The 288,358-nt window shown below is 42.3% G+C and overlaps 5 protein-coding genes across 8 annotated transcripts; 2 read left to right on the top strand and 3 right to left on the bottom strand.

The window, feature by feature from the left end:
- Window positions 1–54,468: 54,468 nt before the first annotated feature.
- LOC118969486 (protein POLR1D-like) lies at window positions 54,469–94,655 on the bottom strand. Of its 3 annotated transcripts, none has more exons than XM_037003886.2 (4): window positions 94,516–94,655; window positions 79,807–79,933; window positions 69,218–69,292; window positions 54,469–55,517 (listed from the first exon to the last, which is right to left on the bottom strand). In XM_037003886.2, exons 2-4 carry the CDS (start codon window positions 79,872–79,874, stop codon window positions 55,244–55,246), a joined length of 417 nt encoding a protein of 138 aa, XP_036859781.1. In that variant the 5' UTR covers window positions 79,875–79,933; window positions 94,516–94,655; the 3' UTR covers window positions 54,469–55,243. The 3 variants fall into 3 exon arrangements, with proteins under 3 accessions (XP_036859781.1, XP_036859780.1, XP_036859779.1); XM_037003885.2 differs by lacking the exon at window positions 79,807–79,933 and adding an exon at window positions 71,003–71,052; XM_037003884.2 differs by lacking the exon at window positions 79,807–79,933 and having other exon boundaries at window positions 94,516–94,647.
- Window positions 92,990–94,648, bottom strand: LOC108407260 (RNA polymerase I and III subunit D). Its single transcript, XM_017676432.3, has 2 exons — window positions 94,516–94,648; window positions 92,990–93,569 (listed from the first exon to the last, which is right to left on the bottom strand). Exons 1-2 carry the CDS (start codon window positions 94,539–94,541, stop codon window positions 93,194–93,196), a joined length of 402 nt encoding a protein of 133 aa, XP_017531921.3. The 5' UTR covers window positions 94,542–94,648; the 3' UTR covers window positions 92,990–93,193.
- Window positions 94,656–96,357: 1,702 nt separating the features above from the next.
- On the top strand, window positions 96,358–168,691 carry LNX2 (ligand of numb-protein X 2). The gene is made up of 10 exons (XM_017676431.3): window positions 96,358–96,598; window positions 131,887–132,393; window positions 144,063–144,310; window positions 145,452–145,651; window positions 151,459–151,827; window positions 155,592–155,732; window positions 160,485–160,662; window positions 162,179–162,410; window positions 164,494–164,652; window positions 166,407–168,691. Exons 2-10 carry the CDS (start codon window positions 131,987–131,989, stop codon window positions 166,540–166,542), a joined length of 2,070 nt encoding a protein of 689 aa, XP_017531920.3. The 5' UTR covers window positions 96,358–96,598; window positions 131,887–131,986; the 3' UTR covers window positions 166,543–168,691.
- A 60,655-nt stretch (window positions 168,692–229,346) lies between these two features.
- MTIF3 (mitochondrial translational initiation factor 3) lies at window positions 229,347–249,514 on the top strand. 2 transcript variants are annotated; one of them, XM_017676429.3, is made up of 5 exons: window positions 229,347–229,925; window positions 238,336–238,432; window positions 244,919–245,382; window positions 247,617–247,774; window positions 248,670–249,514. In XM_017676429.3, the coding sequence occupies exons 2-5, from the start codon at window positions 238,404–238,406 to the stop codon at window positions 248,883–248,885; spliced, it is 867 nt and encodes a 288-aa protein (XP_017531918.3). In that variant the 5' UTR covers window positions 229,347–229,925; window positions 238,336–238,403; the 3' UTR covers window positions 248,886–249,514. The 2 variants fall into 2 exon arrangements, with proteins under 2 accessions (XP_017531918.3, XP_017531919.3); XM_017676430.3 differs by lacking the exon at window positions 229,347–229,925 and having other exon boundaries at window positions 238,375–238,513.
- On the bottom strand, window positions 248,868–260,542 carry GTF3A (general transcription factor IIIA; the record flags this gene model as incomplete). The annotated part of the gene is made up of 9 exons (XM_017676427.3): window positions 248,868–249,130; window positions 249,351–249,410; window positions 250,456–250,685; window positions 251,250–251,330; window positions 252,496–252,569; window positions 253,428–253,516; window positions 253,876–253,972; window positions 257,720–257,820; window positions 260,054–260,542. Coding segments are annotated over 9 exons (1,386 nt in total), but the record flags the coding sequence as incomplete, so codon positions are not given.
- Between the last annotated feature and the right edge of the window lie 27,816 nt (window positions 260,543–288,358).

Below are 288,358 nucleotides of genomic sequence, written 5' to 3'. Positions count from 1 at the left end.
ATAGCGAATCAGTAGGATGCATAAGATCCTTTAAATGCAAAGAATGAAGAGATATTTATGGGGCTATTAATCATTCACACCTTAGAGTGAATTAGTTTAGGGAGCCCCGTATCTCTCAACACTTAACTGAGATTTGCATTCTGCTAAACAGGAGTTTGGCTGGGATGAGGAGAAAGACAGAGAGTATATTTTGTACCCTGGGATACTCTGTGGAAGGTAGACCGGAGATTTTCTGGTTGGGGATCTTCCAGTGATGGGGAAGTACCACCAGGTGGTACTGCGGCCCTGGAGGGGAGGCTGGCATGGGTGAGCAGTAGGGCACAGGGAGAAGGGACATAGAGACGGCACAACTTTCTAATCTGGGACTTGAGCAAAATGGTGAAATCTGGGTCATTAAGTATTTTCTGAAAGAATAAATTGTCATCCCCTTGTATGCAATGTCTGTGTCAGCTACTGCTCTAAAAACTCATTTCACATGGCCTGGCAAATGTCAGGAGGCAACCTTTTCTCATCTTACCATCACATTATACTTTAATAAATTAAAAAATAGCTTACTTTTTAATTGCTTGGTAGAATTCTAACAAGGCCTGCATGAAATATCTATATTCCTACTAATTCCCACAAAGGAAAACATCTTTGGGGGTTTACTTATTTGATTGCAGTGCATTCATTTTGGATGGTTATTCTGATACAGAATATTGCATCCACAGTTTTCCTACTCAGCTTGAAAGGGATGCCCTGCACTGGCCCAATGAAGTGAGACTGTGAGAAGCTCCCTGGGGAATTAGGAGTCTAGCCCAGAAACCATGTTCTTTCCCCAAATCATCAAGGAAATCATTCTAGTATTTACTCTCAATTTAGGGTGGGCAGAGTCACTGGCTAACCCAGCTAAAATGGGGTTTAGTGATTTTTGAAAGAGCAAGGCCATGTGCTGCTAGGTAATCTCACTTGGCCTCTGTCTCATAGGAAAAAGGCTGACTGTCCTGATATTGTAGCACCTACACTGGGTGATGGTCTTGATGAAGCGGCCAGAGGTCTTCCTCAGCCCTGGTACTTATGCATCAGTGCCTTCTTTTCACTGTAATTATACCATGTTTCTATAGCCGTATCCAGGATGACTAGGCAAATTAACTACAGCCACAAATACATAATGTCTCCTTTCTGAGTGTTTTCCTTTAACGTCTAAACAAACCATTTCTTTTTTTTTAATTGAAGTATCATTGATATACAATCTTCTATTGGTTTCAGATGTACAACACAGTGGTTTACCAGTTACCCATATTACTAAATCCTCACCCCCACTAGTGCGGTTACTGTCTGTCAACATAGGAAGATGTTACAGAATCGTTGTTTATATTCTCCATGTGGCACTTCCAGGCCTGTGACCAACTTACATTATGACTGAGAGTTTTCATGCCCCTTTATCCGCCTTGCCCTCCCTCACCTACCCACCCTAACTCCTTCCCCATGGTAACCACTAGTCACTTTTCAGTGCCTATGAGTCTACTGCTGTTTTGTTCCTTCTGTTTTGCTTTGCTTTTATATCCCATAAATAAGTGAAGTCATATGGTATTTGTCTTTCTTCACCTGGTTTATTTCACCCAGCATAGCTCCCTCTAGATCCACCCGTGTTGCAAATGGCAGGATTTCCTTTTTTATGGCTGAATAATATTCCATTGTGTATATGTACCACCTCTTCTTTATCCTTTCATCTATTGATGGACACTTCGGTTGCTTCCATATCCTGAACTAGCCATTTCTTTAAGCTCTAAATCCCTTAAACAATGACTTCAATAGCATTATAAGTAAAAAGAAAGCAAAATAAGCCATTTTCTTGCTGTTTCCATGAGATATTTTTAGGGATGTAAGACAGTTGTGCTTGGAATGTTTTATTTTGCCTTAGATCATTTCCTTCCACATGAAAGCATAGATATAAATTGGACCCATTTTAAGTGACTTTGCTGTGCGTGACAGCAGAGTCAGCCTCATGTATTGTGAGAAGACGTGGACTCTGACGGCAGGCAGATCTGGGCTATCCCAGCTTTACTACTATGATTTAGTGCCTCTGGGTCTGGGTTCCTTTAGTCTTAGTTTCTTTTTCTTTTTCAAGGTATAATAGAGAAACAGAAATTAAAATACCCAAGCCACAGGATTGCTGTGGAGATGACTTGAGATAAATCATATAGTACGAATTTGAAGCCACTCAAAAATATGAGCTTCTTGCCTTTGCTCAGATGTTGTTTGGGTAAAAGCTTCTTTGTGCTCATAAAATTCCGAGATGATAAAAAGCTTTAAAAGAAGTTTTGAAAGAACTTTTTACCAGGCACAAAAGAAACATAAATTCAAGAAGCTCCAAGTTGGTTCAGAACTCACGTGTACAGTCTCCTTTGAGTTGAAAATGATGAAAAAAAAGTAGTCATACTCTTTCCTTTATCCTGGACTTAAAAAGAACCTGATAGCAGTGGTTCTCAAACTTTAGGTGTATAGGAATCACCTAGGAGTCTTGTTTAAGTGCAGGAATCTTGTTTATCTTGTTAAATTTAGTAGAACTGGGGTGGGGCCCAAGGTTCCATTTTTCTAACAAGCTTCTAGATGATCTGATGCCATTGATTTGTGGACTATGCTTTGAAAAGCAAAGTCAACCATGGACCAGTTGGTGCTGGACATAGTACTGATACTCTCCACTTGTTTAATACCAAGACAGGTGAACAATACTTAATAGAGTGCCTGGCATTTGGTCAGCCTCTCACTGTTGATGCTTTGTTTCATATGATCAAAATTGGGACAAAACTGATTCTCACCTTCAAGGACATGATAAGTGCTGGATCTCATGGGTCCACTGTGGGGAGAGAGGTCGTCTCAGAGTCAGCCTGGGGCACCTGGTGATCACTTCCCACAGGCTTGCTGGTGAGCAGTGAGCTGGGTGAGTCAGGTAACAGAGCTGCATCCTGGCCACCTGAGTCCCTGGGATAGCCTGACTTGCACGGATGATCAGAAAATCCAAGGTCCTGACTGTAGCCCTCAAGTCTCAGACCAGGTCCCACGTCCCCTCTGGGGTACAGTAACCCTCCATGGAACTGGAGAAAGGCACGGAGAGGTCTTTATTTCCTCTTCTAGTGAGCATACCTCCTGCTTTCTATCTGAGCAGACATTACATCAAGCAGAACAAACAGCCTGTGGCTGCCGGCATCAAAGAGATATACCCACAGGGCTGCTGAATGTCCCATGCATGTCTCCTATGAGATGGCTTTAGTCCATGGTTTTCTTTCTTGGATGGATATAATTGTCCTGAGCAAATTCGAAACACTTCTGCAGTCCCTACGGATGGTCCCCACTCTCAGCCCTTGCTCTGCCAGCCCCCTCTTGTTGGCCAACAAAATGTTTTCATCAACAGCCAGAGAACTCTGAGCCAACCTACAGGGTGACCAACCTGCTGGGTTATTAAACCAGCCCTAAAAGAAAACACAGTGTAGGAAAAGATTTTAATAAAAATTGTGAAGCATTATAATAGCACAGATCCTGTGAGCAAAAGATTCAGACAGCTTTGTAGACTGGTAAAGTGCTGCAACAGGTCCGACGTTACTTACTTGTTTAAAAAAAAAACGGTTTCTGGGCTGCTGGTGGTGTTGGGCAGGCACTGATGGACACCAACCATTTACCACATAGGAATCTGTGCACACCCAGTGGCTACATGCTAACCTGAATCTATAAAAACACTTTAGGCTTTACTTCCCTATAAAAAAGTCACTTCTTTGCCCACATTATTCATTGTTCCAGATTTCAACCTGTTCTTCCAGGCAATGATACGAACAGGATCAGAGGGATAGGGTGTTCCACTAAAACTTTTCTGTTTGGAGGGAGGGGACAACCCCAAAAATCATAAATAATATTGACGTCCTCCCCCTCTTGAATTTCATCTTTTCTCCCCTCATTCTCAATTTCCAAAGATAAACACCGCTTGTCTCAGGTGAAGTGGGAAACATTGTCTGCGGGCATCCTCTCAGATGAAAACCCAAGGGGGGTCACAGCGTCCTGGGACCTCCCGGCCTCAGTAGTGCGCCAATCATTCCGCGGCTTGCAAACGCCCAAGCCCAAAGCCGGCGAGGACCCCCATCGGCTACTGTCATGACGTGTCTTCATATGCCTTAGTGGCCGCAGACAGAGGCACACTGCCCCTCAAATGCTTTGTCAAAGGGGGTTCCAGGAGAAGGGGTCCGAGAACCGTGAGCCTGGCCAGAGGCGTGTGTGAAGCCAGTGGCCAGATAACCAAGATGTGCCGGGACCCTGTGAGCCGAGGCGGTTTTCACCCACCTACAAATCTGGGACCAAAAGGCTTTTCCCAGACCCTCCTTTCCCAGCCTCCATAGAACCTGACTTTCGGAATTCCTCCCACGCTCACCCCTACCTCTTCCTGCACCGGGAGCCTCTGTGCACGGAAGGGGGGCGCGGGCGCTATGGAAGGATACAAACTTGTGAAATAAACATTTTTGGGAAACCTCCAGATTGTTTCGGAATCAGCGGGACACATGAGCCAGCCACAATAGGTTCACTTTCATGTGGATGCTGGCGCAGGCGAGACTTCCAAGTAAAAACTCTGAATGTGAATTTAGCTAGTTTTGGATAAAGACGCCTTTCAGCGTCAATAAACACCATGAATGCGGCGGCGGTGGAGTTACAACTTAATGAGATGAGGGGAAGTGCACCGGGTCAGGCCTCATCTCCCAGCCTCTGTCATGCTAATCAGCTGGGCAGCCGGCAGCTGAAAAACTGCTGGAATTTTTATTTGCATTTCATTTACTTGGAAGGAAATTGACCCAGATGGTCCGCAAAGGCCCTAGAAGGCTGGCAAGCAGTGTAGGGCTGCACACTTCTCAGAGGGCCTGCACTTGTCTGCCCATCCTTCTTTGAGCCTAGGGCATAAAAGATTAAAACAGCGTAAGGGAATTGATTTCATGATTTTTAGATAATTTCCCCAAGATTTCAGAGAGGACCTCAAAAAACTAATTTAATCAGCCAGGAGCTCAATAGTAATTAAGGGGAAGAAAAGCTGAGATAATGAAAGAGGTGGTGAGGATTTTTGCTGTTGCTGGTGGGAACCTTTCTTAATTAAGAAAAGTCTAAAAACTAAATGATGTTAATGGAGACAAGCATGGGCTCCGAGAGCCAATGGTCGGTGCCGCGGTCAGCCCATGATGGATTGCCCACGCAGTTCATCTCCTCCAAAGAAAGTCCAGACAATTGGCCACCGAGGTGTCCTGCTTGGCACTGCCGTGGGTATTTGCCTGCAGCTTGAAGGTTGCGGCTTCTGGGGAGTCCAGGGTTTGTCTTCACCTAGGCCCTTCCAATGGAGGACTCACGTTCATCAGGTGGCACTCACACCCCGTCACGACCCTTGGATAATGTAGGATTGAGGAGCACAGGTTGTGGGGTGAGGCTGTCTGCGTCCAAATCTAGGCTTTGTCAACCACTAGCTGTGTGACCTTGACAGAGTTAGACTCCAATTCTGTACCTTAGGGTCCTTGGATGTAAGATGGAGATAATAATGACACCCTCCCCAGAGGGTCCTTGTGCATCTAGAAGGAAGGAAGGCACAGAAAGTGCTTAGCACAGGCCAGCAACCTAAGTACAGGCGTTATCATTGTTGTTACATGGACATTCCCTTCTGGCCCATAAGTAAACATACTTTCAGGTTCGATGAAAAATAAGGTTGATATAAAAATAACTGGTGCCCTCCCATCTTATTTTGGTGCCTACAGATGCATGGCACCTAGTAGAGATCCAATAGGTGTCGATTGAATACATCCATGAAACAGCAAGTGTTGAAGAATGAGCATGTGCTTTAGACTGGACGAGAGGAAAGAGGGAAGGAACCAAGGTTAGTTTCAGGGAGCCAGGCCCCCCAAATCCACCTCCAGGCTCGGGCTTCCCCTTGATCCAGGCTGTAACTGACCTCGTCTCCAATCATAGGAGTTGTCTCCAAACCGCTGCTGCCAGTCGCTAGCTCAAGGGACCCACTCAGGCTTACTCACGCTCCGACTTGATTTTCTGACCTGAAAGCAAGTAGAAAAAGAATACACAAATAAACAAACAACCTCTGTCTTCGAGGGTGTGGAATGCACGAACAGCACTAGAGTTTCTGATGACTGGTGCTAGCACTTATTTCGTGGACTTTGTTCTTTGTCCTCCTTGCCTGCCCTGGGCGCTGATCGCTGGGCACTGACCCTTGCGCACCAATAGCCTTATGCTCTTTGGCCTTGGGTTTCACCACCTTCTCTCTGATTCTCGCCTTTTCCTGACCTCTCTGATCCCACGCATCCTCCCTGCTGACCTCCCGCCCAGGCCTAGAGCAAGGCCGCAGTCCTGGCCTCCCAGCTTCACCCCGAGTTTTTACTTCCGGCTTCATCTCTGCACCCACCTAAAAGGGTAAGAAAGAGTGCCAGGCTTCAGCTCCGATGTACATCTAAATCTATATCTCACATATAAATGTAAAGGTCTCTTTGCAGTGACAATGTGAAACCTTTTTTCTGCACAAGTGCCAATAAATGGCTCTCTTCATTAGGAAGAAAACCTGTGCATTGGGTTTCAGGAACAAACCTTACCCCACTGTGTTTCAAATATAAACCAACTTAAACTGTCTTATGCAAGCATGAGTTTGTTGTAAAGATCCAGGAGTGGGCCAGGGATCCCAGAGACAAGGATCATTCTGGCCTTGGGATGTGCTGGGAGATGGAATGTCATCTTTTTTTTAAATTTATTTATTTAATTTTAATTTTTTAAATTTTTAAATTTTTTATTAAGGTATGATTGATATACACTCTTATGAAGGTTTCACATGAAAAAACAATGTGGTTACTACATTTACCCGTATTACCAAGTCCCCCCACCCATACCCCAATGCAGTCACTGCCCATCAGTGCAGCAACATGCCATTGGAACGTCACCTTGAGACCCCTCCACCACTCACCTCTGCTCTTCTGTCTGTCTGTCTTCATTCTTCTCTGGCTCTCTGCACATGGTGGGAAACACGGTCTCCAACGGCTGCTGAGTTGACATGTTCCAGGTCCCGAATCTCTTGATTCTGATTCCAAACCAGGGGAAGGAACTCTGGAGTGACTCAGGGCAAACACTCACCTCATCATCTAAGGGAGGGATGGGGGTCAAAGTGGCTGCCAGAGTTAGTGAACCAATTTTTGTAAAGCATCCTTTACCTAGCACATAATGAGCATTTTAACTAATTGAAAATAAAGGTTCAATTGATTGTAAGGAAGAGAGAAAAGACAATCTTGTGGCTCTTCACGTTCCCTTCTCTCCCCTCATGAATGGGGCAGAGAGAGGGTCCAGGCAGACCCTAGAGACCGGGGAACCAGCTTCCCTTTAGATAGTGGGCTCAGGTGCCAGGAATTGCTCTCCACTGAATGTCAAAGAAGAAAAGAAAACAGGAAAAGACCCCACATTACTCTTCACAGCCTCCTGAGGATATGTGTTCCACAAATAACCCAGCATTCTGGACCAACGGGGCAGGGAGAGGCTGCACCCAGTGAGCTGGGGGAATGGACAGGTTTCCCTGCTGGAAGGCTGGGGTTGGGGGCAGGAGGGTGAGGATGGTGGAGGGATGGGGACCTCACATGCACAGTCTCAAAGGGAGATGACCAGTGCGTAAGCTAGTTCTGCAGGACCATCTGAGTTCCCCACGGAGGGGCTGTATGTGGAGCACAGTGATGGTGAGCTGGAGCCCAGTCAGGCATTGTCCCAACAAACACAGGGTTTCAAAGTGCCATGCTGGGTACTGGCTTTGCCCCAGGGGCCTTAAGTTCTCAGGAACTCTAGCTCAAAAGCAGAGAGAGAGAGAGGGATGACAGAATGAGTACCCTAGGGCAGTAATTCCCAACTAGGAGTGATTCTGCCAGCCTCCCACCCCTATGGGGCTTATGGCAATATCTGGGGTATTTTGGTTTGCCACAACTGGAAAGAGGGTGCCACTAATCTAGGGGGTGGAGGCCAGGGAAGCTGCCGAACACCCCGCCGAACACTGCACAGCACAGGCCGTCACAAGGAAGAATTATTCGGCCCCAAATGCCAGTAGTGCTAAGGGTGAGGAACTCTCCTGTATGGAAAGTCTTTCTTGCTCTTGAAAAGAATTACTGGCCCTGGTTGTAGAGGAGTCTGGGTGTTGGTGTTGGCAAAGGATGCCGACCAAGATGGTGGAGTTGGCATTGCGGAGGGGTTGGCCAAGGTGGTGGCCGGAGGAAGATACAAAGTTCCAAGTCATGTGTGATTTCAAAGTCACCAATGACCAACAACTCCAAACAAGGTCATTGGCAACGTGGAGGGATGCGGAGAGCTTTGTGTTATAGTTATGAAAATGCATCCAAACGCTTCAGAAAAGTACCGTGGCATGCATGCTGGAGATAGGCAGTTGCTGAGGTCAGCGGAGCGTGATGCTTACCTCAGGAGCCTGGCTAAGTGGGCTCACATGGGACAAGTAACGGGGGATGTTTACTGTTGGGGGCTCAGACCACTTGAGAGATGGGGAGACCTCATGAATTCTTGCTTTTAATAAAGCCAATTCTGGAGGAGGAAGACAAGAAGCAGGAGAACAGGAAGTATGTTTGTACAAGCATGCAGAAAAATTCAAGTCTGCTGACTTAGCAACTCGAACCCCGTATCCAGGTTTGGCGGCAGGTGCCACCACACAGAGGCAACATCTGTGGGCCTGAAGAGATCGGGAGTAACCAGGTCCTGTCCCCTGAACTGTGTCTGTCGGCCAGAGCTGCTTGGGTCCAGCAGAGCACACTTGTCATGAATCTTGCTTTGTTCTGGAAGATGGACTGTTTCTTCCCAAGGAAGCACGTCTAGTCTCCAAAACCCCACACTTTGCAAAAGGTAAGATAGGAAATGACCCCAGGGCTTTAGGATAAGCCATCCTTGTCCTTTCAGGAATTGACTCCACTTGGCTGGGCGATCTGACTCTCTTCCTGAGCAGTAGTCAGGGTGCTGGACCAATGGGGGAATCGGTGTAGAAGGATGAACATACTCGGTGGTCATAGAGATGAAAACAAGGTCGCAAGATGGAACTAAGTTTTTCTATGGTCACCACTTGTTCTATCTGTAAATTCAAGACCTGGAAAGGCCAGTCTCCTGGAGTGTGGGGTCTCACGGTTGTGCAGCATGTAGGGTATGTGCTTTTACAGTAGCATTCCTGGAGAAGGCTGGATGAGCCATAGATGAGGTGTGTCCTGATCTAGCAGAAATGACAGAGGTGGTGGCCTTCACAAAGACTTCTTCCAAGTTGTGTCTTGTTATTGCTGATAGAAGGTTGGCTAGAACTAGGCAGTTCACTGGTCTGCCCATCTGACTGATCCGGAGAGCAGAAAAGCAAACAAACTCCAGCCTACTTCTCTCTTCCAGTGCTTTCTTCCAGGGCACTCCACTGCCCGAACCCTAATAGCTTTTATTTATAGAACCCTCAGTGCCTGAGAAGCAGAAGAGAGTTGGAAGGAGAAGCTGATGGCTGTGCAACAGTGTTTTCTTCCCCCAATGGGATGAAGTATTTGCTGATGGCATCATCGTCAAGTCTCTTTGTCCTCATGCTTCTCCAATTACAGTGTTAAGAGAAAAAGTCCAAAAAGACCCAAATGTGGGTAGATTTCCACACTCAGCTGGACTAAGATGAAGTAGGGTGCAGTGTTAGAGGAGCCCTTTGTCCTGGGGTGGTTAACTTACAAGGGTTTTGCATTTCAGGGTGTTAAGTCTACTTGCATGTTACTTGGTAGCAATGGTTGATAGGGATAAAGAAAAAATGCAAGTTTTGTGTGCCCGTTCTATCAGCTAGGAAGGATATCTCAATTATCCGAGGAGGTGGGAACATTTCCAAGTGTAATGAAGATGGATTTAGAGACCAGAGTGCACTAGAGGTTCTTTGCCAAGATACTAGATGAGCAGCAGATGTAAAGTCCTGAACTACTAGCTGGAGCTGGTGTCGAGCGGCCCCGGACGGCGGCTGCTGGACCTCCACTGCTCCTCTCTACAGAGAACAGACATCATGAAGGATCTCAGAGGGGAATAATCACATCTTGAGATGAGAATAATAGATATATTTTTAATCACTCAAAATTTCTTTTAGCCTTCTGATTTGTGTTATATCTAGCATTCTCCTTAAACCAAGAGATTTTTTTCCTGTTTACAAATCATTATGAATTTTTTCTATCCTATTTAACTAATAAAACTAATCTACTTGGTTCAGGCCTTGTTATGGACTGAATGTTTCCGTCTCTCTCCCCATCAAATTCATATGTTGAAGCTCTACACCCCCAATATGATGGTATTAGGAGGTGGGGCCTTTGGGAGGTGATTAGGATCAGAAGAGGTCATGAGGGAGGAGCCCTCAAGAATGGGGGTAACTAGATAGTTTGCCCCCTCTCTCTGCTCCCCACCATGTGAGCACACCATCAGAGGCTGGCAGTCTGCAACCAGGAAGAGGGACCTCACCCAGGTCACCCGGGGACCAAACCAGGACCCAATCATGCTGGCATCCTGATCTTGAACTTCCAGCTTCCAGAACTGTGGGAAATACATTTCTGTTGCTTAAAAGCCACCAGGTCTATGGTATTTTTGTTAGAGCAGCCCAGATGGACTAAGACAGGCCCCTCACGGGAATGAATCACCAATTGGGGCCATCGGTCTTCTTGATTTATATTGATCAGCTGAAGGCTTTTGCCCTGGCCTAGGCATATGAATACCCATTGGCACGCCTCCTAGGTATACCTCTTAACTTTTTGGTCCAGGCCTTAATCATCTCATGTATTAAAAATAAGGTTGCATGACCTATGGGTTTATTATTTTGGAGATTTTACAAAAAGGATAGGGAGAAAAAAGAATCAGAATGGTGTAGCAGAAAGCACTGGTTTCTGAACTTGAACCTGAGCCTCCATATATGTTTCCTTCCTTCATTTATTTTTGCCTGCCTATATGCCTTACGTCCATCTTGGCTTCCTTCCATTCTCTCATTCCTTCCTTCCTTTCTTATTTATTGAGCTTCCATAATACTTAGTAACTGTGCTTCCTTCCTCTTCAGATCACTGCTGGTTTCTGCCCTTCGCCCCTCAACTTATTTTATTCTCCCTCATAGCCAGAAGCCTCTTACGTTTTCAGCATAGAATGCAATGGCTCCAACACTGCAATACCCGACTCATGACAAAGGCTACTGAGCTCATACCAGGTGGTGGAGTTGTCTGGGGTGGTATTATCGGCAGGACTTTGTGCTTCTTATTGACTGTCGGCAAAGTAGGAGAAAAATGGGAGACAACAGGGATTCTGCACTAAGGAGGATACTTTTCATTAAAAAAGGAAGTTACTCCCACCCAAATGCACTTATGCTTTAGAAGAAACCCAAGGAACACACAACCCGACCACTTGAAGATGAGGGAGGTGTAAACAAACATTTGGGCCTTTTCAGTACCTCTTAATGTCATCATGGATGCCATTAGAATCACCATTGATGGTGATTAGAACTCTTTCTAGTTTCTGAAACAGAATCTTAAAAAGATCATCTTCCTAAGGGTGTGCAGCCTCACTGGCTCCTTTTTATTCACCTAAGACTCAAACTATTGAAATCACAAAGGTAATTTCCACTGTGGGTGGTGGACGTTGCTACAGGGAGAGGAGAAGGGACTTCTCATCTGCTGACAACCGTCACACACTGTGGGACTAACGTCATCTCTTCTTAATACAGTTTTGTAAGCTGATCAATAATTGGACGCCTCTGAGGCAAAGAGTGTAGGTCTCAGCAAAGGTGCTCATGATGTTCTTAAAGGCAAGACGACTGGATAACAGTTGTGCTGCTGGGCAAATTCATAGTGGTGTGACCCAATATATTCAAAGAGCATTATTTAATGGCTCCATTCATTCATCATTATTTGTGGATGAATATTATAGCAGTTAGGCTTCTTACAAGCTACAGAAACTTACTATGGCTAACTTAGCAAGAGAATTTATTAGATGGCTACTGAGTCACTCACAGGATTAAAGAAAGAACTGGAAAATTAGACCTCAGTTAGGAAAGAAACAAGGACAATGCCAAGGATCTTGCCAAGAACTAGAAGACAGTCTCTTCAAGGGTCTGCCAAGGAAATGACTCTGCTTTAACCACTTGTGTTCTGTATCACTGCTTAAGATTCAAGTTGCCCAGAAAGAAAGCCTCAGTTGCCCAGCTTAGATTGGGAAAAGGACAGGGGAAGTTTGTGATTAATATAGAGGACCGCATGGAATGGGGATGGATAGTTCTCCAAAGAAAATGTGATACTATTAGCAGAAGGAGAGAAGGAATGCTAGATAGGTAAACACCACAAAGTCTGCTTGGAAAGAAGTTGCTGGTGACAAATCATGGGCTCTGTCCTTGACTGTGATCCATTCAACACTTCTAATCAGGATCTTGGACAGAGACAGTAGTGGTGGATCTAGAAAACAAGGGCATGACCCAAAGCCGAAGAGAATGATAGTGATATGAGTGACTGTGCTGAGTTATGAAAGATACTATAGGGCATGACCTATGGAAAAATTCTAGATTAAAGTTAAACAATTATTACCTACCCTCTGAAACTCCCATCAACAATATCCCTAATGGTGCAACAGTAGGGCCCACCCCATCAAAATCAGGTATAACAAGCAAGGGTATATTGTTATTTAACACTGTTCTGAAATGTCTGGCGAACACAACTGGAAAACTGGAAACTGCCAATACTCTATGTTGTAAAACTCTGGGGAATATTATTCATATAAGTCTGTGTGAATGGTGCTCTTGAAATTGTATATGTGCCTGTGTGTTCATGGCAGCCCTGAAACAAAAATATAACTATTGAAAAGAAGAAGCAAAATTATCAATATCTGTAGATTATATAATTTCCACTTAGAAAATGCAAGAACTGAAAAGCTATCAAATAGAGTAAAATAATTCACCTAGGTGGCATGATACAAGGTAAATATAAAGACATAGTTCTTTTATACCATAGACAATCGATTAGAACATATAATGGGGGGAAGTCCTTTTATGTTAGAAACTAACTGCTCCCCAACCCACATAAGCTCACACACACATGCATACACACACACCCTAGGTATAATCTTGAAAAATGTGAAGGATTTATATGGAAATGAATAAACTACAAACCTTTACTGAAAGATATAAAGGACAATGTGAGCAAATAATGAGGAGCTATGGACTGAATATTTGTGTTCCCTCAAAGTTCCTATGCTGAACCCCATTCCCCCAGTGGGATGGTATCTGCAGGGATGATTAATTAGGTCACAGGTTTGGGAGTTGGTTAGGTCATGAGTGAGGAGCCTTCATGAATGGGATTAGTGCCCCCCTAAAACAGATTTCAGGGAGCTCCCTGCTCCTTTGCGTCATGTGAGGACACAGTGAGGAGACTGTTGTCCGTGAATCAGGAAGTAGGGGTTCGCCGAACACCGAATCTCTGATCCTGGACTCCTCAGCCTCCAGAACTGTGAGAAATAAATTCCTATTGTTTATAGGCCATCCAGTCTATGGTAATTTTCTTACAGCAGCTCAAACAGACTAAGCCATGAGACATACCCGGTCACCGAATGGGAAAAATACATTTTGTAAACAAGCAATTCTTTTCAAATTAGTAGTATATGGGTTGAATGTTATTCCAATCAAAATCACACTGAGATTACCTTTCCTTTGGAACTAAAAAAAAAAAAAACAAAATCAAAGTTCAGATAAAATAGTAAATGTGAAAAAACTGAATTTTTGAAAATGGCCAATAAGGGCTCTCTTAGGCATCTGGGCCAGAGGCTGATGGCCCGGAATATGGAGGAAGATATGCTCTCCCTTACTGCGTGGGCGGAGTGGCCATGGCGTCACTCACGGTGCAGGCTGGGTGGGGGGACCGTGGCCGTCTCCAGTGATGGACACACTGGGGACCCCAGGACGCAGCTCCTCCAGCAGGGGTCACCTTATCACCGAGGACACCACCCATGGTTATGCTCAAGGCCCTCCCTTAAAGGGCTGTTGAGTAAACAGACACCATCAAGAAGACGAACAAGGGAGAAAGTGTGCTGACAACCCCGGGTCCAATAAATCACCCCCTGGCGTCTCCCAATAGAAAACTTTGAAGAGACATTCAAGGTTGAAGACCAGCTGAGAGGGGCTGTGGGGTCTCCAGAATGAGGTCAGCCGTTAGTTAGGGTGCCTCCCAGCTGCGAACACAGAAAGCCTGCCCCCCGGCTGGCATGGGCCATCAAGGACTTTTGTTATTTCACTCAGAGCGGCTCCTGGGCGGCGGCACTCTGGGGCTTCAGCCTGGCTGCACCACTCAGAGCTCCTGGCTCTGCCTTCGGCTCTGGGCTCGCATCCTTCGCTTGAGGCTCAAGGCCCGGAAGGAGGTGGGCCTCCCTTTTCTGGGTGTTGTCATAACCCAGACGAAAAAAGAGACACACTCTTTTAATCTAACAAGACAGACACTTTTCCCAGAAGCTCCCCTGACGTGCCCCCATATTCTGTTTGGTTTGCTTGGACTTCTCAGGAAGTTACTCTCAAGCTGGGGGTAGAATTTGCTTCTGTTTAATCACGGAGGAAAGGGCAGGATCATTGAATAAAAATAAAGCTCTGTCAGGTAACAGGAAAATGGATTTGGGGTAGATTATCAATAGAGTTCATCAAATGACTAATTTTAGTGTCACCTCACTTGGGACTTGGAAACATGTGATATTCATGATGGCCAAACATCTGAAACAGCCTAACTCTTGCTGGGGTGAGTGCAATAAATCCTAAAGTGGTCCCTCTCTTCTGCTTTTGATCCCTTACCATCTATTTATCCTCCACAAACAACCAGAGTCATGGCTTTAAAAAAAAAATGAGATCCTATCCCTCTACTGTGCAGAACCTTCCAACAGCTTCCCATTCATTGGGAACAATATCAATATTAAAAGTGATGTCATTAATAATTGCTAAACACTTTGCCCCCTGGGCCCCCACCACTGGCTCCTGCCTCCTCTCTGACCCCCACTCCCCTCCTCTCACACTAGTCCTCTTGCTGTTCCCTGAAAATCCCAAGCTTGTGTCCATGGCAGGGTATTTGCAGTTCTCTACCTCGAGAGCTACTCCTGCCTAAGTTACTTGGCACTGTACGATCTTTCATTTCATTCCAGGTCCTGCCCAACCGGCACTCCCTCAGAGAAGCCTTCCCTGACCACCTCATCTCAAACGGCCCCTTCTCCGCTCCTCAGACCCTTAACCTCAGACATTTCTCTCTCTAAGTCATTTTAATTGAGCATATATCACACATACAGAAGTGCACGTGTGTTTGTTTACAATCACAGCAGTACTGCGTGAGCACCAGCGGCCTCCACCCAGACTCAAGAACAGAAAATTGCCAGTACATTGTGCTCTTTCTTAGCTGCCTACTTCTCTCGCCTTCCCAGAGTTATTCATATTCTGACTTTCAAGTTAACCATTCCCATGCTTTTCTGATGTTTTAACACCTATGTGTGTGTCCCCAATTGCATACTGATTTAGTTTTGAAAAACTAAGTTGCAAGCACAAAATTATTTGTGTAAGGAAAGGGCGATATTGTCACTGTTCAATGAAGGCTCCAAGGAGAACAGAGTGGTGTCAGTTTCCCCGTGAGTTCACAGGAGCCCACGGTTTCCTACAGGGTTCCTGGCAGAACTGCCGCCAGGTACTGGGTATCCTGCAGAAAAATGGCCATAGGGGATGGGCTGCTGTGTATTTTCTGCTTCTCAGCTCACCATGGCCTATCTCCATCCCACAAGGGTAGATCAGAGCACAAGACTTTCCATTGGAAGGAATGAATGCCCTCAGCTCATCCAGAGAGCAGAGCTCACGTGAACTTCCCCTTACGTGTCAGTCTCATACACCCGCTTGCCTGATGCCATTTCTGCCTGCGTGTGTAATAGGCATGCCAAATTCTGTATGACCCAAACCATGTTCCAGTTCTTTTTGTCTTCTCTTGAAGTCCTCCAAAACTCATCACTAATTCCTCTCTTTCATATTCTACATCTAATTTATCAGCAAATCCTATTAGCCCCACTCTAAGTTCATAGCCAGAATCTGATCTCCTTTCGTCAAGTTCCCTGCTCCACTCAAGCCCACTTGCCAACAAATCCCTCCTGGATTATTTCTGTAGCCTTTTAACATAGGCACTCCGTGAGGACACAGGTGTTGGCAGTTTTGTGTACTTTTTATTATCAGATAAATTTATAGCATTCTTCTCATTCCTTGGTCTCTGTTTTATTCCAAGTGACTTTCCTGTTTGGAGTGTTGTCAGGGGTCTGTTAAGCTTTGATGTCTGCTAACGACGTAGAGGGGGTCTACACAGCTGTTTGGAAGCCCTGGCTGTGTGAGCTGGCTGATTGAGTTCCACTGTGTAGTGGTCCTGATGGGTCGATGGTTGAAGAACCTCCAGTATCAATATCTTTAGTTTTTCCTCTTGAGATGAAAGATTTCTCCATCTCCAGCCTGGAGGGGAAGAATGGGGCCACTCTTGTACTGGGAGCCAGGTAGGAGGAAGTAACGGTTAAAGGTGGGGTGGGGTGGGGAGGGACGCCGGGGCAGTTTTAGCATTCCCCTTGCACTAAGCACATGGTTCCATTATTCTGTTCTTAAAGTGGCTCTGTCCCATGATCTATTGTCCAGAGGCCCTCTTCAGAGGTCAACCGTCTTCTTTTATGGTGCGGTGCGGCAGGGCAAATGCCCAGTGGGGTGGAGTGCATGTGGGGGTTTGGGGACAGAGCTGCTTCTCAAATGGTTTCAGCTTGTCCTCCTCATTTTCATTCCTCTCCTTCACCCTCTGCTCTAGAGCTCCCTGGATATTCCAGTAGCTGCGACTTTTGAGAGTTCTGCGATATAAATTGAACAGATTTGGGCACTTTGCTTGTTTTGTTTTTCAACATGTGTTACTATTTGTCTCCAATTTACAACTCCTAAATTTTACTTTTATGTAACTCCTGCTCTGGATTCTACAGGGTTCTGTCTTAGAAAGATCATATTAAGTGCTTTTTAGTGGTGTTGCCAGAGGGATTAAATTGGATGCATGTGTTGAACCCATTACATTAACCTCGAGCTGCCTGCTTTATCTTTTTACCATACAACTTTCATAACTTGACACCATATTGTATATTTAATTGCTCGTTTAAAAAATTTCCCCCATTGGAATGCTAACTCGTTGAGGACAATGACTTGATCTGTGATGTTTATTACTATGTTGCTAATACCGAATATGTAGTAGGTGCTCAACGAATATATTTGAATAAATTAGTGTCCTAAAGGGGAATTATTATTTTTTATTAAGGTATCATTGATATACAATCTTATGAAGGTTTCACATGAACAACATTGTGTTTTCAACATTCACTCATATTACCAAGTCCTCATCCCCCCACTGCAGTCACTGTCCATCACCACAGTAAGATGCTATAGAGTCACTGCTTGTGTTCTCTGTGCTGTGCTGCCTTCCCCATGATCCACCTATATTGTGAGTGCTAATTATAGTGCCCCTTAATCCCCTGCTCTCTCCCTCCCCACCCACCTCCCCCACCCCTCCCCTTTGGTAACGGCTAGTCCCTTCTTGGAGTCTGTGAGTCTGCTGCTATTTTGTTTCTTCAGTTTTGCTTTGTTCTTATACTCCACAAATGAGGGAAATCATTTGGTACTTGTCTTTCTCTGCCTGGCTTATTTTCCTGAGCATAATACCCTCTAGCTCCATGTTGTTACAAATGGTAGGATTTGTTTTCTTTTTAGGGCTGAATAATATTCCATTGTGTATATGTACCACTTCTTTTTTATCCATTCCTAAAGGGAAATTATTATATATATTATGGTTTATATGTGGGGTGAAAAATTATGCAGTCATTGAAGACATTTCTGGGGAATTTTTAACAATGTGGGAAAACATAATATAATGCTGAGTGACAATCATGCTTTATGAATCTAAGATATGATATGATTCCACTTTTGTTAAGTAGAGAGACAGATAGATGACAGGTTTCAAAAAATGTCAGTTTTAACTATGGTTCTCAGTCTTATGGGATTATAGCTAACTTAAATTTTCTCTGCAATATTTTCTACAAAGGATATGTATAACTTTATGATCAAAATAAAATAAATAAACAATATTTTTCAACAATTAACTACAAAACTACTGGTTGGGGATATCCTGCCTTGCAAGCTCCAATACTATTATGTAATTCTGACACTAACCACACAGAGTTAGCGCAGAGTCAAGTTCAGGGAGCAGTCATCAACAAGACCCTCCTCATTTCAGACTCCAGCTGCAAGTTTAGGGGTCCCCAGATCATCCACACTTCTGACCGACTGGCTACATATTTGAGGGTTCCCACAATCCCCTCAGGTTTGGGAATTCACGAGAACCACTCACAGAATGCAGGAAAGTACTGTGCTTGTGATTGTAGTTTTATTATGAAGGATACAGATCAGTACCGATCAAATGAAGGCGTTAGAGTAGGCAGCTAGTAAGATAAAAACGGCAGAAAGGGAGGAAGAGGTGGTAGCCAGGAACCTTTCCAAGTGGGTTTACCCCCATTCTTTGCCTAAAGCGAGAAGACAGAGCCAGGAGATCCCCAAGGCAGGCTCCTGTGCAGAGAACACAGAGACATGTCCAATAACGACCTTAGATTCCCCGCCCACCCCACCGTGGGTTTTTCTATATGCATTATGGGTAAGAACGTACTGCAGAGCCAGAGCAGTTATTCATCTGAACCTGTCGATCAACTAGCCCTGCCTTAAACCACCCCTCTCACTTTCCCGTGAAACCAACAATTATTCAGAAAAACAGGGCTGGTCTGGGCCTCTCAGGCTGCAGGCTCTCTCTTCAAGAGTGTATTTCCTCCTTGCTAAATAAAACTGCCTTCTAGCCTTCTCATCGTGCTTCGTATTGCTTGTCATGCGTGCTGAAGGAGGGGTGAGAAAGACCCCCCGCTGTAACAAAGGGACACATAGAGTGAGGTCTTCCATACCTTCTCCCTGTGGAATCAGGGTGTATCACCCACTTAGCACACTGACGGTTTCAACAACCAGGATGCTCACCCAGACCTCAGGGTGCAGAGATTTTATGGTGTTCGAGTTTTCATTAGGATTTCATCATGTAAGGATGACTGATGGAATCATTGGCCACATGATTGAATTCAGTCTCCAGCTCTGCCCTCCCAGGAAGCCAGGCTATCTCAAAGGCCCAACTCTCTAGCCATATGACTGGTCTTTCTGGCATGACCAGTTCCCTTCCTGAGTCACCTCATTAGCATAAACTCAGGTGTGGTTGAGGGGCTCACCCTGAATAACAAAGACATTTCTATCTCTTGGGAAATACCAAGGATTTAGAGGTTATCTTCCAGGAACCAGGGACAAAGACCAAATTCTTTATCATGCAACATGAACACATTGTGTAAACCATTCTTAGGGTGTTTAGGTCCTCAGTATGAGTCTGCAGTGTTTATGGCACCCCAAAATAATAAGAATAACAAACAGCAACAACCCCCCCCCCACCCGCTAATGTTGGCCAGCAACCTTGGACCAGGAGTAGAGTAGTTCGTTAAGGCCGTCATAATGAAGTACCACAGAATGGGTAGCTTAAACAACAGAACTTTATTTTCTCAAAGTTCTGGAGTCTGGAAGTCTGAATTCAAGGTGTCGGTGAGTTGCTGTCTTCTGAGACTTCCCCCTCTGACTTTAGATGGCTGTGTCCTCAGTGTCCTCAGTGTCTTCACATCGTCTTCCTCTGTGCATATCTGTGTCCAGAAGTCCCCTTCTTATAAAGGCACCCATAATTTTTGGATTAAGGCCTACCCTAATGACCTCAGTTTAACTCAATTTTCTTTTAAAGGACCCTACCTCCAAAATATAGGTACATTTTGAAGTCCTAGAGGGTTAAGACTTCAACATATGAGTTGGGGGACACAACTCAGCCCATAACACTCTGCTTTCTGGCCCCCCAAATTCATGTCCTTCTCACAATGCAAAATACATCCATCCCATCCCAACAGCCCCCAAAGTCAACCCATTCCAACATCAACTCTTAGCCCAAAATCTCATCTAAATCTCATTTACGTCAGGTATGGGTGAACCTCAAGATGATTCATCATTAGGTAAAATTCATCTCTAGCTGGGAATCTGTGAGACCAGACAAGTTATGCTTCTAAAATACAACAGTGGGACAGGCATAGGACAGGCTTAAGATGGTCAAGGGAACAGTCAGAAAGAAGAAAAGGGTCATAGGTCCCAAGGAAGTGCCAAACCTAGCAGGGCACAATTCATTAGGTCTTGAGGCTCAAGAATTATTCTCTTGGGCTCCGTGCTCTGTCCTTCTTTTGGGTCCACCAGGGCTGTAGCTGTTCACCCTCTGGAACTGAAGAGGAGACAACCCAGCCCTGGGTTTCTTGAGCCAGTAATTAACAAAAAAGAATGGCAACGAATCCAGAGATTCTCTATTTTAGTTCAGCTGCAGGGAGGGAAGAAATTGCGCAGCAGAGAGGGCAATGAGCTCAGACCCAGAGGTCTCCAAGCTCTAGTTTCCTCATCTCTACAAGATGGATACTGAAGTCCAGGAAAAAAAGTATGATCTGTGAAAAAAAAAGTAAAGAAAGGCAATAACTTCCCACGGATGTTAAATATCAATGCAGGTTGTATCCTAAGAGGAAGGGAAGGATCTACAACCCTCAGGTAAGCAGAGCTAAACAGACAGAGCAGGGGGCATAGGACAGTGGCGGTGACCATGCCCCTCCGGGCTCATCCCCCTGCCTCTGTCCCAGTCTTGGGGAGCACACTCTGGGGACAGCATGAAGAAGGGGCATCACACATGGGTGTGCTTTCTGTGAGGACGAGCACAGAGTTAACAGGCCACTTTCTTGGCCTACCTTCGTGACTTCTACTATCTACTATTTCCCAAGAGACATATTTTTATTCTATTTTAAAAGACAGCCCCAGGAAAACATCTCTTATCTTACAGCAATAACCTCCAGTCAGTGCCGACTCATACTTAGTTTAATGCGTCCTTTCATACCTCTCAACCAAATTCACAGATTCATAGGCACTGGTGATTGGGAGGAATTTGCAGTTTCCCCCAGAGTGTAGGCTTTGTGATCGCACAGATCTGGGTTCTGTTCCACTATATCTATTTGTTATGTGACCTTGGAAAGTTACTTAACCTTTGAGTCTCAATTTCCTCCTTTATAAAGTGAGGGTTGCGAGGTCTCCTCTAGCAATGATGCCGGGTTACTGTCACGGGACCTGGCCACAGTTCGAAGCGAGCTCTTTGGGCACGGAGGTATTTCTCCATGCCTTTGGAGACCTCTGTGCTGGAAGCTTTGAGATTTCTATATTCACCCACAGGGATTTTGCCTCCATCTCTGTTTGACATAGAGCCTCAAAGCCCTCACTTGACTTCGCTTCCTCAGGGCACTTCATCTCCTCTGGGGTCACACTCCCCAACCACATTTCCCTGGAGTGCCTAGTATCTTCTCTCCTGGCCCAACTGTGTTGATAGAATTAGTTGGGGGTGGTGGGGGGGGGGAATCTTCAGAATAGCAGTATTTAGTAAATGATATCAGTAGTTTGGTTTGTGCTGTTCTTCTAGAAAGAAATGGATGGATGGCTTTCTATACTTTTTAATTAGAAAATATAGGAGAATAATTAAGGCTAAAAATAGGAAAAAGATTAACAGCAGGCGAAGGAAGACTTGTCACTACAGGACACTTTTCTGTTTTTGTATTGACAATTCATCTTCCCTTGCTTCCCCCCCCCCCACTTAAAGTGAGCTCTGATTGTGACCATTTTTGTCATAAAAGCACCCACAAGAAAAAGAGGGGGGTTTTAAATGCTAACACTCCTCAATATGTACAGAAGAAAACTCAAGCTCATTTCAAGCCCCAAAGTGCTTATTGACTAAAAGAATGACAATTTGCTTTCAGAGCGTTGTGCACAAGGGCTGATCCCCAGGTGTAGAGCAGCGGGCCAGCCTCAGCAAGCAGCAGCCTTGTACAAGGTGGACAAAACTACCTCTCTGGGATGAAAATCCAGTACAAGACAAGAGCTTCCTTCAACCTTAGCATTTCTTTCACCCTTGCATAAAATTAAAAACCAACCCAAACTGTTCTCCAAAAAACTTGTCTAACTGCAGGCCAGACTTCAAACAGCCCTAAAATGTCCTTTGCCTACAAACCAGAGAGTTCAAGGAAGCTGAAAAGTACCCAGGAGAAGATTTTGTATGGGAACTTTCACTTCCCATTCCATTTGACTTTTGGTCTTCAAAATACAGGTCAAATCAATGAATTTAATGAAGGCCGTTTAACACAATGGCCTCGCCTTGCATTTTGACCCGCATAAAGGAGAGGCAGTCCAGGTCACAAAGCTTTAGCAGAACGTTAAGTGGTTAGTACACAAATGTGACAGAATGCTTAGACTCTCAGAGACTCGCAGGACCTATTGACAAGCAGTTAAAAGTATGTGAAATAGCTGCATGAATGAACTTTGATAAGGTAGCACTATTGTCTTCCATTGTCTCTTTCTCTTCAGATGAAAACTCGCCCAAAGGAACAAGACTCAATGAATGTGAAATGTAGTGTCAGTTTTACTGGGCGCTGGATGCCTCTCGGCCCTGGGGACTTTTTGTGTGAGTTCATGCTATTTAAAAGTATTCTTCCCTCTGAGTTTCAACTCTTGCAAATGGTGACTTTTCAGTCCGCTACCCACCCAAGTCTTTTCCAACTGCTTTCACGCCATGAATAGCTCTTTAAGTTAAAAGAAGTGAAGATTAATTTCAGTATTTTTGCTTCTCCCTCACACTTGGGTGTTTTGAGGGGGAACGAATCATGGCTCACCCTTCGGCTCCGTGGAGGGGGTGGTGGGATGAATACCTCGTGAGGCCAATGACCCAGGTTCCTCTGAGGCCTAAAGATCGTTCCCTTCACCCAAGGACATGGACAGGAAGTTCATTCCAGAAAACTGTTGGTCACCTTCAAACCTGGGAGACATGAGGGAACTCAATTAAGAATTAACTGTCAAATTTTTAAAGAAGTGTGTAGCTCACTTAGAGGTGGGGCAAGGGGGCGCTTTTCAGACTAAAGCAACTCCTCAGGAATTTATGTGAGCCAGTCACTCCAGTTCAAGGAAACCTTGCTTTTAAGGTTCCTCTGTACTGGTCTTTGCATGTATATTTTACTGGCAAACATCCATTTTTCCAAACTGTGTCTAAAATGCCAGTTCCCAGGGGGGGTTCCGTCATTGTTTGAAAACAACCTCGGTCTGTCGGTAAGTTGTGTGGAAACAGTGGTGGGATGCGAAAAGTCTACAAAGACAGGGCCTAAAGAGCCATGTGTTGGTTTCACAGGGTTTCATAGTTCCAAGATTTGCTAAATATGCTTTGGGGGGTTTTCTCAGTAAATCTCTATAGATAGATTTTATTGTATTTTACCCTTTTGTCTGTTTTTTTTTTTGTGTGTTTGAAATTTCTCCCTTATTCATCGACCAGTAACTTTCTGTCACCCATCTTTGACTTTTCTCCTTACATCTGCATTTAAGCTGTCAGTTACTTCTGCTGCTCTCTCCTCTCACCATCTGACAGCCAAAGCCTTCATGCGCTTTTATCCCTTTGTGTTTGCATTATGACATAACCTGTGCAAAGTGGCCCAGCTCCCCGGTTCTTGTATGTAAAATTTGCAACATTTTTTGAGACGGGTCAGTGCCCATTTTGGGGATCCTTTTCTTTATCTGAGTACCGTGTTAAAACTTTTTGCAGATGTGGCCTATTCAGGAGCAGGCTGTGGCTGCATGCAGAGATGGGGAAAAGAAGAAAAGGCCTTCCTATTTTGCGATTGCCATAGTAACTCAAACATCGCCAGTGTGTTGGCTGGTCCGGTTGGCCGCAGCCTGTGAGCTTGATTTCCTGTGCAATCAAGCCCTCTACTGGAGATCATGCTCGTATGACACAGGGCTACACAGAGTTCAGTGTGCTTGTTAGGCCTGAAATTAAGCATTTCACTTTAAAATAATACCCATTTGTATCCATTTTGTTCAACATAACAACAGCTGCTGTCCCTGGAATGACAGACTTGCCTTTTTAACCAAAGCTTCATATGACATTTATGAATGAGGCCGGCCCCATTCACTTGCAGTTTGAATTCACAGTAGTTATTTTTGCTGTTTTTTTTTCCCCTTCCTCAGCATATGGGTGAAATTCAACATGATTCAAGTAATTATATACACAGTTCATGAGGAGGAAAAAGCCTGCTTTGTTTGCATCATCTCTTTTAAACTACTTACTGGGCTTCAGTTTTTGGGGGGTTTTTTTGTTTTGTTTTTAAGAAGGCAAAATATAGCAGATGAATTGATGGTAACTCAAAATAGTAAGTGATAATGAAAGAAGAGGCAATGTTGTCACCAGGTTTTGTTGATGCATTTTTGGACAAACAACTAAAACATTAATCCAAGTTTCTCACTGGAAAGGGGCAGAACCCTCCCACTGAAGTCATGGAAAAACTACAGCTCTGAATTTTTGCTTTGCTTGCCAAATGCTCAGGGCCCAGAAAAATGAGCAAAACTGCAAGGGATTACCCAGGTGAATATGCCTGGTTTGGTACAAGAGACCAAATGGAGTCCTTTCAGGAAACTCTGCAGTTTCATGGGATTGCTAGTATTAGGAAAAGTAGTCAATGTTGTCATCACGCGAACCAATAAACGCAGTGTAATGATGATCCGTGAACAGCTACACTGGCAGCTTCCCTCCTTCTCCTCCTGGTCCCCCTCTTTCTCCTCTCTCTCTTTTTCTCAATCACCATCCTGATAATCAGCATCCCATCGTCATCATCGTTGTCCTCAATGTATTTACTAAACACAGGCAGAAGACACCGTTTTTCTTTTATCACCTGATCCTGACACAGGAATTGGAGAAGCGAAAGGAAATCAACTTATTTGACCCCCATTCTCAATTTGTGAATCACGGAGTTGACAACAAGCATTTGACCCTGTGAATTTAACATCACTTAACAATGTTTCCCTAATATGAAAATAAAAGGAACCTGAAATGACGATTTTCATAATCTAGAAGTTTCCATTTCTCTCAACAGGTAAAAATACTTAGAAAATTAAAACATTTTCCTCCAGTCATGAATTTGGACACGTTATTCCATCTTCCCTCCCTTATCCCAAGTCATAGAAAATAAGATTGAAATGCAGCATGAGTGGGACCAATTGCAGTGGAAATCATTTTTCTTCAAGATGCACAGCATTTGTTTTCCAATAACAATCTAACGTAGTGATTTGTTTTCAAAGTTATCTATTTCATAAAAAAAATCGTTATATCAACACAAGCTATAATTTGGTAGGAAAGCTTTATAAACTCACATGATAGTTCAGATTTTTGTAAGGAATTGAGTAGGCCTATTAATATACTTAAGCAACAATAAATAATCAAAGTTTCATTCATCAGAAATATGCTTGTGTGCAGTATATCCAGACTGTAAGGAGTCAGGTATAAAGTCTGGAGTAGAAAATGTTCTATATCTAAAGTGCTTAGAGATGAGTTTGGCACACGGTAAGCACCTAATGTACTAGTTATTTTCATTATCCTAGTAATTTTATCCATTTCACTTATCAAACTTCACTTGAACCCAAAATGGAATGGGTAACACTTATAAAACATAAACTCTCCAATACCTTATCTACTTAAGAACTAATGGAACTGTTAAATTAATTTTTAGCTATACACATACTAACAATAGATATTTCTTCATTCACTCATTCATTTAGGCAGAAACTTTATAGATTCATTTTAACACAGTGCTAGGCACTGAGGCCAAGAAATACACAGTCCAGAGACTCCCTGAGCACACAGTGCCATGGGAAGATGGCTAAACAAAAAGACACTACACAACATCTGGTGAATGGAGGTGTTTGGGGTGGAGGGGTGCCTGACTGGGAAGGCAAGAAGGTAATCACTTTGCTAAATTTGGATCATTGGGGAGAAAGACAACAGAAATGATAGAGAAAAATGTTCTAGGTACAAGAAAGAAAAGGCATGGAGGTCTGGGAGAACATGAGACTTTCTGAAAATCAAGGATCGGTATGGTTGGATTACTCCCTAGTTTTTCCCCAAAGTCTTCTAAGTAAATCATTCATTTATGCTTCAGAGATTTACTGAATACCTTTTATAAGCACATTACTTTGTAACTAGAATGAAAAAAATCATAGTACCTGCCCTCAAAAGACTCCAATCTGCCAGTTTATGTCTAAAAAGGAAAAAAATTGTATTCCAAAACTAAATAGAAAATGTCTGGATTTTTCTGTTGCCTGGCTTTCCTGCGCTCATTTAAATGATTGAGGATCTATAAAAATCAAACGAATAATCATAATTGACCTGATTGTTTATAGTTCATGATGCGTGATCAAAACCAAAAGTTTCTGTGATGACTGCCCTTGCACTGTTCACCATGTAAAAACTTATTCACTATGTAAGAACTTGTTCACCATGTAAGAACTTGTTCGTTATGCTTCAGAAGTTTGGAGACTGTTGAGAATTAGGCTTGGGGTTGATTAATGATTGTGCACTGAGTCCCCTATACAGAATTTTACTGTTGTTAACAACCATATGATCAATAAATATGAGAGATGCCCTCTCAAAAAAAAAGATGATTGAGGATCATCGATGGTCACTCTTAACCACAGCCTCTCTTTTGTTGTCTGTGACTTGAAAATGTGTCATGTCCCCTGCAAGCTGTCCCACCTACGTGGGTGTTTTCTGTGAACGTAGGAGCAACTTTCGGATGGGGTCTTGGGGAAGACCTTTGGCACGACCACGTTCTGTGGCTGTGGCTGGGGAAGCAGTGGATGGAGCGGTGCCCATGCCCGTGGCTGGGCTGGCCTGGCAGTGGGGAGGAGCACACGTGGTCGGGAGCTGGACTCCAAACCTTCTTCTCCAGTCACTGCTTCCTCTGTGTCTGCACTCTGTGTACGTCCTGTCCTCCCAGCTCCCCACCCAACACACACACACACACACACACACACACACACACACAAATATACCTCATTTCTCTATGCAGAGCATCTTTGGTATTCATGGACTTAGCATAAGCGATATTATTCCCAAATTGTTGGGCTGTTTTATGATTGCTTTTGTTAGCTCAACTTCACTTGGGTTGGTCCAGCTCGGTCTGTCCTAACTCTGCAGGGCTCCAGCAGAAGATACCATGCCATCTAAGATAGAAGCGCTCTGTGCAATCTGACAGTTCTTGCTCATCTGCATTGTCTCTCGACCCATGGTTCTCAGCCCTGGAAGCACATTAAAACCAACGGGGCACGTTTAACAAACTCCTGTTACCCAGGTTTTACACCAGATCCATCAAATCAGACTATCTGGAGGCTGGGCTCAGGACTCAGTATTTTTCAGTGTCGTCTAGATGATTCCAATATATAGCAAAGGTTGAGAACCCCTTCCCTGGAAGGTTGTCAGAAATTCTCCCTGCTGGGTTTGGAGTTCTAAGAATTTTGTGGTCAGAAGCCCTCAGTAAGTGGAGGTTTCAGGGATCAATGAGTTCACACCTATCCTCCCACAGCTTCCCAAAAGAGCCATTAATTAAGCCTTGACACTGACCTGGGTTGGCTTTGGGAAGCAAATGGTTGTACTTTGTAAAGCTTGAAACCGCTCCTGGGGGACAATAGCTTTGAGGAAGGTGGGTGCAAAGGGTAAATTTGGGGGGTGGGCCTGGAGAGTTAATAAGATAAGCAGCCCAGGAGAGAGGCTGCCTAGGGGACCTGGACACAGAGCCTGGGCTTGTTTCATCTCCACTGACCAGTGGCATCTATAATTTCAACACAACGCATCTGAAGTTCTTGGGCCACGGGTCCTAATGAGGCCATTCTCAGGGAAGTTGGTGTAAAATGCTCTTTGCCTTTGCCTGCTGACGGCGCTGTCCGGGTATAAGGGTGGGGGCGTCTCACCGGGGCTGCCAGGTAAGTCTGTTCTTTCTGGGTCACCTGCCCTGTCGGGTACACCTGTCTCTCACCTGTCTCACCCAGGGTGCCCTCACCAGAATGCTGACTCTTTAGGTGTCGGAGCAGCAGGATGTTCATGGCAAGGGCGGGGATGGGGCCCCAAGGGAAGGATGATGATTTTTGACTTTGCACATGGGCCTCAGTGCCCACGGCAGTGTGGGTGACCCTTGCTGCAGGAAGGCTGAGTTCGGGCAGCCGGGGCACAGAGAAGCCTTGAGCTAAGCAGGAGCTCTGCTGGTTTCTTCCAGGCCAGGCTCGGCCCTGAGCGCCCTCCTGCCTTTGCCCCAGGGCACCGCACATTCCCTGCTCCCCTTCCGCTGTGCCCGGCTCCATGCAGGCAGATGGCAGCATCTGTTCTGGTCCCGCTGGCTACTGGACAGGAGGATCCCATAGAACTCACATGTAGAAACAGAGTTTTTTTTTTAAAAAAAAAGACGCTGTATTTATCCCAACTAGATAAGGGATTGGGAGTGAATTCTTTTCTTTTTCTTCTTGCTTCTACAAAAAGCCACAAAAGGGTTAAATATTTTGCCAGGAGGTGGGATAAACTTCTCAAATCTGTGGTGCGCTTGATGGTCCTGCCCGCGCTGTGTGAGGGATGCCCCAGGTCCTTTGTCCATCATAATGGCACATCTTCACTATTGTTCTTATACTCCTTTAAAAAAAACCCACCCTAATCTTTCTCCGCTGCCAATGACTGCCACAATGCGGGGGTGTTTTATTTCTCTCCCCTCTGTCCTTCCCGTCACCCCCCATTGTTGCCATAGCCACGATGGGGAGATAGCCCGGGTGCAGGGCCGTTTCTGTACTGTACCGCCCCGAGCTTATTGTTTAAATCTGTATTATTCCACTGTTCTGAAGATTTACATTTTTAATGGCTCATTTATGTAATCCCATAAATAAAGTAGCAAAAAAAGCATCCCACACAAATGAGTGAATCAGAGTTTAAAAAGGCTCCCGAGGCAGGTCAGTCAGGGTCTCAGCTGCGGGGCCTTGATTGGTGTGGCCGGTGTAGCCAGGGTGGCAGTGGGCTTAAGACCACCCAGTCAGCGCCAAAATGGGGCATTACCAAGGAATAGCAGGATGGTGCTGGGGTTCAATCTCCCCTATTTATCAGAGAACACAGTTCTTCTGCAAAATCCATTTTAGTCTAAGACTCATTTACCTTATTGCTTTGACAGCTGCCCCTCTCTCTGGCAGAGAAGTTTCTACGATTAGCTTTTCCCTCCTAGCAGCTGATGCTGTGTATTTCCCCCCGCCTCTCCTTTCTTCTTCTTAACCAATATATTCCTGGGGCTGCTAAATTCTCTCTAAAGAGCCTGTGAATTCAAGCACCTGCCTCAAGAATGTATTTGACACACTGAACAGAGATATAGTTTGAACAATTCACTGTTAGGCTTCCCTCCACCAGTTTCTCTCTTCACACTGCCTCCCCACCGAATGAAAAGCCTTAGTGAACCTTAGCTCCTTTGGAGAAGTTTGTACTAATTAGGTGCAAATGAAGAAAATGGCCAAACTGGGACCGAATCAGCACGTGTCAAACAATCTTTCCCAGATCCTGCCAGGCTTAGATGAAAAACCATGTCTCTGTTCTCCAACTTGGTAGACATTTTGGCCCTGGATTACTTGTTTAAAATATCACTGTTTGATGCTGTTACTTGAAACATTTTTGCTTTCAGATATTATAGCACAAGTGTGACCACAGATCAGAGTCCTCTGTCTTTATCTGTCTGTAGTGTCACTGCATCTTTGCAGTGGCCTCAGCAAAGACCGGGACCAAATATGTGTGTGACTGTCTGTAAGAGATGCACAGCTGAAGTTTTGTTAAGTGTCTAGAACTGAGCCCATAGAAAAACAGAGGAATTGCCAAATACTGTAAATGCATATATCATAATTTAACCAAATTCAGTCAAAATTACCTTGATTAAAACAGTAGTACTCAAACAAGAAAGCATTCAAGTCCCAACTTTCCTATTCTCCTGCCATGGAAAAATGACTTCCAAACTTTGCAAAAATGAGGATTTTCATCTGTAATCTCCCCATCAGGAGTCTGTGGAGAAATAGGTATGTGTTTTTCTCCCACATCATCACAGAGGGCAAAGCACTGTGTGAGCCCAAGAAGAATCACAGGATTTTTGGAGAGACGGAGGGAGAAGCCTGGGAATCAGACCCACAACAAGCTGTTGTCTGAGCAGGATCCGCTGCAGTGCCTATGGTGAGTTCCCAATTTGCAGAGTGTGGGTCCTGAAAAGTCAGTGGGAACTTCTCTGTTCACTGTCCTAACCCACCTCACAGAATAATGCCTAGCATGTGACAGGTGACACATGACAGATGGCCATCATACAGACCAAGTGAATGATGGAAGAACCTATCCAAGCCTAACTTCAGCCACCTGTGAAGCCTCCGAGTGTGGTCATGAAATGAACACCCAAACATGCATACACACAGACACAGAGTAAAAAATAGAACTCCAGGAACGGGAATTACTATTTATGGGGACGAATTCCTCCAACAGAATGGGAAGAAGCTAATCTTTTCACTAGATTTTCTGTCTTGTACAGTATTTCTTAGGGGAAACCCTTATGCATTATTAATGAGGTTATCTTTCCTTAAAAGACAGAAGGAAATTCCACAATGTTCGCCTTTCACATAGAAAGGCGGTGCTAGTATTTTTTTAAACCTCATTATTGGGGATAGATTTACCCTGAATCATCCACAAGTACTGTTGGTCCTGTTTGCAGCCACAGCCCAGTGATGAGCTGAGATAATTTGGGCTAAAAGAAGAGTTTCAGGCCAAGTCACACAGTTGTGTCACTTTAAAAAATCTTATATTTATGGAGATTGAATTCATGGTCATGAATTCTAGCAAGTTCTGACTGGTAGACTAAAATACCCGACGAGTCTATACAAAGTTAGCATGAACTAAATCTTGAATTTAATGGGTTGGGAAAATGAATGAGTGCATCTATGCGTCTAAGCTGCTGCTGTTTCTGGCTGTTTATCTCTTTAGTTAAATCATGGTGAAATTGAACCAAGCCTTTTGTGAGCATTCTGTATTGCCAAGGCCACAGATTATGTCATTTTCAGTTCTTGAGTCCACCTTTTTCTCTGTGAAGATTTCTTGGACAAAGAAATCTGTACCAGCCTCACTCCACTTAAACATAAAACCTCCAGGACATCGCTTTGCCTCATGTTCCCAGCACAGCTGCCTAAACGACAGAAGACGCAGCCTGCATCCTGAACCAGGTTGGATGCCAGAAGCCTATGCCAACCCTTAGTTGTACTACTCAAACCAGAAGCTAAAACTGTCACATGAACTTGGGCCCAAGTGAGAGACAGGCACTGACCCAGCCACCAGATGCCCTAAGGCTTTAAGACTCAGTTTCCCTTGCAGATCAGTGGCATAATTCCATCATGCTTCACTCGTCTTCCAATTTCCAAGCCATCCAGGTCACCGTGAAGATTCTTCCCCATTGGGTTCTACAGTCACCTAACACTACAGCTTTCAAACTTTTCTCACATCAATCCACAGAAAGGAATGCATTTTATGTCTTTATCTAGTACACACACAACATCCACACATGCATTCACATACCTAAACTAAACCAAAAAATTTACAGAACAATGCGTATCTAAAATGTATCAGGTGTACTCTTCTATTTTCCATTTTACTATATATCTCTTCTTTCAAAAATGTTAAAGCATAGCCTATTAAGTCACCCTTTTGCTGTAACTGAACCTGGCTTTCTCCTGAGGACACTGCTTTTCTCTCTGGTTCTCCTGATGGAGACTTTCCTCTCCCGCACTCCTCTCTGACCCTGTCAGGCCCCTTCTTCCACCTTCGTTCCCACCTCCCTGCTCCTTGATTCGCAAACCATCAGCCTTTGTCATCCTCCTTATCATGGTTACCTACCAAACTCTCCATTACTTCCCTTTATTTATGGAAGAGTTTGGCCCTCCGAACACTGTTTTTCTCTTCACAGGTACTCTGGCACCGTTCTGAGTCATTTCAGCATCCAAAAGATGACCTGTTCAACACTCTGACCTCTCAGTTCCTTGAAGTCTTCACTTTCTGCAATGTCTCCTTGTCCTCACCAAGAACTGTGCCTGTACCACCTGCTAAACCACGTTTCCTACCCACTACTCCCCTCTCCTCCTGCTGGTCATTCACCCTAATACCTGCAACTCCAAGCATTTTCAACCCAGTGGACCCCGATACTCTAGTTTGCCCTGTCAGTGTCTCCCTCATGTCCTTCTCCAGGGCAGATGCTGTGATATAGACTTTTGACTTCCTTCTCCTCCGTTATCGTTGCCTATATAATTGGGAGGAAAAAGGTTAGCTTGGGCTTTCTGCCTGCTCTGGACTGGCACCTGAGCAGCTGAATGTGTCTTCAAGAAAGCACACACCATATAGACAGTTCCCACTTTAAATTTATTAGCGTAGTTGGCACCCTCCAGTCACCTCAGCCCATGTCTTTATCATATTAGGTTTCTGCTCTGCAACGTGACCATTTCCCAAATCCTTCTCTCTTGTCCCAGACCTCCAATCCTACTCATTTGCCAGCCCAGATATTGACCTGGCTTCACATTTCCATTATTGCAATAAAAAATAGAAGCAGATAAAAATGTACCTTCTCTTCCCACAACCACCTCTTTCTGCATAGCCCTCTCTGTACCTACACACGGCCTGCCTGTCCTCTACTCCTAAAAGCCAGTGTCCTGCCTTGTAGCAGAATTCCATTCCTTCTCGCCTTTTTAAAGCCTTGGCTTGTAAACTTCTGTCTTTCTCTCTTGCATCATCAATTTCTCCTTCTCTGCTGGGCCATTCCCTTTAACCTACAAGTATGTTGCAGTATCTTCCACTTAAAAAAAATTACTTGACTCCATGCTTCTTTCAATTATAATCCAAACCTTTGGTTTTCGTTTGCAGCAGTTCTCAAGTGTTCCATACTCACTGTGCTCACTCCCTTACTCCTATTTTCTCTTTCAACTACTCCAGCCAGACTTTGATCTTCACCTTCCCACTGACGCTGCTCTCCACAAGGCTCCCCATGACTCCACCTTGCCCCAGTTGATGGTCTAGTCTCTTTGCAAAATGGGTTTGTTACATAGTAGGCACTCAGCAAACATTTGCTGAATGAATATAAATCCCATCCTGTTAGTTTACTGATTTCGATCGTGCATTACAAAAATAGGTGAAATTCAATCTTTACACCAGGCTAATGAATTTTCATGTACTTAGTCACTTCTTATAAGGTTTCCTGTATATTTAATTGTGTCAGCTTCTTAATGTAAATTCCTAGAGCCCTGATTTCTGACCTTGCAGAATTTCAAAAAAATTTTTTTCTTTCTAGCTTTTTGACTTAAATAAATATTTTGGATAAAGGAAGACTGATTGAACACATAATTCATGTGTGATTTTATATTGGACCCCAGGTACACAGAATTGGACTAATCATAATCCAGAGTTCAAGATATTCTCATTATTGTCCATGCATGACCTGCTTTAATTAATTAATCAGGGTTTAATAACATAGCAATCATTGGTGAACCCATCACCCAGCATGAAGGTTACTGTGTCCTAATTTGACATATAAACTGTCCCAATCATGGATTATAAGAGAAAAGGGAAAAAGAAACTTTGTAAGTATTGCCTTTACACTTTATATCAGACTATCTATCCTGGATCCTTTATCTGTGTTAGTGAATTCTTATGATAACTCTGAGAAGTAAGCATCATTCTCATTTTCCAGACTGGAAAATTGACACAGAAAGATCTTTTATCCAAGTTCTCACAGGAAATACTAAAGATGGGATTCAGAGCTAGGTTTGTCCAGCTTCAGGATATAGGTTTTTTTTTTTCTCTACTAGCCCACTCCCCTGTGGTGGAGCATCAATACACAGAAAGAGGTTGACTGGGCATGTCCGGGACCCAACCTATTCCATGTCAACAGCCTTGCTGGGATTTAGATATCTTAACTCTGAAAAAGCTGGGATATTTTAAAAAGCATTCTTCTGTAAGATATGATATGTAATATAGCACGTAAAGTACAGGAAATTGATGTTTTAAAGTACATACATCTTAGAGATCTCATACTATAAATAATTATTTGAAGAAATATCAACTGTTTTGCATCATTTGAAAGCATTTGGGGATGTCTGAAAATGAAAAAAATTTATGCAAACCTCGTATTTTTAGTGATGTAAGACTCAGCAATATGTTTGGCGTACCAAAAATCCGAATCTGCAAGGCACACTCATTACCTTTAAGTTATCCACTAAAATAAAATAAATAAGTAAATAAATAAAATATAGTAGGCACGATACCTTGTATGTATGGGAGGACATGTGTTGATCCTTACATAGGGTTGTGACCTCACTCCAATCCAGGCTTGGCTGTCTCTGCCTCGGGCTGGGGGATGGGGTGAGGCTCTTTGGAAAACTCCCCTGGTGTCCTCGCCCATGTGCATCTTTTCTTTTTACTTCCCAGCTCAGCCTGTGTTTGGGAGAATCTCTTGTTCAATAGCCATGACTTTTGTTCTATGAAAGGCATAGGTTTCCGCAACATGAAATTGCCTCTGATAAAAATAATTTTTGTTCTGCTTTTTTTGATCTGTGCTCCTCTGTTTGAATTTCACTGACTGGGTCCCTATGACATCCTATGCTGATGCTGTCAGCCAGCCTCTGAAACTCTCTGACTTGGTTTTCCCTCTATCTATAAAATGCAGATGGAGATCTCCACAATGAACTGCATTTAGTTGTCATGTCTGTTTGGTTTTCTTTAACTGGGAACCATTCCTGCTGATACTTGTCTTTCATGACATTTTTGAAGAACGGACCAGTTATTCTGTAGAATGTTACCCAATTTGGATTTTTCTGATGTTTCTTCTTGATCAGATTCAAGTTACACAGTTGTGGTAGGGGGCTACCACAGAAGTGCTATGTCCTCAGAGCATGTCCCTGCAGGCATCCCCTATTATTTGTTCTGTGATTGGTTGTGTTGACTTTGACTGTAGTTCAGAGAGTGAGGCCAGGTCTCTCCACTGGAAATTTACCCTTTCTATTAATATATATCTTACAGGGAGATATTTTGAAACTATGCAAATATAGATCTTCCTTGCCTTACATGTGGTTATGTCCCAATAAACCCATCATAATTTGAAAGTATCTTAAGTTGACATTGCATTTAATGCATCTAACCTACTGAACATCAGAGCTTAGCTGAACCTACCTTAAATGTGCTCAGAACACTTACATCAGCCTGCAGGTGGGTGAAATCATCTAACATAAAGCCTATTTTATAATAAAGTGTTGGCTATCTCATGTAATTGAAAGTGGAAAACAGAATGGTTTACGGGTGCAGAATGGTGGTAACTATATCGCTGTTGACCCTAATAACTATGTGGTTGACAGGGAGCTGGACTCGCTGCCCCGCCAGCATCAGAGAGAGGATTGGAGTGCATGTAGCCAGCCCAGGAAAAGATCCAAATGCAAGATTCAAAGTATGCTTTCTATTGAATGCATATCATTTTCACACCATCACAAAGTCAAAAAGTCATAAATCAAACCATAATAAATCAAGGATCATCTGCATCTATTTACTCATGTTACTTTGGCCTACAAATTTTAGCATCCATTGATTAACTGGAAAAATTACTGCCAAACTGATTTTCTGATTCCAGCATCCTTCCTACATACTAACATTTTCCAAACAAAGCAGTATTGAAAAGATTTTAATCCAATTTTTAAATGACAGAGTTAATCCTCCTCTGTATATTGGGGTATATCCAATCTACCAGCCTCATAGACCCCTTAGCATTTGTGAATCAATTCAGCAGTTAAAGGGTACCCCAAGCCCACCTCTTCCCAAGTCCAACCAGGAAGCACCTTCTACCCCAGTCTCCCACTTGTCCTTTGATACTGTCGTTGTTGAACAGGAGCTATCAAATTAAAGGAAGCGGCAGACCCAATTTACAGTAAACCAAGTTTTATTCTTTCCATTGTTTAAATGTTGAGCTCAGCCAAAGAATGAAGCCATCACACAGAATAAATTTGATAGAGTCAAAGAATTTATTAAAGAAATAGAATGCAGGGTATAGAGTTTCTTCTAATTAAATAGCTTTTTTGATATTTATATTGCAAAGTCAATGATGTGATATTAATTAGTAGGTTGTTAGGCAGATGTTATTAATAATTTTTTTAAAATTAAGGTATCACTGAGATACAATCTTATGATGTCATTAATAATTTTAAAAGATGTTTTCCTGTCTGCTCTTGCCTGTTCTTTTCCTCTTTATTTCATGCAGAGACAATGACAAAAACAATTGTGAAGAAAGTTACAAGAATAAAAAATATACTTTTTCTCGCATGAAAAGGTTTTAGAAAAAGTGCAATTGTATTATTGACATATTTTCATTCATATTCCACACAGTTCTCATCCATTCAACAAATATTTTTTGAAAGATTTGTACTGAGAAGTGGCTATTCAGTCTCCCCTATTTAAAATAGTCAGCCTTCTAAAGCTGTTATTTAGCTGACCATGTAGTGAAATGATTTGAATGATTACTGTACAACAGGATTTAGGAGGAAAATAAATGAAAGGGGAAAAGTAATTTTGTGATCAGTTCAAAGCTCTGAATGCCTAGGGCTGGGTGCCATGACATAAGTTTTCCCACTTACCTTTAGACACAGGAAAAGTGGATGGACTTTCTTTCAAAAGGCAACTCCTTCTTAATCAACAATCAGTGGTCAAAGTAAACACCCGGTTGAAGATTATGTTTGAGAAACTGCTTACAGATAGTGAGAAGGCATAAACCAAAGAAGGAGCTGGGCTGTAAATGCATGGAAGGCATGAAGGACTGTGTTGAAAAATCTCCTGTATGTTAGGCCATCAGTGGCCAGAATCCATATTCAGACCTTTCTGTAAGGATGTCCCATTTTGGGCTTCTCCTAAAAATAATTAGTAGGAGCTACTCTGATAGGATAAAATAAGTAATGTGATCAGTAACTAGCTTGCAGACAAACACACAGAAACCGATTCTGTTTGTTGGAAGAAACTCACCCCCTCCTGCTACATTATCCCATTGATGGAAAAACATTTACATCCTCTTTGTTAACTAGTTTTCTGTAGAAATTTTATAATCACCGGGTAACAACTCTATTTCACTGTTCTCTTAGAAGTGACTCTCAGTGGCTGGACCCATGTTTTTATTCTACAGCCAAAAGAGAAAAAAATCTTTTTCTGCTTTTTTTTTTGAAACGTTAGTCTATCATACATCAAACCTGTCAAGCTTTTTCATTAAAGTTCATGGTTTTTAAGTTCATTGTAAATAACTCAAATTGATTTTACAAAAGAGAAAATGAAAGTCTTGCCCTGATGTTGGGCATTACAAACTGTAATAATATCCCTTGTCAAATGGGATTTCTCAAGTGGCTTTCTCAAGAGGGGAGAAAAAGGACTTAGCTAAATAAAATATTTTGAGATTAAAATGAATGTTGTACTTTGAGTTGGCTTCTTTTATTTTCTTAAAGGTGTAGAATTTTTGCAAAATCTTAAAAGAATATCCAGTAGCTATGTTCATTCAGAGACACGTGCTAGATTTCACAGTTTGAGGTCCTTAAAAGCTACAGCATGGGAGAAAATTCCAACAGTGAGAAAGATCCATTTATTTGCTGATAGCGCTATAAATTTTTAAAATTAGCAGTCGCTTGGATTTTTCTTCTCCAAGTAATGAAAAAGGCATATTTTTCCCCCTTTCAATTAGGCCATTGCAGCAGGCTGCATGGCGTCATTCAGGGTTCAGTCAGGGAAGACGAATCCTGATAAGTGGTATGGATTTAAGGGCGTTTTGTAAGCATGGGAGCGGGTGAACGTATCTATGCAAAGCCCTTGCCGCTGTTGTCTAGAGAGAGGTGGGCATAAAGCTGATGCAGGTCAGCAGGGCCAGCAGTCAGGTGGCTGGATAAACTGGAAGCCATCTGTCTCCCAGCACCTGTCACCTGGATGGCACTGGTAACCTACAGAAGAAGCCAGAAGTCGCTTACTGCTCTGCACCTGTGTCTGGCCCCAAACTCAGAGGAGCTGAAGGAGAAGATGATCTCGCGGGAGCTGGAGGATCTGCAGGCCCAGCGGCGGCCCCGCCTCCCCCACTAAAGGAGACTGGCTCATTAGCAACCACGTGCATGCGCAGCAGCGACACTTTTCTCGCAATGATCTCAAATTTAGTGTATGCTGCTTCACTTTCACCCTTCAAGTCACGTGCACATTTTTCCTGTGGCCAACTCTGACCTGGAGTCATACAGGATGGAAATCACGGGAAGCACAGCTCCAGCTCAGCTGGGTGGCTCCCGTGGGCACCCATCCCTGATGTTCTTCCCCTGCCACTCCCCTCTTAGTTTTCTTCCCCTTTCTCCCCGCGGAGTTCCTGAAGCCGCTTCTATGTTCGGTGGTTGAGAGGCAGCTCCGAGTTGGTTCAGGTGAGGAAACCATCTTGACATTCATTCTCCTTGTGATATTATCTGGACAGGCCCCAAGGCTTAGGTACTTTTTTGTTTCAAAGGATGCATCGTCAACCTTGTTACGCTTCCATCATGAACATTTGAAAAAGCTTAAATTCAAACCCCAGAATAAATATTGATTTTGTACATGGAAATTTTCCTGCTGCTCGGTTGACCATGATCCCTTCCTCTTCAGTATACATGGAGACCTCTTCTCAGCCCTCAGCTTGTTCCGCCTTCTGCAGAGTCATTCCGGAACTTGTCTCCGCAGGTGCGGGGCACTGAGGGCCAGGACCTTGTCCTTGTCATCCTTGTTTCCCTCTTCCCTTCCCTCTGCTTTGTCCTGCCTCTACACCTGATATCATGCTTTGCCATAGTAGATGCTCAACACGTTGTTTACTTCATATACTAACTAAATGTTACAACTTACCTCTTCTGTTTTATACTTTACTCTCATGGTGAAGCCTACTAGGCCATACAAAGATTATCTCCAGGGTGTGTAGCTTCCTTTCCAGGATTCCTACCTTTATCTTGCACTGGGAATTCTTTTTTTAGAGAATAAATCTTTTCTGTCATTCTGGAGTCCATCATGATGGACAAAATCATTGCAAATAAATTATGGGTCAGTGAGAAAAAGCAAGATATACAATTTTATGTGGAATGTCATTGTAAGTATTTTCAAAACTGTGGTAAGGTGAATAATGGCCCCCAAAGATACCCAGACCATAATCCTTGGAATCTTTGTGAATTTTACTTTATATGGGAAAGGGACTTTGCTGACATAATTAGGTGAAGAGTCCTGAAAGGGGGAAGTTTTCCTGGATTGTCCAAGTAGACCCAAATTGTGGTCACAGATTCCTTGTAAGAGGGAGGCAGGAGGAGTTCTGACCCCAGAAAAGGAGAAGGCAATGCGACGCTGCAAGCAGGATGGGAGCCATGTGTTTCTTTTAGAAGATGAAGAAAATTGATAAAATTCTAGCCCAACTGATCAGGAAAAAAGAGAACAGACATAAATTGCCAATATCAAGAATGAGAGAAATGACATCATTGCACAATATACAAATATTTAAAGTATAATCATGGAATATTATAAACAATTTTAGGCCAATAAATTCAACAAATTAGCCAAAATCACTCAAGAAGAAATGTATAACCTGAATATCTATATATCCACTAAATCAAATTATTACTTAAAAAAGTTCCAGGAAAACTCCAGGTTGAAGAGCTTCATTAACACATTTAAGGAAGAAATAATACCAAATACTATGAAAATTTTTCTCAAAAATTTAAAAAGAGGGGACTTCCCTACTTGTTCTGATTCCAGTATTAGCTTATTACCAAAACCAGAAGAAAAAAATTATAAGAAAAAGAAATAACAAACCAATACCCTCCATGAACACAGATGCAAAGTATCTAAACACAATTTTAGCAAATCAAAGCCAACAATATATAACAGGGATAAAAAATCAAGAGCAAGTCAGGCTTATCTCAGGTATGCATGGTTGTAACATGCAATTCATTTAATCTATCATATTAACAAACCCAAAAATAAAAAACATAATCATCTTAATAAATTCAGAAAAAGCATTTCACAAAATCTAATATCCGTTGGAGATTTTAAAAGCACTCAGCACATGAAGCATAGAAGGAAATTTCCTCAAACTGAAAACAGGCATCTGCAAAAACTTACAGCTAAATGCTAAATCCAGGTGAAATGCTGGATGTGTTCCTAAGTTTAGGAACAAGACAAGTATTCTGTTCTCATCCCTTCTGCCCAGCATTAAAGTGGAGGTTCCAGTCAGCACATTAGGGCAACAAAAATAAATAAAAGGCATTTAGATTAGTTTAAACTGTCTATTTGCAGATGACACAATCACCTATGCAGAAAATTCTATGTAAAATAGAAGAAAGAAAACCCTACTAGAACTACTTAGTTGATTTTAGCAAGGTTGCAGAATATAAGATCAATATACAAAAATCAACTGTATTTCGATACTCTAGAAATACAGAATCTCATTGTTAAATTTCATGGCTTAAGTTAAGAGGACTAGATATCAAGTGTTGGTGAGCATGTGGGGCAACTGTCGCTCTTGTACACTCATGTGAGAATATAAAGTATACAAAGATTTTGGAAATCAGTTTGGCATCTCTTAAAAATATTATCATATATCTATCTTAGAGATGTATGTATCTTAGGGAAATGTAAGCATATATCCTTACAAAGACTTGCATAAGACTTTTCAATGCAACTTTATTTGTAATAGCCAAAATCTGGAAATAGTCCAGATATCCATTAACAGGTAACTGTATAAACAATTTACACCATACACATAAAATAGAATACTACTTAGAAATAAAAAGAATAGACTAGTATCATATGCAAAAACATGGATGAATCTCAAAATAATTATGCTAGGTGAAAGGATCTAAACCAAAAAAACCCCACATATTATAGGACTCCACTTACACAAAATTCTACAAAATGTAATCTATAGTTATAGTTACAAAAAGTGAATATTGAGTTATAGAAAGGAGGTTGGGGGCTGCCTGTGGACAGAACTGTGGGGAAGGGTGGAATGGATGATAGATTAAAAGGGACATGAGGATAATTTTAGTTGTGATGGATATACTCATTATCTTGATTGAAGTCTAAGCTTTATAGTGTAAACCTATGCCAATGCATATCAAATTAAAGCTTAAAATATCTCAATAAAGCTTAAAACACAAGCTGTGTGAAGGCTCTGAAGGGTGAACAACAATAACAAGTGAAAGACTAGTTATGAAGAGTAGCTGGGATTTTGGAGAAGAAACCACAGTAGTGTGTTTCCTATTTTGGAACTCAGGTTTGAGGACGAGGGGATGGGGTTGCAGCTACAGCGGCGCAGTATTATCTTCCTGGCCTGTGAAATCAGGGGACAAAGTTTAGGACAAAGACAACTTCTGAAGAGTGGGAGGGGTTTCCTGTGGTGGATGAGAGCTGGAACTCTGTGCGTGAGCTGTCTCAGTTTCTAGGTGATCCCTGAATCACGCAGGTCCATCTTACAGCTCAGGCTAAAATGACTGAACTGATTTCAACTGCTGCCCACTACTGGTAAGGCTGGGTTTGTAGTTCGAGTCTTGCCTTCTAAAACCAAAATATCATTACTCCATGGAGGAGTGACACAGAATACAGAACATCCACAAAATAACATTCTCAAAGGAAGAGATCAACATGAGACTAACCTTGAGATACCTGGATGTTGGAATTGTCAGTCAAAAAGTTTAAAGCAGCTATTGTAACTCTGTTCAATGAGGGGAAATGAAAATACACACTCAATAAATGAAAAGATGGGGATGGGGGATAAATGAAGGGAATTAAAAGGTACAAACTTCAAGTTCTAAAATAAATAAATCACAGGAATGAAAAGTACTGCATAAGGAATATAGTTCATAATATTGTAATAGGTGAAAAAATAAGAAACTCAGCAGCAAATGAAAATTATTTAAAAACTCAAATGAAAAATATATAAAAAAGTAGAATCCACCAAATGAGCTTGATAGCAGAAAGGAGATTCAAAAGGAGACGGTCGGTAAACTTGAAGATATGTCAATAGAAACCATCCAATTTGAAAAGGTTTCAGAAAAAAGAAGAGTGAAAAAATATTAACAGAACTTCAGGGACTATGGAACAATATCAAAAAGTCTAACACACATAGATTTGGACTCCCCAAAGGAGGGGAAAAAAGAGAGTAGAACGTAAGAAATGTTTGAGAGAACAATGGGAAAAAACTTTCCAAATACATCAAAAGATATAAGTTCATACCTATGAGAGGTTAAGCAAGAACCAAACAGAAAATATGTAACGGAAACCACATCTAGGCAGAGCGTGGGAAAACTGACGAAAATCCAGGCAGTCTTAAAAGCAACCAGAGAAAAATAGCACTTTACACCAAGTCGTTTGAAATGATCCAAATGACTGCAGACTTATCAGAACCAGTGGGGGCCCAAAATAATAAAACCACATCTTTAAAATGTTCCAGGAAAAATACTCTCATCCAAAATTATGTATCTAATGAAAATATTCTTCAAGAATAAAGATGAAATAAAGATATTTTCAGATAGAGAGGAACTAAGTAAATTCATCAGACCAGACCCGCACTACAAGAAATGCCAATTTGTCTTCAGTCATATAGAAAATGATACCAAAAGGAAACTCATATCTCCAGGAAAAATAAAGATCAACAGAGATAATAAATATCTGGATACATATGAAACACAGTTTTTCCTAAAATACATAGGACTGTATGTAGCAAATATTATAACCTGTCTTCTGGGGTTTATAATATATATAGATAAAATACATATGACAAGTATAGGTTAATGAATGGTTGTGGGGGTGGTAGATGTTCCTACTATATAGTTGAGAGATATCTAGATTTTACATGAAGATATCCATAAATAGATAAATAAAAGGCTGCATAATGTAACCCATTGGTCAAACACTAAAAAAATAAAGCCAACATTTATAGCTAAAAATTCAGCAGATAACTTTAAATAGAATTCTAAACATTATTAAAAATAAACTAAAACAAAACAGAAAAGGTAGTACAGAGGAACAAAAGCCAAGCAAACCAGTAAAAAACAATGCTAGACTTAAATTTGTATTACTCATTACATCAAATGTTAATAGGCCAAACATTTGAATTAAAAGGCAGAGATTATCAAAATGGATCAAAGAACATAATATATGATGTTTACAAGGGACATATTTGGTTAAAAATAAACATATGTCATAAATAAGGAAGCATAAGTAGGTTGGGGTAGATATATTAATATCAATAAAAATAAACTTTCAGACAAAGAGCATTTCCACATAAAGAGACACCTCCTAATGATGAAAGTATCAGTTTATCAGGAAGACAAAACAGTCACATGAAAGTATGCATCTAATAAAACAGATACAAAATACATGAAGCAAAAATGTATAGAAATGAAGGATGATATAGACAATTTCAAAATCATAGCAAAGGATTTTAATACTCTACTATCAGAAATTGATAAACCAATTAACACGAAGTCAGCAAATTACAGATAATCTGATCAACACTATTACTGTGTTTTACCTAATAATGTATTTCTACTACTTAGTTATAGAGTATTACATCCCAGCCAAACCCTGCATGGCACATTTACCAAGATAAATCATAGACTGACTTTAAAACAAGTCTCAATACATTAGGGGTTGAAAATAATAGAGTGTGTTTTAAAACCACAGTACAACTACATTAGAAATCAATGAAAATTCCCAAATATTTGGAAATTAAACAGTACCATTCTAAGTAATCCAGGATCAAAGAAGAAATCAGAAGGAAAATGAGAAATTATTTTGAACTAAACAATAATGAAAATACAATGTATGAATTTCTGGTCTGGTGCTTTGAAATCATTACTCCTGTCTTCACCACAAGAAAAAAGCTGAACAAACTGAAAATCAGCAACTCTTCTTATATACATTAGATAACTGAGGTCACAGAGCAAACCAGTGCCCCAAGATTGGAGAGAATGCAATTAGATATAGAGAATCTCAGCTTATCACAGCAGAAGGCCAGGAGCAGAAACCTCTGTTAGCAAAGTAGAAAATTTTAAACTGTTTTAAAAAACGTCTGAAGGCTCAATGTGGACAAATATGTGACTTAAAACCTGAAAGAGCCCAGTCTTAGGGGAGCACTCACATTTTTTAGTGTTTTACCACCAGGAGCCCCACCAGGTTCTCAAAGTGAAGATGGGAGACAAATCTCCTTTGCTTCTAGCAGGAAAGTAGCCATTTGGAAAAGTGCACAGAGCATTCTGTTCTTCTTAAGAAGGCCTGCCTTAAGGGAAACTTCACCAGAGCCTAACCAATTGAAATTTGCCTAGAGTCTAACCAACACCATGGGAGGAAATACCCAACTCCAGCAGCTGTAGCTTTCCATATGGGGAAAAGAAAATGTCCAACTCCAGCTCTTCTAGTATTCTACAATGGGGAAGAGAAATACCTACCTCCAGTCTCTCTAGCTTTTCAGTATAACCTAGGAGGGAAAACCAAACAAAAAACAAAACAGAACTGAGCAGCATTTGTGACGGTCACAGCCCAGAAGCACAGGATCACTAAAAGACTGAAGCTTAGTCATGTGACTATAGAACACTTTCCCTCCTTCTTAGCTTATCACCGTATCAATACGGTCTCCATATAACAGGAATACAACTGAAGAACTGCACACCTCAGACCTAATTTAAGAAGTCTCTAAGGAAAGCCAAAGACAGTGGGAGAGACGAAAAGGACACCAGAGGAAACTTTAGCCCCTGGCACCTACAGCGACAGCAAACACTAAATATAAAAAAAATCAGTTCCTTTCACCCAGTCCATCATGTTTGGCTTTCAGCAAAAAATTACAAGGCATACTGAAAGATAAAAAAAAACATGGTTTGAAAAAGAAACTGGAAACTTAAAACAACTATGATTTATGCTTCAGGTGCTGATGGAAAAAGTGGACAATATGCAAGAATATACAAATAATGTAAACAGAGAGATGGAAACACTAAGAAAAAATTTTAATTCTAAAAACAAAACACCATGCAGAAGTGAAGAATGCCTTTTATGGGCCCACAAATAGACTGAAATAGCCAACAACAACAACAAAAATCAGCAAGTTTGAAGAAATGTTGATAGGAGTTCCAAAGCTGAAATGCAAAAGATACAAGGAGAATAACAAACATGAAACAGAATATTGAAGAACTGTGGGATAATTACAAAAGGTGTGACATACATACAATGGGAATACCAGAAGAGAGAAAGGAATAGAAGAAATATATTAAGTAATAATGACTGAGAATATGCTGAAATTACTGGTAGCACCAAATCACAGATCCAGGAGCTCAGAGCGAAGTGGGATGAACAACAAAAAAAATCTTCACTGAGGCATATCATATTCAAACTGCAGAAAATCAAAGACAAAAAGAAAATCTTGAAAGAAACCAGAGAGAAATGAAGCTTTACCTATAGAGGAACAAAGATAAGAATTACACCAGAATTCTCCTCAAAAACCAAGCAAGCAAGAACAGAGCAGACTGAAATATTTAAAGAAAAATTTGAAAGAAAAAAAAAGCCAATATATTATTCTGTATTCAGCAAAATTCTACTTCAGAAGTGAAGGATGTTGTGTATAAGCAATTTATTTTAAATATAAAGAGACTGGTAGACTAATAGTTAAGGGATAGAGAAGATATAATATGCCAACTCTAATGAAAATATAGCAACATTTATATTAATTTCTGATAAAGCATACTTGAGAGCAAGGAAAATAATCAGTGATAAAGACATTACATAATGATAAAGGAGTCATTTCTCCAAGAAGACCCAATAATCCTTAATGTGTATGTGTCTAAGAAGAGTATCAAAATATCTGAGGCAAAACTGATAGGACTGCAAGGAGAACAGATGAATCCACTATTATAGTTGAAGACTTCAAAAGCCCTATTTCAGTAATTGACAGATCAAATAGACAGAAAATCAGTAAGGACATAGTTGAATTGAACAATGCCATCAATCAACTGTATTTAATTTCCATTTATAGAATATTTCACCCAGTTTTGGCAGAATATACCTCCTTCCCAAGTTCACACAGCACATTCATCAACACAAATCACTTTATGGGCCATAAAATACACTTTAACAAATTAAAAAGAGTAGGAATCATACAAAGTATGCTTTCAGAACATAATGGAAATACACTAAAAATCAATTAGCAAAAGCTAGTTAGAACACTCCAAAATACTTGGAGATTAAACAACACACCTGGGTCAAAGAGATCTTAAGATAAATTTTAAAATACTTTGAACTAAATAAAAATGAAAAGACAATGTATCAAAACTCATGGGACGCAGCAAAATCAGTGTTTGGAAGAAATGTGTAGCATTGAGTGCTTACATTAGAAGAGGACGTGTAAAGCCACCAATATTGCATAAATATGGTTCCAAAACAACTATGGCTCCTTGTTTTAGGAAAGAGAGAAGATGTGAAAGGCCCGATCTTGAAATCATCTTTAGGAGTTCATTTCTTTACCTTTATTAAGTGGAAAATCGAAATGCATGGGTTCTGAGGTTCGAATCCATAAATGTGTGGCTGTAGGGAGGTGAGGGGAGCACAGGACCAAGAGAGAACAAAAGTGGGGGGGCAACAGAGGAAATACACCACGTGACAAGCACTTAGAGCAGCCGGGAGTTAAATGAAAGGGCCACACACGTTTGAGGAAGTGAGAGATGATACGGTCATGCTACTAAGAGACAGCCTCTAAGGGCTAGGGACACTGAAAAGAGCAGAAATAATGAAGAAAAGTGACACATTTTAAACACAAGGGAGAGAAACTTCTGGAAAAAGAAGAAAGGATTCCATACCAGCATTGCACCCTTGGTTACTAACCACTGAATTCTGGATACAACACTGATGATTCATAGCAGTAGCCACTAAGCACTGCTGTTGGTTTGTTCGCTTTAAGTAACAGCCCGTCAAGAGTTAGTGGTTTCCTAAATATATAACCATCTATATATTAAGGTGACAATCACTCAATTTTAAATACATTCTAAAAGTACTTTTTTATTTTTCTTCCTCTACACTTTATGTAGAAGTCATAGTATGTATCTTTTGCATATCCTTGACCAATTTTGTGTATAGCTGATTTTACTACTTTTGTTTTTTTAACTTCCTACTTGCTTGTAATTGGTCTGCTTATCTTTACTGTAGGTTTATTTTCACTGATGAACATTATTTAGACTTAAGAACATTTCTATCTACAGAATCCCTTTACATGTCCTGAAGGCTGTTTTAATGGTGGTGAATTTTTTAAATCTTTGTTTATCTCGGAAATTTAAAATTCTGAATGATAATCTTGCTTGGTAGAGAATTCTTGGTTGTAGGTTCTTCCCTTTGAATACTTTGAATAGTCATGCCACTCCCTTCTGGCCTATAAAGTTTCTTCTGAGAAATCTGCTGATAGCCTATGGAGTTTCTCTTATAGGTAACAGTCTACCTCTCTCTTGTTGTTTTAAGATTCTCTCTTTTTCTTTAATCTTTGCCATTTTAATTACCATATACCTTGGTGTTGTCTTTCTGGGGTTCCTTTTGTTAGGGACTCTCTGTGTTTCCAAGACCTGAGTGTCTATTTCCTTCCCCAGATTGGGGGTGTTTTCAGATACTTTCTCTTCAAAGAGAATTTCTACTCCTTTGTCTCTTCTTTCTGGGACCCCAATTATGTGAATATTGTTTCATTTGGAGATGTTACACAGCTCTCTTAGCATCTTTTCACTTTTAGAAATTTTTTTCTCTCTGTTCCTCAGCTTCACTACTCTGCTGTTCTCTATCTTCCATCACACTGGTTCTTTCCTCCCCTTCCAGCGGTCTGTTATTCATTTGCTCTATTTTGTTCTTCATTTCAGTTACTGTATTCTTCAGCTCTGAGCAACTCTTTCACATACTTTCTCTTTGTTGACTCTCTTGCTGATATCATCAATTCTTTCCCTGATTTCAGTGAGCATTTTTATAACTGTTACTTTGAATACTTTATAAAGAATATTGATAACCTCCCTTTCATTTACTACCTTTTCTGGCATTTTATCTTGTTCTTTTGTTTGGAATATTCCCCTATCTCCTCATTTTGTCTGGGTTTCTGTGTTTCACCCTTCATATTAGGTAGGTCAGTTATGCCTCCTGGTCTTGACAGTAATGACTTTATGATGTGTGTGTCTTGTGGTGCCCAGATGATCAAAACCCTTTGCTCTTGGTTCTCTTCTGCAGCAGAGCTGCAGTTGCTGTTGGTAGGCCGTGGGCAGGGCCTGACTTTCTGCCTGCCTGCCTGTCTGCCTGCAGTGGCTGATCCTCACAGCTCTCCTCTCTGTGCCCTTTGTGTGACATGAGGCACTTCTGCTGGGATTCATTGTGGGTGGGCGGTCCTATGCCTGTTGGTCAGCAATTGCAGCCCACTGCTGAGCTGTGTGCCAGGCAGGGAGGTTGTGCATGGTTGTGGCACCATGGAGCTGAGCTACCAGAAAGGAAGCTGGTGAGTTGCAGAGATGAATACTGCAACTGCCCAACCAGTTGGGCTGAAGAAGGGCTGGAGAAGTGTTGTCCTCCTGCTCTTTCTCTTCAAGAGAGAGCTCCCTCCACCCCAACCCCTCTGGCATACTTCCTGCAGCTGGTAAATATTTCAAGCTGCCACCTCTGTGTTGGGTCTTAGCATGACTGACAGTTTGCCTGTCCTTGCAAATGACAGGAGTCTCAGCCTCCCAAAGTGCGCCAACTCTCCCTTGTGTCCAGCCCTGTTAATCACCAAAACCCATTGCAGTATGAACCAGTATTCTCAGAGCAGATCTCCAGGGCCACATATGCCAGATTGCTGAGTGTTTATCCCCTTCCCACTCCATTCTTGTCCCTCCTGCTTGTGTGCTGGGATGGGAGGAAGGCTTGGGTCCAGATCAATCATGGCTCTTCCTCTTTACCCTTCTCAGTGTGGTCCTGTCTTCTTCACCAGGTGTAGATGGTCTGTTCTGTAGTCTTCAGGTCATTTTTAAGGTTAGTTGTATTTGCTGTAGTTGCTTCCTTGGTGTGTACATGAGAGAAGGTTTTTGCCACCATCTTTTTGCCTACTGATTTCTATTTATTTAGATGTTCTTTAATTTCTCTCAGCCATGTTTTGAATGTTTCAGCATAGAGGTGTTGCAGTCTGTTATCAGAGTTATCCCCATGTATTCTAAGGTTTGGTGTTATTTAAATTATTTAAATTTCATTTGTTTGTTGCTAGTCTTAGGAATATAATTAATTTTTTAATACTCATCTTGTATCCTGCCTCCTTGCTAAAGTTGTTTAATAGTTCTGGTAGCTATTATAGATACCATATGATTTTCTACATAGAAAATGTCAACCGCAAGTCAAGAAAGTTTAGTTCTTTCATTATAATCTGAATGCCATTTAATTTTTCTTGAGATATTGCATTTGGCTAGACCCGTACGGATATTGTTGAATAGAAGTAGTGGAAGTGGACATCCTTGATCTTATGGGGAAGAGCATTCAGACTATCACCATTAAGGAAGAGTAAGGGGAGAGTGTAATTTATGGTTCTTTTTTTTTACATTTTCCTAAAAAATGAAGTGTGTAACAAAAACCTGTCAAAAATAAAACCTGTCAAAAAAGAATCAAAACAAAGGGCTTCATTTTGATCCTGTTCATTTTTCTCTCACAAGTGCTCAGAAGGGGTTCAAGGAGGTGGCGGCTGCATCAGGGGACTCTGATTCTGTAGTCATGAACAGCTCTCCCTGGAAGACCCTGTGCAAGGAAGGGCATGCCTGGTGGTTTTCCATGAGACTAAGGATGAGTAAGTAAGGATGGAGACATCAGCAAGGGTCTTTCATTTTTGAAAGATATTTTAACTGGGTAAAGAATTCTAGGTTGACAATTATTTTTTCTTTCTGAAGATACCATTTCACTGTCTTCTAGCTTCTATTTCTGGATGAGACCTGCTTTAAACCTTATCTTCGTTTCTCTGAATATAATGTCCTTTCTCTTTGATTGTTTTTAATACTGTCTCTTCATCATTGGTTTATAGCTATGTGATTTTTATGTGCTTTTGTGGAATTTTCTTTATATTTTTAATGCTTAGAATTTATTGAGTTTCTTGTATCCTTCTGTTTATAATTTTCTTTATATTTGGACAATTTATGATTATTTCTTTATATATTTTTCTCTACCCATTGCCATCTTTCAGGATTCCAAGTATGTGTATTTGTCACTTACATTTCTCCCAGAACTCAATGATACTCTGTTCCTTTTTTTCAGTTATTTTTCTCTTTGTAGTTCATTTTGAATAGTTTCTATTGCTATGTCTTAATTTTGAGACTTGCCACATCCTCCTCTTGGTTTCCAGACCTGTTGTGTTTTGGATTTAGGAGAAAAAGAATAATTTATTGGTCACTAATTCAGAGCAGATAACTCATCCTGCAAGAGAGCATCCCAACACCATAATGTGTGGACAGTACTACAAGGGAAATGGGAACATGAATAAAATTAACATGTAAGAAAAGAGATTTGTGATTTATACTTTTGCATTGAAGTTATTGCTATGTTTGTTAATATGGTCTTAAAGGAGAATCATTACAACAAGAAGAAGACAAAGCTAAGTGATTGAGAAGAGATCTTTTAGTAAATATCTACATAAGCACATATACTAAACTGAATACAAAACCTGTGAAGCACTTAGAAGCAGGACTTGTTAATGAAAGAGAAGATTTGAAAGATTCCTGGAAATGCTGAGTCATTTTACCCTGTTGCTAATTGTTTTTTTGAGAGTATTTGTATCACCATACTCTCGTTAGCAGAATTACTTAAACCAAAACAAAAAAATCCTCTCAGGTAATTTAAAAAGAGGGAAAAACATTTTCACTTGCATTATTTGTTTACTGGTGGGTTGAACATTTTTTTCATGTTTGTTGGACATTTGTATTTTCTGACATTTCATCTTTTGCCAATTTTTTATTGTCTTCTTGGTGTGTTTCTAGTAGTTTTACATGAGTTGGTTATTATATATTGCTTTCTGTGTTTATCTTCGGCATTCTGGTACATATTCTTAGAATTTTCTAGAAACATATATGTTTTTATAACTCATGAAAAGGAAAATGTTGCCTTTTTTAAACAAATGAAAATGAAAGCATCCGTGCTGTATTGTGTGCAACCACCAACGACTTCCCAGATATGGAGGACTGAAATACCTGCAGGCAGGGCTGTAAAATTTCAAGAGGCAAATACCATGCTGCACAAATACTATACACCTTTAAATCTGGAAGACATGAACATGACCTTGAAGGCAGGAGTTAGATTGTTCTGAGCCCAACATGTGCTTGTCATGTGTGCTTAGCTACATGTTTACTGAATGAATGAATGGTTTGTTCTTCATGTAGGACACAGACTCACAAACCAGTCTTGCAGTTTTTCCTTTGTAAATTGACATTGAACTTTGAAAGACTATCCATTAGCCTCCTGGGTCTGTATTTGGAGTATTTTGTAATTGGACAGTATATACTAGTTCATCTGAAGAAAACTGTGCCTGAGGGATTAATGAGAAAAAATAATTTAGGAATTGCAGGGACTGTGTTATCAAGTGCAGGCTGTACATTTATCTGGTGGAGAAATATCTCCCTCAGGTGTTTTCATTAGATATGTTACACCTAGTTTATGTCTCCATGTTTTCATGTAGGGAATTTATGTTATTAAAACCAAAAGTAAAAATTATAGGGCTAGGCAGGTGGGAGAAACAGCTCATCTAATGAATTAATGATGCTCTCAAATCTATGTTTATTATTGACCTTTTTATGATAATATCCAGGACCTTCTACTGAGATTTATGGCATGGTATCCCAAATAAAAATCATTTGTTTATAAAATTCCTCTGAATTACTATGTTGTTTTGGCAGTTTAATACAGATTAATTAATTTACTTCCTGTGTTCATGTGTGTAAGAGTGCATGCTTCTCAGTAGTCTTTTAAAAATTGAGAATAAGAGTTTCCATTTGGCAAAGTAGTCTTTTTACTGTTGAGATTCAGTCTCCATCTAAGATCTGTTGACATGCTTCTCCAAGGTGGTAGAGGTAGAAATAGTACACTTACCTTGGATTATAGGATGTTATTTATGGTACTCAAGAAGCCTTGAATCTGAGTTGCCAACTCCCAAATCTTGGTATTCTTGTGGTTGGAAAAAAGTAGACAGGTTAAATATGAATTAACCTAAATTATCTACTTTACATGAGAGTTTAATTTTCCTTGGATATAGTCCATCAGCTGCTGTGTAACCAATTACCAACAAAATTGTAAGAGTTTTTCTCTTGGATTTAGATAGCTGTTAAAAGGGCCCATAGGGAAACATTTCCCCCATGCAAAGGTTCCTTGGGTGGGAATTCTGCATTCAGCTCTCTAGAATAAATTTTAACCAATAAAATGCATTGGTTATAAAAGTTCTTTAGGCTCCTAAATTGGAAATCCTCGGGTCCAGCTGAGACATCTCAGTCCTGTTTTGTGGGAACTGACTTGGCATAGGGTAGGAAAAAATATAGGTTTTTTTTTTGGATTCAGCCTTGGCTTCAGAGAGCATTTCTGCCACTTCCCAGTGTGGTGACTTTGGGCAAACTTAACCCTTCTTGTTTCCTTATTTGTAAAATGGGAGTAATAGCACCTTCTTCACAGGATGTAAGATGGACACAAGTCAAAGTGCTATCTTTAAATGTTTGTGCAATACACATATAATGGTAATTCTAAGTTAATGGGTGCTTTAACCTTATTGTGGAAATCATTGCATAATACATACTTATGTCAAATCATTACATTGTATACCTTAACTTACACAGTATTACATGAAAACTATATCTCAATAAAGCTGGAGAGAAAAGGCCTAACAATGTTTGGGCCAAAGGTGATACATAATAAATGTTATTTCATTACACACAATAGGTTCAATATAGCCTACCAATACCTTGTGGTGAGAGTATTTATGGGGTTAATAATATTCTTTAGGAAAGTGGTGAGGCTTCACTTGTTTTCTAAAACAAGGTAGAACAGAAAATGAATTCTGGTAAGTCACACTTGTGTCTGTTACATAACTTTCTAATGGAAGCATGGAACGCAGGTCCTAAAACTTCACTCTTCCGTCTCTGTTTCAAAATTAGGGACTCAGTATAAACATCTGAGTTTTGCAGATGAGGAAGGTGCAGTCCAGACCAGTGAGTCAGAGAAGGCCCTCCCCACTGCTAGCCAATAGCAGAGGCAGGACTAACTGCCTCTAGCTTCTATCCTGGGCTTTGTGATCTCTCAACACAGGCACACTGGAGAGTGGATAATAACACTGTCTCTGGCTTTCAGCTAAGCCAGTAATGTTAACCACAGAAGTAGGAGGTAGCTGTGTGCATGATATCTCAGGACCAATCTCTCCCCTGACATCCACTGTATGTGTGGATGCGGAGTAAGAACAGGTCATTCGCTCCTGACATTATAGGAAAACCATGGCTGCTCTTGATGAAAGCTTTAACATTCGAATATAATTTTTGTTAAGTGGAGCAAATCCTTTTAAAGAGAAAATGATTTTGTAGAACACTTGTCCTTTCATACAAGTAAGAAACGTAAGTATGATTAGGCTAAAGCGCTTCCTTTACTTTTGAGTATAAAAATGTGCTCATTTTCCATCACCTTCTTTCAAAGAACAATGAACTTGCCCGTTTGCTCTAAATATGGAGTGCATAAGACACATGATACGATTCAACTTTATTTTACTTAATGATAATTTTAAAATGATTCATGAGTCGATGGTATTTGTAATATTTAAATACGAAACATTTAAAATTTAGCACAAATAATACAGGCTAATGCATAGCCAGATTTGGATAAAGTTATATGAACCAAATCATTCCTTTTGTGTGTTTGAAAGGGGAAGTACGTTGTTATAAAGTCCTAGGATGAGGCCCTGGGGCTTCAGGTGTAAGAAGGGGTGGATCAGGTGGGAAGGCTTCAGGTTGTTCCCGGGAGCGGACTGAGGGTGCGGCGCAGCAGCCCAGTGGGGGAGCAGTACACCGTCTGTTCTCCCCTCTACATAAACACCCCCAAGCTAAGTTTTCCGAAGTGCTCCTTTCTAGCATTTACTTAGCAAGGGCTTTTCTTGGGAAGCAGGGGGCAGGGCTGTGGCGAGTGATCATCTGGGAGCAGCCAGGCATAAGCTCAGAGGCTCTGGAAAATTGGGGAGGCGACACAGGCAGATTCTTCCTTTTGTGGACTGGGGAAGAGGGTTCTTGGTGAATTTCCAGCTTATGAAAGGAAGAACACAGGTGTGAAAGGTTTGTAACTGTATGTTAAAACAGAGTCGCACAGATATTGATTAAAAAAAAAAAGGCATTGTAAACACACTTTTATTTAAAATTAAGATTTCTGAAACAACTATACCAAGAGTGGTCTCATAGGTCTTTAGCCAAACAAGACATAGCACTAAAATAATTTTGTTAATTTTAACTTTTGAGGCTTTTTTTAAAAGCACCACTTAAAATTTATATATTCTAGTCCTCCAAAATTAAATATAGAAAAACTGTTCTATCTCAGAAGTGAGTTTGAGAACGCACAAGAAAAACAAAGCCAATTTTTCAACCTCTGGTTATTGGTATAGAACACTAAATTCAAAGTCAATTTTAAGAATTTCCTATATTTTTCACTTAGAGGAACACAAACTCAGAACTATCAATGAGTTTCTTGGTAAATTTCTAGCTCTTGGAGGGCTGAAACTTTTCACAAATACAGTTACTGGCCGGATGCCTTTGATCACTCAAAAAGGTAAAGTATAGGATTCACAAGTACTTTTTTTTGAGAAGTCTGAGAACGACCCCAATCGCCTGGAACCGCTTGTAACAATCCCTGAACACTTTTGAGCTTCAGATTTTGAAACCAACTTCCACACAGGATATAATAAAAACAAGACACCTGTATACTACACTGCTGACGTAGCCTGAACCGGCCGAAACAGCCTGAGACCCAGTCCCTCGGAACCAGGCTCCCGTCCCAAGCGCAGAGGCCCCCGTGCAGCCGCTCCCGGCCGGTCGGCAACAGCCGCGTGGGCTCCGGCCCGGCCCCAGCCAGAAGGGCCCGGCCGCCGGGACAGCGGCCCAGGCCCGCTCGCCTCACCGCCGGTCCGCCCGCCGGCCGCCCTGCTCCGGCCGGGCCCGCTTCCCGGGCGGCGAGGGGCTGGCCGCGCGCCGCGCCCGGGCCTGGGAGCCGCGCTGGGCGGCCGGCGCTCGGCGCTGCCTGCGGCCCTCCTCCCGCGGCTTCGGGCTCTGCGCGGGCTCCTCGCTGCCCTCCTTCGGCTCATGGTCCTGCTCCTTGTGGGCGGGCAGTGTGTTCTTGATCGTGTTAAGGAGAAACCTCTTGTTCGTGCCGGCCAGAGGGCACTTCATCCTGCGGGCGAAGAGGGAGAGCCGCAGGTCAGCACGCGCGCTGCAGAGCCGAGCCCGCGGCCGCTCGGGGCCAAGGGCGCGGCTTCCGCGGAAACAAGGGTCCGGATCCGTTCAGCTTTCCTTGCGTGCCACCTAGTGTAAACTCCGGGTACAGGGGGACAAATCGGGGCACTGGGGAATTCCTGCGCCGGGCTGAGGGTGCCGACCCTCCTTCCTTGGCAGGACCGCCGTTCCGCACAGAGGCGTCAGCCACCACGCCGACGGCCTGGGTCGGTCAGTACCGTCTCCTTGGGTAGTAAATGCCCGATTTGACCATAATCTGCATTTTGAGTTAAATCTATCATGACTTGCTTTTAATTACCAAAGAGTAAAATCAAGTCCCTCTCCAAGGAACAAAACAAGTATGTCTTGCTATATACCTTGAATACTGGAGCTAAATGCTCTACTCTAGAAACAAAAATTGTCTAAAGAATCCATAAAAATTCAACAATCATATTTTACCTTTTAAGAAACTCTCACATTTTCTATTTCAGGGCTGCAGCCTATGTTCTGCTGGGGAGCACTTTACACGGAGGAGGATGTAACTAATTAAATTGTTATTTTACATGCTTAGACATACTTATATACTACAGTAGTTTTTAAAAATTTTTTTTCAGATGTAGTAAATCTTTCACTTGGAAAAGAAAGCCCACACAGATGAAAACAGGCATATTTCTCTTGGCCATCTGATGGGCTATTTAGAAGGATGCTGATCTCCAAATTCATGTTATTAAGGGAGGCTGGTGTTAAACTAAAATGAATGTAGGATTCTATAATCTCCATCTTTAGATCAAACTTTGATTCAAAGAGAATCCCACACAATACTTCAGAGTCAACCCACCAGTACTCCACTGTAGAGACCATAGTCTAGCACCAAATACGTGAAATATAGGCAGTCATCAGCCTAGTGTCACTTACACGGAGGTGAGACCACCTCAGGCCACCAGGATAGCACTGAATCTGGAAGTAAAAGGAGAAAACAAATAGAAGAAAATGTCTCCCGCTGCAAATACACAGCTCTCCAGCCTTCACGGACAGAGAGAATAAATGAGAAGAATCAAAAGTGATCCTCAGGCCAGGAAAAGTGATGGGGGAACTAACGAGAACATGGAGAAGAAATGACAGAAAGGACACCAAGGTGTAGAAGAAGTGGGAATGTTTTAGAGGTGGTGACGGCACCGGAGTTTTTGTTTTGTTTTCAGCACGGGAGTTTCGAAGGCACAGTGAATGAATGGGAAGAGGAGCAAAGAAAAAGTTCTGCGAGTCCTGGGGGATACAGCTCTGTTTAGCTCCCTGCAGCTTCCAAAAGTGCACCAGCATCATGCTACCTCAGCCTTCCCCAGGCAAAGCCATCTGCACCTCCCAGACCTACATGAGTGAGCCTGTTCTGTGCGATGCGGCAGGCATGTGACAAGAGAGCAGCCGTGCTCTTACCTGGGTGGCTTTATTAGGCTATCACTGAACGCAGGCACTGCTTTTGGTGAAGAACCTTGAACCACCACAGTTGCAAATTCAGCAAAGATTCAGAAGAGTGTTGCAGACTGGTGTTACAAAATAGCACAATACTGCTGATCTGCTGAAAAAAACTATCCTTCAACACAAAAAAGCTCTCCTGCTCCTCTTTGGCCCCTGTGACCCAGTGCTTACTGTAGGAGCCAAGCTGTTTTTATGAGTCAGTGGACCACATTTATCTCTTGGATGCAGGAGGCTAGGTATAGCCAGCTACAAAGAATTCTAGGGTGTTTTCATTGGCATGGGCCATCTCAGTGATGATAAAATTGGTCAGTTCTTCTCTGAATGAAACAAATAGGAAAGGTGATTATTGGTAGATGGGACATTAACCCAGGATATCAAAACAAAACCTTTGGTAACTCCTGGTGATTTCCACTATATTTTGCTATCTTCCATGTAAGATCATCTTTTGCCCCACTGCTCACCCAGGATGAACAAAGCTCTTTTTCTTCTGGAGACATGCCAAGTTCACACTCAAGGGTGAGGCCCATTCCAGAGGAGATGCTTCCAAGCTTCCAGCTGCCGGTGTAACCACTGACTCAACATAGTGGCCAACGAGCTATTCGGAGATGAGATGATTTTCTAGAGTAAAGTCCACGAGAAAACTGGCCTTTCCATCTACCCCCCCCCTTTTTAAGTTTCCATTCCTTTTTAACATCAAAGATGTGATTTTTGATGTTGGTTGTGCCGAAGATTCTATTCAAGGTAAAAAGTCAAGGATAGCTTAGAATTTGGTTTACTTGGGGGAGAAGGTGGGGGGGCTTTGAAAGTGACTTCCCCAAACATGCCAGGACACATTTTAGAAATGACCAGGACAATGAGATTGAGGAGTAGTTACAGCAGATGTGGAGGTACGTGTAATAGATGATTCTGTATAAAGAAATTATAAAATCTGCATTGAATATATCAAAGTATAAGGAGCATAACATCAATGCTGATGTTTGACGAAGTAAACATGGAGAGAAGTAAACTGGCAGAGAATTTCTCTGGCCTTTAATGTAATAAATGATTTGCTCAATCTCATAGCCAGCTGTTTTATTGCTACAAACTCATACAACATGGTACTGGCTAGGCACACATGCTCTAGAATCACATGCCTTATCATACTGAGCCTTGGATCTATTATATAATCTCCCCATTGCCTTTTACCTGTTACACAGTACCCAAAATATAACACGCACTTGGTAAAAACATTTGCTTTGGTTCATATCCTGCTCTACTGATTAGTTGTCTGACCGTAGACAAGCTACTTCACTCCTCTATACATCAGTTTTCCCCTTTTGTAGGTGGGAGAAATAGAAGTATCTATACAATGTGAGGATTGAATGAGATAAAGTGTATAAAGCACTTAGCATAGATCCTGGCATATAGAAAATCTTCAATACATGTTACTTATGGGTCTGTAACTTCTTATCCACAACTCCACAATTTTAAAACCTCTGAAAACAAGTTCTTTTTATGACACCAATACTTGTTTGGCAGAAACCTGACCTAACCTGACACTGGGCTATTTATATCTAGTCTTTACCCCATTTAGAATAAGCATTCATACATTTTGCTGAAGAGGGATGATGTGTCGAGCAAGTACCACTGGGGGTACTTGTAGTGCACACTGTATGTACTAAAGGACCTTTTTAAAATGTGAAAATATTTAAATTTAGAAATTTGTCTGGATTCAAGGGTTTTAAACAAAGGATTGTGGGCCAATATTGTTATTACTCATCCTCTCTTCATGAAAAATACATATAGCACTCAAATAAGTTAATACACCAGGAATTTTTCCATGATGACAACTCAAGATAACATTCGCAAGTCGCAAATAACCTAGGATAATAAGTTAATCAAGAATAGTATAGAATATCTGATGTTTCTCAATGAATAAAAGGAAAAGATTTTAAAAAGGAAAAAAAGCTATCAAGAAAAAATTAATGAGATATTTTATAGAACTTTTTGTAAAAATGGTTAAAATTGAAAAGTTCTGGTACTTAAAATGGTTTGACTTCCATAGCTGGAAGTTTCACTTTACAGAGCATCTCGATTCTCCATTGGCATCAGGCTAAGAGGGCTCCTGGGGACTACCTCTGACTTTATGGCATTTCCGAAGGTTCTGTAAGCTCAGTTTATCGATGCTCCACAATATCACACTAAAGGTGGAAGTCGGTGATCTCTAAAGTCCCTTCCAGTCTGAAAATGCACTGCTCATGCTCTGTATGTTAATCTTTTAGAAAATGGCTCCTCTTATTCTTCACATTAGGAAATTACTCCATTTCATTGATCTCTCTGTTGTCCTGCTTCTCAGCTCTTTCTTGGCATCATTTTTTCCTGCATTTGAGATGACATGATAAGCTAGCATTAGATACCCAACCACTCTAAAGCTTTTTCCACATCCTCAGTGAGGGAAAAGCTGGAGCTCCCCCCGTGGGAGCACCGGCCACGGCTGCCTGACGCGTCTGCACTATCACGGGTTGTGCCAGGTGTGGGGCCCGAGGAAGGCCACAGGACAGTCGGCTGCTTTCCTGTCTGTAGCTCTGACCCACACATCAACTTTCTCACCCTGCCTGTTTATTTTTATTTTTGGTTTCAGAAAGTTGTAGTAGCTCATGTGAGAAGAGCCAGATTTAAGGTGCTAACAACATAAATGGATATAAAACTCTAAATATAATTAGAGACTGCTTAAAACTGCTTTGGAAAGTACCTCCAACACTACTGTTAGACTCAAGGGCCAGCATTCTGTGTAGGTTAAACTTTAACAGTGAAACGATTCCCTTCACTTTGCAAGCTGTCAGCCCAGAAGCTATGATGACAGGTTTTGCATGCCATGAGGGACAGAGATTTGTAGAGAATCTGCCACTAGAGAGACTAAAATTGATGGAGGCTATGATTGTAAGCTTTCCATCTTTTTTTCCCTTTTTAACCTTTTTCTTTCTTTTTTGAGTAGGCACACTGCATAACATAATGTACAAAAATCAGGCACTCAATTTATGAAAAATAGTAAACTGTACAACAAATGTAGAGAACAGAAAAGGGAAGATAAATGTAATGGCTTTTATTTTCTTTCTGATTTTAGTACTTTTTATTTCTACTGCTGAAGGACAGAAATAGTAGTATCTGGTATTCTATAGATTTAGACCCACCACTTTCGGTTTCTAAAATAGTTTCATGAATATGACCCATCAAATAGTGACACATGATCACTTGCCAGTAAAAACAGACAGCGTTGACGTAACTAACATTCATGGAGCAATTGCCTGGGGCCATTCCATCACCAGTGCTACCTCACTTCATTTTGTCAACCATTTTACAGAGGAACAAAAGAAGAGGAAAAGCGACTTATCTAAGATCTCAAGCCAGTAGGACATGGAGCTGGGACTGGAACCGGGGGTCTGCCTCCAGAGGCCACCTTCCCAGCACAATCCCTTATGGGGCAGAAGGGGCAGGAAAGAGGAAGGCCTGCGGCAGTAATAACCAGGTGGCTGACGGCCAGGGCAGTTAGGGGGAGAAGCCAGGGCTGCAGCTAGGCTGCTGCATCCAGGACAGGCAGCAAGAAGCAGGTCTGTACTCAGTGTCAAGCTGGCTAAGAACGGCTCACCACTCACGAGCCCAGGAGAGTCACTGACACGGACAGAGCCTAAGACAGAGAACTCCCCAACCCATGTGACCTTGAGATTTGTAAAGTACAACAGGCATTGGGAAATGATGATTCTTATTTTTATGGTTAGGGAAATAGAGGCCTTGGGATCACGGAAGCAAGTTTCCATGCAATGTACTCTAATTCCTACGGGCAAACCCACCCCGCACCAGCAACCAGCATTTTATTTTCCATTCTGCACATTTCTTTGCACAATTACAGATGTAAATCTAAAACACCTGTAGAAAGCAGCACACCTACTCTCCCAACACTCCAAGAAACAAGGATACTATTTTTAATCTTGGTGCTGCGGTTGGTTACGATGCATTCTGCTGTTGAATGCTGCCACAACTACCATCACCATCGGGGTGCTACAGTTCACAACTAGGCCAGCAAAGGTCTCTGCGGGAGGCACCTGAGAAATTCTTTTTAGTGTTAGAATCCCCATTACTAAACAGTTCATCCTTAATCACTCTGCATGTAACAGTTCTGAGGCCCACAGTGGGTTTTCAGTGACCTGTCTCCAACACAATGCCCTCCAAGTAATGAAAATAGTTGACATGTATGTACATTCATATCTGTAATGTATTTTTAAAAGTCTAAGAATCTTTCATACGTAAGGCGTTATGCTGGGTCCTGTAGCGGATAAATACCAGGCTCTCTGTGTATTTCTGCTCTTTAGGAGACTCCTGAGAGGAACCCAAGGTCTGGGAAGATGAAGTTCACAAGCAGATACGGGAAGAGCGGTGCCCAGGTTAGAGGACAAGGCTGCCAGCGTGGGCCTCCTGCCCCGGTCGCAGCACAGATCAGTGCCGCAGCCCTCTGATCCCATGGTGACACATTCAGAGCTCTCACTCACTCTCCTAACTGGATATGAAAGGAAAGTGGGCAGCAGGGGAAGGAAGCACCGACGGTGTGTATTTCTGTATCTATCAGACAACGATCCACAGAAGAGCGGTAGTACCCTGCGAGGAGCTTTAAGCTAGAGAAGAGAAAGCCAGGTTCTGGTGCCATCAGCAATTAGTTAGGGAAAGCCCCTGGGGCCCCACTTTCTTTAAGTAAAGGCTCTGGAGCTCTGTGTCCCTGAAGTACTGCCAAGAGCCTCAAACGTGAGTCACTCTGGGATGCGAGCCCTGCCCCCACTCCCCACTGGCTCCGCACTGGGCTCCGCTGCCAGCCTGCCTGGATCGTCTGGCGTGTGAACAACTCTAAGGCTAGGAGAGCAAGTTTTACTGCTGCTTGTGCCTGGCCCCTTACCATACCGACTGGTGCTCAGTAAATATTCAGATGAATAAAAACACATGCCTGGATAAAGACTGGAGAAATTATTTGCTTTCCAATAATCAAAAGCTGGTTATATTAAAATGGAAGAACACTGTAGGTGATTTTCCCCCTTATCGCCAGACTGGCCCCAACCCAAAACAGAGAACAACTCAAAGATGTCATTCCCTTTAAAACAACTGGGTTAAAAGAACTAAAGAATCTTTTAATCTTTCTAAGGAAACTGAATTTTCTGTCAAATTCAATCTTTGGAACTTTTTGTACTCTGGTACAAACCTTCCCAAGTCAAAGGCTGAAGTTCCACAGGCGATAGGCACAAAAATTATATTGGGCTACAGAGAAGCTGCAGTGAATGTGACTGGAATGAAAATAGTTTTGTAGACAATGAAGCTGGGCAAATTTCTGAAATTTGTGCTCGTAAATTCCTTTATGTTGACTAAAAGAAAGTCATATGGGCCAGTATTTCAGCTTCCCGGAGGCCTCTGTCAAGAACAGCTTCTAAAGAGATTCTGGAACATAGTCAAGAAAGTATATCGCAGCAAATGGTCTCTTTCTTTGTAAAATAAAAAATGACATCCCACTTACATTTTCTTTAGCTCAGCAATCTCTTTCTGGCAACGGCTCAACTATCTCACTCAGATCTTTTCATGGAATATCCAAGAGGAAAAAATAATGTCACTCACTCAAGCTTTATTTAAAAATTTAAAGCAAATACAAAGGTTTTCTAAATGCTTAGAAAAGTAGACCAGGGCCTACTAGAGAGCTGCAGGTTGTCTGCTCCTTAACATCTGGCTGAGGAGGTCAGCTTTCCAGGATGGACAGAGATGGGTCTTGGGACTCCCATGGCTGGACACCTGGCTACCTGCCCCAGGAGAGGTGTGGGAATGCTCTGAGTTCTGCAGAGGTCAACAGTGACCAGTATTGTGGTTTTCAAATTTAGAATCACCTGAGTATCTTTTTTTAAGAACCTCAGAGCTTGGGCCACACCCCAAATGAAGTATCTTTGGTGGTAGAACACAAACATTAGCCTTTTTGGAAGCTCCCCAGATGATTTCAAATGTTCAGTAAGTTTGGGGACCACTGGATTAGGGGCTAAAGATTTTTTTGTTTACACTCACACTCACACACACACTTAACCAGATGGAAACAAGGTATTATCCCAGGATGAGCACAATGGGGAAGATGTTCTTTGTCCCGGCACCAGGAACAGAGGCAAATCATGGCTGTCCCAGACCAGAACTCCTTCCAGAGCCCGTATGTGTTAGGGTGTGTCAAGCCAAAAGGTGCCTCAAGAAAGGTGCTGCACAGTGCCCGTGCGACTAGGCTGCAAGGTGAACTAGCTGGTTATTCAGATGGGAGCAGGTCTGTCACTTGAAGGAAAATACCACAGTATTCATTGTTAATGATAAAACTGTAATTTTAAAGTGAAAGACAATTAGACGTTTGGAAAACTGTGAACGTGACAGGTTCCCCAAAGACTTTTCTGATGAGATTAGTGGTGATATTTACAAATGTGTTTTTAATATTACATAATGAAATGTGTTGACATATAGAAGATCTCGTAACTCAGTGAGTCAGTATTTCCAGATGACCAATAGTGTATGATGTTACAAAATCGTGTGTGAGTAGAAGGTCCAGTCAAAGTGCAAGGTAGGTGAAGGGATTTTATTGTAATAGAATATGAAAAGTCTGCATTATTGAAAAGAATGTTAGGAAACTACTGCCCAATAAAAGTTATTTGCAAGGTTTTGATATAGTATTTAAGAATACCACATTTTCTGAAAAGGCTATTAAAATACTTCTTCATTTTCCAAATACATATTTGTGTGAGGTTGGATTTTCTTCACATATTCAACCAAAATAACATAATTACATATTATAAAATAACATATTATTACAGACCTACAGCAGAAGCAGATATGAAATTACAGGTGTCTTTTATAAGCCAGACATTAAAGAGGTTTGCTATTAATACTATATTAAACAAGATCATTCCATCAATATTTTTTCTGCAAATACAGCTATTTTTATAAGAAATATATTATTTATTATAACATGTAACTTAACATGTAAAGTTTATTATTACTTTTTAATGGAGTAATAAATAAATATTTTAAAATTGCTCAATTTTAATTTCCAATACAGTAACTATAAATCCCACATTAAAAAAAAAGTTCCTTGGGGTTGATATTTTTAAGAGTGTAAAGGGTCCTAAAACCAGGAAGTTTGAGGATCACTGTTATCAAACAATTGAAAAAAGTCACAATGGCAACAGGAATCTTGTCCTGTAAACTAAAGGGAAAGTATAATTTTCACATCCTGTTTCCCATGATCCTCCTCATAAATCTGCCATCTTTTACTTCCTTCTCAACATGCTTCTCCCTCCTTTATGGGAAGAGGCTGTGAGCTGTCCCCCAATATCCATTCTTCCTTCCTTCTACAGCTAAAGAATTTCAGATATTTATCAGGCACAAGACTTCCTAGGAAAAACAAAGACTAAATTCCTGACTTTGTAGGTAGGTGTGGACATGAAACTAAATTCTGCCAATGGAGTACATGTAGATATGGCACATACTACTTTTGGGAAATGTCCTCAAAAGTATCCAACTTCTTTCTTCTCTCCCTTTCTACTGATAGGTGGCTTTAATGGCTACTGCTCTATTAGACCGTGTAGGAAAGAATCTTACCCTGTGGTTGGGAGATGTGGAATACTGGAAGGAACCTGGGTTTGCCGTAACTTTGTGGAATTGCCAACCTAACTGATAGAATCCCCAAAGCGTACATCAGTACTCCCACAACCTCAAGGTGGCCTGTGCATATGGTAACTCTCCCCAGGGGAAACAGAGCTGACGGGGATAAAATAGTTCTTTTGCCACCAGAAAGTTCTACCAACCCAATTAGTGGCACTAAGGTTGTCTGGATAAATGACTTCCATCTGGAGAGCTGCCCAGAAACAGTCCATCCCCTTGAACATGTAACTTACACGTTACAAAGCAAGAGCCTTGACTGATATTTTCTTATTTACTCGTCATCTCAAATTTATGACTTAGCTCTATGCTGATTCTGTCACATAAGGTATCAGATTGGACCGATGACTATGGTCAACCTGATCAAAGTCCTGCCTTACACCAAAAACCAAAGCAGACTGCCCTTAACAAAGTTTGAACTAATCTGATCCACATTAGTAGAGGCACCTTATTCTGTAAAGGGCAGAGCAAGGTTGGAAAGAAGATAAAAGCAGATTTAACTAACATTTACTGACCAACTGCTCCATGACAGGAACCATGCTGAATGTTTTCATACATATTAACTCACCAAATTTTTATGATCATCCTTCCAGGAGATAGGTATTTTACTGAATCTAAGATGACTACATATATTGTGTATGATTGACTTACACTGGATTATTTTATTTTATTATATCATTTCATCTATGAATACATCAGAATGAATTTTGAAAAGATAACAGCTGTTAAAAAATAACAGGGATGCCATTATCACACCTAAAAAGATCACTGTTAATTCCTTAACACCATCAAATACATGAATTGTTTCATAAATGTCGTTTTACAGTTAATTTGGATAAGGATCCAAATAGGTTGTACATTATTTTATGTGTCCCAAATCAGTTAATTCATAGGATACTCCTCTGTTTCTCCTTGAAATTCATTTGTTAAAGAAACTGGGTTGTTTGTCCTATAGAATCCCCCACATTCTGGATTTTGTGTGATTTTCTCTCCAAGTGTCATTCAACATGTTCTGCCCTCTGTATTTCCTGCAAACTAGTAGTTCGAACTGCAGACTTACCAGATTTGGGTTCAATTTTTTTGACAAGGATGACTCGTAACGGGTGGTATGCTCTTCCTATTGTATCTTTGGGTGGTGTGAAGATTGATCAGGGGTTGTCAGCCTGACTCGTTCTTCAGAAATTTCCCCATCATCTTTTCACCTGATCAATCTAGCAGCCCTTGATGATCTTTGCCTAGATCCAATCATTAGGGATTACAAAATGATGACTTAAAAAAAAATCAGGTTTACTGAAGCATACTTTGTACCAAATAAAATTTAACCTTTTAAGTAAACAGTGTTATGAGTTTTGAGGAAGGTATGAAGGAGTGTAATTGCCACAGCAATCAAGATAGAGAACACTTCCACCACTCAAAAAAGTTCTGCAGTAAATCCTCCCCTCCTTCCAACCCTATCTCCTGGCAACCAGTGACCTGTTTCCTGTCCCTACAGTTTTGGCTTTTCTAGAATGTCATATAAATGGAATCTTACACTGCCTAATGTTTTGTGTTTGGCTTTTTTCACTTAGCATATGCTGTCGAGATCCATCCTGTGTGTATCAGTAGCCCTGTTTCTTTTTATTGCTGAGTAAGTAGTACTGAATGTATGGATATAACCATAATTGGTTTATCCATTCTTCCATTGATGAACATTTGGGTTGTTTCCAGTATTGGCCTATCAAGAATAAAACTTCTATGAACATCATTATACAAATTTTTGTGTGGGCTTAAGTTTCCAATTCTCTGGTAATTGGTTAGGAGCATTCTGTATAGTGAGCATATAGTTATTGAAAACTGCCAACTATTTTTCAAAGTTGCTGTGTGATTTTGCATTTCTAGCTACAGTGTATGAGCATTCTAGTTGTTCTACTTTATCTTTACTTTGTATTGGTAGTCTTTTTCTATTTTATCCATTCTAATGCATGTGTAGTGGTGACTAACAGTGGTTTTAATTTGCATTTTCCTGATAACAGATGATTTGAGCTTCTTTTCACATACTTATTGGCCAATCCTATGTCATTTTTGAAGTTTCAGTTGAAATATTTTGTCCATGTTTTAATTGGATTGTTTGCTTTCTTATTATTGAGTTGTTAAGAATTCAAATGATAATCTTATTCTATAGTCTATGTTTAATAGTTACAATTGTATAAGGAAGCCTTCTTTCATCATTTATTTGGTAACCTTGAGGTATAATTTTTAAAGGGAATAGGATATATGCTTGATTCTTCTCTTTTAAGCAGTTTTGATTCCCTAGCATTCTCCACAAGGGACCATTAAGTTTCTTGTTGTGATTATTATGACCTTGTGGATTTTAACTTATTATAGCTACCTCAATCATTATAGCTTTCTTTTTTTTTTGAAGTCCAAATTTTCTCATCTTTGACTAGTGGGAGGCCTTTCAAGTTGGTTCCTGGACTTTGAGTTTCTTTGCTTTCTTGTATGACAAGATTTTCTGGCTCCTTATACATTTCTTGCCTGTGTAATGATAGTTTGGCCTTGCCCACAGAGAGGTCTTGCCTTTATCCTTGGCTTCTGGGAGGTAATCTCAATTCTGGGAAGTAATGTCATTCCTGATAGAAATATCTTTGTTTAGGGTGGATCTTAGGACAGGGCTGGCCACACCTGATAGTCTTAGAGGAGGACTGGCCGGGCCAGAAAGACCAAGCAAGCATGTGACTTAGGGCGGGAGCTTGGGGTCAGGTGGTATTGGTCAACATGGGGACTAAGATTAACCACATGAGCAATCAATCAATATCAATCAATCATGCCTAAATAATGGAACCACCATAACAACTTTGAACACTGAGGCTGGGTGAGCCACCCTGGGTGCAGTATGTCATGAGTATTGTCACACATTGATGCTTTGAGGGTAATGTGTCCAGATTTCTAGGGGAGAGGACAACAGATGCTTCACGTTTGGGATGCTCCCAGACAATGATGACCTTTACCTCTCCTTTCTGGCTGATTTTAATCTGTATCCTTTCCCTGTAATAAACTGTAACTATGAGTATAATAGTTTTCTGTGAATTGTATGAGTTCTTCAGCAAGTTGGTGAAGCTGAGGGTACTTCTGGGATTCCTTGGACTAGCAGTTGGTTTAAGAAGTGAGGGCAGTCCCAGGGACTGTGAGCTCTAATGCAGTTTGGCCTACTCCAGGCACACTGCTCAGATCTGCAGGCAGTTACTCCTCTAAGGATCTCTGTCTTCTTTCAGTGACTTATATACCACAACCTAGGTGCCAGGGGTTTTCACTGCTGCTGAGTGGGTGGTCACTGCTTCTAGGACTTTTCCATGAGCAGAGCTAATAAAAGCTTTTCTCTTTTTTGTTTTTTAAGAGAAAATCTAGTATGACTTTTTACTGATATTTCTAATTTGAGATTTAAGATTATAGATTTTTTCTTCTTTGATTTTATAATAGTATCTCTTTCACACTGAAAATCTTCCTATCTATAGCAGATAGGTATTTATTTGCTTTATCTCTCAATATATTTTCAGAATAACAATGTTAGTATGACTAACAATATGATGACTGAAAACAATTTAAGATTTTTTTGCAGTTTCTTTTTGTCTTTTGGAAATATAGTCAAATTTCAGATCACCTGAAATAGTTCCTCTATGTGTGGCTAAGTCATCTACTAAATGGCTTACTTGGGTCCACTTGTCTTATTTTGCTTGATTTTTTGAAATTGGCTTTTCCCTCTATTTAACTTTAATTTACCTTTGTTTTATATTTTACGTAAACCATGTACATAGTTCTAAGAGTCAAATCTACAGAACAAGGTATATTCAGAAGTCTACCCTCCACTCCTACCCCATTTTTACATTTTACTCTTTTTAATGGCCCACACTACTTACACCATTGTAGTGAATTTTAAATTGCAGAGAAAGATCTACGTTTGGCATATCAATTGAATGCAAAGGTTATTGTTAAAGAAATGCTTAAAACAGTAGACCTAATTCTTAAGGTTAAATTCTTCCTTTGTTTATACTATTAAGTTTTTACAAGCTCTACTTTGTATAGAAACTGCGAAGAGAAAAGTTTCATTCTACACACCGGAATTGTCAATCAAAATACTTGGAATTTTAAAAAATAAATATTGATTTACTAAGACTATAATTAAAAAAATTCTTAAACACTGAACACTGATGCAGGATGCCTTTGGGTCCAGGAGTAGCTTGCACAGCCCTTGGGGATCTGTGCACTAAGGGATGATAAAACCCTAACAGGTGTCTCCGTCCATGCTCCCCTGCCCACTTCTGCACATTCCCAGAGGTCCTCAGCATGCAGCCCTCAAGGGGACTCCTCCTCTACCACTGGCCTCTGGGGGACTTCCTCTGCCGCCATACTTTCACATTTCCTTTATATGCTAAAGATGTACATATTTGTATCTCCAGCCAAGACGGTTCTCTTTAATATTTTTTTTTAAGTTTCAAGGAAGACAACTCAAGAACTTACCAGCCCATAGGACCCATTGTTTCTGCTCTTGTTTTCCCACGCTTTGCTTCTTTAAGCAATTCTTCTATGGCTTTCCTGGTGAGAAAAGGAAAAAATTGGAGAGGTCGTCAGTCATCTAAGTTCGGAAAATCGAGTCATTCCACATATACGATCTTGGGAAAGAAGCAGCTCTTGAAGGATAACATTTCAAAACCGTGGGTAAAATTTTGAAAAAAACAAAAAAATGAAAAGACAAGGTTCATGGTTTTGAACATGTAAAAGTCAAAAAGAAATTTTTCATGTGATGGGGGAAAACACTGAAAAGAAAAGGACAAAATGACAAACTACATCCATATTAAAAATGATCAAATACACTAATATTCTAAGAAATACTAATTAACCCACCAATGACAAATCTGTTTCTGCCCTTCAGTGAGTGAGAGTAGAGAAGTGGATATTCTTTTCTCTACTAATGGGGACCAAAGCTGACATAACATTTCTGGAGGACAATTTGGCAACATGAAATAAAGAGCCTTAAAAATAACACATACCTGTTGACCTAAAAATTCTACTTTACCCTAAGAAAACAGTATGCAAAACTATACGTACAAGGATACTCATTAAACCACTTGTTAACAACTAAAGAAAAAGAATAGAAAACTTAAGTGTTTACTAAAAAAGGATTGGTTCCCTAAATCATGGCTTATCCACACAGAGCAAGGTTAGGCAGTCACTAAAAATGACAACAAATGAATACTGGCCATAGACATTCATAATATATTTAGTATGTAAGCTGGGCAGAAAACACTGTGTAGAGATTAATCTTAATTTTTTTTTACATGTATGTATCCCATAGGAAATCATGTGGAAGGATGTTATCAAAACAATATAATGAGCTTTGCGGTGATTTTTATTTTTTGCTTTTCTGCATTTTCTATTTTTTCTAAACTGAGTCTGTATTATTTGTGTGAATAATCAGCCCAGCCTCATGGCATCATGGAGATAAGTGCATCTCATTACCACATAACATTCTTTCTTCAACTCTTTAAAATACTTTCTAGGAAGAGATAGAAAACCCAGAAAAGTTATTATGTATCAACTATATGTAGACACTTTACTATGTCTAAGCTACTGTGCAAAGTGCTATGGGGAGTAAAATAGGAAGATAATCAGTCCTGACCTTAATTTTTTTATGATAAATAAATAATAAAGTTATTATTTTGGAAGAAGTTGGAAAAAAATATAGTCCAAAGACAGTTATAAATCTAATCACAAAGTTTTGAAACTGGATAATTATATATTGATTCTATATAAAAATATTTAATTATACTATTATACTATCTATAATACTATTACAGATACTATTTATAAAATACTATTTATAAAAAAAAATTTAACTTATAAGAATGTCGTTTTACACTGATTTTTGTTTTATCAAAGCATGCACATAGCTTCAAAAGACAAATACTATTTAAAGACTTAAAATACAGCCATTTTCTGCATCAACCTTCCCTCCCCACCCGAAAAAAAAAAAGTTCAACTTTTCTTTATCTGTTTCTCCTGGTATTTACCTCCATATTGCTAATAATATGCTTTCAAACTATTTCACCACCCTCTTAAACAAATATATCTGGCTATCTTTGTGCAACTTACACATTTTTAAATAAACTCTTGACAGTGAGATCTTTAAAAAATGCCTTTTCCACTAAGCTAACTTAGCAGCTTGACACTTTGGGATGCGTCCTGGGAGGGTCCCCTGGCAGAGTCAGTGAAGAGCCGGAACGCGCAGTGTGGGTGCCTTCTTACCCCTTGAACGTGCTCAGTCAGATAACGTTTCTCAGCCCAGCCTCATGACACTGTGGAGAGGTAAGTGCATCTCATTACCACATACCATTCTTCCTCCACCTCTTTGAAATAATAATACATCCTACTGATGTGATCTGAGGGCTTTGTTTCATGCAGTGTGTCATGAAAAATTTATCCTATCTGTCTCCAAAGCAGAGATCTTTTTTCATCATTATGAATGGAAGAAATACAAAGGGTAAAGATACTCCGAATGCCTCTTCTTCTACGTTTCCAGCACGTAGTGTAGTTTCTAAAGAAAGCAGGTGATCAATCATACTTAGATCCTCCTATGCGCGCTCTCTCTTCCTAACAATAGAAACAGTTAAAAATCATCAGGGGTAAAAAACTTGTTTGGCCAGTTCCCCAATTATGAACACACTATATATCAGCTACAAATAAACTAGAATGCATTCCCCCATAAAAACAGTGTTAAAATGTTTCTTTGTTCTCCAGACCAGCCTACAGAGGCCTAGTTGTGTCATGACGCAGCTGAAATGCTGTACATCTGCAGGAGTGCTCAGCGGAGAGCGCCCCGAGATGCTGAAGGCACACACATGTTCCAGTCACCTTCAAGAGCCAAGAAGTTTGACAGTGAGTCTCCTGTAGTTTCATTTCACCTAAAATATCTCCAGCACTGTTATTAACCTGACCTGCCATGATTAAGGAGACCTACTGGTTGACAACTAGTCAGAGAGAGAACAAGGTGTACCTATGAGAGGCTATGGGGTAGAAGGGGAAGGTGTAGAAGCCAGGGGCACAGGAGGCTCAGGCAGCAAGTCTCCAGGTGAGCAGGCTTGGCTACAGTCCACAGCAAAGGTGCGGGCAGGTTTGCATCCCCATGGCTGGGGTGGACCCAAGGTAGGAATTCGTAATTACTTGGGTTAACGACTAATCCTGGCATGGGGCTTTACCGTTTACAAGGTGCAGTCCCATCTGACCAGGACAACATAGTTATGACCGATTGATAGATGAGAAAAGTGGCACTTAGGGACATTAACTTGCCAAAAATGCTGCTAATGATTGGGGAGGAAGGACAAAAACTAACAAACCGAAAGGACCCTGTTTCAGGCCACATATCCTCTGATCACATACCAAAAAAGGTTTTTGAGGGTAAAACTCAAAAGGAACATTGAGGTCATTTTGGAAATGAAAAGACATATTCACAGATAAAAGATGAATTACAGCATATTTAGCCAACCTCTGTCAGGCACGTGCTCTTTAAGATGATTTATACATTACCCATCTTCTTCACACACATTTGTATAGCAAGTCCTGGGGAAGTTGTTTCTCTTTATCATTAAAAGGCAAAAAATAAAATAAATGAAAAAAAAAAAAAGGCCCGTTGGAGCTGCTGCCCCTGCCTCCACACTCACTCAGAGAAGCAGGCCACTGGCCAATACTCGGGGAGGCCCAGGAATGAGGGAGGCCCGCTCACTATTCTGTCCTAAGAATGTTGAGCATTCGCTCCCTCCCACCCCAAATTCTCCTGCACAAGCTCCTTCTGCTGGGCTTTCATTCCAAACAGGAAAACAACAATTTCTGGCAAGCATGTATTGTGTCCTTGAAATAACATCACCTTAAAAAAAATAAAAGGGGAAAAAACAGCAAGTCAGGTAGTTTTCTTCACTACTGTAGCTCTCGTTTTTCCTGGAACTCTTGCTAATGAATTCTTGGGCAAGGAAACAGCAAATACAGTTTTTACTGCAAATGATCAGGAGGCCAAATACTTAAATTCTCAAAGATTATGAAACATCAACCTCAAGAAAAAAGATAGCTTTGATGAGGTGATAAAACAGAAGTATAAATTGCAATTAGATAGAGGAAAAGCAAAAAGTAGGACAATATATAGGAACTAAGTCCATACAAAATTTGAAGAAAATTATTCAGACATAAATTTAGTTCTAGGTACAGTCATTTTTATATTTCGATCCCTGCAACATCTTAAAGGTTTATTTGCAAAAAAAGTTCACTATATTAGAATATAAAGTTCAATGCAAACAAGAAGTGCAAGAAGGCTAGGTCATTAAGCAGACAAGTTTTCCGGGCATAAGAACAAACCACAATCAATTTTCAATGATCTATGTGTGTATCATCTACAGCCAATTTTCCATCCTAGCCCAGCTTCCTCAGGCCTGCCTGTTCATTCCATTAGCCAGCTGGTACATGCTGAAGGAATGTAAACCGATGATAATAGCAGCTTAAATAAAACCCAAGTGGGAATGCAAATCATCTTAAAATCCTAAGGCAAACAAATTAGTTTTGAGTTATCTGGGTCTGAGTCTCCTTTGACTCACATAAATACACTGAGAGTTAACTGATATATATCAGTACATAGAAAGGGCAGCAAGAAAATGAAGGCAACTAAAATGAAACAGCAGAACTTGAAGGGCAAATTAAATAATGAACATAAGAAAATGAGATTTTTCAAAGGAATAAAATCAGAGAAACTAAATACCAAGTAACAGCTCAAAAAAGAGAGATGGAGTATCTGGTCTCCAGCCACTGTTTTGAGAAGCAGTGAAGTGGTATGGATTGAATGTCTGTGTCCTCCCAAATTCATGCTGAAACCTAAGCCCCAAAGTGATGTATTAGGAGGCGGGGACTTTGGGAGGTGACCAGGTCACGGGGGAGCCCTCGTGAATGGGATTAGTGCCTTGTAATGAGGCCCCAGAGCTCTTTCCCTCTTTGTACCATGTGTCTCATCAGACACTAAATTTGTCAGCACCTTGATTTCAGACCTTGAGCCAACAGAAGGACAAGAAATAAATGTTTGTTGTTCAAGCCATCCAGTCTATGGTATTTGTGTTACAGCACCCTGGATGGGCTGAGACAGAAAGCTAGAAACAAATGGCTGAACACTAGGTACTTCCCACATTTTGTGCCTCCCCCAGTCTTTAAAAAGGTACTTTTGATCAACTAACTGTAAAGTACAGTATCTGTCACATGATAGATGGAAAAAGAAGTTCAAATAAGGCAATGAGTCATGTAAGACGCCTCTGAAGGTCTTGATGTGTTCGAACAAGCGTGACTTGGTGACAAGCACAGACTTAGAAAACCAGCAGAAATGGGTGCAGCACCATTGGCTGCTGTGACTGAAAGGCATGTGACAGGCTAGTGTATACCTATGCCGAAGGCAACCAGCTTCACATCCACATGCATTATCCACCAGGATACGGGTGGAATTTAAGAGAAACTTTATTATAGCAATCTAAATTTTTTCCCATAATGGAGTGATAAGGCTTGAAGAGAGAAAAGGAATAATATTTCATCTTCAGGGAAGAACCACAGAGCATTGTGATAAAAAATAGGGACACATGATTCGGATCCCTGCTGGACATCTGCCACAGCTGCCTACAGGCTCATAAACCGTCAGCAGTGATTAAAGGTGATTTAGTCATCAAGAGGATCGGCAGAAACCATAGGACAAAGTTTGGATTCTGTATTACTTACTATTTTGATCAGCTATATGAAGAAATTCAGGCCATGCTTGTTTAGTTCAGAAAACATCAAATTGTCTTGATTTACCTGTCAGCTATACAGAAAAGTAAGAAAAGGTTTTTGAAGGTGAAACTCAATAGGAACATTGAGGTCATTTGGGAAACGAAAAGACATATTCACAGATAAAAGATGAATTACAGCATATTTAGCCAACCTCTCTCAGGCACGTGCTCTGTTAGATGATTTATACAGTGAGTAAGACCCTTCCCTGAGGAGGCTTACTATTAGGGATGATTCTCTATCAAATAAAGACCTATATATATACTTTAGAAACAAATGCTGCATTACCTTGGATTATGTGGGGAGGGAGCCCCAATATATCTTTATAATATAAAAAAAGGTTACTTAATTTTTTAAAACAATTTTGCCAATAATATACTGGAAGACAATAGAATAGCATGAATTTAAAAAGAGGATTAAGGAGATTTTTTTATTTCGGGGCAACATGGACCAAGAAGAAAGAAAAAAGTACTATTTTAAGCAATGCTGGAAAAAATCAGAGATGTGGATTGCTTTTTACTATGATGATAATAACCTTACAGGGTTGTTATGAGGCTAAAATAAGGTATTTTGTTTTAATCCAAGTGTTCCGTATTTGTAAGAAGCATTAAGAAATATGATAGGGATTTCTTACTTGCCTAAACTCCTAAAGGTCAAAGAACTTGTCTTTTTCATCTTAGTTTTCCCTAAACCAGGCAGATGGTCAGTACTAAATTAAGATTTGGGAAATGAATGGATTGTGGGTGTACATAAGACATGACAAAAATGCAAGGATTTGAAAATAAAAATGCTGCATCTGAAGCCAGAGTGGGAGATGATAGGTGAGACCAAGAGGCAAAACAAGGAAGCAGAAGACAAAAAGTCAGACCACGTGTCCCTGGGCAAAGAACGTGACAAGAAACGGCCATAGCCCCTTGAGTCCTACCCTGCAGTGGCCAGATATGAACAGGAGCACCACAGCATCCCACAGTCGGAGCAGCATCAAATATTGGGTCATAGTGGGAAACAGCGGACACGGGAACGCCTGTCAGAATGAGGCTGAGCTGGAATTTTTCCCTGGGGAGTGAGGTCTTTAGACCTCTAAGGCTGCTTGAACATCTTAGCAAGATTTCACAGTAGACACTTTTCCCTTAGTGCACCTCCAATCAGATAAATGACCTTTGTTTAGCTTCTAATATTCTTTGCTTTATTATGCAAATGGACCACCTTATTCATCTATGTTAACATTCTCTAAACTGCATCTCTTAGTGAAGACGCTAACAGTGCTTTGAAATGAAGGGCTCAGTGCTGGAGTCCAAGCATGCTAATACAGAGAGCTCAGATGTTAAGGTCGGGGGCTACTGGCCCGTCTCTTCAAGGCCTCACCAGACATTATACGCTTTGTGGAATTACCACAATTTGGGGCGTTGGCTTTGCTGGTCCAGAAGTCCAATTTGGATAGGATACCCAGTCCAACAGCAGCTCCATACTTGCCATTACTTGCATTGTGGAGTTTTGCTTAGGTTATACTTTTCGTCCAAACAGCTCTCCACTGTAGCCACATCCTTATCACCAGACATTCAGGTCAGATGTTATCTTTTACCTTCCTCTTTGATCCACATCAGTAGATGTAAACCACGCCACTGAGAGGCAGACAAAGTCATGCATGGCATATTTCTACATATTTAAAAGTTATATAAACTAAGTTATATAAAATAGTTAATAAGCTAAAAACTATTAAAATATATTAATTCTTCCTACCTTGACAAATATGCCTTCATTACAACAAATAAACAACATGTGTAAAGCTTTATTTTTAAAAATGATCCAAAGTCAGCAAAATATTAGAGATAACAGAATTAACTTATTGCACATTGATTATTCTGTTAATAAGTTGGTGATATTTGGATGCATACAGAAATAGACATACATAATTCATATATACTTATTCCATAAAATTTACTTTATTGCCTTGATTTCAACAAGACCTCTAGTCATACTGTTATAAACCAAGATTTTTACATCAATTATGTTCTATGGACTGTAATAATCTCAAGTATTAAAAACAAAATGGAATTGTTTTCTATATGGGCAAAATGTTAACATATTTGTCAAGATATTAATTACCTTAAATGTAAAAAATTGAAATTTCCCAGTAAAATAATGATTAATGAATCATCATCAAACTTCTTGTATTTTCTATATAGACCTACACATATACAAATATATGAGCAAAATGATTTAACATCGCAAATGTTACTCAGCCTCCATGTATAATTATTCCTAACAGTGTACTAAGTCACAAGAACCCCCAGAACAAGAACCCTCAAACAAGCAAGAAAATGGAAGCTTAGCACTACTGAGAAACAGCATTTTCTCAAGGCACAATCTATTGCATTCATGCTGAGGAGGTTTTACCGAGTTAACGTGTCTTTTCTCTTCTAAGCACTGCTGAGGCTCAAATCCTTCCTGTACTCTAAAGCAGTATCCGCTCCAAAGTCAACATTGGGACAAGCCACCCATCTCCACGGACTCAGGTTTCCTTTCATTCAAGGACACAGGTCAAAACACGAAAAAACAGTGTATCTGGATTATGAATTGCCCTAAGCACCAGTTCCCTAGTAACAGGGATCTACCTGTGTTTGTGATACATGGGGCTGCCCTTCTTGCCCAGGTTCAAGGAAATTCTCCTTTGAATACTGATATAATAAGCATTTAATATGCATCACTGGGGACGTGATGAAAAAAAATAATGGCAACTAATTGCACTAATCCTCACAGCTCCTCTATGTAAGTATTACTTCAATGATAAAGAGAGAAGGTGAAAGTAAGGGAGAGTGAAGAAACTTACCAAGGCCACAACAGCCCCTGAACAATGGGGCCAGGCCGGACCCCAGGGAGTCAGCTGAAGGGCCCAGGATCTAATTAACCCTTTCACAACAGCTAAAAGGCTTGATCCCAACCTCCCAGGAGCTCAGTCTACTGAGACTGAGGCAAGTAAAGGGATGGCAGCAATATTCCACTGCTTTTATTTGTGTTCACAACAGCTGTTGTAGTCAAGATGCCATGCTCCTAGACTTGAAGTTCTCAAATCTCCACTGCCACCCATGGTAGGTGACTTCTGAGGGTGGGTTATAATAGAGAGATGACTTCTTCAGTTAATGGCTAATAGGTAGGCTGATTCTTACTAGTTTAGCTCTTAAAGGGAAACCTTGTCTCTCAGTTCATAAGACACCTCACTGTAGGAATGACTGCATAAATAGTCTCATTTTCAAAGTAGTATTTTTACAAACATTTACCTTAGGTCTGATTATGGAGACACACAGAAAATTCAGTGGTTCATTTTCAGTTCATATTATAAGACCTAATTAAATGTGCCATGATAAATTTTATATTAAGTTATTAAGAAAAGCATCTCTTACCAAGAAAAAAAGAAACCACTTTGTGGAGGTGAGATGGGGATGGTGGAGAATTAACTTAGAAAATAGTAAACTCTAAAAAAAGCCTGAGAATTATACTATACCAGGAACAGCGTATCTTTTTGACAGACCAACTGTTATGTCAAAAAATATATGTATATATGCCCTCCTGAAATATTAGTTGGGAGAAATAAACCCACACAAAGAATATAAGGTCAGAATAATTATTGAGCTCTTTTCCCCCATGGAAGTACTTTGTTATTTCTGTAAGAAAACAGGTGCTCTGAAGAACAGAACTGATGAAAAGAATGCTGCACGGAAAAAGGTTCAGCATTCAGAAAATTGGGTGTGGAAGGGCGCCAATACTAGAGAAAAGAGACGCTCATGCAGCAGCTACTTAAATTTAGTAGCAGATAGGAAAATATGGCAGAAGGCTAAAAAAACAGAATGCAATGTAAAATTCAAACTATCACTGAGAAGCTGGTCAAAATGCAAAAAGGAGAAATAAAAAATCACAACTGTACAAAAGAAAGTATTGTAACATAAAGCTTCTAACGCGTGCCTCTACCGTGTTGTTTAATGTGGGTTGAATTTGGCATACTGTCTTTGATAAATACACCACATACCAGAAGAATCACCTCACCAAATGTGTGGTCTATAAATCACTCTCTTAATCCTAAAAGAGCTTTATTTCATACAAGTGATCTGCAGTTCTCTGCAGACTGTCCTAAACAATGCTTCAGAGTTTTTGGATCTCGGCCCGAGGATGACTATTCAGCACAAAGTCTGGTCAGCCTGCTGAAGCAATTTCCTTCGGTTGTGTGTCAAGGCTGCAGTAATCTGATAGAAAACAAGATGTCCACCCCGTGTAGATCTCAGTGTCTGATTCAATAAATGATTTTAAACTATAAGGAAAGCCAAGAGCCAAGAATAGAAAAAAATGAAAGTTCCAGAATGTGTTGGCTTTCCTAATCATTACATTTTTTTAAAAGAAGTTTTCATTTTAAAACATACATAGGAACTGGACTCCTGAAGATACTGTTTGAAGATAAATAATTGACCTGACATTAACTGAACTAAACAGTTTTTAACCCAGGAAGAAACATATTACTTCTAATTCTTAGAAATGCAGCAATGCCCAATGAGATGGGAGAGAAAGCCTGCACTCCAAGCCAGCACAGGTTCGATGGCTGTTGGCCTCTCAGGGCAAGGCAGAGTCCAGCCAGAGAGGCAAGAGGTGACCAAAGAGCCCATGAAATTGGGGTGCAGCCCACTCCAGAGCAGTGTGCTTCCCTCCTGCATGTCCACTGCCAGCCCTGGGCCTCATCCTGACTGCCAGGTGTTTTCTGTCTTTCACACTCTTAAATATCAAAGAGTACTTTGAGAGATCTGGCAGTTTTCCCTACAATACTGGCAGGGAGGGTGTCTGAAAAAATAGTATATAAACACACAGACAGTATTTTCTCTATCAGTAATTATAGACAAGAATCTACACAAAAATAATGTATTGAAACCGATCAGTAAATTCTTGACTATTTATAAACCTTCTAATGTTAAGGTTCAAGTTGTCTTTCAGGGGCTAATTAATTTAACAATGAGTTTAAGTAGGACAAGGCAATTTTTAGTCCTATTTTCCAATTAAAAAATATTAGTTAATACACATACAAGTGCTTTGGGGAAAAACCTTCTATATTTCTATAGTGCAGTTGTTATCAGAAGTAAGAAATTACACACACAAACCTAACTTTGAGAGTGGTGTCCCTTTGAGAAAAACATTTATAAAAGTTCAAAGTATTGAACTTAGATGGTCCACTGAATGAGTCAGCCAAAACAGCACAACTGTGCAAATAAGGTTTTACATTTACTTACAAAGACCCCAGGGAAGCTTCCCTTGTAGCTGGCAGACGTTGTAGAGCTCTGGTGCAATGTGAACACATTCTTACAGATGCTGAACTGAGCAGCCCAGAAGGGACCACCAGAAAAGCCGCAGAGGTAACTGAAGGGGAGGAAGCCGCACATGAGGACTAATCACTATAGGAGAAGAGCCCAAAACATCGATAATTCCATTACTGAGTAATCCAACTTCTCAGTTTATATCGTACTAAACAAACAATGTATCAAATGCCAAGAGAAAGAATGCATAGAGAGTAATACATATGATGATTTTGGCATCAGAAGCCAGCTGCAAGACAATCAAGAACTAGTGTATTCTGCAGTAGCACTTTATTATTGCCTTCTCAATTATTTACATCATGTGATGATATAACCAAGAAGGAAAATATGAAAGCATGTTTCGGCGTGAATGTTTCACCATGCATTTCACAAAATATCAAAACCTTAAAAAAAAAATCTTCCCCTGTACCTTAATGTGTGCTGTGCTTTGAGGGGCTGCACATATTAGAATCATCTTGTCTATTGGTGAACACGATCCATCCTCGGGGATGAAACAGCAGCCGCAGTTTGGACGGCACAATGCTAACTGTGTTAAAAATGGAACAGGTACCAAATTGAGACTGCAGGCGAAATTTTGAGACAGATCATGCTGATTATCCAAACAGTATAATTTGGCCTGCTCCCAAGGTCTGATAAACTCTTATGCTTACAAAAAAGGGCACAGCATTTTCAGGACAAATGTTCAGGGCTGTACTTTCATTTCTCACTTGAAATACAAAACAGGATCCTAAGTTCCTAACTCTTTCTTAGCATTTGCTTGATAAAAACTTGGGGTGTTGTTTCCTACACAGTGTTTCCAGGGAGGCCACAAATCCAAGTATCTGCAAGGCTCTTTTTACTATAATATGTAAGGAAACAAACCAAAATGAATTAAAGTGCTCAGATAAAGATCCACTAAATATAATACTATGAAATGTAAGGTAAAAGTTTCCCACATATTATAGTTTGAGGTCCTCTAGTTTAACTTTATGATATAAAGCCAAGGGAATTATGTTAGAGAGGTTTACAATTTGGATAAAACTAATTAAAAAAAAAATTTTTTTTAAACTTAACTCAAAATTATCAATGTATTTTTCCCCCTAGGACCTAGGATAGCATGTTTTAGACATCCTGGGGAAGAATTATGACAGGATAGACTATAATTATGATAGTTCAGCCCAGAATCATCACAAAACCACGAGGACCAGCACTGACACGCCCTCAGCGCTATGCGCATGTCTGTGACTACGTTCTACTGCTCAGAGGAGAGACCGCCTCCAGACAGCGACAGCCTACAGGGGACTTGCTGCTGGCTGAACTCAGTCAGGGCAGTGCGACTGGAACTTGTTCAGCCTGGAAAATGTTTCTTGAAGTAATTTGCTGTGATTGCTTACTCAGGGAAAAATGAAGATCTATATAGAATTACCAAAATCATTAACTTCAAAGCATGATAATAAAAAACTTTTAATATGGAAACCATGTTTTATGTTGAAAAACTGCAGTATGGTGGGAGTCAGTTCCACTAGCCAACTAGGTGCTCTTGGGTGAATTATGTACCCTCTCTAAATACCCTTCAAGTGCTGGTTCACAGAAGCAAAGGGAGGGCAGAAAAAGATGAAAGGTGTAAAGGGCTTTCTTTGTATTGATGTTTCTTGGGAGGGACAATGTGAACTTGGCAAAACATTAAAAAAATTTTCAACATCTCCTTCTTTCATTTATATTCTCTAAAGTAAAGCTTCCGGAATGTTAATTTTTATCCTTTGCATTATTCCTTTGTGATACAATGTTGAGGATGACTTTTTGGTCCAAATAATAAAAGGAAATTCTATCTTCGCATGGTAAAGTCAGAGAAAATTTCTTATGTACAATGTACTTGATATCAAAATAATCAGACTGCTTGATGGAGCTAACCAGGTCTATTGATGAACTTCAGATTTTAAAAGGTTAATAGGGAAGTGGGCAGAAACTCTTCAGAATTACCTCAGACTGCCATGACCTATGAACACATGACCAGAAACAAATTATATGAAAGCCCCCTATCTCATATGTATAAAATGAAAGCCAATGGTGGCGGGTTCTTCAGCTTCCAAAGAGTTCATTGCTTTTATTCTTGAACTAGGTCTGCTCCATGTGAAGTGGACAGTTGGGCAACTTCCCTGTGAATGTGAGCAACACAGGAACACATCTAATAGTTCAAGCTTCAGAGAATTTATTACCTGAGAAATCCAGATTGAGGAGAATTACCCAATAATTGTTCTATCTTTATACATTCCTTAGCACACCTCTTGATGGTTTTTGAAGAGTGATGCTACAATGCCTACTTTCTATGTCTGAAGCAAGGACACATTCAAGTCACTCTCAAAGAGCTGCCAGGATGGAAGGAGCAGAGTCCCAGTTTGGCTACTTACTAGCTCAGTGATCTTGTAATCTTGGTTACGTCATCTATAAAATGAAGATATTTCTATTACCCTTTCAGAGGTGTAAGGGGGATCAAGTACAATTATACATATATACTTACTTTGTAATTATAAAGTACAAACAAATGTATAATTTTAAGAAAAATGTTTAAAAGATTTTACAGTATCTATAGTTATATTATCTGCGTGAACTAAAGCACACAGATATTGCATAATAGTATCTATCACGTGCACAGTGATTAACAGCATAGAGTAATATCTCATTGACCTTTAGAAGAATGCTTGTAGTTACTGTTCCTTTTTATTTGCTAGGCAACGAAGGCTTAGGGACGCAACTTGTCCAGGGTCACCCTGTAGGGGGTACCCCTGATTCTGACCTAGACCTTTCAAACTCCATATCCACAGTCCTTTCAGCTAACATACCTTATTTTACTCTACCCTTGAAGATGTTTTCTACATTTTGAGGATGATCAGAGTACATCTGTTTTGATGTGCAGCTTTGGTACAACATAGATTAAAAAGTTAAAACAAATGTAAAGATAATGCCAATGAAGTTTAATAATATGGAAAATGAGAGTTTTATGAACTAAATATTAGTAAACCTGTATCTGGGTACTTATCCATTGACTCTTTATAGTTAAGATTTACAAAAACATACATTTCCAACACATTTCAGCTTAAATTTAGAAACAACAGGAATTACTGGTCAACAGTTTTGTCTCTCAAACTGAACTCTTTGGAGCATATGCTCTGGCAAAGCTTTGTTCTCTCTGTATGCACCTCAGGAAGGTAACAGAGGCAACGCTGTGGACACTGAAAGCTGAGCCTCAGGGGTCAGGCAGTCTTGGGGTCACATCCACTTACTAGCTGTAAAGCGCAGGCTAGTTACTCCTCCAGGCCTCAGTTTCCTTTTCCATAAATGGGAAAAACTCTACCTTGAAGGAGGATTAAACTGGTTTTCCCACTTGGCTTGGCCCATCAGTCTTCGCACTTTACAGTCACAGTTACGTGTCTGTTAAGCCGTCTGCTTTTGGCTAGAAATAAGCCTAGTTGGCTTCCTCATGTTCTGGCTTGTTCTGAAGCACATTGCTCTCAGATGGGGACTTACTAGAACTTTTAGAACAGGAAAATACAAAGGGAACCCCTGGCTTGCTGGCACAAGTCTGAGCAGCAGACAGTGACACATCTGTAGGCTGACACTTCAAAAGATACTCTCAGCCGAACAGTTTCTAATTTTAAGGCTTTAGAATCCCCAATTTTTTCCCCATTCACTTAAGGACGAAGTGAAATCTTTGTCATGTAAACAAATAAACAAAAAACAGGAAAAATAAATCATAGAACCAAGTCCAGAAGGCTTCGATGACAAGGTCTGATGATAAATCTAACTCATTTACTTTGACAAAGAACATGATGATTGTACTCTTTATTCCTCATCTTCAGGGAATGAGATGATGACTGACGTTTCAGTCCCTAGTTTTATATATTAAGTGCTTTTGAATACAAATGCAATATTCCAAGCACCAGGATTCCGACTTAAGTATGCACAACAGCATAAGCAAGCAAACCAGGATGTGAGACATCTTTAAGTGAGGAATCTCACTGATGTCTGACTCTTAACTTGAAATCTGAGTTCCAATTAAAATTTACTCTGAGATCCCATATATGAAATCTCTTACCAAGTGCAGTGATAAGAAATTAAGAGTTGTGGAACACATGCTCATGAGGATCCACAGGAAAACCGGAAGAGCCTGCTCATTTTATTGTGGAGCCAATGTGATAAAAATGACACAACAGAGGTCAAATTATAGAACACTCCATTTAACTCTTTGTTTTGCCCATGGGATATTGTGTTTTATAGTAAGAAATTTTTAGTGTTCCTCCCATTCCTGGCACAAAGCTCCTAAAAGCCCATGGAATATCCTAATTGGCAAGGGCAATAAAACCATCTCTGTTAATGGTGAGGAGGTGATTTAAGAAAGCCCTAGGTAACAGGATGGGGGCTGCCAGCCAGAGGATCCGGGATTAGAGGGCAGGAATTTTCAGCCCCACCCCCACACTTCTGGGCAGGGAGAGGTGTTGGACACTGAGTCGAATCACCAATGGCCAATGATTCAATCAACCTTGCCAATGTAACGAAGCCTCCATAAAAACCCAAAGGACAGGGTTCAGAGAGCTTCCCGGTTGGGGAACATGTGGAGAGTCGGGGAGAGGGAGGGCCCGGAGATCGTACACATACCTGGCACAATGTGCCTCTTCATCTGGCTGTTTATCTGTACCCATTATCATAAAAATAATTAACCGAAGGATGTTTCTCTGGGTTCTATGAGTTGCTTTTGCAAATTAATTCAACTAGAAGAGGGTGTGGGGACCTCCTATTATAACCAGTAGGTCAGAAGCACAGGAAACAATCTGGATTTGTGATTGGTATCTGAGGTGGTAGAGGGAGGGGGGAATGTAGTCCAGTGGAAATGGGCCTAAAACAAGTGAGATCTGACACTGTCTCCAGGCAGACAGTGTCAGAATTGAATTAATTGCTTGGTGGTTGGCAAACACATTGGAAGCCTTCACACGCAATCAAGCTATATAAAGCCTGGGATTTCTGACAATTTTCCATCAAAGCAAGGGAAAGTCCATTTCCAATTGCAAAATAAAACCTAAGCCCTGTACCTGTTAACCCTATCAGATTTTATTTTTTGAAATACTGATCTGTGAACTCTTGCAGTCTGAAACCATGCAGCAGGTATATAAACTAAGGCAGGTGCTGACAAAACAACCAACAGCAGCTGCTTTGGGGTTCAGTTCTCACTAATGTGGGATATACTCAACTGCACCGAATGTGGCCTTCCAGACTCGAAGTCGTACGTTCTTGGATGTACATAAACATGCGCAACTCTTAGCTCCGTGACCTCTCTGGACTCACCTCTCACCTGGTAGACCCACCTGTAAGGCCCGCTTGGCTCCCACTGTGCCGTCTACCTCTTTGGCACTCTTATTTTTGCCTGCTTTGGTCATGACCACCTTTTGCCTAAAGGAACTCCTACGTCTATCTCCTCCCTGGCAGTCCTTGCCTTCATTCCTGCACAGTACTCATTGTTAACTAATTCTGTATTTTGCGTTTAGTTTTGTTTATTGTCTAACTCTACTGGAATACGGGCTCCCTTCTCTGCAGTGTTTCCTTCCTGTTGTGGCAGTCACACCCAGACACTGACTTGCAAGCATGCATTCATTCATTCACTGAGTAAATATTAATGAAAGCCTACTGTGTGCCTGGCACTGTTTTAAGTAGGCAAACAAGCTTAAAGCCCTGGCCCTTGGGGAGCCTATATTCCAGTGGAGTTAGACAATAAACAGATAAATACATACATAACATTAGTTAACTGAGTACTGTGGAGGAATGAAGCAAGGGCAGGGAGAGGAAATGACGGAGGTTTGCATGTAGGTGTAAATGCTATTTTGGAGAAGGCAATTGCAGTTATGCAGCCTCTAGATGGTCCTACGGATCCCCACCTCCTCACAGTCATGTCCTTGTATAAGCCCCTCCTCTTCAGTGTGGACTGGACTTACCAACCCAGTTCTAACCAACAGAATCGGGCAGAAGTGATGAGATGTCACCTCTCAGATTAGGGTATGAAAAGACTATGGCTTCCATCTTGAGTTCTCTCTTTCCTGCACTGCTTGCTCTGGGGAAAGCCAGAGGCCATGGCACAAGTTCAGTGCCATGTGAGCAACTTGGAAGCAAGTCATCTCCCATTCGAGCCTTGAGATGACTGCAGCCCAGGCCACAACTTGATCGCCACCCTATGGGAGACCCCGAGTCAGATTCTTGACCCACAGAAACTGTGAGAAATGTTTTCTGCTTTCGGCCACTATGTTTCAGGACAATGTGTCATGCAGCAATGGATAACTAATACAGAGGTCAAGGATGGTCCCACTGAATAAATGACCTTGGAAAGAGACAGGCCATGTGAAGACTTAAGGGAAGAGAGTTTAGAGAAGCAAAAGGCAAGTGCCAAGGCTCAGAAATGGGAACACGCTGGGCATGATATGAAAGCAGTGACAAGGCCAGTGTGGCAGAGTCACAGGTGACGGTGTGGAAAGACACCACAGGGACTAGCTGGTATATGCCAGCTTTGAGCACTCCCATGGATAATGACACATAATCAATACTATGAAGGCTACTCTTCGAACCATCACTAGTTGGCCTAAACTATAACCAATACAGCAACAGTAACAGTAATAGCTTATATCTGAATATCTATCCTAGGAATTGTGTTAAGTGCTTGATTTAATTTATTCTTCACAATAACCCAATAAAGTAGGTATTGTTACTAGCCCAATGCACAGGTAAGGAAACCTAGGCTCAGGAAGGTTAAAACATTTTCTCACATTCACAAGTTAGGAAGTGGTGGCCCCAAGATTTAAACCCAGCCCTCTGACTTCAGAGTACCCCCCCCTGCCTTTACACAGTTCCAGCTCCAAAGAGATGCACCTCGAATGAAACACTCTTTCACCACTTAAAAAGTAAAAGAGAAAAAAACACCCTGAGCCTCAAACCATTGTTGAAGCTAACAGACCCAGTCTCTGACTAGAAGCTCCAGGAACTTTGATTTTTCTCTTGAGTCCTGATAGCAGAGTTAGTTAAGGCACTCTTTTATTCTTTTGAGGTTTAACCCTTCAGCATAGTAAACTTAAAAAAGCACATATGCGGCTTTTCTTTTTGAAATATATTAAATGCCTTGGGTAACAAATATGGAATTTACTGAGAATTAATATTCTTAGATGAAATATCAATATATTCTATTTTATGCAATTTTATGCTTAGCTGACCTAGCTTGAGCCTGGCTTCCTAGCAGTATCCAGCTATCTGGCACTAAGCCAGGTGTCCATCTGCTATAGGAACTTGCTTTTCCTTCCTGCTTAACCTTTGTCTTAAAGCTTGGGGAAGATTATTAATTTCTGTGTGAATCAGGAAACACACAATCCATTTAACTTTGATTTTTATCTATATTCTACTATTAGGGATGCTATTTAAAATATCTTTTTTAAAACCAATGGCTTTCACAGACTGACAACCTTCCATACAGGCAGTCACAAATTTGAATAGGCCGGCCTTGGGCTAGAGGAAACAACAACAAAAAATAAGAGAGGCTACTAAGGTTTCTGTTTTCACGTTTTCACCTAGAAGAAATGTGAATGAAACCAGCATGTTCAACACCATTAATGATATTATAATAACATTAATAGCTAACACTGATGGAAAGCATGCTACATGGGTCAGATAGTATCGTATGCACTTTGAATATATTACCTAAATTAACAGTTCCAACATCCCAATATGTTTAGTATCATTGTTATCCCAATTTTACAGATGGGAAAACTCAGGCACAAAGAAGTCAAACAGCTAAAATGTCTAGAGGCAAGACTGAGACCCAGGCAGTGTGATTCCAACACCACAAGCTCTTAATCCTACACTATACTGCCTCAGTCATTTAGCCTGAAAAGATGTGCAGGATTCCGAGCACATTAAATTCTGCTTCTAAGAAAGATTTACCTTTCTCAAAAATACAAAAAACTGAAATAAAAATTTAAAAAGCCCCATTAAAATAAACTCCATATAGATACACATATATATGTATCATATACATACATGTATTAGCCAATCCAAACCTCTTACAATATCCTCTTGTCCCACACAACTCATATTCCTTGTATCAAAATACATATACAGATTAAAAGTGATAAATTTAGGCATTGAGAAAAACCACACACACACACATGTGCAGACACACACACTGCTTTAAGTTTATTCCTTTTAAAAAGGTTCATCATTTTGCTTTTTCATTGCTGAATAATCCAGGTTCACCGCTTAGAAAATTCTGGGCATATTCTCATTTACCCTTGGTCTCTTATTTCTCTGCTCAGATATCACCTCCTCAGGAAGGTTTCCTTCACCACGCCATCTTTCAGTATTGTCTTCTCACCACTTCCCACTTATATCTCTACTTCCCACTTATATCGCTACTTTAAACTACATTATCTGTTTGTGCATTTGTTTCTTTTTTATACCTGCCATTAGAAAATAAATTGCATTTGGGTCATCTTGTTCTGGGCTGTATCCCTAGTACCTAAGCTGTGCCTGTATAAGTATGTGTTCAGTAACATGTATGGAATGCATGAATGAAATGTTCCCTTTGAGGAGAGTACCACACTGCCCTTACCTCATCTCCCCACCCCTACCTATCCATAACCCCTGAATTTACATCCTTGTAAAGATGTGAATTCTTCTGGCATGGGGCAGTGGGGGAGAGGGGACAGGAATCCTGCCATAGTGGGTTTGGTGGTGAGCAAGGGGTCAGAAAATAACAGGGTGAAAGACATGTATATGGGGCCATTGTAACCCTTCTCCTGCCTTTACCCTGGGACAGAATTTATCTCCAAGCACTGTAATTCTTTTTCAGCAGATTTTTGTATCCATCCTTTTATCTCCATTCCTACAACTATGCCCTTTACATACACCTGGACTGTTTCAAGTGCCCCTAACTCACTGCTGTTTTCCTGTTTCTTTCCACTCATGCATTCTGTAAAGACACAGGATGAAAACATGAAAACTTCAGGGCATTCTCTCCCTCAGGAATCTTTAGTGATTCCTCTACACTGGGAAAGAGGAAACCATTTATCCTGGAAGCCAACTTCAATGCTCCATGAGTTCTGGAAGACAGGCTATGACCATCCTGCTTGCGGCTTCCAGGACTTAGGGCAGAGGCCAGCAGAGAGGGTGCTTAGGAACAATCACTGCTTCAATAGCATCTCTCACTCATTCTTTCTGCGTTCATACAATACTCCATGCTGCACATTAGGGCACTTTATCGTAAATACAATTTATTTTCATTCACAGGTGTATAATTCTTTGTCTACCTTCTCTAAAATCAGATTAAGGCTTTTAAAAACAGCCCCATATTATATTCTCTTATTTCTACCATTTCTCAAGCCTGCACCATCCCAAGGTGTGTTATTTCTGTACAGAGATCCAGTAATACAGTTTTGGAAATAATTTCATTATGAAAAAAATACAGATCACAGAGTAACTGCACCAGGATAATTTCGAGAGTTTCAAATAGCAAAAGAAAAATCAACATTAAGAATTCTGGCACAGAAGGGCTGGGTTTGGGGGTCTTTAAAGTACTTGAAAGCAAACTGATGGATTTGGTAATCTTCATAGAAGCCCAGTTTGAAGGATACCACAAAGATTGTTTCTGACTTTAAATTATGCTAACCAAAAAGTATGACTTGTCTAGCAATCTGGAGACTGCCTACAATGTTAATAACATGCTTAATGGAAACATACAAAAAAAATGGGTGGAGAATGGTGGGCCATAGGACTTGATATACTTCCATACTTCTTGAAATGCAAGGCACTCTTTTGGCTGGAATGGTACTAAATGGTCCATTTTTTATGTAGAAATCTTTTTAGCTCTACAGAGATTTTATAGGCACCTGTACGTTACACCAACTAATTAGAGCACTTAGATGTTACAGCTATATGCAATTTATAAATAATTAGTTTGTAAAGTGCTTTGAAAATGAAAGTGCTATGTAAGTACTCAAATTATCATATACTAAAAGCCCTTGGTATATATAATCATTTTATCTAATAACTGGCTCTTTAAAAGGCCTAGTACTTTATAGCTAAAGAGAATTTCTGATCTTGAGTCATTAATATTAGTTCATTTAGAGTGAAAAGCTATCAGGGAGTAAAAACAGAGATACCAATCAAGTTATTTTTCCACTTTGTCTTTCATGTTCATCTCCCCCACCCTTTCGTAGACCAATTCAGTCTTCCCTTAGGTTCCTAGAGATCTATGCAGATTCCTTCCACTTAACAGACTCTTGGTTATCTTGCCCACCCTGCCCTGTTTTCCCCTTTCTCCCATGTGTCTTCTGAAGGTGTTTTGTATGGACCTGTGAGTGTAGGGCCACCCTAAACAGATTCAAGACAGTGAGACGCATGATCGGTGATGCCAAATTGTTAGTAGCAATGAAGCCGTGAGGATATGGCAGGGGGTCATATTACGAACATGTACTGTGATTACCTCAGTCCACTACCATCATTCTACACCTTTATGGCCACTAATTAAACCTGGCTTTCATCTCGACAGGTCTGGTTCAGAGGTACTAAACTTCATTAAAATAAACCTGTTAACTATCCCACAGGACTACTCACAGGCAACATTTAAAACAGCAGCAGAGTTTTTGACCCTTACCCACTTAGCCCTTCAGGACTCCTTTGCCATCATCAAGTGCCGTTTTCCGTATGGCATTAGTTTTCCAGAACCTGTAACTAGCAACCAACGGTGTCCCTACACTGGCCCGTGACTGTTGTCTTTCCTCTTCCCTGCTGCCATGTAAACTGAGCGGCCCAAAGGCCTACAGAAATATTTTACTGGAAAACCCAAACCAAGCCATTCTTCTGTACAAAGAACATTAATGTTTAGCCTTCTTTAGCCACTAAACTAATATGCCCACTGCCCAGCGACATCGTTAACGACAAGTGACATTTTTCTGTTCTCGTGTGACTTATTCAACACGCTCTCTTTGAAAGCCTTGGCTTCCTTGACTTCATTTTCTAGACTTTCTTACCAAGTCACTGGTTGTTCCTTTTCGCCTAACCTTTAAATACTGAGTTTGCTCAAGGCTTGGTCTTGAGCCTACTTTTTTTTCACTCTCCAGTTTTTACGGATTATATCATATTTATAGCCAGAACTTGCAGAGTTTATCTCCAGCTTAGAAAGAGTTCCTAGTCTTCAACTCACTCATGTACCACCATGTTCAAAACAGAATTTTTGATTTCAGTCACCTTCTCCACCTGCTGGCCTATTTTTTTTCTTAAGCTTCCCATTTCAGGATTTCGACCCCAAACCTAGGTTGGAGTCATCTTTCTGTTTCCTCACCTTCCACATGTACTTCCTGAGGTCTACCAATACAGTTCTAAAATGTATCTCTAATTCACCCTCTTTTCTCCATCTCTAGCTTATTGGCCTTCCAGGCCAGTTCAGTTTCTTTGCTTCTACTCTGGCCTGTGTACAATTCATTGCCCCACACCACCACCAAAATATTCAGATGTCATCCCCAGTGTATTTAATATCCACACTATCCACCACCCCAGTTTTTCTTCCCATCAAATCCACATGGGATAGAGCCTTCTCCTCTTTACCATGCAAGATATGCAAATCTCTCATACCTTTATTTCCTCAAATCACCAGTTTTCTGCTTCAAGACTTCTGAACATTCTACTTCCCCAGAATACTTCTTCTTTTTGCAGTTAGGTCTTTCTTCTCCTGTAATCTCTGGAAGATGATCCCTACCTTCCATACCTAAAGCAGATTCCCCTCTTGTGCTTTCTATCTTGACCCTACATTTGTTTTTCAAATTGCAACTTAAATATTCTTTCCCACTCCTTCTATGTGTGCTCCATAGCAACAAGACCCATGTCTCATCCACTAGCATATCTACCCCAGGAGCTGGTATTAGGTGCTCCATAAATAAAGAAGTATATTTATTTAAAGAAGCTGAGTGTAGTAAATGTAGGCTCTATAGTAGCCTAGTAAGGCTACTAGTAAGGCAAGAGGTGTGATTTGAGTGAATAAATGGTTCCATGTCATAACTACCCACATGGATTCATCTAGTATTCACTACCTATTAAGCACTGTGCTGCAGGGTAGTATAGTGGGTAAATAACATAGGAACTAACAATAGCACAGTAAATTCAAGACCAGGAAACACAAAAGTAAAATGAAAGCACTGCAAGTACCCAAGCTAGGGTGGGGAGTCTGACACATTAGCTATCTAGAGAGAGTATGGTGGAAGTGGGTTCCAGAAGAGGAAACAGCATAAACAAAGGCTCCAAAGCACAGAGCGCGCGCGCGCAATGCTCAGGTTCAAAGGCTGACAGATATTTACGGTGAATTAAGTCATGGTGGGGCAGTACAGGTAAGAGAGACATGGTTGAAGAGGTGAATAGGACAGTTCCTAGATATGACTCACTCATATTTTAAGTTAAAAAAATTAAAAAAAAACCCTCAATTACCTCAATGGAATTCTCCTTTCTCCCAAATAATGCTTCTTTTATGAAACCTTAAGCTACACTTACTTACCTAAGGAACAGAAATGTTACCTGGTCAGCCTGGATTTCTCCTTCTACAATATAATTAAACTGTCCTGACCTACTTAGGTCATTTCTGACCAACAGTGTCCTGAAACTAAAGCAGTTAACTGGTATCTATCCTATAAATGCTACCACAATGATGGAACCTGACACAACCTAAAATTCTCCTGTGAAATCAGAATACTCAGAATGCTTTCAAATTATTCCCCATGCTGGCCCAACCAACCAAACAGCAAAGGTTGCAATTCTTTCATGAATTACTAAAAAATATCTAGCAAGAAGCCAAGTTATCCCTCTACTCTCACTTTTTTTCCTTTTTTAAAAAATCAACCAGTCTATCTGGGGTGATGCTTGATTGCATCTCTTCCTCCTCCCCAATCACAGCCATGAATGCATAGTCCCTTTAAATCCCTTGATCAAAGACCTTGTCTAGACTCCTGATTTTCTCATAGTTTCCTCATTTTCAATGTTGGCTTAACTAAAAGAAAAATAAAACCTAGAACACTCAACCTTGAGTTTCAAGGAACAGAAACCACTCGAATTAGTTTAAATGAAAGAGGGAATTTATTAGAAGAATACAAAGGTTTCTTGCAGGGGTTCCAACAGCCGTATTGGATTAAAAGCTAGAAGCACACCTTTCTGAAGGACAGATCATGTTGTGATCACAAGCTTCTACTTCTGGGTTTTGCAAGATCACGAAGAGAATATTCTACAGGAGAGTCCTTCCTGTATAGTGCATAAGGGACTAGAATGTGGATTCATTTCTGCTTGCTTTCTGATCCTTATAGTCCTTTATGCTGGCCTCAAATTTGTCAAGCACATGTTGGCAGACATTCATGAGCTCATTCAGGCCTCTCTGAAATGGCTCAACAGCTGGAAGAGCACCTCGGGTCTGAATGCGTAAATTAATTTTGCTCTCTGAAGGATGGGTTGTAGTGTAACCACAAAATTCCACTTCCGGGTTCTTCATGATCATGTAACGAAGGGAATTTCCTAGGGTATGGTCCTCTTCATGCAATACAAATGTCACACAGTGTCTATCTGTTCCAGCTGCCTGGACCATTTCCAGGGCTGTCTTCCTCTTGCCTTCAGCCATTGAGGTCTTCAATCCAGATATTTTTCTACACACATATTTTTTATAAAAATAAGATCATACTGAATATGGTTTTGTAGCTAGCTTTTTTTTTCACTTACTGTATCACAACGCAACACATCATTACTCTTAATGCACTCCAGTTATACAGAACTATTAGCATTAGCCCCTTACTTTCCTGCTTCCACATATTCTACGGATAAAAATTTAACTGCCTGTAATTTCTCCCTACTCCATTTGACTGTCCACATAGGGGAGTCCACAAGGGGGGGTTTCCTTAAAACGCATTTGAATGTTTACTAAAATACTCTTTTGGTATAGTCACAAGAAAGGAATAGGGTTAGAACAGGATGGGCCCTGCTAGAGGATGAAAATGAGTTTAAAATAGCAGAAAACCACTGATTATCAACATACAGGCCCAACTATGGTTTCATTTGCAGGAGGTAAGAAAACTAGAATGCAAAGCCTGAGAAGAGTCAATCAAGCAGGAGGCAGAAAAAGAAAGCGCACAGTGGCATAAAATGACAGTCTGCAGAGCGGAGGCACTACAAGGACTAAGGCCTGAATGACCACACCAGTGCAGTGCCATCATTCCGGCAACTGTGGCCTGGTACGTGAGTTTATACGTTAGCTTTACTTACTCTTGCTGCTCTACTTGGGGGAGGGCGGTTTGGTTTGGTACTTAACTCTGGTTCCACAACTTGTCTTCCTTGATATCTAGCACTGAGCGTCCCTATTCAAACACATCCACGTCTCCCCCCCTCCCCTCTTCCCAGTCGGGGCCCTCTCTGTCCCCCACCCAAGGCGCCCACTTCCCTCTCTTCCCTGGTCCTTCCAGCCAGGCCTCGCCGCCAGGCCGGGCCGCGGAGGCTAAGGCCCCAACCGGCCGTGGACCCCTCCGCCACCGGCTCCCTCGTAGGGCGCGGTCGGCTCCCCTCCGCCCGCCCCTTCGCCAGCCGCTGCCCGGCCGTTACCTCTCCAGCTCCTGGTCCTCTTCCATGGCGTAGCGGTTTTTGGGATCCTCAGGTGGTGCTGGCCGACCGGAGGCTATGCCCCATACCTCGTAACGTGCGGCGAAGCAGGAAGGAAGGAACAACAGTCGGAAGGAGCGGAGGACGGAAGGACGGAGGCGGAGCCGCAGCGGCGCGGAGAGGCCCAGCCACTGGGCGGGGCGTGCAGGCTCCGTCCCCGAGGCCCCGCCCCCGGCGCGAGGAGGGCGGAGACACGGCCCACGCGGCGCACCTGGCACTCGGGATGGTAGCCCGCCCGCGGAGCTAGCGGGATTTAGGTGGGGTCCGGCCTCTGCCCCACCGCGATGCCGAGACCGGTGCGTGGACCCCTAAGCTTAGCTCGCGCACCTTCCCTCAGGTGATGGCGAAGGGGGCGGGGCCTTACCTGACGCCTCCGTATCACCTCCCTTCTTAGGGAGGGAATCTGGCCTCGTCCTAACTCACTGCTGCACCGGTGGGGGATGGTGTTACTCTCAAGCACCCCCTAACCCTGAGTTTGGGGGCGGTGGGTATGGACGACAGGTTTAAACTAGAGTCCGCCAATACACCTTGACGAATTCCACGACAGAGTAGGATGGGTTTCCGAGGGCAGGTAACTGATTCATTCGGGATCTTGCAACTGCACATCTCCAGTGGGTCAAAGGACAAGCGTTTGTTTTTATTTCTGGGGGCAGTGAGAGTTGGGAAGAAAACTCCTCCCCACCCCGCACCCCCGGCCTCCGTTCTTCCGCTCCTGGACTCCTTTATACTCCTGGAGTAGGCAGTCCTCCCTTGCTTTGGACTTCCTCTTTTCTCTAGGCTTCTTAAACCTCCTCACCTTCGGAACCTCCCTCTCACCTTTGTTCCCAGGTGCCTCTGCTCCCGCCTGGGCAAACTTCCACCACCCAGGCTCGCTCTCTGCCCTCCTTTTGCCTTCCTACCTCTTCTCTCACCTCCCCTCAGGTGTTTTTCTTCGCTAATAACTGTGGACGAAAAGGAATCCTAGAGCAAACTCCAGAAAAGAGTTTTTATTTGAGCCAAGGTTTAGCACAGCTTCTGCGGAAACACAGCCCTTCGGTAGAAAAAGTGCTCCGCAGAGGCGAGCTTTCTTACAAGATCATATACGTTTTCTAACAAAGAATATGTCATGATGTCAAAGTTACGGTCTCAAACTACGAGTTAGCACGTACAAAAATGGTCATTACGGGGTATTTCTTTGATCATTATCTAGGCACAAGGCATTCCCCTGAAAACTATCCCGACATGAAGCAGATGTACTTTTGCCCTACAGACCATAAATTAGGCCTTTGTCTTAGATAACCCAAGCATTCACGCCGGGCACTTCTTAGAAACGTTCATTCTTAATATTTCTTGTTGACATAACCCCTTCTCCCTTCCTCGCTCTCCTGCTCTCCTCACCCCGGTCAGCCCCAGTTCCTACCACCCTACTCTAGCTGTCCTCTCACCGCACACACCTACATTTCTGCCTTCCTGCGCCACCTGTTCTGCTTGCCTCCTCCCCGCCCCTATTCCCTTAGATGTTCACTGCCTCCGCCAGCTGTTGCACTCGCCTAGCGGCGGTCCGCGGAGAGCGCAGACACTTCTCCCGGGTATCTTCTGCTAGGAAATCTGGCAAGCAGCGTGGACTGGCGAAAGCGAGTGGGGGAGGGCAGGCGGCGAAGGGCGGAGTGGGCTCACTCTAACCCGGGAGTGACGGCCCGTTCTGGCCCGCCCCCTGATCTCTCCGATAGGTGGAGACGCCTTCTGGACCGCCCCTTTCCCTCCCTATGGCGGTTCGGATTGGTCCAGGTGTGTGTCGGGTTGGGCTGCTCTGCCCTGGCGCTCGCCCCCGGGAAGGCAGCAGGGGCGGTTGAGAAGTGAAGTCTTGGCCAGAGTTTGCTTCTTGCCAGGAAATCCGTGGCGTTGGCGGCGGCGGCGTTGGCGGCGATTCCGGGTGGAGCGGAGGCCGGCTCGCTCCCGGTTCCCGCAGCGGGCCGCGGAGAGCGGAGCTGGTGCCGGGCTGCGGCTCCAGGAGCCGGTGCGCGCCCCGGGCAGCCGCGCTTTCCCAGTGAGTAACTTTGCCCTGCCCGCCTCGCTCCGCGCTCTCGCGCCGGTCCCGGGCAGCCGCCCCAGATGCGGGCGTCGGTGGGGTGTGGGGCGCCGTCGCGCCCCGGGAGGCGGCCGGAGCGGCGCCGCAGCAGTCCTCGCGGCTCTGCTCCCTCGCCGGGGCTCCGGGAGACGTGTACCCGGGTGTGGGGCTGGCCGCGCTCGTCCGGGGAGGAAGGGATGGGCTGCCCCGCGTCGGGTGCCCGCAGCCGGGCAGGCGCCGGGGAGAGGCTGGCGGCCCCCGGCTGTCACCATTTGGTGGTTTGGGCCACCGTGTTGCTGATCTTCGCGTCGTTTGCTTTTTCAGTGGGGAAAGAGGTTGGGGATGAGTTTTTGTTGTGTCTATGTGTGGTGAATGAGAGTTGCATTAGCTGCCTTACACCGGATCTTGTTACCCTGGAAAGGAATGGAGGCAGAGACCCTCCGCCCCGCCTGTTGCCTATGAATGCCCACCTTTCCCTTCAGGCTGGAGAGGGTGAGATTTGACATCTTCGAGGGGGAAATTTCAAAATTCGGATCTTGAGTTGGAAACAGTTGCACACAAAGCACCATTCGCTTTTCAAAGCTTTATGCCCTATTTCAAAAGAGAAACTTTTGACTATATGTAGTGTTTCTTTGGATATTTCAGTTTACATGGAAGGTTATGAATGAAGGTGTTCATATCTGCCAGCAGCTACAGTCCATTCGTGCCTGGATTAACTATACAGATGCTCCTTTTTAACAGATACCAGAAACGAAGTTGAGTGAAAAGCAGTGGCAGTTCAGGAGGAGGAAACAGTTGTGAGCTCCGGTTTATTGGAACAGCCTTCACTTTAAGAATTTCACATTCTCGCAGCAGTAGTACTTAAATGTAAATTGGCCTTCCTCCCAGGACAGATTTTGATTTTTTTTCCTTGCTGTACTCTGACGCAGCACTGATGAAGTAGGATCTCAGTAGAGCAATTTTGTTTACTTTGATAGATTTGATTCCTATCTCCACACCCCCTTTAGAAAATGGACTTTGATCTAGTATCCTTTTTGGCCTGCCACAGCTTTGTTGAGCCATGAATAACAAAGTTTTGCCTTTTTACCTTGGCCAGGTCCCACATGTGAGTTTTCCCATGGGGTAAAATGTGGGCCAAATCGGAACCAAAGTAGAGTAACACTACTTTTAATTTGGCCACTCGTGTTACATTAACATTCCTAATTCTGTATCGTGTACCTCTTTACTCATCAAGTTAGAAGTTTTTCATTATTCATTCAGCAAATGATAGAGTGCCTACTGCATGCCAGGCATTGATGGCAGCGGTATGTCTTGTCCTGAAGTTGCTCAGTCTTATTTGGAAGCTGATCCATACCTCTCTTCCACTAGCTACCCAAAAGTAATTTAAACAAAATGCTGTGGGAACTTAAAAGGGGGAGCATTTCTGCCTGTAGTTTGTTAGGGAAGGCCTGACATAGGCACTTCCTCTTCAGTTTGGTGTAGGATTTTGCCAGGTACATTCCAAGTCAAAGGACTAACATGGAGGGTGCTGCATTATAAGATCTGTGTGAGGTTATTCTGGCCGAAGGACACAAAGTCTAGGTTTGGAGTAGAAGCCAGGGGCTGGTATATTATTCATTTCAGAGCACTTAGCACTTTGCCTTGCTTACAGTAGGCAATCAAATATTTATTGCACTGACTTGAACAGGAACATGAAGGATTTTGTATGCCAAATTAAGAAAATTGGACTTTATCCAGTCAGTTATACAGAGCTGCTAATTTTAAGCAGGAGAATGTCATGATAACATTTGCATTCCAGAAAGATATCTGCAGCAGTCTGGAGGATGGTGAGGGTCCAGATGGGAGGTAATAAGACAGAGTAGGAGCTGTTATACTATAGGAGTTCTCTCAGGGTTTCTTGATTCATATTGTCTGAGTTTGAATCTGTCTCTTATCACTCACTACATAGCCTCTCTTTCTTAGGTTCTTCATTTCATAGGGTTTGAGGGGATAAACCTTGAAAAAAGTCTGCATATTACTTAGAATTGTGCTTGGCACATAGTGAAGATTTCGTAGGTGCTAGTTGTTATTTTTGCAAAGGCAGTGAAATAGAGATGGTGTGGCATTTACAAGGTAATATCAGTTGGACTAGGTATGTGACTAGATGTGATTAATGAGAGAGGATGAATCCTAGGTTTTTTGACTGGAGGCATTGAGTGTACTGATTAAGCTGGCTGTGGAGTCAGAACAGGGGTTGAATTCCATCACTTACCCTTAGAATTACTATCCTAACTGAGCTGATAGTTTCCTGATATTTAGGAAATGATCATAGTACTTGTCTAGTAGAGTTTGAGGATTAAATGAAATTATACATGTAATGCCCTTGGCAGAGTACCTAGTATATATCAAATGTTCAGTAAATATTAGTTTTTCCTTCAGTGACGATGACAGCATTAATGAGTTTGCGGAATGTTGAAAGATAAGAGAAGGAGCAGTTGAAAGGAATTGACGGTAAGAGTTGGGAAGGGAAGATAAAGAGTTTTGGACCAACCCAGTGAGGTGCCCTGTGGGTGGTTGAGATGTCTGTGATGAAGTTGTTGGGTAGATGTGTTTGACAGGAACCAGAAAAGAATGAAAAGAAAAAAGATCACAGAAAGCCTTTGTGGGTGTTGTAAGCTTAATGGAAAATTTGTGGAAAAGGGAGTCAGAGGAGAGGTTTACATGATAGCCATGCCAGGAGTGTTGATATTGAATATTAGGCATATCTGTCGTTTGAATACATTTCGGCTACCATCCCAGGAGAACTCCAGGCTCATATAATCTCGCTGGCCCTACCTTTCTAGTCCTTTCTGATTGTTCCCTCCCAATCCAACCTTTTTAATTTTATTAGGCAGAACCATTTAATTTTTCTAAGCTTACTGGGCTAAATAAAGTTCACTCTATGCCTACGTTCCTGTGTCGAAATCCAACAAGGTTTCTAGAAGAATCAAAGGTCTCATTTCAAAGGTTCTACTCCACTGAATAAGCAATGTTGGTTAAAAAAATATGTATATGTGCATGTGTGTATATATGTATATATATATATGCACATACATATAGTATGTTTATACATATCTACACATACATATATATAATTCTATATAAGATATATATGTATAATAAGTATTTTCATATATACAACCCATATTTTATATATATATAGATAGAGAGATATCTGTATATATCTTGTATTTGGAATTATTGTTGTAGAAGACTTGGCCAGGCCAAAAATGACTCTGTTACGGAGAGAGTTACAAAGTAAAATTCCCTGTAGTTTTCCGCTCATATGTCTCTCTTGCTCAGAAAGTACAAAACCGTAGAAAAATCTATGGTTATGTAAGTTTTTTGGTTGATTGGAGTTAGAAGAAATGGCTAGTTTGTGTATTAGCCTAGTGAGAAGTTATTAAGAGGAATTTTTTGCAAAGCAAGTGCCCATGATATACATTATAATAATTCATCTTCTAGTTTGTATGCTATTAAAAGAGGCAGGTATTGTAGGTTCTGTACTTTAAAAAGTATGCTTCAAAGAGTAGGGGTCATATCTGTTTTGCTCACTGAAGAATCCCCATGTACTTAGAACCATAAATATGAATGTACGCATGAATGAATGAATTGTATCTGTCAGCTTTAATCTGTCTTGGCCCACAGACTTCTCAAATTTTGGGAATAATGATTGGTCAGAGGGAAGATGAAAGAGAGACTTGAGCCAGGAGAGAATTTTAAAGTGTTTCATGTACCTATAGGAGGATACAGGAACCATAATAGAATTGTGGCAATTATGAGACAGTGATTTTAGTGCCAGCTGTTATAATTATTTTTATGATTCCCTCCTTTTTCACATTTTACTGTGTTAGTTTTGGGGTGTGGTAGGCAGGAACAGACTTCCGTAGATATATTGCTTTGTTCAAAGCTAACCTGACAGTGGCATCATAACTTTGCCGTCTCTTGGTCATTAGCAAAACTCCAGAGCAGTCTCTGATGTCTTGATAAGAAAAGCTGAAAAGAGTAGATGTGTTTTGGGCCGAGAGGGTTTCAGCATAATTGACACCTTTAGCTTTCCAGCCTTGAAATTTAGGACTATTGCTTCTGAGAGGCTGGATCTCAGTGGAGAAATTATGTAAGGGAAAAATGATTTCCCTCCAAATTAGTCTGGGTAGGAGAACTGAGGAATAGAAACAAATGCAGCAAATAGGCAATAAGCAACTAAAACTGTGACTCTGTAGAAGTATATATGGTATATAAGGTACTATAGTGTATATAGTACATATACTTAATATAAGTATGCTATAAATAATTACATGTCCACTTAAAAAGCATACCATTTTCAAATGTGGAAAACAAATGAGATTTTAATTTTTTTCTTTTTTGAAAGAATGTCATAGAGCTTTTTTAAATAACAAATTGCTTTAAAGTGTGTAATCAGGGTCATTGTAAAAAGTGTTATGTTTATCTTATGTAAAATAAGATGTACTTGTCTATAATCAAGCTTCCAGAAGCTCTGTTGACTATTACTTTGTTTTTCAAATAAAAGTAAAAGTAAGTCTGGGAAATGTTTATATCCCTTCCCCACTACCTCCCTGCCAAATTGGGGTTTTAGCTACCAATCTCAAAAATAAATCTTTTATCAGAATTCTTAATGCTGTTTATTTCGCAACATAATTATTGAACAAATAAATTGGAGTCCTTCACTTACATGTTACTTATTTCATTTTTTATTGAGACCATTGCCACTTTTCCCTTCCACATGATTTTGATGTTTGAACTTTGATTTTCAGTACTATTCAACGAGTACCTAAGTATACACGGTGTTATTAACCCTGGGCCGTGTGGAACATGAGAGATTGTCTTTGCCCTTGTAGAATGTAAAATCCTGAGACCTTCAGTCAAGAAAGAGTTAATTATTTGAAGCACGTGACTGATACCCTTCACTTCTAGTACCTTGACTTCTCAACTCCCCTTCACTTCCTTCACTTCCACTGTATTTAACATTCCGCCCAATTTTCCACATTAGAAATCTTAAAATTTCCGTCTCACGTTCTCTGACCATGGCCTCCTGTCCTGTCCTTCCAGCCCTCCCACCCCCACACTTTATGCTATAGTGCCCTTCCTCTGGGTGGGGGCAGTTTGCCAATCCCTTCATTCCACCCCACCTCCCATTCCCTGTTGCATTAACACCTACTGGCCATGAGGTCTTCTAATAATCCAGTTTGCGGTCCATCATTAAGCACCTGGAATATGCTTTTACTGACAACTTTGCCTCTCTTGAACTTGTTTTTTTTTTTCTGTGCCTGCAGATAATGCCCCTGTTCTGATTAAATCTACTTCTCTCCCTGAGTTGCTTTGGTAACACCAGTAAGAGGCCAAGCCCTCAATGCTGGTGATTGTCTCTCACCAACCCTCCCCTCATCCTCCTCAGTCAATTAAGGTTTATTTGGCACATACTGAGTGCTCTGACACTTAGGAATACTGGGGCGTTCTCTTAGAGCTTACATTTTAGAGGAGGTAGACATTCATCAAATAATAACACACAGTATAGTTACAAAGTTTGGTAAGTGCTTTAAAGAAAAATACAGAGTAATGTCTAATTTGGGAGTCATTAGCACATGTGGCTGTTGAAATGTGGCTACTCTGAATTGAGTTGTGCTATAAATGTTAGTTACGTATGAATTTTGAAGACTTTAACATCAAAGGTAAGATCCCAATTTTTCATGTTGATTGCATGTTGAATTGAAATGATAATATTCTGAATATATTGGGTTAAATTATTGAAAATAATTCATTCACTTTTTTTGTAATGTGACCACTAGACATTTAAAGTGACACATGTGGTTCACATTCTATTTCTGTGGATAGTGCTGACATTGGGTACTGTCTGGGGATCTGAGAGGAACTAAGTTAGTCTCTGTGGAGCCAGGAGTCACTAAAACCTTTTCTGTGGACGTTGTCACTTCGACAACCTCTGTGGACATGGATGGCACTTTGAGGGAGGATGGGAAGCTGGGTGGGAGAAAGCTGGGAGAGAGTGATAAGGAATGAGGCCAGGAAAGTAGATAGGGGCAGATCACATAGGCTTTTACAGACCCTCATGAGGATTTTGTTCTTCATCATGCATGGATTATTCTAGACTTTTGTCATTAATAAACCCTTTTATCCAGTCCAACTTCTCGAATCTGCAGATCATCTGGTCACTTCATCATGATCTGGTTTGATTTCTCAGATTTCTATCCCTCCCCTTCCCAGTTTATACACCTAAGTCCCAGCTCTGTTGAAGGCTAACTTTCCCACGTGTGCTCTTGATTCCATGCCTCAAAGTATCTCTCTGGAGAGGCTTTGTCAATTCACTCCCTTTATATCTAATATCTCCTCCCTGCTGGCTTTTTCTCCCAGCCTATAAATACGCTGCAGTCTTAAAGTTACATAACCAAACCCCATTGACCCCACATTCTCCTCTAGTTACTGCTCTTAAAGCATACCAAAATATTTTAAAATTTAACATTTTATTTCTATGTATAACCAATATATATTTGGTTAAATGTATATATATAACTACATTTATATAATATCTGTATAACATATGTAACCATAACATATTTATATATATATAACTAATATATTAAAAATGTATTAGCATGTCAATATAAAATTATTAATAAGATATTTGATTTTTTCATATTAAGTATTTTAAATCTGGTTATATTTCCACTTATAGCACATCTCAGTGCAGATTCTAAGTTTTCAGTGGTTAAAGTAAAAGCAAAAGGAATTTTATAAAAATAATTTAACAGAAAAATGTTTTATACTGCTTCAATTTTTATTGTGGTAAAAAACATAACATAAAATTTACCATCTTAATCATTTTTAAATGTACAGTTGAGTAGTGTTAAGTACATTCGTATTGTTGTAACAGCTCCAGAACTTTTTCATCTTGCAGAACTAAAACTCTGTACCCATTAAACAGTGGCTCCCCCTAACGCCTCCCGTTAGCCTCTGGGAATCACCATTCTATTTTCTGTTTCTATAGGTTTGATTACTTTAGGTGCGTCATGTAAGTGGAATCATGTTATTTATCTTTTTGGTGACTGGCTTATTTCACTTACTGTAATAATCTAAAGGCTCATCCATGTTCTATGATAATAGGATTTCCTTCCTTTTTAAGGACCAGTAATAATGACATTGTATTTATATACCCATTTTGTTTATCCATTAATCTGTCAGTGGACACTTGGGTTGCCTTCACCCTTGGCTACTGTGAACAGTGCTGCAGTGATTATGGATGTGCAAATATCTCTCCAAGACCCTGCTTTCAATATTTTTGGATCCCAGTTCTTCAATCCTAGAAATGGTTGCTAGATCATATAGTAGTTCTATGTTTAATTTCTTTAGGAACTCCATGTTTTCCATAGAGGCTGAGCCATTTTATAATCTCAAAAACAGTACAAAGGGGTTCCAGTTTTTCCACATCTTCACCAACACTTGTTCTGCTTTTTTGATAGTAGCTATGAAATGATACCTCATTGTGGTTTTGATTGGCATTTCTCTGATGATGAGTGATGTTGAGCATCTTCTCATTATGCTTGTTGGCCACTTATATATCATCTTAGGAGAAATGTCTATTCAAGTCCTTGTCCCACTTTTCAGTTGGGTTATTTGATTTCTGTTGTTTCTGATTTGTAGGAGTTATTTATATATTCTAGATATTAACTCTTCATCAGATGTATTGTTTGCATATATTTTCTCCTGTTCCTTAGGTTGCCCTTCAGTTTGTTGATTGTGTTCTTAGATGTGCAGAAGTTGTTAACTTTGATACATAGTCCCATTTGTCTATTTTTGCTTTTGTTGCCTTTGCTTTTGGTGTCATATTCAAGAAATGCTTGCCAAATCCGATGTCATGAAGTTTTTCTCCTGTGTTTTCTTTTAGGAGTTTTACAGTTTCAGGACTTAAGTTCATTTGAGTCAGTTTTTGGATATTATGTAAGATAAGGGTCCAAACAAAATATTCTGAACATATTTTTGAGATCTAATTTATGGAAATGAGAGAAAGTTCTGCAATAACATGGCATAGTTTTAATTTGGGGTAATCAATGACAGTGACAAGGCTAGGACACAATTCTGAGATAGTGCTTAATAGTATATATTCTGGTGTGAATTTCTCTGTTCTTTTCATTTTGTGTAGTTGTTAGACACCAATGTGGAAACAATCAGTAGTGCAGGGCTAGCTGCAGCTGAAAAATGAAATGACTGGGAAGAAAGCAGGTATCAGAGTGCAAGTGATTGCATCTTGTGCCTCTGCTATTAAATATGTAATGCATTTTTCTATAGTTGCCAAGCATGCCCTAAGATTATCCTGTCAGTGCCATTTAATAAGATTTCAAAAGTGTTCATAACAGTTAGATCTCATGAAATATTTATTAACCTCATTATTTTCTCTAATTTTAACCTCTCTGCTTTCATTATAAATGAAATACATTAATTGATACTTCAGTAGACTAATTTCAGAGTTTGTTAAAAATAGATACAATTTTTCTGGCTCTCTGACCTATTCCTTTTCTAGGTACATGGAGTCCATTCGTCAGCAGATCTGTATGATCTTTCTACCTTTGAAGGTATATAATAACAGTAAGAAAGCTTTCAGGATTTATTCTGTGAGTCTGAATTTTTTTTTAATGATATGAGGGATATTTACAGAAAGGATTAAAACATTTTTAAGGAACCCATTTTGTAGGATATAGAAGGATGGTAAAATCTGAGTGCTTAAACATCAAAGTCAACTTTCAACTAATGTAATTGTATAAACTTTTTTTCTTACAAAAGGTTTACATGTTAAGTTGCTTGGTATGACTTAAGTCTTGCTAAATATGACAAGTGACTGAATTTTTTAAATTTATGGCTTAGGTTCTCTGGAGGCAATAAATCAAACTTGGTGCTAGAAAACAACATAGACCATTAAATGTTTCTTAAAATGCTTATTCATAATACAGCAATTTTTGTGTCTTCAGAGAGAATTACTCTTTTGGTTACTTGAACCATTTGAAAAGAAAATGTTCTGTTAATAAAAAACAAAGAAATTGCTCTCAAAGTATATTAGAATTTATGGAAGACTATCTTTTGGAAGGTAATGCTTAATATTCTTAAAAATAAAGATTCTAATTTAATTTTAAAAGATTAAAATCTCCATTTTAAAGAGTATTTTTCTATTTTCAAATTCTTGGGAAGCCAGCAGTACCTCTATTTGATTTGCCTTATTGCATACATTGTCAAGTACATAAGGGCAGAAAGGTATATGTGGTTTTCTTTTTCTTCTTACAATGTGTATTTTTTAAGAATGTAAGTAGTACGTGCTAAATATAGAAAATTTAGGAAATCCTAAACTTTGAAAAGAAAATAAAAATTAATAATCCCACCAGCTATAATTTTAAAAAATCATACATTCAACAAATATTTGAATATCTTTTCTGTCCTGTGTACCATATTTGGAATATGAAAGTGAATTATAGGAGAAATTGAGACTAGTCAGATTATGTTTCATTAAAATTACTATATTTCAATACAAATATGATATTTAAATGGCAAAACTTGGAGAGAGAGTCTTGTGGCAAGGCAAAAGTTATTATTATTATACATAAAAGGTAAAGAATAGTTTCAAGAGAAAACAGATTTCAGCATTTTAGTGGTTGTGCAGATCCTGAGATAGCTCAGTAATGATCATAGATCTTTCTTACCCAGTGGGTATTTATTGAATGTCTGTTATGTGCCCGACACTGTTCTAGCTGCTGAGAATATAGCAAAGAACAAGACAAGTGGGTTCCCTGGTCTTACAGAGTTTACATGCTGGGGGCAGGAGGAGATAAGCAAATTAATGAAAAAGATAATGACATGCTAGGATGGAAATAAGATGACGTGGTTCAATCTCGACAGTGTGTTATACTGGTGGTTAAAATCTACAACCAGTCTTCCGACTTCCTTTCCTGTCTTAGTTGTCTTCTTCCTAGTACTGCCCCCCAAAAAACAGTGTCATCTTTGTTTCTTGCCCTTTTATACCCTTTCCTAGAGATTTCTCTCTCAGTGAAATGACTAAAAAACAAAAACAGGAAGGAATTAAGAGGAGAAGCAGGGCATCTGGAGAATCATTTCTCAGATAATTTGGCTTTGCATGGAGTTAAGATTCTGTTGAGTTTGTACAGACTTGAATTTCTAACCTGTCAGCATCTCAACCGTACTTAGTATTCGTATGTTCTGAATTAGGAAAAACAAAACCCTACCAGTTATTAGGAGAGGGAGAGAAAATGATTTTATCAATCCTCGTGGAATTTTCACTTTTAAAGTTTCTCATATCTGTTCAAAAACGACTTATCACCTATGTCAATTTATAAAGAACTCTTGATTTGTAACATAGCTGATTAGGCAGTATTTACAATTGAGGTCTAAGACTTTGGTGCCCTGCTTTCTTGGGTACAGAAGAATACGGAGTGTGACCCATGACTCATCAGTTGATGTCGTGGTGCATTTTTAGCAACAAAGAATATAATAGCAGATTTCCCTTAAGCAGCAGTAGTTGAAGTAAACACAAGAAAACCCAAATTTGTCTGTATCTGCGCTGGTGTGATTACAGCTGAATGTTAAATTGATTCTTAGAAATGTGTTACAACACTGGACATGTCAATGAGTTTGACTAGAGTAGGTATAAATTATGTATGTGTCTTGCAAAAGATTCCTATTAGGCAGCAATAACTGCATTTCTCCCATTTTTATGGTATGAAGTCACTTTGCAGATAAATTGACACTTAATATTTAGGCTTGTGTTTTAATTCTTTTTTGAAACCTGGGGATGAAGCAGCGAGGAAGAAGCATTATCTCAGGCATACTACTCCATTTTTAGTGTTCCATAAAATCATTTTATTTTTGATATGGACATCGTCTTTGCTTTGCTTTTTAGTTTTAATCGTGTACGTAGGAACCAAGCTTCGCTGCTTTCTACTTTCTACTTTATTTCCCTTTGTACAAGCTCTGATCCATATACATAAAAGTCAAACAGATGCTTAGTGAACAAGGTTCACTCCCAGCCCTCTACCCCAACCCGACTCACCAGGTTCCTCCAGAGCTGACTACTGTAAGAGTTTTTTATATATCCTTCCATGCATATTTTATGTGTATATATTCATGTGTATATCTACATAGACAAGATATTTTTAAACATATACTCTGTGCCTTGATTTAAATCAGTTCAAAATTTATTTAATTTGCTAGTCTTCTTGAAATGAAACTTAATTGCCTTTCAAGGTGATTGCTGATCTTATCTGAATTATATTACCTTAAAAAAAGCATTTATATAAAAGTCATGTTTACCCTATACTATAGTTTATTAAGTGTGCAATAGCATTATTTCTAAAAACAATGTCCATACCTTACGTAAAAAATACTTTATTGCTAAGAAATGCAAACTGTCACCTGAGCTTTCAGCAAGTTGTAACCTTTCTGCTGGTGGAGGGTCTTGCCTCCATGTGGACGGCTGCTGACCGAGCAGGGTGGTGGTTAATGAAGGTTGGGGTGGCTGTGGCCGTTTCTTAAAGTAAGACAAAAATGAAGTCTGCCTCATTGATTGACTCTTCCTTTCATGAAGAATTTCTCTGTAGCATGTGGTGCTGCTTGATAGCATTTTACCCACAGTAGAACTTTCAAAATTGGGAGTCAGTCCTCTCAAACCCTGCCACTGCTTCATCAGCTGAGTTAGGTCATATTCTACATTCTTTGTTGTAATTTCAACAATCTTCACAGCATCTTTACCCAGAGTGATTCCATCTCAGGAAACCACTGTCTGCTCTTCCATAAGCACAACTCCTCATCTGCTCAAGTTTGATCATGAGATGCAGCAGTTCAGTCACATCTTCAGGCTCCACTCCTAATTCCAGCTCTCTTGCTATTTCCACCACCTCTGTAGGTACTTCCTCCACCAATGTCTTGAACTCCTCAAAGTCATCCATGAGGACAGGAATCAACTGCTTCCAAACTCCTGTGAATGTTGATTTTTTGACCTCTTCTCATGAACCACCAATATTCTTAGTGGCATCAAGTTGAATCCTTTCCAGAGGCTTTCAATTTACATTGCCCAGATCTATCAGAGGAATCACTATCTATAGCAGTTTTAGCATTACAAAATGTATTTCTTAAATAATAAGACTCGAACATCAAAATGACTCTTTGATCAATGGGCTACGGAATGGACGTGTAAACAGGCATGAAGACAACATTCATCTCATTGTCCATCTCCATCAGAGCTCTTGGGTGACCAGGTGCATTGTCAATGAGCAGCGATATTTGGAAAGGAATTTTTTTCTGAGTTGTAGGTCTCAACAGTGGGCTTAAATAGCCAGTAAACCATGTTGTAAAAAGATGTGTTGTTATCCAAGCTTTGTTGTTCCACTGAGAGAGCACAGGCCAAATAGATTTAGCATACTTCTAAAGGGGCCTAGAATTTTCAGAATAGTCAGTGAGAATTGGCTTCCACTGCATTAGCCCCTAAAAGGAGAGTCAGCCTGTCCTTTGGAGCTTTGCAGACAGGCATTAACTTTTCCTCCCTAGTTATGAAAGCCTTAAGTGGCATCTTCTTCCAATGGAAGGTTGTTTTATCTGCATTGGAAATCTGTTGTTTAGGGTAGCCACTTTCATGAATGACCTTAGCTGACCTTCTGGATGACGTGCAGCTGCTCCATCAGTACCTGCTGCTTCACCCGCACTTTGATGTAGGAAGATGGCTTCTGTCCTTAACCTCGTGAACCGACCTCTGGTCGCCTCCAGCTTTCCCTCTGCAGCTTCCTCGCCTCTCTCAGCTTTCACAGAATTGAAGAGTGAAGGCCTAGCTCTGGGTTAGGCTGTGGCCAAAGGGAATATTGTGGCTGGTTTGATCATCTGTCCAAACCACTGAAATTTTCTCCACACCAGCAATGAGGCTGTTTTGCCTTCTTACCATTTGTGTGTTCACAGGGGCAGCACTTTTAATTTCCTTCAAGAAATTCTCCTTTGTATTCCTTACAACCTGCCCAACTACTGCATGAGGCCTAACTTTCAGCCTGTCTCAGCTTTCCACGTGCCTTCCTTACTAAGCTTACTCATTTCTAGCTTTTGATGTAAAGTGAGAGACATGAGACTTTCTTTCACTTGAGCACCTAGAGGCCATTGTACGGTTATTAACTGGCCTAATTTCAGTATTGTTGCATTCACTAAACAGAGGGGAGAGGGACAGAGATGGGGGCATGGCTGGCTGGTCCATGGAGAGGTCAGAACACACACAGCACTTATCAATTCCCACCTTACATGGGCAGGGTTCATGGTGCCTCAAAACAAGTAAAATAGTAACATCAAAAGAATTAAGTCCCACTTATTTATTTTTTGCTTTTGGTGTCAGATTTAAAAAATCACCTTAGGACCAATGTCAAGTTGCATATTCCCTGTGTTTTCTTCTAGAAGTTTTATGGTTTCAGGTCTTGCATTCATGTCTTTAATCCATTTTGAATTAATTTTTCTATATAATGTAGGACAGTGAGTAGTCCAGTTTCATTCTTTTGCATGTGGCTATTCAGTTTTCCTAACATAATTTATTGAAGATACTGCCCTTTCACCGTTGTATTCTTGTTTCCTCTGTCATAAATTAATTGACATATATGTGGGTTTCCACTGATCTGAGTTTGTCTTTATGCCAATATCATACTGTTTTGATTCTTTTAGCCTTGTAATATAGTTTGAAATCAGGTAATATGATGCCTCCAGCTTTGTCCTTCCTCAAGATTGCTTTGGCTATTTGGGTTTTTTTGTGGTTCCATACAAATTTTAGGATTGATCTTTCTGTGAAAAAAAAACAAGTTTGATATTTTGATAAGGATTTCATTGATTCTGTAGGTTGCTTTGGGCAGTATGGACATTTTAATAATATTAATTCTTCCAATCCATGAGCATGGAATATTTTACCATTTATTTGTGTTCTCTTCAGTTTCTTTTATTATGTCTTATAGTTTTATGTCTTATGATCTTTCACCTATTTGGCTAAATTTATTCCTAGGTATTTTATTTTTTTTGATGCTATTGTAAATGGGATTGTTTTCTTTACTTCTCTTTCTGATAATTCATTATCGTTTATAGAAACACAAGAGTTTTATATATTGATTTTGTATCAAGCAACTTCACTGAATTTTCCTATTAGTTCTAACAGTTTTTTGTGGAGTCATTAGGGTTTTCTGTATATAATTATGTGTTATCTGCAAATAGTGAGTTTTACTTTTTCCTTTCCAATTTGGATGCCATTTGTTTCTTTTTCTTTCTACTTGTTTCTAATTACTCTAGCTAGGACCTCCAGTGCTATGCTGACTAAGTGATGAGAGTGGGCACCCTTGTTTTATTCCCGATCTTAGAGGGAAATGGTTCAGCTTTTCACCACTGAGTATGATGCTAGCCGTGGGCTTGTCATATATGGCCTTTGTTACGCTGAGGTACATTCTGTCTATACCTGGACAAGTCTGTCTTTCTCACCCTTACCCCTCCACAGTATCCATCCATTTAAACTTCTAAACCTCCCCCTCCATACTGCCACTGTCCGGGTTCAAGATCTCTTTTTCACCTTGGACTGCTCTAACAGCTTTCTAACTGCACTCCCCACATTCTTTCTGACTTCTCTGTAAGTCTTGTTTCACCATATGTCCAGAACAAGTTTTTGAACTTCAGATCTCATCTTGTCATTCTCCTTGGTAAAACCCTTCAAGTAGCTTTTTTTACTTAAAGAATCAAGACCCAAATCCTTAGCCTTGTCCGTACTGCTTTATGAAGTAATCTTACGCGCTGACTTCCCAGCTTGTCCTCAGGCTGTCTGATGAGCTTTCTTTCAGTTTCCTTGACCTTCCGCAGATTTCAGCTAAAACATCTCATTCTCCAGGAAGCTTCCTTTGAACCACCTTGTTAGGCTTTTCTGATAATGTGTTATGTACTCGTATTGTTTTGTATACATTTATGTCATTGGCTAATTAATGTCTTTGTACTAGAGGGCGGGGACTGTCTAGCTCTCCGCAGTTACCTGGTCCCCTAGCACAGGGCCTGGCATGCAGCTTATGGCCAACAAATATTGGTTGAGTGAATTGTGAATTTTCTGGTGCTTAATGTATGTACCTGTTATGTGCCATGGTAACTGATAGGGGAAAACAAGACAAAGTTTTGCTTTTTTAAAAAAAGACATTATGTTTTACTGTTAAGTTTTATTCATTAAAACTGTTTCCATGGGAATAGGAACCAAAAGATTGTCAAGGTTGCTGTAATACTCTCTGGTAATGTTTGCTGTCATTGTTAACCAAGACCAGAAGTTTAAATATTTTTAGATACATGTTTCTTGAATTTGAGGTCCAAAGTGTAAAAATTTAATTTGAGGGAAAGTGTTAAATGTTTACTTTTTTCTGATACTCTTGAATTTCTTCCTTTCCATTAACATAGTTTGCTGGAGAGCAAGAGTTGCTCAAGCATGTGTGCAGTGGTGTTCCATTTCTACTAGGTACTTTTGTTGTTTCTTTTCATTTGTATTGTCTATCACTTATTTATTTTCTTTCCTAATAAATGCTTTGTTCATAAGTGTTATGAGTTGACTTTTACATTGTAAGAACATAATTATATTGTCTGTAACATAAGTGAACTTTTCTTACTAGGAATTGTAAATTCTGGTTGCCCTGAGGATGCTAGCAAGGACAGAGGCAGTCATATCCCAAATTGTGTATATAACCTAGAGCCATTGGCAAGAAAAAGCAGGTGGGATTCCAGATCTTGAAACATTCATTTACAAGGCAGTAGTAGATGGCCTTGAATGACAGTGTTGTGATGAAGGTCCTTTTGTACCTTAAAGGCCTAGGAAGAAAGTTTTAAGCATCATTCAAGACACTTCTTTATATACATCCTTTTATATATAAAGGTTCCATTCAGAACTTTGTACAAGTTTTGTGCCTTGTGGGAAATAGAAGTGAATGTTTTCCAAGAAGCTTTTAGAGAGATTAATGGACAGCTCAAAACCTGAAATGCTATTACAGTTTTGTGTTCATTCATTATGTCACTGGTTTTGATATCTGAAAGTAGGAGCAAAAAGTTACTTGAATTTTGTAGAAGTAAAAAGAAATGTCAGCTTTGAAGTCTGCATTTTATCACAGTAAAAATAAAAATGAAAGTACAAAACTGTGGGAGATTCCCATAGACTAAGAAATGAGGTCCATCTAATATTCTGGCCCTTATATAAATAGCAGTATGTGTTGTTTTCTTCTGGAAATTAGCCTCCCTGATGCTAACAACAGAAAATTAATAATTTCCCTGTGAGTCTATTATCCATTTTATTTGTATGAACATATACATGTGTGTGTGTGTCTGTAAATGTATATGTAAAAGCATGTGCATATTTTGACTTGTGCAACCTCTACATATTTATATACTGAAGTACAATATATACTTTAAAAGCTGTATGTAGCTCTGGAATCAGACTGCCTGATTTGAGTCATGATGCCATCAATTACTATCTTTGGTATCTTGGGCAAGTTACTTAGTGTTTCTTAGTTTCAGTTTCCTCATCTGAAAAATGGGGATAAAGCTGCTGCTGCTACCAAACTCAGGGTTATCATGAGAATTAAATCTCTTTATTCTCCATCTCAGTTAATACCATGCCTGACACATGTAAGCACTCAATAATATTAGCTGTTATAAATAGCTCCTCAAGTCCATTTCTTTTAGATGTCAATATTGCCCTCAAGATTAATCTGTTTAATTTGGACTATTTATCTCTTCGTGACATCGGTCCTATTCCTTTTTTTCTCACAACAAAAATCCTAATAGTCTTGTCTTCATCCTGTGTTCTCACTTCTCATTTTAGTTGCCTGCCTCTTAGTATTTTCCTGGCTATGCTGTGCTTTTCTTTAGGCTATTGGACATTGATATTTCAGGAACATGTGGGCCATAGGTGTAGACCATGGTTGCTGTTTTGTCTTTTAGTTTTAAACAACAGTGAGACCCCTCTCTCCGAGTGCCCATCCAGTCCTATGTGGCAAGTTCCAGCTAGAAGAAGCTGTCTGACCTGTGCAGCTCTGAGCGCAGTGCAGCCGTTGTTCAGAGCTGAAGGTTAGGGTCTGAACTACAACTTCTCCTGATGGTGGACACTTTTCTCTAAATCTTGGAAGACATTTTATTTCTCAACAGAGTATAATTCACAAAGTAAAATATTAAATGGGCTATTAAATCTTGGCTTTGGGAAATGTCCAGAAATTTCTTATTTGTGACTGAGAAACAAATCTTGAATTATAGAGAATGAAGGTGTATTTGATGAGAACTGTGAGGAAAGTTCACCTGTAGTTCTTTTTCCTTTGGTACGTCTGTTCTGGTTTGGGCATGCTAACCTCTTCTCTCACCTTCTTGCTGCTGTTTTTTGTTTCTGCATCCAAAAGATGGCTCAAATCCACCCCTCCTTTGATTGTTCCTGGTCATTAACCTTACTTCAAGTTCTCATTACCATTCATCTTGACATTGCAAAAACTTCCAGTTTGCCTTCCTTCATTATTGCCGTTCCCCACTTACCTATACCAAACGTGCTACCAGAGTTGCCTCCCCTGCCCTGCGGCCTAATCACATCATCTCTGGACTCAACTCTTCAGTGGCTTGCTGAGCCACTTCCTCCAGCCTTCTCTCTCTCCCACCCTCCCTCTACCAGCTCATATGCATCCTCCCATATGTGGTGCTCCAACTCTTCTCACAACATTTTCTCTTTTTAAAGCTGTTTGTCCTTGGTCTCCCATAACTGCCCACCGAGAGTCCCTCTGTTGTTTCTGAGCCAGAGAGCTTCTTAGAGAAACTTTTGCTAATTATCACAAGAGAAATTTCTCTTTTTCCTGTCACCTTGCCTAACGTTTTGCTCTTTTATTTCACCTAACCCTGACACCCTTACCTTGAATGTCTGCTCCCCATACCTGTACACAGCTGTCTTTCTTAGAGTATTGACCTGAGTGCTATTGGCCATGAAATTAGGTTTTAGTGAAGCCGGCCAGCCATAAATGAAAGGGCAGCTTTCTTTCTGATAATCAGGCCTGACAGGTTTTTCCCTCTAGCAATAATCCAATGATAGGGAATTTTACAGTTAAGAATACAAAAAAACAGGAAGGCTGCTAGAAGCCTATTTTTTGAGAGGAAAATGTCAACTTAGGGGAGTTACCTTCAGAGAATCACTCTCTGTTGGAGAATTTCATGCAGGCAGGTTAAATATTACAAAGAGGCACCTTTCTATATGTTGTAAAACTGGGAGTATCCTGGCAAGTCTCCTTGCTAACTGAGTTCCATTCAAATAAATTTCTTTGGCAGTATCTTAAATTAATTAAAGATTTATTCCTTTAATGGTTCGCTTTGTCTTCTATTATATACTAATATCCTTAAAACAAGGTAGTATGTTAATTTTCATAAATCATATACAGGTCACTTGATTGAGATTTATTTTCTTACAGAGATTTAGTTTGAAAAACATATGGTAGGTAAGGATAGAGAATGTGATATTGAAATGGAGGAAGGAAATGACATAGAAAAGGAGAGAAAGGATTAAGAAAGTAAAATTCTGAAATAGGATTGATCTAGGGCTGACCCTCCCTGTACGTTTAATGTACCTCCATGGGATCTCATCCTTTTCGCCATCTTTTCCATTAGAATTTGTTTTTAGAAATACAGATGATGTAGCTTTGTTAAAAGTAGAAGGTTTGTAATAGTAAAAATGAATCTGTAAACTCTGTGTACTAGGCACTTAGGTCATTAAAAGGCATCCTCACAATTTATAAATAATATATAATTATAAAAATCATATTTAATAGAAAATATTTTCTTTTAGATAGTGGATTTCTGATGTTTGCTTTAAGATTGTTCTATAAGCCAGATTTTCTTTTAATAGGCATTTAACTTGTGCATCTATCTGCTTTTCACATTCCAAGGAAATGAATTAAAATGAAGAGTATGTATGAAAAACATTTTGTCTGCCAAGAGCCACAAATAAAACTAAATTTTTCTTATTATTTTGATCAAATCTGTTAGTTCTTTTGAAAACTGTTGTGAAATGTACAGTTAAAATGGAGACTTAAATGTGTTCAGTAAATGAAACTGTGGATAGGTGATCAATTTTAGTTGCCTAGTACACAGCCTAGCTGGCACATGGTGGACACTCAGTAAGTATTTTTTGGCTGCAGTACAGAATGTTTGGCCATGAAATGCAGATTCATTCAGAAGCAATATCGAGATAGAGTATTTTGGAAAGATTAGTAAATTTCTCATAAGTCAGAAATTTCCTTCTTGTTTCTTTCTATGGGTAGAATTATTTAACTTGGAGTAAAATAGGCAGCCACTATTTTAACACCTTTAGGTTCGAAAAACTGGTTCTCTCACGCTTAATAGAAGCTCCCTTTGGTAGCTTTATATATATTTTTGATTAATAAGAGTAGTTAGGCAAAAGTACAGGTGTCCCCTGCTTTTGGAAAGTTTGCATTATGTCACTTTGCCTTTACAAAAGGCCTACATACTTTTTTAGCCTATTTTTGTTAGCTGAAAGAAATCTGAAGAGGATTTTCACTTTTACAAAAAAAGGCAAAAAGTAAACATAGCAGTTGGTGTGTGTTTGGCAGCGAGCTGGTATAGATGCAGCGCAACACCCCGAACAGCAAGGGTGGCCCCAGCAAGCTCCCTCCGTGGGAGCTGCACTCAGCATCTCAGCCTCAGCCTGCCTTCACTTGGAACATCCGTGCTTTATCTTTATTTATTTTGTGCATTCGTCAGCAAAATGTGTCCTATGCTATCAGAAAAACCTAAGCGAGGTTAATTTTTTGGACTCTGGGAACATTCAGAACACTTTGGGGAAATTTTTTTCGTAGAAATTAGTGGTAATTGCTTTTCACTTTAAGCCCATTTGGGCTTATGAAATGTTTCGTACAGCTGCTGTGCTTTTGGCTAGCAGGGGACACTTGTATTTGAAATGAGGGAATTGTGGTGAGGGAGCAAATTGCTCATGGGCCATCGGACCCTTGATGGTGAGCAGTTAGGGATGGGAGCTGGATGGTTTAGAGTGGTCCGGGAGAAGTAACAGAGGGTGGCTGCGATTATGTCTGAGATGTAAAAAGGCTAAAAAGTTGGTGGGTGGAGTTAAGGTAATAAGGGTATAGGATAACTGGGCTTTTGAGTTGATCAAAAATTTCTTTTGGCTATTAGGCTCTTCATTGGGAAGGAGAGGGTCAAAACAGGACCTTTTGTCTTAAGGACTTCTTCACAGAATTCACCGGCTGAGTCCCCATCACATAAACATATTGGATACACCGAATGACCTCTTTTTGCACTTATCTTAGTTGTTTGGCCAAATTCTGGATGCCTATGGGTATTTACCCTAGGGAGGCATGGAAGGACGGGTCCTGGTCAGATTCACATCCCTGGCTTCATTGGGGTGGTGTTTTCTTGAGTGTGTGACTTCCGGACAAACCATTTATGGAGCTAGGTGTCATAGGAAGTGCCTGGGTTATTTTTGATTCCCTTTCTCTGGAATCTTCTTGGTTCAACCAATCCCCACACCCCACCCCCTTTTTTTTCCTAAAGTGACTGTGCCATTTTATTTATTTATTAATTACTAAAGTATCATTGATACACAATCTTATGATGGTTTCATATCAACAACGCACTGGTTTCAACATGCACCCATATTATCAAGTCCTTACCCCCTCCACTGCGGTCACTGTCTGTCAGTGTAGTAAGATGTTATAAGAGTCATTAATCGTCTTCTCCTTGCTCTACTGCTTTTTGCCACGACCTGCCTATATTGTGATTACGAGTTACAGTGCCCCTTAGTCCCCAGCCCCTCCCCCTCGGTAACCACTAGTCCCTTCTCAGTGTCTGTGAATCTACTGCTATCTTGTTCCTTTAGTTTTTCTTTGTTATTATACTCCACAGATGAGTGAAATCATTTCAACCAATCCCCTTTTAGTATCTCATAGGATATGTTACTGAAACCTACCACTTTTGAGAAGTTTTAATATGGACAATTTCTGTTTGGCATATGGAAGGAAATAATTATGCCCAGGAGATCATGAAGGTCTGTATACTCCTCCCACTTGATGCTCCTACCACTGAATTGCAGGAAATCTGCAGCCTTGCTAAGAAGCTAGGGGTACCTGTGTATGTGTGCCCCTTGCCTGTGTAGGTGCTCTGTTATTTTCTTCCTTACCCTTGTTCACTTTATTGTCACTATTATTTATCAATTTATTAAGTCACACAATGTTTATTAATTTAAAGAGCATGCATTGCTTCTTTAATAAAAAAAACTTGGTTTTTATTATATGTTATACATGACCATTTTAGAAAACTTTGAAAGTATAGGCAAATTTGAGAAGAAAGTAGGTCCCCTATGATCCCCATCCCAGTTAGCACTGCTTTTAGTGTTCTATATATTAAATTTTAAGTTAGAGAAAGAATATCCTAACATCTAATGTAGATAACTTTTTTATTTGATTAGTTGGCCAATAATGATATAAATGGGTATAATATAGGACTTAAAAATTTTTAAGTATTTTTAAGTGCTAAACATGTTCATTCTCCACCACTCCCCCACCCCCCAAAAAAAGATGATAATATTTGAGGGAAAATATTTTTAAAGTCAATAATTCAGTTATATTAGCTCCATTTCTGCCACAAGTTAATATACTCCATAATATCATTTTTTATCTTTTTCATTTCTCCTTTAACTTTGAAATTTGATGTCAGTATTGGGCATTTATGAATTATATGTTATAAAGATGGACTCATCTGCCCTTTTCAATTATTAAGCACACTACAGCTAATGTTTTCTATTTACATTTGAGTAGTTAATAGCATTTCATATACTTTAAAAATAGTATACACATCCTTAATGTATTATACACTTCACTCCCCCCCCCCACCACATACATACAACCACAGTGCAACACTTTTCACATGTATTTTTGTACTTCTCCAACCACTGCAAAAATATAGCCAGAAGGACCCAGTCAGCATCCAGAAGAGTAATAAGCATGTTCGGATATGCTTAATGACAAGAAATGCTATAAATATAAGGTAGTTGGTGAAATAATTGTTTATGTAAATCCATTGTTAGATTTTTTTTTAAGGGGAAGTATCATTTTTAAATTTCTATTTCTTAATTTAAATTTCTACATTCTAGGAAATTGTGGCTATTTTTCATATTTCCTAGACTAGATTTCCTACTTCTCAAGGGACTATAGGGATTCTTCAGTGAAGATGTATTCATTTCTAAGGTATTGTGATGAACTCTGAAAATATTTAGTAGAGCTGGGAAAATGATATAAGTCTCCCATAATTGTAGAAAAATGTTCTGCTTAATTTATTTTGTGCTAGCTTATGTTAAACATCTAATTTCTGGTGCTTTTCTAGAAATGTTAAGATTTGTATGTGTGTCTGTGTAATAGTTTATAGATTAAGCCAGATTAAATCAGATGGTTTCTGTAAACAGCAAGTTTTCATATTGGACCCACTAAGCAACAGATATTTTAAGGGAAAAAAATCCTAACTCAGCTTTCTCAAAAAATAGAGAAATTTAAAGAAAGAAGCCATAATAAAAAATGTTGGAAAAGTAGAAAATGACTGTCAAATAGTAGCTGTTTTTATACGTGTGTGTGTGTGTGTGTGTGTGTGTATAAAATTCTGAATTTTAAGAAGTGTTTTTTCAACAGACCATTAGGTTTTTGTGGAGGTTTATTTAGGATATAGGAACAATTAAGAATTGTGAAATCCCTTGTTTCTTAGATTTCCCTAACTAAATGTCTCTTGATATTAGTACTAAAATCATTGAGATGTCTAATGGTAATACTACTTTTAAAAAGCTTCTCATAATATTTTACCTGTTGTCAGGAACCCTAACAGGATAAAAAAAGCCTATTATTTAAGGACAAGTTCAAGAACTGCCAGTCTTTGATAAACCTCTAACAAGAATATATATCCCATATTTAAGAATAGATGTTCTACAGAATATTTTTCCAGAAGTAATCCTATTTTACAGTATGATTTGAAGATGTATTTATCTCCCTGTAATTTCCTTATATTGTTTCTGAAAATGGTAAATCTCATAGGTAAAATTTACGAGTAAGACTAACCTGTTAATTTGTAAAGTGTGAAACATTATACAAGTAAGTTGAGAAGATGAATGGTGAGGGCATGGTGGCATACACTGTCAGCACATAACCCAGAGTAAAGGGCTCAACAAGCAGGAGAAAACCTTGTCCCTTCCATCTGATCGTCACTTAACGTGTTATTTTGATTTATGAGTGACCCATTTACACATTTGGGTAGAGTCATTTATTTCACCGGAATGGATCATTCTTAAGTAAATCCAGTTGAGTTTTTTCATTGGCGTGGGTAGACTGCAGCTCTGCTAACTTGACTGTGCTATGTCACTCTTGAGACCAGCCAGAGTCCCTGACTAATCTTAGCACTTCTCCATCAAATACTCACTTAAAGTGACAAGTGTGTTGGAGGGCTGGAGTATAAAGTAACAGGTGACAAACATTGAGTAAGGTGGCAGAAAAACTAAAAAGTTGACTCAATTATAGTACTTCTAATATGGAAGACTCATGGATATTTACAATGATGAACTGTTAGATAAAAATTTATGTCTAGTATTTTCTATTTAAGAAATAAGGAGGTATATAGCCCAAAAGTGTCCTGGAGAGATTGGTGGGAAGAGGAAGGGGAGTATGGAGTGAGGCAGGGAGGGACAGGAGCCGCGAAGAGGAGGGAAAGGAGAAGGAGGGAAGGAGAGCTAGCGGGGAGGTACGATCCAGGTGAGAGAGACAAACTGACAATCACCGGGAGCAGAGAGGCGGCAGGTGTAAGTTCCATGAATAGTTGGAAGCAACGTTGGGCCAGAGCACAGGGTTTGGAGGCCTAGGGCCGGGAATAATAGAGGCAGATGGACGATTACGATGCCTGGCCTTCCTCCTATAAACAGATTTTTTTTCTTTAAGGAAATGATAGAATCATAGTTGTTACTAGATCATCTTTTGTGATGGGGAGGTGAAAAGAGAAGACAAGTGAGAGAAAAGAAGTAACAGAAGCCTGAATTAGAACAGAGGCAGTGGAAATAAAACCTCTTGAGATGAACTCAGGATTTGGTGAGGCACGTGGAAGTTGAGGGCTCACCTCCTCATCCCCTCTTTCATTCGGCCCACTACACGAATCCAGGGTGACGGAGAGGACTAGGTTCCTGTCGTTGAAGGGACGTCTAGTCTGCAGGGGAGACACGGGCAAACAAGTGATTGCCAGCAGAGCGGCGAGGGCCTCACGACTGTGATAATAAGGTGCTGTAAGGGGCAGCGTGAGGGGTTATGTTTTGATGGATCAGAAGAGCTTTGTAGCAGAGGGTTCACTTGAGCAGCAGATCGACAAGGTAGGAAAGGACATGCCTGGCGGAAGGAACAGCCCGACCGGGTCGGGAAGCCGAAAGTAGCTGGGTGTATTCCAAAGCCTGGAATATGTAGAATTGTGTCAGGAACTGAAACTAAAGGAGCCAGGTCGGGAAGGTGTACGTAAGTGCCCAGTGGACGAATGTGGCTTTCAATTTGTAGAAGTGATTGGGGCCAGCTGAAGAGTATTCCATGGGGAAAATAATACCACTGGCTTTGAGTGCTAGTGTTGTAGAGGATGGACAGGAGGGGAACAAAACTGGAAAACCTTTTAAGTGATGGCTAATGGGTCAAGTGCAACTCTTCTGAGAACAGTTGTGGGAATGGAGGGAAGAGAAGTCACAAGTAACATATTCCATAGAATCAGTAGAAACTTAGTGACTAGGTGTAGAAGATGAGGCACAGAGGGATTCTCCGGGGCTGGGAGTATAGAAACACCATTAGGAAGTGTAGAAATAGGATCACTTAGAGGGAAATAGTGACGTGGTTTTTGAGCAGAAGTATAAGTCAGATATACTGGAACTAAGACAGTTATTTAACTACTGGGAGAAAAATTAAGTTAGATCTATTTTCATACTGCATATCAGTCAGAGTAGAGTAATAATCATTTTTTTAAAACTATGCAAATGAAGAAAATAGAGGCAAATTTTTATCTCCTCTTGTTACGGAGGAGGGGAGAAGAGTAGTAGAAAAAACTTTCAAGGGAAAAATGAATGTATTCAATTACATGACAACTGACTTCTTTGTGCCAGTAGACAACTAAAAGGCAAGCAAGAGGCTTGTGAGAAGTAATTATAATAATGTGATAAAGAGCTGTTATCTTAATATATTAAATTCATGTCAATTAAGAAGAAGACTACAATTCAATAGAAAAATGTGGGGCCTAAGATACAGTGGCACTTCACAGGAGATATAAGGATGATAATCATATATTTAATCTAGAATCACAGAGAAGGTACAAACTAAAGGAAAAATGAGATGTTACTTTTGTACTTTCAATTGTCAGATATACACATACTAAAAAGAATGAAATTAACAAGAATTAGAACAATTTGGAAGAAGTTAGCATACTTACATGTTGTTAGTAGTATTGTTCACGATTTTGGAGGGCCATTTAGTAATGTAAATCAGAAGCCTTCATTTCATTTTAGCCCAAGAATGTAACTTTCTTTTAGTTTACCTAAAGGAAATAATTGGACAGCTGTCACAAAAGAGTGGTTAGGATGAGAAATAGAACAGAATGGTACAATTTAAGCTAAGGGAGCAAAGAATTTCAAGGAGAGAGAAAGCAGTGATATTGCAGAAAGGTAAAGAAGAATTTGGAACTGAGAGGTGACCATTAGATTTGGCAGCTAGACATTTACAACCACAGGAAAACGAGTCTCAGTGGCCAATGGAAATGGAAACCATCTTCAGGCAAGAAATTGTGGGCTGCAAACAAGATCTTATAGTTCAAAAATATTGGAGGTGGAGGAAAGGGTAATAATTGTAGAAGAATATTTTGTTTTCATTTTTAAAGTTACTGAGACGAACTCTTTTTATGCGGGTCAGTGGGTGAGTTAGATGTTGAAAAAAGATGAGATAAATGACAAAGTTGCCAAAGGTGCGGGATATTGAGGCCAGGTGGAGGAGAAATTGGCCTTTTAGACAGGAGAGGTCTACTGCAAGAAGAAAGGCATTGAGGACACATACAGATAGAATCAGTACGCCTGTGTACAGGTGAAGGTGGGGAGTGTTTTGTTTTGTCAAATTGGGGGAGGAGGACTGCTGTCACCTCTGATGGTGTCAGTTCCTCCCGGAATACAAGATTTCTCCCTTTTCCATACAGCATAATCTCTCAAGAATTATCCATGCTTTGTTTCTTCTCTTCCAATTCTCTCTCTCTTGACCTTTTATAAGGAAGCTTTCGCTTTCACCACTCCACCAAAACTTCAAGGTCACTGGTGAATTCCATGCTACTAAAACCTGGTGCTTAATTAATTCTCAGTCCTAATCCTATTTTACTTGCCTGCAGGATTGGCACAGTTCATTCTTCCTTGCACTGGTTTCTCCACACCATACTGTCCTAGTTTTCTTCCTTCCACAGGGCCTCGGTTCGGTTGCTCCTTATCTCCCAGTAGTATTGAAATGTCCCAAGGCCCAGTCCTCAGACCCCTTCTCTTTTCTACTTACACTCATCCAACTCTTCTTTGGTGGTCTTTTCCAGTCTAATGGCTTTGCATACCGTCTACACACCGATACTTCCTAACTTTGTATCATCAGCCTACTCCTATCTCTTGCATTGGACTTGTATGTTTCACTGCCACTCTGTGACTCTACTTGAAGATCTATTAGACATTTCAAATTCAGTGTGTTCAAACTTGAGCACACCCATTAAACCTACTCTTACTGACTTTTCCATCTCAGTGATGTTCATTCTGTCTTTTCAGTTCAGACCAGAAATCTTGGACTCATACTTCTCCCCCCACTGTCAGCCTATGCACACATTTTATTCATCAGCAAGTCATATTGGTTTGCCTTCAAAACATATTCAGAACTGACTTCTTATTATCTCAGCTGTGTCCATCTTGGTTCAATCTGCCATCATCTCTTGCTTGGAATATTTCAGTAGGCTCCAACTTCGATCTGCCTTTGGCGTCCTTCAGGTTATGCTCAACACAGCAGCCAGAGTGACTGAGTAATAAGCCAAAGTTCTATAAGGCCCCACAGAATTTAGTTGGCCCCAGTTACCGTTCTGATCTCTTTTCTTCTGTCTGTTTTGTTCACTTCATGCACACTAGCCTCTTTACTGTTCATTGAATACACTAGGCACACACTCACCTCAGGGCCCTTATACTTATTATTGCATTTGTCAGCAACAGGCTTTTTTTTTCTAATTAAGTTATCATTGATATACAATCTTATGAAGATTTCACATGAATAACATTGTGGTTTCAGCATTACCCACATTATCAAGTCCCCCTCAATTGCAGTCACTGTCTATCAGCATAGTAAGATACTATATTACTTGTCTTCTCTGTGCTATACTGCCTTCCCTGTTACCTACCTATATTGGCTGTGCTAATTATAATGCCCTTAATCCCCTTCTCCCTCCCCAACCCTTTCCCTTTGGTAACTGCTAGTCCCTTCTTCGAGTCTGTGAGTCTGCTGCTGTTTTGTTCCTTCAGTTTTGCTTTGTTATACTCCACAGATGAGTAAAATAATTTGGTATTTGTCTTTCTCCACCTGGCTTATTTCACTGAGCATAATACCCTCTAGCTCCGTCCATGTTGTTGCAAATGGTAGGAGATGTTTTCTTTTTATGGCTGAATAACATTTCATTGTGTATATGTACCACATTTTCATTATCCACTGCAACAAACATTTTTACACCAGATACTTGATAGCTTTCTAGTTGCTTCCTTTTGGTTTTAACTCAAGTGCCACCTTCACAGTGAGTTTTTCCCTGATCCCTGTCCAGTACGCTGTCTCTCTGATCTTGCTTTCCTTTTCTTTCTAGCAATGTAACATTTTTAGCTTCATAGTAATCCTGTATAGTAAGCTCCATAGCATTTCCATTTTATACATGACAAAGTTGAAATTTGTAAATGTTTAAGTGCTGTGCCGCAGTGTGATGTTACATTGTAGTGAGTGAGTGGCAGAGACAGATTTGAGCCCAGGTCTCTAACTCCCCAAATGATTGCTCTTTTGATACCCTTAACTCCCTTGAATAATTGAGAGTTAGTGGAGAATTGTGATCCACAATTACAGAAATTAGAGATTTGGAAAGACTTTGACAATAAGAATTTATCAATCACTCGAAAACAAATGCTTTCTGAATTTACTATGCAAGAGATTAAATGTTTGAAAGGTTTCGTCCTTTAGAAGAAAGTAGATGATTTAACTTACTAGAATTAGAACCCTGCTTTTGGATGTAATGTGAAGAAGCTTCTCAAATAATATGCAATGTCAAATCACATCGAGCAGATAGACGTCACCAGCAACAACGCCAGACCAGTGAAAACTGTGGGTCCCCTCACCACCGACTTGCATCTTCTGTGTATTATGTGCCACTCATGAATTTGAGACATTCTCTAAGACGTTAGAAATTGCCCTGATTTCGTCAGCTGGTGAGGAGTCCTTTTGGGAAGAGCCCACATTCTGTAGAAGTCTGTGTTTCCAGGAATGAAGTTCTTCCCACAGAAATCTTTTCTTGCTGTCAGAGGTTATGTCTAGATATTTAGTTGTATAAAAATATTTAATATTCCATTTGGTGTATTTCATTCTTGAAATAGTTTAATACCAATTCTATTTTTAAATGACTCTAAGGTAACATAATTTAATATAACTTTAAAAAATGACTTTGGTGTAACTGAGCCTGCAGGAATTGGGCAGGTAATCCAGTTTGGTTTTTGCCTTTATTTTTTTGGCATTAAAAAAAGGTTTTTCATCATAGCTTAGTAGTTCAAAATTAGAACTAAAGGTAGAAGGACATTTGAAATTTGTAAATTCTCTACTAGCCACTATTTAGCCTTCCTTTTTTTAAAAAATTGAAGTGTCATTGTTAATAGTCTTTTGATGGATTCAAATACACAACACAGTGGTTCAACATTCACCGCTGCTATCAAGTTCCTACCCCCTCCAGTGCGGTCACTGTCCATCAATATAGTAAGATGTTACAGAATCATTAACTGTATTCTCTGTGCTGTACTACCATCTCCACGACCAACCTATATTTTGATTGCGAATTATTGTGCCCCTTCTTCCTCCCCAACCCTTCTCCTTTGGTAACCACTAGTCCCTTCTCAGTGTCCGAGTCTACTGCTATTTTGTTCCTTCTGTTTTGCTTTGTTTTTATACTCTACAAATAAGTAAAATCATTTGATATTTGTCTTTCTCCACCTGGCTTATTTCACTGCGCATAATACCCTCTAGCTCCATCCATGTTGTTGCAAATGGTAGGATCTTTTCTTTTTATGGCTGAATAATATTCCATTGTGTTTATGTACCACATCTTCTTTATCCATTCATCTATTGATGGACACGTAGTTTGCTTTCATATCTTGGCTATTGTAAATAGTGCAGTGATAAACATAAGGGTGCATATTTTTTTTGAATCAGGAATCTTGTTTTCTTTGGGTAAATTCCTAGGTGTGTAATTCCTGGGTCAAATGGTATTTCTATTTTTGTTTTTTGAGGAACCTCCATATTGCTTTCCACAATGGTTGCACCAATTTACATTCCTACCAACAGTGTAGAAGGGTTCCCCTTTCTCCACATCCTCACCAGCATTTGTCATTTCTTGTCTTTTGGGTAGTGACCATCCTAACTGGTGTGAGGGTATATCCTCGTTGTGGTTTTAATTTGCATTTCCTTGATTAGCAATGTGGAGCATCTTTTCATGTGTCTGTTGGCCCTCTGTATTTCTTCTTTGGAGAAGTGTCTGTTCAGATTCTCTGCCATTTTTTAATCAGGTTATATGAGTTTTTTGGGTGTTGAGATGTTTGAGTTGTTTATATATTTTAGATGTCAACCCCTTATTGGATAAATCATTTGTGAGTATATTCTTCCATACTGTAGGATGCCTTTTTGTTCTGCTGATGGTGTCCTTTCCTGTACAGAAGCTTTTTAGTTTGATGTAGTCCCACTTGTTCATTTTTAATCTTGTTTCCTTGCCGGAGGAGGTATGTTCAGGAAAACGTTGCTCATGTTTATATTCAAGAGATTTTTCTCTTAACCTTCCTTTTATAGAATATTTAAGATACTAAAGTTATCTAAAACAGTAACTAATAGATGTTGGAACGAAAAGGTTAATATGACATATTAGTCCATATTTTAAGAGAATCATAAGAATTTTAGAGCTACTTTTAAACTCTGTGTGTGTGTGTGTGTGTGTGTGTGTGTGTGAATATTCAATAGGAAAAGGCGCTGCACAAAGTACCTTATTCCAGGAAAGGTCATCTCTTCCAGGATGTGCTCAACCCAACATTTGCCTTTTTCAGTTTTTTTATACTTTCTAAAAGTAGTGTTAGTCCTTAACTGGTATTTGTTGTCAGAGAAGAGTATTAGAACCTGTTAGTGCGCTGCACCAGTTCTCAAAGCGTGACCCAGGACCCACATTCTCTTCCATTGGGTCCACAAGGTCAAAACTGTTTTCCCAGTAATACTGACTTTAACCTGTCTTTTTCACTCATTCTCTCATGAGTGTCCACGAGAGTTTTCCAGAGGATACTTAACATGTGATCTCATAACAGACTGCACACAGAAACAGATCTGAGGCTCCAGACTTGTGACAATGTAAAACAAAAGTGCTCTCCTCTTGTGACATTTTTCATTTTGTAAAAAGTTATTTTTCCTAAAAATGCTAACATGTGATGGATTATTTTATTAAATGTTTTAATTAATTAATTACTTTGGCATTTCAAATATATAAATGGAAGATATAGTATGCAGCCTTTTAGTATTGGCTTTTTTTTTACTCAGCACCATTCACGGAGATTCATCCAGTTAGTTGTGATTATCAGTAGCTCATTCTTTTTTATTGCCAAGAAGTATTCTGTAGTGTGGATATGCCATTGTTTATTGAACCATTCACCTGTTGAAAGGCATCTGGGTTGTTTCTAGTTTGGGGCTGCTCCATATAAAGCTGCATTACATATAAAGGTTTCTGAGTGAAAAGAAGCTTTCATTTTCCTGGGATAAATGCCCAGAAGTGTAATTGCTGGATTGTATGGAAGGTGCATGTTAGTTTGTTAAGAAACTGCCAGACTTCCAGAGTGAATAAAGAGAGCCATCGGTGTAAAAGTTTGACAACGACTGCTTTTTACAAAGGCAGCTATCGAAGCTGGTATGTAACACATACCATCAAGTTAAAAAAAACAACCATTTTTTTCCTCACACTTTTGAAGATTAAAAGGAGTAATATCTTATTCTTTGTGATCATAGAGCAGGGTCCAATATGTTGATTGCTTTGCAGTACCATAAATGTGCATGGTTGTCTTCTGTGTATTTATATAGTTACATATTTTGGGACTCTTATGCATTTCAGGCTCAAGTAGGAGCCCGAAAACAACATTTTTTTACTGCATAATATGTGGCAAGAACTGGGATACAAGAGAAAAAGAAAACACTGTCTACCCCTGAACAGCTGAGGAGGCAGATAAGCAAGCATGCAAGTGTAGTAGTTGCTGGAATGATGCGTGTGTTAAGAGCCACAGGAGCAGAAAAAGAAGGCAAGGGAGCTGATCGGATTGACAGAGGAGGTGGAGTTTGAGCTGAGACGTAAGGCGTGAGTAGGAGTTTGCCAGGAGGACACATGAGGAGAAGGTATTCTTAGATTCTGGGCATCGCTGAGTCGGGAAGCATAACTGTTTCCCCTCTGACCATACTTTGGTAATAAACCTTAGCTCACCTTATTTTTTCCTGGGCTGGGTCTCCTAGGTTAGGGCCAGTGAGGATTCCTTTAATCTGAATCGAAAATAACACCCACAGAAATTATCTGAATAATACATAGTTTTGGAGTATGCTAGTTAACTGTAAAAACTATAGCTCTTTCTGAGAGTCTGTGTGTTGTTCCAAGATATTCTTATCCCATAAACCAGGAAGAGCAAGCTAATCATAACTGGCGTAAAGTAGTAAACAATGTCTTATAGCTTCCTTTCTATTGCACTGGCTATATTTCAAGATAATATTTAAAATGTGTTATAATATTCCTAGCCAATTTAATACCTTCCATGTCTTAGTAAAGTAAAATATTCCTGGAATGTTAGTTAAACAGAATGTTGCTTGTAAAGATACACTTTATGCTACGTTTATCTTTGCATTTTGGAAAATATTTAAGACTATTAACTTGTGTGGACTCTTAACTTGTGTTAACTATTGTATTTTAATATTTCAAATTGTGCCCTTAGAATATCTGAAATCAAAATTACACATAAATGTGGGCATATTCTCCTGTATACATGGATGTATTTCTAGTCACCTAAACTTAGCAAGAGTGAGCAGGTGTATTGCCACCCATCTAGTCATTCAGCATTTATTGAGCTGCTCTTATGTGGAAGGTCCAGCTCTTAAAGAGCCCATAGTTTAGTGAGAGACAACAGTGTGAAAAGTAGTGTAAGGTGGACTTGCACACAAAGGGGAAATAAAATCATCTGCCTGGTTGGGAGCAGAGGGGTGGGATTGGGGATCGGAAGAACAGGATCCCACTGCCTTTGTCCTTAAAAAATTCCTACACTGAGGCTTTCATAAAATACCGCTCCTCTTTCTTATAATTGCTTAATTTACTGGTGGGTTAGAAAGAACTGGATTTATCTTCTTTCTTGCCAAGTAATTATAAGTAGTATGGCTTTGTACAAATCATAAAATCTGTCTGAACTTTTGTTTCTCTTTGGTAGTAGTAATAATAGCTAACACTTATATCACTGGGTTAAGCAATATATATACTTATTTATTCTTTATATTAACCCTTTGAGATAGGCATTGTTACTACCCCCATTTTACAGATGAGAAGGAAACAGGTGCAGAGACATCTAGTAAGGTCACAAAGCTTAGTAAGTAACTGAGTGGAGATTTGAACCCTCCCAGACCAGCTCGAGTATGTGCTCCTAACTACTTATGCTTATGGCCTTGCAATTTAATCTCTATTTATATGTACATGTTAATGATCCACCCATGATAATTTTTCATCTAATGTTTGTTCCATGGTAACATAGAAGTATTTGGGGGCTGGAGGTAATGCAGCTGTTATTTGGTATTCTAAATGGAACCATGTATTTTTCTTCATGAAAAGATTCTGTGATAAAATGAAAACAAAGAATTAAAAGTTATTTAGAGATTTAGAAAATAGCTAAAACATAATAGTCTTAAGAGAAGTGCTTTCTTAGTCATCATGTGGGAGGCAAGAATCGCAGTATGTTTTCTTAAGGAAAAGAAAAATTAGACTAAACACTACCACAGAGAAGAGCAAAGGATGTGTGAACTTTCTAATTGAATAGGAAACAAGAATCTGTAGACATTCTGTATTAGAAATTCTGAGGTTGAAGCAGTGTGTCTTCCTGAGATAAATGATGTTTCTCCCCTTAATCCCATATTCTTTGCACTCATGTTTAAAAGCTATGATGGCACTCATAGAGTGAGGAGCGAGCCCCGTGAGTTACAAAGTACAAGAAGTGTTTGCTCTCATAATGTTGGTGCTGATAGGAGGTTGGATTACAGGCTGCTATTATTGTTATTTTATTAAGTGGTTTTTAAAAAGTTTATCTGAGGCCAGCCATCCCATCTGAATCCTGTACCACCCCATCGTCATTTAGTGCAGTTCTTGTTAACTTTGGTAAAATGTTAATTTTGTTTTTCTAATAAGTACTCCAAGTAAATAAAATAGCAAATAAATGTGTGTGATCAGAGGAGATTTGTCATTCAAACAGATGTCAGTGGCAGTAACCTTGTGTCTTTACTCTTCCGTTCTTGGGATAGTGATGCTAAGTGTTAAAATTCCTGCCTTGAGCACTTCACTGCCTCAGATGTTTTGACCCGCTTCATGTTCCCTAAACATTCCGTGCCCTGAAGCCCCTGTGACTTCACTGAGCTGCCCTCGTCCATTTTTCTCTCTGGCTAATGCGTCCTGTCACAAGGCAGCAGTCCTTGTTTCCCCTTTTGAAAGTATTTCCAGCTACAAACAAACAAGTTAGATGCTAATTCTCATCTTTCTCCATATTCATGTAGCATCCTGTGCATAACTTACTGAGAGTTCTTATTACATTGAAATTTAATAATGGGATTTCTTAACTGTCGTTTCCCTACCTCTCCTCTATCCTTGTTCAATGTTTGGCACATACTAGAGACTGCAAATAGGTACAGAGGAATGAATATAGACAGCTGCTGCCTTTGGAGTTGATTTTTTTAACCCCTGGTGCCGCAGAGGAGGAAGCACAGAAACCCTTACATGAGGGGAACATTCCCTGCCCACCGTGCACTTACCCGAGGAGGCTAGTGTAAGGGTCTTGTTTTGGAGAGGAGATATGCATATGTGTGCAAATGCACACGCACAGATTGCCTCTTTGAGTAAACAAGAACAAATGAAGTGTAGAATAATATAAAGTGGAATTGAAATTTATAACACATCTGTGTAGTTGAATTACAGCAGGTTTTTTTCCTCTAGTGGCATAAAATAGTGTTGTACTCTCTGGCATTTGCACAGATGTTATATATGTTCTGCAGATTTATCTTTTTACAATCTGCTATATAGAGAATATTCTAATCAAACATGTTTTGAAATCCGAACAGTGCAGAGCAAAGGTCGTTTTTTAAACAGACACTGAATTATCCTTGAGGTTGCATTCCGAGGACAAAGTCTTTCGTATAGTACCATAAATGCATAGAATCAGTCAGGAGCAAAGAACCATGACTGGGGTATGAGATGCAAATGTATCACATATATACCTTCAGTTGCATTATTAGCATAGTATATAGGTTAATTGGCTTTAAAACTACCATTGAGCAGTGAAGTATTAGGTTTTTGTTGGTAAAACAAATTGGTTGTTTCTCATGTCGCACCAGATAATATATGGTATCTTTGCTTTTAATCACAAGTTCTCTTTTCACTGAGAACTTGGCAATGTAAGTCATTCTTCTTAGCCAACTAGCATATCAGTTAATTTCATTTTTATGTTTTCATGATTGTTACATGATCTAAATTTTAATTTTATTGACTAAAAAAGAAGTTAACTAGTAACACTATGTTGATACTGTTAGCCTATCTTGATTGACATTAATTAGTTTTTTGGGGGTTTTTTTTGTTTGTTTATCCAGAAGAGCCTTGGTTTCCATCGAACACGTCACTGTCAAAGGAAACCAGAGCTGAAGTGGAAGTCTAACATATGAGGAGACAAACCACTCTGGTCGCTTCAAAATGGGAACAGCAGTTGATGAGCTGGTGTCTGTGGAAAAGGCCTCCTCGTCCTCCTTCAATCCTCTGTGTTTTGAATGTGGCCAGCAGCACTGGACGAGGGAAAACCACTTATACAACTACCAGGATGAGGTGGATGACGACCTGGTCTGCCATATCTGCCTTCAGCCTCTGCTGCAGCCCCTAGACACGCCCTGTGGACACACATTCTGCTGCAAGTGCCTCAGAAACTTCTTACAGGAGAAGGATTTCTGCCCACTGGACCGGAAAAGACTGCACTTTAAGATGTGTAAGAAGTCTAGTATTCTAGTTCATAAACTTCTGGACAAATTATTAGTGTTATGTCCATTTTCTTCAGTGTGCCAAGATGTGATGCAACGCTGTGATCTGGAGGCACATCTTAAAAACAGGTAAGCAAAAAAATATGCACGACAAGTAACTCTAGGTTTTATAAAAAGGTTGTTCAAACAAAACTTGATAAAAAAAATAGCAAGGCACCAGTAAGTAATGAACAAGTTGAATACACAAGGTACAACAAATACTGTATGGAACAGTATTTAGCATTACCAGAAACGTGAATACAAAAACTATAATGAGGAAGTACCATTTTATACCTATTAATATAAAGGCCTTATATTCACATGGGTAGCTATATATACTGCTAGACTGTTTTTGGCAATTTGTTTCAAAAACCAAATGTAAATATCCTTTTGTCTAGCTTAGCATCCTAAGAAAATAATCCAAATGAAGGGAAAATTGTGTATAAAGAGGTTTACTGCAACACTGTGCATAGTTTAGTAAATTGGAGTCAATCTAATTAACAGTAGGGGAAGGATTAAAAATTCAGTAGTGCCTCAATTTAGTGGTATATTATGCAGCCAATAAAAAAATGATAATTTTGTTACAACATAGAAATGAGTATCCGTGATTTTATTTGCTAAGATCTCGTAAGACCCAGTGTTCAGAGACTAGATTGAACAAGAATCAGCGGTTGGAAACTTTTAAACATTTAATGGGGATTTTTACCCTAATAAAAGCTTTTTAAATGGTTAAGTAGTTTATTTACTTGATTATTTAGTGAGCTTTGTAATTTGGCTTTGGTAAAAGACTTGATCTTTGAATTACTTATACCCGTTAGGAAGGGTTAACTCTTCTCTTAAGTAGGTAGAATCACACAAAGTGACAAATCTATTCATTTCTAAATTTCAAATTTAAACCACTTGTGTAGTGTAAAGCTGCAGTTAATTTTGATTGCTGTGAAAAACAATTCATCATACAGTGTATTGGGCTTTGAAATAATAGTGTCAGTGTGATATAAAATACCTTGTCATGGTTACACATCAATTCAAAGAATTGGGGGAGATTATTTACTGTAATTTTCTCGCTTTACCAATCAGGAGCCTGAGTTACAAAGATTTAGAGCTAGTTAATGGTGTTGTTAGACTTAAATTTCAATATCCCAATATACCATTCTGATCACCTGCTGACTCACCACAGGTCCCGTCATGTTCTCTACTAGTATGTGGTAGTAGCAGTTGCATACATACAAGAGTATACATGTTCATTCTGTTGCCAAATGTCAGTGTTACAAAGTGAGTGTACTCATTAGAAGTAACTTAGAAAGAATAAAATATTATTAAAATAGGAGAAACATGAGGATTTACAGAGAAATTCCTTATTTAAATCTCAGCTTGTATTGTCTAAAAATCAAAGCTAAGGAAAAGTGTAGGATAGATATATAGACTTTTGAAAATACATATAGCCTTAGGTTTTTGTGTATCTTTTGTAACCAGCAAGCATAGAATCTGAACATGATAGCAGAGACCTCCTAGGCACTGACAACCAATTTTTGAATATGCTAGTCTGGATCAGGCCTAGTTATGGCTGAGGTTGAAGAATATATTAGGCTTTTCTTATTTCTTTTAGGAGAACCATTTTTTAGGGTTAATTTCTTTTGTGACTCTTTTATGAACATCAGTTACGGGATGTTAGAACTGAAACAAGTCTCCATTCAGTTCTAATTATTTTAAGAGCATTGAGATAAAAATTTCACAAATTTTTAGGAATATTCACCTAACTAAATGCTTAACATAATTTAATATGTAGTGGAAGTATCATTAGTGTTTTCTATCAAGTTATTTATGTTTGATGATGTAACAACTTGGGATCGCAAACTGTCTTTTCATTTATAGGTTGATAAAGACCAAGCAATCATGTCCAGTTTAAGTGCCATTTTCCAAGTGTAGTTAATATTTGAGCTACTAATTTAATAATTTCCAAAGTGTCTTAGGCCTATATTTTGAAAGATACACTGAAAAAGGTGAATTATTTGAAAAGGTGGGTAACTTGCTTGATATAAACAGCTAAAAGTGACTATAGATTATAAAAATATAAGGCAAGTTAAGGCAGAGAAAGACAAGTACCAAATGATTTTACTCGTTTGTGGAGTAAAAGAACAAAGAAAAACCTGAAGGAGCAAAGCAGCAGCAGACTCACAGACTCCAAGAAGGGACTAGAGGTTACTAAAGGGAATGGGGTAGGGAGGGCAGGTGGGGAGGGAGGGAGAAGGGGATTGTGGGGTATTATGATCAGCACACATAATGGGGGGGGGCATAAGGAAGGCAGTACAGCACAGAGAAAACAAGTAGTGACTCTATAGCGTCTTACTACACTGATGGACAGTGACTGCAGTGGGGTAAGTGGGGGGGCCTTGATAATACGGGCGAATGTAGTAACCACAATATTGCTCATATGAAACCTTCAAAAGATTGTATATCAATGATACCTTAATGAAAAAAAAATATGGCAAGTTATACAATTTTTTTATGTGAATTCAGCAGATATTCAGTGAATAGTCTGGCCTTTCTCTAGTCTCTCAGTTAAAAATGTTGAAATTCACGTAGAAATATTTACTGTCCAACACTCAACCCTAAATGATATGGTTCATTTGTTCATTCAGCAAATACTTACTATCTACTGTGTGCCAGATGCTCTTCTAGCAATAGCCTCTGTAAAGTGATAGCAAGTAAGAATCTACTGCTGGATCGTTCATTCCTTTAGGGCCAGTCTTTACTAGTGTCTTTACTCTTTGAATCTCTTGCCCAGAGTTGACACTTATCTAACGTTTACTCAATTAAATTGTTAATCTATGTTCTCATAATCCATTGCTGAGAATCTAACCACCCCAAATATAGTTACATAAACAAGCATTTTATTCTGCTTGTGGATTCTGTGAGTCAGGGATGCAGACAGCACACAGCAGGGATGGCTTGTCTGTGTTACTGGGCCACCGCTGGGAAGAACTGAAAGTCAGGGACTGCAGCGTTGGAACTGGAGGATCGACTTTCAAGATGGCTTCTTCATTCACATGTCTGGCACCTTGATGGAGATAAGTAGAGGCATGGGCTCCGTTAGGACTTGTCAGCCAGAGAGCCCGATGTGGCCTCTCTAGCACGGCGGCCTCAGCGTGTTTTTTACGTGTCTTTACTCTACCAAATGATTTCACTTTGCGCTCAGTGTTTCAGTGAATAAGTCAGAAGCTGCATAGCTTTGTATGACCTAGCCTTGAAGTCACATAGCCTCCCTTATACTGTTACTCTGTCTGAAGCAGTCTACCCAGATTCAAAGGGAGGGGACAAGCTTCACTTTGTGATGGGAAGAGGTAAAAAAAATTGCAGCCATGTTTAAAACCAACACAGATTAGCAAGAGTGTTGTCATGAGGCACAGAATATGATTATTATGACTGTGCCATCTCTGTACACAATCTCACTCATTTGTTAGAAATTGATGTTTAATTGAAATTCATAGAATTTTGGCATCAGCAACAGTGATTCATTGCATAGAAATTAAATGACTATCATGTGCCTTTGTTCTTGAATTTTTAGGACTTGGAAATCTCTTAATTTGGTGGTAGAAATATGGAATTAAGAGTAGTTCACATAAATCTGGAGAGCTGTTCCAGGAATCTGAGTGGTAATTTTGAATTTAAAGTTACTTTCCCTGTTTGAATGAAATTCCACTCTTAAGAAATCTAAGAGCAGCTGACATATTCTCCTACAGCTAAAGTAAAACATTTATGAAAGATAATTAAGTAAAACATTTGTTCATGTATAATGTAAAAAGCAGATACATATCTGCAAAGATAAATGTTTTTAAATAATATAACTAGTTATTAACTAATTATATATTAGTAAAACAATGAAGAATTTTAAAAGACAAGTTAAAATACCCATCTTTAAAGTCTTTTAAGAAATACTCTATATATTATACTAAGCATATAACCTTTTAGTAAGGTTGACTCTTGAATAACACAGGGTCAACCCCCCATAGTCAAAAGTTGTTCATAACTTTGACTACCCAAAGACTTAACTACCAATTGCCTAGTCTTGACAAGAAGCCTTAACAATAATATAAATAGTGGATTAACACATATTTTGTATATGCATTATATGCTGTATTAATTACAATAAAGTAAGCTAGAGAAAAGAAAATGTCTTTCAAATTGTTGGAAATCTCAAAAAAATTTTTCAATGTATTTATGGAAAGAAAATCCACATGTAAGTGGACCCTTGCAGTTCCAATCTGTGTTTTTGAAGGATCAGCTATAATTTGTTAAATTCTTCCAAACAACATCAACCACAAGCATTCCACCTGCCCTTTTCAACTGCTCATGCCCATCTCACCCTAAACCACTGAACATTTAAAGCTTATGGTAATTATAAATATTTTAATTTTTTTTTGCTAATTTGAGCATTTGTGTCTTAGTTTATGGCAAGGTTCAGCACCATGTTTCTTTTCCTTTTAAACTTATAGTTTAACAGCATTGTAAAAAGTGTGTACAATATAGAGGAAAACTTCAAAGAAGTCTTTCCATGCTGAGAGCTTTTCTAATCCATCAAATGGTTTCAAAAACTTTAGGGGTCAGGGTAGGCTAAGGTCAGGATTGCCCTTTTCACATTTTAGCTTGGAGGGAAGTTTGTGTTAGGCACATTCTTGTTAGCATTCTTTGTTCATGTATAATGTAAAAAGCAGATACATATCTGCAAATCATGTATCTTATAGGAGTCTAGCATATAGAATATATAAAGAATTCTTACAGCTCAACAAAAAGCCAAGTAATCCATTTTTTTTGTTATCATTGATATACCAAGTAATCCATTTTTAAATGCTCAAAGGATTTGAATAATTGTCCTTCCAAAGATACTTAAATAGCCAACAAGCACATGAACAGATGCTTAACATCATTAGTCCATTGTTAACAATGGATTGACTTACTTGTAAGTTGTAAGCATTCTATATGTGTTCTGGATACTTTCTTATATATATTATTTGCAAGTATTTTCTTTTATTCAATTAGTTGTCTTCACTTACCTATGTCCTTTGAAGGACAAACAAATTGAGTTTTTATGAAGTCCATTTTACCTATTTTTTTCTTTTCTTGTGCTTTTGGTGTCATATCTAAGAAACCATTGCGTAGTCCAAGGTCATGAAGATTTACACCATGTTTTCTTCTAAGACTTTTATAGTTGTAACTCTTATGTTTGGGTCTTTGATCCATTTTTAATTAATTGTGATTGGAGAATATGCTTTGTCTAATTTGATCCTTTAAATTTTATTGAGGCTTTTTTATCACCTAACACATGGTCTAGCCTGGAAAATGCTCCATGTGTACCTGAGAAGAATGTGTGTTTTGTTGCTGTGTGGAGTGTTGAATAGATGTCTGTCAGGTCTGGTTGATTTATAGTATGTTAAAGTCTCTATTTTCTTGTTCTATGTCTGGTTATTCTGTTATTGAAAGTGTGTATTGAAGTCTTACTCTGTTATGGTGTATTGTTTATTTCCACCTTTAATTCTGTCATTTTTTGCTTCATGTACTTTGAGGGTCTGTTGTTAAGTTATGGTTATAATTATTACAGCTTCTTGATAGATCAAAACTTTCATCATTGTAAAGTGTTCTTTTTCACCAGAAACAGGTTTTGTCTTAAAGTCTGTTTTGTCTGAAATTAGCAAGCCTACCCAACTGTTTTCAAGTTGCCATTTGTATGGTTTATCTTTCTCTCTCCTTTTAATTTTTACCTATTTGTCTTTGAATATGAAGTGTGTCCTTTGTAGAAGGCATATAATTGGATCATGTTTTTCTTTTTAATTCATTCTGCCTATCACTGACTTTTAATTAGTGTTTAATTCATTTGTAATTGTAATTACTGATAGTTAGGATTTATGTTTGCCATTTTGCTATTTATCTCTAATGTCTCATTCCTTTTTGTATCTTTATTATTCCATTTCTTCCTTGTTTTGTGTTAATTTCTAGTATGCCATTCTAATTTATTTGTCATTCCTGTTCATATATATTTTTTGAGTTGTTTATAAGTGGTTGCTGTGGGAATTACAATTAAAATCTTAATGTATAACTAGTTTAGATTAATACCAACTTAATTTCACTAATATACAAAAGCTTAGCTTATGTATAGCTCTATTCCATCCCCCTCCTTTGTGCTGTTATTGTTGTATATCTCCTTTGTGCTGTTATTGTTGTATAAATTACATCTTTATATGTTATATGCCCTTCAAAGCAGAATTATATTATTGCTTTTAAATCAGGACAGAAAAGGAATATAAACCAAAAAAACACTTTTATACTGTCTTTTATATTTATCTCTTTATTTCTTCATATGGACTTACATTACTGTGTAAGGTCCTTTCGTATTTGCCCGAAGAACTGCTTCCAGGGCAGGTCTGCTAGCACAAACTCATCGTTTTTGTTTTTGTTCTGGGGACATCTTCATAGCTTCTGGTTTTGAAGGAGAGTTTTGCTGGATATAGACTTTAGTTGACAGGGTTTTTTTTTTAGTACTTTGAATATGTCATCCATGGCCTTCTGGCCTCCATGGCTTCTGAAGAGAAATCAGCTGTCAGTGTTACTGAGGCTCACTTCTGTGTGATGAGGTCCTGACGTCTTGCTGCATGCAACATTCATTAAGCTTGGGAAGATTTTGGTTCTTGTGTCTTCACATAATTTTTCTGCTTCTTTCTCTCTGACTCTTTGTGGGACTCCAATTTTGGATGTTATACTCTTGATAGTGTCCCACAGGCCCTTGCGGTGCTCTGCTATTTTTTTTTTTTTCATTCTTTTTCTCTCTCTTCTTCAAACTGGGTAATTTCAGTTGACCTATCTTGAAGTTCATTGATTCTTTCTTCTGCCTGCTCAAATCTGTGAATTCTTCTAGTGAATGCTTAATTTCATTTACTGTAGTTTTTAAATCAGAATTTCTATCGGTTCTTTACTATAACTTGTATTTCTTTATTGATACTTTTATTTGGTGAGATATCATTCTCATAATTTCCTTTTGTTCTTTAGACATGATTTTTTCCTGCTCTTTAAATACATTTATAATACCTGATTTAAGTCATTATCTGGTAAGGCCAATGTCTGGTCTCCCTCAGGGACAATGTCTGTTGTTGTTTTTTTAACTGTGTATGCGCAACACTTACTTGTTTCTTTGCGTGTCTCTTAATTTTGTATTGAACTCTGGACACCTTACGTAATATACAGGGCAACTCAAGAAATCAGTCTTCGTCCCTGCTATTCAGTGATGTTTCTAGACTGATTGTGCAAAACCTATGCTTAGCTTACTGGCCAGCTAATGATTGAACATGAAATCTTTAAATGCTAATGATTGAACAAAAAATCTTTAAATGCCAGTATATCTCCCAGTCTTCCATAGGGGAAGCATGTGTTATTCTGTGTGCCTGGTGGAGCACACCTTCAACACTCAGGCAATTGACAGTTCCTCCTTGGCCTTCATTTCCTGCTTTCACAGAGTGTCAGTGTCAGGCAGAAGTGAGAAGTGAGAGCTCAGGGCCCTCTCAGTTCTTTCCTGTGCATGCACACAGCCCTGGACATGTCAGGACCCAAACCCTAGGGATATTTCATTTCCTAGCTTTTCCTTTTAAATTTTTTGATAAGCCTTTTCCTTGCCTACCTTGGGCAACCACAATCTTAAACAATTGCCTCACTTTTTTTGGTTTTTATTTTTTGTTTCACCTTTCCCAGTGAAGAGGTTGTTTGCACTGGGTGAGTTCCAGGTCAGTTCAGATAAAAACAGCGTTGCAAGTGGGGTGGAGTCTTCCAGAGAACCAACTGGTCAGTTAAGGATAGCTCTCTACAAATGAGGCTTTGAAGGCATTCCGGTCTATCCCTCCAATGGCTGCCATATTTTTTCCACTGTTTTTGTGGGCCATTGCTTTTCCAGTGGTTTTTATGTGGAGCTGGCTAGATGGGGATGGAAATTACGCAAGTTGAAATGCTACAGAGCCTACTGCTCTGACTGATATTCTGCCATTTTTTGTGAATAAATGCACTCCACACTGCTATCGAACTTTGGCTAATAGGCAGAGCTCAGAAATAGGTAGTTCTGACAGTTTTTGCCAGTGTTCACATTGCATATATGGAGGCGAGGCTTTTTAGACATCCTGAATCTACTATTTTCACTGATGTCAATTGAATTGATTTTTTGCAAAGCGAAATATTATCATTTTTCTTGGTTCTAAGATGCACATGTTCTTTGAGTTTTATTAAGTGTGTGCCATTGTGCTGGCAGTTATTCGTGCATTGTTTTATTTTACTTCCACTGCCACTACCACCAGCCAGTATGGCTGCTGTTACTGTTACTACTAATATCGCATATTCTGCAGCCCTCACCCCTAGCAAGTCATACAGGTCATTTGTTGCCCTTTTTAAGGGTACCTCATTTTCTCAGAGCTCCATTCTACCTACAAGGTTCGAGCAAATGCCTGCCCTGATCTAATTAAATGTTGCATGCATTTCTTTTCTATTGTTTTTATTCATTTTTAATCTCCTCTATACTAGCCTTTTGCTATACCAAGTTACCTGCTTGAATATTCCACGTTGTATCCCCTGATGCCAGTTGCAGTTTGTGTTATTATTAGATGTGTAGGTTTTCGTTGTTTGCAGTTTTTATTTGGTTTTTAATGATTACCAAGGCTCTTCTTGTTCTGACATTCTCTGACTGTGTTTCTAGTACAAGTTTGTGGAACATAGTCAATTTATGTTTTCCTAAGGCCTAGAAAAATAACTCCATGAGCATAAATTTAGTGATATAGTAGAAAGAACAGATGTCTTTGAAATCAGATCCAAGTTGGTTTGGATTTTGTCTCTGCAATTTAATAGCTATGTGACGTTGCCTTAGTTACGTTTCAAGTTTCCCATTTGTAAAATGGAGATAATAGAGTGGTTGTGAGGATTCAGTGAAACACTGTACACGAAGGTCTTTATACAGCGACTGACACAAGTAAACACTCAACAAATGTTGGTTTCTTCCTTTCTCTTTTTTTTTTTTCAAGAAAAAGTTCCACGGGTTTACAAACTTGAGGAACGCTGGCTCTGAGCTCTGTGCTTGTGATCTTTCTCTGTCCACACTTGCTCTGACCTCTGTAGTCCTCATAGATTTTTTAAAAATAGTTTTATTGAGATAGATTTCACCTACCATAAGATTTACCTGTTTTTAAAAAGTATGCAATTCAGTGGTTTTTGGTATATTCACACAAGTGTGCAACCATCATCACAATCCAATTTTTGTAACATTTTCACCTCCCCAAAAAGAAGCCCTGTACCCACTGTCACCCTTCCCCATTCCCAAAGGCACAGGTTTTGAATGGTTGATCCCAGTTCTCTTTTCCATTAAGCCCTGTAGTTTTTAGTGTAAGTTTTTGTAGAATGCATGTATTGTATTGACAGAACTGCTTGGACTATAGTCTTCATGTATTATATTTGCCCCCCATATTGTATTGACAGAAAAGCTTGGATTATATTCTGCATGTATTGTATTTGCCCCTATCATCAAGGTATTCTTTCTAAGGTCACCATGACCTTGTAACTGCCAAATCAATCCAGTGCTTTTTGGTCCTTATCTTATTTCCCCCTTTTGTGGCATCTGAACTATTGGCTATATTCTCTTGGTCAACACTCTTGTCTCCCTTGGTCAGTTAGCTGTCTTTTCTCATAGTCTAGTGTCTAATTGTTCTGTCTCAGTCTGTTCACCTGGTCCATTTTGCTTAAATATGGATGGGTGTCTAAAAAGGTTCTCTTTATAACCTCCCTCTAATATGTGATAAGACCATTCTTGCATAATTTTTTTTTACATGGTATCATTTTCAGTATCTTTATTTAGCTGCTGGTAGCAATTTGCTGTCCGCTTGGGAATTTAAGCATTCATGTTTCTTCATCTTTCTAACAGTTTTAGGTTTTCCTTTTAAATTTATTTTTTTGCACATTTAGTAAGTATAAGATAGGCTCTACAGCTATTTAGTTTGTGGAGTTGTTTTAGTTGTTAGCTGGGCTGATTCCCAGGTGTTCACATCTGTTTTTATTTCCTCAACATTTGCATTCCTACTCCATTTTTTCATTGAACACTAGCTGTTGCCCATGTAGATGTTTTAGTATGTTAAGTATTTTGGGAATTAAATATTTACCTATCTTTCTAGTCACACATTTTTTAATCCTGTTTTGGTCTCATTTTTAGTTGACTAAAATATTTTAAAAACACATTTGTAATGTCTTACTAGACAGAAATTACTTTTCAGTAATATAATTTTTAAAAATGTTTGTCAGGCCCTTGGGGAACATTCCCCAGAGTGCTGCACAATGCAGAGAGGAAAAGCAGTTGTCCCCCTTCTTTTTTTTTTTTTTGTAGATAATTATTTTTTATTGAAGGGTAGTTGACACACCGTGTTACATTAGTTTCAGGTGAGGTGTACAACACAGTGATTCAACATTTACATACATGATAATTCTAGCTACCAGCTATCACCATACAAAGTTGTTAGTTGTCCCCCTTCTTAACAAGATGGAGAGAAAACAAGTAATGGAGGAAGCTGAGCAGAGAAATTTCATAATGATGCTTTGCAAGAACTTGAAGTCCAGGACTTTAAATCTTCCGTTCATGAGGGAAAATTTATTACTCTTATAGTTAAGGGATAGCTTTCAATTTTAATTGCATTTAATCTAATACTTAATTTTTATTGAAATTTTAGATTTTTAAAAATACTGTCATTGAATGAAGGTCCATAACCTTGGCCATAAGACTGTCACCCACTGTACCCAAACTTTCTGTACCTTCTTGCCCCAACCTAAGCGGCATCTATAGAGTCACGTTAGGCTCTGGGAGTATGTGTCCGCCTCTCCCTCCCTAATCCCCTTTTCCGCCCTTCAAACCAGGCAGTATTAGTCCAACCAGAGCATCAGATGGAAAATAACTGGCACCTTGACATTGTTTCTAATATCTTGTGTAAGACTTTACTTAAATGTCCAAATAAGCATCGGTTTGCACGTTCTGTTTGCTTAAATAACTAAATGCAAGCAAATTAACAGTTCTTATTTCTCGGTGCTTATGTAAGTTTCCCAAGTGCTTGGAATATATTCTCCCACTCACATAGCATATCTTTAATTCCACCATTGCAGTTCTGATTTTACAAACTAGGAGATAAGTTTTTATTTCCTTGTATGTCTATCAAGGTTATTTGGGCCCTTGCTGTGCTTTCCTGTAAGTGGAGAAGCTTCAGGTGGGTTGCTGCCCACTACTGAGTGACAGTTGGCACGAGAGCATAGAGGCCTGGCGGCGTTGAAGATCTAAGTCATGGCACAGGGCTGGTGGTGAAGAGGAATGCCCATTTACACTCCTATGGTTAAGCCGTTTAACCTGTGAAAAGGAGCTGTGTAATCAGAATTTCGGAATAATTCTTGCATTATAGAAACAGCTGTTGTGGTTACTATCCAGTGTATGTGTTCCTAGTACGCGTATATACCTGAATACAATTTTGTATTGAAGTATCCTTTGAGGCATATACCAACCCATTGTCTGTTGCCAATGCCTTGTTTTACACTTGCTATGTGGCATGGTCAGAACCTCGTTTGAGGTTAGGATCAGAGTTGGGGACCGCTCGTGGGCACCTCCAGGTGCTTTTAGCCTGGAAGCCACAGCCATTCTGTTGTTGTAACACAAGGTCAGTCACTTTTTAGTCCTTGCAAATCATCTGGAAACTGCGATGCTCCCTCTCTAGGTGTCCTGGAGCTTCCCATCGGAGAGTTGCCCTAGAGAGAAGGAAAACGAGTAAAGTTCAGACAGAAGTTGAGAACGAAAGTGGAACCCCTGTCATAGATCTTCCAGGTACCGTATCACCTGAAGCCGACTGCTCAGGGGCAGGCACAGTGCCAGCCGAGCGGAACCTGACGCCGGCACCCCTTCCTGCGTGGACCGAGGAGCCCGGCCTGGACAACCCTGCCTTTGAGGAGAGCGCTGTTGTCGACAGTACGTGCTGTGTGCCTCTTCCTTTTGCTTCTCATCTCTGTTTTCAGACCAGACACTCCTTCCTTCTCACTATTCCCTGCTACTTTCCCAACAAACAGTTTTGTTTCTTTAAAGATACGATTTTATTGAGGAACAATTCACACCCCCCCTACTTCACACTTTTAAGTTTTGCATTTCAAAAACAGAACATGCATCCCCAGAGGAGGCGATCCTTCCCCGCCTCTCCCGGTGTGGTCCGTGGATCCACTCGTCACTTACATGCAGCTTCTTGTGTGTCTGTTCAGAAGCTTATTGCTTCTCCACTAAGAAATCAACAGCACCAAGAAAAACAAAAATAAAACCTCAGATTACATGCTTACTTTGTGTTGGACACTATGCCTAGCTGTCCACATATATCGACCCATTAAATGCTTGTGACAATATTGTGAGATATTTTTTAATGGTGAGAAAACTGAGATTTAAGAGATTAATTGTCTAAACTTGTACAGCCAGGAAGTTGCTGGAGATACACCTGAGCCCTCCCATACCTCTGACTCTCACTGTCCCCTGGGAGCAGCCACCAAGCTGACAATACAGCCCACTTAGGAAGTAGGCAGAAAGCCTGTAGTCATAGCTAGTTGGCTCTAGGTATTTACTTTTAAATATACTTTTCTCTAAAGATTCCAGATTTTACTGCAAATTTAAATTTGCCCTGCCACAGCCGTAACCTTTTTCATCTCCTAAGGCTCAGTTTAAGACTCACATCTTAGAGCTTAATGTGATGACTCTCTCAACGCCCGTGGTGACTCTACCAGAGTTAGTTCCTCTTTATATTGCCGTGCATTGTTTACAATTGTTCCATGATTCAAACTTTATCAGGACAAGGTGGCATTCTCTTGATATTTCTTGATCAGATCACTGTATTGTCCCTAGTGATATGATACATGGTAGCTGTTGATTATTTACTAATTATCTTTGGAACAGGAAATGTTTAAATAATCTTAGCATAGATATTTTTTGTCATTCTGGTTTTTTATCCAGTGGTATTGCTTAGCTGTTGATCATCTGTTAATATAAGATGACTTATTTACCTAAAGATAATCAACATATAAAACATTGTTTTTCTTTCCATCTATTTTTCTCTCTCATTTTTAACTCGCAGCCGCACAGCAGCCACATAGTTTACCAGAAGGTGAAATTACCACGATTGAAATTCACCGGTCTAATCCTTATATTCGATTAGGAATTAGCATTGTGGGGGGCAATGAAACGCCACTGATTAACATTGTTATCCAGGAAGTCTATCGGGATGGGATAATTGCCAGAGATGGGAGACTCCTTGCTGGAGACCAGATTCTTCAGGTATGTATCTTAATTATTCTGTTAACTTGTATCCTTTTGTTTGTGTTCATAAATTTAAGACAGAAAATTGTGTTACTGTAGAACCTGAATTATGTAAAGGTAAGTTTTGCTGTTTTTATGTGCAAAACAGATGAGAATTTGTCTATAATTTCTCCTGTTTCTGCATACATGTGGAATGTGTTTTTCTCCCTGCATTGATTTCAGTCCCACATGTGACTCAGCACACGGTCTTGGGCTCCTCGGGCTGGCGAGGCCCGTCCTGGCTTGGCCTGTGTGGTCAGCTATCTGAGGGCCCCCCTGCCCGTGCTGGAAGCCCTTATCCCACTGGTTTGATACCTAGTCCGGTTTTACCATCCATCCATTACCTTCATTGTCTCATTTATCCTTCTCTACACTGATGACTAAAATCTAGAAAAAACAGACAGTGCACACTAAATATATGCCATGGAATTTAGGCGAGCTCAGCAGTCGTGGCCATCTCTGGTGGGCTCCCCAGCGCGCTGCCCTCTGCAAACAGCCTGACTCTTCACCAACTCTTGATGTTACTCTCCTTTTGTTGCAGAAGATGACCTTAAAGGAGAAAAAGCTATTGCCAAAAAGAACAAACTTGGGACAAGATGATAGTTACTAGAGAGCCCACTGAGACAAGGGGGAAGGGGATGGTCAGAATCCTGTATAGTACTAGTTTATGTGAATCCTGGCCTGGATATTTGAATCCTGTAAGTGCAGATGGTAGTTGAAGCTAACAGAATGGATAACTTCTAGAAGGAGAGAGGAGAAATACTTGTGGATGAGAAAAAGATCTTCTAGGAATTCAAGTCTGCCGTCTCTAGTACCTCTTTATCTAGGCCCTCACTGCTTCATGTCTAATTTAGTAGAATGCCCCATCAGACATCCCTGCCTCCAACTTCCTGCTCTTAAATCCAAGATGATCACTGCCAGGTTAATATTGTCAGTGACTCTGCTTTCCTTGAGAAGATTTGACCAGAGGATCAAGTCCAGATAGATTAACATTCAGGATCCCCCATGGTCTTTTACACAACCTGTCATGTTACCCCTTTCTTTTTGGTTCAGGCATAGTAGTTTGTTCTTTTTTTTTTCAATGTTCTAGGCACTGTACTAGTTGCTAAGGATACAATAAAGAGCAAAATACCTCTGTCCTCATGGAATTTACAATCTGATGGAAAAGCCAGGCACAGCAATCTTCTTGCTCCCCTTATTCCCACATGCCAGCCTGCCCCCTTTGTGCTACAGTTTGTCCACCTTTATCTGTGATGCTTTGCTTAGCCATTCCCACCCTTGCTGGCCCAGTCTCCTTACTTCAGTTGCTGACAACATTCATTGCTTTTCTCTTTGTCACTTGGCACATAGTCCATTACAGTAAATTACTTAAATGTACTGTGGTGTACTGTGGCCACTGTAATGGTACAGATTGCGAAACAGATTTCTCATAGTGCTGTGCATATAAAAAGTGCTCAGGAAATACTTGCTGAATCGGTGTAAGAGTGGATTTGGATGTGACATCCTATCAGGAATAGCCATCTCCTTTGTAAAACAAAACTTGGGACCTCTAGAGTTTTAGTTCTTGAAAGGAGCTCTCCAGATGGGGGAAAAAACCAGAACAGCCTCCCAGAGCAGACAGAACTGATCTTCCTACTGGGGATTCCTGGCTTTGCTTTCCACTCGCATGTGTGTGCTGCTTCCTGCAGTGTATCGTTCCTACTTTAATACCCGGGCCCCAAGCCCCTCAGCACTGGTTTGATTTCTGTAACCTAGAGGCGGAATTCATGGATAGAGGTTTGCAGGATATGACGTTGGTGGCGATCAATGCCTGACATGTTCTCTGGGACTGGAGAGAAAAACCTCATGCTCTTGGGGCAGGGGAGGAGGGCAGATTGCAGTGTCAGAAGGCCTTTTTGACCATCATTGTTTGTACTCCATAATCATCGATGGTGCTGAGGAGGCCAGAAAACTCCCCTAATTCATGGTAACCATGTGTTGGAGAGCATACAACTCCAGTATCCACCAGAGCTGCTACCTTCTGTTTCTTTCTGGAAGACCAGTGAATGCTGAGCTCAACACGAGGCCTCTAATCATCTCCAGTGGCCCTCACCTGGAGGCAGTCTTGGCTTGTTTCTCATACTCAGGGTGTGGGAGTCACCCACCCTGAGTAGGACTGCATCCCTGGGGCCTTTGCTGGGGGAGGCAGGGAGGGTATTGGGAAAGGCAGGGGCAGATGGGGCAGGTCTGAACTACTGTTGAAATGTTAGGTTGTCTGTCTGTTCAGGTGGGGTCCCTGCAGCAATGAGGCCAAACCACAGTTGCTTTGGGTTATTTCTACTGGACCAGTAAAGCTGATTGGGACAGTCTTGGGTTTCCAGGCTTTCTCTCTCTTAAGTCTTTCCCACAGCCCATATCCATTACAGATTTGTGAGTTTCTCCCAGATCACTAATGGATTGCCCAGCATCATAAATGTCTTATCTCATAATGGGGCTCAGCGTGGATATCATTGTCCCATCCCAGGTATTGGGACAGACTGGAGAATTTTAGCTTTTATGCCTGCAGTGAATGTGGCCTGAGTAAGACCTTCAAGGTCAGGGCTCTGTCTCATATCTAAGTTCCTAGGAATTTGCTGTACTTCCTCTATAGATTTTCAGGGTTCCGTATGCCCAAGAGAGTCCCCGCTCATTGGGCCAGACCTCCCTATAGGATAGAATAATCCAATTTATAAGGGAGTGAGTACCTTGAACCCTGAGTGCTATGTAAGCACTGCCAGAAGACAGGGTTTGTGGGGTTTGTGGTGATATTGCTCATTTTTCTGCCTCCTGCCCAGTCAGAAATGCTATTACTGCCTGCATCCATACCTGTGCTAACCAGGCCTGGATATTTTCCCTGGCCTTTTGCTGGAATTTGGCAGGTACGTCAACAAGCTCAGAGGGAGTACATTCATCATGAGCAGTTCCCGAATTGGGAGCTGCCCCACCAGCGGGGTTCCCATTGCTGTGCTTTTCTTCCCTTTGTTCAGCAGCTGGACGGCACGGGGTGTTTGTCCATTCCATAACTTCATCTCCTTCATATAATTTTCTCAGGGATTTTCTTTGTCACAGTGCACTATGTGCAGTTTCTCAGGTAAACCTATTAAAGCAGCTAGTGTATTCACAGAGCAGTCCATAAGCATCTGACCTATGGGCCATGCCTCCCCTCATAGACGTCAGTGGCCAGCCTTCCACAGATGCCTATTTCCCAGGGGCCATTTCTGTGGTGTCTTGGCTGGCTCACCAATTGTTGGTTCATAAACATCTCCTACTTGGGACCTTCCCAGGTGAAATCTGAAACCAGCCCCTATACATAGGACAGGGAGAGACCCCAGAAGGAGACAGGCCACTTCAGATAGGTAGGTGGCAGGTTTAATAAGCAAGGGAACTTAACATTCATGGCTTATCTTGTGCGGCAAGACACGTAGATCTCCACCCCCACCTGCCAAGTCACTAAAGTTTATATAGAGGCCTCACCGAGTATGGCATCCTCGTGGCCTCAGCAACACATCACTGTCCCAAGGGTGTGTGGGTCAGCCTCTGGGACAGCCTGTGGAATCAGGGAAAGGAAATGGGAACCCCTGTCCCAAGGATAGGGGAAGGGATGAGGAACCTCCATTGCCTGGAGCTAGTTCACGGGTCAGCTGCGGTCATGTCTTCTCCATGACCTCATCCAATAACTAATGTGCTGGAGCCAATAAGTAAAGCCACCTCTCCCCCAAAGGTAAAGAAGTATTTATGGCCATTCAAAGTAAATACTTGGAAAGAAGGCTGCTTGGTATGTTTTACTACCTTGTTCATTATCTTCAACTTTGTATAAGCTACATAAATAATACAGCGAGCCACTTTGAAAGACCTAAGAGTCATTAAGATGGTTTATTTCCAAACCAAGGAGCTGGCTAGCTTATGCTTTTAACAAACTGTATGCAATTACAGTGTTAGCTTTGGTTTTCCCACACTTAAAAAGATGTGTATATTTTGTACGTATACACACACATACATACCTACATACATGTTTATTAAATTGCATCTTTGAAAAGTAGAACTACATACCGCAGGGCCTTTTGGTATGAAGCCTTTTAAGCAATTTGAAGAAAAAAATACTATTATAAACTACTTTAATATCATTATTAAAAATTACATAACTTTAAGGACATTATTAAGAATAGGTATTTTCAGTTTGATCCAATTCATCAATGACTTATACATTTTTGGTTTTGAAGGAAAATAATTAGTTATGATTGGATTGCATTGGTCTAAAACACACTTGGCCAAAAATGTGGTAGAATTTACAATGCTGGTGCTGATTTTACAAAATCTAGAAATGGTATTTTACTTGGTCTTGGTTTCCTCTGAATCTGATGGCAACCATGCTTCATGAAGGAAAAATCTTTTTCTAATTGTAGGATATTCTACAGCCTACTTCACAGAGATGATGGGAGGCTACATGCTTGTACTTCACTACAGCTGGATCTCAGCCAGACAGTCCCAAAGTCATTTGTAGTATATCTGAATATAAGATGAAACAATGTGAACTGAGAGATAGGTAGCTGTTTAGCTGACTAGCCAGAAATGATGATTTTTAAAAATTAATATCCATGTCAGGCTGGTTGTTTAAAACCTGCCTTGAAGTCCTATTCTTGACCCTATAATATTATTCAACATTTTTATCAAGGATCCAGATGGCTGCCAAATGCATAGATGTTGCAAACATGGGAGAATAGCATGTTTCTGTGTAATATCTATGAATCTGATGACTGAATCTTAAAAGATGCCAACAGGCTAAAATTCACAAAATTCAAGTTACTCATGTTCAGAACTACCAACTCTAGATAAATAGGAAGGGACACGTCTTGCTTAACATAGATTCCTGTGAAAAAAATTTTAATATTTTGGTTGATCACAAACACCAGTAACCCAGAGCCTGTCACATAACCAATGTTCAGAAAATGTTGGTTTCCCCCTTGGCTTTTATCTTAGCTTAAGAGAGGGGCTCTAATTGTGATAAATACGAAGATTGGTGCTAGTCTCTTCGTTCAACTAGATGAGTAATTGGAGCTTGGGCATATTTTCTTAGTGTATTTCTTAATCATGTCCAGGGATCAGTCACTAATTTCAAGGTTATAAAGCTCAATAAATAAATGTTCTTTGAGTATTATGCTTCTTGTATTAAATATACATAATACTTGTGTGCTGAAAAGTTAGAGTGAGATTATGATTATCTGCTTTTTTTTAAAGTAAGTCACCGATCTAAAATAAGGTTGTGTAACTGGAATGTGACACTTTCCTTAAAATAAAACTCAGCTTATTTTCTCTAGTTTAAGTGTATTTCATTTAGAAATAGTAGTAGAACTCCATTTTCTGTTCCACCAGAACTAGTATTTCATCAGCACTTAACCATATGCTGATGGTGTCCATTCATTCTCACCTTCATCCCATGAAGTGGATAGTAAACACATTTTATGGCTGAGGAACCGCACTCAGACAAGTTCATAATTGCCTGAGGTCATGCAGTTAGTAATGGCGGAACCAAGGACTAATTCAAGTCTGTTATTAAAGCCTGTGATCCTAACTACTGTTCTTTCCTTAATGCTAGTTGTTACAAGTTAATTTTAGGAACTCTGTATTTAAAAGATTTATATTTTCTTTGTAAATAATAATTGTATATCATATTCACAATGTTAGTTTCCTTTGGAAGTGTTATATAAATACCTCTACAAATTCGGCAAATAGAAGATTGTCATGCCTAGGTCATAATTCTTTTTTTCTAGGTTAACAATTGTGACATCAGCAATGTGTCCCATAACTATGCCAGAGCCGTCCTTTCCCAGCCCTGCAGCGCGCTGCATCTCACGGTGCTTCGGGAGAGGCGCTTTGGCAACCGAGCACACTCGCATGCGGAAGGTAGCTCTCCACGAGAAGAAGTGTTCCATGTGGTTCTTCACAAGCGGGACTCTGGGGAACAGCTGGGCATTAAACTCGTGCGAAGGACTGACGAGCCAGGTGTTTTTATTCTTGACCTGTTGGAAGGGGGGCTGGCCGCACAGGACGGGAGGCTCAGCAGCAATGACCGTGTGCTCGCCATCAACGGACATGACCTGAAGCACGGGACGCCCGAGCTGGCCGCCCACATCATTCAGGTAGACGCCTCTAAGACACTCATTCAAGTTCGTTCCAGGGGACGTGATATTTCATCGGAAAATCAAGAATTCAGTACCTGAATTCTTCAAAATCCACAATAGTCTAACTTCATTATAGATAGGTCCTTTTCTAAACACTGTGTACCTGTGAACTTTTAGGCTGTCTGTAGAGTAAAGGCTCTGCAGTGTCATATGCATGGCCCATGTGTCCCCCCACCCCCAGTACCACTCAGGACAGATGTTGGTAGCTCCATTTAGCAAGTGAGAAATGTGAGACACAAAGTTGCTGAGACTTACCTGGTCTCTTAACTCTCCACCACCTCAGGATACATAAAAACAGTGGGAAGATCATTTTTCTGTGAAGAATAATTCTAAACTCTATAGTGCTTTTTTTTTAAGGATTTCAGAATATTTCAAACACATTCTAACATTAGTCCTCAGACTGTAAAGTAAGGATAGAGAAAAAAACACATTATTAGAGAAAGAAAACATGTTTTCAATAAAAGCATTAAAACAGGTAAAGTAGAGAACTACCCAGAGGAGATCTTAAGCCCTACAGCCTGCCAAGACATTAATACAAAGGCATCTCTTGCAGTGACACAGGTGAAAAAATGGTTATTTGTTAAAGAAAGCCTACCAAAATTCTATAAAGGAAACCAAGTATTAATATAATTGGGCATCAGGAATAAAGGTTGGTTGATAGTCACTAAAAAATTTTTATACTACACAGAATCAAATAACAATGAAAATTGAAGACATTAAGAAAACCCAAATCTCAGTCCTCTTTAATACACTCCTTTTTAAAACTTTTTGGTTCAATGTAGCCTTAAAACACATACAGCCATATTGCATTGAGGGGAGATTCAGGTATTGGTCACATTTCATAATCTGGAATTAAGCAAAGTTGGTTCCTTGAAATTCCCTCAAATCAGAGGCAGCATTAGGACCTATGCCTGTGGATACAAGCCAGGGGCTACCCAGGTAAAACAGGCTCATCTTGTAAAGTAGAGATGGGTGAATGGTAAGGAGGTGGGGGAGTCAAAGAAGAAAGTGAATCCAGTTACAGTATTTGTCAAAGGAAGGAAGAGTTTTGAGTGGACTTCATGAAGTCCGGTCAATAAGATAGGAAGAAAAAGAATGACTATATTTCTGTCAGTGTTAAAATACCCAATTCCTAAATAAATGGTCCTCATTAAATTTCTAACCAAAATGTGGAAAATACAGATACACAGGTAGAAAATACATTTAAAGTTTTTCATGATAACATGTTGTCTTTGGATGTTTCTAATCCAAGTAGTTGAATGGTTGCATCCTATTTTGTGCTATAATTTTTCCCGAACTATAGAAAACTGACGTTGCTCGATTGAAGTTTGCTTATGAAAAGAATTAGAAGTTTTATTTTTGGCTATAAAAATAATACACACTCCATCAACATTAGTGTTTGGAGAACATCATTACAAACATTTATTATGTATATATCCACAGATAAATCGGTACTTGTGTACACAAATGCACATGCACTCCCCTTGTAAATTCTGAGTTCGTAGCTTTTTCTTTATGTCAACAGTATGTCATGGGCTTCTTACCACAAAATTAAGTATAAATTCATGTGATGATTTTGAGTAGCTGTGTAGTAGGCATGTTGTACTGTTACTTAATCTTTCTCCTGTTGACAGACTTCCATATTTTGTTTTCAAGATATTTCAGGCATTTTGCTAAATTTCCTTCAGTAAGATCAGATTATACCAATTTATACCCCCAACAATACGGCCTGCTACTTCCTTATGAATTGTAGGTATTATTATTTGGGCATCCTGCATTTTTTTTGAAGTCTTTACTTTATCAAAACTCATTTGTTGTGTTTGAAACTCTGAAGTGTTAGAAGTGTAGTCTGTTTAAAGTTAGCCTAAACCCAAATGTTGGGCCATCATTTAAAGCCTGAACACCCATTTCCATTGCATGCTCAGAATTTTGTCTTTTAAGTAATCTAGAAAGATCAAGGATTTGTTTATATTTAAGGTTTGCATAAATACAATAAATAAAATAACCAGTAAAGGTTTCCAGTAAAGTTGAAAAGCTAATTGTGGAGTATGTGGTGGTTATGAGGTGTCAAGCAATAATGAAAATGATTCTGTACATTTAAATGAAGTCACAGAGGGAGCTTCTCACCACTTTACACTCTGCAGTCTAATAATATGGAGTGTCAGGATTTTAAATACCAGGATTCTGCACATTCTACATTCGTATTTTCCCTTTAGGTCAAGTCCCTGGACTCTGTGCTTTGGGAGTCTGGCCATGGGTTAAATGTTGTTCTTTCAGTTATTTTGAAGATGTTATCTGAAACTACTTAAGTTTAATAAAGTACTTGAATAAGCCAATGATTTTAAATAGGGCCTTAAAGTTGGTTATCACCTATTTTCCAATATAAGAACTAAAAATAGTGTAATTTCCTAACATTGTTGATTACAATCACAGGTCCCACTTCTACCACAGTTCCTTGAAAGCAGGCCTTCATATTGTCCCATAGGAGTGTTAATAAAATTGGGAGTTGTGGTCATGACCAAGAGTCAGAATCAAATCAGGCCTGTACATAAAAGTGAAAATTAAATAAATTCTTAAAAATATGATAGATATGAATCTATATTTAAAATAAAGACATGAAGATACAGATAAAGGACTTCTAAATTTAAAATGGTAGTCGTAAACCTCTAAGATAATTTATCAGAACACTTAAAGACCTTTGTGCATATGATATGCACAGTGTATATATATAAATATATATTTAAACTGTTTAAACTTATGACCTATTTTTGACTCAAACATATAACAAGCAGAAACAAAGCTGTGCATAGTTTGATTGATAGTATTTCCAAAGTGTAGCCACTGTGGAATTTATTTCAAAAGAAAGTTCCCCTTGAGAGAAAGCTTCTGCATCCATGGATGTTTTATTGCCCTTGTCTAGCTCGGATTAGCACACAGTCTACAGGCACACACCTGATCATCTACAAGTGCTCTCTTACAGCACTAAACTATGTTTTCTACCTTTATCTTGCATCTACCTACCACTTCAGCAGTTTATTAAAAATAAAAATAATAATAATAATAAAGGGAGAAATGTGGGATCCACATATAAATCAAGTATAAAAATCAAACAAATATTCATATTTGACCTGATTGTTTATAGTTCATAATGCGTGATCAGAACCGAAAGTTTCTGTGATGACTGCCCTTGTGCTGTTCACCATGTAAGAACTTATTCACTATGTAAGAATTTGTTCACCATGTAAGAACTTGTTCATTATGCTTCAGAAGATTGGAGACTAATGAGAACTAGGCTTGAGATGGATTAATGATTGTGCATTGAGCATCGACCCCCCTATACAGAATTTTATTGTTGTTAACAACCATTTGATCAATAAATATGAGAGATGGCCTCTCAAAAAAAAAAAAAAAGAAAGTTCCCCTTCAAGAAATCATGGGGAAATGAGAACACAGGCATTTTGCCTGCTTTGCCTTGGTTATTTTGGAGGTGGTGCTGGGCAGGGCATGTCCAAGAGCTGTGTGTATGTGTTTCAGCTGCACAAGTTTTCAAATATTAGCTCACAAAACACACCCCCTTCCTCCTAGCCACCAGGTGCTTCCTGTCACTAGCCGGGCAAGGCTCGGGTGCATGGAGAGAAGTGCACTGAAGATTGCACTGCCTATGACTTTATAGCGGGAGGTATCATTAATGACTGGCAGTAACATATGTGTGTTTTCTCCAGGCTAGTGGAGAGAGGGTGAATTTAACAATTGCTAGACCGGGGAAACCCCAGCCTGGTAACACTCTCCGAGAAGCAGGAACTCAGAACAACAGCCAGCACCACGCCCAGCCAGTGTACTGCAGCAGACCCAGCTCACATAAGGTGAGGTGTTTGGTTTGTATTTTAATTTATCCACTGTCACAGGATCACTGTAAGCTGGTAAGATTTAAATAAGGGCTGTTATTCTGTTGGAAAAAGTGGAACATAAGTGTTTGGGGTGTGAAATGTATATGCTTTGCTGCCGTGGAGAGCGGCTACATGTCTCACTTCCTCAGCTGTAGAGATAGTTGCTTCATCAGAAGGGGCTTCTGCCAGGTGACTCATGAGAAGTCTTTGACCTTCCAGGGAAAATGTTGTGTTTGTCTAGTCCTGCTTGAAAATGGGATTTATTGGGTTGCTCATTTAGATACAACAATTGGTTATATGATTAAAAAAACATAAAGACAATGCTTGACAAATCTATACTTAGCAATGGATTGGACAGGTTGCCTGTATCAACAGTTGGAGGTGAATATTAAACATAGAAAATCATTAATTTTGGTAGGTACCATATATAGCATATTTCTTATAGCTTATAGGGAATACTTTCCAAAATCATTTAAAATTCTCATATATTGAGCTTTTTTACAGATTCTTCACTATTTCACTGGTTTAAAATAAATTCCTAGACCATTTATCTGTGCTGGAAATTTTGATACTGTCTAACTTCAGTTGCACGAATTAAAAAAGCTGGTGTTTACTGAATTCTTCATGTCATTTACTTCAGTTGATCTTTTATTTGAATGCAGCGCCAGTAGGCCAGTATTTTTTAAACAATGATGTTTACCCAACTATGTGAAAATATAAGCTAAATATGAGCTTCCAAAGTCATTCTCCTTGAATAAAATTAAATTTCTTTACCAAACAAACACTTACTGTTCTGCTTAAAAACCATAGGAAGTTTCCTGTCTGCTAAAATGGCTTCTTAATGTAAGTACAGTATTTGAGAGAATAATTATCTTTGGGAAGCCATAGGTACCCTAAGAAAGCATCTCTTCAAGGCACAGGTATTCTTGGCCCATCACGTTTGTCTGGTTTTCTGAGCTTAAGGACAGACGTGTGACAGTACAGACTGGTCTTTGCTTTAGTTAATACTTAAAATAAATTATAACCACAGACTTTGTTCTCATTTCTGAACAAAAGCCAGCATGTACAAAAGGAAAGTTCCAGTTTTGCCTTCATAGTGATGACAGTGAAAGGGAGTGTTTTAAATAGGAACTTTGAATAAGAATTATTCATAAAGCTTGTTCTTGTGCTACCAGTTACATATATATTCCTGAAGAATTGTAATATGGTGTAAATGTTGATTTTTGAATCTTTTTTTTTAATTGAATTCTCTGATAATTTGAGATGGATGTCTATGACAGCATTATAATTTTAAGACAATTTAAAACACTGTACTTAATGATTCCAACATTTATCTAGAGAACTCTGTTTTATTTGTTTAGATACATATATTTTTCTCTTTTAACTCTGCTAAATTCTTACTCTCTTTAATTTTATGCAACAATTTTTAAATAGCGGTATTCTAGGTACTTTGCAGACCTGGTTGGTTAGAGTAAACACATGAAGTATACTTTTAAGTGTTAATTTAGATACTTCCTACTAACATACTACATTTGTTGTATGGAATCCTGATTTTTAAAAATTAATTATTTAATTATAGTTGACATATAGTATTACATTAACTTCAGGTGTACCGCATAGTGATTTGATAATTACATACATTACAAAATGCTCGCCATGATAAATACAGTTACCATTTGTCTATATACAAGATTATTATTATAATATTGAGTATATTCCTATGTTGTATTATTCATCCTCATGACTTATTTTATAACTGGAAGTTAGTACCTTTTTATCTCTTCACCTATTTCTCCCTCTCCCCAACCTTCCTTCCCTCTAGCAACCACCAGTTTGTTCTCTTAATTTATGAGTCTTTCTGGGATTTTTTTGCTTGTTTCTTTATTTTGTTTTTTAGATTCCATGTACAAATCATACAGTGTTTGTCTGTCTGGCTTATTTCACTTAGCATAATACCGTCAAGGTCCATCCATGTTATCACAAATGGCAAGATTTCATTCATTTTTTATGACTGAGTAATATTCCATTGTATATATGTACCACATCTTCTTTATTCAGTCATTCATCAGTGGACTCTTAGGTTGCTTCCATATTTTGACTATTGTAAATAATGTTGCAATGAGCAAAGGGGTGATATATCTACTTGAATTGGTGTTTTCATTTTGTTTGGATAAATATGCAGAAGTGGAATTGCTGGATCATACAGTAGTTCTACTTTTAACTTTTTTGAGGTACCTCCATACTGTTTTCCATAGTGGCTGCATAAAAAACTCTCAATAAAATAGGTAAAGTTGGAACATACCTGAACATAATAAAGGCCATATATGACAAACCCACAGCTAGTGTCCTACTCAATGGTGAAAAGCTGAATGCTTTTACTCTAAGATCAGGAACAAGACAAGGAAGCCCACTGTCACACTTTAACTCTACATAGTACTGGAAGTCCTAGCCATAGCAGTCAGACAAGAAAAATAAGTAACAGGCATCCAAATTGGAAAGGAATAAGTAAAACTATTGGCAAATATAGAAAACCCTACAGAACTATTAGAACTAATAAATGTTGAATCCTGATTTAGAAAAATAAAGGTCTCCTAGGTGAAATAAAAATACACAAATTCTGGGCAAAATAGGTGAAGGGGATAAAGAGATATAAACTTCCAGTTATAAAATAAACTAGTCATGGAATGACAGTACACCATAGGAAATATAGCCAAGAATGCTATAATAACTTTGGTGACAGATAGTAATTACATTTACCATGATGAGCATTTTATGATGTATGTAATTGTTTAATCACTGTGTTGTACACCTGAAACTAATATAATACTGTATGTCAACTACTCTTCAGTAACCACACACACACACACACACACACAAATTCACCAAAATAACCTATGCTGATGATTGTAATCATTGTCATTGTCAAAAATTAAAGTATACCTTAGACTGCTGCTAAGCCTCTAAGTAGCTACTGGAATAAGCATTCACTGGTGTTGAATCCTTAGAAGTTTCCTTGAAACATACTGAGTATAACATTTGAAGTTTGGTTTGATTCCTGAGGGAAAAAATGTATACATCTCAGTCATCTAGAGGCATAAAACAACTCTTAACTGATTAAATACCTAAGAGCTAAAACTGCTTAAATAAATACACTTCACTGAGTTTACATGAGTTGTTTTCATAATAAAGTACTTTTTGCTCAGTTTTTAAGGATATTAACATATTTCATAACTTCAGATAGGAGACTGCCTTAAGATATTTACAAGTTTTCTGCTAGGTCATAACATTTTCTAGGAACAGTAGGTGTTACTACATGTAGTTTCCTTAATAAAATTTCAAGAGTGCATGGATTCCAGGGCAGAGAAAGAAGATGGGCCTGGAATTTAAGGGCCTTATTAACAGATATATACATGTCAACTCTTTAAAATAATGAAAATGTCATGAATATGTAAATGGATTCATATATATCTATTGTTGATATTATTAATAATGTTAATAGTTATCTTAACTAAAACATTTTCTTATAGTTGGAAAGTGTTAGAAACCTTTAGAGACATTAGCTTCCACTGTTACACTCACTGGGATAGTAACCCATGTGATAGAGGTGCATATAAACAATATATATGCATATGTATATTACTACATATATATATATGCCATATATACTTACACAAAATATATACATATATTTTTAAACTTGCATAAGTCCAAATCCCAGTGATGTCACTGATAGTTATATAATTTGGGGCAAGTTGTGTGACCTCTCTAAGGTTGTTTCCTCATCTGTGAAATGGGGCCAGTGGTTTACTTTCAGGACCCTTGTGAAAATTAAATGAAATAATGACATAAAACCATATTAGCTTTGCACATAGTAAGCCTTCAATAAATTTCATTTATGGACTATTGTTATTTGAATATGAATATTGCATATGTGTACTTTGTTTATTGAATTCTAATTCAAAAGAAATGTGATGTTTTAAATTCTCCTTTTCTTACCTCCGGAAGTGTCTTAGTAATGAGCAGCAGTAGCAAGTGTCGTAAAAATAACTTTTCCCTGAGAATACAGTTTGTGGTAAATTTATTTCCCTGTTATTAACTTCCTCAAAAATTCAGCTATTTCATATCCTTTTTCCTCAAAAATTCAGCTATTTCATATCCTTTTAGCTTTTTAGGAAGGTTTTGAAGGTAGATTTGTACCCGTTTCATGATTGAGTACTCTGATAATCCTTGTTGGTAAGAATCAGAAGATAGGTTGGTCTGTAGCTTTTTCTGGCAGTTGGTAAAATCCACAGTGCTTTTGTACTCTGTAAACTTTTCTTTCAAATAGTAGAGAAGAAAGATGGAAATAAAGTTAACTGGCTTGTCTTCAGAACCTTAAAAGTCAAATGCATTATTTACTTTTATTGACTTGATCGTAGACTGGGGCTCAAGATAATGAAATAAATGATGTACTTATTTTACTTTGACTTCCATATGTCAGAAGTCCTGAGTTTTTTCATTTCTGTAAGCAGTCATATAAAAATACAGTAGTCCAGAGTTTGACATTGTGACCCACAGCGCTCACTGTATTGTTTGTACCTATGAAGAACTATGTCACTCTCAGTACTCTAGTGATAGAAAAAAAATGAGTTTACAATTGCCATGTAAATTTTTACTTCAGTTTTAGCTGTCTTTACTTCAGCTATATATTATTATTCACTATCCAGTACATTTTTCCTCATGTTCCAGGATCTTACCCAGTGTGTCACATGCCAAGAAAAACACATCACTGTAAAGAAGGAACCCCATGAGTCCCTCGGGATGACAGTTGCTGGGGGCAGAGGAAGTAAGAGTGGTGAGCTGCCCATCTTTGTGACCAGTGTGCCACCTCATGGCTGCCTTGCACGCGATGGCAGAATCAAACAGGGTAAGATCGGATCTTAAACAATCTCACCGCATCTTCTTCCTGAATTGAACTCACATATTAAAAAATACATAATGTCTACAGAGTTTTCTATTAAACATGGCTTGTTTTACCCCGTAATAAAAAAAGATAGATATTAAACATCGGCAAGGATGTAGAGAAATTGAAACTCTTGTACATTGCCAGTGGGAATGTAAAATGGTACAACTGTTTTGGAAAACAGTTTAGAAGTTCCTCAGTTAAAAAACAGGGTTACCATATGACCTGGCAGTTTCATTCCTAGAGAAATGAAAATGTGTCCACAGAAAAACTTGTACGTGGACCTTCATAGTGGTATTTTCATAATAACTAAAAAGTGGAAACCACCCAAATGCCCATTCTACTGATAAGTGGATCAATGGAATGGTATTTTGGCCATAAAAAGGACTGCAGTGTTGACACAAGCTATAAAGAAGGCAGTCACAAAAGACTGCATATAGTTACATTTATGTGAAATGTCCAGAATAGGCAAATTTTTCATGTGGAAAGTAGAATAGTGGTTGCCTAGGACTGGGAGAGAAGTGACTGCTAATGGGTGCAGGGTTTTGGGGAAGTAATCTAAAAATGATGTGTGATGGTTACAATCTGTGACTGTACTAAAAACTGTAAAATTATATACTTTAAGTGAGTAAATTGAATGGTATGTGAATGATATCTTAATAAGGCTGCTATGTTTTTTATAAAGGTTACTTGTCCAGGTGTTCAATTTGGGGTAATTTTATTTCCTTGTTATTTATTTTTCTAAGTTTTCAATGATGAGACTGTTTTGCTTTAATCATCTGTAAAATAAATGCTGAGCTGGGAGAGGATTTTCTGTCAGCTTTCTTGGTACAAATGTTTGTGCTTCCTACAAAACTCATCCTTTCCCTCCTAACCTTTTACATAATCCTTGTTGCCCTTTTTACTTGTATTACTTGGCAGAGCAACAAACACTTTTCTTCTTCCTCAAGCAAGAAAAGATGTTCAAATCACCAGTTTCATATCTTTGTATAAGCCTGCAGCATCTTCTCTTTTATATTCTGATGCATCTGTGTTGAGGGAACTGTGTGGGGCCATCTTTATAAAACTGGAAATAGAAAATAGAAAATATTAAAATTCATTTCTAAGAGCAAAAGGTAAAATCATTTTTTAAACAGAAATTAACTGCAGAAATCACAGAAGTTCAAAAATGAGAAACAAATGAGCCCAGGGCCTGTGCCCAGCTAACTAGGGCTAGTGATGTGGACTCCACATCTGAAGCATGGGGCCTCCGGCTCTGTGTCATGAAATTATTTTTAATCTTCCTAGATGTTTTTCATGAAGTAGATTTTCCTCCAGTATTACAAAAATTACAAAGTAAAAAAAAATGATCTTCTATCTTACCTATCTCATCTGAGTTATTGGAACTAACATTTACTGATTATTTTACAAATAACAGGATTTATGGGGAAATAATCACTTGGTAGCTCATCTTATTTTTCTTGTTTCTTCACTTGAACAGGTGATATACTGTTGAATATCAATGGCATTGATTTGACCAATTTAAGTCACAGCGAGGCCGTTGCTATGCTGAAAGCCAGCGCTGCGTCCCCCACCGTCGCCCTTAAAGCGCTGGAGGTCCAGATTGTCGAGGAGGCCCCTCAGACCGCGGAAGAGCAGCCCAGCACTTTCAGTGAAAACGAGTATGATGCCAGTTGGTCCCCATCGTGGGTCATGTGGCTCGGGCTCCCAAGGTACTACAGCGGCTTTGTGGTTTCAGGGAATAACCGTCAGTGCCACCTTCCCTAGTGTGCGGCATAGTAAATCCCTCACCAAGGGGGAAGAAAGTCTTTAGTTACATAAAAGCAGCATCAAATCAAGTTACAAAGGGTTTCATTTGTTGATCATCTAACTTGCTGACTCATCCTCTTGGTTAAAAAAAACTAAAAAGGCCTAAAACTGTTAATAGAATTCCTGTCTCAGGGACCTTGTATTTTAGACCTTGTGGAGAGAGTTTTTTCGACAAAATGATGTAACCACCTCATGTCTGTTTATTCCATACATTAAACTGATTGGTTTTTTCCTGTTGAAAAGTCAACACAGATTTAAACAGTTGCTATTAAATTCCTGCATATATACTGTCTAAGGTGAGGTGTCAGCCATCAGAGGGAGCCTCCCCTACCCTGTTAAATACTCAGCCTGGTATTTTGACGTGTCAGTTTAAATCTAGAAAGTCAGAGGGCCCCTTCGCACACTAGCAGGTGAGACGTCACCTCTTCACGCGGCCCCCAGAGGGGCAGAGAGCAGCCTGTCCTGGAGAAGCTCTCGCAGTCTGGGGCCACCTGTAGTTTTCCTTGTCTGTGACCCCCCGTCTAGTTTGGGGGGGTCAACCCTTTCACCTCATGTTCAGCATTTTTTGGTGTGCCAGGAAGAGCAACAAAGGTTTTAGATGAGAAATATGCAGGATAGTAAAATGTATTTCGAGCCCACGTGTATTGAAGAACCCCTGTCATCGAAGATCGCCGTTCTGTGGACCGGAAGGTCTCTGTTCTCTGCAGACCCATGCCCGCCGAGCACATGTCAGAAGGGCTGCTACCCTGTGGGCATAGGCGGCCCCTAAGCTTTCACACCGCATACTATAGCAGCTCTGCTTTTCCTGGAAAGCGAGGTCCTTCTCCTGCAGTTTGCTGAAGGGCCTGTCAGACAGCTGTTTTGTTAATTTGCATGGTGTTTTGTTTGCTTTTTGCAGAAGATTCAGAATAATGAAAATAACCTTCACTGTCCCTAAAACACTGGGCTGATGCACGGGACCCTGCTCCAACCCAGAGCTTTTTTAAAGCCCTTTCTGAACAGTGAATCGCTAATTGCTAAATTAAACCCAGCATAATGTGTATCGCTTTACAGAACCGGCTTTATTTATTTACAGAAATCTTTTTAAATACATTAAAAACAGGAAACCTTGCTTTAGATGCCTTTATTATCAATTTCACCTAAAAATGAAAGATACTTCTTTCTTATAAAAAGATATTTTTTTCTATATCATTTAGGTTTTTTTTTTCTTCTGTTTTTATCATTTTTACTCACTGTTTCTTTGAAAGTCCACAGAGCTATGAAAGTGTAAGTAGAATTTTTCTCCCTCCATGGACAACATCTTCCCAACAGGCAATAGCATTTTAACTGCAGCATCTCAGTGTCTGCTATGGGATTAGGGTGGGGGAGGGGGCCGTTGCTCTTGGTTTCCAGATGGGAGTTCTTATCTGTTGGTTAGAGTCTCCCATAAAATGAGAGCCTCCCAAGTGAAGGAGGAGAGGGAACAACTCCTCAGGTAGGTCAAAAAGCAGGATAGTCTCCTTACCTTTTGTTTGGAAGCTGCACTAATGCTTATTCTGTCATTTGAGGGCTGAGACCAGCAGTACTAGGCTCCTCCCATACCTTTTTTTTTTTTTTTTTTGGTAGATAACAAATTTTGAAGATACAAGAGGATGTCAGAATTGAGGACCTTGTTGAGGGCGTAGTGAGCAAATTACAGGCACAGAACCATTTTACACAATTTCTGAGGTGTAACTTGTCGCCGAGTGTAAGCCCTCTCTACGTGTGTGCATATCTGTGTGTGGGCCTTCCGTTGGGAAGAGAAAACTGAAAAAATTTGGAGAAATTTGAGTCTGCTTAGGACGGCATGTGTGCTGGAAAATGGATTGTCAAAATAATATATTCAGATGGAAATAAAATAGCCCTTTTTCTTTACCCCACAGTAATAACATGGTATGGAGTTATAACAAAGGTGAGTAGGCTGTAAAAGCCCCCACATTAATTCTTTATTTTTGTGTTTGTTTATAGTGCCCTTCATAGCTGTCATGATATAGTTTTAAGAAGAAGCTACCTGGGAAGCTGGGGCTTCAGTATCGTCGGGGGATACGAAGAGAACCACACCAATCAGCCTTTCTTCATTAAAACCATTGTCTTGGGAACCCCTGCTTATTATGACGGAAGGTTAAAGTGAGTCTTGTTCTCTGTAATGATGTGATTCCTGTTTATGGTGATGGACGTGATCTAGACAAGTGGTCAGCTCCAAATCCAGCCTGTTGTCTGCTCTTACAAATAAAGTTTTAAGGAATATGGCCACGTGCATTCATTTTGCAGATTCGTTTACATATTCTCCATGGCTGCTTCTGAGCGTTGAGACAGAGACCATATGGTTTGCCAAGTCTGAAATATTTACCATCTGGCCCTTTACAGAGAAAGATTGCCACCCCTGGCCTAGACTGAATCATTACCTTTACCAGCCTCCCAGTCAGCTATGTTTTGTTAATCTAATGACAGGAACCAAACCTGAGTCACTGTGATGTGACAGCTAGCTCTAAGCAGTGTTTCCACACAATCCACTCAGGATCCAGTCCTGTCATTAGATGACTGTGCTTTCTTTTTCTCCACAGCACTTACACGTACCTAACATTATGTCTGTGCAAGCCTCAGAAGGGAGAGACTTTGCTGCTGTATCCCTGGCAGCCATAACAGTGCCTTGCCTATGTAGGAAGGTCTTAGTAAATATCTGATGAATGAATGTGTGACAGCTCAGAGTGTGCTGGGCACAATCTTAAGTGCCTGTGATTCTGTTATTGAAACTTCTTAACAACCCCAGAAGGGAAGCGCTATTGTTGTTATCTTCTTTTTACAAACAAGATAACTAACACTTGGAAAGGTTAAGAAATCTGTCCACAATGAAGTAGTTCAAAGTGGTTGAGGTGATTCAAGCCCACGATTGTCCAGCTCCAGAACCTTCACCATCAACCCCTCTGCTAGTTGCCACTACTGGGCAGAAAGTACTGGTCAGCCTACATACAGCTGCTTCTCAAAGTTCAGGCCCTAGGCGGGAAGAAGAGATAGAGAGGAGATGAGTGGTTGTAAGTTCCTGGTGCTTTGATGATTCAAGATCCAGTTCTTAAAACATAAACGTTGACATAGACAGAATAGTGCACAAATGGAGAGTTACCCTGTTTGCAAGGAGAATGTGACATCTAAGTAATGCTTGTAAACTTGCTTGGGGTTGGTATGCTCCAGATCAGTCTTATATTGGCAAAGATGGAGGAAAAATCATTATTTTAGGGGGAAAATGATTTAACCATTCTCTTAGCTAAGTCTGGATCTCAGTTTATAATTTGCATTTCACCTACTTTCAAAAGGATATTGAAGTAGCTTATAATAAAATAACATATTCATATTACACTAAAATCACAAAGGATAGAAAGGTCTTCAGAGTCATCATTCATTGTGATAATTGTGCTGGAAGAACAGTGGGCATCAATCAGTAGCTGAAAGAAGAGGAAGGATGGGTCTTACTCTCAATTTAATTGACCCTCAAATGTATGAGCTCTAAGAACGATAAAGAGAAATAACAGTCAAAATAATAAGCAACCCCCTCCAAGTGCATTGTTTGCTGTTTTTAAAGAGGCAGCACCTTTATTCTCCTGGTTAGATTTTGCTTAAGCTGACATGAAAGTTATTCTGCTTGCCCTTGAAATCACTCACCTGTCGCAGGGGAGATTGGCACAGGGGGGTCATCGATGGGCAAGGGAAAGCCAATAGAGGATTAAAAACTGCCCCAGATGTTTCTCAGAGAAGATAATTAGACCCTACTCTGTGACAATTAATGGTTAAGTGAAACTTACTTTCTTGCTAAACAAATCTCAAGATGTTTTTAATACCATGAAAATAGTGGCAGTTTATTTCTGTTTTTGTTTGCCTTTATCCAGATGTGGAGACATGATTGTCGCCGTCAACGGCCTGTCAACTGTGGGCATGAGCCATTCCGCACTGGTCCCCATGCTGAAGGAGCAGAGGAACAAAGTCACTCTGACAGTCATTTGCTGGCCTGGCAGCCTGGTGTAGATTTCGAAATTGGTTTTGAGTTACACACCTTCCTTTGTTAGGCTTTGGAAAGAAAACCCTTTAGTTTTATTCTGTTTCTGGTTGGTAGCTATTACACAGCTGGTATATGCAGGGCCAAAAACCACTAAGACTGTCCTGTTATTTTTCAAATCGTTTTCCTCAAGTCAACCACATCTCTTTCAGCTTGGAGTCAGTCTTGCACGAACTCTTGTGTGTTCCTATTTTCAGAATTCACTCTCAGTTGTCAGAATGTGACCTGTAACAATGAAGTCTGCCCGAACTGTGACCCAGCCAGTTGGATTAGACAACCTCTGGTAACTCTTTGTTTTTAACAGCTGAATCATGCAATGAGTCACATGCCCCGGGACTGGCATCAGCAAAGCCAGTAGCAATAGCATTTGCTGCCACTGCTGCGGCCAGTCCACGAATGGGTACATTTTTCATTTGGGTAATAACCCTTTCCCATTTTTCACTGGTGCCAACATTTCAAAACTTCGTACTGTTCATAAAGTGACTCTTCTGGCTTATCTGATTTCTACTTTAATCTCGCAGTGCTCATAGATAATGAAGACATAAGTCTGACACCGCTGAAGAGACTTTGGAATAATGAACCATTTTTAGAGTAGTAGAGAATAAAAGATAATGTGTTCCAGTGACAAAGAAATTGGGGAGGTAATTATAGTTTAGTGCTGGAGATGGTAAAGGCTACATTTACTTGAAGAGTCCAAAAGCATTAAGTGTTCATTTCCAAAGGAATGTTTTGTTATGTAGGAAAATTGTGAAGCAGTTTTTGGAAAAATCATTTTCTAGAGTTTGTGTGAAACTCTTCAGCAATCTTGGCTGGAAATCTTTTTGTGATTTATGCAGTTAAACTAGGTAAAAATAAAACCATATTGCTATTAAATACACATATATCACAGCTAAGTAGAAGGTAGGTCTTTTTTATTTTATTCTAGATTCAAGATTCTTAAATCTTGATTGTTTTAGAAACCCTTTTTTTCCCTATTATTTCATTACTTAGAAACTTAATTATTTCAAGAAAAAGACTAAAAAGTTGGTTTTTATTTGAAACTGTAGGTTTTAGATGTTCTCTCATCAGTTCATGGTCATTTGACTATTTCATATTTTTTTAAGTGATTTTGAAAACTATGACCGGCCCGTTTTGTCTGTCTTTTCAACTCAGCATTGTTGTCTTTGAAAGAACCCATAAAGAAGTGAATAAAAGAAGAATATTTTTACCTTATTAATATTATGCATACTTGAAAAAAGTTTCACTTAGAAACCTAGTTCAGAACCTGAGCTGATTTACACGTGACCTCTGTAATAAATGGTATTGATTATCAAAGAATGTATTTCAAAACACTACAGTGTATTTTAAGCATGACCACTTTATTTTCAAACTTAGCAATTTCATTGCTGGGGGTTATTGTGTCTGTAGCATGTCACTGATTATTCCAGATGGTTTTATAATGATTTTTGTAAGCATATCTCTTTTGAATAAATAAGAAATGGCATAATTGCTACTAACTCATCCAACCCCTTAGCTACACTGTATGGGCAACATATAGCCAAGATACAGTGGAATGCCCCATACAGTATATTACTGTCATGTGATGATTGGCTTTTGAAGCAATTTGATATTGGAATGCTTTGATATTCTAATTGACATGGAACAAGTTTTTTTCCTGCTCCCCCAATAGAATTTTGTATTCTGCTTTGCTATTTTTTAAATGTTTTGTAAGAATGTGTCATTTTGGGGGAGCGGCCATCCATAAACAAATATCCTAACTGCTGCTTTGTTATAAATAAAGTACTTACATTGGGCCCAGTGGTATAATCAGTGTTTTAAAAGAGGAAATCTTTTTCAATATTATTTTCATCATGGAAATCTTGCTATCAGTTAAGCTAATTTGGTTATATTGCAAAAGATACTCTAGCTTTTGGTCAGAATGGTAGTTGGTGATGGACACTTGTTCATAATTTATTGTTACTGTTGAAATATTTGAATTTTCTCATTTTAGGCTTCAGTAGTTAAATACTTGGATTTGTTCTGTGCCTTCAGTTTAAATTATTTCAGGATTTTTCAGATGTGCTTAAATAACGGTGTAACAGTCATTCAGGATGGAAATAAAAATCATCCTTTCCATAACATGATATTGTCTCTTTTCTTGAATAGCAGATGTTCACTCAGTGTGTGACCCTTGTTTTCGTCTGTGGTAACACGGTCATCATTACAATAGCCCAGGTCTGAAATCTCAGGATCACAAATCCATCTTCTAATTCTCACTTGTGTAGGCAGGACACACATGATCCCTACTGATTCTTGAAGGTTTTGGTAATCCACTAGCTCAGACCCACGTCATCCATTGAATGTATGTAGTTGAGTACCTGACGTGCGACTCGCGCTGTGTGTTGAAATGACAATACCCTGGATATATAGGATCATGTAAAATATACCATTTTTTTCTGTGTATTTCCTGCAAACCTTTTTTCTATGCATCTTTCCTGCCTTGTTGAGAACTAGTGGACATACATCATTGTGTAAGTTTAAGGTGCACAGCATGATGGTTTGACTTAATGTGTGTTGGGTAATGATCACCACAGTAAGTTTAGTTAACATCCATCACCTCATATAGACTAAGAAGAAAAGGGGGAAACAGTTCTCTCTCTGAGGAGAACCTCAGGATGTACTCTCTTTACACTTTCACTTGTGTGCCACGCGGCACGTTGGCCTGCGTTCACCACGCTGTACATCACATCCCTAGCACTTCCTCTCTTGTGACTGGGAGTTTCTACCTTCTGACCACCTTCCTCCAATTCCCCCTCCCCCAACTTTAAAATACATTATTAAAATTAATTTCACCAGCTTTTTCCCTTTTTTCCATGTGATTACCAGAAAATTTGGAATTAGCAATGCAGCTCACTCGGTTTCCACTGGGCAGCAGCGCTAGCCTCCTTGACCTTCATGGTCAGCACTTACCACCCCAGCAGCCCTGAGATTGCGGTTTCTGTTCTTCTTAGGACTTTGATCATTCCCTGCATTAAAAAAATGTTTTTTTTAATTAAAAGACAATGGTCTCCCAGTTTCTTAGTAAATATGTTCAGGCCAAGGCCTCTGTGATCTGACCCTAATCGGGTTTTCCATATGGTTCTGGGGTCTGGTCCCACTCACCCTTTTTGACCCCAGCAGCCCCCCCACACACACACAGGTTGCAGTGTTCGATATGACACTTCCCCATAGTGTTTTCGTGTCTCCACACTTTCCCAGTATTCCGCATTTGAAGGCATAGCTGCTCTGTCTAGCTCTCTCTCACCTCCACTTCCCACTTCCAAGAAAAATTACCCTCCTTGTGAGGATGTAGCTCTGGGAGGAGGAGTTCCCTGCCTGGGGCAAGTTCTCTGTGAATTAGGTGAGACTGAAGAAAGGCTAGGGCAAAAAGCTGGGGGTAAAGGGGTTGCTACGTTTATTCTCACGGCAGTAACAAGCAGCTTGGTAGATGCGAGTAGCTTGAATGCACTCCCCAGGCCACTACAGGTTCTCTTGCCCAGCACGAGCTTAGGCCTCAGTCCTCACTCCCTGCCCTCCAAGCTCCCTGCTCCCATGCTTGGCCTGATTCTGCAGGAGCACCAGGACTCTGCGCCCCTCTCCGCTCTGGGCAGCACCACTCCCTGCTCCCATGCTCCAGGAGCCACTCTGTGTGTGGGTACCTGGCAACTGGTGAACGTCTGACCAATTACATGCCAGGAACACGGGCAGAGGAGAGAATGGGTGTTTCCTCTCCACCCCTCCCCTGGGCGGTACTCCCATGACTGACCAGCAGCCCTGTCACTGGCAAACATCCCATGAATGTGCAGAATGGATGTGCAGACAGGCTCTTACATAGATCTGCAATGGGTGTATTAAGGCCAGGAGGGAATCCTGATCAGAAAGTTCCATTTCCCCACAGGTGACTACCAGCAGGCCTTTATACTTGCATTTATTATCGCTCTGACCACTTTCTACCAAATAACTGGCATAGTTTTTACCACCTTTGATTGCCACTTCGCAATTTTGATTGCCACAGCTGCCCTAAGTCTGTGGCTTCCACAGCCTGTGGACTGGTAATCCTGTTGCTTTAAGGCACCTAAATCTGTCCTCCAAAACTGAGATCTCTGTTTTCCTAAATGTTTGCCTCCTTCCACTCCATCTTTTTATCCAAACTCTTCTCAAAGTAACTTTTTCAAACCCTAACTTTGACTGTCACTCTGATCACATCCTCACCGTGCTTAAAAACCCTCAGTGGTTGTGCCCTGTCTGCAGGAAAAGGTCAGAATGGCTTAGCACAGCAGAAAGGGCTCCCTATGGTCTGGTCCCTGCCTGCCAGGACATAGCTGTATTTCCCACCCTTCTTGGCCTCATTTCCTAATCACCACACCCACACCTATGTCTACATGGGCTGCCTTGGCACACGTGGCATCACGTCTTTGGGGAAATCTTTACCAACCTCTCAGGCCAGCATTTTCTTTCCCTTGTGAAAGGTTTTATTATATTTTTGTGGTCATGGATGGGGTACTAGGAATAAAGTAAACTTGTCAGGGAGATGGTGGATCACCACTGTAGCTTTAAATATCAGAAATTCTGTACCCTCCGAGAAGCCCAAGGGGTTCCAGAGGAAGAATCAAGGTCTAGTGCCCTTTTCCTGTTCCGGGATCCCATCCGGGACACCACACTGCATCTGACTGTCATGTCTCAGATTGGTCAATAGCTCATCCTCTGCACAGTACGAGGTCCTTGAGCTCCAGCCTCCCCACAGTCTAGCATGTTGACCAGGATTGTATTTCCTTCTTGTTTTTATCCCCAACTAGTCATTACAACTGCTTTAAACAGTCAACATTTATTTAGGTTTTGAACAAAATACAGAAAAAACTGGCAACAAGCACAATTCATGGTAGTTCTTAGACGTTACAGTGACATCCCACAATGTGATGCAGGAAACAGAAGGCCAGAGAGGAATCAATGGCCACCTACTGATCCAGACAATCTTGGAGTTGACATTGCAGCCCGGATACAAAAGGGAAGATTTCATGAAAGCTTGAGATGCAGCAACCGTCGCCAGCATATTGCCAGTTTCCAAGCTGTTCAGAGTCATGAAGGCAGTTTTCATTTTCCAGAGAGGGGGGAAAAGACAGTCCAGCAAAGATATCTGTCACCAGCTCTTCCAGAGCAAATGCAATTTGCATTATAAACCCTGAGACATGTTTTTGTAGAAAAGGTTGGGGAGCAGATTTAGAGGGCTCGCTTCTGTGCAGTGCGAGCAGGTTTTCAAACAGCAGAATCCTCCTTCTCCCTCAGTTACTGCACTTTTCTTTCTACAAGACCACAAGGTCTGCAGATTCTTTGCTATAATTTATGAACTTGATTTCCATTCTTTTACATATTCAAGTGGGCTGTTGCTTTATGATTCTTCCAACGTCTGAAGCCTTATTCAGATAAAAAGATGGTTAAAATTAAACTTGAAGTTAACAAACCTGAATTCCCGCTTTTAAGGGCACTTGACTCCAACTCTAAAGCCTAGAACACCGATGTGACAGTACAGTAAAGCCCCCCTTAATTCAGACTTAACTAGTTTCCAATTTGAAAGCTTGGAGTTAAAATTAAGTGAGCACTTTATATAAAGAATAAGTATCTTATTAAAAAATGGAGGGTGGGTTAGTTAAGCTGCACTCTGAGGTGCACCGCTGTCACATTTCAATGGAGTTCCCATTCTTCCTGAACATTCCAGTGACTGACATGTTTCTTTTTCATGCAGTCTTTTAAACGAGAATTTATCCAGCCCCAGCTATGTGCACAACACATAGATAGGCTGCTGATCCTTTCTTTAAAAACCTAATTTCATTTTTCATCGTTCAGGCTTTTCTTCCATTTGTCCACATTTGGTGGTGAAACCGTGTGGTTCACACTGGCACAGTGGACCGCGGCCCCGTCACAGGCGAGGAATTCATACACTGAGCCTTTTCTTGTCTCCCTTTTCTGCCTGCAGAAGGAAAGGTGTCAACTCCTTGGCATTATTAGAAGGCTCTCTTGCCATTCTTCTGTGTAAAGCTATTGTATTTAACTACACGAATTAATTTCTATAGCAGCACAAAAGCTCTTTCGAAGCTGAGTTGGATGCAGAAGCTCTGTGCCTGCTGCTGTCGAGTGCCTGAGGGAAAACACATCAAAACTTCCTCGCTCGCAGGAAGCCACACCCCTCCCTGCACCGGGCAGGGTACTGCCTCCCACGGGACTAGGTGGCTGTGGCCCCGGCCCTGCGTGCAAAACACAGATCTGGGCTCTGTGAACTCACTCACCTGCAAACAGTGCCTTGAAGTTGGGTTACTTTCAGTTTAAGGTGAGTCCAACAGCCCTTCCTAGATTGCCTGCAGACTGACCATGCCTTCGAGAGGGGTCAGTAGAAAGATCTGTTGCTTAGACGCTGATGAAAGAGTAGCCACCATTGTCCAGTGTCAATGATCTGAGGGCGGAGGCAGCTGGTAAAGTTCCTCTTTACTTTGCCTAGATTGTAGTAAAGTCTCTCACCCACGATTCTAGAACCAATTCAAGAATGTCTTGGGACATGGAATGTGTTGAGTCGCACATTCATGTCTGTGACACCCTCCCACTGAAAGACCTCCCAGGGGGCAACACTCCAGAGCAGGTTTGCAGAATCAGGTGGGAGTCTGGGCCTTGCTGGCCTCTCGACAGCCCAGGCTGGACTCCTGCTCCTGGGGTCCCAGCCTGTGCGGGAGGTGGCAGGGGAGCACCTGTGGAGAGAGGCGGGTGCTCACAGTAGCAAAGCTCACCCTCTAGATAACAGCAAACATTTAAGGAAAAAGAGTTCTCATCTCCTCTCATCCATAAGTCATTCCAAGCCCCCCACCCTTTATACTAACGTCCTTTCCCCCATGGGCCCCGAGTCATAGGTCCTTAGAGTAGGAAGGTCCTTATCCAGGTTTCTGTCATGGGAACCACTGCTATAACATGGTTATCTAATGCCTGCTTGAATGCTTCCATGACAGGGACCTCATTACTTCATTTCTAGTTTTAAGTGATGGCTTTGCTCAGGAGAGTTTCTCCCTGTCTCTCTTCTTAGCTAGAGTATGGGAACCTGCAAGGTGGGGGGGTCTCTCTTCATTTGTTATCTTCTTATTTAAATGAATATTAGGCAGGCACAAACACTTAATGGTTCTCCCCCTTCCACTCAACAAATACTTAGTTAGCATCTGTTATGTGCCAGGCACTGTCCCAGGTGCTCAGAATCCATCAGTTACCCAGACAAATTTGTTGGCTATCTCTGAGCTTACATTCTAAAGAGAATAACATAAGGATGGTGATGAATTCCATGGAGAAAATAAAGCCAGGTAAATGGAGAGCATGTGATGGAAATGAGCCATCTGAGAGGTGGTCAGGGAAGGCCTTTATAGAAGGAGGCATAACAGGCAGAATCCAGGGTGGTGGCTGCACGTTGGGCTGTGCATACAATGGTTGCTTACTGACCATCAGAAACTTCCATGCCGTTCGGTGGTGATCTCTCACTCTAGGACAGTTGCACCAATATGATGGGCTCTGGGCTTGTGGCACGTTAGCTGGACCTCCACCTCTTTTTCCTCTTGCTCTGTAAGAACACTGATTTATTCTCACACATATGATTAAATTTAGATGGAGGCCAGCCATGTGACATGGTGGATAATAACCACAGATAAGCCTAGATCTGCTCCTGCCATTTACAAGCTTAAAAGATCTGGGCAAGTCATTCAACCACTGATCTTCAGTTTTCTCATCTATAAAATGAGAAAAAAATGCTACTTTACCTCACTAGGTACTTGCTGGTTTTAGAGATGGTGCATGTAAAGTAGCTGACACATCGTGTCCAATATACAGTAGCTGTACTTATGTGCAGATACAAAGAGATACTGACTACTTACTCATCCCTAGGAATTATCAACTAGCATGCTACAAGTGATTTATCCACTTTTGGAGTTCCTCTGAACTGAAATTTATGTTTACCCTCAATATTGTGTGTGTTCTTAAACACAATGCACTAATGAGCAGGTTGTCTCATGCACCTTAATCACAGAAGTGAGTCACCTTCCCCAGACACGGCAAGCTTTGCCATGCCCAGGCTTCTGCTCATCTGTCCCACCCCTACAGGAATGCCTGATCCTAGCCTGTCAAGCCCCGTGGATCTTTCTAAGCCCAGCCTTAACGTCAGCTGCTGCAAAGCTTCTCAGCTCTGCTGGTCCGAATTCCTACCTCCCCCCACCCGCAGCTCCTTCTGCCCCACCAGGCTTGCATTTCCATCGCCACACCCTCTGACCGCAGCCTTCATGGGCTGAGCCCCTCAGGGGCGGCAAGCTACTTCAAGTCTGGGTGTTCAGCCATCCAGACACCTAATGGTGCCTGCTGGCATGTAGCATTGGTACGATGCTCTCTGGTTTTAATTCAACAGTGTCAGAAGCTGCAGAGAGGCTGAGCATGGCCATTGCCCAGCGGTCTCTGGATTACATCCTTGGTGACTTTTAGGAAACTCAACTCCCAGCAGGACAGAGCTGGGAGACAGATGGCAGAGGGTTTAGGTGAATGCCAAGGAGTCCGCAGATCGCTTCTCTGAGGAGTTTGGCAGAATGTACAAGTATCTGTGAGTGAGATGACATGGTGTCTGGGACAGCTCTCAAATGCTCCCACAAACAAAGAGAAAGAGGGCATAAGGGATTAGAATGCCGTAAGGGAATGTTTGGATTTTCTTTACTAGAAAGAGCATAATGACAGCAAACCAACGAAAGAGTTCGGAGGTGAGAGAAAAAAACCTGGCATAAGCCAGACCCCTGTGGTTTGAAATTGGTATAATGAGCCTGTACAAAAAACACAGGAATGTGATTGATTTATTTTTGCTCACCTATTTGGGCATAATTTCTAGGCAAACTTGCTAGTTTTTATCTTCTGTACATGTTCAAGGAGGGCCCGTGACAATGGCTGACGTGATAGGCCACACGTTTGTCTAAGTCAGTATGTCACATAGTTTTACCTTCATACATTTTTCATTCATTACAAGGTTTTCATTTGATTCTCATAATAACCTTATGAGGTGTGTTGGATGTAGAATATCCCCATTTGATAAATGAAGGAAACTGAGGTTAAGAGACTTAATTCTTATTTGCACTTAACTAGCAAATGGAAAAATTCCCACCAAAAACCAGGACTCCCACCCACCTGTCCCATTCTGGCCTGCTATGAACCGCAACTCTGTGCACCCCATCCACAGCCTGCTCGTGGGACACAGCCCCACAAGAGGGGAAGGAGTTGCCTTCTACCCCTTGTTACATCAGCCTACCCCAGGAGGAGGGCTTTGCAGAGTCAACATTCATTCAACAAACATGAAAATGAGCAGGACAGCCCCACCACTGGGGAAGGTTACAGTGTAAGTAGCCAAGTCAGATGAAAGGTAAATAACGTTATTTTGCTCTGCTGGACCTCTGGGAGACCAGGAGTTAAAGTTCTACTGAGTCTGAATTTTGCAAGCTTCCAAATGGCACGCACTAAATCTGTATTCTGAGGTACTCATATTTGACTTTGAAAAAGACTGGCATTCCTGGGTCAGAGTGTCACCCAGCTTAGTTCAGTCCATTCTTTCTCTCTGAGCTATTACTTCAAATTTTAATTTCTAAACAGAGGAATTTCATGAGACGTCCTTTCTCAATCCCTGCTCATGGCTCTGCCATCACATATCTTGGCAGAAATGTTCACATGTGCTTCAGGGTTCAGAGCCCGTCAGTTGAGAACATACCTCTGAAATTCAGTAAAAGATTTGGAGAACGACAGAACTGCAGCACCTCAACCTGAAAATTGTTTCTTCGGTTTCTATGGTTAAGGGAAGCCACAACGACTAATAAACTAACACTGGAGGCTGACTATATGCTGAGTGGGCCTCACATGCATCTATCCGCTTACCCCACACCAGCTTCTGAAGGAAATACCGCAACTTTTTATCCCAATTCCACAGCCAGATGAACCTGAGGCACAAAGATACAAGCTTCCAGGGCTGGAAGCTGGCGGAGCAGTGTGAGCCCCGTTCTGGAACCCACTCTGCTCCGTTCTGTGCCATGTTCACACCAGAGCCAGGCCAGACCCCACCCCGCGCTTCACTTCCTTCCATGCGTGTGGGAACACTGACCACAGTCTAACCCTGCCTCCGCCTTCGCCTTCCTGTCTGACATCTGCCCCCCATTTGCCACCTTCCCCTAGTGGCCATCAGATGTGCCAGGCAGCAAGGGAGAGGCTGCGCCAGCGCCCCAGCGGCCAGAGCTCGAGGTGTCAGCACCTCCCTGTGCGTTCCAGCCGCATGGGAGGCATTGGCGACCCGCCCGGCTCTGATTTGTCGCTGATGCTTCACAAGAGGAACTATGCCCAATGCACAGTGACTTTCACACAATCTTGTAGATGGGATTTCCTATTTTCAAGATGTAAATACGATAAAGGGTTTCTTAGCAACATCATGCACCGTTGACAATAACGCACATCCTCCAAATGTGCAGCCAGCTAGGCCCTGTCCCCTGCAGGTCACATTGCATGGAGCACAGGGCCTGCAGGCCGCCGAAGAGCAGTGGCTTTCCCAGGCAAGATTCAGAATTATTCTGCTAGGAGAAGGCAGACCCTCTACAGGGCCCGGCTGGGTGTGAAAGTCACGGGGTCGGGGCCAGGGTTGGTCACTGCCACCCTCCCAGGCCTTGCGTGGGATGGCTTGGGATGAATGAGGGAACGCCTGGCGCAGTTCAGTAGGAGTTAAATCCCTGAGGTTGGAAAGAACCCCTGCCTGGTGTGCCCACTGTTTGGTGGTCCGTCCCCATCTCTGTGCCCCCGTCGCTTCCCTCACTTCCCTCCTGAGTGCATTTGCTCTTTCTGTGTTTTTCTTGCCTCCATCAGCCCCAACAAATAAATGGCTCTGCTCCTCACCACACCTTCTGTCTCTTCGATCTCTATCCCCCAGCTCTTTCCTGTTGCGTCTGGCTGGGTTTTCAGGGTGCCTGCGGCTGAAGTTTAAGTTTGGACTCTGCTTTCTCACCCTCGCCCACCGGAACCCAGTTTCAGAATGCCAGCCTCCTTTCCTGCCTCCCCTCCGCCTTCCTCTGCTAAGCTACCGCTGCCCAGCCCACAGGGCCACTGCCTCCCAGAGCACTGCCTTCATCCAGAGGCCACAGGCACAGCACAGGCCCCTGCCTGAGCTTGGAGTGGGCTTCTGTTCATATTTTATCTGCTTGCACTGGACCTTCTCACAGGTGGAAGTCTTCCCTTGGTAAAAGTGCTCTAAGCACCTTGAGGACAGGCACCAGGCTCAGGTACTATTTCTGCTTTGCCCCTGTGCTGGAGGAGGGACTAGATCAGTGCCCATCCTCTGCAGGTGATGCACCAGTGGACAATGCTTGTGGTCCATGCCCCGAGTACAGCCCCACGGCCCCCCACCCTTCCCGCCCTCTTCCTGTCAGCTACTCTGCTTTTCCCTGTTGTGCTGAATGGAGGGGACGGGAACAGCAGTGTCCCCCTCATTGTCAGGTGTCCCACTTGGCTTCATGCCTCTTCCTGGCCCCTCTCTGGTCCAGAGTAGCCTTCTCTGCTCTGATATTTCCAGAGACCCCTCCTGCTGAGGGCATTCCTCACTTACTCCAGGCAGGCACCTGAGATTCTCCCCAACAACAACACAAAGAGGGACCAAAGGAAAGCCAGGGGCTGGGGTGTCCTGCATGCACTTCTCAAGGGTGGCCAGCTCTGGGGGATCCTTCAGGGGCACCCAGGGGAGCTCAGAAATGCCACCAACCATGGTTGTCCATCAAAGCAGCTCTCTTCAGACTTATAAGGTTGTGTATCCCTAGGTAAAGAATTATGGGCACTTATGCCTCAGTGTAGGTCTATTAATTTATTAATTACATATATGGCTCTACTGCTCTACTAATAGGTAGACTCAGTATAAAATAAAATATGAGGTAAGAGATGTAAGAAAAAGACAAAATAATATTTTGAATGGTTTTAATTTTTTAGAAGTATAAGAAATCTTTTCTCTCACTAAGGTGTCTATGAACAACTTTTAATTAAACAATTTCTGATTGGATAGGCATCTTTGTTTTTTTAAAACTTACTTAGGCATCTTGTGATACAGTATCCAGGAGGACGGGCTCTACACTTCAGTTTTATGTCGGTACTTCCATTTATGTCGACGTCTTATTAGCTGTCACAGGAAGGAATAAACTGCCTTTCTGGGACTGAGCCCCACAAAAGAAGCCCATTATTGGTGAGGCTCACAGACTCACCAGTCATACAAAGTTTGTTGTTTGAATTCAGCTAGCAAATCTCCGTCTCCTCTGATATCAGTTTTTGCCTGCTAATCAAGAAGTCTTGCAATTTGACAAATGGTTTCAAGACACTTTGCTAGGTTTTCTTAAAATTAGAAAATTCGGTTTTAACTGTAATTGTCCATACATGGAAGTTTCCATGGGATGCAGCTACAAATCCCACTTTTTTTTGACAATGAAAATGGCATGACGATAAGAAATTTCCAAACATCCTGTTTTCAAAACATTTTCCCAATAGCGTATGTCTACTGGGGGAAAAAAAAAATTATGCTCTTGCTTCATGTTAAGGCATCTTTTTCTTGAAATGACAGGTTTGTTGACTTTTCTAAAGTAAATGCTGGGGGACCTAAAACCATCAGATCTGACCGGGTGCTCACTGTGTCCGGGTGTGGTAGATGAGGGGTTCTTCCTGGTAGTAGCAGAAGTCTTCGCTCAGTCATTTTCTCTGTGTTCATTTGTGCATTTGTTTTGCTGTCAATCAGCTTCTTGCAGTGTGATCTTTTTAAAGTCACCTATCCAGTTTTTCAAAATTTAATTTAGTGAGTACTACTAATAAAATTCTTAAGTCTACTTATCCAGACACACACAAACTACAATAAGTCACAACGTGTTGAAAATGAATGGAGATAGCAGGGGTCCCCCTGGCACCTCTCTTCGAGAAACACATTCTCTCTCTCTCTCTCTCTCTTTTTACTAAGGTATCATTGATATACAATCTTATGAAGGTTTCACATGAGCAACATTGTGGTTTAACATTCACCCATATTATCAAGTCCCCCCACACACCCCATTGCAGTCACTGTCCATCAGCCTAGTAAGATGCTATAGAGTCACTGCTTGTCTTTTCCGTGCTGTGCTGCCTTCCCCAGAACACCCTCTCTTTTTAATGGCTTACTCACCAGATGCATAATGCATGACTTTGGCATTCAGAATGATTGAGGATGCCAGAATCGATCTGTATTTTAACTATTTGTGAAAGTTTAATTTTGTGTGTGTGTTTTTAGGAAACATTCAACAGAAGCCTAATATTTCTACCACCCAAGGACACTGCCAAGCATGGACCTCCAGAGACCTTGCAGGGAGCATCAGTGTTGCGGGGTGTCTGCTTCTCTGTCTTCCCATCCCCACAGTGGGAAAACCACCCCTTCTCCCACCAGCTGTGGTGACAGCAAAGGCCCAGGTGTACCCCCTAATGGCACACCTGACCGCGACACTCAGTGGCAATACAGCTGCTGCCGCTCCTGCACGGGCCAACTGCATGAAGTCCAGCTTCCTTAGCTGGGCTCACGTTGCAGGGACCCACAGCGCGCTGACTCCAGCCTACCTTTGCGGGTTCCCCCCAGCCTCCAGCTCTGCTTGGGACTTGTCCCCTCTGCCTGCCTCCATGCTGGGCCTCTGACCTACCAAAGCCCCTTCAAGTGCTCGCTACACCCTGGAACCTTCCCACCTGCCCAGGTCATAACGACTGCTCGACTCAGCTGTGCCTCCACCCACTCGGTCCTCTTCCCCTCGGGCTGGGGGCTGAGGTAGGGCACCTCCGCTGCAGGTGGCCACTCCCCTTCGGGCGCGGTCCTTCCTCCCCGGGGGGGAGGAGGTGTGGTGCTCCGGCCTCATGGTATTGTGACCAGAGAATGACAGCCCTGGCCAAACGCTGGCGACTCGGACTATTCTGGGGGAGGGTAGCAAGGGAGGAACGAATGGGTTTTTCCGGCGAACGGAGCAGCCAGTTGCTGGGCACAGCCGGCTGAGCATCTGGAGGGGCTCCATCAACCGTGTCGCGTCCTGGCGCCCTCTGGTGGCCGGATGGTGTGCGACCCTCGCTGGTGCTGGAGGCGTCGGCCGCCCCTTCCCGCGGGCAGGCTAGGGGAGGCTCTCTGCAGCCACACTTTACATATCAGGGGGAGTGGGATACCCCCTCCCATTGCCACAAAGATCTTGTTCACGTCGTTGTAATAAAATAGAAAAACAAGGTGTGCAAACATTGCCGACCTTCCCCGTGGGCAGTTCTCCACTCTGAGTAACGAAGACGGGCCATTTTGGCTTGTGGGCTGTGTGAGTTGAGCATGCTTGGTATAGGGCTCTTTGAATGTCAATGTTATTGAGGTTTTCATAATTATGTACCTTCAAAAGATGTTCAATGTAATTCTGATCATACTCCTCTAAAAATGCCTCAGATTAAAAGCTTTTGCTGGCTCTTTAGACCGTGGGCCTGCAATTATCGAAAATGAACTGCATTTTAGCTTTCCATTGAAATTAATAACAGCAGTCCCCCAGTTGACTCTGTGAATAGTTAATGGAACAAACAGGATTCTTCAGTACAATGTGGGTTGGAAAGCCATTTGAGCAAGATTCTGGGTTTCAAATGGGAAAATAATTCATACAAGGCAAACCTTTCTCATATGCACTCCGTGCAGTACGTGTTTCTCTGAAATAAAAACTGAGCTATTTAATGAACGATTAACCATACCTCGGTCTGCATCTACTGCGATGAAAATCAGGCTCTGGTAAATAATCTAGCACATGATATTTAGCTCTGCAAAAGGCCTTAGAGGACCTCCTTATTTGACAGTGAAGAAGCTCAAGTTCAGGGAGGTCTTGAGGTTCCCTATAGACACCAAAGTGGGAAGGGACAGAGATAAAAATGAATCGGGTCTAGGGACCCAGAGCAAGGGGAACCCCGCAAAGTGAGTATTATCATTCCCATTTTATAGATGTAGCTAAGGAAAGAGACTTGCCAGCCGGGCAGCCCCTCCCCCATCAGAGATGCAGGCTCAGGATGGGGGTGTCCCTGCCATCCCCCATCAGCAGGTGCCATCCCCCACCTGCTCCTAATGCCCTGTGTCTGCCTGTAGCTGGAAAGGGACTTTAGGAATGTTTTGGCCCAGGACACTGAATTTTGACTCCTTCCCCATCACATCCCAGTAAGTTTCTTATCATCCATGTGTTCACAGAAGCGGCCCCTTTTGTTTCCTTCAAGAAAGTGTCCTTTGCATTCACAGCTTGGCTTTTGGCTTAGGTTCGCTTTTGACATTCTCACTGGGCTTGATCATTTCTAGCTTTTGATTTTAAATGAGGGACATGTGATTTTTCCTTTCACTTGAACTCTTAGAGGCCACTGTAGGGTTATTAACTGGCCTGCCTTCACTATTGTTGTGTCTCAGGAAACAGGGAGGCCTGAAGAGAGGGAGGGAGATGGCGAAGGGCTGGGTGCAGCAATCAGAATACACACATTTATGGATTACATTCCTGTCTTATATGGGTGTGGTTCACGGTGCCCCAAAGTAATTACAATGGTAACATCAGAGATCACTGATCACGGATCATGATACTAAATATGCTACTAGTGAACGCTTGAAATATTGTGAAATTACCAAAAAAGAGACAGAGACACCCAGTGAGCAAATGCTGTTGGAAAAATGCAGGGTGGCCACAAACCTTCAATCTGTGAAAAGCACAGTATCTGTGAAGCAGAATAAGACAAGTTATTCCTGTAGAAGATGCTGGAGAAATTAGTGAGAGGCAAATATGGACTTCCTGAAGGTTTGAGAGTCGAGGGCACTTGGCACAGTGTAAACACCTTCCTAAGAATCCTACTCCTGGCCTGTCTGAACAGGGGAGGAAATGGCCCAAACACACAATCTTTTGGTGTAAGTGATAAAAAGGAAAAAAGAGTTCTAAGACATGGAATAAATGTTACTACACTCAAAACTATTAAGATGTGATTGAAAAATGATATTAACTAATTTTCAGTATTTCCCAGTCAACTGAGAAGAGAAGAGGCTGTAATGTCAAGGGTCAAAGTTTAGTCCTTGGGGTTACCTTAGGGGACTTTCCTACCTCAAAATGGCACAAAAGCAGACAGGACAGCTAAGATGTTAAATGACCAAATATTGGGATTCAAAAAGATCTTGATAAGCCAAAGCTGAAAGTGTGAGCTTTTAAAAGGTAATGTGTCCCATTTAGGCTCAAATAATTAATTGCATAAATACTAGATGGGGGGAAAGTTAGAAATTCCAGGCAGCCATGAATCCAGTTTGAATTAACGTGTAACTTGGCTGCTGGGCAGTTTTTAGTCCTGTGAACACAGTTGGAGCACGGCATCCGCATGAAGATGTCCTTTCTTCCAGGCACGTCACAGGCAGCACTCTTAAACAGGTGGGCGTGGGAATTGGGGCTGTGTCCGGCGTGGAGCCCTGGCAACCTTGTCATCCAAGAGATGACAGAGAAAACTATAGATGTTTACCCTGGAATAAGCTGGGGTGCACCCCTGCTGTCCTGGTGAGTTTGTGAGGCTGCCCTGCAGAAAGGAGGGGGCTGAGCTGGTGCTTGTGCTGGGAATTGTAGGGTAGAAGAGTGACAAGGTGCTTCTGAACACTTGCAGTTATCCTACGCACAGCCAGGTCTCTGGAAAGCTTCACGTGGAGCGCAGGGAATCTTGCAATGGTCAGGGAAGGTGACCTCTGAGATCCTTTCCCAGGTTGAGATTCTCGCTGGCGCCGTGAAGACTAAGGGGCAGTTGTCCCCATGGACCAATCTCTCCATCATGTCCTGCAGCTCCTTTGGGGAGCATTTGGGGCTTGCAAGGGGTTTCTGGTGGGAATACTTGAGGAAAAGAGCGCTGGAGTGTGATTAGCTCCGGGGGTTTTGCAAAACAAGGGTAAGGCTCCTCTCTGCCCTTTCTCTAGTGAAGGAAGGGAAGGCTGACAGAGGCTTGCCCAGGACTGAGTTATCCGCTGCAGGGCGCTTCCGGCAATCAGCCCCAAGCACAATTACTGGGGACCATTTGGGGGACAAGAAAACAGCTGCATTTTACTGACACTTCTTTGTCCTGGAATGGGGTCTTTCTGTACTTTCTGGGCCAGAGTTGCCTTTCTTAGCCGAACTTGGCTAACGGTGGTGGTGCCTTGTGTCAGGTGTTTGCTCCTGACAGTGGGGAGGCTGGCAGGCAGGGCACAGGACAGGAGGGGGTAGCGGTGGGTCATGGACATGTCCGACAGTGTTGCAGGTTTAGAGGTGGGGACAGAGGGGGTGAGAGAAGGTACTTGACTCCCCTGGAGGCAGGCACAGCCAGGCCCAGGGGCCAGCCCCTTGGCACTAATGCCAGCCCCACCTTCTCACATCCAGCCACCACACAGCAGCCCCAGGGACAGGACACGGAAGTTTAAGAAAAGAAAAAACAGGAGAAGGAGAGGAGGTCCACCGCATTTCCTTCCCCTGGTGGGGAGGCTTGGCCCCTCTGCCCCCCTGGCACCACCCCCTGCCAGAGCTGGGGTTCCTGGTCCCTGTGGGGCTGGGACATTGCTGGGGGCTCACTGAGGGCGGCGAGCACTCGTGTCATTAAGGGTCCTTGTCCCCTTGACACTCGGCTGGCCACCTGCCCTTGCTTCCTTGTACCTTGCTTGGTCTCCTGTCATAAATATTTGCTTCTGAGGATGGGGAGCCTGAGAAGGGCCCCAGATGGACTGGCTCAGGGGGAGCTCAACACCTGGAGCTGGAGGCACCCCACCAGCCCCGCTCCTACACTCAGGCCACAGGTGCCTTACCCCAGTGGCCCCTGATTGATAGGCCCAGTGCAGGCATAAGCATCCACGAGCCAGGCAGTGGTTGTGGGCAGCCGTGTGGCCAAAGCTATGATGGTATTTCCTGAGGGTGGAGGTTCAGCAACTTGGCCTCCTGAAAAAGGTCAGCAAGTGACGCCTGCAAATACACCAGGGCCACCAGCTCCTCTCAGGGCGTCTGCCACCACACCGAAGCAGGGCCTCCCTCCCTCACCCTGCACTCTGGGTGGCCAGCCGTCTGTGCCAGAAGGACTGATCAAAGAGTTACTGGTGACAACCAGTGAATTATCTTCCATTTCTGAGCCAACGTATCATCTGGTACTTAGTTGAAACAGACACAGGGAACACCGCCTTCTACACAGGTTATGGGGCTGGCTCCATGCAGAAGTTTCCTGGGCCTCACCTGGTTTTAAGATAAAACCAAGGTGTTACTTCACGGCCCCACGCGGGTGTTCATCACAGTGGCATTCCACCAAGGGTAGCTTATTTCTGACTCATGGATTGAATGTGACAATGATGTGCTGGTAAACTGGCTTTGGTGGGGGTGGGGAGAGGGGCAGCCCTGATGGGTAGTGTCTGCTGATGCCCATGGTATAAATACTCACCCTGTGGCCAATTTCTAGCCGCCAACACAGAGTTACTGAAGGCAGATGCACGTCATTGACTGCTAAGATCACTGCCTGAGGTCTCCGTGGGGCACCATTTGGGCCTGGGAGGACCCCTGAGATTTCCTCAATGCTAAGTTTCGGGTATATCTGCATAGGTGACCTGGGAACCATGAAAGTCAACTCATGGGGAAAAACGTGCACATAGGAGAGCCCATCAGGGGGCACCTTTGAAGACTTGCTACCTGCAGTTCCTTTCAAAGGCACAGCGATGCCCGGGCATCTCCTATTCCTAGAAGAAGGAGGCAGAGGAGTGCTTGAGGTCAAACACCAAGGGCAACACTAGGGAATTCTCCAGTGGAAAGAAGTCGGAGTCAGGAAACCTTGACCCAGTCCGTAGTTTGCTCTTGCTGGGGTGGGCCTTGGACGAAGCATCTGGCTTCCCTGAACCTCCGTCTCTTCATCTGTGCAATGAACTAGTGATAGTAGTCTTTTCAACAAAAGTAAAAGAGGGAACAAATTAAAAGGAGACAATGAGTGTAAACATCCTTTGTAAACCAAAAAGAAGCATGCAGATGGAAGGAGTTATTTTTATTGTTATCTGTGCTTGTTCTTTGCACGTGCAGTGTATATAATGCACGTGTTCACCTGAGGCAGCCCTGCCAGGGGTGAGGAGAGCTGAGGGAACGCCTGGCCGGTGCCGCTCCTCAGGCAGGAGCTGGCAGCAGCCCTGGCTGTTGTCCAGCCTCTGCCGATGACAGTGGTGGTCCGCGGGCTGCGGGTGGCCGGGCCCAGCTGCTCAGCACACTGGCAGCTTTCAGGAGCCTGCCAAGTGTCCGAGGTGGTGGCACTCGGCAAGCGTCAAGCCGACAGGTCAGAGCCCCAAGCCAGGACCTGTGCCCACTGGAGCCCATTCTAGAGAGGGAGACATGCACGCATCAAGACTGCATTTACCTGCTTTTCTGGCAACCGGGAGAATTTCTGGCTTTGGGTTGAGTGGACAGAAAGGGAGGGGGTGGCAGAACAATTCTGGACTCTTTCAGAAAAGCAAGCCTTGGGGGACAAAGTTAGGTTAGTAGCTGAGGGACCAGCAGGGTGGTAGGAAGATTGGTTTTTAAGTCATTTATTTTTAAGACTGGGTGGACTGAGCAGATCTTTGAGCTGACATGAAGGTTTGGGGGAAGAGACAGTCGGAAATAGAGACGGCACAGATGGTTGACAGTCCAGGGACTCAGAGGCAGCAGGAGAGATGGAGAAACAGTGCTGGGGGAAGGAAGGTTTGGAGAGAAGGCGGGAAGGGGCAGGGATGGGTGAGGATGGAGATGACGTGGGGCCCAAGCACATCTCCGTATGGAACAGGACCTTAGAGGTCCTGGACCACTAATGGGAGACTGGAGAGTTATCAATAAAGCAAATACTTGCACTGCCATGGGGCCATCTGACCGTCCCAGGAGGTCGTGAGCAGGGCTTGCTCGAGGAAGCCACGACTTGTCACCCTCAGCCCCCACCAGCAGCTCCCAGAGAGCATCTGTCCCCAGTAGGTCTCCACCAGGACAGGGAGTGGCGCATGGAGATCAGGTCTGCATGCATGCAACCAGCATGTCCCCTGTTGTGTGGACCAAATGAAACCTGCTGCCCAAGGCCTCAGTGTGGGGCAGACCTGGGTTTGATCCCTGCCCACATCACTAGTTACCAGCCATTGAACTAGAAAGAGTTCCTGAGCCTTCTAAAGTCATTCTCCTCTGTTTAAAGGAGGGCCAATGTGATCAAATTCCAATGTTTGTGGTGCATGATAAGACAGGTATGTGTCGGATAAATGAAAGCTACGTGGATGTTCGAGTTTCTGGTAGTAATGGTCATGCCTGAACGTGTACAGATGCACCTCGAGATGTCGCAGGTTTGTTTCCAGACCACTGCAATCCAGCAAATACCACAGATGAATTATTTGGTTTTCCAGTGCCTCTAAAAGCTGTGTTTATACTATACAGCACTCTATTGAGTGTGCAATAGCATTATGTCTAAAACAATGCATGTACCTCAATTAAAAAACACTTTATAGCTTAAGAATGCTAACCATCCTCTAGGCCTTCAGCAAGCCATAATCTTTTTGCTGATGGAGGTCTTCCTCAGTGTGGACGGCTGCTGACTGAGCAGGGTGGTGGTGGCTGGAGGCTGAGGTGGCTGAGCAGGGTGGTGGTGGCTGGAGGCTGAGGTGGCTGTGGCCAATTCTTATAATTAGACAGCAAGGACGTTTGCTGCATTGACTGACTCTTCCTTTCACAAATGATTTCTCTACAGCATGTGGTGCTGTTTGATAACGTTTTATCCACGGTAGAACTTCTTTCAAGGACGATAAAGCAAAGCACAGAAACGTAAGGGATATGCCTGTACATTTAGAGTTCATGGTACACTCAGGCATACTGTCTCTCACTTAAGCCCCATAGCCCTGGGAGCTGGCCATCATCGACTCCTCTGGTGCTGAGAGGGCTGGGGCTTAAAGACGGCCAGTGGCTTGCCCAGGGTCACCCAGCTAATGGGAGGCCACGCTTGGGGCCAGGGGATTTTGTTTTCCTCTCTATAGGTAATCCCACCTTTAATAAAAGCTTCTTTCCATCCAGCAATAGTTTTTAGAATAGAGCTAGATCCTGCTGAATTAAAACAGGTTTTACTGTACACAAATATACTGAGACTCCCAGGGACCCCCCAGACAGACTGAGGGACTCCTTCCTAGTGCTCCCCGCACTGGGAACATCCTCTCCTCCAGCATAATGGTCTCCCCACCGTGCACCCAGTACACACAAAGCTCCTGAAAATGGACCAGAGATTCTATTCTCTTCTCACAATGCATCTGTAGGAAGTTGCACCTATTTTTCTAAACTTGTCTATCAAACTTGAGGCCACATTTGTTTGCAATTTGTCTTCTCTTGTTTCTCACTGAATTCAGTAAGTGTCATAGTAATCAGATATTTTTGAGCAGCCCCTGGGTGCCTGCACACTGTGCTAGGTGTTGGAGATGTGGCACTTGAAGGGTGGCTGAGCACAGTTGTATAGGTTGTATACTGCACCATCCTAGGGTACCATTCACAGCACAGCCTTCCCTAAGCATCTCTTGAGTGCTCCAAGTCTGAGGACAGAGATGCAGATCAGACCTCTTTTCTATAGGAAAAGGCTCAATTCCATCAAATGTGGGGTTTGGGAGATTTACTTAGAAGGGGAAAGAATCAGGGCTCAAGTCCCTCCAGCCTCATGGCTACTAAATCACCCAACGTTGGCTTTTGGGTATGAGGATGCCCCCTGGGGAGATTCTTCCCCCTTAGTTTCCCATCAGGCATTAACTTTCAGTGCCAGCCATATTTTCCCAGATGGATTTCTAACCATTGGAACGGAGGCTTCTAATGGAAATCCCTGCAGCCCTTTACTTAGAGCCGCTCTGGTGGGCACTACTATAATTATTCAATTGCCTAATTCCATTTATCTTTCATGATCCATTATGCACCACTGACAGGCTGCGTCCTCCTTAGCAGACACATAACCTGGTCTAATGGACTCTGGGTGAAACTAACCACATTGACGGAGGGATTTAGCTAGTGCCTGATTCCCCTAAACTATCACTTTATAAATGAACAAGGCAGGCAGACACATTTGCTGCTTTAGGGTAAATATTTTATGAATTGCCCCTCTGATACATCACATTATTAGCACATTATCCTTCATCCCTCCCCACGATTTGAAAGGCCTGGCCATATACTCAGGAGCACATTTAGGCGATTTTATTGAGCAGGATGCTTTTAAAATCTGTTTGGACCTGTGGAAAAAAGAAATAATTTTGTTTCATGAACAAGAGAAGTTCTTTAAATGTTGATTTACTATTTCAGTGTGGAAGTCATCACACTTTGGGGACCTCTGGTTTGACGGAAGTGCCAGGTCTCGTTTAAAATTCAGGGTATCGTCTTTCCTTGGCACTCCCCTGCAATCCTCTCGCAGTTTCGAAAAGAAGAATCCCCTTAATCTTGAGAACAAAACATCATAAGAACGTCGTTCTTTTTTGTTAGGTTCACTTTTCAAAATGATGCAGTTTATAATATGAAAGCCCATTTCTCACCAAGCCTGCTTATGTGTTCACAGTACCCCACATGGGCATCTGAACCTGAAGTGATTGACAGAGCTGGTGGCGTGGGTCGGGGACAATCAGGCTAAGAGTTATTGTCTGTAAGTGCTGAGCTTTCAACTCTGCCCAAGATGCAAAAATATACAGGCTTTGAGTTTTGCAATGTCCTTTCCCTTATGCAGATACATTTTGCACACATTTTTTTTTTACATTGGCTAGCCAACACGTCTAACGTTATTAAATGATAACAGGCTCTAATCAGCCTCTCTATTACTTGATAGGCTTCATATTGCTGCATGAAAGGAAAAGAGATATACTTAGAAAATGTACTAGAAAAAAAAGACCAAAGCCACTGATTTTGTGGTCTTCCCCAATCTCTAGGGAAATACAAAGATTTGGAGCTGAGAGTAAATGAACTAAATTTGAATTTTTCTGGTGATAAATATCTTTTACATTTGTTTCCAATGTTATGCCAACACATGTGCTTCTAGAAATAAAATTAGCTGTAACATTTTTAGGGATTAATTAGAATCAAATTCATATGGAGCACTGCATGCTAACCTTTGGTAAGATGCCATGTGAAGCTGAAATAGTGAGAGGAAAGGAATCAGAGGGTGTTATATTAATGCATTTACACCTTCTTAGACTCTCCCTTGAGTATGTTTTACCTTTGCCATAAAATGAGAACATTTAAATTTCTTTAAAATTACATTTGACTTAATTATACCTGGGCCCTGATACCAGTAAGCTCCCCATTTCGCTTGATTTTCCATCATAAATAGTGACCAGACTCATCATTTCATAAAGAGTTGTTTTCTACAGGATGTCTGCTATGTGCAGAATGTTAATAGCCAGCTGAATATGAATAGGCTCTGTGGCTCCACTTGAAATATAGAAAAATGGCCCAGACATTAAAAAAGATAAAAGGGAAAAGGGCAGTAATGAATTTAGAGGAAAATGAACATTAATGGTACTAGCATTACTCATGCTCCACATAACAAATTATTGGAAATCTGTCAAGCACACCAAATTATCTACTCGTCGGCTGCTGCGGGGCCCTCCGCGGCCATCCAAAACCAGCAAAAGCAAGACAATTTAAGCTAATTTTACTATTTATAACAATAGAACAGGCCATTAAGATAAATTAATGTCATTATCAAGTTTCTATGAAAATGACAAATACCACTATTCCGAGCAGCTTAGAGGCTGTTGACAATAATGAAATCCGCTGCACAGGTACTAAAGAGAAACACTCCAAGTAATTATTTTCTAGTAGCCTGTTTGTTTCCTGACCATTCATTTGCTTTCACCACAATTAGTTCTGTACACAATATGGTGTTAACTAAACAGTCAACACTGTGCAGCATTAGGCCTAATTGCGCCATTAGGATGCCGCTTCCAGCCTTCTCCTCCGTAGAGAGAGCCTGGAGTAAACAGACCACAGGCAACAATGAGAGAACCATGTTGGTAAGCACTGTCTTCTTTTAAAGTAGCCACAGAGAAGATAATAAACCACACAGGTGAGAACACCCTCCAGTGTGAGCTGGACCCTCACCAAGGGGCCGGCACTGGGGTGCACTCCAGTCCCTGGGCACGCCAGGCTGGGGGGGTTCCTGCAGAAGCCTCTGCACTCAGAGGAGAGCTGCCCAAGGCATTAGGAACACCTTGTTGGCCGAACCTGGGAATTCCTGGAAGGAGGAGAGAAATGGGCTTCCTGAGCACATGTGTGCCAGCTGGCACTAACAGCTCTGGAGCCAGCCACCCTGGAGGAGGCAGCTTGTCCCCTCTGCCACTGGGGTGTGCAGAGACACCCTCCTGGGCTTACTTCAAACTCTCCTGGCTGTTTTGCTGACCAGGACGGGGCCATCCACTTTGTAAAATCACAAATAACGGTTTTCAAAAACGTGGTTCCTGGGCAAATGTTTGATGAGGGAATTGTATCTGCTATCACAGGGTTCCATCATCATCATCACAATAAATTTCAACTCCCAAGAGTTCAGAGCACTCTAAATAATTATAAATTATTCCCAAAGTGTCCCCAAAGGTTGGGCCACTTCATTACCTCTGCTTCCTGATGAGGAAGCTGGGTGACCCAAGGGCCAGAGTCCAGGGACTGGGCTGCAAGCGGCTGCCCCATGAGCTGCCCGCCCACTGTGAGGGTGTTTTTGGGGCGGCTCCGGGCTGGGAGTGCAAGCAGGTGGGGAGCCCAAGAAAAGAGACAGCCAGTCCCGGCAGGAGGCCAGTGTGCCGGCTTCCCTGGGTGCAGCCTGGGCCCGCGCTGAGCTGCCTGGAGTCCCCTCCTGAGGCCATGGGCCGCTGGAGAAGGCTCTGTGGCCCTTGGTCTTCCCCCTTTAGTTGGGCCGAGGCACAGGTGCTGGCTTAAACACAGTGGTGCCTGTCTGTTTCTATCCTCCCTGCTGCCATTTGCAACAAGGCTACTTACATGAGGAAACCGAGGTCATGCAAGTCCAGAAACATGCCCAAGACCTTGAGGCTGCCGGGTGTGCCGAGGCAGGATTCGAACCTGGGTCTGTCTAGCTTGAGAGGCTCTGTGCTCTGCTCAGAGGCTTTCCCTCTCTGAGGCTCCTTCACCCTAATGGGGGTGAGCACAGTCCTTTGACCTTGGACAGGTTTTATAAATGGCTGAGCCTCCGCTTCCCCATCTATAAAATGGGGTTGATCGTGACCCTGTCGGATTAGTGTGAACATTAAGGTAAAGCAGTTCACATCCCGTACCAGGCTCAGAGCCACGCTCCCACTCTTGGCCCACCCAGCCCCTCTATGACCCTGTCTGGTTGATATCAGGGTGCCTGGTGCAGCCAGAGCCAATTACTGGCTGCAGCAAGCTCATTGTGCAAAAATCACACTGGCTTTTACAGGTCTTTACGGGAAGGAAATAGGCTAATGCACTGTTTTCCCGTGGATGTCAGTACAGCCCAATCTCTCTCTAATGGGCTCAAATTGCAGTTTTAAAACCTAAACCATGAGCTTAAATTCGTCTGCAAGCAGGCACAGGACAGGTATCCTCACTTCTTAGGCTTCCAGCAGAAAGTTAGACAGAGAGAAACATTTGATCTTATCTTTCTCCAAACAGCTGGACACAGAGATGGGAGTGGAGGTGACCTGGATTGAGCCTGTTCTGCCCAAAGGTGAGCGAGAGGGAAAACGCAGGAAAATTTCTGGTTTCAGAACTTACAATAGCTTCCAGCACAGGACTGTCTCCTTTGATGCTCCACACACCCCCCGCCCTCCTAACTCACTTTTCGCTGCCTCAGGAATGCAAAACAGAGCCCATAGGTCAGCCTGAGGGCCACTGGGAGCCACTGCTCCATTGCTGCAGCCCGACCTGGGTGCCCTTGGTGCCTGAGGCCGGCCTTCCTCTTTGAGCTCTGCTACCATATTCCTGGATAAATTCCCAGGCCCTCTATGCTACTTATCTTGGTGCCATTGTTAATCAAATAAATTGAATTGCCCTCAACAAAAAAATCTCTGGCCACAAACTCTTGGCATGCCAACAGCTGACAGTTCCTATGTACCAGGCCTGGTATGGGCATGGGCATCCCTGTTCGTGCATCATTCCATGGGGCCTAGAGCAGCCCTATGAGGCAGACCCAATCCTACAACTGAAGAAATGTTCAGTTTACTTACCCAGGGTCACACAACTGGTGAGTGACAAGTGTAATCCAGGAGGGACAAGGCAGTAATCCAGGCCACCTGGCTCCAGAAGTGGCGCTCCCGATCTCCCTGCTGTCTAGAGCCTGCAGCCTGGCTGGGTTCCTGATCTTGGCTTCAGTTAGACTGTCCCGTTAAAAACTGTTAGAGTCACCATCTCAGAATCCTCGGTGTACTAACTAGACAAGGCCAAGAGGACATCAGCTACTTCCTTGACTGACCGTGAAGATTGCTGTTTTTCTAGCTTTCTGCCCCCAGACCATGTGGTCTGTGAGACTGGCTCTGTGGGCATTTTCCTCACCATTTTGTCCCCAGCACTAGTGCCTGGCAGAAAGAAGGTACTCAGTTAAAGGTTTGTTGAATAAATGAATGAATGACTTAAGAGATGAAAATCCCTGATCGTGGGCTCCATTGGAGTTGCGTAAAGGGTCCATGCAATTCCCTCCGGCATTTTTGAGCATTGCCTCTGGGGTGGACAGTCAGTGGCTTCCCCATCTATGCTCATGGGGATTCTTCAGAAGAGCCCGTGAAGCCCCGGCCGTGGAGTCTGGCTGTCAGCAGCCCCTGCCTTCTCCTAACAGAAGAAGGGGCTCACCTAGCTCCAGCCAGAGCCTCTGACTAGGGTCCAGGCGATGTGAGGAGGTTGGATGAGCTTCCGGCCCTTCACTCATCTGTCTTCTAACTCTTACCAGGAATTGTCTAAGCACTTTTGAAAAAATTGTCCAGTGCCCAATAACTAATATTGCAGAAGGGACCCAGGCATGCGTTTCTCTTCTCAACTCACTTGTAAGATGAGACGTGGACACTGTTTCTCAGCCTTTGACAGATGAAGGACTTAGGAGGTTATTTCCAACAGACACAGAAATGACATCTGGTGAAGCCACCGCGTATCCTGCTGTGGCAATGCTGGTTAATTCACTTTGCTAACCCGGCTGCACTTGTCTAAATTTAGCAGCCTATTCACTCCAAAGACTAGAATCCAGCCAAGCCTAGAGTGTTGATGCCAGTGTCTAGATGGCCAGGTCCTAGAAATGTGCACACTGGGGGTTGGCAGGAAAACAGCGAGAGGGCAGATGTCACCGCCTCTTGGGTCGTGGAGGCGGCCCTTACACCCACAGGTTGGGAGCTGGGTCTGAGCGTCCTTCTGTTCTGTCCGGCTGTCTCTGACCACATACCCCAACCCCTCCCAGCCCCCCTTTTCTCATCTGAACCATGCACACTTGATAATTTCGGGTTCCATTGTGGTCTTTAAAAAACCTGTGATTCCAGGACCATACAGATTCCATGAATATACTGGATTTTTGTGCTGAATTCAGGATCTGTTTATCAGAACATAATGTCTGATGAACTTAGTTTACTACTCATTATGGGTTGAGGGGAAAATAATGCATCTCATGGATCTACAAGAGTCCCTGGAGTGTGGGGTTTGCCTCGTCCAGGGGCTGACATACAAAGGTGAGCAGGTTGGCCTCTCTTCTGAGGCTCTGGGAGGCCCTAGGGGTTTGCTCTGAAAATCAACACAGGTTTATAAGGTACAAGACGACGACAAGAGTCCAGTGACTGTGGGAAATGCCCAATAAGCCAGGAGTTTGGTCCAGCTGCATGAGAATGATCGTGTCATTCACTGCTTTTCCTAAGCAGTAGCCACGATCGAGGCGCAGCTTCCCATTTGGCTTCTTAAAACGCCGAATCCCAGGCCAACTTTCCACTTACCTCAATTTCCAGTGAGTTTGGGGGTCTAGCTGATAGAGGACTTCTTAAATTGACATATTATTGTCAATGGTTGTAAAGAATTTAATTTCTTAGAGTGTTTCAAGTTTATTGATCCAGAGCAGTTTAACTGTATTGTATTTGTGACTTTCCCAGGAGGAGCCCAAGAAAGTGCTTAATAAATCCTGAGGAGAGAGCCAGTTCAGAGCCCAGGCTCACTGACTGTGAACTTGACCCAGGAGGGTTAGTTACAATTGAATTTTCTTCTTCTCTTAGCTCCCTGTCATTATGAGGGCTTTTGAATGTCTGTAACCAACCACTAGTAAATGATGTCTTAAAGAAATGATGACTCTGGGGCCGTATGTTTCTGGAACACCTTCCTAAAACAGTTCTGTCCATCTGGCCTGGACCACGATCTCATCCTTCATGGAGCTCAGAGACAGAGAAGATAAAGACCCCCTTGCCGGCCCCAGGAGAGAAAGCCGACAGAAGGGGGTGCCTGGGAGGAGGAAGGTGTCTTCCCATTGGGACAATAGGAACAACAAAAGCCACAGGACAGTGTGGAGGTGGGGACAGTGGAGTTCTCAGGCTGTCAGAGATGAATAATACATTGAAAAGCAAACATAAGCATTATTTCTCTTCTAATCAGGATCATGAGGCATTTTACAAATTAACCACTTTCCCCCGACACTTACCATATTGAGTGGCTCTAGGTAGAGCCATCGGGGCGGACTCTGCCATCTGCATTTAGAAAATTGCCTATACATTTATTAAAGTGAAATTCACCCATTAATTAATGCTGTTCTCCCTGAAGACTCTCTTTAACACATCGAGCTAATTACTGAAACCACAGGCCCAAGGGTTGATTCTTTTTTTTCTATTACAGTAAAATTTGCTCCCACCTACCCTTTATAGGATTTCAAAAGAGAATGTGGCAGAAGCGGATTAACCTTTGGATGCAGGAACTGAATAAACTTTCAGGTTCTTTTTCATGCAGGCTGGCTTTTCCTTCTCTGTGGGAGGCATACCCAGATGCTTTTCTGCCAGAAATACTTCCAGGATACTGGAAAAGGCCCAATGTCTGGCCAACACTGTAGTCTAACAGCTCGGCTGCTTGACTGGGATGAGTTAGGACATAAATTTGAAATGATACACAAGGCTAGTGTCTGTTCAGTGTGTCCCTCTGATACATTTATTTTCTCATCTCCTCCTCTCCACCCATGTGTCTCCTACATGTCCTTTAATTCAGCAGAAAGCAAGGTGATTGCACATGATAAGAAAAGGGGTAGACGTATTTCTAAGCTCCGTTGACATTACCCAGGGAATGAGGCATCAGAGAAGGGATTGGGCCCCTAATTTTGACTTTGGAATCATGACGCAGATTCAACTCAAGACCACCTGGGTGCAGTCCTGGGAACCTCTATTCATTTCAGTGGTCCGCTGGTGTTTTAAAAAAGCCTCTTACCACACCCTCTTTTACATGAAAGAATAATTTAAATAAGTTCTCAGTTACAGGTACAAATGCTTTAAAACATATATTAAATGAAAAAAAGCAGAACAGAAATTGTATTAATCTTATGACTGCAATTATGTAACATCATGTCTGCAGTTAGCCAAGGATAGGAGGGAAAAGAAGAAAAATAAAAGGTGTGGATTCGTCAAAGCAGTAGTAGGATAATTTCTCTGTTTTATGCTTTTACAAATAACATTTTGAAATTCACATTTCCGAGTGAATTATTTACTTGGCATGTTGACCCTGTTCCTAAGCCTCATCTTGTGGATTCTTGTGGAGGTGCTGGGTGGGGTGGTCTGAATAATGGTCCTCAGATGTCCACAGCCTAAAACCAAAAGCTTGCAAAGGTTACTTTCCATGGCAAAAGGGACTTTGCAGATGTGACTAACATGAAGATCTTGAAATGGGGAGCTCACCCTGGTTTATCCTAATGGGCCCCACAGATAATCACGGGTGTCCTGTAAGAGGGAGGAAAGAAGGTCAAAGTCAGCGGTGGGCGATGCTACAACAGAAACAGGGATTGGAGGGGTGGGCGGAGGGGCCAAGGGATGCAGGCAGCCTTCAGAAGCAGGAAAAGGCAAAGAAACGGCATCCTGACTAGAGCACCCAGGGGACCCGGACGGCCCACACCCCAGTTTTTCCCAGGGAGGCATTTCTGCAGTTGTATAAATTTGTATTGTTTTAAGTCACTTGGTTTGTGTTTATTTATCAAAGCAGCTATAGGAGACAAATACACAGGGTCTCCTTGATTGGAGAGTCAGGGGGCCACGAGGGCCCAGGTGACAATCTCAGAGCTCAACTTCCTTGCGTCGTACAGACAGGCTGACAGAGTGGAACTTCTGGATCCACAGCAGTAGCTCCAGGTAATAATAGTGGCCGAGCTTGGGCCCAGGAGACCTTCAGTTGCCTCAAGGGGCCAAGGGCTTTGCCCCTGAGTCACTGGCTATGAGTTAGCACATTCACTACCTCCAAGCAGAACCACACTCAAGCCTCAGTCTCCCCATCTGTAAGGCGGGCTCCTTCACTCTGCATCGTCTGACATTCACCCCTGTCATTCCGGACATCAGTGATTCGCCTTCCCCATTGCTGAATGGTATTCCACAGGAAGACATATTTTTAAAAAACATCTATTTGGTCACCCTTTGGACAGGCCACTCTAGTGGACTCCCAACGGCGGGCAATAAAGACACAGGAGATAGGACCTCTGCTGTCCTAAGGAAGCTCGGTGTAAGACACGAAGGAAACAACTTCAATGCTGCATCCACAAAGGGAAACACCTGACCTGCCAGGGATGGCGGGAGAGTCTGGTCCTCGACGACGGTTTGTTGAGTCTCCAAACCAACTTTTATGGTGCGCACCTCCCAACTTCTTGTGAAAGAACAATACACACCCTTCTGGTTTAAGGACCATTTCACAAAGTGTTCTATTGTTTGCAGCCAAAGGTGAATGCAGGCAAGGCCCACAGAATGGTTCCAAGGTGTGTCGGGAAACATACCTCTAGCTTCTGGACCATCTGCCCCCCGCGCCGTGCTGTGTCTCAGTCAGAAGGGGGAAACCCGAAGTACAAATAGAACAAGGGACTTGAGCACCAACGAGCGAAGAGGACCTTGAGGGACCAGAGAAACAGGAGCTGCGCCTGGGCAGAAGGAAAGCTTTTTAAGGTTTGGAATTATGTTAAAAATATCCACATTGATCCAAAAATATGTCCTTCGTGGTTTTGGCCAGTCCTGGGGTGTCTTGTCACCATGTCACATGTATGCACAGGATGTAAAAAGAAGTCCTTATTTCTGGTGAATAAACTACAATTTGAAGTGTCAACTCCCACTTCCTGGTAAACACCAGAATAAGAGTGTCACACTATGGCACAAAAACATTTCCACATTGTTCTACTTATGACAGTATTTGCAATCAAAATTTAAAATAGGTATATGATTAAAACCAGGTTTTTCATTGTGGCTGGCTTTCCTTTTGCAAGGTTATTGGAGATAGAGCCCCTGAACCTGGGCACACCTTGGGGAGCCACATCAAGCCCCCACCTTCCTCCTGACCTGCACTGTTCCAACTGGAGTTTGCAAGTGGGCTACAGGTGTGCACGACAAATCGCTCCTGCCAGAGCTTGAGACAGCCAGGTGGGACTTGGGACAGCCATTGCTCCCGGGCTGATTGCTCTGGCTGTAAGTAGCATGGACTGCATGCCCCTGTAAGCCACACAGTTATTTTCTATCCATAACACAGCATGAAAACATTTGGGCAGTGCTGTTGTGAAGGTCGTAAATGCTAATAAAAGCTCAGTCTTCCCCTTCTTTGCAGCTGGAGGGAGTCACATGACCCAGCTCTGCCCGACGAGCTGTAAGCTGACACGGCGCGGTGCTGCCTCTTGCCCTTCCACCCCCGTACCGAGCGTGGATGTGGAACACAGAACCAGCAAACCGTGGTGGCCTGCTGGCCAAATTCCACCTGCCATCTGTTTTTATAAATCAAGTTTTATTCGGATGCAGCTATGCCCACCTGTTTGCATCTGTCTGTGGCTGCTTTTGTGCAACAATGGCTGGCTGGGGGTGTGGGTGGGGAGATTTGACAAAGACTTCTTTGCGGGCCACTTTCTAGACCCTTCATACAAAATTGTGCCGACCTGAACGTAGAAGACACAGACTGCAGCCTGTGGCCGGGAGGGGAAAGGCCACACGCTAAGGACAACAGAGCAGGATGAGTCCTTCATAAAAACACTGTCGCCATCCTGGACTACCCACCTCCCAACAGGGTGAATGCTGCCCTCTCATGGTGCCATGGGGCAATCCTGGGGCCAATTTTGCCTGTTTCTGGTCCCTGAGCTGAGTGTATCTGTGGCTTTCTATGACCACACCTTTATGTTTCTACCCTGGTTCCAACATGAAGATATGTTTACCTGTTTTTAAGATGGTGTGTCTTTCAAATGTTTGTAAAAATATATTTTGTCTAACATTAGGGTACGTTAGGAGCACAAAAGGAAGTGGGCGGGTGGCTTCCATGTGAACCAACTTCTCTACCTTCACAAATAGTAAAACAGCTAAGCTATACAGGGATTTATTTAAATTAATCATCCATTCAGCATTTCTATCAAAGTAACTTTTTAATTGACATGTGTATTTATCATAGAATATAAAATTCACTGCACCAGCATGGTACTTGTAAGAGAATATAAGAGAATAGAAACCTGAGAGACAGACCCAATTATGTACACTATCTATTAGTAGATAATAACAACATGATTCTGTTTATTGAACGTGTTCTATATGCAGATGTTGGAAGACACTTCTTCATGGGTCTCTCACTTTTCTGCATGTCTTATAGGCGGTACTCACTGGCCTTTGTTCCAGACCATCTTTTTAAGGATGTTCATGTAGCAATAGCCTTGGAAGACACAGATCCCTGAGGGCAAAAGGCAGGCATGCTTACCCAACATTACAGAAGATGTGAGTTCCCCAAGCTCAGGGTCGCTCTCCTACAATGCAGTCCTCAGGGCCACCCACTCACTACCCCAGGACTCGGGACAGGGCAACAGATGACAACATGGTGATGCCCCTGGTGCCCAGCTGTGTCTTGAGTAATAAAGTCCTTTGTTTCTGATACGGGAGTCTCGTGTCCTCTATCAGCATCCAGGAAATTGTGACAGGCTAACCCATTAGCTGGAGAGCAGGGTACAAATCTCAGGATCTCCACAGTTCTTGACAACAGACCACTGGTTAGGAACTTTGCATGTATTGTATAATTTAATCATGATGATGAGGCAGCCAAAAAAAAACCATGGAGAGCCTCTGATGGGTCTCTGGAGTCCTGAAGTCATCACCCTGTGCCTCAAGGGGAGAAAAGAAAAAGACTTGGGTCAGAAAAAGGAGCTGCTCCTGGTTGGGGCATGTAAAGCAGTGAGGCAATGGGTCCAGGCACCTGCCGGAGGGTAGAGTGAAAATACCCCCTCCTGGACCCTCTCTGACCCGTATGACAAGCTCAGGCACACAACACACAGCCAGGCGCTTCGCCACCAACTCACTTGTCCAGCCCTGCCCTTCTTGAGTCTGGACTGGATGGGGAGGGCTCTGCACCCCCTGCCCCTCATGGCTCCCCAGGAAGGAACAGTGGGGTGACTGACACTGGAGGGGCTCCTGATTTGATCTCTGTCTCTGTGGGGGAAGCTCTGGCTCTCTGACCCTGCTTCAGAGGGTGCCATGCACGTTAGAAGCCTGCCTCCTGTGGTGAGCGGCCCCAGTACGTTTGCCCTTCTCCCTCACCCCGGTCTCACCGCTGTTCCCTGAGCAGCCTAGGCTTGGGCTCGGCTGGGGAAATGCATGCAGCGATTTCTCCGGGAACCCTCCTCTTCTTCCTCAAGTGCAGCGGAAGGCTGAACACCGCCTGACTTTCCCACCTGTCCTGTTCCCCCTGCAGGTTCCACCGGTCCACCTCAGGGGGCCGCTCTGTGTATTAGATGACATAGGGCATGTAAAGGCATGGTACGGTGCCCGGTGCCCATGACTCTTTTTGTTACTATTATATCAGAATGACTCACCGTTTCTTTCCTACCACTAGTACGTTTTCCCAATATCTAGCTCTGCCATACATTTTCCCCTTATTGTTTACTTTTTGTTGTTGCTATTTATTTTGATAAGGTATTGGGAGGGAGTGGAGATAAACACATGACAATTAGCTATCCTTAACTCTGAAGTTAACATTATTTACTATAGTTTAAAAAATATGCCAACGACCTGAAGTCCAACCACAGGGCAATAACTGATCATGGGGTGCTTGATGGGTGAGATTTTAATTCAGAAATTAAATTTAATTTGCGGGAAGGTATAGAAAATCACGCTAAAGCAGTTCTTCAATTTGCAAAATGCTGTGTCAATGGTCTCCTATACAGGGCAAGGAGGTACCCACTTCCCGAAGAATGGAAGACATAAAACATTCAGTTTAGGTTTAACGATGCCAGCACACTCCTTGATTTGCAGAGGTGGTGGCTGGGGAGGAAGTGGATTGCTTTGCCTAAGAAGCCCTGGATTCTCTGGATGAGTCAACAGTCCAAACACTTCTCCCCCAAATGTGGAATTAAAAAGGTCTGTCAGGCTACATGTAGGAGAATGAAACTGGACCATTGTCTAACCCCATACACAAAAGTAAATTCAAAATGGATCAAAGACCTGAATGTAAGTCATGAAACCATAAAACTCTTAGAAAAAAAAATAGGCAAAAACCTTTTAGACATAAACATGAGTGACCTCTTCTTGAACATATCTCCCCAGGCAAAGAAAACAACAGCAAAAATGAACAAGTGGGACTATATTAAGCTGAAAAGCTTCTGTACAGCAAAAGACACCATCAATAGAACAAAAAGGAACCCTACCGTATGGGAGAATATATTTGTAAATGACAGTTCTGATAAAGGCTTGACGTCCAAAATATATAAAGAGCTCACATGCCTCAACAAACAAAAAACAAATAATCCAATTAAAAAATGGGCAGAGGAACTGAACAGACAGTTCTCCAAAAAAGAAATACAGATGGCCAACAGACACATGAAAAGATGCTCCACATTGCTAATTATCAGAGAAATGCAAATTAAAACTACAATGAGATATCACTTCACACCAGTAAGGATGGCTGCCATCCAAAAGACAAACAACAACAAATGTTGGCGAGGCTGTGGAGAAAGGGGAACCCTCCTAGACTGCTGGTGGGAATGTAAATTAGTTCAACCATTGTGGAAAGCAGTATGGAGGTTCATCAAAATGCTCAAAACAGACCTACCATTTGACCCAGGAATTCCACTCCTAGGAATTTACCCTAAGAACGCAGCAATCAAGTTTGAGAAAGACAAATGCACCCCTATGTTTACTGCAGTACTATTTACAATAGCCAAGAATTGGAAGCAACCTAAATGTCCATCAATAGATGAATGGATAAAGAAGATGTGGTACATATACACAATGAAATACTACTCAGCCATAAGAAGAGGGCAAATCCTACCATTTGCAGCAACATGGACGGACCTGGAGGGTATTATGCTCAGTGAAATAAGCCAAGCAGAGAAAGAGAAATATCAAATGATTTCACTCATCTGTGGAGTATAAGAACAAAGGAAAAACTGAAGGAACAAAACAGCAGCGGAATTACAGAACCCAAAAATGGACTAACAGGTACCAAAGGGAAAGGGACTGGGGAGGATGGGTGGGTAGGGAGGGATAAGTGGGGGGAAGAAGAAAAGGGGTATTATAATTAGCATGTATAGTGGGGGAGGGAGAAAGGGGAGGGTGGGCTGTACAACACAGAGAAGACAAGTAGTGATTCTACAACATTTTGCTATGCTGATGGACAGTGACTGTAAAGTGGTTTATAGGGGGGACCTGGTACAGGGGAGAGCCTAGTAAACATAATATTCTTCATGTAAGTGTAGATTAAAGATAAAAAAAAAAGAAAGAAAGAAAAGGGGGATTACTCCTTAATAGGATAAAACTAACTGTAAATCAACAATTAATGCATGCTTTAAATATCCTTAATTTTGACCACTTAAAGGGTGTCAGATGATCGGCTATGGAGGTACACTTTTCTGATAATATTCCTTTCTCTTAAAAAAAAAAAAGCAGTTCCTGTGTGGTGACCTCCAATGAGTTCTACACAATGGTATAAAGGGCATATCAAAGTGTGGGCAAAGGGTCTATTTGTGTTTATACAGAGGATCAAAGCCTAGTTTGGCTACCCAGAAAATGAACTAAGATACGATATGAAGAAGAACTTCACATCAGCACTCTCTGGAAGAGTCATACCAGAAGATGATCATCAAAAAACCTCCACAAAGATCCAGATGATGCTACAGTTGTAGCTGCATCCATCCCACCAGTTCCTGGATTTGCCATTGGAATGAAGAAGGAGATATCTAAGCTGGCCTGTGCTTTCATTAAAGCAACAAATTTGACTGGATCTATACTGTTGGAACTCAACCAAGAATTAGGAGAAGTGCAAGTTGTAGCGCTCCAAAATCTTGCGACTACTGACTATCTACTGTTAAAAGAACATATGGGATATGAACAGTTCCCAGGAATGGGTTGTTTTAATTTGTCTGATTTCTCTCAGACTGTTCAACTACAGTTGGACAATATCCATCATATCATAGACAAATTTTCACAAATGCCTAGGATGCCTAACTGGTTTTCTTGGCTTCACTGGAGATGGATGGTAATTATAGATCTGCTTTGGTTATGTAACTGTATTCCTATTATGTTAATGTGTGTGTGCAATTTAATTAGTAGTTAAAACCTATACATGCTTAAGTTACTCTACAAGAAGATATGTCAAAGAAATAATCAATCCTCCCATGTTTTCTTCCATCTGCTACCTCTATAGCTTTTCTTCTTCCTTCCTAATTACAACCCTTAAATAGAATTCGTGCCTCATATCGAATTTACTGAGTATCATAATTCCTCCAAGTGGTAAAGATACCTCAAGACAAATGCTGGGCATAGAAGCCACAGGGCATAAATCTGCAAAGAAGTAAAAAGCTAACCTTTTCAAACAATAATGCTTCTCTCTGACTTATCAATTTTACATTTCCCTGTATGGCCCCAGAAGATGACTGGTTAACCAGAGACGGGTAAGATTCCTCAAGGAAGGAACAACCTAAGACAGGCACAGTCACAGGGGTCAACAGGTGAGAAATTGGGATCAACAGAGGTGAGGCTTAGAACCTCACCTCCACTGTTTTGAGAGAAATCTTCCTGCATCCGTGGATGTTTTGCTGCCCTTGTTTAGCTTGAGGCACAGACCTGATCATCTACATTTGCCCTCTTACAGCACTAAATTATGTTTTCTACCTTTATCTTACATCTACCTACCACTTCAGCATTTTATTAAAAATAATAACAACAACAATAATAATAATAAGGGATAAATGTGGGATTCACATATATATCAAGTATAAAAATCAAACGAATAATCATATTTGACCTGATTGTTTATAGTTCATGATGCGTGATCAAAACCGAAAGTTTCCGTGATGACTGCCCTTGTACTGTTCACCATGTAAGAACTTATTCACTATGTAAGAACTTGTTCACCATGTAAGAACTTGTTCATTATACTTCAGAAGATTGGAGACTGTTGAGAATTAGGCTTGGGGTTGATTAATGATTGTGCATTGAGTCCCCTCTACAGAATTTTATTGTTATTAACAACCATTTGATCAATAAATGAGAGATGCCCTATCAAAAAAAAAAAAAAAGATCTGTCAGGTACAATACGGTGTTGGGAGGGGAAGCCGGATGTGTGCGGTGCAAATCCAGGGCAGGGACATGAACAAGACCCTGAAATAAAGGTATCCAGAAGGAAGGCGTCAAGGCTCACGTAGCAAGTTCATAGCAGGGGCCTAAGAATTCGTAGAAGAATTTCAAAACAGTGTGGCTGAACTTGGAAGTGTCTCGGGATCCCACAGGTCTTTCCCAGTGACTGTGTCTCAGAGAACAAAGGCTGAGCGCGCAAATGGAAGCTACAAGCGTCTGGACGAGGATGTTCTACCAGGGGTGGACGGTTTGGAGCCGCCAGCAGCACGGAACTACTCTTCAACAGTGACACCTTGTGGCCACTGGAGGGAACTGCAGTGCTGGGGAGTGGGATTTCCCGTCTTGGTAGTTAAACATCTGGAGACCTTCTCCAGGGATGAAGAGAGATCAGGTGTTTTTGGAGAATTCAGGTGGGTGGTGGACAGGCAGGGAATCTTGAGAGGGACACAGTGGACTTTCTGCTTAAAAGGGACCATGCTTAAAGGTGCTCCAGCAATTAATTTTTTAAAAAATTATAAGGAAGCATGTCAATAACTCTAGAGTAAGTCTTAAAATGTGCATCTATATTTTTTGAATAACCATTAGACTGCTATAAACTTATTAATAGGCTGTTTTAAAATAATATACTTAAAGATTAAAAATATTTGTGATATGGGTGTTTTACATCCTACTTGATATGTTCCTGCTGTTGATAGAGGCCTTGTTTTCTCCCAGGCCCTCGATTTCAGTGCTAAGTCACCCCCCCCCACCCACCCATGCACAGCACCCCTCCACCCCCACGTTATCCCACAGCGTGGCGAAGGGGTGGGCAGAGGTCTCCCTCTTTCTTTCCTGCCTCGGGTGGTAAGACAGGATCTTCCATCCACATTTTTACCATTCGGGGAAGTATTAGAAAAGAATGGTTAACCCCACTAGGGAGAAGCAGTACTGGGCAGTAGGGTAAGATCTGTGCCCCCAGAACAGGCCCAGGCCCCAGCCCTCCTCTCCTGTTCCTGGAATCTGCGTGCCCTCAGAGAAGGGTCTTTCTGCCTCAGCCTCCTGCCTCCTCCTGAGGTGGGCCCGCCATTCCTCCCCCTGAATGCTACCAAATGGGGACGCTCAGTGTGGGCGAGGGAGGAGAAAGCCTCCATTTTGCCCAGGTGAGGGCTAGTGTTGTTCTAAAACTCACCCTCTGATCCTCTGGCCCAGTGCTGTTCTCAGTTGCGTAAAACAGAGGCGAGGGCCTGGGGTGACTGGGATCCTGAAACCACAGCGCCCTCGGTTATAGAAACATCTAGGAGGCCCTTTCAAACTATCCTAATGATTCCATCTTTGCAATTCGCTAGATTGTGTAGACTGAAAAAAACTTACCTGGCATGATTCAAGTTCATCCCACAGGTGTGAAGGGGCAAAGGGGGATGGGGCGGAAGCACCCTGGGCCCACAAAGGTAAATAGGGCAGCCTATACCTCCCATCGTCCTCTTCTGCGCTGCCCTCCCCAGCACCCCCATCACAGGGCTGGGGCCGTGGGCTTCAGGCTCTGCTGCTTCCAGCAGGTTCGGCAGGGGAGGTGCGGGGAGCGGAAGACTAGAGGGAGGAAGGGAGAAGCTTGGACTGCCCTCCACTGCCCTCTTTGCTCCTTCCTGCCCCACCAGGAAGGCCCAGCCCCACAGGGTCACCCACTTGTCCCTGTGGCCTAGAGGTGGTGGTGGCTTCCTGCTGGGGCTAAACTTTAACTGGCTTCACGACCCCCCGTTGGCCTCTCACCACTGAAATCAGTTTCTCATGTTTATTTTGGTTTTCAATACAGGGATCGTGTTATGACATTCCACTTTCACGAAGGTCTTACATTAAGGTAAGGGCTTTCTTCCTGAAATCAAGAATCCTCTTCAGATTAATATCCTTTATTGAAAACAGGTACTGACCTAGGTCTTTTATGACAGCGAAGCGGCATAAAGTGAACTTTCTGGAAGTGGTAGAAACCTGTATTTGGAGATGTTTCCATTTTCTTGGTTGGACCTTGACCTATAAGAAAGGTTGATTGTCACCTTAACTGAAGGGTAGAGGTATTTGTATTCCAGTTGCTGGGCTGAGGGCTGCGCAGAGTTCTGGGTCATGCCTCGAGCCTGGCAGAGGGCTGTGTATGAGAGACCCAGACCAGCATAGTAAGAAAGCTACGGCGTTGGTCCTACTGTCCTCGGAACCATAGCCTCCCCTTCTTCCCTGTCACCACTGCCTCGCTCCAACCTCAGATACTGATGTCATGTTCTATTTTTCCAAGGCTCTTCTCCAAGCTGGCTGTTCATCATCCTCTGAAAATGTTGCCTGGTGATTACTTAAGAATTGACCCATTACAAGGGTACTTTTATGGAGGAAATAAAATACGTATGATTTTTCTGATTACAAAAGGAATATATGCTCTTATAGACATTTTGAAAAAATATAATAAGGAACTAAAAACCAACTACAATTCCAACTATTCAGAGATAACCTCTCTTAACACTATGGTGATAACATGCAGCCTTTTCTTCTACTGTGTGTGTGCGTAAACCCACCCACACACACACACGTGTGTATGTGCATAAACCCACACCCACACACACACGTGTATGTGTATCCATTCATAGCTGATGATAACTTGCATGTGATTTTGTACCCTTGAGTTTATCATCTCAGGAACAAATGTTCTTCAAACCCAGAAAAATCCCTGCCTCCCACCCCCAAGCATAAAATTAATTCAATTTAACAAATGTTGATTGAGTGCTTCTCCCATGTCTCCCTACTAAGTGCTGGGGTTGTACTGCTAAAGAGAAAGGATGGATTTGAAGATAGGCTATAGGCATACAGAATCCAAAAGAATGGCTTGTGTACATGCTAATCAACTGACAAACTGAAAATGTGGCATTTTGGGGAAGTGGGAGCAGAATAGGGTTGTGGGGGTGCCACCCCCTGTCTACCTCCACTTATCTGGCAGAGAAATAAGCATGCTCTGCTGGAAGAGAAGCTGGTGCTGAAACTGTGCCTCTAGCCCCCTTCTATACAGAATAAATCCTCCGTCTAGAGGTGACAGGTCTTTAGTAATAAGAGTCTTTTGCAATGAGCCCTCTCTCTGCACAGTTTATTTTCATGTTCTACCTGGTGTCTGGCCCGTCTCCTAGATCACAAGCACGGAATGTGCTGCACGGGGAATCCAGATCTCCCATGAGATTCTGGGACTTCTTAATCCAGGAGTAGTTAACAGCAGCTTTATTTTGTTTTTTATTGACAAAATAAAGCTCCTTAGATGTGGATACTGCACATAACAGTATATAGCAGCCAAAGGAGAGGGGAATAAAAATTCTACCTCCATCACAAAGGTGCCCGGACTCCCCCGCCCCCTGCTGAGCTTCTCTTGTCTGTGAAATATCTCCAGGGAGAGAGGCTGGGGTCATGGCCCAGGAGATAGGATGTTAATGAGAAGCGGGATAAATGCTCAGAGGGATTTGCATAGGAGGAACCTGACCTGGCTGATGTTTGAAGAAGAAGTCCCAGCGGAGGTGTCCCACATAACGGGCCTTCCTTTGTCAGCCTTGGATCAGAAAGAAGTGTCTGAATCTAGGAAAACGAGTTCACAGTTTCTCTCTCCCCCAGCGGGTGCTTGCAAGGCACCCTACCAGGGTTTCCAATCAGAGTGATTGTTCTGCAGTAGTGAGCGTGTTTGTGCTGGTGTTTGCTCTAACTTTACCCAGGGACACCTCCAGGGCGCTGCTCTCCGTGCAGCCCAGTGACAGGCGAGCTGCCGAAGCACCCTGCTGCTGTCCTATGCTCTCAGCCTGCTGAGGGGGCAGCAGAGGAAGAAGAATGTCCGCGACCACCGGATAGTTTACCGGTCACGCAGAGCCTTCCTCCCAGCGGAAGTAGATCAATGGCCAAGCTACTAGATCCTAGGGATCATTGCCAGCGGCTCCCCACCCTCTGGTTCCTCAACCCCCTCCTGACTGACAGCAGCATCTTTGGCTAAGACTGAGGTCAGGCTGTGGAATGGCTGACAGAGATGAGGTAGGGGGTTCTGGACTCACAAAGAGGGCCTCCAGACCTTATAAGAGCCTCAGAACCTCAGATACTTCCCACCAACCTTCTCTCTGGGGGAAATGCCACCTGACATGTGAGCTAGTGCCATTTGGGGTGCCTTAGGGAGCAAACACTTAGTCCCCTTTAGACTGGATTTGTAGTAAGAGAAAAGAAGGACAGTGACACCAGAGCACCTACTGTGTGCTAGTACCGTGCTGGGACTTTGTTCCCTACTTCTCCCAAGATACCTGCAAGGTTGATGCAATGAGCCCTAAAGCAGATGAAGAAACTAGAACTCAGACACCTCGGGGTCATCTGAGTCCAAGTTCAAACTTGAGTCAACCTGCTTCCGTCCCCATGCTCCAAGATTCATTCTCTCATGACATTAGTGTTTGTTGAGCACCTTCTATCTGTCAGGCATTCTGTGAAGTGCCAGGAATGCAGAGGTGAACAAAACCCTAGGTTTGAAGTCTAGCAGCAGAAGCAGATCCCACACCTAGAACCAGATATACAGTGACAGGTGTGAGCACCTGGGAGGACGCATGGCAGTGCCCTGAGAAAGAGGTGTGCATCAAGTGCCCTCCTGCTGTGGATGGGACTCCCTAAGGTGGTGACATCCAAGTGGATACATGCAGGTTGAATTACCCAGGTAATGAGGTGGGAACAGCTTCCTGAGGGGGCGTAGACCCAGCGGCCTGGAGGAATGAGAGAGGAGGCCTCTGGGCCCCACGGATGATGGCCGGGGAACAGGGAAATTTCAGTGACAAGACAGTCTTGGAAGAGAAGCACAGACTTGTTAACTTGTTAAAGGTTTGGGGGCTTATGCTTCTTACAGAAATATAAATAAACAGATTAGCTTTTAAAAAGAGAATATTCCCAAACAACCCAAATGTCCACTGACAGATGAACGGTAAACAAAATGTGATATATACATACAATGGAATATTTTTCAGTCTTAAAAGAGAAGGAAATCTTGACACAAGGTGAGTGAGCCTTGAGGATAAATGGCTATTGGACATATTTGACATGAAGACATAGAGCTTGAGGACTGGCTATGTGACATTAGCGAGTCACAGATGGACAAATACCATATCATTCCACTCACAGCAGACACATAGCAGTAAACTGGTAGAGACAGAAAATGGAGCTGTGGTGGCCAGGAGCCAAGGAGAGCAGAGAATGGGGAGTCATTGATTAACTGGTACCACGTTCAGCGTGGGAAGCGAAAGGAGTTCGGGAGGTAGATGGTGGCGACGGTAGCCCAGCAGTGTGAATGTGTGTAATGCCACTGAGCTGTACACGTAAAGGCGTAAAACGTTAAGTTTTAGATTTTGCATATTTTACCATACACACACACAAAGAACATTCTAGCTGCCAGGCGGAGAACAGAGTAGGAGGCATGTTAGGCAGGGATAGGAGTACCCGGTTGCGTGCCTTTTTTTTTTCAGTTGCTGTGGAGAGAGATGCTACTTCATTAACCCCATGGATGGACATAACCCCACCGAAGGGGAATATTCGTTTTCCAGAATGTTTGATGGCATGTGTGCACATGCAGACTGCAGGGGGTCTCTGCTCAGAGCCCCTCCGAGGGCTGCCTGGACGTGATGCCCCAAGGACAGGTGGTCTGAGCCTGGGGTCACGTGGCGGCCTCCAGGGCAGGTGGGCCAGGCCTGGCCTGCCTCTGTGTCATGGCCCCGTGGGGATGAACGCAGGACTGTGGCTACCACCCCAGCGACTCAACTAGGCAAGTCCCTCCCGCAGTTTTCAGGTTTGGGCTGTTTGACTATAAAAATGACTAACTGATGCTAGTCATGGGCAGGAGCCAGCACGCAGTGGGCACACGGGAGATTTGCCTCCCCTACCACATCCCCAGGCCTCCTCAGGGGTAGTTACAGCAGGGAGATGCCCTCCAGGGGAGCATCTCCTTCCCTCTTCCTGCCTTTTCGGAAGGTCTGCGGTGTGTCCTGAAGGCTGCATTGCCCAAGACGTGTTCACTGGGGCGCGTCTGGCAGTGAGGGCAGTTATGTCATTGGGAGTAAATGCAGCTGTAAGGCTTGTTCTTACAGAAGTGTAACATTCTGACTCATAAGCCAGCATGCTTCTAGGTCTTGCCGATTCCTATTGGCCCTTTACCCCTCCCCACTCAACAGGACCATAAGGCTCTCTTTGTTTCGGGGATGGATGAACCAGCAGAGAAGCACAGACCTAAGGAGGTCTCTGCCTGCCTTTCCATTTCAGAAGCCAAAGTATTTGTGCATCAAGTGCCAAGATCCCGAAGAACACAGGTCTCCATCACCAGATTTGGAAGAAAGGTGAGCGGTCAGCGGGTTTCCTGTGCCCTGGGGGAGGTTACGGTGTTCTTCGCCGAGGAGAGCCTGAGGGCTGAAGTCCCTCGCCAACTGCTTCTGTGACCACAGGCATGTCCAGTCACTCTCAGGGTTCTGATTCTTCATCTATATGCAAATCCAGGGGCCACACAGCACCCCCACATCCAGGGGTCATGCAGCACTCACCCATCCCAGCTGGTTGTCCATTCCTGACATTGGAAAGCCATCCATTGAATCATTTCTCCCAGCTGTGAGATCCTGTCTCCAAAATGACTTCACTTCCTACATGTGTCAGGTGACTTCTTGCCTCCACATTGATGCCGACTTTGCAGAAGGGGTCATGGGGTCGTGGGAAAGACCTGCCTTGGAACTGGACTGAGGTGGGTTTTGAATTCTGAGCTGATTGCTTTTAGCTTTATGATATCAGATTCTCTTGAGCCTAATTTCTCATCTGGAAAATGGAGACAGAAATATGGAAAGTACCCGGCACAGGGCCAGCCACACAACACAGCAGCATTATAGTGCAATGGTGGAAAGTGTGGCCTCTTAGACCAGAGGGACTTAGATTTAAATCCACTTCCCTTACTTCCAGCTGTGAAATCATTGGCAAGCAATAAACAAGAGTTACTATTATTACTAGTGATGACTATGTGCAGGATTTTAGCTGTATGTACAGATGAAGAGAGGCTTCTTATTTTCAAATGTGATTTCAATCACAATGCACTACAGAGCTCTGAGTTGCAATTACAGGGCAGAGGAAATGTACCCCAAAGGAGCAGATACCCCCAGTAGCAGCAATGTTAAGCAGACAAGCTTTCTTCAGACAAGATCCAAAGCTCCTCCCACCCGATAATACCAGTGCCTTCTTTCGTGACAAGATTGTTTCAGCTCTCGGGTCCTGTGCCCACAAAGCCAGGCTCCCAGGGTAAGCCTTAGTTAGAGTGGCCACTTCAGAAAGAGTATATATTGTTCCAATAAACACGGCAGTGTTAAAATCCACTGCCTCCCACCCATGGTGTGGCCACACACAGGGGCTAGGTTGCTGCAGCGATGTCTGGTGGTTAACACCACCGGCTCGTAGGCCCTACAGACACGGGTGCTCTGGAAGGTCAGCTGAACAGCATAGAAGCATGCTGCCCACACCCACAGGGCTCTGCTTCCAGGGGAGCAGCCGGCGGGCCTGGCCCCACCCCGCAGCGGGTGTTCAGCAGAGCTTCTCATGCCTTAATTCTGATTCTGCAGGTCTGGGGGAGAGCCTGAGGGTCTGCATTTCCAACAGGCTCCCAGGGGCTGCGGATGCTTCTGGGCTCAGAGGCCTCATGGGTCAGGGAGTGGGGGAATGGTAGGGGAGACCTGCTCTTCCTTGAGGACAAGTCCAGGGCAATCCAGGTAGAGTGCAGGCTCCTGGAGGCACCTCTGCCATCCTGCAGAGACCGAGGCTGGAGTCCTGCGCCACCTTTCACTCCTCCCACGGGGACTCTGGCACACTCAGTGTGATTAACTCTGATCCAGACAGATGCACTTCTCTGTCCCTCTGTCCCTGGAGGGGGTAGAAGGCTGAATTCCTATCTCTGTTATTCCCTAGAGTGAGGTTGTCTGCCATCTAAACCCAACTGTCTTATCTTCTTTTCTGAAACATTTCCTCTTTTGTGGATTATTTTTTATTGAAGTATGGTTGAAGTAATATTATAATAGTTCCAGGTGTACAATATAGAGTCTCAACATTTACATACATTACAAAATACCATGATAGGTGTGGTTACCATCTGTCATCCTCTAAGTCGTCACAATATTACTGAATATATTCTGCAGGCTGTGCCTTTCATCCCTGTGACTTGTTTATTTTATTTTGAGAACTTCATATATAATACATATATGCATGAACATAAATAATAAACACAGAAGATTCAAATGCTAAAAAGATTATATTGGTTAATTATACTCAACTCCACCTGTTGTTTTTAATAGAGTTTATTATTTATTTAGTAATAGACTTTGTTATTTTAATGACTTTTTTGAGCAGTTTTAGGTTCACCAGCAAAATTGAGGGGAGTTACAGAGATTTTCTTTATGTCCCCTGTCCCCACACATGCACAGCCTGCCCACTATCAATGTCCCCCACCAGAGTGGGCCATTTGTTAAACTGATGAAGCTACATTGTGGTCACCCGAAGTTCACAGTTCAATTATTTTTCACTCCTGGTGTTGTTGTGCATTCTGTGGGTTTTGAACTGGGTGTTGACAAGCACATAATGACAGGTATCTACCATTGTAGTATCAGGCGGAATCGTTTAGCTGCCCTGCCTATTCACCCCTTCCTCCCCCCATCCCCTGGCAACTGCTGATCCTTTTACCGGCTCCAAAGTTTTGCCTTTTCCAAAATGTCATATAGTTGGGATCAATACCATCGTGTTTTGCTAAGTAATTTCCTTTACCAACGTTAAGTCAGGAACTAAGGTGAAATGATAGATCCAAGCTGCCCAGATATTAAACAGCTACTCACTCTCTTCGGATTAGTTTCCTCATCTGGACAATGAGACGGGAGAGCTGAACTCTGACCTAACTCAGCTGCTTAGGTTTTGAAGGCAGAGCTGGTGACAGTCATCGATACTGTATCTCAGCTTCTAGAACAGTGTTTGAAACATAGTAGGTGCTCATGAATTGAGTGTTGAATGAATTTTGTTTTCATTATTTAGCTTAATGGTAGTAATTTATACAAACACTAAAGAAACTGATTTTAAAACATAAAACATACTTCCCATAGTCAAACTATGAAATTTCATTGTGGCCATTTTTATTCTATTATTGCACAGATAATCTAGATTCTAATGTCTTTCTCTTATCAAAAGTATCAAAAAGATCTAATGCATGACCATGAAGAATTCCTGTAATTAATTAGATGCCAGAAAGGGATATCAATTTTGTTTAGGGGATGCGGAAGCATTACCATTTTACAAATGCAGAAAACCAGGGTGGGGTGGAGGGTTACTCAGCTCCTGCCTTGAACTACAGGCGTAGTTAGACGAAGAAATCTCTCCACATTAATGCTTCACAAAATGAAGAGTCACTAAGGAAACAGTTTCTAATGACTTTCATGACTTATTTTCCTAAGGTTCTAATGGGCTTGGTAAACAGAGTTCTTCCTTAGCTTTACCCTGAAGTCCTCCATGTCCTCAGCCTTTCAAGGAATTTGCCATAGATGAATATATGTCTGGGCATTTTATTATGACATTGCTATTGCAGCTCTTACTCCGTCAGTTACTGGAACTGGGATGTTGAGATATGCTCGCATGGTCTTTGCCCAAATGATGACATATTTTACTTTCTTGTGCTATCATATACATGCATTTTATATTTCTTCCCTCAACACCGAAGCACCACACGTCTGCTATTTTACATATTTAGAGCAGAAGGCCTCTTTGCAGCCAGCTCTCAGGCCCCCTGCCCTCCGTGACCTTCCTGAGCATGCTGCCAACCTGGGGTCCTGGCGCACTGCTTGTTTTTGCCTTCCGCTCGGATGCCCCTCTGACCAAAAGGCACTTGATCTGTCCCCAGGTCTGTTCTCACCAGTCACACTTGATATTACAATGTCCCAATGTAATTAAATATTACATAAACAGTTGAGAAGTGGGTGCAGAAAGGACAATAAAAATCAAGTTGCTAATCTCAATAAAAGGGAGTCACTAAATACAAAGGCTGTTGACATAGGTGTAGTGAGGTAGCCGTAAAAGCCTCGGGGGTTGAAGGGTGAATCTAGATGATTCTCCATTCATATCACTCCCTCAATTGTCTTTAATTTCTCACTCCAGTGTGGTACGGGTGTGATTATGCCCAAGACAATGGAACTGAAGATTTATACTCCAAAAAGGCTTAGGCTCGACAGCAAAAGGCTAGCAAATAAATGTAACTGTGTATTCCTTAAGTAAAAATAAATATTTCAGATACGTATGTAATTTTTTAATCACTGGTTTTACTTGAGTTGCACAAGATGGATTCTCTTGTATCATTTCTAAAAAGCAGGTTAATGCCCCCATTTATTGATGTATCATAATTTAGTATACCTGTTATTCATTTTTGCTCCATTAAATTATTTATATGTTTTTTTTAAAAAACACTGCTATAATGAATGCTTTCTAGGTATATAGCTTTTTTCTATTGAATAATTTTTAGGATATTAGAGGAGAAAGATTTCTCCTTCAAGGATACAGATGCCTTTCTAGATTTTGATCAGTATTACCCTTTGCTTTCCAAAAAAGTAATATTTCTATTTCTGCAATATTATTCTAACTCCATAACTCAGTGGCTTAAAATGACTAGCTTTTCATTATTTATCATGAATCTGGGGTTGATCAGGCTCAGCTAAATGGTTCTTCTGCTGGTCTTTCTGGGGGTTCTTACCCAGCCACAGTCAGAGAGCAGCTGGGCATGTCCTGAGAATTTGGTATTAAATCTCCAGGTTCTAGCAAATAAACTGCTGAATTAGGCAGTTAGGGGAGGAAGGCAGAGAATTCAGGGGTGTGAGAAGGAAAGACTGCTTTTAAGATCAAACATTTCAGTCTATGCCTTGTCCTCCCTGTACCCCAACCCCCTATGTGTGTGAAGGAGATAAAAGCATCACAGGCAGAAGTCAGAACACGGACCCCAAACCCAAGACATGGATGGATCTCAACAGCATGAATTTATTCCAAGCTGGAAATAAAGAGGATTCCAACTTTCCCCCTGAAGCAGTGGGAGTAGAATACTTATGTGAAAGCTTTTGTTCTGAATTCGCTCTGGTCCCCACCTCTGGGTGTGCAGTTAGTAATTACTACTTTCTTTTTTTAAACTCAACTTCTGCAAAGCTGGAGTGTCACCAATATGGGAGGCACCTCTGCGAGGGAGACCAAAATGTATAAATAGCTCCTCTGAAAGCACAGCAAAGGCTGGGCTGTGACCTCCACAGAGGAATCACTGAGCCTCCACACTTCTGGAAGCTTAATTCCATCTTACCGCCCCAGCCCCTTCCCACCCTCCTCCACACTATCTCCTCCACTGTCCATACCTCCTCCTCACTAGCTTCCTCCCACTTCCCACCCCCAAACAAAAGAGCAGTAGAGAAGCTCAAGCATCATTACATAAGCTCTCCGGCCACTGGCTCTGTCACGGCTGTTCAGCTGAGACCTTCTAGAAGGCATCTGGGACTTCTTAGCAGAGGGCTGTGGCTTCAGTCCTGCATTTAGGAATCAGCAGTGGCTTAAGAACCAAATATAAAAATAAAACACCTCCCCACATGTGGACATGAAATTCTGGGTGTAGAAGTGTAGAGAGAATAGAAGGAGGGGGAGACAGGTGATGGGTAGGAAGACAGCAACAAAACCGCGAGAGACTGCTGACCTGTGTGGTCAGGCGCCATCAGGGACCATCAGATGTGGACGTCCGTCGCTCCCGGCCACGGCTATTGCCACGTTGGCCCGGCCCTGCTGAAAGGCTTTCTCACTGAGCAGACCCAATGTTAATAGTTCTGCTGAGTGCTTCTGACATCACCAGTTTATGGAAATCCTGAGACTGCCCATCCCACAGCACTTCGTGTAATGTTATCGTACAACAGTAATGTCAACAATATTGTTTTATCTAATACCTAGAGGCATTCCAGCTACATCTTAAAAGTATTAACTGCATTCAGCAGAAGAGTAAGCACAGAAAGAAGTTCAACCCTCTGCCCAAGGGGTAACAGCTAGCAAATGGCAAGGGTTTAAGTTCAGGATCACCCACCAGCCAAGCCTGTACTCTCTTTGTTCCGGAAACAGCCAACCAGAGGCCCATACAGAACAGCCTGGTGTCCCCCTTCCAAGCATGCAATGGTCGTACCCTCTTGTTTGAGTTCCCCATATCCCCAGCAGACAGCAGCAGACACTTTAGTGGTCATGCAAGTAGGTGTCACACGGAGCCCACTATCAAAACCAAGCTTTCTTAAGGCAGTATTCTGAAAGGAATGCCACTTACCTCATTTTCCTGACTGTGCCCAAGATTCTGGCAGCAGTCACCAGAGTGGGGCCATCAGTGTCAGTCATCAACTGTTACCGATACTCAGCAGGGGCCAGAGCCCTCACCCTCACTAGGCTAATGGGAGGGCGGCTGGAGCAGGATGGAATCTGCCCTGCAGTCTGGGCCGTTTGCGCCGTTTACTGTGGTCTGCTGCAGTGGAACGCTACACAGTCAGCTACAGTGACGGGAGCTGGACATGCATTTGCATCTCTCCTCCCAAGAAGGCTGGGCCGAACTGACCCCCATTCAGGGCACCCCCCTGTCCTTCGCCGCCCAAGTTCAGCCGCCCTCTTCTCTGCCACTGTTCTCCTTGGGCACCTGCCTGTCTGTTGCACTGCATCTCTTTGGAGTCTTGCCTCCCTGGTAAAGCAGGGGTCACCATTTACGTAGAGTAGCTAGGAGCTTGTCTTTCTCTCTGCTAGACTAGGAGTCACCTGAGGGCAGGATGGTTCACTTCCCTCTAACACAGTTGGTGCAAAATAGTTACTGAGTTTAAAATTGCAGACATTTAAAGGGTCGTGCTTTGAAAAGTCCCTTCAACCCCAAAGACAAAACCATTCTGTGTGCATTACGAATGAAGAGAACTGTTGCCTTAACAAAGAAAATAAAGGAAAACTTTTTAAAATGAGAACTTACCCGCCGTCCCTTGCCCCCTCTCTTCCACACTTGGTCCCTGCCTTCCAGTGGAACTTCAGGAGCCCCTGCTAAAGTATCAAGCTAAGGACACAGAAATTAAAAATATAGGCTTCTAGTTTAGGGGGGAAACCAGCCATAAAACATGTGACCATACAGCCTGAGAGGTGCATTAGTAGAGGTACAAACACTGTTACCCTTAAAAACAAAATTGTCCATTAATTTACTAGCAAAAACAGGTTTATTCAGGGATAACAAAGAACTGCAATCTGGGACAAACAAGCTACGGCAAAACTGTGCAAGTCCGGAGAACAAGGGAGAGGATCCCTCTTATAGAGGAAAGGACTGAGTTAAGAAGGCTGTACTCAGCAAAAAATCCATTGGAAGAAACTGGGAGTCCCTGATTATTGCAGCATCTCACTGACTGAGTTGTGACAGTCTCCCATTTTCTGGACTGTTCTGAGAGGTTTTCTTCCTGCCGGGGAGTGATGTAGCTAAAACAGGGTGGCATCTGGCTCTTCTGCTTGGGGCTGAGATTTACGGAGAGTGTGCGAGGGTGCCCTGCAGGCCTCCTGATGCCATGCCAGTGAGGTTTCCCTTTTATTAATTTCACAACGCAAAATGCGGCTGGAGCTCTTCTCAGTTACAATTTAATAAAATTTTTCTTTCCTTGTAAAAAAAAAAAATGCGGCTGGAAGGGACACGTGACTTCCCAGGGGGAGGGCAGGGAAAGGGTCTTTTGAGCGGTCTTGGAGGATGAATGGAGAAGCGGGGAAAGGCTCACGGGCGGACACCAGGGCCACAAAAGCACGAGGGTCTGGGAGACCAATTCAAGGGGAGCAGACAGCAGGTGGGAGGGAAGGTTTGGGAGCATAGCCAAAAATGCCGGTGGGCACCCGTGTGTTTTAAAGAGTTTAGACTACAATCTTCAGGCAGTGGGGTCCTTGAGGAGGCATTTGAACAGCATCTTGAAAAATGCTGAGTCCATTACGAAGGATCTTCTCTCCTTGAGGACACAGCGTCTGTGGCTTCTCCTCCAACATAGTGACTGGCACCTTCGAGGGATATTCCATAAATATTTACTGAATGAATGAGTGAGTGAGAATCTGTCCACATCAGCACTTCTCAAACTTTAGTATGCATCAAAATCACTTGGACGTGTTAAAACAAGACTGCTGAGCGACATGTCCAGTTTCTGAATCAGGAGATCCGAGAAGGAGCCTGCGAGACCACACTTCTAACAAGTTTCCAGATGCCGCTGCTGCTCCTGGCCTGCGGACCAGACTTTGAGAAGCACTGGTTTACATAAAATATCTCCTCTTCAGTTTGCACACTGAAGGCAGCAAGTGCTCAGAAATAAGTAACCCAAAGGGACTAAGGATAAGGAGGTTAATATTTTATATTTGTCTATTGCTTTACAGTTTCAAAACTATTTTAATATATCTTCTTTGATCCTTGCAATTCTGTGACACTATTATCCCATTTTACAGATGAAGAAGCAATGGTCCAAAGAATCAAGATTAATTGTTCGAGGAAACAGAGCAGATAAACATGAAGTTAGGAAATAAAGCTGTGGAACTCTGTCCTCCACACTGAACAGAAAGAATTTTAAGAATGAATTAAATACAAATATAAATATTGCTTCATAGTGAGTGATTCTGATATTACCTTCCTAGCAGTGTTTTGAGAAGTGAAGGATGTTCTGGATAATTCACACCAACTAAGACCCAGTTATGTATTTGATTAAATAATAATAATAAATTACTGATCTTATCATTACATAGGTAACATACCACAATATCATTTTAGCTATCATTTATAGTATAGAGGCTAAAAGCATGAACTCTGGAGATGAACTTTCTAGGTTCTAATCCCAGCTCTGTGTGACGCTGGGCAAGTTACTCAACCTTCCTTGCCTCAGTTTCCTTATCTTTGAAAGGATATATAAGAACAGTAACAGTACTTAATCATAGGGTTTTTATGAGAATTAAATGAGTCAATATATATAAAGTACTTAGAACAGTGTTTGACACACATAGTACACTGTATATGAATATTCATGTGTATATTATTGAATATTATATCATTATTATGTGCCCTGAAGGCAGTTAGCTTTCAGGTGGGGACCAAGCGGGATCTGTAGGAGGCCTTAATTCAGACCGGGACTCCTGGGTATGGAGGTCAGTTTCTGACCCAGAATTCTCTTTCTCCAAAGCAAAATAGAATCCTTCTGGCAGTTAAAACCAGACAGGAGACGTCCTCAAAAAGAGATGTCAGGGAAGAATTTGCAGAGTATCTGAGACCCAGCTCTTGTCTCAAGGCAGAAAAGCCCAAAGGCGCCTTGGGGAAGCAGGCTGGGGACCCTCAAACTGAGCCTGGTGGAAACCCGCAGGCAGTTCTCGCTGGCTGAGCACCACGATTCGCTGTCTCTCAGGCTCCTCCCTGATTATGGACACAGGGCTGGGTCGTTGAGGTGTGTGGCTACGTTACAGTGTCACTTCCTAGAGGGTCATCCAGCTGTGGCTAAGTTAGTTACGGTATCATTTCCAAGAAGGCACTGAAGCTAAAAATTAGGCAGCCCAGAGGGTCCAAGGCTGCCCTGCGGGCATCCACTGGTCTGAGCCAGGGTGGGGGTGCCACTAACTCCAGGTCTGGGCTTTGGCCAGTTACTTCCCAGGGTTGAATCAACCCCTTGTGGACTCTGTCCTTTTTCTCACTTTTCGTGCCTGGCTGGCATCCTTTAAATGTCGTCACGCTTTTCCTGCACAGATTTCTCATTTGCAGCTTTCCTACTGGTTGTCTATGCTGCCCCCCTCAGGAAACCCATGGGTCATTTGTCACAGAATTAGGGACAAAATTCACCAAACCACTGAGTTTCCTTCCTCAGAAGACTGACTCCTGTTTAGTGTCTTCAGGGCATGTAAGAATGATTTAATCGTCACACTCTGATGGGAACGCTTAAACCAGCAATACTAGACTCTCACTAAAGAACATAATTACAGAACAGAAATTTTGGAGTCTGTAGGACTAATTTCCAGATCCAGCTTCTACAGAGCACCTTTGATGCTCACACACTTTGAATATGAAGGGTCAGTTCCAGCCCAGCCACCTCTCATGAGAATATTTAGACAATTGTTGGTATAAACAAGAAATGTGTGTGCTTGTGGAATAATGGAATGATGGCTTTGCTGTTTTATACAGGTCAATTTATAAAAGAAATTCCATTTGCACACGGGCTGAATTTATAAATTACCTCTCAATGAAACTGATTCATATACAACCTAGGGCAAAATTTAGCTGTGTTTTACTGTTCATTTTACATAACAAAGTATTCTATTATCGGCAACCAAAATGCTACTTTAAAGTTATGACAGTTTTTAAACATAAGCTTCATGAAAATTCTACTATATTTTTTAATTGTTAAGGCAAAAGTATGAAATCTGGGCAACCTCAATCCCACAAGATACTGGCTCACTGGGGAAAATAAAAATATTTCCATCTAATACCACAAATTGAAATTGAAATACGTAAAATTTTCTTTTTGCATAATAACTTTAGGAATATTAACATGCTGCTCCCAGTTAGCATCCCAATAAGTATTTCATAGTTCATTAAGACAAAATAGATGCCATAAGGAGAACAGGAATTTGATAAAATGATGGTCTTATTACATAAGATTTTCCTAGAAGTGTTTTTATTATTTGATTATTAAAATAACATTTTTAATAGCTTTATTGACATGTAGCACCAATACATGCCATAATATTTACACACTATAAAATCAACCCATTTTAAGTGTACAATTCTCTGAGTTTTAGTAAATTTGGAGTTGTGCAACCATCGCCACAATCTAATGTGAGAACATTTCCATCACCCTGGAAAAAAGAGCTCTTCCTTATTTATAATCATTCATTTCCTAGTCCCACCCCCTGCTCTAGGCAACTATTAATGGACTTTCAGTCTCTCTATATTTGTCACTTTAGGGTAATTAATAATTAGTTACAAGTATAATTAATATAAATAGGAAAACAAGAAGTGTTCTTTTGTGTCTGGCTTCTTTTATTAACCCTAATGCTTCTGAGGTCCATCCTTGTTGTAGAATGTATCAGTACTCCATTCCTTTGAGTGGCCGTATAGTATTCCATTGTATGGATATGCCACAGGTTGTTTCTGTTCTTCAGCTGATGAACATTTGGGTTATTTCCACTTTTTGGCTATTGTGAATAGTGCTACTATGAACGTTCGTGCACAAATCTTTGTGTGGACATGTGTTTTAGTTTCTTTTGGTTAGATACCTGGGAATGGAATTTCTGGGTCATACGGTAAGTCTATGTTTAATTTTTTAAGAACATGCCAGACTGTTTTACAAAATAGTTGCACCATTTTACATGCTTCACCAGTAATTCATAAGGGTACCAATTTCTACACCACCCTTGCCAACAGTTGATATCATTTTTCCTTTTGATCCCAGCCATTCCAGTGGGTGTGAAGCGGTACCTCATTGTGGTTTTGAGTTGTATTTCCCCTTTGATTGTTAAATCCTTGAATTTATCCATTCTCAACATATAAACTTCCTATTAATGCTATTTTGGTGATCATACTTCCAAACCAGCAGGACCAAAGTCACTGACTCCTAAGTCTGCCCTCCCATTGCTGAGCTTTGTTGGCCACGTGGCTCTGAAGACCTCTCTACACATGAGAATTCTTCGTGGCCCTGTGTTTCCTTCTCTGACTTTGTTAGGATGAAGGTGTTTCTCAGCCCTGCTTTTGTCCTTTCACCCAGGCCATCCACAGTTACCCCCCTTTGGGGCAGCCCTGTTCACATGTGATGAAGCTCACATGTGAGCCTTCTGAACACACTTGGGTGTCCCCAAAGCAGGCCTAACTGGCATTTGGATGACATGTAACTCGTGTTGTGCTAGCTGGAACTTAGCAGCTCTCCCCCTCATTCAAGAAAGCAGGTGAGCTGAAGGCTAATGCTAAAAAGAATAACTTAAAATCCATTGTAATTTGTAAAAAAATAAAATTAAATAAATCAAATTAAATAAATAAATCAAACTTTTAGGACTTAAACTGTTATTAATATAAAATATGCTTACCCACACCCATGTGTCATGACACTATGGTTGACTGTGAGGGGTGTATTCTGAATTGCTATCAGTTATGGCCTGTCAGTGAGGCATCATAATTTGAGACATACACTTTTTTTCTTCATTAGCCCACATTATTTTGTTGCATGCTGCAACAAAGTTATAGTAATAATTTAAAGTTGAAGTTATAATTGCACATGAATCCATTTTATGATGTCTGTTTTGTACTGTGAGCATTAGTACTAAAACATTCAACCAAGGTCAGTCATGAAATCCATCAATTATATATGGAAAAATGAAGAAATGATTAGACTGTGTTTTCTACTGTGTTGTCTTAGAGGTAGCAAGCTCAAGACGATGTTACCCATGTGTGATCGTTTAATAATCCTTTCGATGATAGTTGTGATGATTATATGGAATGTAGGTTGCAAGTATATATAGTCATTATGTATTCATTAATACAAGGAAACCCAAAGACCTACTTGTTAAGACTTTCTCTGTGATTTTGCATAAATTGCCTAGACATCCTGGACTTCTAACTCAGGAACTGCAAATTACTACAGTAGTAAGCATGTTACTTAGCATAGAAGTTTGCTGCTCCAGTAAAAGATGCCTACCTCAGCAGAGCTCCCCAGAGTAGACTTAGAAAGATTATTCTTAAAACTGTAATAAAATCCCCAGTGGTCTCTATTAAGTACTCTCAATTCCAAGTGAGAAAAGGAGACGGAAGCCTCTAAGACACAAGTCCTGCACCAAAGCTGTGCACTTGAATCAAAGACGAGTCTCCCTTCTCAGAGACCATTTGAAAAGACATAGGTATGTATTTTACAGCCCACAATGGTTTGAGAAATACTGAATATACTCTAGATGTGCAGGCCGTAAAGCTAGGTGCCAGACAACAGCACAGAGCAGAGGTTCAGCCCTGCCTTTAAGGAGCTGACAAGGTAGACGGTGGGATAGACCAAGTATTCAAATAACTATACCAGGAGATGGAGAAAAATAAACGCCACAGAATAAGCATACGGAAAATGGCAAGAGCCCAAAGAAGGGAGAAATTCATCCAACTGGGCTAAGGGAAGGCTTCATGGAAGAGGTGGTACCTAGGCCAGGGCTGGAAAGATGTACTTCTGGCAGAAGGCAGGGCATGAAGAGGCACAGAGGCAGAAACGCTTTACTAAAACAAGGTTATCCTGACCATAGTGTGAGGACTGATTTGGAATAAGGTGAGATGGAGAGGGACCCTGCATTAGGCCAGGTGAGGCTGAATTTGACATTGAGCAGAAATTTAGAAGGGGGAGAACCATTAAAAGTGGGTAGGCAATTAGCACAGGAAGGGGACAGCTGACAGTGTAATGGCAAGAGAGGAGTATGAAAATCTATAAAAAGTAGAATTACAAATTTAAAAACTATGACAGTTTATGAAGGAACAAAACAGCAGCAAAATCACAGAACCCAAGAATAGACTAACAGTTACCAAAGGGAAAGGGACTGGGGAGGACGGGTGGGAAGGAAGGGATAAGGGTGGGGGAAAAAGAAAGGGGGCATTATGATTAGCATGTATAGTGGGGGGGAGGGCACCAGGAGGGCTGTGCAACACAGAGAAGACAAGCAGTGATTCTACAGCATCTTACTACGCAGATGGACAGTGACTGTGAAGAGGCATGTGGGGGGGACTTGGTGAAGGGGGGAGCCTAGTAAACATAATGTTCTTCATGTAATTATAGTTTAATGATACCAAAATAATAAAAAAAACTATGATAGTTTAATAAATCATTTTAGCTGTCAAAAATAAAATGGTATCTGCAGCCTAAATAAATAAATAAATAAATAAATAAATAAATAAATAAATAAATAAATAAAGACCATGACAGTTTGGACCACATGTTATTGTGGCATTTAATACAGGGATGCTATTAATACAGGGATGCTATATTATATGCCACCATAAGATAACATGACACTCCTATTCCATAAAAGAATATTCATTATATCATATTTCAGAAAACAATAAAAGTGGTAATACATTATATAAAATAATTTTACTCCAAATGGTAAGAAACTTAGTGTTCACTTGAGAGGTAAGCTTAGGTATCTGGAAGATTCTCTTTACAAAACATCTTGCCTGCTGAATAACATATTGAGTCCTCACCGTACCTGAAACAAACGTGGCCAAATGCATATTATTGTCCAGCACTTAGTTGGGTGGATGATGTTTACCCTGCTGACCATCGGATAGAAAACGTGACTCCGGAAACCCAAGTTCTGCACTCTAAAACCTCACATAAGACTCATTCCAAAAAAGTCAAGTCTCTTGTTTATTATAGAAATGCAGCTAAAGAATATGCAAGACTTTGGATGATGCAAAACACTCACCATGAGTTGTAAGGAATCATACCTATTGAAAGGTGTGAGTTTCCAACTGAAAAGCTAGAGTTTACAGGACTCTCTTTTGAAAGGCCAATTTCCAGTAACACTTCAGTCCTTGAACACAAAATGTGAGAGTAACAGAATGATAAGAGCGTAACTGAAGAGCAGAAACCTGTAGCCACCTTTTTTTATGCCTACATAGAAATACAATAAACTAGTTCTACTCTGAATTTAAAGAAATACACACACGGAAACTTAAGAAGAGGCTTCTCTGGCAATTTTGAGTAACAACAAGGAAAACCATACCAGGATAGCTGAAAGTAAAATATGCACAAAGAAGCTTCCAGAAATTTGAGCCTCTGCATCTGACCACTGAAGCATTCCTCCATTTCTAATGGGGACTTTTTTTTTCAACATCCCTCACAGATTATTTTTTGACTTAGCCAAGCAGGGAGTCTATTTTAAAGCTCCCAATTTGAAAATCATAGAAGCTTTATAAAGTCTTCCACCTGCGTCTCTTTTTAGGAGCACAGTCCTTTATTCTCTAAAGGACGAAAACCTCTAGCATATAAAAACTTTGTTAAACTGTCACTATCAATAGGGCAAGAAAGAAAACAATAGCAGTTGACAAAGAAGAAACAAATTGCATCTTCGAATAAGTTTTCTTGAAGCTCTTGTTAAAAGCTATAACCTCTGATGTTAACGAAATTTAACCCAATCTGACCCTTGTAGTGGCCCTTAACCTTTTCTTTCTTCTGCTTCCTGTGGCTGCTGGAGAAAACTGGCCCAAGCCTTGGAAAAGCGTTCTCTGTAGCACACAAAGGCCCAGCCTTCCTGCTACCCCGTCAGGAGGCCTCAAATCGACCGAGGGGTCAGCACCTGTGCAGAGAAGCAGGTGACAGTGGACGGCCCGCATCCTTCTAGAGCTAGTTGTAAGAGTGTCTACCCTTCAGCGATCACGCTACAGTTTCAGGCATTCAAGCCACTGAAGTTCAGGTTTGCTTTGTGAATGCAGACTTTGCACAAATTAATCTATTGCTGTTCAGCTGACTGTAAAATTAGTAGATTTACTGTTGCCAAAAAAAAGGAAAAAAAAAAGAGAAGAAAAACCGAGAGCTTTCCCTTCCACTCTGGTAAGGTCACCACACATCCCAAGCTGCCAACAAAACAGGCTTGAAACTCTTTGCAGGGGAACCTAGCAACTTTCTGGGTCGGGGGGGGGGCGGGGGGAAACAGCCAAACAATGGCTGGAACATATAGTAGAAAGTCCTCACTATACAGTAAACATGTAAAACTCCACATCTGACGAACTTTCCAAATTGGACTAATTTGCCGTAATTCCAGTTCCCTCAAAGATGAGAAGCTGAGAGTACAAATTTGTTTTATCACTGACATTATATGTACTGTCAGTCCAGCCTCCCTTAAACAGCCTTCAAACTAGAAGAGCTCGTGTGGATGTTTAAAAACATAATTGGGCTTTATTTAAAATATAAAATGCTAACAACTTGGTAAATATTACCAAGTCAATAGTAGTAGGCATTGTACATTTTTTAAGGTTTTCCGTACCAGCTTTTTATTTTTGCATGATGCCCTATGATGGAAATGGGAATTATTTTGTTTCAAAATAACCAGAGTTAACTGAATCACCCCAAAACTCAATACCTTTGAAATGGAAGCTGCTGTTTCTCCAAAGGAGACTTTTGAACCTATTTTCTGCTTCCTCCAGTTGCACAAGAGACTTTCCACTGTAGATAAATGGACCTTCCACATATAAATACTCTTTCATTTAGCAGACATGAAAGCTTTTCAAAAATTCCATATGGTATGTCATTTTAGACAAATTCACTTTGTTCATTCACAACTACCATCATGTTTTAATAATTGGTGGCATCATTTTTTGACAAGAGAAATTATTAATCTGGAGTCTCATGGGAAATTTTACACATGAGAAATTTATTCTGAATCTGATAGTAGTTTGAGAGTACGTGAAAGCTTTTAACACACATGTGGTCACCAGATGTTCAGCTCCTCTGGGGAACTGGCAGAGGTAAGCACATGATGGATTTAGGTTACTTAAAGGAAAAGATGCCCTCAGTCTTCCAAACATTGAACTGAGCTACTGATGGAGGGCTAAATCCCCTTGCCTGGAGTTTTTTCATTTTTAAACATATGGATGTTTACATGTTTGGAATGAATAAATCACAGTTCTGCCTGAGGATGAATGGTACAGATTCCATATGAAGGCTTCCAGCTTCCCTGTTATGATAACAGATGCGTGGTGTTGGGCTGAGTGTATCTTCTGCAGGTTTTTGATGAGTTATCTCACACTCAGCCAATGCTGCTTGCACACCTTGCTTTCGAAGTCCCTTTTGACAAGTTTGCAAGTTATTGAAGACACCGCCTGCTATTAATAACTTTTTAAAGATATCATCCATAGAATAATTACTTTGTGGAACAGGTGTATTGAACCTCGGTCACCTCAGGCTAAGTGACTATGTCTCCTGTGCCTATCTGTTTGAAGGTTCCCTCAATACCAGTGGGGACAGAGGGGACTTTGGAAGCCAACAGGCAAGGAGGGACAGGTATTTCCTTTCACCCTTCATCAGAACAAAATGCCAACTGATGCGTTGTGTGAGAGACTGTCATTCAGGAAACTGACAAGTCATGGAAATGGCTCTGTAGTGGAAAATGGAGGTGTTTTAGGCACAAGGATTTGAGTCTTATTGAGTTACGCTTCCATATTTTTTGGTTTGGGTTTTTGGGGGTTTTTTTGGTAAATTATGGATAGAAACAATAGCAACTGGTAAAGCTCTATATACTTCTGAGTCCCCATTCTATGCCCATATCAGTTTACAGAGGTTTAGTGGCATATTAATACTACTTCTCCAAACTAGGAAGTGTGCCTTAGCAAGTAGAAGCCATAATACAGGAAGGGATTCTAGAAGGGCCAGTTACTTGCTTTGCTCTCTATTCAAGGGTTTTCAAATCTGCCACTGAGGGCGCTGAGCCCAGGGATCTCAATGGCTCTATAAGCTGCTACATCCCATTTCAGCTGGAGGTCAAAGAAGAGTTCAAGAGAAGAAATGAAAAAAACCGTTCTCTCTCTGAAGGCGTGTCTGTAACACCCATGATTCTCTGCTCACCTCCTTCCAGGAACACTCATGCATCTCCTTTCTGTTGAAATATCTAACCATGGCAGCCTAGAGAACTTCCCGAATCATCTACTCCAGATATATATGCATTTAAAGAAGGGCCACAAAGGGATGGGATGCTGACAGGTATCTTCAGTCACCAATGGTTACTTGGTGTGAATTGATTCAATCATAATCTTACCAAATTTCAACTCCTTAGGCTGGGTATTAAAGGCTTCAATTTTACACATATTGCTTAATATCTTCACAGACCTGTAACCACTGCTTCACTCAGTATAATTGACCTTTGAATGACATGGGTGTGACTGCATGGGTTCACTTATACATGGATTTTTTTCAATAAATATATTGGAAAAACTTTTGGAGATCTGGGACAATTTGAAAAAACAGCGAACCACATAGCCTAGGAGTTTGGAGAAAATTAATAAAAAGATATGCCATGAATACATAAAATATATGTACACTGCAGTCTAATTTATCATTTACTGCCATAAAACCAACAGTAGGCTATCAGTAGTTATGTTCTGGGGGAGTCAAGAGTTACACACAGATTTTCGACTGCATGGTGGGGAGGTGGAATGTCTGCACCCCTAACCCTCACACGTCCAAGGATCAACTGTACTTTAGTCTAGTAGCTGAAGGAATATTTAGCGAGTATTAAGAGCACCAGGCTGCCTGGGTTTTTCTATTCGTGGTACTGCTGTTAGTTGCCTGACCTTGGGCAAATTACTCAATGCTTCAGCTCCTGTATCTGTGAAATGGGATAAGGTTGTCCTAAGGATGAAATGACTTGACAGAAGTAAAGCGTTTAGAACCTGCCTAGCTGACACACAGGTAAGTGCTAACGTGCACATTTACAATTATTGGGTACCTACCATTTCCCAAGTAATGTGCTTGTCATTCTGTCCCCACATTTATCCCAAACTTTTATCTTCCTGTTAGGGAATAATTTTGGTAGAATGAATTGAATCTCTAATTCTTCTCGTTTAACTTGTAAATAGCCAACAGGCAATTAATTAGCCTTGGACTTTGGGTCACACACACGGTTGTTTTTGGGTTTACCAGTTCTCTACTTCAGAAAAATATCGGTGCCTCAAAAATGTTCAGACGCTGTGGATTTGATGAGGAACCAGAGACTTGCTCTCTGCTCTCAAGAGCTATTTAAACCTGAACTGGGGTCCTCATTTGTAATAAAAAAGGTAATACCTAATGCAAGCAGTATTTAATGAGAATAAATAAAGCAATCTGTTCTGGGGGACTAAAGTATCGAGTAAGTGTAGTTTCCTCTTGTACGAATTGTCTAATTAGGTGGCTTCGCTGAGTCACTATTGCAGATTGTCTGTCATTGAGCAACTTCCTACTAAGAGGCGAGAAGCAGGTTAGTATGACCATGAGCCAGAGGGGCGCACAGCAGCCTCGCGGCTCGGAGCGATCCCAGGAGCAGGAGACACTGGAGGGCCTCGGACGGCCGCCGATGCGTCAGGGCAGCTCTACTGACCGGGCAAACCACTAGCCACCACCGCCCGTCGTCCCCTCCGTAAAATCAGCGGTGCGCCCGAGGCCCTTCCAGGTGCAGCTCTACCTGAGGTCACACGCCCGGCCCCGTCTGCTCGTCCTGGGACCCCGCGCTCGGGAACCACCTTCACTCACTTCCCCTTGCTCCCCTGCAAATACGGAGCAAGGCTCCCTAACTCACATTAATAATAAAGGCATTTATGAAATACTTTATTAAACATGAACTTACGGGACCCTTAAGAACCTGCCCTCATCAGCCTCACATTTTTGTCGGAGGACTTGATCCCGCCAGACAGGCGCTCCTCCCCTGCTCACCTTCCCTTTAAAATGCGTCGGAGGACGCCCCGCCCACTACGGAGAGCGAGGGGATCTCGGCGCGGAGCCCGTTTACCGCCGCCTACCGATCGCCGGCCAGGCACAGGTAAGGCTAAAGGCAAGGGACGCTGAGCGGGTGAGGGAACCTGCGGCGGGAGGACGTGGTGCTGGGACGTGCCTGGAGGACGCGGCGTTACGCTCGGCCGTCATTGTCACCCACCCGGTCGTGCTGAGCGCAGGGAGGCCCCACAGGCCGTGCTCCGGGGTTCGGGTTTCGGCCGGACTGTAAAGGTGTCTTCGGGCCCAAGCCGCTGCCCAGGTATCCGGGAGCCGCAGAACCTAGACCCCGCATGGGTCCTTCCTCCCCCTCGCGGTCAACCCCGCGCCATACCGGCGCACGTACGCTCACGCAGGCCGCGCGCTGCACGTCCCTACGCCCCTTTGCTGGCGGAGGCGCGCTGTTTGTCCTCTCGGCGCAGGCGTGGCCGTGGCTGACGCACGTGATCGGTCAGCTGGACTGGGAAGCGCTCCTTGCGTTTAAGTACCTGGCTCTGCACCCCAGTTAGAAAGACCACCATTGTTCCTAGAGGAGCCCGTCCTGAAGAAGGTTCCCAAGTGATTGTGGGTATAACTGGGGGGGAAAATACTTTCCCAGCCTGGGGCAAGTTACCTTTGAAACCAAAATAAGTGGAAGGAAAAAATAAAGTGGGAGAAACTTGTTTATTGCTTACAAGCAGTCATCCACGTCTGCTGACCCCCGTTTCTCCCGACCTGGATGCAAAAAGGAACCCCACCTAACCTCTCCAGTCCAGTTATGCCCTTGTTCCCCCATGTAATCACCTGTTGGTATGGAGATGGACTAGTTCTGTCTACCCCTTGGAAACACCTAGTTATATGGAGATGAACGGAGGCCAGGGAAGAGATCCTGGAAATATTGCTGTTTTACCTGCAGCCCACCCCTCCAGAAATCTCGCCTCCTAATCTACTTGATCCCCATCTTCCACAATGGCCCCAGTTCAAGAAAACTGGAGCACTGTAACCAGATTAATAACATACAATAACAGCAATAAAATCATGATAAACCTCAAGCTGGAGGATTCACCTAGGCTTAGAGTCCTGTGCAGATTTAAGTCCATAGCTCAACCATTCCACAGATGGCCTGTAGCTGAGAGGTTAGGGAGTTCAGAGCAATCACCACGCAACAGCCGCAACCAGGGGTCGGATCCAGGCCTCAGGGATGGTAGAAAAAGTTACCTTAAGGGCAGTGACATACATGTTTTAATGACAACAGCATAGGCAAATCTTATCCCTCAGGTAGGATGCGTGCAAGAGAGTGGTCCTGTGATAGGACAGTGGCAGGAATGGGATCTCATCGTGGGCTACTATACCAGACCTTCACCCCCCTCCCTGTGGGAGTTACAGATGGGTTAATATCTAGGGCTACAGGAGGTACATGTACTGGCCATAAAGATAGAACTTCCCTATAAGATACTCTTACCTTCCAGACATTTTGGGTACACTACCATGATCTTTGGGAGCCACTCCACTGTTACTCCACAAGCACACAGGAGGCCAGCTTCCAGGCCTTTTCCCCAAGGAGCCAGAAGGGCCAGCCATCGCTGGTCCATGTGTCAAAATGTCCAGGGTCACGTCCACTCAACAGAGTGTCCAGGGTTTAATGCATTTGGGGTTGGCAGCAGGATGTTGCTCTGCTGGCCATATCCTGGCTTCAATAACTCCTATTTGGTTTGCATGTACAGTTGTATAGGAAAGGTGGCAATGTGTGTTAGCATGTCCACAGGGCTCAAGAGTCCTTTTCGGAGCTTCTCATTCAAACACCATAGTACTGTCCGTAAACAAATTGACCAGTCCCATGGACTACTGGTGTCTGACTTCAAGCCAGATTTCAACAAACCATTGTACCTCTCTGTCATGCCTGTCCTGGTAGGGTTATATGGTACATGAAATTTGCACTTTATTCCCTAATTGTTGCACCCATTCTTATAACGCATGTTCAGTAAAGTGGGTGCCTTTATCATTCTCAATTACCCACGGCCGGCCATAGGCTGCAAAGAGGTGCTCTAGGCCCCTTTTGGTGGTTTGCTGATCTGCACAACGTGCAGGAAAAGCAACCAGTAGTCCAGTAGCTGTGTCCACACAAGTCATGGCATGCCAATACCCTTCTGATGTGGGCAGAGGCCCAATATAGTCTATCTGCCACCTGACAAGGGGTATCAGCCCCTTTACTATTGTCCCATGTTGCTATGGGACTCCGTGTAAGTCCATCTTAGAGCACATAAGACACTCATTCCGGGCTCTCCTGACTTCTTCAAAGGTCAACTCCTCAGTGTTGGAGTTCTCCACATAAGGGACTAGTAGACAGGGCACTGTGCTGCTGTAAGTATGTGCCCCATTTGGCCAGTGTAGGCGTCTGTGCCATGCCACTCCATAGCCTTTGGGTCCAGGCTCGCATACACCCTGCGATGGGATAGGTGGTTATTATCTTGGCCAGAGCTGTTCCAGTGATGGTCTTCATAGCCAGCAAGGCGTGGTACACAGCAGCCAGTTGCTTCTCTATCAGGGTGTACCAGACCTCTGCTCCTTTCCATAGTTGTGATCAGAATCCAGTAGTTTGGCAGATCCATTCAAGCCACTGCCAAAGGCCACATCCATAACCATCTAAGGTTGCATGAACATCTAGCGCACAGGGCCTTGATGAGTCCATTACACTCAAGGCCTGTACAGCCTTGACTGCTTGCTTAGCAGCAGTAAAAGCAGCTGCACGTGCTTCATGATATCCCACCTAATGCCCTTTTGTACCAACTGGTATAAGGGCTTCAGAATTTGTGCCAAGTGTAGGATAAACACTCCATTAGTCCAAAAGACCCAAAAACTCTTGTAATACTGCCACTGTGGTAGGGAGAGGGAAAGTTGGGACCTTGTCTATTACTGCTTCTGGGATAACTTTAGTTTTACCTGACCAGACAACCCCCAAGAATTTTACTAACAAACCAAGTCCCTGAACCTTGGTGCTATTTACAGCCCATCCTTTCCCCTGTAGATGTTGCAGCAGTCTAGGAACTGCCCCTTCTAAATCTGCAAGAGAATCAGGCATGAGCATCATATCATCAATGTAGTGATACAGTTGCACCATTTGTGGTTTCTTCCACGTAGCAGGCCCCGGGCTACAAGTCCATGACAAATGGTGGGACTGTGGAGGTATCCTGTGGAAGGACAGTGAATGTCCACTGCCAGCCTTCCCACATGAAGGCAAATTGTTCCTGACTTTCCTGTGCTATGTCAGTAGAGAAGAAAGCATTAGCCAAGGTCTACAACATAATGATATGTTCCCAGTTCATGGCTGAGGATGTTCAGAATGTCTGCTATAGAGGGGACAGCAGCATGCAGAGGGGCTGTGACTTAATTCAATTCCCCATAATCCACAGTCATACTCCAGTAGCCATCCAGCTTTTTCACTGGTGACATTGGGAAATTAAAAGGACTATGAGAGGGCTTTATGGTGCCCACCTTCTCCAACTCCTGTAGAATTTCTCCAGTTTCCTTGTGTCTCCCAGGCAATTTATACTGCTTAGTATGTCCCCTCAGAACTGCCTTTACCACATGTACCCTCAGTCTGAACTCACCTGCAGTCATCTGTAACCACAGGCCCTGCAGGGTATCTACCCCCAACATATATTCAGGGATGGGAGAAATGTATACAGTATATTCTTTGGGGGTATACACCCTCTCCCCAGTGGGATTTGGGCTTTCTTCACTCTAATTGCCTTACTCCCATTGCCATTTGTCACAGCAGGAGTCCCAGGAAAATGATCAGGGTTGCCTTAAATCAGAGAACACTCAGCTCCTGTGTCTACCAGCACCAGGACACATTGTACATTCACAGGAGACCAATGGCTTGCTAATTCCACATGTGGCCTCCGGTCCCCACCACATCCCCCAAGGTGGGGGCCTTGACCCCCACCTCAGTCAAACCACAACCCCCATCATCCTCCTGTGGAGGGAGAGGCGCAGGTGGAGCCTGAGTACTGTCCCCCAGGAGGTCTTGCAGGCACAGAGGCAGGACATGGGGCTTTGCCTCCAGCTTCCGTGTCCTGGACCTCAGCGGCTGGAACTGCTGCTCTGGCTTTAATTGGTGCCACAGTTCTAACAAGATCCTATTGGGCTTCTCATCAAGTTTTTCTTTCACCACCCTGACCTTTATCAAATCAACTCACATCTGGGCCCTCAAGGTCTTCACAGGGCCCTTTGCACCTCTCCTTTCAGTCATAGCCAGTACTTCCTTCCGTGCTCTTATTGTTTCAACCTCCCCTAGATCTGCTAAAGTACAAGTAGCCTCACTTATGGGTTGCCTTCTGTTGCGGGGCAAGAATAGTTAGTCACTAGGGACCCAAAGAGAGATGAGAGAGCTGTATGGGGCACCAGAATTCTCATTCCTACAGTGAACAACTCATTGGGGCCCTGGGGGTCCATATTATAGATGGTATTTTTTATGCCCACCTCCCAGTAACACCTGCTGGAGCTCTGCATAAGTATGGTAAATCACCCTGATTAGGCCAAACTGCCGCTGGCTGCTGTCAGCCAATCCAGAAGCGCCTGATTCCCTGAGGTGACGGGCACTTTGCAGCCGCTGCCGGAGGGAAGGGTGAGTCGTCAGGGAAGCCAGTGTACCCATTTCAGAACCTGACATAATGTTTTCCACCCCCATATCCCAGAGACACAAAAGTCACGTACGCAGAGGTTCTGATGGCTTTGGCCAAAACCAGATGCTCATGTCCACCAGCTCATTCTAGGTATGGGGTGGAGCATGGAGTGCTCCCCAACCTGGAGATGGGGCTGCTGCTTCCCCTGAGGGGCCCAAGGTTGTTGCATTTTTATTTTCTTAATTACAAATGGGCAGATCTTTAATATGGGAGAGGTTGATGCCTCGGGCGGTGTCCTCGGCAACAGGTCAGCCCTCGGCCGGACCCTCTCATCCTCTCCCGACATCTCTACCATCCCCAGGGCTGAAGGCGCTGCTTTTCCTCCCCCTCCCGCAGCCTCCTGTGGAATGCAGATTCTCCCGATGTCTCCTAGCTCGATAACATATCTTCCAGGAGTGACCTGTCTTCTGCATAACTGTCTCTCTTTCTTAAGGGCATTCCACAGGTCATCGTCCAGCTCCTCCAAGCAACGCCGAAGTGTCTCTCTCTCCTCAATAACCCTTTCCACTGTTTCAAGAAATAAACACCCCATAATCCCAGCTGCTACATAGCCACTCAGAGCCTCTAAGCAGTCTTCTGTCTCGCAGCGGGCTAATTCCACAGCTTCCAGTGTCTCCACCCTTCCCCAACTCTGGGAAAGGCCCCAGCCCTCTAGGAGGTGCTTTACCCTAGACCAGTCCCCCACTAGGGAGCCTCCCAAGAGGAAGCCCCATGGAAAGAGGGTTCCTGGGTAAAGCTGCACCCTCTGCTGCTGCCAGGGGTAAAGATGAGTTGTCACCCCCACTGCAGCAGCCACTGGGGCCTCCCCACCATCTACAGGAGCAGCCCACCCACGGGACGCACCCATGAAGACAGATTTTGGGTTCAGAGGTCCTGCCGACTACTACCATGTGTGGAAAAATAAGTTTCCAGCCCAGGGTAAATTACCTTTGAAACCAAAATAAGTCAAAGGGAGAAATAAAGTGGGAGAAATCCGTTTATTGCTTACAACGGTCGTCCACTTCTGCTCACTCATGACTCTCATGACCCGGCTGCAAAAAGGGGTCCCACGCAACCTCTCCAGTCCGGATATGCCCTCCCTCCCCGCCTGTAACCACCTATTGGTACGGAGGTGGACTAGTTCTCTCTATCCCTTGGAAACACCTGCTGATATGGGGATGCCCTAAAGCCAGGCGAGTTTCTGGAAATACTGTAATTTTTCCCAGATTGGGATTTCTTTTTTTCCCGTTTATCATTTAGTAGGTTCTATGGCATAAGACTCCTGAAAGAAGTAAATACATTTTCTTACTGAAAAGCCAAAGTTCCAAGTACATGTTATGAAAGCCTTCAGTTTAAGGAAGTACGGAGTGTGGAGGGGAGTCTGGGAAATCAGCTTTTGTGCCAGGCACACTGTAGTAAAGAATAAATCAGATTCGCTTCCTGGTTCATAGAACCTCTACTGAAATAAGATAATCACAGAATTAAAATTGTGATACGTGCCATAAGAAAAAGATAAACTATGCTTTTAAAGCAATTAATGTTGAGCTCAACAAACAAATCCTGGGGTTGAGGGGCAATAGTGGGAGATCTGGCTTCTTAGTTTGGGAGTTAATCAAAAGAATGCTCTGAGAAAGATACGCCTAAGCAATGTCTGGTTTCCTAAATCAAGGGCTGGAGGGTTTCAAGATTTGAAGGGCCAGTATGGTTTAGGCAGAAAGGAAGTTTGGTATAGAAGGAGGTTGGGGAGGGCCAGCAGTGCTGAGGCAATTGGTTGCAGATTTCAAGTTGGTTAAGCCTAGTTAGGAGACTGGTGGGTGTACAAACTGGAGATGGAAGATGTCTTAAAATAGCTAGGATTGTGGCAAGAGATGTGGAGATCAGTGGATGGATCTGAGTGGCGTTCAGAAGTAACGTTGAGATTTGATGTTGGCTCAGGTATGAGAGTAGGGAGAGCAGAGGCGGAAGAGGTGACATGTGGCTCTGGGTGGACTCTGATGCTCATCACTGAAATAGGGTGTTCTGGAAAAGGGGTGACCATTTAGAAGATTAAAAGTACAGGAATAAGTCCAACTTTTAATATTGATTCTTCAGCTCTGGATTTAAAAGCTTTTGTAAAAACATTTCCTGAGTAGTTATTGTTTTAGTAAAATGGCTTGAAATACATTAACATTTTTATAGCTAAAGAAATGTGATTAAGTGGCCAAAGATACATGTTAGCTTTTTCCAGTGTTGCAAATGGGTGTCGGAGTGCTTAGATAGCCAGCCTCAGGGTGGAGAGTCCTCTGCGCTCCATATGGAAGAACAAAAGCTAGAACCGAGGAAGAACAGCACAAAGGTGCCAGGACCGTGGCACAGTCCTCTGGGATTAGGGCAGCCCAGCCTGGGCTGGGCTGGGGCAGGTGGGACAGTGTGCAGGTGTGCAGGCAGAAGCAAAGACTTTGGAAGGTGTGAGAGGATTCTTAAAAAGTCAGAGGAATTGGCAAAATTAATTTCACAAATATTTAGTCCACTAGAATCTATGTAACTTGGACCCAGCCTCCCTGGAAAAAAATAGATACCAACATAGACTTGTGAACACCAGCCAAATGGGAAAGAAAAGCAGTGAGTGAACAAATAATAGGGATTATTTTCATCTCTCCAGTCTGCAGAGTTTCAAAATGCATATTAGCAATTTAATTTCTTCCAGGACAGGATCCCTCGTACCCATCTATTTAAATGATGCCCCAGGAAGTTGCCTTACAACTACATTATCAGTACCTCCTGAAGAAGTAACTGCAAAAACTAATGCAAAATAATGTCAGGGGAGTACAGTTGTCCTTTGGAGCAGTAATCATTTCGTCACTTTTTTCTTTTTGTACAAGAATGTTCAGAGCAGCTTTATTCATAATAGCCCAAAACTGGGAACAGCCTACGTGTTTATCAGTAGGAAACTGGGCTGGAATATTGCGGTGTGTTCATATGCTGGGACAATTCTCAGAAATAAAAAGGAACAAACTAGTAGTACATGCAGCCACATGGATGATTCTCAAAAACACACTGAAATGCCTTATACAAAGGGTACACTTTGTTTGATTCCGTTTATATGAAATCTTGGAACAGACTGTGATGGAAAAAGGTCAGAACAGTCTTTGCCTCTGGATGGGGATAGAGGTTGACTTGGAAGAGGCCTGAAGGAACTTTCTGGGCTGATGGTGATCTGCGTTTTGGTTGTAGTTTTGGTTACAGAGGAGTCCGTACCTGTCCAAACCAACCAATCAGAAGATATCCTTAAGATTTGTACATGTCATTGTATGTAAATTATGCCTCAAAAAAAGGGGAAAAGAACTGTAAACAAATATTGAATCTAGTTAATGATATGCATGCTAAAGTATTTGAGGATGAAGTATACCAATGTCTGCAGCTTTCTTTGAAATGTATGAAAACAAAATTGAAATGGATGGAAAGAGGAATAAATAGATGAATAAAGCAAGGATAGCAACATGTAGGAGCTAAGTGAATGGGTATTGGGGTGTTCGCTGTCCAGTCTTTCAACTTTATGATTGATCATTGTCATAATACAAGTTGGGGAAAATAGTCCTGAAAGAATATTGTTTATTTTAGACAACTGAAGATTAATGTGAATATAAAGAATACAGCTCACATGAAATACACAACATATACAAGTAACTGTATTTATTTTCATGACTTCCCACTTTATGGCTTAATATTTAAATCATTTCAGTTTCTTACAGAATATATGAATCAGACATTAAAATTACTCTTATGTTGGGCACTTTCGGAATAATGCAATTGACATTTTTTCTTACCTCATCCTAGGAAACTTAGTGGTGATGCTGAAGAAGAGGTCCAAGAAAAGGAACAAGGACTAAAATTACCAGGAATTGATGAAACAGAGGAAATATAGCACAGAGAGGTAAAGGGATCTGGGGGACATTTGTCAATTTATTATCCAGTGCTTGGAGGACGTTGGAGTTTCCCAGTGATATGATCTCAGGTAAATACGGAATAACAAGAAAAAGAAAGTGTTTCTTTCTAGAATGTAGTCAGCTACTGATTTTAAAACTACCAATAGGGGCAGATTTATGCAGCACAGCAGATTTCAGTAAGGTCTGAGTGATCGTGTAATCAGAGACATAATCATACTGTACTATCCTAGTAAATCATACCATAAAATTATGCATTTTACGTAACTGACTTTAAGATAACTGGCTTTTAAAATATTTTTGGATGTCTCAGAAAGGATAGCTATGGGAGTAAGACTACACCAGTGTTATCATAAGAACATAAGCATTTTTATTCTGATTTAGACTACTGGTTTATTCAGCCCATTATTTATTTGACTGAGGTGTCAAAGACATTTCATCAGAGAAACTTCATCAGAGAACATGGTTTCTATTTTGCACCGACCTTGAAAGATTAAGGGTAACCCCAGACATCCTAGCTTAAACTGCTTGAACCCTACTTACATCATAATGTTTTATTACTCATTTTCTTATGTCATCTTTTTTGTGGATGCTGACCAAGTGTTTCTTAAAAGGAAATGGGCAAGGAAACATCTTATATTTTGAAAAGTTTTTGAGAACTATTACTCTAAAATAGACATGTTAAATTTTAACCATTATTTAGCAAATTTTATGAGTTCTACTTCAAACTGCAACCATTACCATTTATGTCATTTTTAGACTTTGGTTTAATGAAAACTAGGTGGAGAAATAAAGGCAATTGAAATTACAAAAAATTCAGAATTTTAAATTTGTAAGGTTCCTTAGACATAGGCTTACTTAGACATAGGCTTGAAACTAATGAAGAGAATATTTTTTAAAATGTATAAAGTCAGAATGCCAGTTTATTAAATTATGGTGAAATATATAACTTATATGGACCAGAACAGTCATATTGGCATGACTAGTGAACTTTTGATTTTTAAATTTTAATTATAAAAAAAATTTTGACATACAGAAAATTTGAAAGCCTAATAACTTAACACCCATATACCCATAACCTAGATTCAGCAGACATTGCTGTAACTACGTTTCTGTTTGCTGCTACACCATTTCAGAGTGGCAGATGTCATGACACCCTGCCTCATTATTTTGGCATTCCTTTCCTAAGAAGGCAATTTGCACACCTAAGAAAATTAACAGTACTTACCTAATGTGTCCAGTCCATCATGAGTATAGTTGATACTCAGATTTTTCCCCTTTATCCCAACATGTCTTTGTAGTTGCTTTTTTTCAAACACATTGCATTTTATAATTGTTTCCTTAATCTTTCTGTTCAACAATAGCCTCCCCCCACCTTCATTCCCAGTGATACTGGCTTTTTTTTTAAGACACTGGGCCAATTGTCTTGTCCATTAGTCTATCTGTCAGATTATTTCCTTGCCGTGGCATCTCAGTTGTTCATCTGAGTCTGGCCCTCGGATTCTTTGGAAACTGGAAGCTAGGTCTAGAGGCTGGCCCAGGGGAAACCTTCTTGCAGGATTGCTTCACAGAAGGTCCCATGCACATGGCATGTCACACAAAGAGAAGGGCACTAGGATGTTGGGCTGTCCCACCAGGAAGGTGCTGAGTCTCACCTTTAGTTATGAGGGTGACAGCCAGAGTGTGTTTTTACCGTTTTAATTTGGCCGTAATCTTTGGGTCACTTTTTGCACCATATGAAGACTTTTTTTCTTCATCAGCTTTTCACCTAATGATTTTTGCATCCATCCTTGCCTGAATCCGTGATTTGATTGGAGGTGGCAAAATGGTGATTTCTATTTTATTTATTTATTTAATTAACAAAGCCTATTTATTCTTGTTCAAGGACTCACACACATATTTTTTAAGCCACTAAATTGCCTTTCTGTCAATACAGTCCAGTTTGCAACTGCATTTTTTTTATTGAAGTGTTAACAATATTATATTAGTTTCATGTGTACAACAGTGATTTGACATTTATATACATTACAAAGTGATTTCCATGATAAGTCTAGCTACCAACTGTCAGCATACATATGGTATTTTATTGATCATATTCCCTATGTGGTACATTGCAGCCCTTTGACTTACTGTATTTTTTACCCTTTAATTCCTTAATCTATCTCACCCTTACCCCCTGCTCCTTCCCTCTGGCTACCACCAGATTATTCTCTGTATCTATGAGTCTGTTTATGTTTTGTTTTGTTTGTTCATTTGTTTTGTTTTCTAGATCTTATGGTATTTGCCTTTCTCTGTCTGACGTACTTCATTTAGTATAATACCCTATAGGTCCATCCATGTTGTCCCAAGTGGTAAGATTTTATTTTATTTTCATGGCTGAATAATATTCCATTTTACATATGTATATGTGCATGTATTTATATATACACATATACATAAACACACACACATCTTTGTCTATCAGCAGACACTTTGATTGCTTCTATGTCTTCGCTATCATAAATAATGCAATAAACAGGGGTGCATGTATCTTTTGGAATTAGTATTTTCATTTTTGGGGGGGATAAATACCCAAAAGTGGAATAGCTGGATTGTATGGTAGCTCCATTTGTAATTTTTTGAGGAACCTCCTACACCTCCATACAGTTTTCCTTAGTGGCTGTACCAATTTGCATTCCCATGAGCAGTGCATAAGGGTTCTCTTTTCTCCACATCCTCACCAACATTTGCTATTTCTTGTCTTGATATTAGACATTCTGACTGTTGTGAAGTGATGCCTCATTGTGGTTTTGGTTTGCATTTCTCTGATGATTAGTGATGTTGAACATCTTTTCATGTGCCTGTTGGCCATCTGTATGTCTTCTTTGGAGAAATGTCTATTCAGGTCCTCTGCCCATCTTTTAATTTGATTTTGTTTTGTTTTGTTATGTTTTAATATTGATTTGTATGAGTTCTTTATATATTTTGGGTATTAACCCCTTATCCGATATGTCATTTGCAAATATCTTCTCCCATTCAGTAGGTTAACTTTTCATTTTGTTAATGGTCTCCTTTGCTGTGCAAAAGCTTTTTAGTCCCATTTGTTTATTTTTGCTTTTTTTTCCCTTGCCTGAGGAGTCAGATCCAAAAAAATTTGCTAAGGCCAGTGTCAAAGAGCTTATGGCCTATGTTTTCTTCTAGGAGTTCATAGTTTCTGATTTTACATTTAAGTCTTTACTTTAATCCATTTTGAGTTTATTTTTGTATATGGTATAAGATAATGGTCCAGTTTCATTCTTCTGCGTGTAGTTCTCCAGTTCTCCCAGCACCGTTTATTGAAGAGACTGTCTTTACCCCATTGTTCGTTCTTGCTTCCTTTGTTGAAGATTAACTGACCATATAGTGTGGGTTTGTTTCTGGACTGTGTTCTTTCCATTGGTTCTACGTGTCTATTTTGTGCCAGTACCATACTGTTTGGATACTGTAGCTTTGTGGTATAGTTTGGTATCAGGGAGTGTGACACCTCCACCTATGTTCTTCTTTCACAAGATTGCTTTGGCTATTTGGGGTCTTTTGTGGTTCCATACAAATTTTAGGATTATTTACTCTAGTTCTGTGAAAAATGTCATTGGAAATTTGATAGGGACTACATTGAATCTGTAAATTTCTTTGAGTAGTATGGACATTTTAATAATATCAGTTCTTCCAATCCATGAGCATAGTATCTTTCCGTTTATTTGCTTTGTCTTCAATTTCTATCATCATTGTCTTTTAGTTTTCAGAGTATAGGTCTTTCACCTCTGTGGTTAAATTTATTCCTAGGTATTTAATTCTTTTTGGTGTAATTATAAATAGGATTTTTGTAATTTCTCTTTCTGATAAGTTATTGTTGTGTACAGAAATGCAACAGATTTATGTATATTAATGTTGTATCCTGCAACTTTACTGAACATTTATTCTAATAGTGGAAACTTCAAGGTTTTCTATATATAGTATCATGTCATGTGCAAATAGTGACAGTTTTACTTATTCTTTTCCAATTTTGATTCCTTTTATTTCTTTTTCTTGTCTGATGGCTATGGCTAGGACTTTCAATACCATGTTCATAAAATTGACAAGTATGGACATTCTTTTCCCTGATCTTTGAGGAAAAGCTGTCAATGGTGATTTTTCAATTTCCTTTGCTTTTTTTTCTCCATTATTGGCTGGCATTCTCCTCCAGAGAGGAACTTTTCTTCATCAACTGGGGATAATTATAGTTATTCTAAAAAGGTAATATAAATACTTTGTTCTTTTTTGTTTCATTTCTGATTTTCACAGTAAGGAGTCAGAGTAATAGTCACATATCACATACAGTTGTGGCAAATCATCCTTATTTTTAATAGATTTTTGAGTATTCAGTGTGTTGAGATGAATTTCAGTCATTATTCCTTAATGTTTAAATTATCACATATTTGCTAGTGGAAGTACCTTCATGCTACCAAACTATAAATGAAATGCAAATAAATGAATTGTAATACTATCAGGAAAATAGGAAAACCAGATGTTTGTTGACATAAAGGAATAATTATTAGTTGGGATAATATCATGGTGGTTATGTAAAAGGTATGAATCCTTACCTTTTAGAATGACTAGGAAAGATCACAAACACATATGCAAATATATAATGTGTCAGGCAGTGGATTTTTTTAAAAGGCAAGGTCCTGGGTTAGAAAGTGATGGGGTGTGCTGTGTCACAGGAGTGCAGAGGAAAGACCTCGCCGGGAGGGAGTGCTTGAGACCTGCAGTAAATAAACCATGCAGCTGTCTGAGGGAAGGGAGTTTCCAATTGCAGGGATGTGTTCAGGGAGCTCATTTGCAAGGCGTGGCAAGGCCAGCCAGGCTGGAACAGAGTGAGCCAGAGGAAGCCAGGTAGGTACTGTAGGCAGGAGTAGGTGGGGGCCGGTCACGGAGGGCACTGTCAGCTCATACACGGGCTTGGCTTTTACCCCAAGTGAGACGGGGGCCAGCAGAGGCTTGTGAGCGGAGGAAGGACATGAAATGACTTACACACTTTAAAATGGTCCCTCTATGTGCCATGTGGGTAGTAAGTTATAGGGAGCAAGGGTCAAAACGGAGAGCATTCAGGAGGCTGTTTCTATAACCAGGTGAGAGGTGATGGCATCTTTGAGGCAGGATGAAAGCAGCAGAGGTGAGAACTGGTTAGATGGTGGATGTTTGAAGGTTGAGCGACAGGATCTGCTAAGAGAAACAGAGGAGTCCAGGATGACAGCTGTCTTTGGCCCGAGCAATGGGAAGGAGATGGGGGAGTCTGAGGGAGGGGTGCGTGGAGGTGGAAGGTGGTGCATTCAGTTTTGGACATGTTAACATTAGTGACTTAGATATGCAAATGGAGATGTTGGATAGGCCACTAACTCTGCAGGCCTGAAGCTCAGGGGAGAGGTGGGGCCAGAGCAGTGAGTGCGGGACTTACCAAGCCAGGTGAGGGAGGGAAGAATGTGTGCATCCATCACTGTCTGTTCAGTTTACTATGCTTTTCTTTTCCATGTCACTCGTCACAAGGGCACTGGGGTGGTGCCAGGTAGGATCCATGGGCTTGTACAGCCAGTGGGGTTCAAGCTAGGGACCCGAGGGCTTTTCCGGTTTTACCAAACACCCCAGCTGATTTCTCAGGCAGGTGACTTGGGGGCCTTCTTTGAGGAGCACCTCGTCCTTTGACAAGGCACACCTCTCTGGTTCTCAATTCTGTAGTGTTTCTCAGCAAACCCTAGAGGAGGTGGCTGCCCCCCAACATCACTGCTTTAGCTGCACTTCTAGGCTTTACCTAACGTGTGAACATAAGAGAGACACTTACTGTGGCAGAGAAGCAGTAACAAATCCAGACACCAGTTGTCACTGCAGCGGTTATAACCATGAAGTAAAACCAGTGCCACCACACCCCTAACGCTTAGTTGCCATGTGGTCGTGAAGCCCTGCCTCCCTTGCGAGTGCCCTCTGCTCCGGGAGGCCAGCGCTCTGGCTCCCGGCGCTTTCCTTTCCCAGAGTCTCCGCCAGCCTTCCCATTGGCCAGCTTCCTTCACGAGCCGCCCCTTTCCCATAGAAGTGCTCTGATCTTTCGTGTACGTCAGATATATTAACAAATTGTTAGCAGTTAATTATAGTAAAAGTTTATGAATTGCTGGTTATGAGTCACCCAGGGTTTTATATGCTTGCTGATAAGTGGGACCCATGGGAAACAGAATCAAATCAGATACTTGGTGAAGAAAAAGGAAAGCACTGTGCAAACACGGCATATTTTAACAGACTTGAACTGGGGACACTGCCACCATGAGTCAGTGTGGCCGTGGGCACGTGACAGACTATGTCATTGGTCCTGTACACGGATCCGTGACATTCGAAGGGGTGAGTGTGCCCAGCGTCACACATGCCCTCCACATCCCGCACTATCATAACCACAGAATGACTGAACTGTAATGAACTTCTCTTCCTGCTATTAGGATGGCTGCCCTCTTTCTCAAGAGGTTAACATTACAAACCCTAAAGACTAGCAATGGCTGCATCAGGAGCTGGCTTGGCAAGTACATGGTGCAGAAGAGGACGCCCGCACAGCTGCGCCTCTTCGCTCCTGCGCCCGGGCCGCCCCACCTAACGCACACGCACGCTTTCAGTACCGACGGGGACACCCAGGACGAAAAGATGCCCAAGAGAATGAATGGAACAGATCTTAGTAACATCGGGAGGAAAATCCACGACCGGATTATTCACGTCCTTGATGAGAAGGGCAACGATCTGGGGAACATGCACCGGGCAGCGGTGATCCGGCTCATGGACGAGCGCGACCTGAGGCTGGTGAAGCGGTGCAGCGACGCGCAGCCGCCCGAGTACCAGCTCCTGACGGGCGCGCAGATCCACGCGGAGCGGCTGCAGCTGCGCAGCGAGGCCCGGGCGGCGCCGCAGCCTGGTGGGTGCGAGCTCACCACTCCCCGAGGTCCATTTCCAATGTCTTCATCTCTCCTTTATTTCCTTGATCACCCTGTAGCCACCGTCCCTTTCTTAGACCTGTGTAAGATGAGGGCACAGCAAGGTGAAGACCCCCAAAATGATGGGAGCTCCTTCCCCCTTCACCTGGGCTTTGTTGCCTGACGCCGGGCAGGCAGGTAACTGAGGGCTATGATCAAACGAGGCTCCAGAGGTGGGCTTGGGCCCCTGCGGCGTCCCGCTGGCCCACTCAGCCGTCCTCTCCCCATCTCTGAGGTGGGGCCACTGGCCGATTACCTGGAGGCGCTTCCTGAACTGGGAAGTGGCTCGCAGAGCTTCTCCCCAGCCCAGGCACTGTCACGGTATTGGCGGTAACACCATCTACGTGTACTGCTGACCACCTTACAATGTGCCTGTCATTGAAGCCATGTAGAGCCCATGAATTGCATGTTAAGTGAAGATGATTTGTTTTCCTGATTCCTAATTAAGTTCTGATCATGGAAGACTGCTTTACGGGAAATGCCCCGGAAGGGGGTCAGAGACTGGTTCCAGGGCCGCCACGGTGACGATGGTGGCTGGAAAGCACAGTAGTCGGCAGAGGCCACCTAGGGGGATAAGGTCATCGGACTGTGTCAGAGGGAAAAAGATGAACGGCCTGGAGAAGCTTGGAAGACGTTGCTGAGTTGAGAGAGGGTGGAAGGGCTCATGTGTTACAGGCATTGTTTTGTTGATAGAGAAAGAACCAAGGCCACTGGTGGGAGCTCTGAGGAAACGCGGTGTTAATAAAAGAACTCTCTTAGAAAAAGGATTTCATTTTGAAAATTAAAGAACATATAGTAAAATATAATATAAACACCCATTTATCCACTACCCAAAATGAACAAGCATTAACGTTGTCATACTTCAGGTTTTTTAAATAAAATAAAGCATTATAGAACAGTTGAAGTCCTCTACCTTTCCTGTTCCATTTTCCCTCTTGTGGCCTCAGGGTGTAGACCCAGTCCATGTCAGTAAAGTTCAAGTACATACACATGTATTCATGAACAGTATATAGGATGATTTTGTATGCCTAAAAATTATAAATGGCACACTACTGCTTTGCAGAGCTATGCAGATATAATAGCTGTTTAGCTAATTTGTTACAATTACTAAATGATATAATATACCATAGCTTTGTTAGCCCATTCCCATGGAGATTGGGCTTGTTTCCAGTTTTTCTTTATTACCAACAGTGAGCATAGCTGTCACGTCTGCCCGTGCACACCCCCGTTCTATGGGGCATCAGCAGCTTATGAGACTTCTTTCCCTGCACCCTCACCCATACTTGGTGCTGTCAGACTAACTTTTGTCATGCTGATGGGTAACAGAAATTACCATTTGGGTTTCTTCTGTGAATTGCCTATTCATCTTCCCTTTTTTCCTACCTCAATGGTTTATTCTTTGTCCCGATTTATAGGGTTCTGTCCTGTATGATGCAAAAACCTTATCCTAGGTAAACTTCTGTTTTTGCCCTTGTTTTATTACTCAAGTGTCTTTGATACAGGAAATTACCGTTTTTCTCAACAAAATTCTCCTGTCATGAGGTTACAAACATATCCTTTTCTTCTATTGGTTTTAAAGTTGTTTATTTTTTTTCATTTATTCGGTTCATTTGGGGAGGTTTTCATATGGGTTGAAACTTCCCTTAACCTCTTGTGAAACTGATTTCTCTCGATGCTTTTAGTAAGGGTTCTGTCCCTTTCCAGTGAAATCCTTTCTAATGGTCAGGATCTCCATGTCCAGTAGCCCCATCTGATGCAGCCCGGGTGACCCCCTTGTAATTGGGTGGGCATCCCCAAGGAGACAGATGATCAGAGTACATCCCAGATGCTGACCCACATTGGAAGAGAAAATAACAATTAAGTATATTGTAAGCTAAACTTGTCCTTTTGAAGGCCCATTCTTTTGTCCTTTCATCAAATGACGGTAATGATAAATGGAAGTATTTCGTATTTGAAGAGTCTTACTTGGCAAGTAAAAAATTGGTATCTTTAGTAGGTCTATCATCTCCTCTGTTTAAAAAAGTATTCACTGGTCTGTGAAACTAAATGCAGATGAGAGGAACTGTTAGGGCCCCTGTGGTACCCTAAGAGTTTATGATGTGTTCATGACAAAATTCAGGTCTCACAGATGGATGAGCAAATAGTTCTAACACCAAGTCTTGATGTTTCAAACTAGGACCAACCCCGACAAAGGAACTAACTTTTTCTTCAAGTATTGCACAACATGATTTGGACACAAAGAGGAAACAGATTCAGCAGTGGATTGAGAAAAAATACAAAGTTCAAATTACTATAAAGAAAAGCAAGAATGATCAAGAGCCGGAAAATAAAATTGTAAGTGAAAGTAGATATGAATAACTGCTTGTGTTGTTTTCTGATTTAGAAGAACAATTTGTAGGAAATCTAGAAAATGAAAATAATTGGTAATTGTACCCAGTCCTGGGAGCTTTCCAATCTGTTTTTCACAATGCCAACATGTGTGTATGCATTATTTTCCTTTGTAGCATAAATATTTTGCCATGTGAAAATATTCCACCTCACAACTTAAGGGCTATAAACTATGCTATTTCACAAATTGTAGAATATCTAACATTTAAATAGAAGAACTAGGAACTTTATATTCATTTTTGAAGTTTGTTTCCTCTTTATATATAAGGCTTCTAGTAGGCATTTATAAAGCCAAATTGTCTTTTAGAAAAAAGTGTCCGTTTTCAATCCCAGGATACTTAAGGAATATCTATTTTGCGTACAGAGTGAGATAATATATCTGCAATTAAAAGGTAGCGTAGTCCTGTGGTTTTGAACCCTTGTCCCACTCAGGCCTAGATCGCAGCACAATTAGTCCAGAGTCTAGAACCAGGTGTCTATTTCTAATTACCCCAAGCAATTTTGTTTTAGTGTTGGGAGATGGGCTGGCAGCAGATGGGGCATGAAGAGGTACTCTGCCAGCGCCCAAACCTACTACTCTTCGTGAGAGGGTGGTCTGGGCCCAGACACAGCCTTTCAGTGCCCTGACAGAGTAAGGATTTTAAGACCATTTTAGTGCATTAGTTTAACTGCCTGGTTATTGTACAGGTTTCAGTCAGCCTAACCAGATATGTACAATTGATTTAGCTAGTCTCTTAGATAGGAACTCAGAAAGGCTGGTGTTTATGGGTATTAAAGCATAAACACTAGAAAGAATCAAAGACACTGGTTTTAAATTAATCGTCGGCTTTTTTCCTTTTAGGAGGGGATATTTAATCACATACTCCAGACTATGCCTGGAATAGCTACCTTCTCATCCAAGCCACAACCTGCTAAAGGAGGAAAAGCTGTAATGTGTATTCTTCGTCCTTTAAGCAAAAAGGAAGAGAATGCTTACAGAGAAACTGAAGGTACCCAGAAAGGAGACACTCTGAACAAAGAAAATGGAAATGACAGAGGATCAGATGTTCTGCATTAGTGATTTTAATAAAAATGTGCTTCAGAGAGACAGTAACTGAGGTGGCCAGTCTGTAGTCCTTGAAAAAAAGCCATCTGACATTAGCTGAGGGTAAGTATTGCAACTGTCGAGAGCACCTTGTCTTCAGTACAGTTCAGTGACTCTCCATTTTTAGGCAACGATAAGCCTTGTTCTTGTTTCCTTTTAGGAGGGATATATCCACTGAGACGGGAGGCCAAACTCCGTTTTTCACGAGATGGTTTTACCTTTGGGGATAGGAAGACAGATTATTAGAATTCAGAGTCAAAATGACGTGAACTAACTTACAGCAGATGCACACCCGACAGGTACCCAGCCCTCCTTTATAAACGCAGTCTGTGCAGCTGCTCCCAGACATGGTGCAGATTCACAGCAGCAGGTAGCTGAAAATACTGTGAAGAGACTTTGTGCTTTAAAATTTAGTTTGTCTAAGTCATCTCCACTTACTTTGAGCTTCATTTTCTTCTTGTCAGGATCATGAACAACAGCATGCCTAGTGAGACTTTGCTACAATGAAAGAAAAAGAAAAAAGTTATATTTTATAAACATTGCCATTTGGTGTCTATTAATGTGTAAAATCCACGAGTCCTTTAAATAAACTGTCAGCCTTCTTTCTGTCATGTTTGGTTGAGGGATCGGACATAAAAAAAGATTCCCCACTGAAGCAGAATTTCTCCTCAAACCCTGGACTCGAATCACTGCCTCCCTCGGGTGAGGAAAACTGGCAAGTCTCAACAGCCTGTGGCGCCTCAGTTCTCTCCCAGGCAAGAGCGAGGGTGGGGGCCCAGCTCCGTGTAAACACTGCCACGCTGAGAGGGGGTCCCCCGAGTCTGCGTGGACAGCACTCCCAAACTCCAGCGGGAAATCCGATCGAAGTCTTGCTGTCCTTGACCACGTCGGCTCCAAGCTGATTTCTGATGGTTCGGACCTGTGCCGGGCCAGTCTTGTGCCCCCCTTTGGTCTTTACTGGGATTCATGGTCAGCCCCAAGAGCAACAACCGGGGCAGGTCTGCAGAGCCGCTCGGGCCCTCCACCAAGCGTCACGTTCTCACCACCCGAATCTCACCAAGGTCAGACTAGGTTCCCGCAGTGCTGGGGCTCCTCGTGTCCCCATGGCCCGTCGCCCTTCTCAACCCCTAGAGGACAGCAGTCTAACAGGACGGCCCGGGACGTGTCCGAAAGGACACAGTGTACTCCGATAGAATAAGCCTGGAATACCACAGGCCACTGGCTCTCAAACTCAGTCCACACGAGAAACACCCCGAGGGTTTAACACAGACGACTGGGCCGCCCCCCAGGGTTTTCGTCTCCCTGGGCCTGGGGTGGAGCCCACGCACATGCACTTCTGGCAAGTTCCTGGGCAGGGGCCACACTCTGAGAACCACTGGCCCAGGCAAATCTGGTGCCTGACAGACTTTGGGTAAGAACTGCTCCTGCAGAGGCAGGGGTGGAAGGTCGAGCCCTGCTCGCCAGCCTCCGCCACCCGCAGGCCCTGGGAACCGCCTCGGAACCCAGGGCTCCTGAAGGACGCTGCGTGAGGGTGGGTACTCACTTTCATTGCGAACGCCTTGCCGCAGCCAGCGTGCTCACACGTGAACGGGCGCCGCTCCTCGTGGAAGGAGAGAATGTGGCTCTGGAGGTTGAACACGCTGGTGTAGGCTCTACCGCAGCCCTCCCGCGGGCAGCGGCACACATCCCTTTCTGGGGCATGACTTTTCATGTGTTGCTTTAGATAATCTTTGCGTTTAAATGTTTTCCGGCATACTTCACAAATTATTTCCTCTGGAAAGGGTAGATAAATTTATCCAATTTCCCCAGGTATTACCATATAGAAAAAAAAAACTAAATATATAAGTAATGTATTCTATGCCAAAATCTTAGGACTCTCATAAATCAGAAATTTCAGAGAAAATGAACTCGAGTTTTTATTGCTTGAAAGTTTGTCTCAATTCTCCCAAGTCCTTAGAAAGAGTCACATTCCTTTGCCAAGGAGCAGGGCTTCTCGGCGTGCTGGCTGTGGGCAAGGGGAGAAAACTAAACAAACCGTTTCCCTCGTTGTCCTCCCACACACAGGCCCCCATTTCCCAAACTGTCCACACAGCACCAGTGCCTCCCCAGGGGCTTCACTGGCCGGAGCCCTTACAGAGAGCGGCATAGCTCTTCCCGAAGCTGGGACCACAGACGCCTGTCTGCTCATCTGTCATGAGCTGAGGCCCCCAGCACACCGCAGAACACCATACAGAAATTCTGTTATTTAAGGAGCATATTTACCATTTCACTCTTGAAAAGCACTAAACCAGTTCTACGGGGCGAATATTCGGACCGTGCCATTCGCGTCTGCCTTACCTTTATGGGTTTCTCTCACATGTTTCAGAAGCTCTGTCCATGTTTTTGCCACAAAGGAACATTCTTTCTGACACACATAGCCTATTAAGGAAAAAAAAAAAAAAGACAGGTGAATTGCCTTTTGTGACTATTCAGTGTAAGCATGAATTGTAATTAGGGAACTTGCACGCCTATATAATTGTTCTCCTACTTCCCCTAAGTCCATTCTGTTGGTCTCAAGAGGTGGGAATAAAAACTAAGGGAAGTTTATTATATAGTAAAGCCAAACAGCCGTATAGCACGGTTCTTCCCCCGGGATGCTGCCTTAGCGGACCGCACAGAAAGAAGGGCCTCACCCCCACTGCTGCTCCGGTAAGCTGGGCCCACCGCACGCGGACTCCCAGCTGCTCAAATCCCCTGCCCCCAAGGCTCGGGGCTCCTTCCCCTCCCGGTGCCACGCTCGCCTCTTTCCCCCTCAGCAAGAGAGGTACATGGTCCCTTGTCCTCAGCAAACCGCCGACACTGAACTCAGCAGCCGTGTGCCTATCCCCTGGGTTCCTCGGGTCTTACCACCTTGGAAGTTTTATACCGCAAACAGGAGGCAGGCAGAAGGGGGACTAGGGGGCCCCGGGAACACTGACCAAGCGGGGACACTGGGCAAAGCATGGGGCTTGGGCTAATCAGTCGGTGCAGCTGCCAGCCCGAGTTTCAGCCCACTAAGTACTAGGTAGGACCTAAAAGGAGAGAGGCTGCCTCCCAATCCCAGCTACTAGTGTCTTGTTTAAAAAAAAAATTCTAGGGCTTGGGAAATAGCAATATCGATGTCAAAAATCTCTCATGGAAACAGATAATAGGTTTAAGTAGTTTAAGTCTTTTTGAAAAAAGTTATGATCTGATTACTTCAATAACCTCAAACTATTACTTAGCCCTTTACATGGCTACAGGGAAAAGAATAGTACAGGGTGTAAAGACAAGAGGTCAAAAACAACTGAAAAAAGGCAAAACTGCTGAGTGCTAACTTTCTAAGTATAAAGCATAACCAGGCACTTGTAAACAAAAACAATTTGAACAACAGTGACGAGTAGTGGGAGAACAGGATACAGAGTGCTGACTGTCAAGAATATAAAACCTGACTAAGCGGAACAGTGTCTCTGCCTGTGTTGTCTGACCGTGGAACAGCCGGAAAGCCCTTAGTCAAAGAAGTAAACAAATACACCCTCTTGCTGGCGTATCAACTCAAGTGCGGAGCACAGAGGGTGGCACATACCCTCGTGGACCTTGCCGTGCCGCTTCAGCCCGCCGGGAGAGGCGAAGTGCTTCCCACATCCTTCACGGGTACACCTGGTCAACAACACACAGAGTCGGGGCCAATCCGTTTCCCAGAGAACCCCACGTCGGGGAAACATTACTCTGTCCTTTCCTCCAACCAAGGTCTCCTCTTCCCACAACCAAACCAATCATAAAGATGAGATTTAATCAGTAGACCCAATCATAGGTGAAATCAAGTTACATGATTGGCCTTGCAGAAAAACAGAAAAAAACCATTGCTTTTTTCAGCTTAGTGATCAAACCAGTTTTTGTTTTGTAGTTCTGAAAATAGGCTGTTTTCACAGCTACAAAAGATGCCTTAGGTAGACACTTAGGTGCCTAGCTTTTCTACTGCTGCTGCCCTGGGACAGTGCGGAAAGAACGCAGGGTGGCAGCTGCGCCCGCCCCGGTGAGAGAGGCTGGGCAGGCACTACGGCGGGCTCTCGCCTAGACAGCCAGACTCCGGACCCCTGGGCAAGTCTGCCACAGGTACAGTCCCCCTTTCACATTCCTCATGAAACCCTCTCGGAAGCAGGTGAAGCCATCACCTTTACCCGACAGGAAAGGAATACTTGGTGCAGCCACGGTGATGTTTCATATCAGTGAACAGGCTCTACAGGACTAGTTAGGTCAGTTCTTAGCCTCCCCTTCAAAGCTTAACCACAGCTGTATTTGTCTTACAAATTATTTTGAAACACATTAAATGTTTCTTTTAGAGAAACAAAAGTGAAATTATACTTCTGAACTGCCCCAATATATACAAGGGCATCCACTGTACAGTTAACAGGAAAATATTACAAAGCTGTTTCAGAACATTTTGCATCTGACCTTTGCATTTCAATCTATTCCCACCTGCAGTTTAACAGATTTCCACCCAGGTAAGGTACCTACTTGAATAGTGGCTCATTGGTATGCTGGCACTGATGGATTTTCAGCTGCTGATGTTTCTTAAAGGTCTCTGTACAACCTTCAAAACTGCACTGTTTAGTAAAGGTTTGTTAGTCTGAGAAAAATCAAAGAACAGTTCATAACAATCCCCTTAAAATAAAAATACTGCAGAGATTTTACACTCACTCTTTCATCCATTTAGTTACTATAAAATTCTGTGTCAAGTTTTGAAGAGTAACACCTTTCAAAGAGCAAAGATGTTTCATCTGGGGCACTCTACCAGTATTATACTTCAGTTAGCACTAAAATATTTGCTTGCAAAAATAAAGTGTTATAATTGCTGGTGTCAGACTAAATTTAGATATTTGACAGACAAAATTTGGTTGATGAAAATTTAAAAGACATAGGCAACAGGCATAAAAATATTCAGAGAACATAAAATCATACTTACTACATATTGTTTTTTCTGATTTTCATGTTTGCGTTCAAAATGTTTCTTTAAGTTTGATTTTGTGTTGAATCTTTGATCACAGCCATTAGCTGCACAACTGTAAGAAATTGTACAAATTAAAATATTAAGCCAAGAAAAGAGAGGTTTCAAGATGCATATACCCTCCTACTTTATAAAAGCTAGTTATTCCATAGTGTAAAAATCTTTTACAAATTCCAAAGTGTGAAGCTATACCATGTATGCCTCAGCTCTGACATGATAATCACATAATGAGATGCATTTTCATATTACGCTTCTGCAAGGCACACTGCATCAGACGTCTTCCCCATGCTGGGCAGAGGGCAGGAGAAAAACACGGGTTCCAAAGCCCAAACCCTGCTTAGACTTAAGCCATGTTTAAGTTAGACTGTTCTCAGCTTAGAATTTGATGACCTCAGTTTTGCTTGAAATGTCACCATAAACTGCATTTCTAAAAAGATCTCAAAAAAAAAAAAAAAACAAGTTTCAGCCTATTATTAGTGGTAAGAACAGATGTTTGGAGCAGAACCATAAAGCATTATTTCTGGCACATCTCCAAGCCATTCTAGTTCCCCTGGACAAGCATTTCTGTATCGTGGCCTAGAATCACCTGCATTTGTAGTGAAGTTGTGGGGTTTTTCTAACGTGCTCTTTTTGTGATGAGTTTTCATAAAGCCTGAGGGATGAAGCAGGACTCACAAGCCTCAGACTCAGTTCTGATTCCTGGTAACACTGAGTAATGGTCCCTTCAGGCACTGCCAACCCACAGAGACAGGCAGAGGAACATGGAGCCGAAGGGTGCGCAGTGGCGGCGGGAGGTGTGCCCGAGGCCCGCTGGCAGCGCAGAGGGGCACTGTGGCAGACACACCGCAAGTCCCAACGCGTGTTTCTGACCTCAGAGACAGAGCGCCGAGTGTCAGCTGGCCCTCAGAAACAGAGCTTTTCCCAGGCTCCCCTGCAACTGGGAGTGCCACCCGGCTGTTTCTGGCCCACCCTGGGCAACTCCCACAAAGTGTCTAAACAGGGGACCCTCTTTTGCCCTTTCCTCCATCCTGGTGGCTGGGACACTTATGTGACAGCTGAAAGCTCCAACAGTCACCTTGGGCCATGATGCTGGAGCCCCAGAATGAGGACAGCAGAGGCAAGTCAGGAGGAGCCCGGGCCCGGAGGGCTGTGGGGCACCCCAGGTGGGTGCCCCAGTGTTTCTGTTTCAGTCACATAAGAGAAACAGGCTCTCTGGTTCAAGCCTCTGGGGTGCAAGGTTTTCTGCCACTTGATTTTACTTCTGACACAGACATCGAACCCAAGAGCGTGGGGTGGCACAGAGCCATGCAAAGTCCCAACAGGAACCAAAGGACAGGCCCAGAGGCATGAGACACCTAGCAAAGTTGTGGGGGGGTTTGCTGCTGGCCAGTTAGGAAAGCTGGACCACATTTCATGTCGGGGAGTCAAGCACATGCAGAGCAAGATCACAGAAAGGCCAAATCACAAAGGTCACATATATATGTGACACAGTAAGAAGGTGGACCTCGATATGTAAGCCGTGCTTAAAACCTCTGCACAATCTTAAGAAGGGAAGCGACCTGGAGGGCAGCGTGGGAGAGGGCCGGGCTGGAGGCCGAGAACACCCTTGGCATTCACGTGAGGAGGAAGGGCCTGAAGTAAGGCAGAGGCAGCTGGTGCAGGGAGAGGAATTTGAGGGATAAGTAACAGGATTTGGTGACCATTTACCAAGGGAAGAGAAGAATGAGGTGTCTGGGGGGCTGCGTTTCCTCTGCTGTAGGTCACTGGGTAGATAGGGATGCCACCCGACAAAGACAGGGAGGAGAAGCGCAGGGAAAGCTGAGCTCAGACTGTTCCAGAAGGGATCTGTGCAACTTAAGCAGCAGAGAGACAGCCCAGCGGCACTGCCCAGCGAGCAGCTGGGAATGCGGGTCAGGAGAGAGTAAGAGGTCTGGGCTGGGGGAGTGGGAAGAGATGGTCACAGTTATCCTGTTCCAGGGGAACAGCCGTCACCCTTCTAATTCACCCTGTGCACCTATACAAGCCTCATTTTTTAAGACTGATTTTTTAAATAGCCTACAGTAACTTAGCTCAGAAACCAAACAGCAGGAAGAGATGGTTGCCCCATGTCCCTCGGTCCCTGCCCCCTCCCCACCCAGTACTCCCCATCACTCCCAAGACACGGGACAATCTTTTTAGTTTTGTTATGTAACTTGTAGGGTTTCTTTATACAAACAGAAGCAAACATAAATACAGGTTCTTTCTGTCTACTTCCCCACCTTTTTACACATAAAGGTAGCCCTCTATACACTCTTCTGACCCTCAGCTTTGCAATTAATGTGCCCTGGAGATTTTCTCACAGCTTCGCAGACAGCACTACACTCACTTCTCCAGCTGTATCACACTGACCCACAATGCTGACACGCTTTAACCAGTCCCTCCTGATGGGCCTGTGGGTAGTTCCCAAGGCTTTGCGACTTCTAAAAGCACTGCACACAACTTGTACGTGCATTTAAGACAGGCACAAGTATATCTGCAGAACAGAGTCTCTGAAGTGAAATTTCCAGGTCAAAGTCTGTATCCCAGCCCTACTTTCCAGACCATGCTTAGCTACTCCTTGCTGGTTTAAGTGAACTATATTTTGAAAAAAGGTAAGCTTCACTTAGGGTAATTTACTTTGACACTGTGTGCTTGAAGAGGGACTGAAATAAAGACATCTGCCTTCCTTAGTACTGTGCCCCATTCCCACTGGCCAACGCGCTGGTCCGACAGAAAAGATGGCCCTCCTCATGGAAAATGACAGTGAGGGGAAACGACAGTTGTACCACTAACTCCCCTTCTCGGACTGTGTGGACCTTGGTGAGACACGAGACACTCCACGTTTAGTGTCATCTTAAAACTAAAAGAAATCAACCTGGATCATTAGAAAACCTTACTGCTCAAGGAACTGTCTCATAAAACAAAATTATGGTATCAAATCCTACCTTCTGCAAACCTGCCATACCACTCTCTCCTGATACAGTCTGGATATAGCTCTGGACAGCTATTAAATTTGTTTTGCTTTTTTCAGTGCAAACTAAGTGTTTTCACGGGATGGGACATTTTGTTTAGTGGTTCTCAAAGTGGGGCTGTCAGACTAGCAGTATCACCACCTGGGAACTAGCGAGAAATGCAGATTCTCAGGTCCCACCCCATGCCTACTGGAATCAGGAACTCGGGGAGGGATCCAGCAATCTGTATTTTCACAAACTCTCTGTGTGATTCTGCTGTACCCTGAATTTAAGATCCACTGCTTTAAAGAAGTATCTGATTTAAAAGAAAAGCAGTACCCCAACCCTTTCAGAAATGGTCAGCAACTCTAAGCATAAAATTTAAAGTGGTATGGAGAGATGCATGGGCTTATTTGAAGAAATATAAGATAAACTGTTTAAATCTCTACTTTTTCATCCTTTTATCTCTTATCCCAGCAGCTTTTCAGCTCATGAAGACCCTGACAATGCACAGCCAACTTGCCAAGAGGCCATTTTCCATCCAGCCTGAACTGTTTTTGAGGCTGATTTCCCACTCAGTATTTATTTTAAAGGGAAACAAAAAGACGCAAACTCAAGAGAAATTCAGGTCAGCTCATTCCAAAAGGTACTGCACACAAATGACCCACAAACCCCTGTTCTCTTCTGCACATTCAAAAACTAGACCTCCCCTGTATCAGGAGATGCAAATGAAGGAACCACCATATTCTGGAGCTCACACGTTAGCATCTCCTTCCCAGGTCTAAACGCCTGTCACAACCACTTCAAAGGCCTCGAAACTGTTCTCTACTCACACAAAGGGCTTCTCTCCAGTGTGGATGAGGACGTGGCGGCTCAGATGGTAATCCCTGGCAAAGGTTTTGCCACACCCTTCATGGTCACAAACAAACGGTCTCTAGCAGGAAAGGAAGAAAAAAGCAAGTGAGTCCTGCCACAGGCAGGTAGTGGCTCGTATTAGTCAAAGGCCCCAAATGTCTAATAGGCAAAGCCATGGACTCTGTCTCCTGAGATGGTTTCCACTTAGTAGGTGCTGAACACCTGCTGACCAAGGCCAGAGGTTTTCCTGTGCGAAGTTACACGACACAAATGCCCCAACTTCTCAGTCACTGCAGCGGAGTTTGCTCTCTGAACAGCATATGAAATAAGCAGGCAGCCTGCACAGTAACAGAACAGCGTTGCTAACCTGTCTCTGACCTCACGCTGGCCATCAACAGAACCCCCTTTAAGATGACTTGTCTGCTAGGAGCACAGCCTCTGTGCACAGATCTCTACCACAGCACATGTCTATTCACTCAAAGCCTAGGACAGGTGTCTTGTCCTGGACAAACCCAGCGCCTGGCTAAAGAAATGCCTGGCACAGCCACAGGAGCATGTGTCCCACATGAAAGAGGTCACAGGTCCCAGGGCAGAGCAAGCAGCTCATGGCCGGTTTTCAACCACCCTTTGGGACCCAGTTGAGAGGAGGAGACTCCATTCTAACTCTACAAGAAAAGTCAAAACACATCCCCCAAATAACCAGTCTTGTTTATTTAGCAATAGAAAACACACCACTATGACAGTCCAGGAGGTGGTACCCAGGCCTCGAATGACAATACTAGTAGCAAATCAAGTGGCAGGAAGACAGATGAGCTGTATTACTGGGGCAGATCCACAGAACTGCACGCACTGTCCTGGAGCAGCTCAAGAAATACTTGTCAAATTAACATGTGAGGTTTGGGACAACCAAGATGACTAAGTTATCCAGGCTGCATGAAGGAAACAGGCAGTGCTGATATCCCAAATACAGCACACATGTCTAGTGGGGAAGGTAGGCTCTAATTTGCACTTACTGGTCAAAGAGCCCAGAGCTGGGGAACAGAATGGGCGAGAGGAAGGACAGGGGAGGCAGAGCAGAAGGGAATGTTAATGAGTGGAGTCAGCACTGGGTGAGAATGCCGGAAGAGCTGGGCAGGGTGGATGCAGTCAAGGGGAGGAAGCAGCCAGTGAAAAGGGCCAGAGGGGGAGAAGCTAAAGAGCTACAGAAGGTTCCAGGGGAGGAAATGGTCAGCCTTCAAATGCTGGCAGGGGTAAGGGGAGTGGAACCACGGGAACATGTGGAGGAGTGGCCCCAAAGTCAGGCAGGTGCCTGAAGCAAAGGCAGGGACTGCAGGTCCCCAGTTTAAGAAACAAGGGCCTTCATTCAGCTGAGGCAATCCAAAGCCGGGCTCTGCCAAAAATTGGGAAATTGGGAGACCCCCTCACCTGCCATCTGCCAAAGGTTTCTTACTGTCCTCACAATAAATCGCAGCTCCAAACGCATTTGTACTCTGGCCTACAAATGATGCCCCCAGGCCTGCTTCTTGGACGCCTCTTGTCCAGTCCCCACCCAAACACACCTATGCCCTCCACCCCAAGACCACAGGCAGCTCTCTGCCTGGATGGTTGTCCCTCAAATGTCCACATGGCTAGGTCCTCGCCTTCTCATTCAGGCCAAAAGAGGGGCCTTTCCTGGCCACCCTCCAGTAGCCCCTGCTTTCCTGCGTCTCATTCCTACATACTCCTTTGTCCAACTCAAAGCATAAGGTCCCGGACAGCAGAAGCCTTGCCTGTTTTGTTCATTACTCTCTCTGCAGGGGTAGAATGGTACTGGATAATGCAGGTAAGAACCCACCCCCACGCTGCTTGCAAAAACCTCGTTCTTTTAAGGTATCCTCCTTTCCAGTCCCAGGAAGTGGATGCTTAAGGCAGATGGCCTTTGGGGGTAAGAGAGGGTTTCCAACAGTTCAAGTATTTACAGATTATGGAAGGGCGGTGATGGGCCAAGACTCAAGATCAAAGAAGGGGAAATGGTTGCTTAGTAAGTCCGGAGTCAATGGCGAGTATAGCTCTGTCCTATAACTAATAACTAAGGTCCTGGAACTTCCTGTCTACCTCTTCGGCTCATTCCATGGCCTAAGGCATAGCTGGTTCGCTTCTGAAGTCTAGGGTGCCAAAACCACACTCGTCTTGCAAAGCCAGGCCTGCAGCCCTGCGCACCCACGCGCTGTCCCCAGGCAGCTCAGGCAGAGCCCACCTGGCGGGCCACCGTGTCACTGGTCCCTGCGCCTGGACGCCACGTCCCTCCGCGGCCCAGCCTGCAGCCTCGTTACCTCCCCCGTGTGCTTGCAGAGGTGTGCGTCTAGCTTCCAGGCCTTGTTGTAATTTGCGCTGCAGTCGGGGAAGGAGCAGATGAACCGCCTAGGGAGTGCGGGAGGCGGCGGGGGCGGGGCGGGGCTCTCGCCGGCAGCGACGAACGCATCGGCGATGGTCAGGGATGACACCGCCTCGGCGACCGAGGCCTGTGGCTCCAGGGCGCCCGGGGCCAGGCGCTCGGCCACGTGCCGAGCCACGTGCAGCGAAGGGCTGCGAGCGACCGACGCTGGACCCACGCTGACCGCTCCCGTGACAGCCTCCAGCCCGACCCGCCGCTCTTCCGGGAGCGCGGCGGGGCGGGACTGACGCGCAGGCGCACGGACAGCAGGCCCCGCCCCGCCCTGGCTCGAAGTTTGCGCATGCTCTGACGAACCAAGGAGAGTCGGATTTCGCCTTTTGCAGTCTTCTGCTCGTCCCCGGGCACTGCTTAAATAGGACGTGTTTCCCAGTCACCACCACGTTTTTAGAAGCACTAACCTGGCATAATTTAAAGTGTCCTGTACCTACCACTTTATCGGTTTGTCTTCTGTGTGGATTCATTTCCTTGCATGCTTTCTACGGGCTTCCTCTGCAAGCCTCAGCACAGTGCTTCCGGAACTAGTCTACCTGTGGGAATCTTGTGGAGACAGTTTTAAAACTTCCAAGTCCAGAGCATATCCCGGGCCAATTAGTAACAACTTTGGGGGTGGGAAACAGGAATCAGTAGTTTGGGGAACTCCCCAGGGATTCCAGTGTGCAGGAAAGTTTGGGAACCACTGCGCAAACGCCTTGCTGCTCAGTATGGTCTGGACCAGCGGCATCATTAGAAATCAGAACCTCAGGCCTACTTGAATTAGCGACATCTGCAGGTGATTTGATGATGTTACAATCTGAGAAACACTGGGCTTGAGTGAATGAATATGGGAATCCTGGTTCATGAGGACCACATGTTTGAAGGATGTCCTTGGATGAGGATAACAGTAAAAGAATGGATTGTCTGATGTTTCGCCAGATATGTATTTTCCACATCCTGCATCATTTCAAATCACTAAGCAAGTGCTTGTCTGAAGGTGGTGAACAGGTCCCTACAGAAAGGTACAGGTGTCTGAATAAGGCATCCCCTGTCGCTCTTCTCATGTGCAGCTCCAGCCCCTCTCCCGAGGACGAGTCCGCATGCATCCCTCCAGAAGTCCAAAAGTCTTAAATGGTTGTGTTGGCTCCTGCCTTCTGTCCATGCCCACCGCACCGCAGACATAGCCGGGGTGCATCATGAATCTTTCTGAGATCCTCCCTTCTCCTGGCCTGCTGACCCATGGCTTTCCCCCTGCCTTCCTGACTTTTCCTATCTCCTTGACCAGTTGTTCTCCCCACCCCCTTAGTTGGGTTCCCATGTTTTCATAATCAGCCCTTTTCTATGATATATTTCCCGAGAAAGGACTTTGAGCCTAAATCACCTGTCTTTGGATTCTAACTACAAATGTACTAACTGTAGGACTTTTGGACAAGGTTCTTTTGCTTTATTTTCTAACCTTTAAACTGTACTGTTAATACGCACCTGTTAGAGTCATATTTGGAATGAATGAGATTATATTAACCAATAGTTCCATTTATTATGTGCCACCCCCCTGTGCCAGGGACCTTTACTGCCAGCTTTCAGTTCTCCCAACAACGTGCCCTTTTCTTCTTTCTCTTTCTTTCCTGTGAACTGATTTGTTGCTCCACCCCTCTACTCTTTGCAGTTTACTGCCCAGTGTGTTTTTCTATGGTCCCACATTTCTAAAAGACAAATGGATATTTTTTTTTTAACATCAAGCAGTCACCTCAAACTCAAACATTGTAAGTCAAACAATCTCACCATCTCTATATGGCTACACCTCCTTCCCTGCTCCCATGTCAACAGCGGTACAATTCTGTCTCCAGCTCATGAAAACCTAGAACAATGATTCTCAACCCTGGGTGCACATGACAGTCACCCAGGAGCATTCGAAAATGATGACACCTGGGGCCTCCACCCCCAACAATGAAATTGGAGTCCCTGATCCCCCTCCTTCCTCTGCCCATCACTGGCCTGGCCAACTTTTGCACCGTCCCATCCATTCCCCTCCCACCCTCCATCTAATTTTTCTTTGCTCTGGGCTTAGACACCTGAAACATCCTCTCAACAAGTTTTCCTACCTTTATATGCTTGTACCTCTAATTCCCTCCAGCATGTGGCTGCCAGCATCATCTCCCTAAAACATCTGAGATTTTTATAGATTTAAGTGTACAAGATTTGTCATTGCAAAGCATTTTTATCCCTCTTAGCTATTATTCCTCAATTCAGGTAACGGCACTCAGGTGCGAAGTGGAGTCCCTGGGGTCAGGCCTCTCCAGGCTTCTTCCTGCCCTGGGCACAATTCTCCACCTAGATTAAGTCCTACTTCCTCTGGATCAACCTTACCCAGCTTTTCTTCCTTTGAACCTTTGTAGCCCTTACCTTCTGTAGCACTGAGGAGTCCTTGAACCTGTTGGGTTACTTTATTTGGGCATATAATTTCCTATTTCCTCAATCTGTTTAATCTCCATAACAGCAGAGACTGGATCATGTTCTTTTTGAATCCTCAGTAGCAAGCTGACTTGCACACAGTAGGGGCTAACATTATTTGTTAGTTAAATGAACATAACCATGAACCATTGTGTGACGTCTTCAACGTTTTACATGCATGTCTTCACCAGGGAATCTTTCGGTGCAAGGAACGTAATCACACTCAAATTTCACATGAAAAGGGATTTAGTGTAAGGATTCAAGGGATCTCAAAGCACCAATGGCAGAAAGACCTCATAGGCTGGGAACTGTCTGCAGACAGCCTGTTTCTCAGTTTGGAACTGTTTGGGTCAGTTGTCCTCCTTCCCCTCACACCTTTGCTTTCTGGACATCCCTGAGACCATTGCATTCATTTCCTGTGCCTGTGTGCGCGTGTGTATGTCTTGCTAGTACGCGCATGCTCTCTTTCCTCTCCTGCCTCTCTCTCCCAGCTTTCACACCCTCACAGTCCCAGGTCTTGATCCTCCCTGTCTTGTTCCCTCCACTCTTTTCTATGCAGATCAGCTTCTGTAAGCCTCTGAATTGCGGTCCCTGTGTCTGTTTTCCATAGGTTTGGCTCAACACAGGCAGCCCCAACCTGACATAATCCGCTCCTTAACTCCACATGGCTCATGACCCTTAAAGGAGAATCACTGGCCCATCTGGGGTTCGGGTTCCTCCCCAGGCCCAAGCAGCATCAGCCTGAAAGGATAAGACTGTGGGTCTCACAGGTCAAGCTAAAAGCTTAACGTGGACAGAATTCGGGTAGGCTTTCCTAACTGAAAATGTGCACTTACTAGCTTCAGCTTCTTTATCTGCCTTCTGCCATGTGACTTTGTCCCTCCCATGAAGGGGGCTGGAGGTATGTTCTCTCCTTGGCTCTAAGTTCAGCTGTGTGACTTGCTTTGGCCTGTCGTTAGACATGACAGTGTGCCGAGTCCAGGCCTAGACCTTGAGAGAACGTGGGTGTTGCCCTCCTGTGCCTCTACCATTGCCACAAGGAGGACATTGCTGCTTTGACCAGTTCCAGGAGGAAGAGAGACATGACAGGCAAAGCCAGGTCATCCAGTGGAACCCAGCATAGACCAGCCTACCCTCAGCCAATCCGCACACCTGTGGCGATAAATGACCGGGAACCGTTGAGTTGTAGGATGGTTTATTTTGCAGCAATTTTGTGGCAGTAGCTAACTGCTACACTCTTTTCACTGGTACTTTCCTTCAGCCAGTAAACGTACTCAAGTATCTCATCTTAAAAAACAAACAAACAACTCCTTTATGTCCCTGTGCTTCTGTCCACTGTGAGATTTCATGTCTTCCCTTCACTGCCAAGCTACTAAAAACAGTAGTCTGTGTTCTTATTCCTCTTAGCCTATCCATGCTTTCATCATCAAAATTTTAAGCAAATACACAACGAGAGTAACTAGTACAGAGAAGCCGTGTAGTCCCGTCACTCAGCTTCCACAGCCATCTATGTGTTGCCATCCATTTTCATCTAACTGCTTCCATTCCAACTTTCTCTACCCTTTTTTTTTTTTTTGAGAGGGCATCTCTCATATTTATTGATTGAATGATTGTTAACAACAATAGAATTCTGTATAGGGGAGTCAATGCTCAATGCACAATCATTAATCCATCCCAAACCTAATTCTCGTCAGTCTCCAATCTTCTGAAGCATAACGAACAAGTTCTTACATGGTGAACGAATTCTTACATAGTGAATAAGTTCTTACACGGTGAACAGTGCAAGGGCAGTCACCACAGAAACTTTTGGTTTTGATCACACATTATGAACTATAAACAATCAGGTCAAATATGAATATTCGCTTGATTTTTATACTTGATTTATATGTGGATCCCACATCTCTCCCTTTATTATTATTATTTTTATTTTTATTTTTAATAAAATGTTGAAGTGGCTCTACCCTTTTTTTTATACTAGAGTATTTCAAAGCAGTGTCCTAGATCTTCTCATTTTGTTGTATTATCTCATTTGTGTATTTAGCACTAACAGATTATATATATATATATATATATATATAATATACTATCTTCAATGATATTATTATACCCAGCAAAATGAACAGTAGTTCCTTAAAATCGTCTAATGCCCACAAGACCCTCAGACTCAGCATATTCAGAACTGCTGTCTTCTTCCCCTCGCTCTCCTCCGGGATGTCCTCGTCCCAGTGAGTGACCTCCGTCCACCCAGCCGGATGAACTCATGGATGCTTACCTTCTCTCACCCCCTGCATTTCTGGAATGCTCCGTCACAGTTGAGTTTACTGCCCAATCTCAGTTACACCCAAGGAAATCCCTGATCCTTTGAGTTCCCAGCGTCAGCTGTGATCCCATCAGAACAGGGCTGTTCAGGGATCAAATCTGTTCATTCCCCAGCCATGTGGAGGGAGTTCTGCTCAGAGGCTGTCCCCAAACTGGCCCCAATTCTCTGTCAGCCATTCCAGCAAGATTTAGGCTTTCTAACACTAACAAATGTGGTTCTAAAGAACAAGAGAGTATATAGGAGGATTTTCAGGGAGAGTCCTGGAGGCAGGAAGGCACATCAAGAGGGCAGATTGTCAGCAGAGTATGAGGCCTGGGCTCAATGGGGTGATCACGGGCCCAGAAAGAAAGAGGCAGGTAGGACACTATCAAGTGTGTACAGGTAAAAAGGAAACTCAGTGACGGTAGTAGTTAGAAGCACGGGCTTTGGTAGCTTGGCAAATCTAACTTTGAATGACGGCCCTGGCTCTACCATTCACCATTTGACCTCGAGATAGTGAATTAATTCCTTTGAGTTTTGGGTTATCTGTGCAATGGGGATAATGTCTATGCCACAGGGTTGATGTGAGAATTATATGAGACAATTAATTCTTGTGAGTTGCTTAGCCCAGGGCTTAGGGCATAATAAATAATCCAAAAGAGTAGCCTTTTCCTTCCCCCACTTGCTGCTGACTTATGCCCCCCATTCATCAACTAGAGCTGTGGTTGGCTGGCTTCCACTAGAGTACTCAGCAAACACTGCTTCCTGGTGTGCATGTCTTTGGGTGATTGCCCCTCTCCTTGGCTGTGGACTGGAGCTGGTGCATTGCTTCAAACTAGTAGAATAAGTCAGAGGTGATGGGATGTGATTAGGTTACAAAATGCTGGGATCTCCATCTTCCCGGAAGACTCTTCCCCATTACCTTCTTGGTTTGAAACAAGCTGGAAAAACCCACAGCAAAGAATGTGGTGGGGGGCGTGTGTCTCTGGCCAAATTCCAACTAGGACCTGAGACCCTCAATCCAGCAGGACTGAATAGAGACCGACTCTTGCCAACCATGTGGCCTTAGAAGCAGACCCTTCTCTGGTCAACCTTTCAGATGACACCCTAACCCTGGCTGGCTCCTTCATTGAAGCCTGGGAGAAATGGCCCTGAAGCAGAGGACCCAGTTAGGCTACACCCAGGTGCCTGACCCACAGAAATTATAACATAATAAATACATGTTGGTTTAAACCACTTAGTTTTAGATAATTTGTTATGCAGTATGACCAATACATGGAGACAAAGCCCTTCAATACACAAAATCATTCTAAACCTGGTAGTCCTGAGCCCACACAAAGGAGAGAGTATCTGAACAAAGGTTCTGACAGGAGAGGGGACACAGCATTTTACCATTATTCAAACGTTTTCCTAACCAAAAATCTCATACACAGTGTCACAAGAATGAGAATAGTTATGGTAATAACTGGACAAAATAGCTAGAATGTGGTCTGCCCTGGACAATCTTCAACATGAAGTCCTTTTTACCCCAATTTTACTCTTATCTTCCACTGTGCACTTCTTCAGGACTGGCCCGGCACAGCCAAAGAGGCCAGGGTCATTGTCCTCGGAGGCCAGGACATCATCCCGGAAACACGCCTGAAACTTAATAAAGCAGAGCCACGTGCTCATTCTTGTTTTCTAGGTGAGTGGAAGAAAGACCTCTGGACTGGGCCACCTTTGCCACTAACTACTTGAGCATAACTCCGGGCAACTCTGCCCTACCTGCCTCGCCCCGTCTATAAGAGAGAGGGGATCCTGGCCCCGACCCCCACCCCCATTATGGAGTTGTTATGGGCGTATGTAAGAACTTGGCAAGCTAATTAGCCTCTCTGTACCTCATTTCTTCATCAGTCAAATTAGACAAGAACACCTACCTCACAGGTGGTGAGGACTAAATGAGAAAACACACGTAAAGCACACAGCGGACCGTGCGGCTCAGAGGAATGGGCAGCGGGTGTGAGCTCCCCGGGTGAACCCTTTGCCTGGAAGTGCTGCGCATCTGTGAACTGTTCCGACACTAGGTTCTCAAATATGGACTCAAACAAAAAGTAAATGAATGGATGAGCGCCCTTAACCTTGGCCAGGGTCAGCCCAAGGTGAGCTGGAAGGTAACAGTAAAGTTCCTTCCATTTTGCCTTGGGATTGAGCCAGAGAGATTCCAGCCCTGGGCCACATTCCCACGTTCCCACCCAGCTCTCACCCAGGGGGCCTTGAGTCCTGATTGTCTGATCAGCTGCCTAGGAGAGGCCCCCCCAGGCTGTCACCTGGATCTCTGTCCTGGCTCTCAGCCATGCTCCGTCAGCAGATTCTTGCCCTTTCTCAGCATCTGTCCTTTGAATGTCCCCCACAGCTTCCCCTGGCATCAGCCAACAGATGGTGCTTAGACCCAGTGCCATTTTCCTTGTTCGTCCCTGCACCACACGGTTCCAGCCCGCCCCTCTAATTAGACCTCCTTGCTTAGGTCTGGCCGAGGCCTTCTCCTGCAGCTGTCACTGCCTGCAGGGCCTGTGCTCAATCACGCCTTAGCTTCAAATCCATGTCAGGCCTGGAGTAGCCAGATTCCATCTAGTGCTCGAGGCCTGAGTGCTGCCTGATTACCCCCGGGGCTCAGGAGCTTGAATGTGCACAGTGTCCATCCACAGCCCAGGCAACATTTTTCTATTTGGTGGTTTCCTCTGCCAGCTCTTTCACCGAGCCACCAGGGACATCCTTAGCCTAGCTCTGCTTCTGGATGGCTTCTTGGTTCCCGTTCAGGGCAGAATCCAGCCATGCCCCCTTACCCCCACTGCCTCGCCTCATTTCTAGGTGCACCCTACCTCCAGGCCCACACTGTTCAGTCCTTCCTCCACCGACGGCTAAGGGGTCGCCCCCAAATGCCAGGATTGTGGTGCAGGCCTTGAGGATACAGTCCTGACTCCTTACCAGCACCCATGCAAAGCCTCAAAGAGGCCGATTTCCCCCGCACCCACCCCATCTGAGCGCTGCGCTTCCTTCACAGCTCACACCTGCCCACCTGCCCTCCCTCCAGACTGGCCCACATGGTCTTCTCTAGGTTTGTGCTGCTATCGCCTTCTTGCTCCCTGCTGTCCCTCAAAACTAGCAAATGCTGACTCATGCATCAGGAGGCAGTTTAGGGGTCAGTTCCTCCAAAGAGCTTGCCAGGCCCAGCCCGGCCCCTGCCCAGGGCCCCACGGCCCTCCGCACTTCCTCTGCTCATGCACCTGACGCACTGCACTGAAATGTGGTACTCAGCCCCCCCAGCAGCAGGCAAGCTCAGTAGCGCCAGCTCCGGGCATCTTGGTTTCATACAAAACATTAAATTTTTTCTTGAACAGAAGACCTAACTAGTGCTTCCTAGCATGCTAGTGATGCTTTTATTTTTTATTTTTATTTCCCTGTGTCCTGTGAACTGGCTTTGAAATACCACCTCCCCCCTTTTCTTCTCAACCATTTGAGGTCAAATCTTGGCTCACTTGTCTAAGGGCTCTCAATACATCACCCCCTTTATTCCCCCAAGTGTGTGAAGCAGACCTTATACCCCACTCCCTGTGTCCTCGGGCAGGGAGCTCTGCACCATTGAAGTGTCCTGTGGCCACATGCCTGCTCATTCCTCCGACGGGCCCTATGGCCCATGAGCTCTCCATGTCCCCACATCTGCACAGTCCAGGCAGTCCTGCTGAGTAGCCCCTCTGCTAATAAGGCGATGCATTTGTTTATCAACTGCATCTTAGAGTGAGACCTGTACCCTTCTGGAGACTGGAGAATCTCTGGTCCTGCCTACCGCCCAGAACACAGCAGGGCACAGCAACTTATTAAATATTCTTTGTGACAACCATTCACTCAAAATACATTTATTGAGTCTCTTTTGAAAGCGAGGTCCCAGAGGCTAAATCCACCTGTCATTAGCAGACATGCTTCAGTGCTCAGTGGGGCCAGTATTCCAGGCTCACTCTCGTGTTTCTGAACTCCAGATTTCCTGCTTTTATTTCCCCCACTGTGAGGCCATGGCTGTCACCTTCCTCAGACTCATGGGGGTATGTGACCTCCAGCCCATCCAGCCTCTCCCAAGTGCCACGGCCTCTTCACCAGGACCACGGGAGGCACACACAACTCCAACAGCCCCTCCTCTCTCCTTACTCTCTTCTTTTCAACCACTAAGTCTTTCTTCCTGGTCAGAAATTGACAAAGAGAAATTCTGTAATCCAGTTGCTAAAAATGCCAGGCAGGGCCTGTTATATATACCAAATAGCTGGTAAGTCCAAATAGTTGGGTTAATTAATGAAAGAAGAGGCATGGAAGACGGATGGACAAAGAAGCCACCTGCTAAATGCAGGTGCTTGCCCTGGAAGTACCCTCAGTCATAAAGCCCCAAATTCTGCAGACACAGGACATCTCCAGGGTTTTCTCAGGAACAGAAAGATGGTATGAAAGAGTATCTTCTTCAACTCAGCCCTCCTGGCCAGGATGGGGAAGCCTGGGCCCCCAGACCCTGAGGGAAGAGGTTTTAAACTTGAGGCAGTTTCTCTCTCTCTTGGAGATTTCCAATGACTGGGTTTGTCTTATTCCAAAGTCCATGTTCAGGGGATGCCCAGCTTCTGTGTGATCTGACCAGCAGTGCAGGAAAAAAGGACGTGGTGGAGGCCTGGGTCCACCCCATCCAGTCCTTTCTTGCTGGTGTCTGGGGCTGGCTTCAGAGATGGGAACCACCTGTCTTTAGGTGGAAGGTTGTGTGTGGAGGGGGTGGGAAGGGCAAGGGACATCTGGAGCCGTGTTTCAGGATTTGCAGGGTGTTACCTAGAAACCCACACTTCTAATGTCTGTGGTGCTGCAATGTTGGCCCAGAATCTCAAAAGGACCTTTAACATTTACATACCTATGGAGAAGAGAAAATATGTTCATCTAAAATTAGGGATTTGAGCACCTGTTGGAACAGCCAATACCTCTCCTTTCTAGGTCCCTGCCTGTGAGTCAAGAGAAAATAACTTCATCCATCTGTGGCTGGAGCAGAACGGAACAGTCCTGCTAGCTTTTCTCTTTCCAAGGCCTTTGGTCATTCTTTTCCTCAGTGGATATAAAGCTAAGAAACTGGTTTATATGAATATTTCCCTGATCAAATGGAGAAAAAATACCACCACCCCCATCACCCTTTCTGCCCAATACTTCCTGCCACCCTCAGGCTCTTTTTTCTGAAGAAACCCACACACATCTAAGTGGAAACATTACACAATTTCATGGAGTCAGATCCCAGCTTAAGAATTCCTGCTGCAGAGAGTGAATAGAAAGAGATTTTCGAAAGTAACTCTTCAGGAAGCTGAGGCTAAATGGAGCCAGCGACTTGGACTGGAATTTTAGATTTTTCTGCTTTTTTTGTGTGTGTGTGACCATTTTAAGCCCTGGCATTAGTGTCTGCAGAGGCGCTTGCCTCCAGTCCAGTGGCCTCTTCCAGCGTCCCAAGGACGGGCGGCCCAGGAGAGGCAGCACTGTCATGAGAAGAGAGTACCTTCTCCCGTGCCATGGTCTGTGGCATTAAATTTTGTCCCTAAGCAAGTGGCTTACTTATCTGTCTCCCTTGAGAGTCCCCATGTGTTATGCTGTCACTGTAGAGTGCTGTGTTCCTAGCATCTCTGACAATAGGAGTGAACTGGCATGTAATGCTTAAGGTTGGTTCTTTCAGATATTTATTCAGGACTTCTGTGTGAGATGGGGCGGCAGCCCCCCTGTGATGCTCAGAGGGTGGTACCCCTGCACCTTGGAACTGACAATGAGGACATCTGAGCAGGTGCCATCTTAGCAAAAAGTGTTAAAACATTAGCGTAAGATCAACCCATTTACAGCAGAGTTGGTGAAGGCTTTATGTGAGTTTTAATCATGTCATCACATGCTAACTTTTTATGCGCTTCTGTTTAGCAATAAATGAAAGTATGTAAATCTGGAAGAAATGGAGGGCAGTGTCCTCTGGAAAAAATTGAAGGGCTGTTTTTTCTCTTTCAAAGTTATTTTGAGTAATGTAAGATCTTTGGTGACTGGTTGTATTGACAAAAAAGTGCTGTTTGACTATAATAGTTGTACTAAAATGTACTTAAGCACTGCTGTTTTTCTTTACATTGCTTAAGGGGTATGTGACAATAAATAACAGATAAATGTCTCAGTGGCAGCCACTTTATAGCATTGAGACCCATGTGGGCGTAGGTGTCTAGGCTGAGTGATTTCAGGGGCTCAAGAAAGAGCACCCTAGGATGCTTCCTATATTTCATGCTTGGAAGTACACACGGAGGTATGTGGGTACCTGAAAAAAACAAGCAACTATTCCCAGGAAGGCTACATCAGCTGCCTCCAGCCACAGACCCTGGGGAGTCTCTGCAGCTGGACAATGTGGTTTATTACCATCCCACTGGGTGGACAAGTCTGGAAGAGTCTGGCTAGAGATGCAAATTGGAGAGTTTTCAACTCTATTTTTAGGACCCGTAGCCATTTAAAGGCCACCACCCCGACCTGTTACATCTTCTGAGGCCTATCACCAGCCTTCTGGGCGTCAGCACCCAGCACTCCCCCTGGGGCTGCAGGAGCCCCTCCATCTGCGGCCGTGGGTGGCCTGGCCCTCAGCCGGAGGGGGAGAGAGGCCAGAACTGCAACCTGCCTCTGCAGGATCGCCAGAGTCTGGCCTGGCTTCCCTCTCAGCCATCTGGCTCCCACCTCTCCCCTATTTCCCTGAGCACAAAGCCTCCTCCCAGGGTCTGCTTCTGGGGAACCGACAGTCAGATCATTTTATAAGGCTCATTATGAAAAACCGTATATCTGTGTCTTCCCCAGCCCCAGCCCAGGCTCCCTCCAAATTCTTGTTCCCCAGAAGCAGCCACTTCACTTGCTCGCTTGCCTGTTGGGGGTGCTCCCTTACATCTCTCGACACCATTCGTACAGTGATTTTTCAGTTTTAGGCACTTTCTATTGATTTTCCCCAGTAGATTATCAAGATTAAGATACACACACACACACACACACACACACACACACACACCTTCCATTCTCCTAAATGATTATAAAATAACAACGCTGGGTCACTCTTGTCTAGAGCTTAACATGCCATGCATGGCACTCAGCCTATTTCACATGCAGAATTCCTTGAATATGCTCCAAACCCTAGGTTTTGTCCTGATGCCCAGTTCGCAGATAAGCAAGTTGAGTCCGTGAGGTAAAGCATGCAGCCCAACCACACAGCTAAGGAGTGGGGGACGCTGATATGAACCAGGCCACCCGGCTTCAGTTCTGTGCTCTCAGTCTCAGTGTGACACTGCCGGGAATGGGCCATAGCCTGAGGCAGACATATTTAGGCAAATATGATGACCTCGGTGCTATGAACAGCTGATCCATGCGGTAAACTGTGATTTCTTTTTCCTTCTTGAAAAACTTCTTATTTTCCCCAGAATTAAAAATGGTCTGCTTTCTCATTTCCCTGTCTTCTGTGTCTTATGTACGTGTCTGATTCAATCTAGCTCTCCCTGGGCTCTATAAGTCTCCTCTCAATACGTCGAGGCACATCAGGGATTCCATCAGCTCTACCTTCTTGCAGGAATTGCCCCCCGGAGGACTTCTGTCCTGTCTCAGTCTGGACTGGCTGCACCCAGACCTGCCACAGGGCCATCACCCTGGACCCTGCCCTTCCTCAGCTGGGGCTCCCCTCACCCAGCTCCCCTTTCCCAGCCCAGTCTTCTCCCTTCTTGGTTTATTTTATGTTGGTGAAGCACTCTGTAGCTTCCTGAGAAAGATGTACACAGGAGGTAAAATTTGGGGTCCTTGTGCACCTAAAAACGTATTTTGTCATACCCTCAAATTTGATTGTTTGGCTGGGTATAGAATTCTACTTTTGAAATATTTTTTCCTCCAGATTGAAGACATTACTTTATTGCCTTTGGTTTCTGATCCTTTATATATTGGCTGTAGATGGATGGATGTTGTTTTTTCCTGGAGGGCCATCCCAGGAGATTTTAAGTGCCTCTGAAGCAATGCCCTCTAATCCTCTTATGTTCTCCTCTTTGCATTGTTCTTTTCCATTTCTTTTTATTTTTGCTTTGCTTTCTGGAAGCTTTTCCGAACTTTCCCTTCTCACCTGTCTATTAAGTTTTTTAAATGTGCTATACTATTTTTATGTTCTTATATTTCCTGCTTTCATGTTTCAAATGGTTTTTAAATTTCTGTTTTTTTTTTTTTAAATAGCATCCTGTTCTTATCTCATGCATGTGGTATCTTTTCTCCTCTATGTCAGGATTGAGTGATAGAGTTCTGAAATTTTCATCTCTCTGTCTAGTCTTTGTTCCCTCTGTTTTGCTTTCTTCTTTTTGTGTTGATCTTTGTCTCACATTGGAGAGTTTCTTTAGCTCTGTGGAGATCCCTGGCTGCCTTATATTAATACTAATTAAAAGTAATATGAAATTTTAGGTATTAATTCAAAACCAATTGAATCCCTGTGCCCATGGGTGATAACAGGGAGCTGGGCCATTTCCCTGGGGAACCCCAGTGGCTGTAGGGGTTTCCTCCCAGGCTGGTCATGTTCCCCAGGTTTCTGCAGATGGTAAGCTTCCAGCTGCCAGCATCCCAGAAACTTTGTGGGGGAATAGACTGGGAGTCTTTTTGTTCATAGATACACTTTCTCAGCATTGCCCCTCCCCTCCCCTGTGCTAGATTCTGATCAATCCAGAGACCGATGGTTTACCCTCCTCCCTGGGTATAACTTCAAGCTTCTGAAGTAAAGAGGAAAGAGGAACTTGCCTACAGAAAGGAGTGCATGTGTGTGTGTGTGTTTAAAGACCTAAAATTTCACATGCTGCTCTGTCATCTTAGAGGTGAGCAGGGCCCCAAAGATCTACCTGCAAGTTCCCCTGCTCTGACCAGATGTGTCCCCCACCAAGCATGATAGACTCCCCACCTGGCTGGTTCACCTGTCAGCCAGGCCAATTGCGCTTTACCTGGTCCTCAACCTGACAGGTTTTACCTCCTTGTCAACCTGTGAACCTAAACAAACTGATCACACCCTCTCCTGGGAACCCAGGGGCTCTACCCTCTTGTTACTACCTGCCTCCCACAGTCCCAGTGGTTGACTCACCTCCCGTGTGCAACTTCCATGTGGCCCTGCACGGTGCGTGGTGTCCCCCTCTCCCATCCATGAGTGTATGTGATTGACAGATGGTGGTCATCTCATCTGTGCGGTGGCAGGTGTTCAATCATCCCACACTGCCTGTGGCGGGGCATCCCTCCATCACCAGCAGGGTGATCAGGCGGTGACTGGCCCAGTGTGTGTGTGTGTGTGTGTGTGTGTGTGTGTGTCCACACACGCAAGTGCTGGCACACATGTATGGTGTATTGAGGGCTTTAGCTGCTTTATGTTTTTTTAATTACTGTATCATTGACATACAATCTTATAAAGGTTTCACATGAGCAACATTGTGGTTTTGACATTCACCCATATTACCAAGTCGCTCCCCACCCCATTGCAGTCACTGTCCATCAGCACAGTGAGACGCTATAGAGTCATTCCTTGTCTTCTCGGCGCTGTACCGCCTTCCCCACGACCCACCCGGACTGTGAGTGCTTCAGCTGCTTCTTGAACAGTTTCAGTTCTCCTGTTTCTAGCACCCGTCTCCCTCTAGAGGAGAGAGTAGGAAACCTGAATCAGACTGGGACTGGATCTGACTGCACCCCCACATCCTGGCCGTGTGCACCTGGTCAAGCTCTTCAACCACCTTTCTGTACCTCTGTTTCCTTAGCTGAAAAATGAGGATGTTAGCAGCAAAGGATGGGAAGTGACGACATACTACGTGCAAAGGGCTCGCTTTGGGCTTCATATTAAAGACAGTGGATTGAACATGAGGATTTACTGCTTGCTTCTGAAACCCTAATAAAATGACTAAATGGACAATTTTCAAAAAGTGTATTATTCCAGAAGAACAAAAGACCAAGAGAGACAAGACTGCTGCAATAAAATCTGGTATGCTGGAAAGCAGAAATGGGGCTGGTAACTGACACAGCTGAGTCAAGAAGCCAAAGGGAGAATTCAGCACATTAATACAGAACAGTCAATGCCGTGAAACTGTCTGGGGGCTCTTAGGCTGAGAGAAGAAGAAAACGCTTTGGAGATAATGAGATAAATCCACAGACTTCCTTAAAAAAAGGACTGACCACAGGTAGTGCTGCCTAGGCATGGCCGGTGAAGGAAAGTGAGGGCAGCTGGCACTCCAGACCGAAAGCCAGCTTTGGATCACACAAGTCTGATGAGTTAAGAAACGGGTCGTCTTCATTCAAATAGCCAAAGGGAATAAGCCATCAATTAAAAATCACATAAAACACCACCCCCAATCCACGTGGGGGCGAATTTCAGGAATTGCGCCCTCTTGTGGAGGCTGACGCAACATGGAACCGACTCTGATTTCGCGGGTGGCTTTCCATGACACCCCTGCCTGGTGTTGCAGCCCCCACAGGCACACAAGGAAGCTTCTAGAATTTCCAAGCACGATGTCAAGCACTGCTCCAAGCGAAAACGTCAGTGAACAAAATGAGCCAGGGCCCTGCCAGGGTGCGGGCTCCTCTGCCCTCTAACCTTGCATGGAGGGAAGCCCCGGGCACTGGGAGCTTGTCGAGGGGAAGGAAGAAGGCTAGGGCTTCACTCTCCCAGAAAGGGAGGCTGGTTCAAACTGTTCGGTTTGGACAATATCATTGCCCAGGCTTGGTGGGGCTTCTCAAACACAAATTTGCCATGTTGCTTCTGAGAGGACGCCATACAGAGCCATCTTGTGGTGGAAAAAAGACGCACAGGTTTCAGCCTTAAAACTTTATTGGCTTTTATATGACACCAGCAGGTGTAAAGACATCTGCATAGGATTGTACCCTTGAATTTCCCATACTGTCGGGCAGCATTTTAAAGTGATCAGCAAATGTTTACGGCAATCTATACTTGTCCCACTAACACATTTACCACAGGTAATTATCTTAACTACCTGATAAAAATGTAATTGGCGTGTTGTAATGCTAGCTGTTGTCTGAAGAGACTTTGACTGACAGTTACTTAGGTTGGCTCCTTGGTTATCTTTATAGGCACATAATCAAATCCAAATTTGCTCATTAGTTTGCGATTTGATTAAAGTCAACAGTCAAATTGGGTAATCAGGCTCCTGAAAGATTTATTATTTGCCTCAATTATGTGCTTTTGATTTTTAAATGGTTAGAAAATAATAAGAAATTAGTCCAATTGCTCTCCGATGCTGCCACATGCCGTGCAGTCACATGCTTTCGTGTATCAGAGATGAGACAGGCAGGCAGTATCCGTCTGCATGCTCCAGGGGTTCATGTTGCCTCTCCTGGAAGCATCGGTTGTTGCATGTGAGCCTTTTGTCCCACTGCAGACTGCAGACACACACACTGCATTCTCCGGGACTGCGTATCACATAAGCCCTGGGCAGGGGGACAGACTTTGAGGGTGCAGACTGCAAAGCAGCTGCTGCTGCAGCATGGGCCCACTGCCACTCTGAACACCAGTGTCCCCTGCATCTAAAGGACTGTTGTAAATGGAGTGGACAGTGGTGAAGAGCCTCACCCGGACAGGTCAGCCACGACTGGTGATGCACATGAATGTCAGCCCTCATGTCAGCAAAGGCCTTCCACCAAGGACAGAGGCAAGCAACCTCGAGCCTCATTACAAGCCACATGTTTAACAATGGGATGTCTGGTAAGGGGTCTTCTCACTCTGCCCAGAGAGGGAGGAGCCTTCCTAGGCTCCCCCTGGTTTGGGTCCCTTCTCAGCAGCCTGCCCAGTGTCGGGAAGAGGAGGCCTCTGGCCTGCCCTCAGGAAAGCCAGGTCTCAAGACCACAAAATGGGACTGGAAGAGCCTCCGCATGGTATAGACGTTTCCAGGCACTAAGGAACACCCCGAAACCCAGATGGGTGGATAATCTGCCCCAAACGGCTGTGGCCGTGCTCTCGAAGCCAGCTAAGACCAGTCAGGTTGATTCTTAAAACAAGCCATTTCCCCTACGCTTGTTTCCTGCTCCTCATTCCTCCAGCCCCCACCCCGCGTGCCAGCCTGATCTTTGCCCAGCAGACACAGAGGCGCCTGCCCAGCCTCGGTCCTTGGCCACGGGGCCTGAGAGCCTGCTGACTTCCTGCAGGGCCTGCTGGCCTTGCCCGTGTGTTGCCCGGCCCTGCCGGTCTCCTCCTGCTGTCTCATTAGTTCATTGGTACCACGTAACACCAGTGTCTGCCCAGCGAGATGGTGAAGGTGACAGGCGGCAGGTGGAGAGCAGGTGACAGGGTCCACCTGTTCGTTTAACAAATGCTTACTGAGGGGCTGCAATGTGCCAGGCACCGCTCTGAGCCCCAGAGAGACAGTGGAGGTGATACAGGCCAAGCCCCTGCTCTGGTGATGTTTCTATTCTAGTGGGAAGACAGACAAGGAAAAAAGGTGTGCATCACATTCTGGATATAGACTCCGAAGCATGGTCCAAGGTCCAAGGTCACGCAGGCGTCAGGGGCCAGAGATGGGAGCAGAATCTGTCTTCAGGGATGAAAGTCAATTTGACTCCCAGCTTCTGACGTTACTCTGGCATTAGCACTTTTGCAGACAAGGCACAAGCTGTGGGAAGTCTGGGCCTCACTAACATTGTGAGTTCTCCCGTCCGTAACCCCGGGGTCCCACCAAACAGGCAGCATTTGTCCCACTAGAGGAACTTGCGTGAGAGTGGTCCTGGGCATGGCAAGGCTGTTTCCGGCTGCCTGATAACTCTCACCTCGACACAGCAGCCCAGTGGAGGAGGACATGCAGGAGGCCATTTGCACTGCAGATTTCGAATTACCCTTAGCAAATATAGTTCACTTTATAGAGCAAACAGAATCACCCAGTTAACTTACAGAGCAAAAGAGAAAGAACTTTACCTATCATTAATGTTTTACTACCTTTCTCAAAAAGCGTAACCTTTAACCCCCAAATCAACTCTGCACCGAGGCTGAGGAGGCCCTGCTGCTGAGCAGTTCCGGGTGCTGGTTTGTCACTGGGCCAATGCTGCTTCGATTAGGAGAAACAAATAAACAGAAAGATAAGCTCTTTAAAGCACACCACAAAGCAGACCCAGAATCTCCCAAGCCGAGATAACTGGCCGCTCAGCCCTCGTTTGGGTGATAGGCGTCTGTCTGCCTCAGCAGCCTCCGGGCCGGGGCTGGAGCTGGGCTTGGTGACCAGCAGTCCGGGAGGGCCATCCACCCACCTGGAGAAGAATGTAGGCTTGTGCTAACTGCAGACACTCTGCGGTTGACTTGGCCCCAGAACTTACTGGTCTGTTGAACGCTAAAGGATCTGATGCTTCCACACTTGTCACTAACTTCCAGCAAGGACCTTACATAACACGAGGCCTCCAAAGCTGGGTGAGATTGGAAGAAGAGGGCATTTGTGTGCATAACATGGGGATGCCACAGAAGCCCCTAGAGCCTGGGCGCCTGGTTTCCCTTCCCACACAGCCCGCCTGCCTGAGCCAGGCTGAGGCACTCAGGCCTGCTTTCCTTTCCTACATGTATGACAGGTGGTTCCAGACACTTCCAGTTCCCCAAATGACTAACATCGAATACTTTGTGACCTAAGAAGCAAATCGTTAGCAGTTAGTATAAGTTATCATTCAGGAGCTGAAACCAGCAGTGGCCTGGACCACGCCATCGGCTCCCTGCGGTTCCTTCTCAGAGGTCTGGCCGCTGAGCATGGGCAGCCCAGCTGGGATTCCGGCCGTTTGGGGGAGGAACGCTTTGTTATCAGTGCCGTCTGAGTCGGTCATGTTTTACAGTTGCTGCTTCTCTTGCTTTTAAATTATAAGTTGCTGTTGCTTCAGCTTCTTTACTGTCGATTTAGTTTGTTGTGGGTAGTTGGGTTACACCCTGCAGTGGGTAGTAATGCATTTCAGCACCTGCCTATACTTCCTTGGTAATTACGTGTTAACACAGAAATGCACCGAGGTTCGGGTGTGAACTACCCGTGCCCTGGTTGCTCAATCAAAAATGGACGTAATACTGCTGAATGCATTTGAAGAGCTCTTTGTCTATGCTGATTGACGTAGGTAAGCCATGAGGTATTTAGCCGGTCAACGTGGGCTGTTGTCAAAAAAACTTTGCAAGCCACTGTTCCAGAAGTCTAGAATTACATGGCACCAATGTATGCAGTGGTGTGCTCAGGGATACTTAGCAACCAGCTCTCAGGAGTAATGTGTGTGTGAGTGTGTGTGTGTGTGTGTGTGTGGTGGGTGTGATGTGTTCAATATACAGGTTTATTATAAGTTTTTCCAGTATGGAAGATATGTGACACACAGTTTACAAACAGAAAAGAAGATTGTAAATTCCATACAGCCAATTGCTTCCCACAGAATGCTTTCAGTCAATTTTTGTTGAACTCTTGTATCCATGGCCAAACTGTGGTTTCAGCTGATGCAGAAATGTACTTCCAACATAAATGCTAGTTGACATTTTTGTTGAAGAGTAAGATAAGAGTAAAAAAACAAAGATCATGTCAGAACTTCAGTCATTTATCAATGATCTGTGACTTGTTTGCTTAATCAGGTGGTATTTTCAAATCCTGGAAGAATATATTTTCGGTGTTTCAAGCTATTCACAATTTAACAGCTTACCACATTGAACAGTTTAACACGTGATGCATTTTTAAGTCTAATCGGCATTATTAACATTTTCTCCATCACTTTCACAAATCTAGGCAATCAACAAAACAGTAAAACAAGCTCTAACTTGCAGCATTTTGCCAATTTCTATGGAGTAAGCCTGCCCACGGCCAATTTCAATCTACTAACATGACATCACTGAACGTGAGGCTGGGAAGAGATGCCCAGTAACATACCCTTATATAAAATTTCCATCACATTGCTACAAAACCCAAATAACCTCAAGGACATAGATAATAATTAAATGTCATTAAAAAATTAGGAAATGATTCATCTCGGAGTATTATTACCTTTTTTTTTTTTTTTTTTTACAATATCTAATTGTTCATAATGGCTATGTCTAATAACTAGCTTGGAAGATTCCTGAAGATTCTTGTGCACCTGTACCCCTGGCCACTCACACCCCTCAGTATGGCAGCAGAGACCCTGTGATTTAAGAAAGGCCAGTTTCCTCTTTCAGACACAGTCATTGTGTTTTCAGTTTCCCTCCACTTATAATTTGTCCAGCAACTAAGCCTGGGCTCAGCCGCCTGGGAGCCAGCCCCACCCTTTGTCACAGTGGCCGGCCTGTGTCCCCTCTGAGGCCGAGCAGTGGCTGCAACCTTTCTACTGCCGTGGGCCGGGGCAGGTCTGCACTTGTGGCCCTGCGGGAAGCTCAGCCCCAGCCATAAAAAGGAAGTGCTAGAAACAGCTGGGGAATCAGAAAGAGAGGGCCAGCCAGAGACTAAAGGCCTAGGGCAGCCATAAAACTCTGCCCCGGGTTATGTCTTCACTTTTAAGGTGTTTAATTTTCTCTCCCTGAAAAAGTTATCCCAAAACTTTAATTATAGGCAAATCATAAAATTCAAATTCCACTATCAAAGGCCATGCCCCAGGATACACACATAGGATTTATACATTTTGTAATGGTTTATCCAGGGGTTAAATGTTCTTTTCTACCCTGGATTAGTAACTGCATTAGTCCTTTTATGGGCCAAGAATGGAATTTTTCAAGTTTTATTTTTCACAATATCTAGTTCTTAATGGTAACAGGTCTCAATGTCTTTCAAAAAGGGTCCGTTTGTTTAAAGATATAACAAGACAAAAACATTTTCTCCATCCCACTGCCACCTTTTTTGCTGAAATGAATGGGATCCTGCAGATCACGGTCCACTTGCCCTTCATCATCAGAGGCTGCTCTGGACCTGCTCCCAGCCTCCGTCCCTACCACGCGCTCTTCCAGAAGGACCAGACTTTGAAACTATTCTCTTCTCTGAAGAATACTCACCAGTGATATTCTTTGGAGAAGAAGTTAAAAAAACAAAAAATCAAGTTATTAATTTGGAAGCCATCCTGGAGTTTGAACACTAAAATCTGCTCTTTAAAGATCCTGCAGGAAAAATACACCTAAATGCTCATACTAATACATCATTCTATTCTATAAGCACCTTCTATTCATGGTAGGTATTTAGTAAGAGATAAACAAGCAGAAAAATAAGGTCCATTCTTCCTGACTGAAGCAGCCTGAAAACAGTAGGCAAGCTCAGCGCTTCCTCTCTGTGAGTCAGGGGCAATGGCAATCTTGAGACATAACAATCTGGTTTCCATGAGGGACCTAGAGATGTAAGAATGTGGGCAGCACTGGCTGAAACAGAGCTGTCACCTCCAGTTTAAATAACTTTAACACTAATAGCATTTATGTACGTACAAATGAACTCCTTTCTCTGTGCCCAGATGGTGTATTGACATAACAGCTTTAATGAAAAGGTCTTTTGACAACAGATGCATTTTCGTATTTTGGAGGAGGAAGCTTTCTTGTTGAGCTTAATTGATGAGGTTGAAATGCCCCCTTTTTTCTAGTAAATCCAGCTCTCTGTCCTCTCGTCTTGTTTGTGACCAGGTGCAAGGGTGGCTGGGCTCAGTGCGTCTGCTGCAGAGTGCCCACTTGTCCCGAGGGCTCACTGAGTCATCCCACCTGGGGTCAGTGCCTCTGCACCTCCCCATTTGTTTGATGGGTACCCTAACACAGCAGTCACTCTCCTCCAGTTCAGGGTGGGGGGTAGGGTAGAGAGGTTGGAAGCCCAGTGAGACAAGGTGTGTGAACAGGTTCTACCTGGAACATGCTACTGCTTTAGTCCTTTGTCCAACTTCGGCCAGCTCCAGCCCAGGTGGGGGTCAAGAATATAAAATTGTCTACTTGATCCAGTGCCTCTGTTATGAGTTTATGCAGGTGTCTAATGTTGGACCAAAATCAGTATATCTGTCTTTAAACACCAAATTTCCAAGTTCCCTCCTGAGGCTGGTAGATGAGGAGGGGGGAAGCTGGGCCTCCTTCCCAGGATGTGGAACCAAGGAAAACAATCTATCAGAAGCACTTTGGGGAGTCCAGCTATGATTACTAGAACACCATTTATTCAGCAAGGATTTATCGACTGGTAATACTTAACTGAAATTAGAAAACAATCCTCTAAATATATGCCCCAAATAATTATAGACAAATGGCTAATGTCATTGGAATAAAATTCTTGGTGAACTATTTCCGTCCACATTTGGGGCAGGTTTCACCTCTGAAGATAAAATTACGTGGTATAGCCCCAACAACCTAAATTAATACAAGCACAGGAAAAAACCTTAACAGAAACTGGAAGTTTCTGTACCTTTCGCCCAATCCAGAAATTTTGGGAGATATTACATGAGATGAGACACCACCTACAGAATCTGGAACTGAGAGCATTTCCTAGAACACTGGTAACTGGTTTAGCTAGGTAGGCTTATGATTTCTGCTCCTCATTATTTGCAAAGACAAATAATCACCCAGACTACAGGGACCAATACAAAACAAAAATAGAAATTTAATAAATATTTAATAAACATGAATATGTTTGATGTTAATGGTGACCGTAAGGGTTTTTACATATTTAGATCAGAATGGTAAAATAACTATAGGTCTCTATCAGCGATGATATCGCTAATCTAAGGTCCAGAGAAAAATCATACTTCCTATCAATGTGTTCACAATATATAACATAGGGCTTTCACACTCTCTACTTAGTGGATATATATCATACTTTGTGCTTTTAAAGCACAACCACAGATATTTGGTTTTTACAAAAAAAACCCCAACATAATAAAGGACTTATTACAAGTTTCCAGATAACTAAATTAAAATATGGACGTTTTTTAAAATGTTGGATGAATATAAAGGAAATGACTTGCCTGAAGTTACGCAGTTCTGTGGCTGAGCTGGAATGACACCCGTGTCACCAGGCTCCCAGGGCCTGGAGGTGCCCGCTCTGCCCCCTGCGGGGCCTGGCCGTCTCTCCACGCCCTCTCCTGGGACCTGCCGCAGGGGGCCGAGGCCCCTCCAAACAGCCTGCTGTCTCCTCCTTTGTCTGCTGTCCGCGGAGTCTGAGGCCAGCAGGCTTATGAGAGTTTATTTAAGAGTTATTGGGCTTCTCCTCATTCTTTGATAAGGGAAGCCCCAGAAGGTGTGTTTTTCAGGGGGGTGACATTGATAATTATAGGTGAGGTGCAGATTTGCAAATGATTGTTTATATACTGTTTGGAGGGGGGAAGAGATGAGAAGGAGAGATGAGGAAATAAATCAGCATCATTTACTGATTTCAAGACGTTGGATGACTATAATTCTTAATAACTCTTACAACAAATGTATTTATTCTAATACATTTTTTTTAATTTTTGTTTTTTAAAGTTGTGGTGAAATATAAATAACGTGAAATGTACCATCCTGATCATTTTAAGCCCTAGAGTCCTGTGGCAGTAAGTATATTCAGATTGTGGTATGACCGTCACCACCATCCATCTCCAGAACTGTTTCCATCTGGCAAAACTGAAACTTCCTACCCAGTAAATACCGCGCTTCCCCTCCCTCCAACCCCTGGAACCACCATTCCACCTTCTGTCTCTACGAATTTGACTATTTTAGATACCTTCTATAGGGGAATCATATAGTATTTGTTCTTTTGTGACTGGTTTATTCAAGATTCACCCATGTGTCAGAATGGTGACACATGGAAGCATGTGTCAGAATTCTCTTTTTAAGGCTGAAAAATAAGTATTCCATTGTATATATACTATATTTGGTTTATTTGTTCATCTGTCAATGGATAGTTGGGTCGCTTCTACATTTTGGCTACTGTGAATAAGGCTGAGGTGAACATGGGAGTACAAATATCTGCTCAAGTCCCTGTTTTCGGTTCTTTTAGGTACACAGTCAGAAGTAGAATTGCTAGATTATACTGGAATTCAAACTTTTTTTAAAAATTGTGGTTAAAAAAATAACCCCACCTAACATAAAACATCATTTCAGCAATTTCTAAGTATACAGTTCAGTAGTGTTAACCTATTTTTCACTTTTTGAGGAACCACCACACTGTTTTCCCTCATTTCTAGTACATTCTTATATTCATCAGCAGCAAATGAGATAATAAAAATGAAGCTCTTATAAGACTTCTATAAATTTATAGATTCATAAGGTTTCCTATTAAAAAATTTATAAAGATTCTGACAAATTTAAATTCAATAAACAGTCGATAATAAAAACAGTAATAATGATGCAATTCTGTGACACTTCAGCAGGTACTTTCTGTTGTGGGCACTGGGCCAAGCACTATAGATGATGTAAAATCCCATCGGGCACTCCCTTCGCCTTCATTATGCTTAGAGTCTCCGTGGAGAGACAAACGTGGGCACTGAGCTCAGAATTTCGGCAGAGGAAGTGGAAGTGCCTGCAGAGTTGTGCTGGGGCCGGGGCCGGAGCCCAGAAGCTGGAGCCCGGGGCACCTCTCTCCCCAAATCCAGGTTCAGCGATGTCATAGCGGGGCTTGACATCAGCCAGGGTGAGAGTATTTACACCACAGGAGCTATAAACAGTACAAATCAGGGCTCATTTTTTTCTCCCCAAGAGCTGGTTGTTAAACATTTACCTAACTGAGGTGGGACCACAGGAAAGAGCATTACCGGACTAGGGCCTTGCCGGCAGAGTATCCACGCTTGGGGTGCATCTACTCACCGACTCTGCTCTCTCGCGCCATGATTCTTCTGTCAATCATGGATCCGGCCTCAGCTCCAGGCCCCAAGGGTGAAGTTACAGTGGGAGCAGTTGAGGAGCACCCAGTATCCTTCTCCCACCCTCTGAAATCAAATCAGAAGTGCGCATGGATGATGCTGAGTGCTTGGATCAAACCAAGTGATTTAAACTGTAAGCAGACCCTCTGTAATAGGAGGGTAACACAGCAAAAAGCTGATGAAAATGCTACGCTGCACCTCGGGCGGGAAAATTCTCCCAGTCCTGAACTTCATCCTGTTCAGCTTAACCTGAACCCTCAAAATCACTAAACCTGCCCTTCAGAGGTTATCTGATTTGCCGATTTCCATTAAAGACCTTTCTTCAATATGATGTTGTTGTAGAGATCAAATGAGCTGACTGTACATCAAAAAGTTTTGTAAATTGTGAAGTGCTATACAAAACCAGAAATACGGTAATCAAATATTTGTTTAAAAAATGAGGATCCACATTCTCCATTAATTTCCTTTCGTTGTAATTGCTTAAATTGCCTTTAAAACAACTGTTGAACCGTTAAATGCCTATGAAAGACATTTATTTTCCAAATGAGACATTGTAACTTTTTGTACTTACACATAGTCTTAAACATAAACACAAAGAAATCACGGTTATATTTGTAAGATGGGAAAAGGATGTACACTTCTTATACAACCTCTGATAGAGGATTTCTAGCCAGCTGGAGCACTGGTCTGGTGAGATTACTGAAACCTTGCCAGTAACTACCTATATTTGACTTTCGCACCTTTTTAAAAGTCAAAAGAGGCATTTGCAGGGAGTCATAAAATGTCATTACATATGCAGCACAATTGAAGTTCCTCAGCATCTGGGGAAGGAAACACATCTGTCTTCTGTCTATTTCTTCCCTAAATGTCGCCCTGAATCAACTTTTATGGGGGTGGGGGAGGTGGAAGGGTGTCGTAAATATCCCATTCTATTGAATCCGAGAGTTAGCAGTACCCCTGCGACTATAAACACAAGATGTCGCGCTCAGGAAAGCGCTCAAGTAAGCAGAGATCTTTGTGACAGTGGCCTCGGTGTGGCCCACGGGCCGGCTAATCACATGACCATGAGAACCACGAGGTGGCCCGCAGACAGTGAAATAAAGAGGAGGAGAAAGGCAAGACTAATCTCATTTACAAGGAAAACCCAGATAGACGCTGCCTTTACATGGTTGCTTAAACGCCCTGGGTTCCCAGGACTGGATTGTTCCGTTCCGCCAAAGACTGGGTCTCATGAGCTCTCTCAGGCCTTGCCTTCAGAGTATTCCTTTTAAGGAAAAACAGACATCACACCCAACCAATCTTCCCCCCAAAAGCCTCAGGAGGTACGGTTTTCCTTCATGATCCTATTTTCAGTTGGCTGTTCTCTAAATTGCCTAAAAGGATTGAGTCCACCGAAGACTTGAACAAAATTTCAAGCTTTTCATGTCTTCTGCAGCTTTGCGGAAAGAAGAACTTACATGAAATCTGAGGAAATCCAGTAGATCAGCGGTTCTCAAAATATAGTCACGGATCCCAGCGGTGGGCAGGTGCTGGGGAAGGCCTCTTCACTTTAAAGGGGACTTCGAGGGTCTCCCTTTTCCAGCTGCGTATCTGTGGGGGGCTTGAACCCAACAACAGATTACAACCGATAGACGCAGACATGAGAATCCAGCTGTTCAGGAGATTTGAAAACTAGAAACCAAGACATTAAGAAGTGTGCAAAAATGGGAAGCGATGCTTCTCTTTTCCCTTCCTGTTGGTTGTTTCAGAAAATATAATTATTTTTGATAAAAACTTCCATGTTAATATGCAGTGGATTTATTACCATTATTTTTAAGTGAATAAATAAAATATTTTCTTCACTCTTTGGTGTTTGTTTCTACTACAGTAAATATGGGTAGATATGACCCACATAAAGTAATGCTTTTCAGGTCCTCCTTAACTTTTAGGAATGTAAAGTGGTACTGACACCAAAAAGTTTCAGACCTGCAGCACTGGAAAGACATGAAAACATTTCATTGTAAACATTGCTTATAATTGAACTAAACCTTTATTTTGAAGACTGTGGGGTAACTTGAACTGTAGAAATCCAGCCAGTCCAGGAAAATGACAGAAGCAAGATAAGTCATTTCCGAGGGAAGATGAATCTCTGAGATCCAACCAAGGAGTCACGAGGGTCAGTGCTTCGCTCTTTTTCATTGCTGTGTGGTATTCCACCATGCGGATGTACCACCGTTTGTTCATTCACTTACTGAACCATCCACGTCAGTTGCAGTTTGGGGCTATTACAAATACACATTTGCGTACAGGTTTTTGTGTGAACATAAGTCTTTATAGCTCTGGAATAAATGTCCAGGAGTGCAATTGCTGGATCATACGGTATTTTTAAGAAACTGCCTGTTTCCAGAGTGGCGGTGTGCCATTTTATGTCCCCACCAGCAACGTATGAGTGATCCAGTTTCTCTGTAACTTTTTCAGCATTTGGTATTAGCCCTGCTTTTTATTTTTGCCATTCTGGTGAATGCACAATGGGATCTCACTGAGGTTTTCACTTGTAATTCCTAAAGGTTAATGATATTGAATATCTTTTCATTTGCTTACTTGCCATCTGTGTTTCTTTTGCCCATATTTTAATCAGATTATTTGGGTTTTTTTTAATGTTGATTTTTAGGGGTTCTTCACATATTCTAAATAGCAGCCTTTTCGTTGGATATATGGCTTGTAAATATCTTCTCCTATTTTGTTGATTGTCTTTTCATCTTCTTAGGAGGGATTTTCACTGAGCAAAAGTTTTAAATTCTGAAGTCTAATTTATCAATTTTTTTCCTTTTGTGGATCATGCTTTTGGTGTCAGGTCTAAGAATTCTTTACCAACCTTAGGTCCTAAAGATTCATTCGCAGGCTTTCTCTAAAATTCTAATAGGTTTACATTTAAGGCCATTATCTAATTGAAGTTAATTTTTGTGTAAGGTCAGAATTAGGTGAAGGTTCTGTTTTCTAACACCTGTGGGTATCCAGTTGCTCCGACACCATTCTTTGAAATCTCTCCTTCCTCTATTGAATTGCTTTTATACTTTTATCAAAAATTAGTTGGATGTACTTGTGTGGGTCTATTTCTGGGTTCTCTATTCTGTTCCATTGAGCTAGGTATTTATTCCCCCACCCACACTACACATTCTTGCTTATTATAGCTATATAATAAGTCTTGAAATCAGGAAGACTGCAATGAATTACATTTTGAAGTTTTATTTACTTAAGCTAAGTGCTTATAATAAATGTATCGGTTAAAGCATTTACGTTCTCTTGACAACTTGTCTAGGATCACAATTTACATTTTTTTACTGAAACTCACACTCTTCCCCAGGTCCTGACACTTACTTTGTGAAGGTTACTTTATTGCTCTGAACCCCAGTTTCCTGATTGTGGAGCGGAGGAGCAAAGTCTATCCTTTGGAGTTTGTACATACTTTGCAGGATGTCCTGCCAGTAAGGTTGTGTGAGATTACATGTCACAGCAAGGAACACAGTCGCGGGCATGAAATCTAGGTCAGGTGCCCCCATCTGCTTTCTCTTTGTCCAGAATGATTCTGTCACTTACGCTGGTAGTACGTGGAACTGTTCGTTGTATTTCTGCAACTTGCTCTACTTCTCAAACCCCATACCATAAACAACTCTTTCG

Source organism: Manis javanica, chromosome 1 (assembly GCF_040802235.1).
Source record: "Manis javanica isolate MJ-LG chromosome 1, MJ_LKY, whole genome shotgun sequence".
In the NCBI taxonomy this organism is placed as follows: Eukaryota; Metazoa; Chordata; class Mammalia; order Pholidota; family Manidae; genus Manis; species Manis javanica.
Note: the sequence above shows the minus strand (reverse complement) of the source record. Positions and strands in the feature narration are given on the sequence as shown.

Bases quoted from the DNA above. Each gene is read 5' to 3' on its own strand.
- MTIF3 (XM_017676429.3), top strand. From the start codon at position 238,404: ATGAAACAGAGGAAATATAGCACAGAGAG. The intron at 245,383-247,616 runs GTGGGTGCGAGC...GTTTCAAACTAG, and splicing joins CCGGGCGGCGCCGCAGCCTG to GACCAACCCCGACAAAGGAA. The intron at 247,775-248,669 runs GTAAGTGAAAGT...TTTTCCTTTTAG, and splicing joins AAGAGCCGGAAAATAAAATT to GAGGGGATATTTAATCACAT.
- LNX2 (XM_017676431.3), top strand. From the start codon at position 131,987: ATGGGAACAGCAGTTGATGAGCTGGTGTCTGTGGAAAAGGCCTCCTCG. The intron at 132,394-144,062 runs GTAAGCAAAAAA...CTCCCTCTCTAG, and splicing joins GAGGCACATCTTAAAAACAG to GTGTCCTGGAGCTTCCCATC. The intron at 164,653-166,406 runs GTGAGTCTTGTT...GCCTTTATCCAG, and splicing joins TATTATGACGGAAGGTTAAA to ATGTGGAGACATGATTGTCG.
- LOC118969486 (XM_037003886.2), bottom strand. From the start codon at position 79,874: ATGTGTTCACATTGCACCAGAGCTCTACAACGTCTGCCAGCTACAAGG. The intron at 69,293-79,806 runs GTAAGTAAATGT...TTTTCTCACCAG, and splicing joins GAAGCTTCCCTGGGGTCTTT to GAAAGCCATAGAAGAATTGC. The intron at 55,518-69,217 runs GTAAGTTCTTGA...CTTCGCCCGCAG, and splicing joins ACAATGGGTCCTATGGGCTG to GATGAAGTGCCCTCTGGCCG.
- LOC108407260 (XM_017676432.3), bottom strand. From the start codon at position 94,541: ATGGAAGAGGACCAGGAGCTGGAGAG. The intron at 93,570-94,515 runs GTAACGGCCGGG...ATATGTGTGTAG, and splicing joins GAGGACCAGGAGCTGGAGAG to AAAAATATCTGGATTGAAGA.